The following is a 288,358-nucleotide window of genomic DNA, read 5'->3' on the forward strand; positions in this document are numbered from 1 at the left end:
ATTGATACATGACTACTGACATCTATTGGAATGTCCTCAGCCTGTGCTAACTGCCCTGCAGACTCCTTTTAAATTTTTTTAACAAGACAATACATTGTGGACATGTGTTAAGGTTGCCGTATGAAGATCTACTTCATTCTTTTTTTTTTTTTTTTTTTTTTGCGGTACGCGGGCCTCTCACTGTTGTGGTTTTTCCCGTTGCGGAGCACAGGCTCCGGACGCGCAAGCTCAGCGGCCATGGCGCACGGTCCCAGCCGCTCCGCGGCATGTGGGATCTTCCCGGACCAGGACACGAACCCGTGTCCCCTGCGTCGGCAGGCGGACTCTCAACCACTGCGCCACCAGGGAAGCCCTACTTCATTCTTTATCATGGTTACACTGTTTCCCACAGTGTAGATTCATAACAATACATATATATTTTTTATTGAAGTATAGTTGATTTACAATGCTGTGTTAGTTTTAGGTGTACAGCAAAGTGCTTCAGATATGTATATATATATATTCTTTTTCAGATTCTTTTCACTTGTAGGTTATTATAAAATATTGAGTATAGTTCCCTGTGCTATACAGTAGGTCCTTGTTGGTTATCTGTTTTATGTGTAGTAGTGTGTATATGTTAATCCCAAACTCCTAATTTATCCCCCCCCCCAATAATAATATTAACTAACTCACTTCGGAACATTCAGGTTTCTCAATTTTTTTTTTCACTATTTCAAAAGAGTATATTTGTATCATGCTAAGAGCACAGACTAGAAGCAGGCTGCCTGGGCGCAGTCCTCTTTCTGCAGCTTTCCCCTCTGTCTCCAGTCTCCGTAACTGTAAAACGGGGAGAATTAGCCCTGCCTCATAGGACTGTGAGGCTTAGATGAGTTTATACTGTGGAGCACTTTGCACTATGTCTCCACGTCACACATTCTTGCTATAGTTATTCCATATGTCTTTGCAACTCGTGCTAGAATTTCTGTAAGATGGCTTTCTAGAGTGAGAATTTGCGAGATTAGACTGACCATTTAAACTGGAGCTTAGAATACCTGCCAAAATTTCAAATATGTGTGCTCTTTGACCCATCAATGCCAGTTCTGGAAATTTATCCTACAGATAGACTATCAGGCGTGCAAAATGACACGTCTGCAAGGTTATTCATTGCGGTATTGTTTGTAACAGCAATAGACTGGAAACTAATAGGAGACCCGTTAAATAATTTATGGCTCAACCACACAATGGATTACTATATAGCCACTTAAAAAAAAAAAGGAGAGGCTCTCTTTGCACCAATAAAGAATGATATCCAAGATGTATTTTTAAGTGAAAATAAGAGTGTAATAGCTAACACTTGTATCCCATATTTCATCAATTCTAAGATGTGCATGTTTTCACTTTGTGACATACTTGAAATGATGATGTGTTATAGTCAAAGGCATGTCATAATTTAATTGGATGCTTTTTTTCTTTCCTAGTCCATAAAATAATGGTGTGTCTTACATACATGGCATTTCGGACCTGAGGAAATACAGCCATGCTTACCCAGTGTGAGGCACTGTCCATTTCAATCTCACAACAACCCTGTGAGGGTAAGTACTATTATTTTCTACATTTCACATGTAAGGAAGTAAGATTTGATTTTGGGCAGTCTCACTCCAGAGCCCACGCACTTAGACTTCTGATACCACACCTTCCTATGGTGACAGCACCACATGTCACATATAGGTGGCTCACTGTGTGCCAGGCCGTGTCCTAAGTGCTTCATACATATATTTGCTCATCTAATCCTCACATAACCATATGAGACAACCTTATTATACACATGAGGAAACTGAGGCACTAAGAGGTTATGAAACTTGCTTAAAGTCACAGCTAATTTGTGGAAGAAATGGGGTTTAAACATGGGCAATCTGGCTTCAGAGATCATGCTCTTAATGCTACCTTTTGTGTAAAGAAAGGGGGGAGTTATGATATATTCCTTTTTGCAAAATATCTTAGAAGTAATTTAAAAAGTGATGCAAGTGTATCATCACTAGGGTAGCACATAGGAAGTGAGTAATTGGAGGATGCAAAAGTTTTTATTGCACACCTTTAAAAATTCTTATTTATTTATTTATTTATTTATTTATTTTTGGCTGTGTTGGGTCTTCGTTTCTGTGCGAGGGCTTTCTCTAGTTGCGGCAAGTGGGGGCCACTCTCCGTTACAGTGCGCAGGCCTCTCACTATCGCGGCCTCTCTTATTGCGGAGCACAGGCTCCAGATGCACAGTCTCAGTAGTTGTGGCTCACGGGCCTAGTTGTTCCGCGGCATGTGGGATCTTCCCAGACCAGGGCTCAAACCCGTGTCCCCTGCATTGGCAGGCAGATTCTCAACCACTGCGCCACCAGGGAAGCCCTTAAATTTTTAAATTTAATTTTATTTACTTATTTTATTGAGGTATAGTTGATTTATAATGTGTTTGTTTCAGGTGTAAAACAAAGTGATTCAGTTATATGTGTATATATATATGTATATATATATATATATTGTGTTGGCCAAAATGTTCATACAGTTTTTCTGTAAGGTGGCTCTAGTAGCACTTAGTTGTCTTTAACTTCATTCGAAACAATTTTGTTAGATTGTATGTGACAGCTGTCATATCAGTGTGCCTTTAAAAAAAGACATCAAAATTGGTGAATTTTTGTGTAGCCATTTTAATATTGAAGATGGAAGAAAACAACATTTTCAGCATATTATGCTTTATTATTTCAAGAAAGGTAAAAACACAACTGAAACGCAATAGAAGATTTGTGCAGTATATGGAGAAGGTGCTGTGACTGACCAAACTTGTCAAAAGCGGGTTGCAAAGTTTTGTGCTGGAGATTTTGCGCTGGACGATTCTCCACGGTTGGGTAGACCAGTTGAAGTTGATAGTGATCAAATTGAGATGTTAATTGAGAACAATCAATATACCACGCAGGAGATAGCCGACATACTCAAAATATCCAAATCAAGCACTGAAAATCATTTGCAACAGCTTGGTTATGTGAATCAATTTGATGTTTGGTTTCCACAGAAGTTAAACGAAAAAAACCTTCTTGACCATATTTCTGCATGCGATTCTCTACTGAAATGTAATGAAAACGTTCTGTTTTTAAAACAAGTTGTGACAGGTGATGAAAAGTGGATACTGTACAACAATGTGGAATGGAAAACATCGTGGGGCAAGCGAAATGAACCAACACCAACTACACCGAAGGCTGGTCTTCATCCAAAGAAGGTGATGTTGTGTGTATGGTGGGATTGGAAGGGAGTCCTCTATTATGGGCTTCTTCCAGAAAACCAAATGATTAATTCCAACAAGTACTACTCCCAGTTAGACCAACTGAAAGCAGCACTCGACGAAAATGTCCGGAATTCGTCAACAGAAAATGCAGAATCTTGCATCAGGATAATCCAAGACCACATGTTTCTTTGATGACCAGGCAAAAACTGTTACAGCTTGCCTGGGAAGTTCTGATTCATCTGCTGTATTCACCAGACATTGCACCTTCGGATTTCCATTTATTTAGGTATTTACAAAATTCTCTTAATGGAAAAAATTTAAATTCCCTGGAAGACTGTAAAGGGCATCTGGAACAGTTCTTTGCTCAAGAAGATTAAAAGTTTTGGGAAGATGGAATTATGAAGTTGACTGAAAAATGGGAGAAGGTAGTGGAACAAAAAGGGTGAATATGTTCTTCAATAAAGTTCTTGGTGAAAATGAAAAATGGGTCTTTTATTTTTAGTTAAAAACTGAAGGTACTTTTTGGCCAGCCCAACATATATATTTTTCAGATTCTTTTCCATTATAGGTTATTACAAGATATTGAATACAGTTCCCTGTACTATACAGCAAGTCCTTGTTGTTCATCTATTTTATATATAGTAGTTTGTGTCTGTTAATCTCAAACTCCCAATTTATCCCTTCTACTCTTTCCCCTTTGGTAACCATAAATTTGTTTTCTATGTCTGTGAGTCTATTTCTGTATTGTAAATGAGTTCATTTGTGTCATTTTTTTAGAGTCCACATATAAGTGATATTGTATGATATTTGTCTTTCCCTTCTGACTTACTTCACTTAGTATGGTAATCTCTAGGTTCATCCATGTTGCTGCAAATAGCATTATTTCATTCTTTTTTTATGGCTGAGTTATATTTCATTGTGCATATATGCCACATCTTCTTTATCCATATAGCTGTTTATGCACATTTAGGTTGCTTTCTTTTGCTGGCTATTGTAAATAGTGCTGCTATGAACATTGGGGTGTATGTGTCTTTTTCTTTTTTAAAATTTTTATTGGAGGGCTTCCCTGGTGGCGCCGTAGTTGGGAGTCCGCCTGCCGATGCAGGGGACACGGGTTCGTGCCCCGGTCCGGGAAGATCCCACATGCCGCGGAGCGGCTGGGCCCGTGAGCCCTGGCCGCTGAGGCTGTGCGTCCGGAGCCTGTGCTCCGCAACGGGCGGGGCCACAGCAGTGAGAGGCCCGGGTACCACAAAAAAAAAAAAAAAAAAAAAAAATTTTATTGGAGTATAGTTGATTTACAATGTCATGTTAGTTTCAGGTGTACAGCAAACTGAATCAGTTATACATATATCCACTCTTTTTTAGATTCTTTTCCTGTAAAAACCATTACAGAGTATTGAGTAGGGTTCCCTGTGCTATACAGTAGGTCCTTATTAGTTATCTATTATACATATGCATATGTCTTTTCAAATTAGAGTTTTTGTCTTTTCCAGATATATGCCCAGGAATGGGATTGCTGGATCACATGGTAACTCTATTTTTAGTTTTTTAAGGAACCTCTGTGCTGGTCTCCATAGTGGCTGCACCAATTTACATTCTCACTGACAATGTAGGAGGGTTTCCTTTTCTTCACACCCTCTCCAGCATTTATTACTTGTAACCTTTTTGATGATGGCCATTCTGACTGGTGTGAGGTGATACCTCATTGTAGTTTTGATTTCCACTTCTCTAATAATTAGCAATATTGAGCATCTTTTCACATGCCTGTTGGCCATCTGTATATCCTCTTTGGAGAAATGTCTACTTAGGTTCTGCCCTTTTTTTTTTTTAATTGAGCTGTATGAGCTGTTTGGATACTTTGGAAATTAATCCCTCCCTTGTCAGTCTCATCATTTGCAAATATTTTCTCCCATTCTATAGGTTTTCTTTTCATTTTGTTGATTGTTTCCTTTGCTTTGCAAAAACTTTTAAGTCTAATTAGGCCCCATTTGTTTATTCTTGCTTTTACTTTAGGAGATGGATCCAAAAAACTATTGCTGCAATTTATGTCAGAGAGTGTTCTGCCTATGTTTTCCCCTAGGAATTTTATAGTATCCTGTCTTACATTTAGGTCTTTAATCTGTTTTGAGTTTATTTTTGTATATAGTGTTAGAGAATGTTCTAATTTCATTCTTTTACATGTAGCTGTCCAGTTTCCCCAGCACCACTTATCAAAGAGACTGTCTTTTCTCCATTATATATTCTTGCCTCCTTTGTTGTAGATTAATTGACCATAGGTGTGTGGGTTTATTTCTGGGCTTTCTATCCTGTTCCATTGATCTGTGTCTGTCTTTGTGCCAGTACCATACTCTTTAATGACTGTAGCTTTGTAGTGTAGTCTGAAGTCCCAGAGCATGATTCCTCCAGCTCTGTCCTTTTTTCTCAGGATTGTTTTGGCTATTCAGAGCCTTTTGTGTTTCCACACAAATTTTAAAAGTATTCTAGTTCTGTGAAAAATGCCATTGGTAATTTGATAGGGGTTGCATTAAATCTGTAGATTGCTTTATGTTATATGGTCATTTTAACAAGATTGATTCTTCCAATCCAAGAACATGGTATATCTTTCCATCTCTTTGTGTCAGCTTCAATTTCTTTCTTCAGTGTCTTATAGTTTTCGGAGTACAGGTCTTTTGTCTCATTAGGTAGGTTTGATCCTAGGTATTTTATTCTTATTGCACAGCTCTTTGTTTGATTTTTGACCCATGTGAGTGTATTACTTATTTAAACCGTAACAGAACAATCTAAACTTTGCTTCAAATTAATACGTCAGTGGTTTGAGAGAAGTGATCCTAAGTAATCAGTTAATGAGATTTCTGTACCCATTTGCTCTTTTAATATTTATCTTTTAAGCCTCAGAAGGATTCTGTTTTATTGTTTTTAAAGTAGCAATGGATAACAGATGAAAACCTCCATTAATTCTGATCACAAATACCATGATTTCAAGGCTTGAATCCCATCATAACACCTATATATGGCTCTGCCAGACCATGCCAATATGAAGATGGTAACATATAACCCACACATAATTCCACCTTTCTCTTTTTTTAAAATAAATTCATTTATTTATTTTTGGCTGAGTTGGGTCTTCGTTGCTGTGCACAGGCTTTCTCTAATTGCGGTAAGCGGGGGCTACTCTTTGTTGTGGTGCGCAGGCTTTTCATTGCGTTGGCTTCTCTTGTTGCGAAGCATGGGCTCTAGGTGCGTGGGCTTCAGTAGTTGTGGCTCACGGGCTCTAGAGCGCAGGCTCAGTAGTTGTGGTGCATGGGCTTAGTTGCTCCGCAGCATGTGGGATCTTCCTGGACCAGGACTTGAACCCGTGTCCCCTGCATTGGCAGGTGGATTCTTAACCACTGTGCCACCAGGGAAGCCCTCCACCTTTCTCTTTGATCACAGTGCTGCCTCGGGCTGTCACCTCCAGTGAGTGAACAGTGGAATGGCATGAACGTCAGTTGTGTTGTGGACTGATTTTTTTGTGTGTGTGTCTTTTAACTCATGACAGTGTTCAATTTAGTAAGGCCATTAACTCTCCTGACATTTTCCTCTATTCTCCATAATTTGGAGGATATGAATTTTTTAAATATCTAGATTCACCTGAAAAAATCCCATCTTGAAGGACTGGAACTTGGTCCTTGGCCTGTATTTATATTACACAGTCATGGCATCAGCTTTCAAGTGGATTTTGAGAAAGCTTTTGGCTTTCCAGAAAAGGTGATAAAATGTCTACTTTGTATTTGTATCTAGTTTGAGAATCTGCCTGCTATTACAGACATAAGGGACAAGATGTGATACATTTTAGTTTTGTTAAATGGTTTATTTGAATTGGTAGATCAGCATCCCAGCCTGATGTTTCATGAGGGTGGGTAGAAAGCAACCCTTCTAGTGTTGATTCTTCCAGGGTGCTGTTCCAACACAAGGGGAAAATACCTGGGCTCTGTTTCTTTCTAGATAAAAGCCCAAATAATCAGCTAATATGAATCCAGTCATCCTAGATCAGGGCATACTATACTCAAAGGACTCAGGACTTGCCAGAGCCATCAAAAGAGAACTCTGTTAATGCCATTTTTAAGGAATCCTGGTAAGTTAAATGAAGAAATGTCTGAATGGGGCCATTTCTTCATAAAATGAAGAAATGTCTGAATGGGGCCACAAAAATTAAAGCATATTTTAAATACCTACATTTAAAAAATTGGCCATTTTAATACAAAATATCAGAAGTAATAAAATTTACTATAATTGTGCTAATTAGAAGATAATTACAGAATTCATAAAAATATTAATTCACAACACAGAATCAGCAATGTGGTCCAATAATGGGCCACAAGTTTAAACTTCCTGGATAAGCCTCTTTCAGTTTTGTTTGCATGCCTCTGTGGTTATATGTATGGTTTCATTTGGAAAAAATATTAAAATTCTATATTTAAGATCTTTTGTGAACGTGAGGCCTGGGAGAATCCAGCAAAATTCTAGAGGTTGGGAGAATCATCACCATAAAATACAAATTAGGAAAAGATCTCTGACTGTAGTTCTGTTCTTTGGCATAAATTCTATAAGGATTGGTATAAGTCAGCTTTGAATCAGGCATATCAAATTTACTAGGATTCATTTCTTTTTTTTTTTATTAATTTGTTCACCCACAAGAGAGCACATGGGGAGTAAAATAAGTAAATTCAGCAATGCTGCTTGGTCTTTGCAATTTTGGGTTCTTTTCACTATGGAAAACTAAAAGTTTACTCTATTTTTTAAAAGTATTTAACTAGAATTCTCATCATCTATTTTCCATTTTAAAGAAGCTCTTTAGAAAATATAACTCCTATGCAGATAGCAATCAAAAGAAAGCAGGAGTGGCTATATTAATATCAGATAAAGTAGACTTCAGAGCAAACAATTTTACCAGGGACAAAGAGGGACATTACACAGTGATAATGGGACCTACCTACCAAGAAAGTGTAACAATCCTAAATGTATATATACGAACAACAAAGCTGCAAAATATATGAAGCAAAAACTGATAGAGCTAAAAAAAAAAACAAAAAACCTGATAGAGCTGAGAGGAGAAATAGACAAATCCACACTTGGAGTTGAAGACTTCAATAGTACTTTCTCAACAAGTGACAGAGCTAGACAGAAAATCAGCGAGGATAAAGAGGAAAACAACAACTGACAGGATTTCATTGACATTTTTAGGACATTCCACCCCAAAACAGCAAAATTACACATTCCTTCCAAGCCCTAACAGAATATACTAAGATATGCGAAGATAGACCATATCCTGGGCCATAAAACAAGCCTCAACAAATCTAAGAATTAAAATCATAAAGAGTTTCTTCTTTGAACACAATGGAATCAAACTAGATATCAGTAACAAAAAGATAACAGTGAGATTTTTAAACAATTAGAAGCTAAACAGCACACTACTAACAAAAAATTCATGGATCAAAGAAGATGTCACAAGAGAAATAAAAAATACATTGTACAGCACAGGTGTAGAAGACTAACTTTTGGTTACCAAAAGGGAAAGAAGGGGGTGGTATGGATAAATTAGGATTATGGGATTAACAGATACAAACTACTATATATAAAACAGATAAGCAACAAGGATTTACTGTATAGCACAGGGAACTATATTCAATATCTTGTAATAACCTATAATGGAAAATAATCTGAAAAAATATATATAACTGAATCACTTTGCTGTACACCTGAAACTAACATAATATTGTAAATTGACTTTACCTAGATAAAAATTTTTAAAAATACATTGAACTGAATTCAAATAAAAATAAAATATATAGAAATTTGTGGAATGCAGTTACAGGAATGCTGAGAGGGAAATTTTAGCACTAAATGCATACATTAGAAAAGAGGGAAAAATCCCAGATCAACAATCTTAGCTCTCAAGAACCTCAAGAACCTAGAAAGAGACTAAAATAAACTCAATGCAAGAAGAAGAAAGGAAATAATATGGACAAGAAGAGAAATCAATGGAATTGAAAACAGAAAAATCTATAGAAAAAAATCAATGAAACAAAGAGCTGGTTCTTTGAAAAGATTGATAAAATTGACAAAACTAGGAAGACAAAGCAAAAATGAGAGAAGGCATGAATACCAATATCAGGAATGAAATTGAGGTTATCACTATAGACCCTGCAGAGATCAAAAGAAAAATAAGGAAATACTAAGAACGACTCTACACACATACACTTGACAACTTAGATGAAAAAAGACCAATTCCTAAAAAAACACAAACTGTCACAACTTACTTAAGATGAAACAGATAACTTGAGTAGCTAGCCCTATAACTATTAAGGAAACTGATAAAAACTCCCCCCAAAAGAAAGCTTCAGGCCCAGGTGGTTTCACTGGAAAAGTCAACAAAATATTTAAAGAATTAACACCAATTCTACACAATCTCTTCCAGAAAATAAGAGAGAATACTTACCAATTCATTTTATGAAACTAGTATTCCCCTGATACCAAAAATAAATAAAAATAGTACAAAAAAGAAAACTATAAACCAATATTCATCATGAATTTACATGCAAAATCCTTAACAAAATATTAGAAAATAGAATTCAGCACTATATAAAAAGAATTATACACTACAACAAAGTGGAGGTTATTCCCAGGATGCAAGGTTGATTCAACATTTGAAAATCAATTACTGTAATCCACTTTAACAGTCTAAAGGAGAAAAATCACTCAGTCATATCAATCATTTCAGGAAAAGCATTTGACAGAATTCAACATCCATTCTTGATAAAGACTCTTAGAAAAAAAGGAAGAGAAGGGAACTTCCTCAATTTGATAGAAAAAATCTACAGCTAACATTTTACTTACTGGAGAAAGACCAAATGCTTTCTCCCAAATTTCAGGAACAAGGCAAGTATTTCCACTTTCATCACTCTTAGTCAACATACTGCAGGAAGTTCTAGTCAGAGCATTAAGGCAGGAAAAGGAAATTAAAGGAATAAAGATTTTAGGAAAGAAACAAAAATGGCACTGTTTGCAAATGATATGATTGTCTGCCTAAAATTCCAAAGAATCTACCCAAAAAATCCTTCTAAAACTAATAAGTGAGTTCAGCAAGTTTGCAGGATACAAGATCCACATAACAAAATCAATTATATTTCTATATTCTAGTAATGACCATGTGAACACTGAAATTAAAATAAAATACCATTTTAAATTGTTCAAAAAATGAAATACTTAAGCATAAATCTAACAAAAGATGAGAGGGCTTGTGTGCTGAAAACTCAAAACACTAATGAAAGAAATCAAAGAAGATCTAAATAAATGGAGAGACATTGCGTGAATGGATTGGAAGGCTCAGCACAGTAAGGATACCACTCATCTCTAAAGTGATATATAAGTTTAATGCAGTTTCTATCAAAATCACACAAAGGGCTTCCCTGGTGGTGCAGTGGTTGAGAGTCCGCCTGACATTGCAGGGGACACGGGTTCGTGCCCTGATCCGGGGAGATCCCACATGCCGCTGAGCGGCTAGGCCCGTGAGCCATGGCTGCTGAGCCTGTGCGTCCGGAGCCTGTGCTCCGCAACGGGAGACGCCACAGCAGACAGAGGCCCACGTATTGCAAAAAAAAAAAAAAAAAAAAAAAAAATCACACAAAGATTTTTTTGTAGACATGGGCAAGATTTTTATAAAATTTATATGGAAAGGCAAAGAAGCTAGAATAACTAAAACAATTTTAAATAAGAAAAAATGGAAGGGATTCATCTACTTAATTTCAAGATTTATTAAGTAGCTACAGTAATCAAGACTGTGTGCTATTGGCAGAAGGATAAACACTAGATCAATAGAATAGAGTATCCAGAAATAGATAGATAGATATAGATCTCCACATATATGCCTAATTGATTTTTTTACAAAGGTGCAAAAGTAATTCAATGGAGGAAAGACAGACTTCTCAAAATATGGTGCTGGAGTAATTGGACATTCATAGGTTAAAAACAAACAAACCCTCAACCTTAGCCTCACACCTTATATAAAAATTAACTCAAAATGGATCATGGACTTAAAAGTAAAATGTAAAACTATAAAACTTTTAGGTAAAAACATAGGAGAAAATCTTCCACATATAGTGCTAAACACAGAATTCTTAGTCTTGACACCAAAGGCATCATCCATAAAAGGATTAACTGGACTTCATTAAAATTAAAAACTTGTGCTCTGCAAAAGACCATGTTAAGAGGATGAAAAGAGGATGTTAAGAGGGGCAGAAAGTATTTGCAAACCACATATGTGACAAAAAACTAGTAACTAGTATGTATAAAAAACTCTCAAAATTCAACAGTTTAAAAAAAAGAAGAAGAAAGAAAAGAAATAAGAAGAAAGAATCTAACAAGAAAACAGACAAAATACATGAAGCGACATTTCACCAAAAAAAGGATGTAGTGATGGCAGATAGGCACATGGAAAAAAAAATTTTTTTAATTGTGGCTGTGCTGGGTCTCCACTGTGGCACATGAGCTCTTTATTGTGGTGCGAGGACTCAGTAGTTGTGGCAGGTGGGCTTAGTTGCAGTATGTGGGATCTTAGTTCCCCAACCAGGGATCAAACCTGGGCCCCCTGCATTGGGAGTGCACAGTCTTTACCGCTGGACCACCAGGGAAGTCCCTGGAAAGATGTTTAACATCATTAACCATTAGGGAAATGCAAACTAAATCCACCATAAGCTACTACTACACAACCAGCAGAATTTCTAAAATTAAAAAAAAAAATTGTGGCATTACCAATGCTGGCAAGGATGAAGAGAAACTGGATCATTTACATATTACTGGTGGGAATGTAAAATGGAATGGCCTCTCTAGAAAAGAGAGAGTTTCTTTGAAAACTAAACATGCAGTTTCCCTACAATCTAGTTATTGCACTCCTGGGTATTTATCCCAGAGAAATGAAGACTTATGTTTACATAGAAACCTATACAGGAATTCTTATACAGTTTTATCATAATAGCCAAAAACTAGAAAATACCCACATGTCCTAGAATGGGTGGAATGGTTAAGCTCTGGTACATCTGTATCATGAAATACTACTCAGCAATGAAAAGGAGGGAGCTATTGATACAACAACTGGGATGAGTCTACAGAGAATTATGCTGAGTGAAATTAGACAATCCCAAACATTTACATATTCTATGATTCCACTTATACAAAATTCCTAAAAGATGAAATTATAGAAATGGAGAACACAATCATGGTTGTCAGGGGTTAAGGAGGGTTTGGGGGCAGGAGGAAAGCATGACTATAAAAAAGGCAACGTGAAGGATCTTTATGGTGATAGAAATGTTCTGCATATTGACCGTATCAATGTTAATATCCTGGTTATGATATTTTACTATAATTTTGCAAGATCTTACCATTGGGGGAACTGGGTGAAGAGTGTGCAGAATTTCTCTGCATTATTTCTGACAACTACATGTGAATCTACAAGTATCTCAAACTAAAAATTTCAGTTAAAAAAAAGAAGCAATAAATTGGGGAAAGTATCTGTAGCAAGCACATAAGTCATGGGATAATAAACTCATTTTATAAAAAGCTTTAATATAAATTTTTTTTAGTTTTAGTTAATCAATAATTAAAATAGTAAAAATCCCCCAGAATGATAGGGAAATAGATATGGATAGATAATTCACAAAAGAAATACAAATCACTCTTAGAATTTGGAAAAAGAAATGTTTGGTAGCAAAGGAATACAAATTAAAACTATAATAAGATACAATCTTCCATCTATGAAATTGACAAAAAAAACTGAATTAAAAAAAATATATATCCAAAGGTGACTAAGTTGCATGAAAAAAAAGACTCTTGTACACTCCTTGGAGTATGTAAATTTGTAGTGTTAAATATAAAAAATGTGTCTAACTTTTGACCTAGTAACCCAACTTCAAGGAATCCATCCTAAGAAAAATCAAAATGTGGTCCAAAATGTACACACAGAAATGTTCACCCAACTTTGTTTGCAGCAGAAAAACTTGGAAACAAGCCAGTGCTTAACAATAGGGAAAGATTTTTATAATTTATATATAGTATATACATACAATGGAATATAAGATCCAAAAATCATGCTTTTAAGAACATTTAATAACAAGAAAATGTTCAAGATATATTAAGTAAAAAAATAAACTAATATGTCACTAAGTGATTCTCTATGGGTCATGGGTTTACAGATTTAAAAATTTTTCTTTCTACTTTTCTGCATATTCCAAAATTTCTAAAATAAGCTTTTGTTTTTTAATTTGGTAATGCAAGAATGATGTTAAAGTATTTAAATTGAATATAAAACACAATTTAATGTTTTAAGTGATTTTAAAAAGTCCTCCATAATCTTAATTCTACAATATCTTTGTTTTTGCTTGTTATCTTCTACATTATTTCATCCTGAAATTTTTCATACATACAGACAACCTGAAAAAATTGTACATTAATCACTCACATATTTGCCATTTAGATTCTATAATTAACATTTTGCTTATTTACTTGATCACATATCCATCAAGCCATCTTATCTTTTTAGGTGTTTAAAAATAAGTTTCAGGGCTTCCCTGGTGGCACAGTGGTTGAGAGTCCGCCTGCTGATGCAGGGGACATGGGTTCGTGCCCTGGTCAGGGAAGATCCCACATGCCGCAGAGCGGCTAGGCCCGTGAGCCATGGCCGCTGAGCCTGTGTGTCTGGAGCCTGTGCTCCACAACGGGAGAGGCCACAACAGTGAGAGGCCCGAGTATCGCAAAAAAAAAAAAAAAGTTTCAGAAATCAGTGCATTTCTTCGCACCTAAATACTTCAGCAGGCATATCCTTAGCTAAAATTCAATATTTATGTACAGTTCTAAATTTTTTAGTTAAAATTTACACCCAGTGAAATGCACCAATCTTGTGTTTGATGCATTTTGACAAATGTGTACACATGTGTAACCCACACCCTAATCAAGATATAGAATGATTACATCACCCTGATAGTTCCCTCATGCCCTTTCCAATCAATCCCCAGTCTCATGCTTCCAGATGCAAATCAGTATTTGACTTCTTTAACTATAGATTGGTTTTGCTTATTATTAAATAAGTGGAGTGATACAGTATGTACTCTTTTGTGTCTGGCTTGGTTGCAGCATGTGGGCTCAGTAGTTGTGGCTCACGGGCTCTAGAGCACAGGCTCAGTAGTTGTGGCACACGGGCTTAGTTGCTCTGCAGCACGTGGGATCTTCCCAGACCAGGGCTCAAACCCGTGTCCCCTGCACTGGCTGGCAGATTCTTAACCCCTGCACCACCACGGAATTCCAGTGCATGAGTTTATTTCTGGGCTTCCTATCCTGTTCCCTTGATCTATGTATCTGTTTTTGTGTTTTGATTACTATAGCTTTGTAGTATAGACTTAAGTCAGGGAATGTGAGTCCTCCAACTCCATTCTTCTTTCTCATGATTCTTTTTTTACTTTTTACATACACTATTTTAATATTTATTTATTTATGTTTACATCTTTATTGGAGTGTAATTGCTTTACAATGGTGTGTTAGTTTCTGCTTTATAACAAAGTGAATCAGTTATACATATACGTATGTTCCCATATCTCTTTGCTCTTGCATCTCCCTCCCTCCCACCCTCCCTATCCCACCCCTCTAGGTGGTCACAAAGCACAGAGCTGATCTCCCTGTGCTATGCAGCTGCTTCCCACTAGCTATCTATTTTACGTTTGGTATTGTATATATGTCCATGCCACTCTCTCGCTTTGTCACAGCTTACCCTTCCCCCTCCCCATATCCTCAAGTCCATTCTCTAGTAGGTCTGTGTCTTTATTTCTGTATTACCCCTAGGTTCTTCATGACATTTTTTCCCCTTAAATTCCATATATATGTGTTGGCATACGGTATTTGTCTTTCTCTTTCTGACTTACTTCACTCTGTATCACAGACTCTAGGTCCATCCACCTCATTACAAATAGCTCAATTTTGTTTCTTTTTGTGACTAGGTAATATTCCATTGTATTTATGTGCCACATCTCCTTTATCCATTCATCTGATGATGGACACTTAGATTGTTTCCATCTCCGGGCTATTGTAAATAGAGCTGCAATGAACATTTTGGTACATGACTTTTTGAATTATGGTTTTCTCAGGGTATACGCCCAGTAGTGGGATTGCTGGGTCATATGGTAGTTCTATTTGTAGTTTTTTAAGGAACCTCCATACTGTTCTCCATAGTGGCTGTACCAATTCACATTCCCACCAGCAGTGCAAGAGTGTTCCCTTTTCTCCACACCCTCTCCAGCATTTATTGTTTCTAGATTTTTTGATGATGGCCATTCTGACTGGTGTGAGATGATATCTCATTGTAGTTTTGATTTGCATTTCTCTAATGATTAATGATGTTGAGCATTCTTTCATGTGTTTGTTGGCAGTCTGTATATCTTCTTTGGAGAAATGTCTATTTAGGTCTTCTGCCCATTTTTGGATTGGGTTGTTTGTTTTTTTGTTATTGAGCTGCATGAGCTGCTTATAAATTTGAAGATTAATCCTTTGTCAGTTGCTTCATTTGCAAATATTTTCTCCCATTCTGACGATTATCTTTTCATCTTGTTTATGGTTTCCTTTGCTGTGCAAAAGCTTTTAAGTTTCACTAGGTCCCATTTGTTTATTTTTATTTTTATTTCCATTCCTCTAGGAGGTGGGTCAAAAAGGATCTTGCTGTGATTTATGTCATAGAGTGTTCTGCCTATGATTTCCTCTAAGAGTTTGATAGTTTCTGGCCTTACATTTAGGTCTTTAATCCATTTTGAGCTTATTTTTGTGTATGGTGTTAGGGAGTGATCTAATCTCATACTTTTGCATGTACCTGTCCAGTTTTCCCAGCATCACTTATTGAAGAGGATGTCCTTTCTCCACTGTACATTCCTGCCTCCTTTATCAAAGTAAGGCGACCATATGTGCGTGGGTTTATCTCTGGGCTTTCTATCCTGTTCCATTGATCTGTCTTTCTGTTTTTGTGCCAGTACCATACTGTTTTGATTACTGTTGCTTTGTAGTATAGTCTGAAGTCAGGGAGTCTGATTGCTCCAGCTCCATTTTTCGTTCTCAAGATTGCTTTGGCTATTCGGGGTCTTTTGTGTTTCCATACAAATTGTGAAGTTTTTTGTTCTAGTTCTGTGAAAAATGCCAGTGGTAGTTTGAGAGGGATTGCATTGAATCTGTAGATTGCTTTGGGTAGTAGAGTCATTTTCACAATGTTGAATCTTCCAACCCAAGAACATGGTATATCTCTCCATCTATTTGTATCATCTTTAATTTCTTTCATCAGTGTCTTATAATTTTCTGCATACAGTCCTTTTGTCTCCTTAGGTAGGTTTATTCCTAGATATTTTATTCTTTTTGTTGCAGTGGTAAATGGGAGTGTTTTCTTGATTTCACTTTCAGATTTTTCATCATTAGTGTATAGGAATGCCAGAGATTTCTGTGCATTAATTTTGTATCCTGCTACTTTACCAAATTCATTGATTAGCTCTAGTAGTTTTCTGGTAGCAACTTTAGGGTTCTCTATGTATAGTGTCATGTCATCTGCAAACACTGACAGCTTTACTTCTTCTTTTCCAATTTGGATTCCTTTTATTTCCTTTTCTTCTCTGATTGCTGTGGCTAAAACTTCCAAAACTATGTTGAATAAGAGTGGTGAGAGTGGGCAACATTGTCTTATTCCTGATCTTAGTGGAAATGCTTTCAGTTTTTCACCATTGAGAATGATGTTGGCTGTGGGTTTGTCATATATGGCCTTTATTATGTTGAGGAAAGTTCCCTCTATGCCTACTTTCTGGAGGGTTTTTATCATAAATGGGTGTTGAATTTTGTCAAAATCTTTCTCTGCATCTATTGAGATGATCATATGGTTTTTCTCCTTCAATTTGTTAATACGGTGTATCACATTGATTGATTTGTGTATATTGAAGGATCCTTGCATTCCTGGAATAAACCCCACTTGATCATGGTGTATGATCCTTTTAATGTGCTGTTGGATTCTGTTTGCTAGTACTTTGTTGAGGATTTTTGCATCTATGTTCATCAGTGATATTGGCCTGTAGTTTTCTTTCTTTGTGACATCTTTGTCTGGTTTTGGTATCAGGGTGATGGTGGCCTCATAGAATGAGTCTGGAAGTGTTCCTTCCTCTGCTATATTTTGGAAGAGTTTGAGAAGGATAGGTGTTAGCTCTTTTCTAAATGTTTGATAGAATTCACCTGTGAAGCCATCTGGTCCTGGGCTTTCGTTTGTTGGAAGATTTTAAATCACAGTTTCAATTTCAGTGCTTGTGATTGGCGTGTTCATATTTTCTATTTCTTCCTGATTCAGTCTTGGCAGGTTGTGCATTTCTAAGACTTGTCCATTTCTTCCAGGTTGTCCATTTTATTGGCATAGAGTTGCTTGTAGTAATCTCTCATGACTTTTGTATTTCTGCAGTGTCAATTGTTACTTCTCCTTTTTCATTTCTAGTTCTATTGACTTGAGTCTTCTCCTTTTTTTTTTCTTGATGAGTCTGGCTAATGGTTTATCAATTTTGTTTATCTTCTCAGAGAACCAGCTTTTAGTTTTATTGATCTTTGCTATCGTTTCCTTCATTTGTTTTTCATTTATTTCTGATCTGATTTTTATGATTTCTTTCCTTCTGCTACCTTTGGGGGTTTTTTTGTTCTTCTTTCTCTAATTGCTTTAGGTGCAAGGTTAGTTTGTTTATTCGAGATGTTTCCTGTTTCTTAAGGTTGGATTGTATTGCTATAAACTTCCCTCTTAGAACTGCTTTTGCTGCATCCCATAGGTTTTGGGTCATTGTGTCTCCATTGTCATTTGTTTCTAGGTATTTTTTGATTTCCTCTATGATTTCTTCAGTGATCACTTCACTATTAAGTAGTGTACTGTTTAACCTCCATGTGTTTGTATTTCTTACAGATCTTTTCTTGTAATTGATATCTAGTCTCATAGCGTTGTGGTCAGAAAAGATACTTGATACAATTTCAATTTTCTTAAATTTACCAAGGCTTGATTTGTGACCCAAGATATGATGTATCCTGGAGAGTGTTCCATGAGCACTTGAGAAAAATGTGTATTCTGTTGTTTTTGGATGGAATGTCCTATAAATATCAATTAAGTCCATCTTGTTTAATGTATCATTTAAAGCTTGTGTTTCCTTATTTATTTTCATTTTGGATGATCTGTCCATTGGTGAAAGTGGGGTGTTAACGTCCCCTGCTATGAATGTGTTACTGTCAATTTCCCCTTTTATGGCTGTTAGTATTTGCCAAATGTATTGAGGTGCTCCTATGTTGGGTACATAAATATTTACAATTGTTACTTCTTCCTCCTGGATCAATCCCTTGATCATTATGTAGTGTCCTTCTTTGTCTCTTCTAATAGTCTTTATTTTAAAGTCTATTTTGTCTGATATGAGAATTGTTACTCCAGCTTTTTTTTGGTTTCCATTTGCATGCAATATCTTTTTCCATCCCCTTACTTTCAGTCTTATATGTCTCTAGGTCTGAAGTGGGTCTCTTGTAGACAGCATATATATGGGTCCTGTTTTTGTATCCATTCAGCCAATCTGTGTCTTTTGGTGGGAGCATTTAGTCCATTTACATTTAAGGTAATTATTGATATGTATGTTCCTATTCCCATTTCCTTAATTGTTTTGGGTTCGTTATTGTAGGTCTTTTCCTTCTGTTGTGTTTCCTGCCTAGAGCAGTTCCTTTAGCATTTGTTGTAAAGCTGGTTTGGTGGTGCTGAACTCTCTCAGCTTTTGCTTGTCTGTAAAGCTTTTAATTTCTCCATCAAATCTGAATGAGATCCTTGCTGGGTAGAGTAATCTTGGTTGCAGGTTTTTCTCCTTCATCACTTTAAATATGTCCTGCCAGTCCCTTCTGGCTTGCAGAGTTTCTGCTGAAAGATCAGCTGTTAACCTTATGGGGATTCCCTGTGTGTTATTTGTTGTTTTTCCCTTGCTCTTTTTAATATGTTTTCTTTGTATTTAATTTTTGACAGTTTGATTAATATGTGTCTTGGCGTGTTTCTCCTTGGATTTATCCTGTATGGGACTCTCTGTGTTTCCTGGACTTGATTAACTATTTCCTTTCCCATATTAGGGATGTTTTCATCTATAATCTCTTCAAATATTTTCTCAGTCCCTTTCTTTTTCTCTTCTTCTTCTGGAACCCCTATAATTCGAACGTTGGTGCATTTAATGTTGTCCCAGAGGTCTCTGAGACTTTCCTCAGTTCTTTTCATTCTTTTTTGTTTATTCTGCTCTGCAGTAGTTTTTTCCACTATTTTATCTTCCAGGTCACTTATCCGTTCTTCTGCCTCAGTTATTCTGCTATTGATCCCATCTAGAGTATTTTTCATTTCATTTATTGTGTTTTTCATTGTTGCTTGTTTCATCTTTCGTTCTTCTAGGTCCTTGTTAAATGTTTCTTGCATTTGGTCTATTCTATTTCCTAGATTTTTGATCATCTTTACTATCATTATTCTGAATTCTTTTTCAGGTAGACTGCCTATTTCCTCTTCATTTGTTAGGTCTGGTGGGTTTTTACCTTGCTCCTTCATCTGCTGTGCGTTTTTCTGTCTTCTCATTTTGCTTATCTTCCTGTGTTTGGGGTCTCCTTTTCACAGGCTGCAGGTTTGTAGTTCCCGTTGTTTTTGGTGTCTGTCCCCAGTGGCTAAAGTTGTTTCAGTGGGTTGTGTAGGCTTCCTGGTGGAGGGGACTAGTGCCTGTGTTCTGGTGGATGAGGCTGGATCTTGTCTTTCTGGTGGGCAGGTCCATGTCTGGTGGTGTGTTTTGGGGTGTCTGTGGACTTATTATTATTTTAGGCAGCATCTCTGCTAATGGTTGGGGTTGTTTTCCTGTCTTGCTAGTTGTTTTGCATAGGGTGTCCAGCACTGTAGCTTGCTGGTCGTTGAGTGAAGCTGGGTGCTGGTGTTGAGATGGAGATCTCTGGGAGATTTTCACCGTTTGATATTACATGGAGCTGGGAGGTCTCTTGTGGACCAGTGTCCTGAAGTTGGCTCTCCCACCTCAGAGACACAGCACTGACTCCTGGCTGCAGCACCAAGAACCTACTCAATTTGGGATGATTCGTTGTTTATTCAGGTATTCCACAGATGCAGGGTACATCAAGTTGATTGTGGAGCTTTAATCAGCTGCTTCTGAGGCTGCTGGGAGAGATTTCCCTTTCTCTTCTTTGTTTTCACAGCTCCCGGGGCTCAGCTTTGGATTTGGCCCCGCCTCTGCGTGTAGGTCGCTGGAGGGCGTCTGTTCTTTGCTCAGATAGGACGGGGTTAAAGGAGCAGCTGCTTTGGGGACTCTGGCTCACTCAGGCCGGGGGGAGGGGAGGGGTACGGAGTGTGGGGTGAGCCTGCGGTGGCAGAGGCCGGCGTGACGTTGCGCCAGCCTGAGGCACACAATGCATTCTCCTGGGGAAGTTGTCCCTGGATCCCAGGACCCCGGCAGTGGCGGGCTGCACAGGCTCCCCGGAAGGGGGGTGTGGATAGTGACCTGTGCTCACACACAGGCTTCTTGGTGGCGGAAGCAGAAGCCTTAGCATCTCATGCCCGTCTCTGTGGTCCGCGCTTTTAGCCACGGCTCACGCCGGTCTCTGGAGCTCCTTTAAGCAGCGCTGTTAATCCCCTCTCCTCGCGCACCAGGAAACAGAGGCAAGAAAAAGTCTCTTGCCTCTTCGGCAGGTCCAGACATTTCCCTGGACTCCCTCCCAGCTAGCCGTGGGGCACTAACCCCCTGCAGGCTGTGTTCACGCCGCCAACCCCAGTCCTCTCCCTGTGCTCCGACCCAAGCCCAAGCCTCAGCTCCCAGCCCCCGCCTGCCCCGGCGGGTGAGCAGACAAGCCTCTCGGGCTGGTGAGTGCTGATCGGCACCCATCCTCTGTGCGGGAGTCTCTCTGCTTTGCCCACCACACCCCTCTTGCTGCGCTCTCCTCCGCGGCTCCGAAGCTTTCCCCCTCCGCCACCCGCAGTCTCCACCCGCGAAGGGGCTCCTAGTGTGTGGAAACCTTTCCTCCTTCACAGCTCCCTCCCACTGGTGCAGGTCCCGTCCCTATCCTTTTGTCTCTGTTTATTCTTTTTTCTTTTGCCCTACCCAGGTACGTGGGGACTTTCTTGCCTTTAGGGAGGTCTGAGGTCTTCTCCCAGCATGCAGTATGTGTTCTTTAGGAGTTGCTCCACTTGTAGATGTATTTCTGGTGTATCTGTGGGGAGGAAGGTGATCTCCGTGTCTTACTCTTCTGCCATCTACCCCTCTCTCATGATTCTTATGGCTATTTGGGGTCTTTTAGTTTCCACACAAATTAAAAAAAAATTTTGTTCTAGTTCTGTGAAAAATGCCATTGGTGATTTGGTAGGGGTTGCATTAAATCTGTAGATTGCCTTGCGTACGGTCATTTTAACAAGATCATTTCTTCCAATCCAAGAACATGGTATATCTTTCCATCTGCTTGTGTCATCTTCAGTTTCTTTCATCAGCATCTTATAGTTTTCAGAGTACAGGTCTTTTGCCTCCTTAGGTAGGTTTATTCTTAGGTATTTTATTCTTTTTGATGTGATGGTAAATGGGATTGTTTCCTTAATTTCTCTTTTTGATATTTCATTGTTAGTGTATAGAAATGCAACAGATTTCTGTATATTTATTTTGTATTGTAATTTTACAGAATTCATTGATGAGCTCTAGTAGTTTTCTGGCAGCATCTCTAGGATTTTCTATGTATAGGATCATGTCATCTGCCAACAGTGGCAGTTTTACTTCTTCTTTTCCAATTTGGATTCCTTCTATTTCTTTTTCTTCTCTGATTGCTGTGGCTAGGACTTACAAAACTATGTTGAATAAAAGTGGTGAGAGCGAGCATCCTTGTCTTGTTCCTGATCTTAGGGGGAATGCCTTCAGCTTTTCACCGCTAAGTATGATGTTACCTAGCTGTGGGTTTGTCATATACTTTATTATGTTGAGGTATGTTCTCTCTATGCCCACTTTTTTTTTTTTTTTGGCTGCATTTAGTCTTCATTGCTGCGTGTGGACTTTCTCTAGTTGCAGTGAGCAGGGGCTACTCTTCGTTACAGTGCATGGGCTTCTCATTGCAGTGGCTTCTCTTGTTGTGGAGCACAGGTTCTAGGCGCGCGGGCTTCAGTAGTTGCAGCATGCAGGCACAGTAGTTGTGGCTCGCGGGCTCTAAGGTGCATGGACTTCAGTAGTTGTGTCGCGTGGGGTTTGTTGCTCCGTGGCATGTGGGGTCTTACTGGACCAGGGATCAAACCCATGTCCCCTACATTGGCAGGCGGATTCTTAACCACTGTGCCACCAGGGAAGTCCCTCTCTGCCCACTTTTTGAAGAATTTTTATCATAAATGGATGTTGAATTTTATCAAAAGCTTTTTCTACATTTATTGAGAGGATCATATGTTTTTTATTCTTCAATTTGTTAATGTGGAGTATCACATTGATCGATTTGTGGATATTGAAAACTCCTTGCATCCCGGGGATAAATCCCACTTGATCATGGTGTATGATCCTTTAAATATATTGTTGGATTTGGTTTGCTAGTATTTGGTTGAGGACTTTTGCATCTATGTTCATCAGTGATACTGGCCTGTAATTTTCTGTTTTGTGTGTGATACTGTTGTCTGGTTTTGGTATTAGGGTAATGGTGGCCTGATAGAACGAGTTCAGAAATGTTCCTTCCTCTGCAATTTTTGGAATAGTTTCAGAAGGATATTAACTCTATTAAGGCACTAACTCTTCTCTAAATGTTCATTAGAATTTACCTGTAAAGCCATTTGGTCCTGGACCTCTGTTTGTTTGGAATTTTAAAATTTCTGATTCAATGTCAGTATGGTAATTGGTCTGTTCATATTTTCTATTTCTTCCTTCCTGGTTCAGTCTTAGGAGATTGTACCTTTCTAAAAATGTGTCCATTTCTTCTAGGTTGTCCATTTTATTGGCATATAGCTGCTCATAGTAGTCTCGTATGATCTTTGTATATCTGTGGTGTTGGTTGTAACTTCTCCTTTTTCATTTCTGATTTTATTGATTTGGGCCCTCTCCCTTTTTTTTCTTGGTGAGTTTGGCTAGGTTTATCAATTTTGTTTATCTTTTCAAAGAACCACCTTAATTTCATTTATCTTTTCTATTTTTTTAGTGTCTATTTCATTTATTTCTGGTCTGATCTTTATGATTTCTTTCCTTCTACTAACTTTGGGCTTTGTTTGTTCTTTCTCTAGTTGCTTAGGGTGTAGGGTTAGGTTGTTTATTTGAGATTTTTCTTTTTTTCCTGAGATAGCTTGTATTGCTATAAACTTTTCTCTTAGAACTGCTTTTGCTCTGTCCCATAGGTTTTAGATCATCATGTTTTCATTTTCATTTGTCTTTACATATTTTCTTGATTTCCTTTTTGATTTCTTCAGTGATCCATTGGCTGTTTAGTAGCATATTGTTTAGCCTCCACGTATTTGTGCTTTCTGCAGTTTTTTCTTGCAGTTGATTTCTAGCTTCATAGTGTTGTGGTTGGAAAAGATGCTTGATATGATTTCAGTTTTCTTAAATTTACCAAGGCTTGTTTTGTGACCCAGCATGTTCTCTATCCTGGAGAATGTTTCATGTGCACTTGAAAAGAATGTGTATTCTGCTGCTTTCAGATGGAATGCTCTATAAAAATCAATTAAGTCCATTTGGTCTAATGTGTCATTTAAGGCCTATGTTTCCTTATTGATTTTCTGTGTGGATGATCTGTCCATTGATCTGTCCCTTGATGTAAGTGGGGTTTTAAAGACCCCTACTATTAGTGTGTTTCTCCTCTTATGTCTGTTAATATTTGCCTTATATATTGAGGTGCTCCTATGTTGGGAGCATATATAGTTACAATTGTTATATCTTCTTTTTGGATTGATCCTGTGATCATTATGTAGTGTCCTTTGTCTCTTGTCTTTATTTTAAAGTCTATTTTGTCTGATACAAGTATTGCTACTCTGGCTTTCTTTCTTTCTTTTTTTTTTTTTTTGTGGTACGTGGGCCTCTCACTGTTGTGACCTCTCCCGCTGCAGAGCACAGGCTCCGGACGCACAGGCCCAGCGGCCATGGCTCATGGACCCAGCTGCTCCGCGGCACGTGGGAGCCTCCCGGACCAGGGCATGAACCCGCGTCCCCTGCATCAGCAGGCGGACTCTCAACCACTGCGCCACCAGGGAAGCCCCCTGGCTTTCTTTTGATTTCCATTTTTGTAAAATACCTTTTTCCATCCCCTCACTTTCAGTCCATATGTATCTCTAGATCTGAAGTGAGTCTCTTGTAGGCAGCATATATATGAGTCTTTGTTTTTTATCCATTTAACCAGTCTGTGTCTTTTGGTTGGAGCATTTAGTCCGTTTACGGACTAAATTTAAGGTTATTATCAATATATATGTTCTTATTGCCATTTTGTTAATTGTTTTTTTTTTTTTTTTTTTTTTTTTTTTTTCTTTTTGCGGTATGCGGGCCTCTCACTGTTGTGGCCTCCCCCGTTGCGGAGCACAGGCTCCGGACGCGCAGGCCCAGCGGCCATGGCTCACGGGCCCAGCCGCTCCGCGGCATATGGGATCCTCCCAGACCGGGGCACGAACCCGTATCCCCTGCATCGGCAGGCGGACTCTCAACCACTGCACCACCAGGGAGGCCCTGTTAATTGTTTTTGATTTGTTTTTGTAGGCCTTTCTTTTTTTCCTTTTTCTCTTGTTCTCCTCTCGTGTGATTTGATGAGTTTCTTTAGTGTGATGTTTGGCTTCCTTTCTCTTTTCTGTGTGTCTATCTATTATAGGTTTTTGGTTTGCAGTTACCATGAGGTTTCTGTGTAGTCGTCTCTATATATACATGATTGTTTTAAGTTGCTGACCTCTTAATTTCAAATGCATTTTAAATACCCTGCTTTTGTACAACCTTCCCCTCATGATTACTGTTTTTGATATCATATTTTACAACTCGCTGTTTTGTGTATCCCTTAACTGCTTATTGTGGATACAAATGATTTTACTACTTTTGTCTTTTAATCTCCCTGCTAGCTTTGTTTTGAATGATTTCCTATCTTTACTGTATGTTTGTCTTTACTGGTAAGCTTTTCTATTTTGTAATCTTCTTGTTTCTAATGTGGCCTTTTCTTTTTTGCCTAGAGAAGTTCCTTCAACATTTGTTGGAAACCTGGCTTGGTGGTGCTGAATTCTTTTAGCTTCTGCTTGTCTGTAAAGCGTATGATTTCTCCATCAAATCTGACTGAGAGCCTTGCTGGGTAGAGTATTCTTGGTTGTAGGCTTTTTTCTTTCATCATTTAAAATATATCATGGCATTCTCTTTGGGCCTGCAGAGTTTCTGCTGAAAAATCAGCTGATAGCCTTATGGGAGTTCCCTTGTATGTTATTTGTTGCTTTTCCCTTGCTGTTTTTAGTATTCTTTCTTTGTCTTTAATTTTTCTCATTTTGATTACGGTGTATCTTGGTGTGTTCCTCTTTCAGTTAATCCTGTATGTGACTCTCTGTGCCCAGGCAGCTCTTTCTACACAGTCCTTAGGGCTTATAAATTACAGCTGGAGCCCCCACAGCCAGACGAATGAAGCAGGGGTTGGTGTCCAGGCCAGAACCTGACCAATAAGTGAGGTTCCCTACTGCCCATGACTAAGCAGCTCAGGTGGCTTATTTTTGCCTGGGGAGGGGAACATGGGGTGTGCAGAGAGCAGCAGAATCTACTGAATGGCTGAGGCCCCAGAGCTGCCATTATATCTGAGTGACAAAGGAGCCTTTGCTGCAATTTTCCAATATGCCTGTTGTATGGTCTGTGAGGGGCTAGGACCCAGAGGGGCTAGGCAATGGTGGTGTTTCCTGCTTTCCTCCCTACCATCTGAATCCCACTGATAAAGTTGGAACACTGGCCAAAGTTGTGCAAGTAAGAGGGGACATCTGCCTTAGACATTTGGCCAATGGATGCATATCTGGATGCTCAATCAGCCAGCATCTTGCCAGGGTGGGTGGGGCTAAGTCAACAGGCAGAGACCACCACCTCTATCCGGCTAGAACAGAGATGTCAAGGGTGTGAGGTCACAGGGAGTTGGCAGCCCCTGAGAGGAGAAACCAGCGAGCTCCAAAGAATCTGAGACAACAAAGAACACAAGACAGCCAGCTCCTCTGTGGACTCCCACAAGCACCAGAATGGAAAAGACCCAGCCTTCTCTCCTGCCTTAGCCCTGCCCCACCACCAACCTGAAAGTATGTGGAAGTTGTGTTAGGGAGAGCAAGGGCTGTTTCCCACACTCTTCATCTCCTCAATCTTTCTGGAAGCATGTATGGTCCATCAGTAAGCAGCTGATGGACCTCCTCTCTTATCCTAACTGAAACCTAATGATGCCACTTCCCCTGCAGTCTTCTCATGAGGAGGCCACAGGGGTGGCTGGCCCCCTCCTTCATGGAACTGGAGAATTGTTCTTGTTCCCCATCACTGCTTCCATTTTCCCTCCTACCTCTTTTAGAGTCATGTCTACCTCTTTGTTGCTGTCATCTGCCTCCTCATTAGTGAGGGCTCTAGCAGTTAGTTTATTATCTTTTTTCCTCTTATTGTTCCTGTGATCTTTCTTGGCAACTTCAGTAACCTCATGGATGAGCCATCCAGGGGACTTCCCTGGTGGTCCAGTGGTTAGGACTCTATGTTTCCATTGCAGGGGCCACAGGTTTGATCCCTGGTCAGGGAATTAAAATCCCGTATGCCTCGTGGTGTGGCAGAAAAAAAAAAAACCAAAAAAAAAAAAGCTAACAGTTAAAAAAAAAAAAGAGCATCCAATACCTTGGCCTCTCAGTTCTGCAGACTCCTCACTTCCACACCTCCAGTGAAGATATGCTTCTCCATCCTACCTACATGGTCATTTCCTTGACCTTCTCACCAATAAGTGCACCACCTTGGACACCTCCACTCTCTGACCACTGCCTCTTCTTCTTGCCACTCACGTACCTTGGTGCTCCCATCCCAACAATCCTTCAGCTCCAGCCATTCTCCAATCTACTGACCGTCTCCTGCTTTCTCACTCTCAGTCATGACTCACTTCCCTCTTTAGCCAATTTAGGACACACGGTCCACTCTTACAACTTTCTAAACACCCCGTCTTCCTTGACTCACACTCTGTGCATTACAGTCGTCCGGCTAGTTAAACCCAACTGTCTGCCACCTTGATGCCTGCACTCTAGCAGCTGAGCCATGCTGACAGGTCCTCCTTTAAAGTCGTGGTCATCTGTTGCAGGTAAATAGGAGTTCACCCCCCCCCAACAGGCTTCCCAGGGGTGGTGGTTTACCTAGCCTCCAGAACAACATCTCATACCTTCTTGTCTCTCTTCAAACCACTACTCCCATTCTGCCCCTCTCTGACTCCATACCCCACTGGTGACCTTGGCTCATATGTCCTTCAAAAGCTGATGGAACTCTACCTTCTTCCCTCCACCAAAGCTACCCACCCACCTGTACCCATAACCTTTCTCTCCCTTCTTTCCTGTTGCAAAGGAAGAAGTGTCCTTTCCTCTACCAAAGGCTAAGCTTCTATTACAGGATCCCAGGCCTCTGATTTTCTCCCAGATTCTGTCTCTTCTACATCATTGATGCCTCCCTCTCCACCGGACCAGTTCTATCATCTCTGTATCTCCTGACACTTCTGGGAGGTACACACTCCAGAGAGGTGGCTCGTCCCCAGTCACACAGGCCTCCCAGCTCTAGCCCAGGATGGTACCATCCGCCTTGCTGTCTCTTCTATTTTTCAAGCATTAGAAGGAGCTGCTGTTGATCCATCAAAACATCTAGGGTCCCTCTCTCCAGAGGTAGCAATCCATCCTCCTTGTTCCCGAGGTTCAGATCATTTTTGTCGTAAGACATCTGTTCCCAGGGACCATGGAGAGGCTGATTTTGTCAGATGCAGAAGTCTGGAGAACTGCAGAGATGAGTGGGAGGAGTGTGCTAGGCCTGACAGCTAGATTCTTGAGAAAAGGTATGAAATTAGTCCACCAAGATCTGGAGGAGATGAATCTCCCTGCAGTTCATTGTAGGCTTCACAGAACCTGAGAACTGAGGAAACACTTCCGTATTTCGGGCCAGGAAGCTATGGGTTCTGATACTAGCTCATGCCTTCCTGGGCTGTATGATGTTTAGCAGATGATGTAATGTCTCTGAACCTCAGTGTATTCATCTGGAAAGCGGGGAGAATAATAAATACCTCAAAGGAAATTCTACAACGAGAATGAAATGAGAGCACCCGTGTCGAGCTCTGGGCACCTAGTGAGCACTCAGTTCGGATTAGTTTTCTCTCTGCTTCCTTATTGGACCAGCTGGATGACCCAGGCAATTGTGGGTGGGTATAGACTGGGCTGTCTACTCGTTGGGACCTTAGAAAGTCATCAGAGAGCTCCTGCCTCAGCAGAAAGGCTGTTTCTCCCACATTAACCCTTCTGTCACCTCGAAGTTTTTACCAGGGAATGCCTTTCCTAAACTTCACATTCAACAAAGCCCTAACTAGAGCCTCAGGGCAGGGAGGGAAAGAATGTAACAAACTATCGACTGAGGCTGTCAGAAGTCATGCAGTCTGCATCACTCTTCTCATAGGACGTAAAGGTGACCTGTCTGCAATTACCCAGCTGTTAGTCTCAGAGCGAAGATGAGAGTCTAGGCCTTCTGAGCCTTGGCCAAAACTTGTAACACCTTCAAAAGGCCATCAGCAAGACTTAGGATACCCCCCAGAGTGCAAATCTATTTCTTTTTACAACTAAGATATTCTACAAACTAAGATCTAGCATGACTATGGTGGTTTATACAAAGAGTGAATCTTATTACATGTAAATTTTAAAGGGAGGAAAAAAAAACTTCCACTTAGATTATCTTAATTACCAAGTGGCTTTTAGGACTTCTGTTTTTCCCTGGTTAGAGAAAATATTTGAGTTGCTTGGGCTTTTTTTTCATAAACAGCCATTTCTCTCTCTCTCTGTAGTGGTTTTCACTTTCCACTTTGCGATGTTCTTTCCATCTTTTTTTTTTTTTTTTTTTTTTACTTCCTCCCTTTGGGTACCCAGGACGCTGCAGCCCAGCCTCTCTTTCACCTAACCGTCCTAAACATTTCCAGCCTCCAGACATTCAGGAGTCCAGCCTCTACATGGAAACCTTCTCAGGGACCCACATCTGATCAGAGCTTGCATCCTTCCAGCCTGTCTCCTCTCACTGAGCAGGAGGCTGGCCCCAGCTCCTGGAAGACAAGAGCCCCCTCTCCCTTCTGGAACTGGGTCTTACCAATCTTGGCAACACTCCTGCTATGGCCAAATGGATTTTAGGTCTGGAGTACTTCAACCCAAAGGAAGCCTCTCCCCCTTCCCCAACATGAGGTCCAGCCCACTAGTTCCCCAACTTCTGGGAAACTCAGCTCCCCAGATTCTTTCAGCTGGTTCAGTGCCACTGAAATCTCTAGTCCTCCCTCATTCAGAAATACAGCTTCAGACCCCAGGGCTCTGGGCCCTCAGCCGTGAGCACACCAGACTCAGGGAAATCAACTTCTTTCTTCTATCCCTTTAGAATCTTTGACTTTTATGTCCTTGTCCTAAAGACCCTCAGGAATGAAGGCCTGGCCTCAATTCCTGACCAGGTGTCCAGGTCCTCCCTCAGGCCCTAAAATAGCTAATCTCTTGGTTGCCACCTCTAAAAAGCTCAGAAGGCCTCTCTCAGCCCCAAGGCAATGCAACATCCTCCTTCCAGTGTCAGGAGAGCAGTGTCACAGCCTTTAGCCCAGCTGTCCCTGTACAGTAGCTTCCTGGGGACACAAGAGGCCACAGCTGCTGAACATACTTCTTCCTCATATACACAGGTGCCTGGGCCCCTCCCTTTGGAACCCAGGGTCCCAGGTCTCAGGATCCAGGAATCCAAGTCCCCAGCCCCTCCTCCTTCAGACCCAGGAGCACTGCACTCCCCAACTCTTATCTCAGACCCCATAGTTCAGGGCCCTCAGCCCGCTCCGTCCTCTGACAGAGCAGCTCAGGCCTCAGGTCCCTCTCCCCCAGACCCAGGAGTCCAGACCTCAGAACCTCTCCCCTCTCAGACCCAAGAGTCAGAGCCCCCAGCCCACTCACCAGCGGTCTTTGCTGAGGACCCCACCAGAGAAAGATCCGGCTCTGGAGGCGGATTAAGTCAGACACCTGGAAACAGCTAGTCAGAGCACAGGAGGGAGAAACAACGTCAGCGTCCGCTCAGACCCGCCTCCACCCTCCCGGGACCCAGGCAACCAGCCGGCCTACTCTCTTTCCATCTTTTGCATCATCTCACAATCTGTGAGATACACAGGCAGTCATTATCATCCCTGTTCCCCAAGGAGTGTGAACTTCACGTAGATCCAGGTTCAAACCCCGGCTCTGTCACTCACCACCTATGTCAGCTTGGGCAGGTTATATAACCTCTCTTGAGCCTCACTTTCCTCAACTTTAGATAAAAATGGCTGTAATACCTTCCTCAGTAGGCTGTGGTGGGGATTGAGTCGAATGCATTTCCCAAATGTCCTCGATGATGAGAATCCTCTGGGCACTTGTTAAAACACAGACTCCTGGGCACCGCCTCAGAGCCACTGAACCAGAATTCCCAGGGGTGAGACCTGGCAGTCTGACAAGGCCCAGGGATTCTTACCAGGGAAATTTGGGAAACACTATGCTGATTTTTATAAAGTATTAATTGTGTGCCTCTCACTAAGCAGCTAATATTTATCAAGTACCTATATGTGCTCAATCTTCGAAATGGGGGTAATAATGACTACCAGATAGGACATTATGAGAAACGAACAAAATAATGTATAATGGGGCTTCCCTGGTGGCGCAGTGGTTGAGAGTCCGCCTGCCGATGCAGGGGACACGGGTTCGTGCCCCGGTCTGGGAAGATCCCACGTGCCGCGGAGCGGCTGGGCCCGTGAGCCATGGCCGCTGAGCCTGCGCATCGGGAGCCTGTGCCCCGCAACAGGAGAGGCCACAACAGTGAGAGACCCGCGTACCGCAAAAAAAAAAAAAAAAAAAAAAAAAAAAAAGGAATGTACAATGCCCAGCAAACAATAGGTTCTAAATGTATGCTGGTGTCCTCACTTCACTGTGTTCTCAGGCTGAAATGGAAACATCTAGAGGTTTTCTCCAAGGGATGTGCCTCCATCCTCCCAGCCCCGTACCCCCAGTAGGAGGTTTCTCATTTTCCAAGCCCCAGGGACCAAGCCTCATTTAACCAGTTTGGGTTCCAGGCTCCTTCTTGTAGCGGTCACTATAGTCAAAGTTTGGAATATGCTGACTGGCCAGGACAGTGTCACCTGCTCACCCCAGGAACCAGAGCCGTGGGTAAGCCCCATCTGAGCTTCAGGAATGGGAGTGGTCCATATCCAAGTGAGTCCTTCCAGCGGTCCCTTGTAGTGTTTTTGCCAGACCAAGAGCAACAGATGCTTGGCCGGCAACTGCGCTGATGTCTCCTTCATCAGCTCCTAAAGTCAGAGACAGTTAGCAGTCTACGGATGCCCCATCAGGTTTGAATCTTTCTCCAGTCTCTCCCCTTGCTGGCATATTCGTGGCTATCTTGAGGGCCTCAGGCCTATTCAGCCTCAGACCTGCCCTCATCTGTCCCATCATCTTCAGCCCTCTCCTTGGCCCCGCTCACCCCTGGGTCCAGCCGGCCACAGGGGCCTGTCCAAGGGCTGGTCCAGGGACTCAGGTCAGCCATTGTCCAAAGCCGCTTTATTAGGGACCCACTGGAATCCTTCCAACCAAGAACAATGAGTTTCTGAATCAGGATAAAAACAGCCTTTTCAAGGCAGCAAATGAGACAAACTGAATTGCTCATCCCCTCTTCCCTCATCTGCCTGGCTCTTTCAACACAGTGGATGAGAACAAGGTCTCTTGCATCAGAAAGACATAGGTTTGAGGCTAGTTGTCTCACCTCTCTGAGCTTTGGTTATATCTATGAAATCTGTATGAGGACTGAGGGAGGCAATGGATATAGCACATGACACAGAGTAGGAACTCATGATCAAGCATCATCACATTACCAAGAAATGCGCACCCTTTTCAGGGATGATCAATCTCAGATACTACCGGGAAGGCAAACCCACTGTGAATATTTAAAAACATAGGATGCACTCCAAAGCCACATGAAACAGAGAGATGTGCCATGCATTCACTACATCCTGTCCCCACAAGGCTTGGTTGTGTTCTGGAAGACACTACACTGTGTACCTCCTGCATCTCATGATAGCTGGCTTCCCTGCAACCACACGGTGCAGCTGCGAGAGATGTGGTGCTTCAGAAGCCCAGGAATGGGAGTCCTGGGCTCCAGCTGGGCTCTGGCACTGCCTTGCAGGGTGACCTTGGGCACATCACTTATGCTCCCTGGGTTTTGGTTTCCTCTTTCATCAAATGAGAGGGCTGGTTGATGACTAGGTGGTTTCTAAGGGCACTTCCATTTCAGGGGTCCGTCCTATGGCATTTGCTAGACCCGGTGGGGAAACCTGTCACCGGGGCTGTGCTGGGCAGGGGGTGAGGAACTGCTTGAACACAGCTGGCCCACACAGGTGGTTGCAGCTGGGGGAGGAGTCGACGGGAGGCACTCTAGTGGAAGGCAAGAGGGCTGGTGCTGGAACCACACACCCCTAGTTTATTACTGATGCTGCTCTTTTCTGGCTGCAGGACCTTGGGCAAATCACAATCTGAGCCACCTGTATAACAAGGGCAATGGCACCCACCTAAGGTGGTTGTAAGGATTCATCTCAAATGAATGAGATGCTGCACGTAAAGCATGGTACCCGGCACACAACAAGAACTCAATAAAGGTCAGTTCTTACTGCCTCTCCCCCTCTGGATGAGCTTCCTCTTCCTCCTTGCCATTCATGACTAAGTTCGATGAAATGGAAATAGCCCAGACAGGTTTAACCCTGCCTCCCCCTCTTCTTACCTCCAAGTCACTGGACCTAGGTTTTCCTCATCAGTAAAATGGGCACAAGACCGTATCTCAGGTGCTGATGTAACTGCTTGATATGACTGACATAGATAGGGTTTTCCTCCCTTGGTCCCATCAGCGTTAACCCATCATCATCCATTTTACCTTACATTTTATAGCATTTATTTCCATATCTACGTGAAGATAACCAATCCTTAAAGTCCCCATGGAGTCAGGGCCAGAAAACCTGAGTCCAGGCTTGAGTGCCTCTGGATTTCACTCCACTGCCATGTTCCTTCACCAGCTCTGGGAGGGACAGAGCATGCCTGGCCAGTTCGTCCTCATAGTGCTGATGCCTAGCACAGGACCTGGCCTCAAGGCCACCTCCCAAGCCTACACCTGGAGCCAGAGGATGTCTGTCTGCTCCAAAGAAGAGGGCAGTAGGTGTCAGGGTACCACCCAGAGGGTGGGGTGGGCCAGTCTCTCCTGAGAACACCTCATTCCGCTGGAATTACACAGGATCTAGGGCTTGCTGTCGGGTTCAAGGCCATACAGCTGAGAATGAATATATGTGTATAAATTACCACAGTACATTGGTATAACCCTTCTGGAAAACATGGAACCTTGCACATGAGCCTTATAAATGTCACCTTTTGGTGTAGTGACTCTGCAAAGTATAACAGAATGTCTAGTGGTAAGTTGGAAATAACCCAAACATCTTACCATTTGGTTAGAATTAAGCAAATCAGAATAGTTAATGGACTACTGCATAGCCATTTCAGATACATGCTTTTTTTTGTTTGTTTGTTTGTTTTTGTTTTTTGTTTTTTTTTTTTGCTGTACGCGGGCCTCTCACTGCTGTGGCCTCTCCCGTTGCGGAGCACAGGCTCCGGACACACAGGCTCCGCGGCCATGGCTCGCGGGCCCAGCCGCTGCGCGGCATGTGGGATCTTCCGGGATAGGGGCACGAACCCGTGTCCCCTGCATCGGCAGGCGGACTCTCAACCACTGCGCCACCAGGGAAGCCCCAGATACATGCTTTTAAAGACTCTTTAGAGGTAGAGAAATTATAATTAACATTAAGTGAAAAAAGGAACAAATTTGTTTTGTACATTCCTCAGGTTTTCCTGTATTCTTTTTACAGTCTGAACAACAAAACAATGAAAGATATTCCAAGTAAGGTCCCAAGGCTGGCCTTTCTGGTGTTTTTTTTTGTTTGTTTGGTTGTTTTTTTTTTTGTGGTACGCGGGCCTCTCACTGTTGTGGCCTCTCCTGTTGCGGAGCACAGGCTCTGGACGCGCAGGCTCAGCAGCCATGGCTCACGGGCCCAGCCACTCCGTGGCATGTGGGATCTTCCCGGACCGGGGCACGAACCCGCGTCCCCTGCATCGGCAGGCGGACTCTCAACCACTGCGCCACCAGGGAAGCCCTCTGGTGAGTGTTTTTTAATAACTCTTTTTATATCTTTCTCTCTTTACATCACCACCCAGACTTCCCCGCCCAAATGAAGTTTTTAATGAAGATAGCACACCACCGAGTCTCAAGTTGAGACCCAAAGTATCCAAACTTAGTATATCAGGTTATATATCCTGTAAGAAAAACGATTATATCAGGTAACCAATGTGAAGCTCGCCCCTGCACCCCCATCAGCTAGCAGGTTATCTGGAATTCATCCTAGATCAATGACCTGTTGGACTCAAAGAAGCCACCCCCAAAAAAATTGTATAAAAAGATTTATTGAAATTTATCAATGACAAACAGACATAAAACTCAAAGTTTGGCTCTTCTGAGGGGGAGGAAAACCGGTGCAGATGTTCTTTTATACAGATGAAACACGGGCTAAGGAATCACACGTCACTTCAAAAGCAATCCAGAAGAGGGACAGGAAAGCAAACCTGTACATTCGCTAGGAATTTGCAGTCATTTCAGATTTCCACTAGGTAAGAAAATACAATTTTGCGTTAGTTTTTCCGTGCTCAGGTGTATGAAAAAAAAACCCAGCCGACATGCAGCAGCGTCTCCTGTGCTTAGGTTTGTAAAAATGGTCTAAGCACAGAAGGACACGTAGAAGAATTCTCTTGTCATTTTGTAAAACAAAGCGTTCTAATATTTTACAGAACAAGATAGGACAGTTTTGTTTTTAATCTTTGAAAGAGGTTGAAGTTTGAGGGTTTGCTTCTTCTCTTTTAATTAGAATTACCAAATCCATTTTACTCCTAACTCAGAAGCCGCTGTTCTCAGCTCTCTGGCTCATCACAAGCGTGACATCAGAGTCTTCTTCGGACAGTGAAGCCCACCACCATCTGTGAAGAGGGAAAGGGGACGGGAGATGGGGAAGATCCCCCGACCAGTGCCAAAATACGCCTTTAGGTTGCTATTTACAAACCAGGGCGCTGGCTGCCTCTAGCAGGCCCAAGAGATGCGGAAATCACGGGAACCAGAACAAGAGGTAAGATGCGGCTGGTGCTCAGCCCCTCCTGGGCTTTGAGAAACCAAACTGAGGCCAGCCATGGCCTTCCAACCAACTCAAGAGACTCGGGAAATACCAGGAAATGTCAGAGATCTCCAAACCGTCCTCTTTGAGGGTAAGGAACAAACGCTCACTTGTGTGTACTCAGCTATCGCAAATTTATCGGGGACAAAACAGACACAAAGAAAAAGTAGGGGAAAAAAATAAAGAGTGGCAGTAAAAATAGTATTTTATTCCACCCCCTCCCCCCTCCCTCCCCCCACAACCCCCAGTACACTTTTCCCCTCTCGTTCCCACAGCAACGTTACAATCAGAAAAAAATAAGTTTCAGGGAGCGGGATTTAGGGGGGTACGGGTAAAAACAGTCAAATCACAATAGGAATTTTTCAAAATAGGTTATTCCACTTAGTCATCGTCTTCTCCCTCATCTTCAGGTTCTCGTTTTCGCTTCTGACCCCTTTCTTCTTCTGGAAGAGTAAGGAAAAGGCATTCAGATTAAACATGGATCTCGCCTCCTACTCAACCCCCCAGCTGGGAAAGCAGGGGACCGTACGTCTAGGATGCTTTGCCAACCCTGGCAAACCAAGGCCAGGTCCTCAGGACCCAGGCCATCTACTGTCAACTGAGGGGGCCAGCCTGCTACCCGCGGAGAGTAAAAACGCTGCCGTACCACCAAGCTCCTCTTCATCTTCCTCATCGTCTACTTCCCCATCGTTATAACCTTCCTCATCCTCCTAGGAGAGAAGATGGACACTGGACATTAGGAATGCCCCGACCGTGGGACACGTGGAGGATGCCACTTTCCCTGACACCGAGCTCAGAAAGGTAAGGGCCGCCCCCAGCCCCTCAGAGCTCCCACGGACCTGCTTCGCACCGGTGAACCTAAAGCAGAGGTTCTTTTGTATCGAGGACCCCCTTTAAGAATCTGTAGAAAGTTTTGAACCCCTTCCCTAGAAAATACCCACATTACACACAATATCTGCAAACAATGTCAGCAGAGGGGGGTGGATTCTATCCCCCGTTAAGAATTCCTGACCTGAAGTCCCTATAACTCAGGCAGCTCCGCAGTGTGCCCTCCTAGGGGAACAAGTTTCCCAGCCGACTCTCCATCGTGTGAAGTAGGCCGAGCTTTCATCTGTCCTCACTCTAGTTTTGGCTTCAAGAGAAGACCCCAGTCCAGACCCCAGTCTGTGGGTGAGTGCAGCCCCTTCACCGTCTTGCAAACTTGGGTCACTTGGAGGGAGGAAAAATACAATTCTCACCCCCTGCCCAGGACATCACTCCCAGCTCCGTGAGATTCAGCAAGGGGTGTGAATTCACCCTCAACACAGGACCACGCTTCATGCTGCTCCGGTAGATCCAGGCTAGTTGAATCTCTGCATGAACACTGTTCCTAAAGTACCAGGCAGCCCGTTGTTTAATAAGGACTCGGCAATAGACTTCTTTTTGTCAAGGGAAATATCCTTTCATAATGTCACCAAATAGTTCCTTAATCAGTCTGTTTGCTAAGACTGTGTGTGTGTGTGTGTGTGTGTGTGTGTGAGCTCTCCTTTACTGGAAGCTGGAAATTTGCAGATAGTCAATGAGATTACCGAAAACAACCACCACAACAAAAAGCCAACCCCAAACCAAAAACAACCTCTACATGTTGGCGGCTCCTGACAGGAAGAGCAAGACGAAAAATCCATTAGCCAACATGACTTATTGCCCTGTCCTAGGGGGGCCTATTTTGCTAGGTCTCTATTTTTAAAATACACAATATTCTTCAGAGGTGAGCCTAGCAGCCTACACCTGGGGAGAAGAGACACCCAGCAGCACAACTTGACAGGAACCAAGCCTATCTCACCAGCTTTCTCACTAACCCCGACCTACCTCTCCCTGGCTTGTGAGGGGGTTGGCTGGGAGATCCTGCCTGAGCAGGTCTGTGTGGCAGACAGGTATCTGTGCCCTTGATGGAGAGAGACAGGGAACTGGGGGAGAAGGCAGGTACCTTGTCCATGCTGTCATCATTTTAAACCTCTCTCGGTCTAAGTTTTGCAATTGGCAAGAGCTGATTTAGAAATCTGAAAAGCCAGGGAAAATGACTCTGCTGTAGAAAGACTCAGAACATCCAAACACAAAACGCAGCACACAGAGCCAGGACCTTGGAAAAGGGTGTGAAAGCCTAAAATAGTAAGTGGTCAAACACTCCCTTGTCCTTAAACAGTTTACTTACAAATTATTTTATCCTCTTAAGCCAGTGAGTTGATCCCTATTTACAACCCAGCTGTAAAATGACACCTATTGTACAGATGAGGAAATAGGCTCAGAAGGTCAAGGAACTTGTCCAGGGACACACAGCTAGCAAGTGGTAGAAGCTGGGATCCACCCCGTCACAGACACATCCCAGACCTTGTTAAAAAATGATGCCAGCCAGTGTGTTTGGATAATGGCACTATCCGCTGTGTACAGGGGACCCTTGTCACCCGCTGATGTGGAATGCAGCAGTGTCTTATCCTATTACCCACCAGTTCAAGGCAGTCTTTGATTTTCCCTAGCACACTGTAAGTGCTCACTGAATATCTGAATTAACATACTAATGCAAAAAGGTAGAAAAAGGGCATGTGGATTCTACAAGAACTAATTTTCATGTGGAAACAAGTGCCAGGCTTGCCCCAGCAGATGAATCCCCTCCCTCTTTCTTTTCCAGGGCCAGCTGCAAGGCTTGCCTCTCCCAGACCAACCCCGTAACAGGCCCTGAAGTGGGTTCAATTCCCAGTCAGGGCTCCAGGCTGCCGAGGCGGATCACTGAGGCAGTTAGTGGGACTGACGCAGAGGCAGCAGAGCAAGTAAGGGGGGCTCCGAGAGACGGTTCCCTGCCCAGCCCAACCTCTCACCTCTTCCTCTCCACTCACATCCTCCTCTTCACCTTCCTCCTCCTCCTCCTCGTCCTCCTCATCTTCCACTACCTGAGCATCTTCATCGTACTCTTCCTCTGTGCAGTGGGAATGGGGACAAGAACAAACTGGTGGTGAGCTGGCCCTTCCCTCCCACAGCACAGGCCCAGGGCCTGGCACCAGAGGTGCGGTCCTGTGTGGGGCCCACGACTCTCCCACGCCCGTCCAGGTCCACAGCCTGGATGTTCTAATGTGACTGAACACATCCTAAAGTAACCCAAAAGGTAAGCATCCTAAAATGACCCCAAAGGTAAGCCTTCCTCTCAAGTATTACGAAAACAAAAAATCTCTCGTGGAGGCTGAGATGGGAGAGAAAATGCCGGATCAGAGAACCAAGTTACAGGCCTGGGACAGCTGAGAAGTCAATTCATTCACAAAGAGCATCTAGCTAAATGCGCTGCCCTAAAGGTGAGGAAACTGAGTCCCAGAGCGGGAGAAGTGAGTTGTTCAAGGTCACACCTGGAGTTAGCTGCAGATCTGGGCCTAGAAGCCCAGCAGGGCTCCAGTCCTGGGACCTTTCTGTCCCATCACAAGATGGAACAAACTAAGGGAAACAGGGTGTCTGAATCCCTTGTAAAATACTCCCACCTAACAAGGGAAAAGCACTCTTACATCTGAATTATTCAGGCAAGGTCTGAACCCTCAACTTTACTCTGGCCACAGAGACCTGCAGGGAAGCCGCACTGAGCTGGCAGTGTGGGAAGGAAATGCGAAGCTCTCCTTCCTTTTCCTTCTTTCCTTCCTGTGGTCCCTGACTGCTCACCGCACCACCAGGAAACCCAACGTGCTGCCTGCAGCCTCCTCTGCTTTCTGGGCCCCTGGGGCTTCTGAGTCCTCACCCCCCAGGTCCTACCATGTGGTCCTGTGGGCGGCAGTCAGCTGGGGGCCCCACGACCTCTCCAGCCGTGACCTCATCTCCACTACCGGACCCTAGGTGGAGAGAGGGGACCCTCAGGCCACACCCCACCTTCCTCCATCTGCTCAATCCCTCCCTGGAAGAGTATCTGAGTCCAGCACCACACTACAGACAGACACTGTAGGATCTCATTTTCAGGGGAACTTTGGAAAAGGGAAAAAAATTGAAGGAAGACTCAGATGGTTTTTAAGGAGTTACTATGCAGTTGGAGAACCTCAGGATGTTTCTCTGGGGCTCAGGCCCTGTTATTTTAGGGGCGTCAATCAATGAGACAGACCAGGGACAACCGTAAACAGAGCAGACAGCCCACTCCCCTCCACAGCTCTAGAAAGAGGTCGATAGCCCTCGGGGGCCGGTGGGGGCCCCCTGACACCCAGCCCGTCCACCATAAAGCCTGGCCTGGCCTGGCCTCTCCCTGGCACCACCCACCATCCTCATCCTCCTCGTCATCCTCCAGGCCCTCCACGTAGCCCTCGGCGTCCGAGTCGGGGGCCTCCTTGTCGTCCCGATCGTAGCCATCGAGATACGTGAGCTGAGGAAGGAGCTTGAACACGTTTTCTCGGTAGTCGTTCAGGTTGGTCACCTCGCAATTGAAAAGGTCTAAGCTCTTGAGGTTTTCTAACTTTTTCTGCAAGCAAACGACAAAGTTGACAGTGAGTGGCATGGGAGGTGGGGTGGGGAGACAGATGGGGGTGATGTGAGACGGCGTGCAGAGCTCCAGGATCATAGGTGATGAGCACACTCTGGTTTGGTTCTGCTCGGCCGTGTCAGCTCTGGTTGGGGGGCCTCATGTTCATTCATGTGGAAGATGGGAAGTTGGACTTGAGGATCTTCGAAGCCTCATCCGATGCCAACACTTTTATTCTGCAATTACAGCTCTTGCCGTAACAGTGACGCACCTGAAATTAACCTGGGGCTCTTGGTGCATGAGCCAGGAACTTCGCTGCCTGCCCCTGTGACTAAGGAGCCAGAGAGGAACTGAAAAGGCCACAGGAACTAACAAACGACCTCCTTCTATGAATAATAATAATAATAATGGCAATTAATATAGCACTTTATGGATTAACTCAATTTATCCTCATGACCCCGATAAGGCAGAAATAATTATTAGTTCATTTTACAGACAAGGAAGTAGAGGGCAGAGAATTGGGATTTGATCAGGCAGCCCAACTTCAGACCCGTGCTCTTACTCTTTGCCTGTCAAAAAGGACAAGAGAAAAACCAATGAAGCATCCAGATTTTGTCCATAGTACTTAACACAATTTGCTTTATCAAAGCTTTATGTATCGATGGGTTCTCGGCCCAAATTATACCCACTTGGTGGCTGGAATCTGAGGCCCAGGAAGCAAAAGGGTCATACATCTAGCAAGAAACAGCTGCCTCCTGACTTCCTACTTCACACGTCTTTAAGGCGCAGGAACCCCGCCCCAGGCCAAGTCCCTGTTCCAGTGAGGCCAGGCATAACTGGTGATTAAAGCTACTGTCCCTCAGGGTCAATGTCAGGAATGAGGCTGCTCTCTTGAGATTTCGTGACTGAGACCCGGTCATTCTCAGCAGAGGGTCAAGGGCAGGGAAGGAGTCCGAGCTGCAGACTGGGTGGGTGAGGCTAGCATCCCCCAACCAAAGGCAGTTTCCCCACCCTCAGAAGTGACATTAATCACACTGAATATCAGGGAAGAAGCTACAAAACCATGTGTGGTCTGGGCAAGGGAGTGAGAGAGAGAGAGAGAGAGAGAGAGAGAGAAAGAGAGAGAGAGAGAGAGAGAGAGTGTGTGTGTGTGTGTGTGTGTTTCTATAATGGTACCCAAATCACAACTAAAACACACATATACAGAACTTCAAAGATTTTTTCCTTTTAAAATGAAATTATGAAATCAAGGCTTCCAGGTAGATCAAAATAGCTTTGCTTTCCCCAAGGAAATTGGTGGAAGACCTGAAGGAAAGTTCTATGGGAAGCATAGTCTAGTAGTTGACCCCGTGCCACAGATGAGCAGGTAAAGTCTGAGTTGGGAGGAGAAATGCCAGCTTCCCGTTCTGCCACGCTGGCCCATCAACCTGCCCTTCAAGCATCCACAAAGGGCAAGGAATGCGTTTTGGACAAGAACACAAACTGAGAGATGCCCCAACTGCCACTCTATATACCCAGAAAAGGGAAACGTGGCACACTTGGCCAAATATCCTCATGGCCTTTCCCTGATTCTAAGGTGCATGGCTTATGAAGTAATTCTTATGTATATATTTACAATAAGTGTTAATTTAATGCGGTAGTTATTTCTACATTTCAAAAAAGCTATCATGAATCAGTGATACATCTTACAGTTGACTTCCTTGAAGTCAAGGGAATACAGTCATTCAGATCTGGGTAATGTAGAAACTGTTATTCTAACCATGACCTGCCCCTTTCTGGCTAGTGAATGGTGAAGTTTGGGGTGTGCTCAGCTCTATGTGGACCAGCAGAGGAGGAAATGCGGCCCAGATCTCTGAGTCCCTGGTCACCATCACACCCAGGACTGGTGACCAGGGTCCCTCTTCTCTACGCCCCACAGAGGAAGGCCTGCATGGGGCTCCCGTGCCACACAGCTCTCTGTCATCCCAGGGGGCCTGTGTCAGGACCAACCCACCTCCCACGGTTCAGAGGTGCTAGCCTCTGGCCAGTGACCCAAGGAGAAAGCAGGTGACCACCTCCAGGGTCAGCTTAATTCCCAGATGGCTCCTCTCTCCCCAGTGAAGGGCACAAGCCTTGCTCTAAGCCTAAAGAAATGACAGCTCAGGTTTCCAAAGCTGAGCAGAAACTGTTAGAGGAAAAGCACTAGACCAGAAATTGAGACCTGGGTCCTACAGCATCCTTCACCCTGATGCCCATTCTAACTGTGCGACCCTGGTCAAGCTCTTTAACTTCTCTAGGCCTCAGTTTCTCTACAGACGAAGCAGAAGTAGGAGCCCCGACTCTATCTCATGGCACGCAATTAGAGTAAAAACAAAAAAGCATGTTATACAAATGCAAAAGTAGTATTCCCTGATATCAATCCCTCCCACCCCAGTGGAGAGGGGAGGACCCCAGTGACTCACCAGTGGCTCTATTGTGCTGAGGTCTTTAATTTTGTTGCCACTTAAATTTAGATGCGTGAGGTTCGGACACTTTTCTGCCAATACTTCCAGGCCCCCTGAGATTCTGTTATCGCTTAGTTCAAGCTAAAGAGGCAGGGAGAGAAAAAGCAGAAACGGCTTTTAAAATGAAGGCTCTGGGCTCAGGCAGCCGGCTCCTTGCAGACAGGCCAGGAAGGGAGTTGGCTCAGGACCTGGCAGGCGTGCTGGGGCTCGCACCTGGCCTCCCCTTCAGTTACGTTCCCTCAATGTGGAACAATGACCCCTTCCTCCTCCCCAGCCCGGCCTCCCAAGCACACACGCTCCTCCTCCGCTCTATTTACCTTCTTAAGTTTGTTTAACTTTGGTAAGTTTGCGACTGAGGTGAGGCCTACGTTGATTGTACTCAAGAACTCCAGTTCTTCAAATTCATCTGTGAGGCCTTCGATTTTGCCTTCATTTGACCGACAGTTGTCCAGGACAAGCTCTTTCACCTGGAAAGGGAAGGAGGGCATGAACCAACTGGACGAGGAATCGGGGCTGAGGCCGGGGTAGGGGGAGGGCAGGAGGCAGGCCAGGAAGCATCACAGCACCAGCACCCACCCTGATCTTTCTGCCTTTACCAGTGCTGGGGGGATCGAGGGGAGCGCTGCGGTGAACGGAGCTGCAGAACCAGGGGGCCCCTCCGGACAAGAGCCTTGGCTGGACTGGAGAAGACAAACGCAATAAGCCCCGCTGCTGTCGGCAAGGCTGGGGGCGGTGTCTCGTTCCAACCCTACCGCCACACCTCAGCCCCCAGCTCCCCACTGTACCAGCCATAACACTGTTGGCAACTTCTTGGCCTTGCCATTCCATCAGAGCCCCTCTCCCAGCGCCCACCACGGCCCTGCCTGACCGTCTTACTGAGGTCAGCGACCTACGACTTCGCCTCCTCAGCCCCCCACGGGCCTTTCACCTCCATGTGTCCGTGGACGGCTCCCAGGATGTCCCCGTCTGCTTGCACTCATACCTGCCCCTGCCACCACGGTCAGAGCCTGCCCATCCGGCCTGGCATTCACCACTTGGCCCCACTGTAAGGGTCACAGACCAGGGACCCCTCCAACTCTCCATCCTCTAGACCAGTGCTGTCCACCAGAACCAACAGAACTTCCTGTGACGATGGAAACCCATCTAAGAGAAGAACCACTAGTCACATGTGGCCGCCGAGGTGAGACTGAGGAGCTAAGTTTCAAATTTTATTTAGTGTTTTTTTTTTTTTTTTTTGGCCACACCGCACAGCATGTGGGATCTTAGTTCCCCAACCAGGGGTCAAACCAGTGGAAGCGCAGAGTCTTAACCACTGGACTGCCAGGGAGTCCCAAACTTTATTTAATTTTAATCCATATAAGTGTAAAGAGACACATGTAAATTACCATTGGCATATCATGGCTCTAGACTTTGCTCTTCAGGGTCCTGGGAGTAGATGTGGAAGGAGAGAATGGATACCCACAAACCTAGGATGGACCCATATAGAAATGCTGAGGTTGGCAAAGTCCAAAAGTTAGTCTTTGGAGGCACCTCTGTGGCCCTGCCTGCCCCCCAACTCCCTGGAGGTGGTTTCGCCCTATTAGAGTTCTTCGATTCCCCTCTCTTCTCTTCTTACCCCAAATTTGGGCCCTAAATCCTTATTTCAAATGAGATAGAAAGAACTGATAAAGAGCTACCGTCTCATTGTGTTGTTAAAGGGCACACCTGGCTGCAGGTTCCAGCACAGATGGTAGGGAGACAGGCTGAGGAAGAGTCCTCAGGTCTCAGGCCTGAAATGACCCAGGGGAGTCAGCAAGGGACACCAGGCTGCCTGGCCCTCCAGAGAGATGCCCAGAGGTATCCACTCCTGTCCTGAGCTGACAGGGGGCTGCTCCCTGGCCTTCCAGGGCTGGCAGGCACCTTAAAGGTGATCCCTCCTGGCTGCACCTGGTGCTTGACACAGCATCTCCAAGTGCCCCCTCCCTGAAGCCTCCAGGAAACATGTACTGACGTCACCTGGATATGATGCCTCCCTGGGACTTCCACCCACAGGTTCGTATTTCTCACCCATGGGTCACTTGGTACAGGCCCGTCCTTCTCCATAGCAGCCCTGCATTGTCATTCCTGCTGAGAGGCAGGGAGCAGGCTTTTCTCCTCCTAGATAAGCAGACAGGCCTATTCTAAGCAGTCCCTGTCCAGGGCTGCTCCCTGCCTCTCAGCAGGCCCATTTGCCCAGCTTCTTCCTGCATGGCCCAGGATGACTGTCTGTCTCAGTGGTCCTCCTACTCGGGCATCTCTGGGCCAACATGGGGGAACAGAATCCACAGCAGGCTGCTGTGCCCCTCCTCAGTCCACCCTTGCCAGTGGTCAGACCAGGAGAGCTCGGGGCATGTCTGGGCCACAGCACCCTATAGTTGCCCTGCCTTCTTCTTCCCTGGTGGAGAGAGAGAGCCTGCTCAGTCAAGGACAGCAGCAATTTGCCAGGAGGGGCAAAGCCAGGCAAGGCAGCTCTCAACCAGAGCTAGCAAGCTCTCGGCTCAAGCACCAGCGCCAGGGCCCACCTTTCCCTTGGATCTGGGATGGGGGAAGTTAAGTTCTTTCCCACTCTCTCAGTCCCCAGGGGAGGGGATGTCCAGGTCAAGCCACCTTTCCCAAGGTCACTGCAAGTGTGCCTGGGAATAAATCCCATGAGGCCTTCTGCTCTAGGGCAGGAAGTCAGTGTAGAGCCAGGAAACCAGGCCTGAGGGGAGCAGTGGAGGGAGATCAACTTTCCTGTGGGAGGGAGAGTCACCTCCCCTTCGTTTGCAGTTACTGCTGGGGTCACACAGCCACTGGAGTGGCTCCTCTAGTCACTCCTTTCCTTGGAAGGCCCTGGGAATTCTTTAAGCTCCACCAAAGAAAGACAAATATGAGAAGGGTTTCCAGTCCACCCCAAAGATTTCAGACATGTGGTTTTTCTAGATGGATCAAGGGCTTCTCCTCTTACGGCCATCAGCCAAGGAGGAGGCCTCAGTAACACGGGGAGGCGGTGCTGTGGAGTCAAGGGAATTCCTCCTGGAAGTCGGCCTCTGTCCTGGAGAGGCACAATGCTGCCTGGGAGTTCTACAGACTGACCCAAATTTCCAGCCCCAGCTCCCAGCACCAAACCGGTGGCCATTCCTCTCGGGGACAATATGCAAGCCACCACTACTAATGCTTTTATTAACAACAATCATGGGCTCTTTCCAGAGCCCTTAGCAGGCACACTCTTCACAGGCACTGTCTCATTTAATCCTCACAATCGCTCCACGGGGTGTTCCTGGGGTATTCTCCCATTTTACAACCACATCTGAACCACAGATCCTAAAGCCCCAGGAATGGGCATAGGAGGGTATCTAATGGACCCCGATGGTCAGTGTTGCCGCAAGATAAGGGGGGTTTCCCTGCTATTCCCAAGTGCAGGGTGCAGGCTCTTGCAGACTCCCAACTGATCCTACAAGCTACCCTGACGGCACCTACACCCCCTTCGGCCCCTCTTCTAACTGTTCCACTGGCCGGGTCGGGGCCACTCCCAGCGGTCCCACCCTGGTTACACTTCCTCGGTAACCAAAGCACAAAACTTAACCCAGCCCCCGTTCCAATGACACTGCAGTCAGTGGGGGGAGGATCTGGAGAGGGGCCCAGGGGCTTGAGACCCTGCTCTTCCCCAAGGAGAAAGAGGCTGCTTCCCATCACTCGGGAGGGAAAGCCTGTGGTGTCTGGAAGGCCAGGTGGCTGCTCCAGGTCTGTGGGGCCTCCGGGATCCCCATGGTTTCTGCATTTCCTTCCTGGCGGGGTTTCAGCACAGTTTGGGGAGAGATCAAAGAGGGGAGGAGTGGGCTGAGGCTTACACCAGAGAGGCCAAACCACATCGGGGGAAACCCACTGCCTCTCTGTGGGGTGATGAGTCACATCGGGGATGGCAAGTAAGCTGCCCGTGAAGTGTCTGTAATGCACCAAACAGGAAAAAACAAAAACTGCAGCCCAAGAGCTGACCTGTGGAAGGTATTCCGTCCACCCGCTGTTCCGCCTGCTTCTACACAGGGCCACACTTTCTTACAGCTCCAGGGCAGGCTAACGTGTTTCAAAACGTCAAACCCACCCCAACCTTCCTTAAACTGACTTTGAAATCCTGCTGCAGTTCCAGCCCGCTTCCTCCCATCTCTGCTCGCTGCTGCTGCAAACCCTTCCATGTGAAGAGAACATCCCTTTTACATCCAGGGTGTATTCTGCTTAAAAAAGAAGAAAAAAAAGTGAGGCCCATTCTCCCCGCCAAACCATGGGTGTGAGCTAAGTGCAAAGTTAAAATTAAACTGAAAATTTGTACTTTGGGTTTAGACTCTCTCCCAACTCCACTGGCCGTTTAAAAATATCCGAATGCGGTTACTCTCTCTAGAACCCAAAACTGGAATTACTCTGCTTGTATCGGGAACCTTTCAATCACCCCAAAAACCCTCCACAGGATCCTCTGCTTCATTCCTCCAGCGTTAACACCCAGGAGGTGTCTGCATATTCATACTCAGCGTCCCCCCCCCCCGGAGATATTAGTGAGGAGGCACTGAAGGTTCCCAAGAAATCAGACTGCGCGGCTCCGGCATTTCCTGAAAAACTTGTCCCCAAAGCAAGGACGCAGCAGTCATTTCTCACCAAGGGGAGCTGAACTGTCCGTGATAAACACGAACACATTATTACTCTAAGGAGCAACCCGTTGCTTGTTTCAAAACTGTGAAATCTTGTCTTTAGAGATCTCTCACATTTGACCATTCCTCTCTACTGCCGGCACTGCAGTCCTGGTGACGGTCATCTAAGTCACTCTAAGTCTGTTCCTGCTTCCAAATGGGGTCCATGTAACTGTGGGAATGCTGGGCTACTGGGAATAGGCCCCCACCCAGAGGCCAAGGCCTGGCTGGCTGAATGACTCTGACTCGATCCCTGAGGTCTCAGGCTCTGCCTCGAAGAAAGGGGAGGATGATATCTGTTTAACCTATAAAGTGCAAACTCTGGCCTAGAAAACATTCCTGGCTTCCCGCCGCCTCTGGGAAAAAATTCAAGGCCCTAAACTGACCCAAGGAGGCCCTCCACTCTCGACCTCTCCCCACTTCCTCCAATCTCATCGTCCCCGCCCACCTCTCACACTCACCTACAGATCTAGTTAAGCCCGCCTCCCCAGGAAGCCTTCTGCACCCAGCTCTGAGCATCCCGGGGCACAGAGGGCAGCTGCCGCATGAATCATTTAATCGTGTATTAAGCATCCGATCCTCCTAGAGGTCAGGAACTGTCCTTCTCCGTAATCAGCCTAGCAGGGAGCGGACACCAGAGCAACTGCTTAACAAATGCTCCTGTTTATCGTGCCAGCCACAGCACTAGGTGCTGGGGCATACAGAGGGAGACAAAGCATCGTGACACAGTGCAACCAGTCTGATACACGTTGAACAAGCCCTCCCTTATTATAAACAACAACAACGTGTTCTCGTGTGTTTTGTGCCCCCCCAGGTACGCATAAGCCCCAAGAGGAGGTAGGTCAATGGTGCACCCTCCTCTTGACCGGACCCAGTGGTCTGCACTCAGGTCTCTTGCCCGTAAGAAACCCCTCTCTCCACCCAGCAAGCTCCTGTGACGCTGTCCATCTGAGCAGCCAAGGGGACACGGAGGTGACAGAGAGCCACAGCTGGGGTCCCTGCCAGCAAGAGGTGTGGTGGCGGGCTAGGAGGAGACAGACCCCTGGTAATCAACTATAGTCCACTGTGCCACGTAGCAGGCCAGAGGCTGGGAACAGGGTGCATGCTTCACATGCCTCCACTCCGAGAGGACAGGCACACTAAGGACAGGCAGGAGGGACCCAGAAAGACCAAGAAAGGGGATGCACTATAGCAAAGCCAGGGCTGGCCAGAAAATTTGCAGGGCCCAGTGTAAAATGAAAATGGGAGACCCCTTGCTCAAAAATTGTTAAGAATTCCCAGACAGTGACAGGAGCGCATTAAACCCAAGAGCAGGGAGGGACCTTCTAAGCATGGAGCCTGTGTGACCACACAGGTCACATGCCCATGAAGTTGGCCCTGATTTAAATGGACAGCTTGGGCCTAAAGCAGAGCCCTCTGAAGGCCAGAACCAGAGAGAAGGAAGCTCGAGAGGGCACTGCTCTTTATTTTTTCAGCACTTCCTGAGGCAACGTGGAGAGGTGGACAGAAGGCAGGCTCTGGAGTCGGACGCACCTGGCTCAAGTTCAAATTCCCCATTGCAAGCTCATCATCTCACCTCTCCTGAGCTTGTTTCCTCCAATGACAATAGTGCCCACCACTTAGGGTTGGATTAGATGAAATAATGCACTTAAGAGCATCCCCAGCTCGGAAAAAGCCACCTGCCTATTCCTCAATCCACGGCCTGTGGATTGAGTCAAGGCACAAGAATGGGAATCAAGGCAGGCCCGCAGCTCTGAGTCACCCCTGCTGCCCGCAAGGCTTCTTCATGGAACAGAAGCCTCTCCACGTTCTGGAGAGCTAAGATGGTGTGCCCAGAAGACATCCCCTGCTGGATTTTATACCTACACCTTGTTTTGTTTAGTTTTTCCCACTAAACTCGAAGCCTGATCTTCTTTTCTTTCACCAAACAAGAATGTAATAAATATTTGTAGCTTTGGTTTCAACCTTGTCAGTCCCTGACCAATTTAGTTTTCAGGTCCCAGCCTTCCAACAGAAGACTTAAATCAGATTGACCCCGTGTTTTTTTGGTGCTCATGGGTTTTAAATAGGTCAGCTTTTAAATGGGCCATCCCCTGTTGCAGATCCCATTTCTAGCTCGAAGACCAACTGTTTGAGACACCGAGGCTGAGGGGAAATGGGCTTCTTCTCAGAGGTGCTCGATAGGAGTGATAGACACTTGTGGTCTGTCCCTAAAAATCTCTACTTCTGCTTAACAGTCAGTGTGGCAAAAGCTGCAAAAATCAGTCGGGTTCCACGGGGGAAATGTCAGGCTCTGGGGGAAAAGTTGGACATTTCGAAAGCTTAGAAAGGCCTTCAGGATCATCTAGGTCAGTGGCTTTCTGACCACAACCCACAGTAAAAAATACATTAATACCTTGGGTCAGCACACATATGTTTTTGTGTGTGTATAGGCATACACACTGAAACAAAACTTACCCTGTTACAATTACTCTTTTTCCATTACATTAAAAAATAATTTTAAAAAATGTGACCCACAGTTTGCAAAATGCTGGTCTAGTTTAACTCTCTTTTTCTAGAGGAAGAAGCAAGGTCCAGAGTTGGCCACGAGCCCAGGAACCCCAAGCTGGGTGATTCTCCTGCCACACCACACCACACCGCTGTTCTCATCGGAAATCACAGTCCCCAGTGGAAGACCGGGGAATCAACCACGTAGCTTTCGTGTTTCTGCTAATAGGAGGCTGTTCTGCAGCCTCGGTGGTAGCTAAGACTCAGGTCTCCATACCCCTTAAATATCTTTTAAAATCTTAACTAAGGGGCAGGGTCCCACCTTACTTTAAAACAAACAAACAAAAACAAACAAAAAAACCTCTCTAAGAAAAAAGCATCTGGGTCTCTGGATTTTGTTTGTTTCCTACAATAGAGCTCTGAAGGCACGGGTGGGAGCACATGGCGCGGGAAGTCGGTGACGCCATCCTTATTATTTTAGGGAACCATGGAAGGCAGGCCGAGGCTCGCTGCGGCGGTAATTAAGCTGTCGGCAGGGCCTGGGTAATAGGCTAAGCGCCGGCTGGGGGAGGGCCCACATTAACATAAACCCTGTGACTGGCTCCCTCTTGGCCTGGAACCGGCTTCCTACCTCCTGCCCCAAGCATGAGGAGGACTTGGTTTCTGCCTCGCCAAAGACAGAGGAGCTGGTGCCACTGCAGATGTTTCTCCGGCCAGAAGAACAGACTCAGGGCAGTAACCCCAGGACTGGCACAATTGGTATAGGAGCTGGGCTTTGGGCTTATCAGATGGACCTGTTTAGCTAGTGAAGCCTGGTAGAGCTGGAAAGCAAATGTTATGCCTTTGCTTTCCTCCCCTTGAACCTCACTCCTCTCTTCCAGCCAGTGTAGATTCTACTCCACGTCAAGGACTTGTCAGTTCCATCTCCTGCAGGAAGCCTTCCCTGATTGCTCAGCCCTGCCCTAGCCCTGCCTGACTTAACAGCAGGTGAACAATTCCCAGAGCCGGAGAAAATAGGCCCGGAAGGCTGTCTGCGGGAAAGGAAGTGGGGAGGAGCCAAGCTGGGTCTGACTTTAGAGTGTGTGTGTGTGTGTGTGTGTGTGTGTGTGTGTGTGTTGGGGTGACAGTGCAGTGGGGACAGGGAGAGATGAGGGTTTTGGAACTGGTGAATGACATGATCAAGCGAAAATCTAGCAGGCTGCATCTTCTAACTGGCTGTCCCTTGCTACCTTCAGCAGGTACTGGAAGGTGTGAGAAGCAGGAGTTGGAAGCAGAGCCCAGTGAAGGCGCAGTCCCAGCAGGCAGTGTTTGAATGGTGACCAGGGGAAGGAAGAGGGACAAGAAGCACGGAGGTTTGGTGCAAAGGATGCTCATCAGGCAGTCTGATGACCTGGACTCTGGGCCCACTTTGCCACTAACTTGCGATGTGCCGCGTGGGGAGTCACATCCACACTCTCTGGGCTTCTACAGTCCCCGAATCCGCACACTGGATAGAGAGACACGAGATCCCCTCTAGTTTCAAAATTCTGTGGGTCCACCCACTTTTAGTCCTGCCCCACATCCAAACTCAATCATTGTTCCCCAAAAGGAGGTGGGAGATTTTATGGGCCAGAGGAGCCCAGGATTCATCGCATTGAGGGACGCCAAAAAGGAAATCTGGGCCGCCGGGCAATTATCCCGGATAATTACTGAAATGCGAAAGTCAATCATGTAGTCACTTAAAACACACCGGGATCATAAAAACAGCCTCCAGGGCTCAAGGTTTTGGGTTCCAAATGTTGGAGTCTGGCATCTGATGCCTGCCACCTTACAGGACAGCTTGGAGCAGGTATCTCAACACATGTGGTCCTACTGCCTGCTGTGCAATCCTGTGGTTCATAAAAAACCACACCATCCATGATGATCCAAGAGCCACAGCACTGGCCCCATGCAACAGAAGAGCCCTGAGGAGAGTGAAGAGGAAGGCCCAGAGAGCAGAGGGGGTACATCCTGGGCAACCTTCCCAAAATGCTGTTTTGATCATGCCATATCATGGCCCATCACTCCTTGTCCAAAAGCCTCTAATGGCCAAGGGAGTCAAGTGCCAAATCCAGGGGAGAATTCCCAGCCCCCCGACCATCAATGTCCCCTAAAACCCTGTGCCTCTTTTCAAGTTTGTCCCTGCCTCACCCCTCTGCCAGCCTCCCTGATTGGCAGCAAACACAGTGACACCACCTGGCATTTCTTCCCCACGTTACAGTTTACAAAGTGCTTCCCCAGGCATCACCTCATTGAATCCACAGACAACTGGATCCCACCCCCTGGAAACTGTCCCTGTCCACCTACCAGGGCCCTCAGAGAACCATGGCTCAGTCACAGGATGCCTGGCAGTCTTTCATCCTGTGGTCTCCCCTCCAAACACAGCCTTGCTATGGTCTGAGGTCTTGGTGTCCCCTGCTGGTGCCCTGCCCAGAGGGGCTGGCTAAGTGGTCAAACTGGACCAGGTCACTCAAGAGGAAAGGATGGAGCAGGGGAGGGCAATGGCTCTGACCCCTTAATCACTTTTGGAAGCAAAGCACTCCACTAACTCCACTCTCGGGCAAATCAACAAAACGATACAAAAATGGCTCCCTGGGCCCCCTGTCCCAACTGCCCTGATATGGCTGATTTGGGTTCCTGAAATCAATTTCAGGGATTTGAGCCCAGCTGGGCTGGGACCACTTGTGGAAATCCCACCAGAGTCCTTGAGTCAGCAGGGTCTGAAAATAGGACACAGCCCAGGGTCTCTGCCGTGGGTCTGGTGTGGATGGTGACAGTTACCCACTCGCCAGGGACCAAGTGGAAGAATGGTCTGCAAAACAGAAGTTAATTCATTTCCTCAGCTTCACCACACAGAGATCCATAGGCCAGCAGTTCACAGCCCCTACCCAGCCCAGGCGAACAGCACAGCCCATCTAAGACACCATGCCTTCAGACTCGGGCTGAGACACTTCCCACAGCCCTCGTATGGGCCCCTGCCAAATTTCCAGTTGGCTTTAGAAAAGCGCTTCAGAGAACTAAAGGATCCCTCATCGCACCTCTAGGGAACCACTGGATCCAGTCCAGCTCCTCAGGCAACTAACAAAGCCAGGTGGAAACCAACATCGTGACTCACCCAAGGTCACACAGTTAGCCCTTTATGGAACCAAACCTTGGGCCATTTCTTAAGCCTCTTAACTTAGGGCCCACACCCCAAAGACACAGGCCTCTCCATGGTGAACTCCTTGAAGCAAGAGGAAACGGAGTAGGAGAAAGAAAACAGCTGTTAGGAAAAGAGCCCCAGGCCTGAACCCAGCCCTCCTCCCTGACCCCTGCCTGCCTCTCCATGCATCCCGGAGGGCTGGCAGGGCAGAAGAGGCCAGGGAGGGCTAAGTGGTCTCAGAGAAGAAACCCTCGACCTTGGCCTCCTTCCCTGCCACCTCTACCAAAATGACAGCCACACTGGCAATGACAGAAGCCGAGCAAACACCATGGCACTGAAGCCCTCGTGTCCAACCACCAATCGGAAACCGCTGATTTGGGCAGAAAAGGGAACCAATCATGCAAAAGAACCTAAAGCTGGGGACTGAAAGTTTTTTCTATCCAAGACCACAAAACAAATTAAGCCAAGGGTCACACATAAGAAGGAATTTAATCTCTTGCTCCCTTAGAGAAATGTGACATGTGCAGCTTGCCTTAGTCTGGAAATTAAGTGCTTATGGTAAAAGTATTGGTGATGTGCAGGAAATGCTAAGGAGTAATGTTAGTTCCATATGCTACTAGCTAGAAGGGGGAAAACAGGAGGCAATGGAATGAGAGCAAGGAAGAAAGGGGAGGCGAGGGGCTGCTGGAAGGAGGGGAGAGGGATGGGACATGGAGGGCGGGGGGGACAGATGGACACTGGGAAAAGGACACAGGCAGTCAAAAAGGGGGCAGAAAGGAGAACGTTAAAGGCTCTGTGGGTTTTTCATTACTTCCATAGTTCCACCCTCTTCACCTAGATCTTGGTGATAGAATTTACCTATATTTACTGTTTTTTAAAATATAGTACATGTTGAATTCATTGCTGTTCACAGATTTACAGCTGCTTTAATCTTAAAATGCTAAAAAAAAAGACAAAACAAAAACCTTCATGATTCTTGAAGAGTCAGGGAGGGGCTAGATAAATAGAGACGATGTAAAAAAAAAAGAGCCTAGAGATTTTAGTCTTCATCAGAAGCTCATAAAGGAGGTCCCCGCCAAGGTGGCCAACACACCTCTGGGACAAGGCCGTCCCAGAACACTCTGCTCTGATGGGACCAAACCAGAAACTCCAACACCTGAAGCAGAACAAACCTGAAGAAGGTGACAAGGGTGGGAAGGCTTCTGAAAACCGTGACACTAGAAGAACAATGGAAGGAACTAGTAATGTTTAGGCCAGAGGCGGCAGTGACTCATGATAGCTCTCTCTCTCCAACTATTTGAAGGAGAGTCGTATGCAAATAAAAGTACATTTATTCTGTGTTCTCCAGCAGCTCAAGGAGCTAAGATCAGTGTGCAGGAATTACAAATAGGTAGTTTTCGGCCCAACGTAAAACATAAGAGGGTGCTTAAATCTTTACAGCTGTCCCACGAAAGAATGGGCTGTTCTAAGAAAATCTGTGATCCCCCTGTCCCAGTAAGCATACACATTGGAGACTGCTCAGTGACTGTCTGCAAAGAACCGTACATATAAACAGCACTGAACAATTATTAAATGAATTAATAATATTGTATGATGAAGTCCTGCAGAAGAGATGAGCCTTGGGTCTTTTCACCTCTTAAAACGCTATGATTGATTCTTTCCTCTTTAAAGAAGCATTACATGTTTAGGCCACAGGCCCGATTTACTCATTCAACAATATCAACAGAGTATCTGTCAGATGCTGGGCACCTGTGCTAGGCAGTGACCAAACAGCAGAGACCAAAACTGGGTGCCTAGCCCCCGGGTTTACAACCTAGTGGAGGAGTGAGATAATAAGCCAATAAGTGTATATGTCTATAAACAACATATATAAATGCTACAAAGGGAAGAAGGGCAAAGAACAGAGATCATGACGAGAGAGGACTTTACAAAGCATACCATGGAAGGCTGATCCAAGCTGAGCTTTCAGTGGGGACTTGAAGCCATGTGAAGAGGGCAGAGGGAACAGCCAGGGCAAAGACCCTGAGCAGGGAACATGCTTGGTCCTTTTGGGGAACAGCTAGGATGACAGGTGGTGGTAACGGAATTTGTGGAAGGGAAGGAAAGGAAGTGGTGGAGTGAGAAAGGGGTGGGGAGAAGGCTCTGTCACACACACTCGTGCACACCCATGGGACGTTCTGCACCTAACTGGTGGCAGAGTGATGGGTTTCCCAAGCAGGGTAAGTCAGAATTGTTTGGACCACAGCAAAGGGGGTAAGACCCAAGACCTGACCACAAGCCTGAGATTTCTCTTGCCTTTCCTTAGAGGAAAAAAGGAGCTTTACTCAGGACTGTGTTCACCCAATGTTTCCCAGTAGAAACGGGCCTCGGCTACACCCCTGGGGAATATCCTATGGCAGAAGGTTTTGCTTATGAGTGTTTGGGTGCATGAGAAGTAGACAGAAAATGTGATTTGGTTCCAGGCTTTACCACTTAGGAACTGTGTGGCTTTGGGCAAGACTTCACTGAGACTTAATTTCCTCATCTGTAAAATGAAGAGAAGAATCCCTACCAATCCCACAAAATCTCTGTGGGACCGGACGAGGTAAACCGTGCTGTCCTGGAGGGTACCAGGAGGAATTTTATGAGCAAGTTTCATACCCAAAATTTGGACCCCAGAGAGCAGAGAGGAGGTGTTATGTAGCTGGTTCCCCCATACTGCCTTGTACTTAGCTCACAATAAGTGTTTGCTGAACTGAAAAGCATTAAAAATAACCTGGGAAAACATGCTGCCATTTTTCTTTCTTCCTATTAAATTGGAGCACTTTGCCAGAATGCTCCAGAACAGTCTCTCTTTTCTCTAATCCTTCATTTAGGGGAAGAACCAACTGAGTCACATCAGGGCAGGGTGTTCAGAGGATAAAGTCCCAGGAATGGGGACAGGAACTAGGTCCGACCCCGCTGCAGAAGGCTCCTGGCTCTCTGCCTCACCCCAGTCTTTCTCCAACAGCCTGAGCTGATCCAAGTCCAGGCCACCAATGAAAGAAGGGTCCGCAGATCATCCTAGGACAGGGTCAGCAGCTCCTGGAAAAGCCCATGAAAGCCAGAGATACACAATATACACAATATATACACCATGCCATCCACATGAAGCCTTGATCTAATCCAATCACCTCACTACAGATGGGGAGACTGAAGCCCAGATACATAGACTAGCTAGTCCAAAGCCACTTCTGTTTTCTTCTTTTTAATTTTTTGAATAAGTAACACAATCATTCTCAATATATACAGTTAATTCTCCTTCTCGTCCTCTCCAGTAACTATTCCACCCATTAAAAATCCTTCCAGAGTTTGTTTATACATACACAAACAAATTCAGAATCTTATTTTTCGGGATTCCCTGGTGGCGCAGTGGTTAAGAATCCGCCTGCCAATGCAGGGGACACGGGTTCCCTGGTCTGGGAAGATCCCACATGCCACAGAGCAACTAAGCCCGTGTGCCACAACTACTGAGCCTGTGCTCTAGAGCCTGCGAGCCACAACTACTGAGCCTGCATGCCACAACTATTGAAGCCCACGCGCCTTAGAGCCCCTGCTCTGCAACAAGAGAAGCCACCTCAATGAGAAGCCTGCGCACTGCAAGGAAGAGTAGCCCCCGCTCACTGCAACCAGAGAAAGCCCGCACACAGCAGTGAAGACCCAACACACAGCAAAAAAAAAAAAAGAGAAGAATCTTGTTTTTCTTTTATACCAAATTAACATATTATATATTAACCTTTGCCTTGCCTTTTTTCATGAAGTTTGTGTAATATACAGTATGCAAAAAAAGTCCTTGTTTCTTATTTGCATTGTGTTCCGTTGTGTGGATGTGCCATCATTTTTCTTAACCAGTCCCTTATTTGATGAGTATTTGAGTTACTTCCAATCTTTTGCTATAACGTTGCAATATAGATAAGCTGGCACATATGTCATTTTGCATTCACCCAGCTTATTAACCAAAGAGCTGGAATCAGACCCCACTTCTGACCTGCAGGGCAGCAGTCATAGACTGGGAGTTCTAGAATCTAATGGGCTCACCACTGTACCTGTGTGAACAAGTTACCTCGCCTGCATCCGTTCAATACTACTACTTAGAACCTACCAAATGCTAGGCACTGCTCCAGGCTCCAACGATAAAGGTATCCTTGCCTTCTGCCCCCAGAGTGTTCAGTCTGGGATAGACAAGCAGTAGGAACTGCTACAGCACACGGGCAAGTTCAGTGTGCCTTGAAGGCCACCTGACCTCTGTGGGCTTGTTTCCCTGTCTGGTAACAGGGTGGCCAGACCTGCACTGTAGGGGGCGTTCTAAAGGATCAAAACGTAATGCTTGCTAAGTACCTAACACGAAGCAAGGCTCGGAGCAGGTGCTCAACAAGGGATAAGCCTAACTCCTGTCCCAGAAGGGGTCTTACTGATGGCAAGGGCAGCGAGGTGTTCTAGGCAAAACACATGGCACTCACCGCCATGCCCGTTCACAACACTTTCCTTACAGAAGGTTGGAATGCACTATTCGTTTCTGAGGCAGCACCCAAGCCCCTAATTACGTCTTAGCCCACTTGTATTGGAGAATGATTTGGCCTTCTCCCATCTTCCAAACCCTCTTTCGTACTGTGAGGTATCCTGGGTACATTTCTCATTTGTGTGCACAAGCCCTCATGTTTGAAGTACATCTGAGCTGTCAGTGGAAACCCAGACATATTTATTAAGACCCTGGCACAGAAAGGCAAGGATAGGCACATGGAAAGTTGATTTTGTTGGGATTTCCCTGACAGTGTAAAATAATCATTTAAAGGAAAAATAAAAAATCTAAAGGAGAAAAATCACTGAACCTCACATTTGTTTACTTTTAAATGTGTTCTATTTCACAATAATACACTTTTAAAAATCTGAAATTCTGGCATCATCTGTTTTGCTTTCCTGGGGGAACAGATGCAGCAGGGAAAAGAAAGAAATGGAAGTCAGGAGTGTAGAGTATTTCCATATTAACAGCAGCCCCAAAAGTAGCTGAGAGGAGGCAAGAGGTCAAAGTTAAGATGCAAGGTTCCATGCATTGCTCTGAAGCCAATGACCTGGCTTTGCAGCCAGCACAGCTCCTCAGTACTATGTGACCCTGAGCTAGTTCACTAGCTTTCTGAGCCTCACTTCCCTCATCTGCTAAAGTGGGAATAATCCCATTCATTTTGTAGTGTTTCTGTATAGATTAAATAAGAACAAATGAGTACCTATGTGCCAGACACCACAACAGTTAAAAACAAACAAAACACATACAAAAGATACTACTTTCTCTCCATACTTAGCAAAAAGATGAAAATCTAGTGCCTTTCCTTTAGAAGCTCAAAGCAGAATAGGAGGCATCAAATTACCCAGCCCCCATAATACTGGGAAGCCAGGCTCCTAGCAGGCTGATTAATGAAGTCTTACTTCACCAGAAGCTCCTTTCATATTCATGCAGGACGCCTGCTTCTAGATGAAAACTATCAGCCAATTAAGGCTCATCCCGGTCCTTGGGAGAGGGTGGGTCATGGCTGGATTTGTGATCTGACTTAACTGTGGGTTTCTCTCCCTAAAATAAGCTCCGGGGCCTCTGAGTTCTGCCTTATTATCCTTCATCAGAGGCTCTGGCAGGGTCCCCCTTGCCCACTCAAAGGCACTTGGCCCCCCAAACCAGGTGGGGAGGGCCTGAAAAATCCAGATGGAATCCGAAGAGTACCAACAGGGGTCCTTCAAGAAATTCTGCTATTTCAGAAGGATTGATAGAAATCCCACCGTGAAAGGAAGCGAGAGCCTGTGGTTACCCAAACCGGGCCTCATCTCTGCCGAGACAGGAGCATAACCAGCTCCCGGTGGTGAGGCCGTGCCTGGGGGGCTGACTGGCAGTTACAGATGTGTTCCTGCTCCCCACCCCACAACACACCAGCCACAAATGAGAAGATAAATCTACTATTGTTGAAGAACGCAATTTGGAAGTACCAATCTTTTAAAGTGCGAGCCTCAAGAGGATGATAAAAGACGTTATGGGACGAAAAGGCAGAGGGTCAGCTGGTCTGGGGAAAGGCATAAGGTTGAGAGCAGAGAGTACTGGCCAGTTATAGTTTGTCACTCTTTTGTATCATGTCATTAGCTCATGAATTCTCATCTTAACCTCGCTGGGCCTCAGCTTGCTCCTCAGCAAGATGATTTGTAGGTGCTTCCAAATCAGACATTCTAAGTTGCTAGCTCGGGGGGGCAGAAGTCCAGTGTAGGTTACTTGAGCCTCTACTCAAATGCCACTGTGTCAGAGAAGCCTTCCTGGATCACCTATCCCCTTTAACACAGCTTTATCTGTCTTCATGGGACCTATCACACCAGCAGTCGTGCCTTTGCTTAACTTATTGATGGTCTCCCTCGACGGAATGGAAGCCCCACATGGGCAGCCCAGATACTGTCCTTGTCCTGTTCACTGCTGTATCCGGAATGTTCAGGAAAGAACCTGACACAGGGCGGGCATTCAATCCATATGTGGAAATGAATGACCCTCCACAGTATTTTCTATCTTCAGAAATCACCCTCACAACTCTGGCTAACATCAGGCACGAGCTGGCCAGTGCTGCTCATCATCAGGGACGTCTATGGCCATCATAAGCCTCCTGGGGCTGGCACGCCATGCGCCCAATACAAGTCTGGTTTCCAGCACAGTGGGCACCTCAAACCGGGATTCAGACCTCGCTGGAGTCTAAGGCCACAGGTCAAGTTCGGAGGTGCTTTTTCACTCTCACATCTGACCCTCCTGGGTGACCACTCCTGACAATGACCACACTGGCCACGGGATCTGAGGGAAGATTCCTGAGTGTCTACAGAGGCCAGCTGTCTGCCCTGAACCAAGTCCCCCTCGCTTTTAAGAAGCCAGCATTCCATTTCTCCTCCTAGATTGGCTGCTCTACCTCACCCCACACAGCAGCCCCCGGAGGGCCCTACCCTAGAAGCCTCCCCAGACTCCCAGACCACACCTCAATGTACAGACACACCAGCTCTCTTAACCGAGACTCACAAAGGCATGTCTGCAATGGAATCGCAAACTAGATGGGGGCTCAGAGGAGAACCACTCATTATGGCAACAGGCCAACCTCTGCAGAGGCTTCTTCAGGCCTCCCAGACAGCTGGGGAGCTTTACTCAAGTCCACGCCTGCCCACTCTCCCTGGGCTGCACCGGCATACACCCGAATCTCCATGGGGAAAGGGCGACGTGCAGCAGTGCAAGTAACGCCCCGAGTGACTGCAATGGCCTGTTCCTGGCCCTCCATATGGAACAGGCCCCTGTGCCAGAACAGACAGATCCTTCCCACTGGCAGCCAGGCGGGAGGCTGGAGGCCACATGACATCATCACAGTGCCTTCCTGATGCACCCAGCTACAGGGGAGCTGTGCTGGGCTCTGCAAACCGTCAGCGCTGCCCTCCGGCAGGGGGGAATAAAGGGACACTGACTAATCCAAGGAGAGACGGGCCACCATGCACACCCTAAGGAGGTGATCCAAGAATTAGTGGAGAGGGGAACACTGCTGCATGACCTAGAAATCCTGGGGACTTTACCTCTCGACATCACCTGGGATGGACATAATTTGCTCCCCTTCCTCCAGTGAGTCAAGGAAGACTCCCTGGAGACCTCTCAGGAGCTGTTTGGATGAAAGATAAAGGCCTGAGCGGGGCAGACCCAGAATTCTGTAGCCAGGAGGGGAGATGAGAGGCAGGAGGGGCTGCTGGCACAGAGCATGCCAGGTAGAGAGCCTCTAACCCCTACCCCACGATGGGAAGGGAGGCCCTGGGGCAGGGGATGTCTGCAGCTTGGCTGACGTAGCTCCAGCCCCACCTCAACAAGAAACTGGGGGCTCTGTCCCTTGCTTGGGATGCCTCCTGCCCTCGCCCACCTGCTTGAGCAGCTCCAAGTGAGGCTTCCTTCTGAGGCAGGCAAAGACAGCTCTCGCAAGAAGTATTCCCACCACACACAAGCTCAGACACCGAGCAAGGGCCTTCTTTAGCCGGGCTGGCTCCCCCTCATTCCAACAGCTCAATCAAGCCCAGGCTGGTTAGAATCTACTAATCTTCAGGGGCTGTCCACAACACACACCTGGCATGAACCTTATTTCTTTCAGTCCTGACAACAGCCCCTGGGAAGCAGGTGTTAGTGTTAGTCACCATTTTACAGATGAGGCAACTGAGGCTTAAAAACATAACCTACTAGATATCCTCCACCCACAGGGCTCAGCAGTCCCCGGCACAGCCCAGTACATCTGACTGCTTGGCCCTTTGGTCCCCTCCTTTTCACAAAATGCCCACTGGCCTCAGTCCCCTGGAGATCAACGATGGGCCAAGTCCAGCCTTGCTCAATAAATCCCACTTAGCACTCAGCAGCCTCATGAGATACAAGTAAATGAAAACTCACAAGTGTGATGAGCAGGAATCTGGGCACGTGTGAAATGTGTGTGGCCATGGTGGGTGGGGCTGGCAGGGGGAAACAGTGAGCAGGCCGAGGACGGGGTCCCAGCACCTCAGCAGCTTAAATCCTGCATCCTTTCCAATCTCCTGTTTTCCATGCTCCATTTTCCTCTCTCTTACATCCGCTTAGCTTACTTCTTCCTACCCGCTGTGAAGTTCTGCACCCTGCCTCAATGTGGCAGCTTCCAACTTTGCTTTAGAGAACCCCTTTAGAGCATTCTAAAAATACACAGACTGGGCACCACCCTGGGAGACTGACTCCGGGAGTTGGGTAGAGCCTGGGAATTTCTCAAAATGCTCCCCTGGTGGTTCTGATACACAGCTGGGGTTGAAATCTGCCTTACCAACCACACACCTTTCCTCCTGCCTATGTGCTGTGTTTATATATATATATATATATATATATATATATATATATATATATATATATATATATGCCTCCCCAGCTCCACCACAGAAACGGGCAGTAAGTACCAGCTTTCTGTAACCTGCTCCCCCATGTTCATATCCCTTGGCCCCCCAGCCCAGGACATAAGTAACTAGATTCAATGAACTCTACCTGCTACAAGGATACTTACGGAGCGTTCCTAAAGCCCCGTGCATCATCCTGGAGGCTGCGCACGCAGCCCATGTCAGTGAAAGTGGGCTCCCCTCACCCTCCCCTCCACAGCCACATCATTTGGGCCTGTTGGTGAGGCCAACAGCTCAGGGGAAAGCTGGTTACATTATGTGGGATGGGTCTCTCCTCAGGATGCATGCCCCTGAAGAAATCTACAATTAATCCCTTTAAATTTACTATAAGGGCTGTGCTTCCCCCAGCCTCCACTCACTCAGGACTCTCTCTCACTCACTCACGCCTTCTGCAAGAGGCAGCAGAATCCACCGATCCAGACCTTCTGGGCACTTCTGACTGCAGAGTCCTGGCACAACCTTGCTGATGGTGCCCCACAAAAACACACAGGAACACCGGCAGGCTTCTCTCCTCCAGGTTTCCCTCTGGCCCGCACAGATCCTGCCTTTGACTTACTTCCAGCCTGAGGGATAAGCAGGAGAAAGCCTCCTCCCCCCGCTGCAATGACCAGCTGAAGTCTATGGCTGATGGAATCCTCTCATCTCAGGCGCTTCTGGGCTATTCCAAGCATCTTCAGGAGCAGCCCAGGTGTTGGCTTTACTGGATTCCAAGGGACGACCTGAGGGAACTTGGGAGGGTCTGTGCACACAGCCTGACCAGGCAGCACCCAGCTGACATGGGGCAATTTGCTGGGGAGCTCAGGCAGACCACTGGATCTTCCCTGCTTATCAAAGAAGGGCTAAGAATGCTCTCCACTCCTACCCATCAACACCAGGGCGAGGAGGATCTTAATAAGGAAAGGGCAGTTAATAAGGCACAGGCATTTCTTGTATGCCGTGAACTTTCGCAACCAAATTGAAAATAAAATAAGCAACTGACCGGCTCAATATTAAAAAAACAAACAACCCAATCAAAAAATGGGCATAAGACCTAAAGAGACATTTCTCCAAAGAAGACACACAGATGGCCAAGAAGCACATGAAAAGCTGCTCAACATCAATAATTATTAGAGAAATGCAAATCAAAACTACAATGAGGTATCACCTCACACCATTTAGAATGGGCATCATCAGAAAATCTACAAACAGCAAATGCTGGAGAGGGTGTAGAGAAAAGGGAACCCTCTTGCACTATTGGTGGGAATGTAAACTGACACAGCCACTATGGAGAACAGTATGGAGGTTCTTAAAAAAACTAAAAATAGAATTACCATATGACCCAGAGAAAACCATAATTCAAAAAGACACACGCACCCCAATGTTCATTGCAGCACTATTCACAATAGCCAGGTCACGGAAGCAACCTACATGCTCATCGACAGACAAATGGATAAAGATGATGTGGTGTGTGTGTATACACACACACACACACACACACACACACACACACACAAATGGAATAGTACTCAGCCATAAAAAGGAACGAAATTGGGTCATCTGTAGAGACGTGGATGGATCTAGAGACTGTCATACAGAGTGAAGTAAGTCAGAAAGAGAAAAACAAATATCATATATTAACGCATATATGTGGAACCTAGAAAAATGGTACAGACAAACCAGTTGCAGGGCAGAAACAGAGACACAGATGTAGAGAACAAACGTATGGACACCAAGGAGGGGAAGTGGTGGCGGGAGTGGTGGTGGTGGGGGACTGGGATTGACATATATGTATAAAATAGATAACTAATAAGGACCTGCTGTATAAAAAATAAGTAAAATAAAATTCAAAAAAAAAAAAAAAGGCAACTGACTGGAGGAGTGGTCTCCTAAGTGGATCATCCCCAGACAATCCACGGGGCTGAAGGAAGAAAACCCTCGGACTTTTAATATTTTTTAACTTAACCTCTTAAATTTTAATTTTTTGGTGTAGTTTTACAATGTACATATTTATAGGCAGTGTATGTGAATAATTCCTAACTAAAGTGAGACACACCGGGGTCAGGGCTCAGGTTCAAATTTTTTACCAGCACGGGATATAAAACCCAGAAAAACGTGAAGACCACTAAGCTGAGAAAGTGTGAATCAGCCACCCAGAGGCAGGAGCTCACACTGACCCTGGGAAAGCTGAGGACACCAAACCACAGTGGTGTTTCGGATGCTTTGTTTCAGTGGCTTCGTGATTGGCTCACCAGACCGTGGGTGAAGAAAATGACAAGAACGTGCAAGGACCATGGCTCCTTCACTCAACCAATACTTCTACAATGCCTGGCACGTGCCAAGTGCACTGCTGAGCCCAAACTGGTCCCATCAATCATGCAGCCTACCGGCTACACGGGGACAGAGATGCCATTTCAAACACACGCAGGAATGTTTAATTACAAACTGAAGCTCTTTGAAGGAAATTTCTATAAGAGTTTTAGAACAAAAGAAGACCTAGAGCTGAGGAGGGATATCGGATGAAGGAGATCATAAAGATGATTAGATGCTAGGGAAGTAATGGTGGCAGTTCCAGAGTGGAGTAGATTTGAGAGCGTAAACGGTAGTGAGTGAGGCCAGCGCAGTGGGAAAGGGGGGTGAGGAGAAAGATGAGAGTAAGAGGCAGACCATGCAGGACCCTTGTTGGTCTTATTAAGGCTTTTGGGCTTTATCCTAAGGACAATGGTGTATTTTAAGTACACGATTACACTTGCATTTTGGTAAGATCATTCTGACAAGTTTGAAGCATGGCTTCAAGGGGGGCTTTGTGCAGGGGAAATCAGCTGGATGATATTTTGAAATGACAGGATTTGTGATGGAAAGATCACATGTGTGCATGTGGGGAGGATGGAGGAGGTTGCAGAGGCCATGGGTTCCCATTGGACATGCTGAACGTGGGGTGCTCTGGGGACACTCGGGGGGAGACACTAGGTGCGTCCTGAGCTCAGTCAAGAGGTCAGGCCGGAGATGTTAACAGTAAACGTCAGACCCCAGGCACCACAAAGCACCTGCAGTTGTCAGTGAGGAAGAACAAGATTTTGTGGGGAGGGAATACAGAACAAAAGAGAGCTCAGGGCCTGGGCTTGACTGAGTCCGATACTTCATGGCTGCAGAGACAAGGGCCAAAGAACCGCAGAAACTGAGGAGTGGCCACAGCTGTAGGAGAAATACCGGAGAAAGGGGGAGGTAATGGGGAATGTATCTCATGAAGGTCAAGGGTGGGGATACAGTACTGCTGCTGAGGAGTCATGTAAAAAGAAGACAGTGAGGGCTGCTGGGATTTGGGGAGCTGCTTAGGAAGCTGAGGAGGCTGAGGTGTGAGAGAAGTGAGGGAAGGGAGAAGGTGGTTAGACAATTCAGGAAGTTTGAATGTAAAAGGGGAGAGATGGCCAGTTGCTAGAGTGAGATAGGAGATCAAGGGACACTTCCTGTCTGCTTTAGGATGGGAGAAACACCCCAAGCTTGAGAAGGGTCCAAAGGAGAGTAGCTAGGTGCCCAGGAGGAAAAAGGTAACTGAAAGGCAGGCGCAGGTAAGACCCAAAGGACAGCTGAGCTGGGCACAGGTTTGGTCTAGGAATTTCTTAGGAAACCAGGAAGTTTCCATTTTCTCTGTGAGGGGAAGGTCGTTGGCTGGGAGGGAGGGGGCGGAGGGTTGGTGGGCAGTTTGAGGAGTAGAATCTGAATTACTCGCTTTAGGTAGTGACCAGGTGTTGCCCAGGAAAAGGGAGAGTCATGTTATTACCCTCAGCAGAAACTACCTTAGAATCCAGTGCTGGGGCTGTTCCATGATGTTTAGATGCTAGAGCTACACTCATTAGATAGAGAAACAACACATTCACTGTTGAATTGCTTGTGGGGAAAAACAACTGGCAGGTTTGAATCTCTAGCTTCTAACCTCTTTCCCCACTGAAACAAATGTTACTTTTTGATATAATGTGTCTGTTGATAATGTAAACTTTTTTTTTTTAAGTGAATGCCAACTGTGGTGTTCTAGGAACAGACCATAATAACAATGACATCTAATGTTTAGCGAGCCCTTACTTTGTGCCAGACTGTGTGGTAGGCACTATTACACTGTCATTTTACAAAGACAAGGGGGGGGCAGTGAGGGTAGAGAGAAGGGGGTGGAGGAACATGCTTGGCGGAGGGCTGCTGGCACAACCAGGAGACTTGGAAGGCATCCATCCGGGCAGGAATTTAGGATAATGATTCCATAATGCTGTGAGAAGGTCTGGGTTGGGAAAGGGCTAGGACAGCAGCTTGAGAACATAGGACCCAAGATGAGATGGCTTCAATGCAGGAGGAATCACTACTGACCCTCGGTGGAGAGTTTTTACAAAGCTGCAAATGGCATTCCCGCATTCCTCCAAATCAAACCACAAAACATTTGAGTGTGAGGGAAGGAACATTAATATTCATCTTTTAATGTCTTTCAAACATTAACAAGTAATGAAATCAATTTATGGGTCAAAGCCAGCATTTTTTTTAATGAATATAAAAGTGTTTTATTCACAGTAAGGGAGCGTACTGTCAGTTTTTCAGATAACCTGTGTATGTATCAACATATACATACCGTGTAGTGGTGTAAAACATATTTCTTAGTATAGGAACAAAAAGTTTGAAAGTCACTGATCTCACTCAACACTCCCATTTTAGAGTGGAGAAAACAGAGGCCCAAAGAGGCCAAACAACTCTCCAAGTTAGTTAATAGCAAGGCTGAGAAGAGCACCCAAGTCTCTAATAGTTCTCTGGTAATTTCCTCACCAAACCGGAATCTCCAAACGCAAATCCCTCTGGGAAAGATAGCCCAGACTTTAATCCACATTAGAGTAAGTGATAGTGGGGTTAAGTAAACTCATTTTTTAGATCTGCCACCTGGAGCAAGTTTTGGTAAAAGAAGGCAACAGATGTGTGCACCAGGGTATCTGTGAAGCTGAAACAAAATAAATTTGAGTGAAAACACAGGGGTTTCAGGGTGTGGCCCAGGAGGCACTCGATGGGGCCCAGTGCCAGTGAACAAAGACATCTTATCTTGTTTTACAGGCTTCGTGTTAACAAATGTCATCAGGACAACTGGTTCGATGCAGGGAGGCTGCTTCCATGTCTGGGAAGGGGGCCCAGACCAACGGTGGCTTTGTTCATCTAGCTTCAACCCATTTTATTAAATGAGAAGTTCGGAATAACAGATGCCTTCACAAGTCTCCATCCCTGCCAGACTCCATCTCTTTAATGAAAACATCATTGTTGAGTATTTATCATTTGTCATATAATTATATTTCAATGTAATATAAGATTCAGACTCAGGTCACTATTTCTCTACTTTGCTTGTGGGAGGAAGGCAGTGGTGATAGGGGACTGGGGAAGGGTACTTCCTAGGAGACTAGAGCACTAGCTAGAATAGGGGGTGGACAGGTCAAAATGTGTGTGTTGCAGGGGAGTGCATGGGAGCGAACATCTGTAAGGGAGTCCCCCCTCTGGACACCAGAGTAATGAGCCTCCTCTTCACCAAGTCATAATCAGGCTCAACAACTGGGCTAAGCTCATTCGACCAGGGCTCATGACCACTCAGCAACAGGCTCTCTGCTCCTTTCCTAAGGGATACACCAGACTAGAGGGCAGGCACCGTGGTAACGAGACATCTGATGAGCATCCTACACAATCTCCATAAAAGGTCCCCAACAGCCCTGAGGTTTTTTATTTCAATGTGGTAAAATTAATATAAAATGAAGCTCTAGACGACCAGCCCCCAAAGCTCAATCAAGGTGCCTGTATTACCTTGAGAGGCTGGTGGTGCAGCAGCGGCCCAGAGAGGGAACTGGGTCTGCAGTTTGCTGTCCTTAAAGTGCAGGCCACAGTTATGGGGACTGGGATTCACCCTCTTGGATTTATCGCCTCCTCCCGTGGCCTGGCCAATTTTCTATCCATTCCTTCCGCTTATTAGCTCAGGCACAAGAGGCTAGAGAGGTAGAAAGAAGGGCTCTGGAACTCAAAGCCACTTTGCTGCTAGTACATTCCCCAGGCAACATGCACAGTGGAAGAGCAGCAGGCCCAAACTAGAGATTCTAGGATTATCTGTGCTTTTCAGTGATCTGTGCTCTGAAGTTCTGATGTCAGCCACCAGGTACACAGCTGCTGCACCTTCCAGACCTCAAAGCTCAAACCGTTGCAGTTCAAAGCTCCTTTCCTCTAGCTCTGAGAAGACATCTAAAACTTAAGGGTAACCATTTAACTACAAGGTATGCAAAAACCTTTTGAAATATCCTGAATATGCAAGATGAAGAATTTCGGTTGGTAACACAGAATAACTTCTGGATAGAAGGGATGCTCAATTTTACACCAGCAACAAGTACGATTTTTCTTCTTATGGATGTTCATGGATTGAGGCTGATTTCCACCAGACATCAACTAGATAAAAGGCACATGTAAAAGGACTTGGAAAGACCCCTAAGGCACCACCCAGAAAAAAGGCTTCTTACACGCTTAATAAAAAATTTAATAATTAAAAAAATTTAAAAACTGAGATCCCAAAGTCCTTCCTCACAATCTATTAAACTAGGGATTACCGAACTTTTTCTGTAAGGGGCAAGATAGTAAACTTTACCTAAAGGCAAAACCTGACAATACTACATAGGCACTTTTATAATGAAAGAAAACAAATTTCCACAATTCTTTTATTGATAAAATTCAAAACATATAATGAGCACAATTTTTTTCCTAATAAACATCCAAGGAAACAAGTATGATTCTTTGCAGGGGGGAAAGGGAGACAACATTTCACTTAACTGGGATTCAGTGTTCCACATCATCAAACTGATTGCAGTGTTTACATGTACAAATCATTCTTAGCTCGTGATACAAAAACAGGCAGTTCACCCAAAATTTGGCAATGCCTGTGCTAAACCAATGTCCAGGAGTGGAGCCAGGAATCTGCATTCTACATGCACCCGGATGATTCTGGTGATGGGCCACATTTGGGACCCAACAGACTATACAATTTTCAAAGTCCTTACTGTCTAACTAAGGACCTCCGGTTTTACAGTGGGAGGAGAACCCAACTCTGCTGCTTACCAGCTGTTTGACCTACTCTCCCAGCCTGGATGATTCACCCTCACAACAAAGGATGTCACCCTGCTTGGCCTATCCTTAAGGAGTTGTTGGAGGATTAAGTGAGATGACCCATGAAGTGTTATTAGTAAACTAGGTCCTGGAAACCGAGGACATGCCAATTCTGTTCAGCTTTCTGTCTGAAAATAAAAGTGGGAAATGCATTACACGCATGATCCCACACACACCACTGCCTGAGGGGCTCCTGCTTATCTTCTCATTCCTCAAAATGTGTCCTCCAACACCTAAAAGGCCAGATTCTAACCAGATGTGATGTGCTAACCCAAACTAGGGAAGTGTATGTATGGCCTCCCCCTTAAAACTGACAAGCCAGAGAGCCTCTGATCCTGACCACCCACCTCAGTATCTTCAACCAGGAGGCTGTCCAGTCTTCTAACTCTCTCATAAGGTGGCAATATTTCAAAGCCAAGGAAGAAAAAGCTCTTCCCCACAGTCTCTTACAAGTAAGGGTATTTCAGAGGAGGGAGTATAGAGGTTGAGTATACAGATTGGCTGTGATAACATCTTTATGCCTTGATTTCCTGTGTTAATGTAAGGATTATAATAGTACCTGCCTCCTAGTGCTGCTGTGGGGACTAAATTAACTGATATGTGTAATCCACTTAAAACTGTACCAGGCATAGCATGGGTGCTATACAAGCATCAGCTATTATTATTGTTGTTCTCTAAACCCTAGAAATGCCCAAAGTTGTGCTGCATCACACCCCCCTATCTCTCTGAGAATAACACTATCACATACTGAGCACCTGAGGGCCAGATCAAGCCAGTTTTGTCACTGATTCATTAAATAGGATTATTCCCATTTTACAGGTGAGGAAACCAAGGATCAAAGAGGTAGGTTAAATTAACTGGCCTGAGATCACAGGGGCAGGTTAACTTATCTTACCTCTGTGACACGAGGAATTTACATTTAGGCCTGTGTGGTTCTACTACCCAGCTCCCCCGTGAAGCCCTCAGGCTCAAAAGTACCATAAGCAGCAGCAATCCAGTACCAAGCCATGTCCATACAGAACTCATGCTCAATTTTCTGCCTCTGGATCCCTGGTAGGCTTGCATAAACTGGAGTTAATATCAGCCTATTTGAACCCAATTAGGCAGTAAGTCAGTCTGGAAAACATGATGTGACGTATTCCAAAGGTCAAAGTTAAACCTGGCTTCCTGGGCAGCCTTGGCCGGGCACTGCCATGAAAGCTGGTCTCCATGCAGACGTCTACCAAAGTTTAACCAGTGAGGTGCTTAACCAGCATGGATATCAGCTTTTAAAAAGTCTCAGAGAGATGCCGGCGACGCGATGCCTTGCCTGGCTCACAGTCAACAGCCAGAGAAAGGCAGTTAGAAAAAAAAAAAAAAGACATCATTTACTTTTTAAAAAGCAACGCCTTATTCCCTAATCTTTTCGGCTTAGGGTTACATTTACTACTGTGGCTGCCTTCCCCCGGGCAAAAATACAAGGGGGAGGGGCAGAGGAAGAGCAAGGGGGCCTCCCCTAGCAGCCAGCAGGGCGCTGCAACACCCACCTGAAACACCGAGCGCGACCTACCTTCCCGGAGAGCCCAGCCCCGGAGGGCGTTTCCCCAACGCATCAACTCGTCCCTCCCGGCTAAGCGGCCGCTGTCCTCGGCTTCAGTCAGGGCCGCTAGAGTCGCGTGCGCCACCCCCAAAAGAAACCTCATGTTTAATTTCTCCCCCCACCCTCCTATCAGTTCCGTAGAAAGAGCAAACACCAGGGCGATCCGTTCGTCTTTAGGGCCACATTGAACTACGTCTAAAACGCCTGCAGGAGGAAGGACGAAATACTGGCGAGAAGAGGGGCGGGGGAGGCAGGGAGCGCGCTGGGGGGTGGGGGGAGCACTCGCCGGGAGGATCGTCGCCCTCCCAGAGCAACGGACGCCGCAACGCTCCAGCAGAGCCTCAGGCCGTTGGCAAGGGGCGGGGACCCCCATCGGGGCCCAGAGCACAACTGGGGGTCCCTGGAGCCCGCTCCCCCTGCTGCCTCCACGTCTGGGGCCGTCGGGGCGATGGCGCAAGTCTGCGCCCCCCCCCCACCCAGGGACAACAGCCACGGTGACAAAATGGCAGCCCGGCGCCCGGCAGTCGTGCCACAGGCGAGCAGGGCCCCGGCGGCCGCCCCTGCCCCCCAGTAACGCCTCGGCGCCCTTCGGGCTCGGCCTCCGGCGGGCCTGGCCGTTACAAAAACAATAATAATAAATAAAACACCTCGAGCTCCAAACCAGCTCGGGTAGCCAAAAGGCCCGCCCGGGGCCAGCCCGGCGCGCCCGCGCCCCGACCCGCGCGCGCGAGGCCCGGCCGCCGGGTCGCCCGGCCGCCGGCCCGCGCCCTGCGCCGCATGGAGCCCGGCGCCCGCATTAGGAGCCCCGCGCTCGGCGCCGGCCGCGCCATGGGGGAGGGGAGGGGCGGGCCGCGCGAGACCCGGGAAACATGGCTGCTTGTCCTATTTCGGCGTCGCGGCGTGGCCACCAGCCCCCGGATCAGAGTTGGGAGAGGCTCCGAAGGTGGGTGTGTGGGGGCCCTGGGGGGAGCACGGCAGGGAGGGGTGCAGGGGGCGCTCTCTGGGAGCTGTTTATCTTAAGAACGTCTAAAAAACCGAGTTTCTCCTCCCTCACCCCTTTTGTCCCTCATTAGCTAGCCTTCTCCCCCTCCTCCGCAAACGGACAGAAAGTGCCCCCTCCACCCCCACCCGCGCCCCACCCCGCCTCAAGGTAGGGGGCAGGCGTGTGGGCCGGGAGACTCGAAGGCGAGGGGGCGTAAGCGTGAGAAATCGCTCCCAGTTCGGCGCGGCGCGCTCCCCTCCCCCAGCACACACTCGGGAAGTTTAAAGAGCCGGTTCGACCCGCTTTCGATCTCGCTCCCAGTTGGCCAGCAGCGGTGATAGGGTTGGCCGGGCGAACCGCGCCTCCACACCCTGCCGCCGCGACCCCGGCCCCCTACTTGGCGCCCTTCCCCCTCCGCACGGGGGGCTTCCGGAAAGTACGCGGGAAGCCCGCGGCTCCGGCCCCCTCCCCCATCACCACACCCAGCCCCCCAGTCCTCTGGCTCGGGGTCCAAGCTGGGATGAAACCGGCCAGAGAAAGGCAAACCGCCGGCAAATTGTTCGCGGAAACTCCAGCGTCCTCCGGCGGGCAACCCTTCCCCTCCCTCCGCCACCCCCTCCCCGCCCTGCGCGCCATAAGGCATTGCACGTCTACAGTCCACAGCTGCGTTATGATGGGGGGGGCACAAAAAGGATCTTGTTTTCAAAAGTCTCACTCAGGTTTGGGGGAGGAAGTAGAGAAAAGAGGAAGCAAGGCCTGCCTGCGCCAGGAATTCGGGTTTTAACGGGCTGGAGGGGCGATAGGTCAGCGCACAGTGCTACCCCAAACTCCCAACTCTGTGGAACCCTGGCCACAGGGTCTGGGGTGAGGGGTCCTCCCGCCCGCGCTCCGCTGGTCCCCGGAGGGGCCACGAGAGGAGTCACCCAGCGTCTCCGCCCCAGACCCGGGGTCTCCTCCGCTGAGCCTCCAACTCACATAAAACAGTGTTTGAAAGCGAGAGGGAGACAAATAAAAACGGGCGTTCGAGTAACCCACCCTCACCTTTCCCCTCCTCAGGGGTAGGCTTTTGCCCGAGCCTCCCAGTTCCCATCGGTGTAAGTTTCCTCCGGCCGTACTGCCGCTACTGCCCAATCAATAAGGGCGACGGGAAGGCAAACTCCCATCCCGGAGCTGCGTGTCTGCTAAGCCCGCATAAATCTGGACCCAGCCAATACCCACCACAGGCACCAGCTCTGGGCAGCTCGCGTCCTGACAAAGTTTCCCGGGCCCATTTATTAACTGGGCGCCGAATGGCTGCCAAGGAGCCCACCCTAGAGAAAGACGGTCCGGGGGTCGGGGCCGGGGGGCGCCAGGGCTCAAAGGCTAGCATCTTAGGGAGGCCGGAAGGAGCAGGGGCGAGGGGGGACCGGGACGTAGCCTTTGGGTAACTTGCAGTAGCGATCGCGCGAGGTGGGGAGGCGCGGGGATTATCTGTGCCTTTGCACGTTCGAAAATCCCTCCCCCCGTCTTCCAATTTATCCTCCCTTCGGAAGGAAAGGAAGAAACATCAGCATCTGGCCCGAAGGTGGGGTGGAAAGAGTGAGGGAGAAAGAGGAGGAGAGGAAGGGAGGCAGAGAAAGGGAGGGAGGGAGAGAAAGGGCGCGTTCACGAACACTACAAAGTTACAAATATGGCTCCCCCGTCTCTCGCCTCATCACTGCAAAGAAATGAAGACGCACTTTAAACTCGAGCCATTCCCAACTCCTCTGCAGCCCCCTCCCCACGCGCTCTCCCCAGGGGCCTCGGCCCACATTTATCAGAAACTAAACCGGACTCGCGAAGCCCAAAACTTATTGTGTGTGTGCGAGCGAGCGAGCGAGCGAGCGAGAGAGAAAGGGAGGGGGAAGGCGCGGGAGGGGGGCGGAAGGGGGGATTCATTTATAAAATATAAAACCCCCTTTTTTTGTTGTTAAATCCAGGAGGCAGCCCCTCTCCTCCTCCTCTCTTGTTAATCTTTCCCTCAGACGGAGTCACGGGAGCAGCGAGCTCAGAGGGTTATTTTGCCTCATTCTCTCCGACCCAAACGCGTGCGCCCGCTGGCCCCCGATGGGTGCACACTCTCGCACCCACACTCGCACACGCGGGAGCACACGCACAGGTAGTCACACACCAAGGGCAGCGGCGGCGGCAGCCGGAACATGCTCGGATGGCACTGCAACCCCCCAACCTTGCAATTCATTTGCAGTCCGACCCCCAAACCCACATCTCCCGGGCGCCCCCTCAAAAAAAAGTGCCTCCCCCCAACGCACACACACACACACACACACACAAAGTAGGAGAATGGACCGACAGAGATATTTTTGGCAAATGCTCACATCAGAGGGCGTCCTGTTCCGCAGCTCTAAATGAATCCGTTTGTCCATGTCCATCTCTCGCGCTCTCTCTCTGCAGAGGCTCCCGCGCCGGCGGAATTCAATCAATAAACCCCGAACCCACGGCCGCGCGTTTTAGGACTTTGAAGGCTCAACCAGCTCCGCTCGGTTCTCGAGCCCCCAGCACCCGCGGCGCACACTAACCTGATCACCGTGGAGGCGGGACTGGCAGCCGGGAAGAGTGGCAACAGGCATAGCCAATCGCCGCCGAGGGTCTCCGGGCAACAGCGAATGGTGGCGGAGGCGGGGGGGAAGGGACCAATGGGCGGGCTGCGCAGCCGGCCAGGGAGGCTCAGCCATTTGGTTGTGGTGCCGGAGACGGACCCCTTTAGATTTCGGGGCGGCTGAGGAGCGCGGCGGCAGCTCGGCGGCTGAGCAAGGGGGGTGGGCGGAATGTAGGGGGAAGGGAAGGTGACTGTGCCTGGAGGGCCGAGCCGCCCGGCCTCGCCAGCCCGCCGCCGCCTCAGCGTTTGGCCGGGGGCGGGGCTGCAGGTGCGTTATACGAAAGGGAGGGGCGCGGCCGGAGGGGCAGGGGGTCGGGGTCCTCGCCGGGCCATGGGCTTCGTGGGGTTGCCCCGGGCCTGACCGCGCCGCACGACCGGGTTGTGGAAAGAGGCAGACGGCGAGAGGTCTGGGGGCCGCGGACTGCCCGGCGGGCGGGCGGATGAAAGGCCTGGAAAGAGGGGAGGGGTCAAGGGAGCGGTGGGGGGAGGGGCTGGTCATTTTCTGGGTCCAGCGGGCAGAGCTAGTGGAGCGTGGCTGCTGCTCCCCATCTCCTCTTTGGGTTCCCACCCCCGGGCTGCGGCTCACAGCCCGCGCGCCCCTTCGCCTCCCGCCTCGTCGTAGTCCAGCCGTGGCCATCGCAGCCCCTTGAATACATAAGTAAATAAATAGCAAGATGTGTCCACTTCTGGATGACTTGCCTTGCGGTCTCGACCCTCTCCATGGTGAGGCATTTCAGTTTGCATGTCAGCTGGATAGGAGTGATCACCAAGAGGCACCCGGGGTTTTGTTTAATCAATAAATGAGTGAAGACCATGGACTAAGAATTGATGCTGAATATATTGAATATTTTAAAAAATGGAAAGGGAGGGTGCTAGTAACTCCTGGTTTTCTGGACCGAACATAATTTATGGGCTTTATAGACCTAGTGAAAGAAAACGGCGCACAGTTTATTTTAGTTGTCCACCTGAGTCATTTGGTTCAATCTGGGCTGCCAAAGAGGCTCTATTTGGAGCACTTTCTGCAAGTTTTACGGTTTGCTTGCTTTCGGTTTTTTGAATCACATGAGTTGTAAGAGACCTTAAAGCCTTAATTCCCACTTGGTTAACAACGTCTTATGTCCAGTTCTAGGACAGTGTTGTGTACTACGTTGGCTGCCTATGTCTGTTAACAAATCATGGGGATTGTTGTCAACAGGACAGATACACCTCCACACAACTGTTTTTCGATTCTTTTATTTCTACACGTCTACACTCTTCTTCATGCACTCCAAGGTAGTTCTTTTGCATACATTGTGTTTATTTTTCAGGGACATGGGTTCAAGGGAGAGATAAACCAATATGTATGTGGTAAGTTTGAAATATTGTTACATAACACCAATACAGTTTCATTCTTGAGCATACAAAGTTTAGGAGGAAATAAAAAGTGACAGAATGTAAATAAAAGGCACATACAGAATGCTTACACTGGGGAAGAAACTGTAGTAACTTTAATATTGTAACCCGATGGATTGCAAATGTGAAATCCTGCAACTAAGCATTTTACTCAGTAAATTCTTCTTTCAGACAAAATATTAAGTGGAATTGGAAAAGTGATCATGTATACTCTTTGAGTAGCTGTGAAGTGAAAAATAAAAATAGAAAGCTATTGTTTTATTTCATCTGTGTATAAATAGTATGGGGTAATTTATTTGACTTGTTGCCTTAGCTGACATCAGTCTTCCTCAGTTTTGTTAATCTTACTGAGGTCAATTTGTGTAGCTGGAATTTATTCTTTTTAAAATTGGCTTCGTTATAAAACATACAGGGACCCCAAATTTCCTCTCTACCAGAGTCAGCTGTTATTTCTGGATATGGTATTTAAGGTTGTTTCAAAACAGAGCTCTTCATCAAACATTTAGCCAATATGATGGCTAGAATCTATATAGCACAGGAGTCCTGAAGTTTATGTTCTCTCTGGTGGTAAATGCTCATCTTCAATTTAAAATTTTAACCACAACTAAGTCCACGCCGCTAGCAATGTGATATGGCACGGTACCTTTCCAGAGAAGTAATCCTTTAAAAGCCAACCAATCAAATGCAGAGATAGCCCCCATCCAGCTCTGCTAAAGGGAAGCAAATAGCTCATTTTATCGTACAAAGACTGGAGAGGATGACTTGGAAGCCCAAACCCCCCCCCCCGTTAGAAAATGTACAGGAACAAATTAGAATGGAAAAAGTCATGACTTGATTACTACTCAAAATATTAAACTTAACGGTTGTTTTTAGATAACAGCTTTTGTACGTTTTAGAAAATTGAAAGAAGGCTTCACTGGATGTCAATCATTACAGAAGCTGAAATATCCAAAAAGTGTATTTAGCCAATTGAATACTTAACTTCCCATCTTTCCAACATACTTTGAAAGAAGAGATTTTTCTCTCACTCTCACAAATAGATTTCTTTGTAGTTTATTTCTCAGAAAATTTTAGTGATTTTGATTTTTGTTATTATCAAAAGGAAATAGGAATATAGCTCAGCCAAAGCTGAGCCATTTGCCCCAGGCTACTTAACCAAACATCCAAACAAACAACAAACACTGCCCTTACAGTCCCTATTTTACAGAGTTGTTTCTTAAATTGCACTTAATTGCATATTATAGGAAATAAATGCCCTTGAATGTCTCTGAATATCAGACATATAGTAAGAAAAGAAGCCCCATATCAAGGAATATGGGCTGAATTTTGAGGTGGAGTGGGAAGAGGATGAGTTCCTAACTCCTGAGAGAGTCTACAATGGGAGTTAGGTTATGAAAGATGTAGAGTCTGTAACTTGCAGAACTGGATTTGGTTCACACTGAGAAGAATAAATGAGATACAGTTCAAAGGTTTGAGCCCCTAGGGAGAAAGATGGCCTTCAAGTAAGGAGAGATATCTTCCTGCCTTACAGAATATTTTCCTTCAAGCATTCCAAACAAATGAGCAGCCCATCTTATTCTTTAAAGGTATGAGCAATGGGTGTCCTTAGCTTCTTGACACATTTTGGAAAACACTGTTTTATAAATAACCCGCATTGATGTTGCTGCCATTTTAACTTATTTGCCCTTGTTTGGTCTCTAAAGATGGAGACCCTCTGGTTAGCATCCTTTTATGAGTCAAGTTAATGTATTCACAAGTTCAGCTTTTTGTTCTTCAGCTTGAATCACATACACTGGAACCTGGCCATGGTACTTTTTCACCTACATCATGGTTCTGCTGCCTGGACCCCAAAAGACAATGATATGGAAAGACTCCAGCTTAATTATGTTCTCTTTTGTCTTTCTATATAAATAGCTTTTAGAAATGTAGATTATTCTTTTTTTTCCTCTTGTTTTTTAAAAATGTAGATTGTTCTTTTGAAATTCGTAGTAACGAATGTGAAGACTACTGCATTTTGATTTGAATAGCAAAGGCATGTTGAGGTCCAGGATTTAAAAAGTTAACCATTCTTAATTCTTTTGCTTAATAAAGCATTGGATGATTTTATCTTTCAAATTATTGAATAGTTACCTTATCAATGCATTGATCATGGAGAAAAAGCAATGTCATTATGAAATATATAATGAAAATAGTCATTATATGTGATTTTTTAAATTAATAGTAAAAATCATAAAAGCAGCTTAAAGATAGCTTATAGATAGAAAAATACCTATCATCTACACACTTGTTAGAAACTCACTAGAAATTTTGTGAGTCTGTCTCTTAAATATATTTATTAAGGGTAATTTGGGGGTAGCAATAAGAGGAAAGTTTGTATACCACTCACCAGGAAGAAAACCATAGCTATAATCTCTTATTTTTAGTAGTAATTATGGCTATAAAGGAAAAAAAATAGATGCCTTAAAGACAAATAGTGGGATGAGGAGCCATAGAATAAGACTGACTGAGGACAACCTAGGTTGAAAAAATAGAAATGCAATTAATTTAGAATCTACTAATTCATTTTAATCTATCTGGGGTTGAAGTTTACCTCTATGAAGAAAAGAGTACTAAAGTCTATTAAGATGGAAGAGGTAGAGAACAGATTTTCTAAGAGCTTTTAATATATTTACTATCTGCAACTAGTGTTTATAAAGTTTAAGCATGCCTGGTAAAACTGTCCTCTCAGATTACCTACTTTGTCATGGCAGTTATTATTTGTACATATAATTAGTTATATGTAATTCTTCTTAGAGATGAATACTACAATTCTTAGAGATGAATTTAATGCATTCTGAGAAATTAGTAATTTAAAAATTATTTCTAGTGGAAATATTAGGTCCTCAGGAGAGTATACCTATAACCTGAACTTCCTCTGAAAATTCTGAATTCTAGCAACTTGAATATAAAAATTACACCCAATGCACTTGACCAAGTGAGTCATATGAGGACTCTTACCCAGCAAAGGAACACTGTCCTCTGAAATCATTTAGTATGCCTTATTGTATAAGAGAATTATATCACTTCTACGTATGTTTATTCAAAGGCAACTTGAGTAAGGGTGACAAATACTTTTCACTAGGCTGGACCAACTCATGTCTATATTCACGTTCATGAGCAGAAGCAAAGCTATAGATGAGGCAGAATAGCAGGTAAATAGCGAGCACGTTGATCACAATGTGGTAGCACTTTTTATAATAGCTAAAGAAAGAAACAAAGAATATATATATATATATACCCAGGAAAAAAGTCTAGGAGAGTATGCACCAGAAAATGTTAAAATTTTGTTTTACAAAGTTTCTCTGTGGGTGATGAGGTTACACTGTTTTTTGTTTTTGTCTATATTTTCTAAGTTTTTCAGCTGATAAATAATTTTTGCAATAAGAAAAAGTTATTTTAATGGAAAATACAGGTATAACAGATTTGGGGAATGTTTGTGCTAGTAGGATTTCTTAGTTGCAGACAATGGAAACTTTCCCTGACTGATACAAGCAGTAGGCAATTTCTTATAAGGCTGTCACAAACCAAAGAACAAGGTACAGGAGAAGAACAGGAAGTGGGAAGCTGGGCAGCCTGGAGCAGCCAAGATGGTACTCCAGGTATAGTCTACAGAAGACCCCCATACCTTGGAAGTCAGCTCTAGGCTGTGGACTCTGCACCCCTCCATTGCCGCGAATGATCTTTCAGGAGCCTTCATTTTTGTGTCACTCTCTCAAGCTTCAGAGCCCTTCCTTGGCAGGAATATTTGCAGATGCTCCAGCTGTCAGGGGAAAAGATTATCTGACCCCTTTTGCTCCTACAGTGGGGTGTGTGACCCTGCCTCCCATCTATTTTAGGATTCTGCCCAAAGAGTATTCTGATGCTAGGTGACCAAAAGCAAAATCCACTAAAGTGTTCTGATTAAACCATACTCTGAAGGTTTCCTAATGATCCAAATGAGCCTTGTCTGAGCTCCTCCCCTGCTCACTGCTGTTTACAAGGAAGAGACTTGCTATAGTCTGAATGTTTGTGTACCTCCCCCTACAGTTCATGTGTTGAAATCCTAATCCCCAAAGTGTTGGGTTTAGGAGGTGGGGCCTTCTCCTTCAGGAGGTGACTAAATCTTTATCCCTCATGATTGAGATTTGTGCCCTTATTAAAGAGGCCCCACAGAGCTCCCTAGCCTTTCTGCCATGTGAGGACACAGTGAGAAATCTACAACCTGGAAGACAGCCTTCACCCAACCGTGCTGGCACCTGACCTCGGACTCCCAGCCTCCAGAACTGTGAGAAATAAATGTTTCTTTTAATTTGTAAACCACCCAACCTGTGGTATTTTGTTGTAGGAACCCAAACATACTAAGACAAGACTGCATCACCTATCTAGGATCAACCTAAAACAGAGCTAATATCTGAACTCTTTGATTTCCTTTCAAATGCTTCCCTCTCCAGACCCTAGGCCAGAAGAAACAATGTACTACTGTTGATGTCAATGAAATACTTAACAAATCCGAGCTGGTAGTAACTTTAAGACTTTGAGAAGAAGGATGCCCAGTAGAGATAATTGATTTTACATTACAAGGAATTTAGTCCTAAGGGTTATGCTAAAGATGAGAATGACCTACAAGTCATTTGTCATGAATAAATGCAAAGATCTCTGGATATCTTGTGGTATAAGATCTTGAGTAGTGATATATTACGACTGATGGGTTTCTATCTGCTGCTGTGAGCGTATTTTCAGGCTCAGGTGCAGAACTAAGCTGAGGGGTATGAGATATGTAGTAAAAATTTATTGGAAGTAGGCAAGTGGTCATAGACTAAGGGTTCAGAATAGGATGCAGGCACTTTAAGGACAATTTTGAAGAAAAAATGCTGATGGTGAAAGAAATGCAAAAACCACAAACACATCAAAGAGGTTCATATTCCTGGGAACAAAAAGGAAGGTCGGAAAGGATCTGCTTATAGAAAACATTAATCTTGGGATGCTGTCCTTTTGCCTCTTGCCCCCCATCATTTCAGGTCACTTAGCTTAGACTGCTTTTCAGCTGGAAAAAGCAAATGATACCCTTGCAAGGACTCTGCACAACATTATAGGAATTCAGCTGTTTCATTTTTACAACTATTAAAGCATGGTTTAACTGTTACATGAATAGAAGTTCCTTATAAATGGCAGTAACTTCTCTTCAGAGGTGCAGTGCTCAAGATTCTGTTCATTGACATACAAAATGCTCTTCGTGATCAAGTGTTTTACTTATTAAAATTTAACTCTTTCTCAGACGATTTAATACAAACCGTGGCAGACAGCTGATTATTCGACAAAATCCGTTTCCTCTTCTTCCCAGACACAGAGCTTGACTATGCTTTCCAGCTGCCCTTGTCATTAAATTGGGCCATATGACTGAGTTCTAGCCAGGGGAGTGTGAGTAGAAGTAATGTTTGCCACTTGGAGGGCTGAAATCTTGAATGCATGCTGACTGAGATGGAAGTGACAGAGTGACCTTAGATGCCATGTGTTGTTCATGAAGGTGGAACCCCCATCTGCCTGGGCCTCTATGGAGAGCTGTTCTACCAACGTATTCACTTGCTCATCACGAGACAGAGTGTGACCAAGATAGAAACTTTTAGATACTGTACCCTTACATGTTTGTTTATTTGTTACTGCAGCCTAGGCTAACCAATACACTAATAAAACTTTTTTCAGTCTTAGTTTTTGATTCATTTATGATTTTGTAGATCAGTTGTAAATTTTAAATATTTATCATTGTATTTGCAATATATCTTTGAATTAGAGGTTCTAAAGCACCATTAAACAGAAATAAAAGAGTTATACTGTTGACTCTTGAACAACGTGGGTTTGAACTCTGCGGGTCCACTAGTATGTGGATTCAAAGAAATAAATACAGTAGAATACAATACCACGTTGGTTGAATCAATGGATGCAGACTGAAAGTTACAGAGGGCTGACTATGGGCCTTGAGCATCCACAGATTTTGGTATCCACAGTGGGTCTTGGAACCAATCCCCCACTGATACCGAGGGATGACTGTATTAAGTAACAAGTACTTAATGAAAAGATCATTGTAAGGGAGTCTATATAAATGACATGCAAATATATCCTTTCCTCCCAAATTTAGTGCTTGTCATAGTAGGTATAAAATAAGTATCTTTTCTCAACAATAAATGAACCTCCCTCCCAAACTCCAGACTGATTTCAGTTGCCCAAGGGACATTTTTCAACAGTTTCCTACAGGAACATCCGCAGAACATTTCCACAACGAAAATGATCTTCCCTGTCAACCTCTGCCTACTCTACCTCTACCAAAATACCATCATGCTCCCCACTCTCCTGTTTTTATCAAGGGCACCCTTCGAATTGTCCTCTGTTGACTCACATAGCCAAATGCTTGCTTCATCTTCTAAGTTTTATTTCCCAAATATCTTTCCTCCTTCAGCACACTTTCTCCACTCTATCCAAGAGTACTCAACCAGCTCTAATTGACCCTATGTAACAGTAGCTCCCAGGCTTCTAGTTTTCTGGCCAATAACATTGCAAAAAAAAAAAAAAAAGTGTTTTAGGGACCAATATATGATTGCAAACTTTTAATTTGGCCAAATAAGAACATTATTTAAAAAAATGTTTTTATGGCTGAATAACATTCATATAAAAATATATATCACATTTATATATATCCTATATATATCACGTTTTATTTATCCATTCATCCATTGACAATTAGTTTGTTTCTATGTCTTGTCTATTGTAAATAATGCTGCAATAAACATGGGCATTTATCATATATTTTCTATAGACTATTTTTAAAATAGTAAGGTAGAGAGGGCTCATTTCAGAATATAGGAAAGCCTTTTACCTTAAATAAATTAAATTTTATGCAAATCATGACATTCTCCAAGATTTTCTACTCAGGTAGTTAGAAACTCTTCGGTGGACCAGCATTGGTCCTGAGGTCCTGATATCCTCTCATAACTAGATGAATATTTCTGAGCTCCAGTCACGGTGCTCCTTTGATCAACAGTAGCCTCTTTGGTTCCAGGTGGCCTACCCCTCAACAAACTGGCATTTAATCTCCCAAATAGAAGACCCCACACTACCTTTCCATTATTATCTCTAATTTCCAGACAAATCAGGCCATCTGCTATTCCCTTCTTTTCTATCTTTGATGTGATTCTCCCAGCTTATATACCCTTTCCTTTTTATCCTCATCAGTCAAAATTCTACCCAAAATTTAAGATCAATTTTGATGGCACTGCATCATGAAACCTTTTATGATCCACCTAAACAAATAAGATCTTTCCTCTCCTTGAACTTTCATAACGCTGTAAAGGGTATCAAGGGACCACTTACTTCCATGTACTATGTTTATTTACCCCTCCCACAATAAATTCTCGAAGGTAAGAATAATGTTTGACACATTTTTGTTACCCCCGCATTATATATATATATATATATATAAAATGTATACACATGTGTGTGTGTGTGTATATATATATATATATATATATATATATATATATATATATATACACTAAATAAATGCTATGAGCATAGTGGGCACTCTACTTTTAAAAGTTCCTTTGTCCAGCAATCCCACTCCTGGGCATATATCCACAGAAAACCATAATTTGGAAAGATACATATGCACTCCAATGTTCATTGAGGCACTATTTACAATAGCCAAGACATGGAAGCAGCCTAAATGTCCACCAACAGATGAATGGATAAAGAAGATGTGGTACATATATACAATGGAATACTACTCAGCCATAAAAAAGAATGAAATAATGCCATTTGCAGCAACATGGATGGACCTAGAGATTATCATACTAAGTGAAGTAAGACAGAGAAAGACAAATATCATATGATATCACTTATATGTGGAATCTTAAAAAAATGATACAAGTGAAGTTATTTACAAAACAGAAACAGACTCACAGACACAGAAAACATGCTTATAGTTACCAGTGGGGAAATGGGGGGGAAAATAGTTCCTTTGAAACATTTAAATAACTTTGATCTTCAATGTCACATAAATAGCAATAGGGTATTGGGGAAACAGGGATTGCTAAGTAACTTCTTTATTCTTTCCAACATGAGGGAAACAAAAATAAGTTCATGTTTCTATGACCATAACACAGAAGCTTGTCTACTATAAAAATTTTATTTTAGACTCCTACTCAGGAATTGTCTTTTATTTTAGGCTCCTACCAGGGATTGAATCGTCTTAAAAGACAACTTGTCGGAGAGATGGGAATTACAGAGCTCCTTAACTCTAATTTTGTGTCTATGCCAGTTTTAGTGAAGGTACACAATATTTATTCCTTTGGGTTTTATATTCATCAAAAGGCAAGACAACAAAGCTCAAAGATCTGAAACCATAAAATTTCTAGAAGAAAACATAGGGGGTAAACTCCTTGACATTGGTCTTGGCAGTGATTTTTGAATATGATATAAAAAGTGAAGGCAACAAAATTAAAAGTAAACAGTTGAGACTACATCAAATTAAAAAGCTGCACAGCAAAGGAAACTATCAACAAAAGGAAAAAGCAACCTATAGAATGGGAGAAAATTGCAAATCGTGTATCTGATAAGAGGTTAATATTCAAAATATATAAACAACTCCACAACAACAACAACAACAACAAAAAGAACCCAATTAAAAAATGGATAGAGGAACTGAACAGACATTTTTCCCAAAGAAGACATACAAATGGCCAACAGGTGCCTGAAAAGGTGCTCAACATCACTAATCATCAGGGAAATGCAAATCAAAACCTCAATGACCTATCACTTCACACCTGTTAGAATGTCTTTTATCAGAAATACAAGAGATAACAGGTGTTGTCAAGGATTTGGAGAAGAGGGATCCCTTGTGCACTGCTGGTGGGGATGTACATTGGTGTACCCACTATGGAAAACAGTATGGAGTTTCCTTAAAAGATTAAAAATAGAACTATCATATGATCCAGCAATTCCACTTCTGGGTATACAGCTGAAGGAAAAAAAATCACTATCTGGAGAAGATATCTGCACCTTCATGTTCACTGCAGCATTATTTACAATAGCCAAGATATGGAAACAACCTAAGTATGCATTGATGGACGAATGAATAAAGAAAATGTGAGATATAAAAAAAGAAGGAAATTCTGCCATTTGCAACAACATGGATCGACCTTGAGGACATTATCCTAAATGAGAAGTCAGAGAAATACAAATACTTTATGATCTCACTTATATGTGGAATCTTAAAAAACTGAACTCATAGGTACAGAGAACAGATTGATGTTGCCATAGGTGGGGGATGGGGGAGGGGAAAATGGGTAAAGGTAGTTAAAAGGTACAAACTTCCAGTTATAAGATAAATAAGTTCTGGGGATGTAATGTACAGCATGGTGACTAAAGTTGATAATACTCTATTGTACATTTGAAAGTTGCTAAGCGAGTAGGTCTTAAAAGTTCTCATAACAGGAAAAAAAAACTATTTGTGGTGATGGATGTTAGCTAACCTTATTGTGGTAATCATTTTGCAATATATACATATATCAAAGCATCATGTTCTATACCTAAAACTAAGGAAATCTGAGCACTTATACTACTGTGTCTCATCTTTGAGCTAAGAAATCTAACTTTTTGTCTGTAATGCTCTATAAATATGAAAATCAATATGCAAATGCTTTAGTTTCACTCCAATTATATGAATAGAAAATTTAGCAAAGATTAGAATGAGTATATTTTATTAAGCTCTTAATTGTTTTAAGGGAGGCATGAAAATAAAGGACAGAACTCTGTAAAAACATAGGACTTTCGATTTGGAATTTAAATTTGAGTGGGAGCATTTGGTAAGAGGATCTTTATGCTTAGCCTTTCTCTACAGCTAGAGATAAGAAAAACATAATGGGTCCTTAAATTCATTCCTTTTAAAAAAATGAATCTCTTAATTTCCAGCTCTGGTTGTGATTGAGTACCTGACATTGGACTCACCTTCCTGCTGTAAACAATAAGAAAAGCTAGATAAATTGTGTAAAACAATGATCGAAGGCACTGGACAGCAACCAAGGCAGAAAAGGGAAGCACATGAGGTCAGCTTCATGTTCATCCCAGTATAGGGATATACAGCCCAAGCAGAGAATAGGAGTGTCTCTGGGCAGAGGAAACAGAGATCAAAGTTCAGACCTGCTAACCCAGCTGGGTTTGAAGAGGAAGGTGCCTTAGAGAAGGGAGCTGCAGAGAAGAAGGCCTCCAAAACTGCATAAAAATTTCCCTCAAGTGCTTGTCCCATTGTTGAGATGTGAATGAGCAGGGCAAGACTCCAGGAGACCTAGCAGAGGACAATTTCTGGGAGGTTGAGTGCTGAACAGAGATTTCAGAGGTTTCACAATATGGGGAGACATGAGAGGTTAGGTCCAGCGTAATGTAGAATGTATAAACCTTCACAAATACTTAACACATTAATGGAGACCCCAGAAAGACCACATCCTAGGGTTAAGGACCATGAACTAGCAGTGTTACCAATAGGAGTAAGGACTAGATTTAAATAGACACTTGTTGCCAGAACAAGATTCAAACTCAGAGCCTCTTCACTGTATTAACCACTGTACCAGTGGATACACACACACACACACACACACACACACACACACAAACACACAACCAACCACTGGACATGCAGAGGAAAAATTAAAAAACAACCAAATCATCATGAAATAAAGTAGTAAAAGAAGCAGACCCAGAGATGATTCATATATTAAAGTTGTCACTTAAAAACTTCAAAATAACTATGCTTAGTATGTTAAAGAAATTGGAGGGCTTCCCTGGTGGCGCAGTGGTTGAGAGTCCGCCTGCCGATGCAGGGGACACGGGTTCGTGCCTCAGTCCGGGAAGATCCCACATGCTGTGGAGCGGCTGGGCCCGTGAGCCATGGCCGCTGAGCCTGTGTATCCGGAGCCTGTGCTCCGCAACGGGAGAGGCCACAGCAGTGGGAGGCCCACATACCAAAAAAAAAAAAAAAAAAAAAAAAAAAAAGAAATTGGAGTCAAAATGGATAAAAAGAGTACTTCAGTAGAGAATTTAAATCTAGAATAGGAATCAAATGGGCATTCTAGAAATGCAAGTTGAAATATCTGCAATTAAGAACTAGTTGAATGGTTACAGTATGAGTCTAGATTCAGATACAGTCATATAAAATATTTAAACTGAACACAGAAGGAAAAAATACTGAAAAAGAACAAAGTATGAGACAGATTTGGGTCACAGGCAAAAGGTTTAACATACATGTAATTGGAGTCCCAAAAGGAGAGGAGAGAGAGACAGGACATATGTGATATTTGAAGATTGATGCCTGAGAATTTTCCTAATCTAAGGAATGATAAATCACACACATTCAAAAAGCTTCACAAACACTGAGCAGGATAATAAAAGAAAACCACACTTAAGGACACCATAGTCAAACTTCTGAAAAGTTAAGTTAAAAAGAAAATCTTTAAAGTGGCCAGAAAAAAAGCCACAGTATCTCCTGGGGAAACTATTATAAAAATAGTAGTTGATATCTTAACAAAAATCTATGGATGCTGAAAGACAATGAAATAACATCTTTAAACTGCTAAAAGGTAAAACAAACAACAAAAAACACACAAAAAACCCTGTCAAACTATAATTCCAAACCAAAAAGAAAAGAAAAAAAAATCTTCAAATATGAGAGTTAAAAAAAAATGTTGTCAGATAAATAAGAGCTGCAAAATTGTATCCCTAGCAGGCTTACATGACTAAATAAATAAATAAACCTTAAAGATATTTATTCAGGTTAAAGGGAAATGATCCTACATCAGCATACTCAGTAAATATAAAAGACTATTGACTATTAACAATAATAATGAATAAAATACATAAAATCAATAAAAATATGTGTGTGGGGATAAATGGAGAAAAACTAGTAAGATTCTTGCATTATTTGTGACAATGATAGGTACATTGTAATGAGAATACACTTTTTAGATTCTAGGATTAAGTGCTGAAAGATTGACAGTAAAAGGGAAACAAAAAAGATAAAATGGAATATTAAAGTACCTGATTAATAAAAAGAAGGCATGAAGGGAGGAAGAAAAGAACAGATGGGAAAAAATAGAAAGCAAATAGCAAGATAGTAGACTTAACCCCAACTTAATTATGTCATAATAGAGCAAGTGTAAGTGTAAAGAACAAAACACCCAATAAAAACATAGTTTGGTAGAAGATTTTTTTTTAAAAGACCCAATTATATGATGCTTACACAACACATGCCAAAATACACCAAAGTATGAAAACACAAATAAGTTTTGTGTGAAAAGGCAAATCAAATATGTCATTTAAACAACTAACCAAAGAAAGTATGACTACATTAATATAATCATATATAATGAAATAATCAGAGAAAGCAAACTTTAAGCCAAGAAGCTATTACTTGAAATAAAGAAATTCCATACTGATAAGAGTTAATTCAACAAGAAGCAACAACAGTGCACCTAAGAATATAGCTATAAAATGCATAAAGCAGCAATTGACAGAGTAAAAGGATAGACAAATCCACGATCATATTTGGAGAATTCAACACAGAACAATCAGGAAAGTTAAAAATGGAATATCTAAGCAATACTATCAGCCAATTTTACCTAATTAGTATTTATAGAATACTATACCCCAAAAGTACAGAATACACATTCTTTTCAGGTACAAGTAACACTTATCAAATAAAACATACTTCAGTCCATAAAGCAAGTTTCAACAAATTTCAAAGGCTTAAAATCATACAGTGTATTATTTCTGACCACAATAGAATTAAATTAGTACACACTAACAGAACTGTAACTTAAAAAATCTCCAAGTATTTAGAAATTAAGGGGAAAACTTCAAAAATAAACTTTGGATCAAAGCAGTCATTATAATAGAAATTATAAAGTAATCTGAGCATTAGCTTAGATTATAATGGAAATGCAACCTATCAAAATTAGTGAGATGCAGTTAAAGCAATATGTTAAAATAAATTTATAGATCAAAATATATATATTAGAAAAGAAGAATAGTTGTAAATCAATGACCTAAGCTCCCAATGCAAGATGTTAGAAAGAGAACTTTAAAAAAATCCAAAGCAGGCAGAAAGAAGGAAATAACAAAAATAAGGGCAGAAATCAAAATAGAATATACACCTATATAGAGTATATCCATATAGCCAAAAATTGTTTTTTAGGGGAAAAAAAAAACCCTAGCAAGACTGAATAAGAAAATAGAGAGCACACACATACACACAACAGTATCAAGAAAGAGATGATATTATGAATAACTTTATGCCAACAAATATGAATATTTAGATGGACAAATTCCTTGAAAACCACAATTTACCAAAATATAATCAAGAAGAAATAGAAAATCTGAATAGTCCTATATCTATTAAATAAATTGATAGCAGGACTTCCCTGGTGGTCCAGTGGCTAAGACTCCATGCTCCTAATGCAGGGGACCCGGGTTCAATCCTTGGTCAGGGAGCTAGATCCCACACACTACAACTAAGAGTTCTCATGCTGCAACTAAAGATCATATGCTGCAGCTAAGACCCAATGCAGGCAAATAAATAAATAAATAATTTTAAAAATAAATGGATAGCAAACCTTTCCATGAAGTAAACTCCAAGCATAGATGGCTTCACTGGTGAAATCTATCACATGTTTAGTGAAGAAAAGATGCTAACTTACATAAATTCTTTCAGTAAATAGAGGATGAGAATATTTCATAATGCATTTATGAGTTCAGCATAACCTGGATATAAAACTTTATAAGGCTATTACAAAAAAGGCAATCACAGCAAAACAATATCTTTCATGAACATAGGTACATATTCCTAAATAAAATTTAGCAAATGAGAACTATTCCAGGGTAGCAAGGGCAATTTAACGTGAGAACACCAGTCAATGAAATTTGTCACAATAATAAGGTGTAGGTAAAAACCCATGTCATACTCTCAGTAGATCAGAAAAAGCATTCAGTAAAAGGGAGCATCAGTTCACAACTAAAATATCTTAAACTGGCATGGCAGAGAGCTTCTTCAACCTGATAAAGGGCACCTAAGAAAATCCTAGAGCTAACACAGTACGATTATGGTGAAATGTTGAAAAATATTGCCTTAAGGTCAGAAAAAGGCAAGCATTTTCACTGTTATCATTTCTGTTTGACATTGTATTGGAAGTCCTAGCCAATGTGACAAAACAAGAGAAAGACATAGGTATACAGATTGTAAAAGGTTGAAGTAAAACTGTCTTTACTACAGACAATATGATAGTTTATGTTAAAAACTCTTTTTAAATCTATGAAAAAAATACTAAAACTGAAGTGTGAACTTATGAACTTTATATGATTATTCTTGGTTGTATGTTTTTCTCTTTTATCACTTTAAGTATATCATGCCACTCCCTTCTGGCCTGCAGAGTTTCTGCTGAAAAATCAGCTGATAGCCTTATGGGAGTTCTCTTGTACGTTATTTGTTGCTTTTCCCTTGTTGCTTTTAATATTCTCTCTTTATCTTTAATTTTTGTCATTCGATTACAATGTGTCATGGTGTATTCTGTGGGTTAACCGTGAATGGGACTCTGTGCTTCCTGGACTAGGTCGACTGTTTCCTTTCCCAGATTAGGGAAGTTTTCAGCTATTATCTCTTAAAATATTTTCTCAGGCCCTTTCTCTCTCTTTTCTCCTTCTGGGACCCCTATAATGCAAATATTAGTGTGCTTGATGTTGTCCCAAACGTCTCTTAAACTGTCCTCATTTCATTTTTTTTTCTTTTATCTGTTTGGTGGCAGTGATTTCCACTACTCTGTCTTCCGGCTCACTGATCCATTCTTCTGCCTCATTTAGTCTATTATCGATTCCTTCTACTATATTTTTCATTTCAGTTATTGTATTCTTTAATTATATTTGCTTGTTCTTAATATTTTCTATTTTTTTGTTAAAAACTTCTAATTTCTTGTTCTGTGCATCCATTCTTCTCCTGAATTCTTTGATCATGTTTATGATCATTACTCTGAACTCTTTCTCAGGTAGATTGCCTATCACCACATCACTTAGTTCTTCTTCTGGGGTTTTATCTTGTCCCTTCAACTAAAACATATTCTTCTGTTGCATCATTTTGTCTGAATTGCTATTGATAGTTTTATGTATATGGCAGGTAATGTTTTTTCACCTTGGAGAAGTGGCCCTCTGTAGGACATGTCCTATGTATCCCAGCAGTGCACTCCTTTCTTGTCACCCAAGGGCCAGGGGCAAGCTGGTCCCAGGGTAATGAATGGCCTATGTTAGCAGATTTGGTCTGCAGGCTGTAGGACTGTAGTTTTCTTGCTTCTGGTGTCTGCCATCTGGTGGGTGAAGCTGGTCTAGAGGCTTGTGCAGACTTCCTGGTGGGAGGGGCTGGTGCCTGCCCCCTGGTGAGTAGAGCTGGATCTTGGTGCTCTGGTGGGCAAGGCCCTGACTAGAGGTGTATCTAGAGGTGCTGTTGGCTCAGGAAGTCTTTAGGCAGCCTGTCTACTGATGGATGGGGCTGTGTCCCTGCCCAGTTTGTTGTTTGGCCTGAGGAATTCCAGCACTGAAGCCTACAGGCTGTTGGGTGGGGCCAGGGCTTGCTGCCAAACTGTCAGCCTCCAGAGGAGCTCACACAGATGAATACTCCCTGATATGTCTGTCACCAGTGTCTATGTTCCCAGGTGGGCCACACCCATCCCCTGCCTCCCTAGGAGGCCCTCCAAGACCAACAGGAGGGTCTGGCCCAGGCTCCTATCAAATGACTGCTTTTTCCCTGGGTCCCAGGACACGTGAGATTTTGTATGTGCCCTTTAAGAGTGAAGTCTCTAAACAAATGTATGGACACCAAGGGGGGAAAGCAGGGGCAGGGGTGGCGGTGGGATGAATTGGGAGATTGGGATTGACATATATACACTAATATGTATAAAATAGATAACAAATAAGAACCTGCTATATAAAAAAATTTTTTTAAAAGAGTGAAGTCTCTATTTCTCCCTATCTTCTGGAGCTCCTGCAGTCAAGCCCCACTAGCCTTCACAGCCAAGTGGTCTGGGGGCTCCTCTAATCACTTCCAGACCCCTGGGCTGGAGGGTATGACATGGGGCCCAGAACTCTTACTCCCGTGGGAGAATCTCTGTAATATAATTACTCTCCAGTTTGTGGGTTGCCTACCCAGGGGGTATGGGATTTGATTACATTGCAAGTCCGCCCCTCCTACCCATCTCCTTGTGGTTCCATCTTTATGACATTAGTTGTAGAGGATCTTTTCAGGTAGGTTTCAGTCTTTTGCAGTGATGGTTGTTCTGCAAACTGTTTTGATTTTGGTGTGCTTGTGAGAGGAGGTGAGCTTAGGTTCCTTCTACTCCATGACTTTGGATGCTTCTCCCCTCCAGGTTTTTCTTAATGCAATTCCTTCACCTTGTATTGTGTAGGTCAGGGGTCCTGGGCAGGCTAAGCTGGGCTCTAACTCAGGGTAAATGAAGTTATGGACCAGCTGGACTCTTATCTGGAGGTACTGGAGGAGAATCCACTTTCAAGCTTATTCAGGTGGCGGCAGAATTCAGTTCCTTGCAGGTGTAGGATGGAGGTACTCATTTCCTTGCAGGCCATCAGCCAGGGACTGCTGTTTGCTCTTAGAAGCTGCCCACATTCCTTCTCATGTGACTCCTGCCATCTTCAAACAAGCAAAAGCACATCCATGCCTTCTCATGCTTGGAATCCTCTGACTTCCTCTTCTGCCTACAACCAAGAATACTCTACCCAGCAAGGCTCTCATTCAGATTTGATGGAGAAAGGAAAAGCTTTACAGTCAAGCAAAAGCTAAAAGGATTCAGCACCACCAAACCAGCTTTACAACAAATGCTTTTTTGTATTTACAGGAAATGCTCTAGGAAAACGAAAAGGCCACAACTAGAAACAAGAAAATTACAAAATGAAAAAGCTCACCAGTAAAGGTAAACATACAATAAAGGTAGAAAATCATGGGCCTCCCTGGTGGCGCAGTGGTTGAGAGTCCGCCTGCCGATGCAGGGGATACGGGTTCGTGCCCCGGTCTGGGAGGATCCCATATGCCGCGGAGCGGCTGGGCCCGTGAGCCATGGCCGCTGGGCCTGCGCATCCGGAGCCTGTGCTCCGCAACGGGAGAGGCCACAACAGTGAGAGGCCCGCATACCGCAAAAAGAAAAAAAAAAAAAAAAAAAAGGTAGAAAATCATCCATGCACAAAGCTAGTAGGGAGGTTAAAAGACAAAAGTAGTAAAATCATTTGTATCCACAATAAGCAATTAAGGGATGCACAAAACAATTAGATGTAAAATATAATAGCAAAAACAGTAATTGTGAGGGGAGGAGACTACAAATGCAGGGTATCTAAAATGCATTTGAAATTAAGAGATCAGCAACTTAAGCACATAAAAATTTAAACTCCTGAACAAATACCTCATGGTAACTGCAAAACAAAAATCTATGATAGATATACGCACAAAAAAGAAAAGGAATCTAAACATAACACTAAAGATAGTCATCAAATCACAAGAGAACAAAAGGAGGGGGAAAAAAGAACTACAAAAACAAATTTAAAAATTAACAAAATGGCAATAAGAACATATATATTTATTATTACCTTAAATGTAAATGGATTAAATTTTCCAACCAAAAGACACAGACTGGCTGAATGGACATAAAAACAAGATGGAAATATTTGCTGCCTACAAGAGACTCACTTCAGATCTAGAGACACATATAGACTGAAAGCAAGACAATGGAAAAACGTATTCCATGCAGATGGAAATCAAAAGAAAGCCGTTGTAGCAATACTCATCAGACAACATGACTTTAAAATAAAGACTGTTACAAGGGACAAAGAAGGACACTACATAATGATCAAAAGATTAATCCAAAAAGAAGATATAACAATTGTAAATATATATGCACCCAACATAGGAGCACCTCAATGTATAAGGCAAATGTTAACAGACTTGTAAGGTGAAATTAACAGTAACACAATAATAGTGGGGGACATTAACACCCCGCTTACATCAATGGACACATCATCCAGACAGAAAATCAATATGGAAACCCAGGCCTTAAGTGACACATTAGACCAGATGGACTTAATTGACATGTATAGAGCATTCCATCCAAAAGCAGCAGGATATACATTTTTTTCAAGTGCACATGGAACATTCTCCTAGATATCACATGCTGGGTCACAAAGCAAGCCTCAGTAAATTTAAGAAAACTGATATCACATTAAGCATCCTTTCTGACCACAATACTCTGTGGCTTGAAATCAACTACAATGATAAAACTGAAAAAACTACAAAAACGTGGAGGCTAAACAATATGCTACTAAACAACCAATGGATCACTGAAGAATCAAAGATGAAATAAAAAAAATACCTAGAGGCAAATGAAAATAAAAACACAATGATCCAAAACCTTTGGGATGCAGCAGAAGCAATTCTAAGAGGGAAGTTTATAGCGATACAAGCTTACCTTAAGAAATTAGAAAAATCTCAAATAAACAACCTAACCTTACAACTAAAGCAAATAGATAAAGAAGAAACAAAACCCAAAGTTAGTAGAAGAAAAAGAATCATAAAGATTAGAGCAGAAATAAATGAAATAGATGCTAAAAAATAGAAAAAAGAAAAGATCAATGAAACTGAAAGCTAGTTCTTTGAAAAAATAAGCAAAGTTGATAAACCTTTAGCCAGATTCATCAAGAAAAAAAGGGATAGGGCCAAAAACAATAAAATCGGAAATGAAAAAGGAGAAGGTACAATCAACACCACAGAAATACAAAGTATCATAACAGTCTACTACAAACAACTATATGCCAACAAAATGGATATTCTAGAAGAAATGGACAAATTCTTAGAGAGGTACAATCTCCCAAGAATGAAGCAAGAAGAAATAGAAAACACGAACAGACCAATTACCAGTACTGAAATTATATCAGTAATTTAAAAACTTCAAACAAGCAAAAGTCCAGGACCAGATGGCTTCACAGGTGAATTCTACCATACATTTACAGAAGAGTTAAAACCTATCCTTCTGAAACTATTCCAAAAAATTGCAGAGCAAAGAACACTTTCAAACTCATTCTATGAGGTCACCATTACCCTGATACCAAAACCAGACAAAGATATCACAAAAGGAAGAAAATTACAGACCAATATCACTGATGAACATAGATGCAAAAATCCTCAACCAAATACTAGCAAACTGACTCCCACAATACATTAAAATGATCATACACTGTGATCAAATGGGATTTATCCCAGGGATGCAAGGAGTTTTCAATATCCACAAATCAATCAATATGATACACCACATTAACAAATTGAAGAATAAAAACCATATGATCATTTCAATAGATGCAGAAAAAGCTTTGATAAAATTGAACATCCATCCGTGATGAAAACTCTTCAGATAGTGGGCAGAGAGGGAACATACCTGAACATAATAAAGGCCATATATGACAAACATACAGCTAACATCATACTTAGTGGTGAAAAGCTGAAAGCATTTGCTCTAAGATCAGGAACAAGAGAAGGATGCCCACTCTCACCACTTTTATTCAACATAGTTTTGGAAGCCCTAGCCACAGCAGTCAGAGAAGAAAAAGAAATAAAAGGAATCTGCATTGGAAAAGAAGAAGTAAAACTGTCACTGTTTGCAGATGACATGATGCTATATGTAGAAAATCCTAAACATGCTACCAGAAAACTACTAGAGCTCATCAATGAATTCTGTAAAGTTGCTTGATATAAAATTAACATACAGAAATCTGTTGCATTTCTATACACTAACAACAAATATCAGAAAGAGAAATTAAGGAAACAATCCCATTTACAATCACATCAAACAGAATAAAATACCTAGGAACAAACTTACCTAAGGGGCAAAGACCTGTACTCCAAATACTATAAGACACTGATGAAAGAAACTGAAGACAATACATACAGATGGAAAGATATACCATGTTCTTGGATTGGAAGAATCAACATGGTGAAAATGACTATACTACGCCAAACATTCTACAGATTCAATGCAATCACTATCAAACTACCAATGGTATTTTTCACAGAACTAGAACAAAAAAGTTTTAAATTTGTATGGATACACAAAGGACCTCAAATAGCCAAAACAATCTTGAGAAAGGAGAACAGAGCTGGAGGAGTCACATTCCCTGACTTCAGGCTATACCACAAAGCTACAGTAATCAAAACAGTATGCTACTGGCACAAAAACAGAAATATAGATCAATGGAACAAGATAGAGAGCGCAGAAATAAACTCATGCACTCATGGTCAATCTGTGAAAAAGGAGGCAAGAATATACAATGGAGAAAAGACAGTCTCTTCAATAACTCGTGCTGGGAAAACTGGACAGCTACATGCAAAAGAATGAAACTAGAACACTCCCTAACACCATACACAAAAATAAACTCTAAACGGATTAAAGATCTAAATGTAAGGTTGGATACTATAAAACTCCTAGAGGGAAACATAGGCAGAACACTCTTTGACATAAATCACAGGAATAGTTTTTTGGATGTCTCCTAGAGTAACAGAAATAAAAACAAAAATAAACAAATGGGACTTAATTAAATGAAAAAACTTTTGCACAAGAAAGGAAACCATCATCAAAACAAAAAGATAACCTATGGACTGGGAGAAAAGTTTTGCAAATGATGCTACCAACAAGGGATTAATTTCCAAAGGATACAAACAGCTCACACAGCTTAATATAAAAAAACCAAACAGCCCAATTTAAAAAAAAAGGACAGAAGAACTAAATACACATTTCTCCAAAGAAGACATGCAGATGGCCAACATGAAAAGAAGCTCAATATTGCTAATTATTAGAGAAGTGCAAATCAAGACTACAATGAGGTATCACCTCACACTGGTCAGAATGGCCATTTTTCAAAAAATCTACAAATAATATATGCTCAAGGGGAGACCTTCAAGATGGCGGAGGAGTAAGACATGGAGATCACCTTCCTCCCCACAAATGCATCAAAAACACATCTACATGTGGAACAACTACAGAACACCTCTGAACACTGGCAGAAGACCTCAGACTTCCCAAAGGCAAGAAGATCCCCATGTACCTGGGTAGGGCAAAAGAAAAAAAGAAAAAACAGAGACAAAAGAATAGGGATGGGACCTGCACTTCTGGGAGGGAGCTGTGAAGGAGGAAAAGTTTCCACACACTAGGGAGCCCCTTCACTGGCGGGGACAGGCGGTGGGCGGGGTGGAAGTTTCAGAGCCACAGAGGAGAGCGCAGAGGGCAAAGTGGAGAGCTTCCTGCACAGAGGATTGGTGCCAACCAGCACTCACCAACCTGACATGCTTGTCTGCTCACCTGCTGGGGCAGGTGTGAGCTGGGAGCTGAGGCTTGGGCTTCAGAGTTCAGACCCCCAGGAGAGGACTGGGGCTGGCTGCGTGAAGACAGCCTGAAGGGGGCTAATGTGCCACAACAAGCCAGGAGGGAGTCAGGGAAAAAGTCTGGACCTGCCGAAGAGGCAACAGACCATTGTTTTGAGGTGCACAAGGAGAGGGGATTCCTTCACTCTGTGCCCACAGAAGGCAGAGAACTGAATAAGCGAGATCCAGAGATGGGCGTGAGTTGCAGCTATCAGCTCGGACCCCAGAGAGGGGCAGGAAATGCTAACTCTGCTGCCACTGCCACCAAGAGTCCTCTGTGCAATCACAGGTTACTATACACACCCTCCCTGGGAGCCTGTGCAGCACACCACTGATAGGGTCCTGAGATCCAGGGACAACTTCCCCATGGGGAACACACGACATGCCTCAGGCTATCGCAATGCCATGCTGAATTCTGCCACCACAGGCTCGCCCTGCATTCCAATTATGACTACAGTACCCCTCACACTCCCTGGCCTGAGTGAGCAAGAGAGACCCAATCAGCTGCTTCTTTAACCTCCTCCTTTCTGGGCAGGGAACAGACGCCTCAGGGTGACCTACACACAGAGGTGGGGCCAAAACAAAAGATGAACCCCAGGAGCTGTGCGAACAAAGAAAAGAAAGGGAAATTTCTCCATGCAGCCTCAGGAGAAGCGGATTAAATCCCCACAATCAACTTGATGAACCCTGCATCTATGGAATAACTGAATTGACAAAGAATGTTTCCAAAATTGAGGCAGTGGGCTTCCCTGGTGGCGCAGTGGTTGAGAGTCTGCCTGCCGATGCAGGGGACGCGGGTTCGTGCCCCGGTCTGGGAAGATCCCACATGCCACGGAGCGGCTGGGCCCGTGAGCCATGGCCGCTGAGCCTGCGCGTCCGGAGCCTGTGCTCCACAACGGGAGAGGCCACAACAGTGAGAGGCCCGCGTACCACCAAAAAAAAAAAAAAAAAAAAAAAAATTGAGGCAGTGGACTTTGGGAGCAACCGTAGACTTGGGGTTTGCCTTCTGTGACTGATTTGTTTCTGATTTTTATGTTTCTCTTAATTTAGTTTTTAGTGCCTGTTATCACTGGTGGATTTGTTTATTGGTTTGGTTGCTCTCTCTCCCTTTTTTTTTTTTTTTTTTTTTTTTTTGCAGTACACGGGCCTCTCACTGTTGTGGCCTCTCCCGTTGCCCTGGACGTGCAGGCTCAGCATCCATGGCTCACGGGCCCAGCCGCTCCGCGGCATGTGGGATCTTCCCGCACCAGGGCACGAACCCATGTCCCCTGCATTGGCTGGCGGACTCCCAACCACTGAGCCACCAGGGAAGCCCTGCTCTCTCTGTTTTTAAATTTTATTTGTTTATTTTATTTTATTTCCTTTTTTTTCTTCCTTTTCTTCTGAGCCACATGGGTGACACCGTCTTGATGCTCCGGCTGGGTGTCAGGCCTGAGCCTCTGAGGTGAGAGGGCCAAGTCCAGGACACTGGACCACCGGAGACTTCTTGGCCCCACGTAATATCAATTGGCGAGAGCTCTCCCAGAGATCTCCATCTAAACACTAAGACCCAGCTCTACCCAATGGCCAGCAAGCTCCAGTGCCGGATGGCCCATGCCAAACAACTAGCAAGACAGGAACACAACCCCACCCATTAGCAAAGAGGCTGCCTAAAGTCATACTAAGTTCACAGACAACCCAAAATACACCACTGGATGTGGTCCTGTGCACCAGAAAGACAAGATCCAGCCCCACCCACCAGAACACAGGCACCAGTCCCCTCCACCAGGAAACCTACACAACCCACTGAACCAACCTCACCTACTGGGGGCAGACACCAAAAACAATGGGAACTACGAACCTGCAGCCTGTGAAATGGAGACCCCCAAACACAGTAAGTTTAACAAAATGAGAAGATAGAAAAATATGCAGCAGATGAAGGAGCAAGGTAAAAACCCACTAGACCAAATAAATGAAGAGGAAATAGGCAGTCTACCTGAAAAAAAATTCAGAATAATGGTAGTAAAGATGATCCAAAATCTTGAAAATAGAATGGAGAAAATATAAGAAACGTTTAACAAGGACCTAGAAGAACTAAAGAGCAAACAAACAATGATGAACAACACAATAAATGAAATTAAAAATTCTCTAGAAGGAATCAATAGCAGAATACCTGAGTCAGAAGAACGGATATTGTGACCTGGAAGATAAAATAGTGGAAATAACTACCACAGAGCAGAATTAAGTAAAAAGAATGAAAAGAATTGAGGACAGTCTCAGAGACCTGTGGGATAACATTAAACACACCAACACTCAGATTATAGGGGTCCCAGAAGAAGAAGAGAAAAAGAAAGGGTCTGAGAAAATATTTGAAGAGACTATAGTTGAAAACTTCCCTAACATGGGAAAGAAAATAGTCAACTCCCAAGAGGCACAGAGAGTCCCATACAGGATAAATCCAAGGAGAAACATGCCAAGACACATATAATCAAACTATCGAAAATTAAATACAAGGAAAAAATATTAAAAGCAGCAAGAGAAAAGCAACAAATAATATAAAACGGAATCCCCATAACGTTAACAGCTGATCTTTCAGCAGAAGCTCTGCAAGCCAGAAGGGAATGGCATGACATATTTAAAGTGATGCAAGGGAAAAACCTACAACCAAGATTACTCTACCCAGCAAGGATCTCATTCAGATTCGATGGAGAAATTAAAACCTTTACAGACAAGCAAAAGTTAAGACGATTCAGCACCAGCAAACCAGCTTTGCAACAAATGCTAAAGGAACTTCTCTAGGTGGGAAAAAAAAGAGAAGGAAAAGACCTACAATAACAAACCCAAAACATATTAAAAAATGGTAATAGAAACATACATATCGATAACTACCTTAAATGTAACTGGATTAAATGCTCCAACCAAAAGACACAGACTGGCTGAATGGATACAAAAATAAGACCTGTATATGTGCTGTCTACAAGAGACCCACTTCAGACCTAGGGACACATACAGACTGAAAGTGAGGTGATGGAAAAAGATATTCCATGCAAATTGAAATCAAAAGAAAGCTGGAGTAGCAATTCTCATATCAGACAAAATAGACTTTAAAATAAAGATTATTACAAGAGACAAAGAAGGACACTACATAATGATCAAGGAATCAATCCAAAAAGAAGATATAATAATTGTAAATATTTATGCAGCCAACATAGGAACACCTCAATACATAAGGCAAATGCTAACAGCCAAAAAATGGGAAATCGACAGTAACACAAAAATACTAGGTGACTTTAGCACCCCACTTTCATCAATGGACAGATCATCCAAAATGAAAATAAATAAGGAAACGCAAGCTTTAAATGACACATTAGACCACATGGACTTAACTGATATTTATAGGACATTCCATCCAACAACAACAGAGTACACTTTCTTTGCAAGTGCTCATGGAACATTCTCCAGGATAGACCATATCTTGGGTCACAAATCAAGCCTCAGTAAATTTGAGAAAATTGAAATTGTATCAAGTATCTTTTCTGACCACAATGCTATGAAACTAGATATCAATTACGGGGAAAAAAACTGTAAAAAATACAGACACATGGAGGCTAAATAATACGCTACTAAATAACCAAGAGATCACTGAAGAAATCAAAGAGGAAATAAAAAGTACCTAAAAACAAATGACAATGAAAACATGATGAACCAAAATCTATGGGATGCAGCAAAAGCAGTTCTAAGAGGGAAGTTTATAGCAATAAAATCCTCACTCAAGAAACAAGAAAAATCTCAAATAAGCAACCTTACCTTATACCTAAAGCAATTAGAGAAAGAAGAAGAACAACAAAAAACCCGAAGTTAGCAGAAGGAAAGAAATCATAAAGATCAGATCAGAAATAAATGAAAAAGAAACGAAGGAAACAATAGCAACAATCAATAAAACTAAAAGCTGTTTCTTTGAGAAGATAAACAAAATTGATAAACCATTAGCTCGACTCATCCACAAAAAAAGGGAGAAGACTCAAATCAACAGAATTAGAAATGAAAAAGGTGAAGTAACAACTGACATTGCAGAAATACAAAGGATCATGAGGGATTACTACAAGCAACTCTATGCCAATAAAATGGACAACCTGGAAGAATGGACAAATTCTTAGAAAGGTATAACCTTCCAAGACTGAACCAGGAATAGAAAATATGAACAGACCAATCACAAGTAATGAAATTGAAACTGTGATTAAAAATCTTCCAACAAACAAAAGCCCAGGACCAGATGGCTTCACAGGCGAATTCTATCAAACATTTAGAGAAGAGCTAACACCCAACCTTCTCAAACTCTTCCAAAATATAGCAGAGGGAGTAACACTCCGAAACTAATTCTACGAGGCCACCATCACCCCAATACCAAAACCAGACAAAGATGTCACAAAGAAAGAAAACTATAGGCCCATATCACTTATGAACATAGATGCAAAAATCCTCAACAAAATACTAGCAAACAGAATCCAACAGCACATTAAAAGGATCATACACCATGATCAAGTGGGGTTTATCCAAGGAATGCAAGGATTCTTCAATATAGGCAAATCAATCAGCGTGATACACCATATTAACAAACTGAAGGATAAAAACCATATGATAATCTCAATAGATGCAGAAAAAGCTTTCCACCAAATTCAACACCTATTTACCATAAAAACTCTCCAGAAAGTAGGCATAGAGGGAACCTACCCCAACATAATAAAGGCCATATAAGACAAACCCACAGCCAACATCATTCTCAATGGTGAAAAACTGAAAGCATTTCCTCTAAGATCAGGAACAAGAGGTTGCCCACTCTCACCACTATTATTCAACATAGTTTTGGAAGTTTTAGCCACAGCAATTAGAGAAGAAAAAGAAATAAAAGGAATACAAATCAGAAAATAAGAAGTAAAACTGTCACTGTTTGCAGATGACATGATACTATACATAGAGAATCCTAAAGATGCTACCAGAAAACTACTAGAGCTCATCAATGAATTTGGTAAAGTAGCAGAATACAAAATTATTACAGAGAAATTTCTTGCATTCCTATACACTAACGACGAAAAATCTGAAAGAGAATTTAAGGAATCACTCCCACGCACCACTACAACAAAAAGAATAAAATACCTAGGAATAAACCTACCTAAGGAGACAAGAGACCTGTATTCAGAAAACTATAAGACACTGGGCTTCTCTGGTGGCGCAGTGGTTGAGAATCTGCCTGCCAGTGCAGGGGACATGGGTTCGAGCCCTGATCTGCGAAGATCTCACATGCCGTGGAGCAACAGGGCCCGTGAGCCACAACTACTGAGCCTGCGTGTCTGGAGCCTGTGGTCTGCAACGAGAGGCTGCGATAGCGAGAGGCCCGCGCACCGTGATGAAGAGTGGCCCCCGTTTGCCGCAACTAGAGAAAGTCCTCGCACAGAAACGAAGACCCAACACAGTCAAAAATAAAAATAAATTAATTTAAAAAAAAGATTCCACATCTTCCCCCAACGTTGGATTTCCTTTAAAAAAAAAAAAAGACTATAAGACACTGATGAAAGAAATTAAAGATGATACAATCAGATGGAGAGATATACCATGTTCTTGGATTGGAAGAATCAACATTGTAAAAATGATTATACTACCCAAAGCAATCTACACATTCTGTGCAATCCCTATCAAAGTACCAGTGTCATTTTTCACAGAACTAGAACAAAAATTTTACAACTTGTGTAGAAGCACAAAAGACCCCAAACAGCCAAAGCAATCTTGAGAAAGAAAACAGAGCTGGAGGAATCAGGCTCCCTGACTTCAGACTATACTACAAAGCTACAGTAATCAGGACTGTATGATACTGGCACAAAAACAGAAATATAGATCAATGGAACAGGACAGAAAGCCCAGAGATAAACCCACGCAAATACGGTCACCTTATCTTTGATAAAGAAGGCAAGGACATACAGTGGAGAAAAGACCATCTATACAATAAGTGGTGCTGGGAAAATGGGACAGCTACATGTAAAACAATGAAATTAGAACACTCCCTAACACCATGCACAAAAATAAACTCAAAATGGATTAAAGACCTAAATGTAAGGCCAGACACTATCAAACTCTTAGAGGAAAACACAGGCAGAACACCCTATGACATAAATCACAGCAAGATCCTTTTTGACCCACCTCCTAGAGAAATGGAAATAAAAAGAAAAATAAACACATGGGACCTAATGAAACTTAAAAGCTTTTGTACAGGAAGTGAAACCATAAACAAGATGAAAAGATAACCCTCAGAATGGGAGAAAATAATTGCAAATGAAGCAACTGACAAAGGATTAATCTCTAAAATATACAAGCAACTCATACAGCTCAGTATTAAAAAAACAAACAACCCTATCCAAAAATGGGTGGAAGACGTAAACAGACATTTCTCCAAAGGAGATACACAGATTGCCAACAAACACATGAAAGAATGCTCAACATCACTAATCATTAGAGAAATTCAAATCAAAACCACAATGAGGTATCACCTCACACCAGTCAGAATGGCCATCATCCAAAAATCTACAAACAGTAAATGCTGGAGAGGGTGTTGAGTAAAGGGAACCCTCTTGCACCATTGGTGGGAATGTAAATTGATACAGCCACTATGGAGAACAGTCCGGAGGTTCCTTTAAAAACTAAAAATAGAACTACCATATGACCCAGCAATTCCACTACTGGCCATATACCCTGAGAAAACCATAATTCAAAAAGAGACATGTACCGCAGTGTTCACTGCAGCACTATTTACAATAGGCAGGACATGGAAGCAACCTACGTGTCCATCGACAGATGAATGGATAAAGAAGATGTGGCACATACATACAATGGAATATTACTCAGCCATAAAAAGAAATGAAATTGAGCTATTTGTAATGAGGTGGATGGACCTAGAATCTGTCATACACAGTGAAGTAAGTCAGAAAGAGAAAAATAAATACCGTATGCTAACACATATATATGGAATCTAAAAAAAAAAAAAAAAGAAAAGAGAATGGTCAGAAGAACATAGGGGCAGGACAGGAATAAAGACGCAGACGTAGAGAATGGACTTGAGGACATGGGAAGGAGGAAGGGTAAACTGGGACAAAGTCAGAGATTAGCACTGGCATATATACACTACGAAATGTAAAATAGGTAGCTAGTGGGAAGCAGCTGCATAGCACAGCAAGATCAGCTTGGTGCTTTGTGACCACCTAGAGGGATGGAATAGGGAGGGTGGGAGGGAGACGCAAGAGGGAGGGGATATGGGGATATATGTGTACATATAGCTGCTTCACTTTGTTATACAGCAGAAACTAACATAACATTGTAAAGCAATTATACCCCAATAAAGATGTTAAAAAAATATGCTAGAGAGGGTGTAAAAAAGTGGAACCTTCCTACACTGTTGGTGGGAATGTAAATTGGTACGGCCACTATGGAGACCAGTATGGAGGTTCCTTAAAAAACTAAAAATAGAGTTACCATATGATCCTGCAATCCCACTCCTGGGAATATATCCAGAGAAATCTCTAATTGAAAAAGATACATGCACGCCAGTGTTCATATAGCAGCAGTATTTATAATAGCCAAGACGTTGAAGCAACCTAAATGTCCCTCAACTGATGAATGGATAAGGAAGATGTTGTGTGTGTGTGTGTGTGTGTATATATATATATATATATATATATATATATATATATATATACACACACATATATATACATATATGTATGTATATACATACACATATGTATATATGTATATATATATACATATATGTGTGTATATATATATATATATATATACACACACACACACACAATGGACTGTTACTCAGCTCTAAAAAGAATGAAATAATGCCATTTGCAGAAACATGGATGGACTTAGAGATTATCATATTAAGTGAAGTAAGTCAGTGAAAGACAAATATCATATGATATCACTTACATGGGAAATCTTAAAAAAAAAGGATACAAGTGAACTTATTTACAAAACAGAAATAGACTCACAGACATAAAAAGCAAAAGGGGGGGCCTCCCTGGTGGCACAGTGGTTGAGAGTCCGCCTGCCGATGCAGGGGATACGGGTTCGTGCCCCGGTCTGGGAGGATCCCATATGCCGCGGAGCAGCTGGGCCCGTGAGCCATGGCCGCTGGGCCTGCGCATCCGGAGCCTGTGCTCCGCAACGGGAGAGGCCACAACAGTGAGAGGCCCGCATACCGCAAAAAGAAAAAAAAAAAAAAAAAAAAAAAGCAAAAGGGGATAGTGGAGTCGGGGGGAGAGGGGAGCAGGGAGAGATAAACTAGGAGTTTGTGATTAACATATACATATTACTCTTTATAAAACAGGTAAACAACAAGGACCTATTATATAGCACAGGGAACTATACTCAATATCTTGTAATAACCTATAATGGAAAAGAATCTGTAAAAGAATATATATATATATGTATAAATGCATCACTTTGCTGTACACTAACACAACATTGTAGACTAACTATATTTCAATATAAAAAAGAACATTGCATGATCCAAGGTTAATATATAAATATCAGCTGTATTTGTATATGCTACCAAAAACAATAGAAAAAAATGAACTTTAAAAAATAACACTTAACAATATCATTCAAAAACAAATTATTTGGGAATAAATTTGATGAAAGATATGTAAGACATTTATCCCACAATTATAATTCATTGTGAGAAAATTTAACAAGGTCCTAAATGAATATATATATATAATGTTCCTGGAATAGAAAATTTTATACTATTAAGGTGGTAATTTTCCCCAATTTGAACTACAGATCCAAAATTATCCTAATTCCAAGCAGCCTTTTTTTTGTAGCTAATCAAGAAACTGATTCTAAAGTTTAATGGAAATCCAAAGGATGTAGCAAAAACTATCTTGAAAAAGAACAAAAGTGGAGGACTTACACCACCTGAATATAAAGCTACAGTAATCAAGTACAATGGGGGTATTAGTACATTGGTACACTGCAGATTAATGAAACAGAACAGAGAGTCCAGAAATAAATTCACACATATATGAGAATTGATTTTTGACAAAATAGCTGAGATCATTCATCAGGAAATGAAGATCTTTTTCAACAATAAATGTTGGCACAACTGGATAGCTCTATGGAAAAAACGTAATCTTGGCCTTTGTCTGACAGCGTACACAAAAATTAATTTGAGATGCATCAAAGGTCTAAACATAAAATCTAAACCTTTAAAGCCTTTAAAAGAAAATACAGGGGAATATCTTCATGAATTTGAGGTGGGCAAATATTTCAGATGACACACAAAAACCACTAGCCATGAAATTTAAAACTCATAAATTGGATTTCATAAAAAGTAAAAGTTTCTGATCATCAATACCATTAAGAAAATAAAAAGACATGCCAAAGAGTGGATGAATACATTCTCAATACACACATTTAAAAAGGACTTGGATCCAGAGTTTATGAGCAACTCTTATAAATCAATAAGACAAAGAAAAAACACCTTGTAAATGGGCAAAAACCTCATACAGACACTTGACAAAAGGTGTACAAATGCCCAATAAGCACTTAAAAGAAGTTCTACATCATTAGTCATCAGAGATATGCAAATTTAAAACATAATGACTACCATGTCATACCTTTTAGAGTAACTAAGATTTAAAGGAATGACAATACTTCCACACCACTTCCTCTTTCCTTTTGTTCCTCCCTTTCTTTCATTCCCTTTCCAAATGATTCAGTCCTCAGGCCATTATGTGGAGCAAAGCAAGGTAGGTGCCACACAGGGGAGACTGGAGGAGAGGGAACAGCCACAGTGGGTTAGAAAAGTGCTCTAGGAGGGTGAGGGGGGCAACCATGTTCAGGGACAGTCCAACGTGGCATATTAGAGCATAAGCAGGGTGAGACAAGTGCTTATACAGAGGGAAGCTCAGTGTTGGATGTCAGAGCTTGAACAGGAAGAGCAGAGAGTCCATACAGGAGACAGCCCAACATGGGGAGCTAGAGCCTGAGCCAAACATGTAGAGTCAGAGCCTAAGTGGACTAAGAAGGTCATCTACTTGGATGGGAGGCCCAAAGCTTGAACCTGAGCAAGGAGAGGAGGGTGTTCTGGTAGAGGGGTGATCAGGAGTGGAGTGTCAGAGAGTAAGCATAGTGAAGAGGGTGATCCCACTGGGGATTCAAATGATCAAAATGAACATCATCAATAAAAGGACAAAATAAAGTCATGTACCTTCTATGATAATCTTGCCAAAGATGTATAACGTGAATGTAATCGTGAAGAAAGATCAGAAACCCTCAATTTGGGGCCATTCTACAATATAATTGGCATGGACACTTCAAAACTGTAAAAAAGGAAACAAGAACAGTTCCAGTGATGGAGAGTAAAGACATTTGACAATTAAATGCAATATATACTTTTTGAACTGGATCCTTTTACTAGAAAGAACATTACTGGGACAATTGTTAAAGCTTGAATAGTGTCTGAGGATTAGATGGTTGTGATGCACCAGTATTAACTTACTACTTATGATGGTTATGTAGGAGAATTTCCTTGTTTGTATTAAATACACACTAAAGAATTAGGGGGAGTTGGGGCACCAGGTTGGCCACTTATTCTAAAATGGTGAAAGAAAAATACTCTTTGTACCGTACTTGCAACTTCTGTGATTGTGCTATTTTTTTTCATTATTAAAATTATTATGACACAAAAAAAGATAATACCAAGTATTGGTGAGGCTACAGAGCAGCTGTCCCTGGTAGATGGTTAAATGGTGCAACCACTTTGGAATATTGTATGTCAGTTTCTTATGTAATTAAAGTTACACCTACTTTTTGACCTAGTAATTCCACTTCTAGAAATATCCACAAAAGGGCTTGTACTAGCATGTTCTTAGCAGATTTAGTTGACATAGTTTCAAACTGGAAAGAACCCAAATGTCCATCAATAAGTGAATGGGTAAGTTGTTGTTTATCCATACAATGGAGTACTATTCAGCAATATACAGGAACTGCTATTACACAGAACAACATGGTTGAATCTCAAAAGAATTACATCGAGTGAAAGAAGCCAGACCTAGATGAATTTATACTTACGATTCCATTTATATGAGGTTCAAGAACAGTTGAAACCACAGAGATTGAAATTAGAATAGTTGTTGCTTTGGGGAAATGGGGATTGACTGGAAAGGGACAAGAGGGAACTCTGTGGGTGTGGAAATGTTTTATATCTTGATTGGATGGGGGTTATATGAGTGTATATATTTGTCAAAACTCATCAAACTGGGCTTCCCTGGTGGCGCAGTGGTTGAGAGTCCGCCTACCGATGCAGGGGATATGGGTTCGTGCCCCGGTCCGGGAAGATCCCACATGCCGCAGAGCGACTGGGCCCGTGAGCCATGGCCACTGAGCCTGCACGTCTGGAGCCTGTGCTCCGCAACGGGAGAGGCCACAACAGTGAGAGGCCCGCGTACCTCAAAAAAAAAAACAAACTCATCAAACTATACACTTAAAATCTATGCATGTTATTTGTATGCTTCAACTTAAAAGGCTAATTTTTAAAAATGCACTAAATCATTATCAATGGTTATCTCTAGAGGGTAGGATTCTTTCACTTTCCACACTATATATTTCTGAAGTGTTTGGACTTTTTTCCAACAAGCATGTCCTACTTATTTAAAAGAGCCACATTTAGAATCTAAAAAATATAATTACATAATAGTAGGGAGCACCAAAGGGTGCTCAAGCAACTAGTTGTTTGGGGAGAAAATTAAGTTACGTCTTCTCCTTTTAAAATATACCAAAAAAAAAAAAAAAAGTTCAGGTAAGTCAAAGAGTTAATGTATAAAACCCAGCCACAATTTAAAATCAGGCCATAACTAATAGAAAACAGAAGTTAATACTTATCTGATTTCTGAATGGCAGATAAACTATTTAATATTAAAAGTAATGTTAGGAACTCTAAAGGAATAGATTTTTGCTACATAAACATATTGCTATATAATAAAATATAAACAAAATTAAATGCAACAGGAATTTGGTGGATTTATAAAAACATAACATTTGACAGATTTATAGGCAAAATGTGAATTCTAGAAAGGAAGGAAGACTAGAGGAAAGGAAGGAGGAAAGGAGAGAGAAAAAAAGTAGGAAGGACAGAGAAAAAAGAAGAAAAGGAAAGGAGAGCAAAGGGGAAGGGAGGGGAGGGGAGAGGAGGGGAGGGACTTTAGTACAGAAGAAAAGGAAGGGGCGGGGGCGGGGGGAGAGAAGAGAAATGGCTAATCAACAAGTGAATAAAAAATAAACCTGAAATTTTACCTTTCAAATTAGCACATATTATTTTTACATTACAGTATTTGATGGCAGTCATAGACTGGCAAGACGAATACTTGGTCACATGTAGGAGTGTAAATTACTACATTTCTGGAAACCAATCTAGCAATGTGTATCAATAATCTTTAATATGTTTCTATTCTTTGAATCAGAAATGTCTCTTTTTGGAATCTGTCTAAAGGAAGCAATCAAAAAAGTCGCTCTTTTCAGGATTATTCATAATAGCCAAAATAATAAAAACAACTTAAATGCCAAGATTATGGAACTAATTCGTTAAGTCACAGGATATCTGATGATTATTCTACCATTAAATGGTGTTTACAATGAGTTTTTAATGGCGCCTTTTTAAAATGCTCATGATAAATTAAAAAATAGCAAGCCTGGACTCAAGTTTGGCTCCGAAACAGAAATTCCCCGTTGGTGAAAAAAAAACAGTCTCTAGACACACTGCATTTCCCCACCTTCGTTATATTTAAATATTTTAAACTTTAAGTGGTACCTCTGTCCCAATATGCATGTGTGTTACTCAGGGTTTGTTCAGGAAAACACAAGCCACTCTATGTCTTCCGGGTATAAAGGGCATAATATAGCAACAGGGGCTTACAGGACTGTTGGAAGAGCCGAGGGAGCGGAACTCAGGGCAGCTACTGCGAAGGTAGAAGTGGACGTGGAAGGTGTCAGCCTGAAGTTTGGCTCCTGAGAGCTTGCTGGGAAGCCTTCTCACTCACATCTGTGCAGCATCTGGCTGTCGCCACCTCTGCAGAATAATAGATTCCCTCTCCTTTTTGCATTCCAAATTTCCCCCAAATTCCTTTCATGCAAACTCCTGCCTGGAAGCAGGGGTGGGAGGTGGAGAAAGGGGGTGTCTTCTGGGAAATGTAGTTCCCTGCTGCTCTGCATTGCGGAGGACGGATGGGAGTGATGCTGAATGCTAAAACAGTCTCACCAGCGCCACATGCCAGGTCTATCTGAGAATCTTCTGCATGTTTTCCTGTCGGTCAGGGAAGTAGTCAGAAGGCGACAGGTGTTAGGGTTGAATAGAAAAATAATCTAGTTTATAGATATCAGAGGTAGTATCATATTTTTATTATTGAAATAATGTGTGGCATTCCCAGCTTATTTTATTACAAATTTGCAAAACAAAACATAAACTGTATAATTTAAACCAAATTATACAACCTTTTTAGAAAGTTTAGAAAATGACAAGATTCAAAAACTGTTCACCTGAAACCTTCACATTGGTAGGAATGTAAAATGGTGCAGCCATTGTGGGAAACAGTCTGGCAGTTCCTCAAAAAATTAAACAATAGAGTTACCAGTTCCACTCCCAGGAATATTCTGAAGAAAAATGTAAATATATGTTCACACAAAACCTTGTACATTGATGTTCACAGCAGCTTTATTCTTTTTTTAAATTTTTTATTGAGGTATAGTTGATGTACAATATTATTAATACATAAGTTTTAGGTGTACAACATGATTCACAATTTTTAAAGGTTATACTCCATTTATAGTTATTAAAAAATATTGGCTGTATTCCCTGTGTTGTACAATATATCCTTGTACCTTATTTATTTATTGATTGGTTTATTGATTTGGCCGTGCTGCATGGCTTATGGGATCCTAGTTCCCCCACCAGGGATCAACCTGGGCCCTCAGCAGTGAAAGCATGGAGTCCACTGGACCGCCAAGGAATTCCCTAGCTTTTTAATTTTATACATAGTAGTTTGTATCTCTTAATCCCCTACCCCCATCTTGCCCCTCCCTGATTCCCTCTCTCCACTGGTAACAACTAGTTTATTCTCTATATCTGTGAGTCTGTTTCTTTTTTGTTATATTCACTGGTTTGCTTTATTTTTTAGATTCCACATATGAGTGATTTCATATGGTATTTGTCTTTCTGTATCTGACTTATTTCACTTAGCATAATACCCTCCAAGTCCATCCATGTTGTTGCAAATGGCAAAATTTAATTCTTTCTTACGGCTTAGTAGTATTCCATTATATATATACTACATCTTCTTTATCCATTCATCTGCTAATGGACGTTTATGTTGTTTCCATATCTTGGCAATTGTAAATAATGCTATGAACATTGGGGTGCATGTATCTTTTTGAATTAGTGTTTGTGTTTTTTGTGGTTATATACACAGGAGTGGAATTGCTGGGTCATATGGTAGGGTAGTTCTATTTTTAGTTTTTTAAGAAACCTCCATACTGTTTCCCCACAGTGGCTGCATCAATTTACACCAACAGTGTATGAGGGTTCATTTTTCTCCATATCCTCCCAATATTTGTTATTTGTGTTCTTTTTCATTGAGTTTTGTTTTTGTTTTTGTTTTTCCTGTACGTGGGCCTCTCACTGTTGTGGCCTCTCCCGTTGCGGAGCACAGGCTCCGGACGCGCAGGCTCAGCTGCCATGGCTCATGGGCCCAGCCGCTCTGCGGCATGTGGGATCTTCCTGGACCGGGGCATGAACCCGTGTCCCCTGCATCATCGGCAGGCGGACTCTCAACCACTGCGCCACCAGGGAAGCCCTTTGTGTTCTTTTTGATGATAGTCATTCTGACATGTGTGAGGTGATATCTCATTGTGGTTTTCATTTGTATTTCCCTGATTATTAGTGATGTTGAGCACCTTTTCATGTACTTGTTGGCTATCTATATGTCTTATTTGGAAAAATGTCTATTCAGATCTTCTACCCATTTTTTAGCTGGGTTTTTTGTTTTTTTCATGGTGAGTTGTATGAGCTATTTATATATTTTGGATATTAACCCCTTATTGGTCCTATTATCTGCAAATATTTTCTCCTATTCAGTAGGGTGTCCTTTAATTTGGTTGATGGTTTCCTTTGCTGTGCAAAAGCTTTTACGTTTAATTAGGCCCCATCTTTAAAATTTTTGCTTTTATTTCCCTTACTTTAGGAGAGAGATCAAAAAATATATATTGCTACAATTTATGTCAAAGAGTGTTCCACCTATGTTTTCCTTTAGGAGTTTTATGGTTTCCAGTCTTACATTTTGAATATATTTTTGTATATGGTGTTAGAGCATGTTTTAATTTCATTCTTTTCCATGTAGCTGTACAGTTTTCCAGGCACCACATATTGAAGAGACTGTCTTTTTTCCATTGTCTATTCTTGCTTCCTTTGTTGTAGATTAATTGATGATAAGTGCATGGGTTTATTTCTGGGGTGTCTATTCTGTTCCATTGATTTACGTGTCTGTTTTTGTGCTAGTACCATACTGTTTTGATTACTGTAACTTTGTAGTATTGTCTAAAGTCAAGGAGCATGATACCTCCAGCTCTGTTTTTCTAAAAATTGTTTTGGCTGCTCAGGGTCTTTTTTGTTTTTGTACAAATTTTAAAATTATTTGTTCTAGCTCTGGGAAAAATACCCTTAGTATTTTGATAGGGATTACATTGAATTTGTAGATTGCCTTGGGTAATATGGTCATTTTAATATTATATCTTCCAAGATATGAACATGGTATATCTTTCCATGTGTTTGTGTCATCTTCAATTTCTTTCATCAGCGACTTATAGTTTTCCAAGTACAGGTCTTTGCTTCCTTAGGCAGGTTCGTTCCTAGATATTTTATTCGTTTCAATGTGATTGTAAATGGGATTGTTTCCTTAATTTCTCTTTCTGATAGTTTGTTGTTGTTAGTGTATAGGAATGCAAGAGATTTCTGTGTATTAATTTTGTGTCCAGCAACTTTATCAAATTCATTGATTAGCTCTAGTAGTTTTCTGGTGGCATCTTTAGGATTTTTCTATGTATAGTATCATGTCATCTGCAAACAGTGACAATTTTACTTCTTCTTTTCCAATTTGGATTCCTTTTATTTCTTTTTCTTCTCTGATTGCCATGGCTAGGACTTCCAAAGCTATGTTGAATAATAGTGGCGAGAGTGGACATCCTTGTCTTGTTCCTGATCTTAGAGGAAATGCTTTCAGCTTTTCACCATTTAGAATGATGTTTGCTGTGGGTTTGTCATATATGGGCTTTATTATGTTGAGGTAGGTTCCCTCTGTGCCCAGTTTCTGGAGAGTTTTTATCACAGATGGATGTTGAATTTTATTAAAAGCTTTTCCCTCATCTATTGAAATGATCATATGGTTTTTATTATTCAATTTGTTAATGTGGTGTATCACATTGATTGATTTGCAGATATTGAAAACTCCTTACATCCCTGGGATAAATCCCACTTGATCATGGTGTATGATCCTTTTAATGTATTATTGGATTCTGTTTGCTGGTATTTTGTTGACGATTTTTGCATCTATGTTCATCAGTGATATTGGCCTGTAATTTTCTTTTTTGTGTGTGATATCCTTGTCTGGTTTTGTCTGGTGATGGTGGATTCATAGAATGAGCTCAGAAGCATTCCTTCCTCTGCAACTTCTTGGAATAGTTTCAGAAGGATAGGTATTAACTCTTTTCTAAATGTTTGGTAGAATTCACCGATAAAGCCATCTGATCCTGGAGTTTTGTTTGTTGGGAGTTTTTGTTTGTTTTATTTTGTTTGTTTTTTACCAATTCAATTTCAGTACTGGTAATTGGACTGTTCACATTCTCCATTTCTTCCTGGTTCAGTCTTAGGAGACTGTACATTTCTAGGAATTTATACATTTCTTCTAGGTTGTCCATTTTAAGCATTAATAGCCAAAACATGGAAACAATCAAAATATCCACCAACTAATGAATGAATAAGCAAATGTGGTATATCCACACAATGGAATATTATCTGGCCATGAAAAGAAATGAATTACTGATACATACTACAACATGGATGAATCTTGAAAATAGTATGCTAAGTGAAAGACACAAAGGCCACATACTTTATGATTTCATTTATATGAAATGTCCAGAATAGGCAAGTATATAGAAATAGAAAGTCAATTAGGGTCTAGGGAAAATGGGGACTGGGGAGTGATTGTTAATAGTAATTGCTACTACCAGGTTTCTTGGTGGGGGGTGATAAAAATGTTCTAAAATTAGATAGTGGTGATGGTTGTGAACACACTAAAAATCATCAACTTGTACACTTTAAAAATTGTGGTAAAATATACATAACATAAAATTTATCATTTTAACAATTTTAAAATGTACAGTTCAGTGAAATTCAGTACATTTACATTGTTGTGCAACCATCACCACTATACATCTCCAGAACTCTTTCCATATTACAGACTAAAACTCCATAGCCTATTAAACAATAACTCCTCATCCCCTCCTCTCTCCAACCCTTGGCAACCACCATTCTACTTTCTGTCTCTATGATTTTGACTTCTTTAGGTACCTCATGTAAGTGGATTGTACTGTATTTTTCTTTTTGCGAGCAGCTTATTTCACTGAGATAATGTCCTCAAGGTTCGACCAAGCTGGAGCATGTGTAAGAATTTCCTTTCTTTTAAAAGGAAGATATTATTCAGTATATATGTGAATATATACACTGGTTGTATATATTCAGGTTGCTTCAACCTTTTGGCTGTTGTGAATAATGCTGTTATGCCCATAGGTGTTCAAATATCTTTTTAAAACCCTGCTTTCAGTACTTTTGGGTTTACTCCTAGGATTGGAATTGCTGGGTCATAGAGAAACTCTGTTTTTCATTTTTTTGAGGAACCACCATACTGTTTTCCATAATTGCTGCACCATTTTATCTTCCCACCAGCAATGCACATAGGTTCCAGTTTCTCCATATTCTTGCCAACATTTGTTATTTTCTGTTTAAAGAAAAAAAATTTTTTTAATGATAGTCATCTTAATGGACGTGAAATGGTATCTTACTGTGGGTTTTTTTTTTTTTACGCTTCACAAATTTGCATGTCATCCTTGTGCAGAGGTCATCCTAAACTCTGTTATCATCTCAATTTTAGTATATGTGTTGCTGAAGCAAGCACTTGTGGTTTTGATTTGCATTTTCAATTGGTTGCTTTTAAGGCATTAGCTCTTTTAATTAATTAATTAATTTAAAAAATTTGGTTGTGCTGGGTCTTAGTTGCTGCAGGTGGGCTCCTTAGTTGTGGCTCACCGGCTCCTTAGTTGTGGCACCTAGCCTCCTTAGTTATGGCATGCGAACTCTCAGCTGTGGCATGCATGTGGGATCTAGTTCCCTGACCAGGGATTGAACCTGGGCCCCCTGCATTGGGAGCATGGAGTCTTAAGCACTGTTCCACCAGGTAAGTCCCCAATTGTTCACTTTTAAAGAGTGAATTTTGTCATACAGTAATTACATCTCAATTTGAAAAACTGTTCGTTGAGAGACCCTAGAAGCACTGAGCATGCCTAATGTTCAGATCTTGGCTTCTAAATATCTGTCTTCACTAAAGCAGCCCCAGTCTGGGGCAGAGAAAGTAGAAGGTAAGCCTGGGACATTTCATTGTGCCAAAAAGCAAGGAAGTGCTCAAATAATGATGGGACATGTCTAAAGGACAATGGCTAAATTTGGGACAATTTGAGCATCAAAAAGAACAATGACTGTAATTGTAATATAATGCATAAATAACAATCCATGAATTCATGGTAATAAAAAGGAGAGAGAGAGAGAAAAAAAAGTGATTCTCTATGCAAGAGGGCAAGGAATGATAGAATTTAAAAATCATCATTTTTTGCAACTCCTAATGAAATAATTGGTTCAAGCAAGGATTAGTAATATATGCTGCAGCCATTAAGTGAACAATTATCAGGAAACCATACATCCACATGGTATCATCCCCAGATTACATATTAATTGCAAATGGAAACACATACCTTTGCAATGGAGAAGTCTGGCGATCACAACTTTAAACAAGTGATCAAATTCAACATGAAAAATTGTAGAAAAGCTTGATATTTGTGCTTCCTAATATGAGGCAACATTAAGTACACAACATCAACTATTAAGTGTTCTTACTAAAATCGTTTGTCTGAACGTAACCAAGCTTCTCTAGACCTGATCTCCATTTTCTAGGAATTCAAGGGATAGTGGGACAAGTGAAAGGACGCCATGTAGGATATTTTACAAGGCAATTGACCTAAAATCTTCAAAAAGTCAATGCCATGAAGAAAAAGAAAATAAAGAGCAGCAGCAATGGGACTGCTGTACAGTGTGTCATACAGAGTGAAGTAAGTCAGAAAGAGAAAAACAAATACTGTATGCTAACGAATATATATGGAATCTTAAAAAACCTAGTTGCAGGGCAGGAATAAAGAGGTAGACATAGAAAATGGACTTGAGGACATGGGGTGGGAGGGCGAAGCTGGGGTGAAGTGAGAGTAGCATCAACATATATAAACTACTGAATGAATGTAAAATAATTGGCTGGTGGGAAGCAGCCAAATAGCACAGGGAGATTGGCTTGGCTCCGTGCTTTGCAATGACCTAGAGGGGTGGGATAGGGAGCATGGGAGGGAGGCTCAAGAGGGAGGGGATATGGGGACACGTGTATGCATATGGCTGATTCGCTTTGTTGTGCAACAGAAACTAACACAGTATTGTGAAGCAATTATACTCCAATAAAGATTTTTTTAAAAAAAGACATTTGAGAGACCGAATTAAACAATAACAACCGCAACAAAACACAACACCTGTTCAGTAAGGGCCTGCTGCTGACTGCATATAGATTTTGTAAATTGATGCTAAAATGATGCAGGCACATTATTTATCATGCTTTAATGATAATCTAAAATACTTATTGTTAAAATTTTTTAATGAATGTAAATTTTTATTGTAAATCTCTTTCGTATTCCCTCCCTTATGGGAAAAGAAATTATAATCACATAAAGGGCTGTGCCTGAAAGCAAATAATATAGCATATGCTTCATGATATTTGTATGATTTATCACTAGATCACAGATTCAACCTGGAAGAAAATAGAAATGTATGGAACAATTTTTCATGTCATTAGGCATGTAAAATCATTCCACTTGTTAATGCCATTAACTGCAGTGTGGGCCACTTCATAACATAATATTTCTAGACAAAGTGAAGCTTTAAAATAGCACTGTCCTTGGGACTTCCCTGGTAGTCCAGTGGTTAAGACTTCACTCTTCCAATGCAGGGTGTGTGGGTTCTATCTCTGGTTGGGGATCTAATATCCCTCATGCTGCGCCATGGCCAAAAAAAAAATAAGTGTATATGAAAAAAAAATAGCACCGTCCAACAGAAATGTAATGTGATCCACAAAGTGAACCCATATATAATTTTACATTTTTTAATAGTAATGTTTAAAAAGTAAAAAGAAATAGGTAAAATGAATTTTAATGATATATTTTATTTAATCCAATATATCCAAAACATTATCATTTCAATAATCAATATAAAAATTATTTAAGAGATACTTTACATTCTTTGATATAAGTGTCTCTGAAATCTGGCATGTAATTTACACTTTCAGCACATTTCAGTTTGGACTGGGCACATTTCATATACTCAATAATGGCTTCTCTGTTGAACTAAACAGTGCAGGTCTAGAATATAAATACTGAAATGCTGAGTATAAATAGGATTGGTTTTAAGTGCTACAGATGAGTAATATCAAATACAGAATTTTCAAAAGTGAACTTTCCTAACATGTACTTTTGATTTGCTTTGGTACTAAAATGTTTTGTCAGGGGTGAAAAAATAAGCTGAAAAATTCTGTTTACCTACCAAGTGATTAATATTTTTGCACTTAAAAGAGTGGAGATGACAGTGGTGATGGAGAAGAACCTCCAATTTTACACATCTGCATTCAATATCACTAAACACAGAACTAGCTTATACAGTTTGCCATGAGTGTCTGAATGCAAGGGATGTAAATGTTCCAAATCCTACCAATTCTCCCTTCAAACCAGCTAACATTTTTCCTTTTAGGTTTCCACTACCCAGACCTTAACCCAAGTTCTTTTCCATTGGCGCCTGGGCAGGTAGAGAAGGCTTCTCTGTTTTCTCTGCTCCAGAAATTGCCCCAGCCCTGCCTCACAGGCACCACCAGGTCTGTCCTCCTTTTCCACATCCTGCCTCACAGACCCTCCTGTAGGTGAAGCTCCAGCCACCTCACTGTGACCCAGCCATCCTGGGTGGACAGATTCTACTATCTGGCCTAACCCTGTCTTTCCACCTCGAATGCTGTCTTCCCTCAGTAACCCAAGTTCACCCCTGATGTTGCCCTTTCTATCACATCATTTCCCTCAGCTAAGACATTCTTCCCTCCCTCTGTCTGGGTAGTTAAGTTCTATTTGCCTTCCCCTGCTTGGTGTCAATTTCATTTCGTTCAAGGAAGTTTTGTTGTTCAGACTGTTGGAAGTCTGCTTTCCCCTCCTTCTCCACGTTGGGTCACCTGTCCTCCATGCCATTCACTGTCTCGTGATTGTCCCCATGTATATGTTACCTTGCTCGCGAGCCTGCAGGGCCAGGTCACTGACTCCCACATATTGCGACCTCTTTGTTCTCCCCTCAGCACCCTGCGCAGGGCAGAGCCCACAAGAGGCTCTCGCAGTCACTCACAGGACTTCCTTCCCAAGGCCTCTCCACAGTGCCGAGATGTCTAGAAAGTCAAAAGACACGCTTAATGCTTGTACTTGAAAAAAGTGTCAGGGCCATGGGAAACATTTGCTTTTTGTGGCAGATAGATTGCAAAAATATCCTCAGTTCTTCAACCTGTCCTGTATCCATGCCTGTTGTTATGTGACTTTGTGGCTCCTCCTACCAGGAGGTGGACCCCGCTTCCCCAGCCTTGAATCTGGGTGGGCTATGTGACTTACTTTGGCCATGAGAATGAGGCAGAAGAGACAAAGCACCAGTTATGACCCTAGGCCTCCAGGTAAACATGGTCAGAAGTCTGGGCTCCCACATGCTGGTCTCGCTCTGCCAGTACGCAACGAGGATGCTAGGGCAAGATACTTCACCTCCTGGGTCTCCATTTCCTCATCCATGAAATAAAGAGATCCAACCAGGATAATCCTAAAGAGGCTTCTAGGTCTTTATCACTTCATGTCATGAAAACTATGAGTATATTTATATTATATATAGCTGCTCTCACCCAACTAGACTACTGAATTAAAATTTTGCCAGCCACTGTGGAAAATGAAAGTATTCTACACATGCAACAGATAATCGAGACATTGTGTCCACACAGTCTTAGCAATCATTAATAAAATCTTGAACCATCTTTGGAAATAGTCACTAAAAAAAGCAACTAGTATTTGCCAGGTACTTTCGTGTACCCTCTTCTCATTGAATTCTCACAACTCTGTAAGATTAAGATGGATAATCTCTCTTTACGTTGGGGGAAGCAATCCCCAAATTAATTAAGTTACCTTCAGGTACTTGGGTGTGAAGACAACTAAAACACTTGTAAAGGTGGTAAATTTTAAATACCTTAATCCTCTTCCTTCAGAGTTTATGCCAAGGGGAAGGTTCACAGTCAGGGATTTCCCTATAACTTCTATTTCTTTGGGAAGTTCTCCCAGTTAGAGCCTGTCATGGCCAGATGGCCAGGGACCCACAATTCACAGAATAACATTTGCATTTAAATTGTAAATGTCATATACCAATAAGTTCATATCTCTCTTTACAAAGTACACTTACAGCTTTAAACTGTGGCCCTGTAATGAACATCAGTACTGATAGTGCACTGTAACTCATATTCTTATAAGTAGCTAGTAAATAAGACGTAAAGAATTGCACGTTTTGCCTTTTTATAAGGGTCACATTTGTTACATATAAACACTTAAAATATGCTATAATTTCAAACCCTAATTTGAAATTTCTTTAATTTATGTTGATATAATATAGACTTGATAAAAGGAAGAAATGTGCTGCTACTAAGAGAAACAGTTTCCACCTACATCTGAGCCCTTTAGGGTATGCAGAACACTGCTCTTATAGGATGAAGGACTATTGTCCTAAAGCAGAGAGAAGTGCATCGATTGTGTTCTACATTCTTAGTGACTTTTTCCCCTCAGAGTGGTTGCCAATTCACAGTTCTGGCCATAGAGACTGAATATAAAGCAGAAGCATAGAACCTGCAGCAAGTTTACTGGGCTAAGGGAGACAAAAATTGGGGTTCAGGGCTACCTAGGTAGGTGGGATTTGAGGGGAAAAGATCCCAGAAGAGAGAGAAATACAAAGAAGTGAGCCTGAAATTCTATTTATAATCCCATCTCAACATTTGTTGACACTTAAATTGAGCTCATGAGATTCCAAGAAAATGAACATAAAGTTACCAAGGGGCTAAAGAGCTAAGCAGAGATTTTGGCAGTCTCACATTTATAAGGAGACACATGTAGGAGTTTAAAGTTCACCAACTGAGACCCATGAACAGGTACTGCTCTAGAGGTAAATGCAAACTGGACATAGACCAGCTTTAACTTGACCAAGGTGATCTGCCTTAATCTGTCTGTCTGCCAGCGTGAGGAGGGCATCCATGCAGGAAGTTGGCCTAAGGCCCAGTGTAGGAGCCAGAACAACATGGGGAGGGTATTTCATTGCAGAGCTGCCAGCACAGGGTGACAAGGGTGTCTGTGGGGCAGGGGAGGGGCAGGCTGGCATAGGAAATGCATTCACAAGTGGGGGTGGCCCATCCTGGGGACTCAGAGCCCAAAAAGGGAGAGGAGGATATCCCAATGGAGAGGGGAAGGGGCCGTCTTGAGTGTCAGGTACTGAGCAGGGTGGGGAAGGAAATCACATGGGGTTGTTGGGGAGGCCCAGAGTTGGGTTTCAGAGCTTGAGCAGTGGAAAGGTGGGCATCCATGTAGAAGGCCAGCCTGGCATAGGTTGTTGGAGCCCAAGCAGGGAGAGGAGGGTGTTCATGCAGTGGGCTTGTCCTGTGTGAGAAGTCAAAACCTGAGTGGGAATTTTGCAGGAGAGAGGGGTTGGTGGTGGTGATGCAAAATTGTTTATATAACTAAGCATACTAAGGATGAATGGAGCCACGTTTCTCACTATTAGAGAAAGGCGTTACAAACATGACTTGAATAAACCCTGTGATGTTGGATTGGAATTCAAGGTATTGGTGTGAGCTTATAGTTTTCAACAGAGATAGATAGAGATAGAAATAAGTGTGTGTGTGTGTGTGTGTGTGTGTGTGTGTATACATATGTATTCTCTTGCTCTGTCTACTGAAAGGACCTGGGAGAAGGAACATCCCAACATGAATAAGCACAAGTAAGCTAGGGATATGTTCTGATGGAAAGCCAGGAGGTACTCAAAAATGATGGGACTATGTCAAAAGACACTGATAGTAATTTGAAGGGATTCCCATTAGTCAAGTCAGGGACAGTTTGAGAATCAAAAACATAATAATAGTAATGGATTATAATCATTTAATTAATCAGGAAGTTCATACTGATATAAATAGGTAAACAAATTGGCGGAAAGTTTGATGAGGAGCAGGATATTACATAGTTTAAAATTACTTCCCCCTAAAATTTATTAATTACAAAGGACAATAGAGCAACTTTAACTACATACTGTATGATTCCATTTATATGGCATTATGAAAAGGCAAAACTAGAGATGGAGAACAGAACAGTAGTTGCCAGGTATTAGGGGTGGAGGGAGGGCTTCACTACAGTGTTTCTGGAGTAATATTTTATGGCGTGATGAAACTGTTTGCATCTCGTCTATGGTAATGGTTACATGATTCTATGTATTTGTCCAAGCTTATAGAACTGTGCATCAAAAAGTGGAAAAGCCTGAGAGACAACGCCTTAATCAAACAATCAAAGTGAACATCATCAGTAATGGGACAAACTGAAGCCCTGTGATCCCTGAGGGGATGCAACAAGAAGAATGCAGCATCACTTTTGTGATATTCCCGCCAAAGATGCATAACCTGAGAACTTGTTTGGAGGTTCTAGCAGGGGAACACAGCTATACCCTTGGTGGAAGATCAGTCCTCCTCTTTCAGGGAAGTTCGTCCTCTTTGACCCAGTCAATGTGCAGCTTTGGGAGGAAGCATGTGGAACAATGATCAAGGATGGGGACACCCACCTAGCCAGCCAGATCAGATCAACCCTGGCAATCAATAGGGTGACAGATGTCACAAGCAGATCGCTCTCATATCCTAAAGATGCATAAACTGCATCTAATCCTGAAGGAGCATCATACAAACCCCAATTGACCCACATTCAGCAGAATACCTGCCCTGTGATCTTTAAAAGTGTTAAAGCCAGGAGAGTCATGGAAACATGAGAAAGTCTTCTATAATTTTTAGCCGCAAATCACGTACATATTTTGTTAGATTCATGTCTAGGTATTTCATTTGCTTTTGAGTGATTATAAATGGTCTTGTGTTTTTAATTTTTTTCTCACATCTTTGTTGTTAGTATATTGAAGTATGTTTGAGTTTTGTGTGTTGATTTTGTAGCCTGAAATCCTGCTGAAGTGTTGTTTCTCAGACTTTCCTTGAACATACTTTAGAATTCCATTTGACCTCTCTACACTGATTTTTTTTTTTGTTTTTTTTTTGCGGTACATGGGCCTCTCACTGCTGTGGCCTCTCCCACTGCAGAGCACAGGCTCCGGACGCACAGGCTCAGTGGCCATGGCTCACGGGCCCAGCCGCTCCGCGGCATGTAGGATCCTCTCGGACCGGGGCATGAACCCGTGTCCCCTGCATTGGCAGGTGGACTCTCAACCACTGCGCCACCAGGGAAGCCCCTACACTGATTTTTTTTTTAATTGAAATATAGTTGGGATCCCACAAGTGCCCTGAGCCCTGCACTTCAGGCAGTCAGAGCTCTGCACTGGGCTGAGAACCTTGGAGTCTCGGCATTTGGCTTGCTGTGCATCCGGCCGCTGAACCTCGTTCGTTAGCACTTCTAACAAAGCCAGGACCTGGGGAAATGCTGGGGAAGTCTTCCGGTCACAGGAAGGTATAAGTCCAGTGTTTTGAAGCAAAGACTCTGGAAGAGTGGCAGAAGTCTTTCCTGCTTCATTTTCCAGCACCTCATACACGGCGTTGGCCTCACAGAAGAATATGAAAGAGATTCATTGTAACTGTAATTCAGTGAGGAGAGGCATCTGAAGGCTGGTCCTGGGGGAAATTTTCCGGAGGTGGATCAAAAAAGATCTTGCTACTGAACTGCCCTGGAGCCCGAGGGGAGGGCGGCCTCACTGGTGCTGCTGGCTCTGGAGGAGCCCCACCAGCCGAAGCCGCGACAGTCCCTGGGACTGCAGACCAGTTGTTTCAACAAGTAACTTAAAGATAAAATGGAAAAACAAGGACGTTTGTGCCTGAGATCATGTTGATGTGAAACCAGGGATGGCCACCTTGTGCCAGGAGTTGCCAGTCTGCCACCTGTTAAAGAAGAGGATGTGTCACCAATACCTGCCCTTGGAATTTCTCCCCGGGCAGAGAGTAGGTACAACTTGGAGAAGCTTCAAGATGGCGGAAGAGTAAGACGCGGAGATCACCTTCCTCCTCACAAATACATCAGAAATACATCTACATGTGGAACAACTACAGAACACCTACTGAACGCTGGCAGAAGAGCTCAGACTTCCCAAAAGGCAAGAAATTCCCCAGGTACCTGGGTAGGGCAAAAGAAAAAAGAAAAAACAGAGACAAAGAATAGGGACGGGACCTGCACCAGTGGGAGGGAGCTGTGAAGGAGGAAAGGTTTCCACACACTAGGAAGCCCCCTCGCGGGTGGAGATGGCGGGTGGCGGAGGGGGGAAGCTTTGGAGCCACGGAGGAGAGCACAGCAACAGGAGTGCGGAGGGCAAAGCGGAGAGATTCCCGCACAGAGGGTCGGTGCCGACCAGCACTCACCAGCCAGAGAGGCTTGTCTCCTCAGCCGCCGGGGCACGCGGGGCTCGGAGCTGAGGCTCGGGCTTCGGAGGTCGGATGCAGGGAGAGGACTGGGGCTGGTGGTGTGAACACAGCCTGTAGGGGCTAATGCGCCACAGCTAGCTGGGAGGGAGTCCGGGAAAAAGTCTGGAGCTGCCGAAGAGGCGAGAGACTTTTTCTTGCCTCTTTGTTTCCTGGTGCGCGAGGAGAGGGATTAAGAGGCCGCTTAAAGGAGCTCCAGAGACAGCGCGAGCCGCAGCTATCAGCACGTACCCCAGAGACCGGCATGAGACGCTAAGGCTGCTGCTGCCGCCACCAAGAAGCCTGTGTGCGAGCACAGGTCACTGTCCACACCTCCCCTCCTGGGAGGCTCTACAGCCCGTCACTGCCAGGGTCTCGTGATACAGGGACAACTTCCCCGGGAGAACACACGGCGCACCTCAGGCTGTGCAACATCATGCTGGCCTCTGCCGCCGCAGGCTCGCCCCACACTCCGTGCCCCTCCCTCCCGCGGCCTGAGTGAGCCAGAGCCCCCGAATCAGCAGCTCCTTTAACCCTGTCCTGTCTGAGCGAAGAACAGAGGCCCTCAGGTGACCTACACGCAGAAGCGGGGCCAATCCAAAGCTGAATCCCGGGAGCTGTGTGAACAAAGAAGAGAAAGGGAAATCTTTCCCAGCAGCCTCAGAAGCAGTGGATTAAATCTCCACAATCAATTGATGTACCCTGCATCTGTGGAATACATGAATAGACAACGAATCATCCCAAATTGAGGAGGTGGACTTTGGAAGCAACCATATATATTCCCCCCCCCCTTTTCTCTTTTTGTGAGTGTGTATGTGTATGCGTCTGTGTGTGATTTTGTCTGTATAGCTTTGCTTTTACCATTTGTCCTAGGGTTCTGGTTTGTTTTTTTTATTACTTAAAAAATTTTTTTCTTAATAATTATTTTTTATTTTAATAACTTTATTTTATTCTATTTTATTTTACTTTATTTTCTTCTTTCTTTCTTTCTTTCTTTTTTTTCTCCCTTTTATTCTGAGCCATGTGGAGGACAGGCTCTTGGTGCTCCAACCAGGCATCAGGGCTGTGCCACTGAGGTGGGGTAACAAAGTTCAGGACACTGGTCCAAAAGAGACCTCCCAGCTCCACGTAATATCAAACGGCGAAAATCTCCCAGAGATCTCCATCTCAACGCCAAGACCCAGCTCCACTCAATGACCATCAAGCTACAGTGCAGGACACCCTATGCCAAACAACTAGCAAGACAGGAACACAACCCCATCCATTAGCACAGAGGCTGCCTAAAATCATAATAAGGCCACAGACACCCCAAAACACACTACCAGACGTGAACCTGCCCACCAGAAAGACAAGATCGAGCCTCATCCACCAGAACACAGGCACTAGTCCCATCCACCAGGAAGCCTACACAACCCGCTGAACCAAACTTAGCCCTGGGGACAGACACCAAAAACAACAGAAACTACAAACCTGCAGCCTGTGAAAAGGAGACCCCAAACACAGTAAATTAAGCAAAATGAGAAGACAGAGAAACACACAGCAGATGAAGGAGCAAGGCAAAAACCCACCAGACCTAACAAATGAAGAGGAAATAGGCAGTCTACCTGAAAAAAAATTCAGAGTAATTATAGTAAAGATGATCCAAAATCGTGGAAATAGAATGGAGAAAATACAACGTTTAACAAGGACCTAGAAGAACTAAAGAGCAAACAAACGATGAACAATGCAATAAATGAAATTTAAAATTCTCTAGAAGGAATCAATAGCAGAATAACTGAGGCAGAAGAACGGATAAGTGACCTGGAAGATAAAATACTGGAAATAACTACTGCAGAGTAGAATAAAGAAAAAAGAATGAAAAGAACTAAGGACAGTCTCAGAGGCCTATGGGACAACATTAAAAGCACCAACATTCGAATTATAGGGGTCCCAGAAGAAGAAGAGAAAAAGAAAGGGTCTGAGAAAATATTTGAAGAGATTATAGTTGAAAGCTTCCCTAATATGGGAAAGGAAATAGTTAATCAAGTCCAGGAAGCAGAGAGTCCCATACAGGATAAATCCAAGGAGAAACACGCCAAGACACATATTAATCAAACTATCAAAAATTAAATACAAAGAACAAATATTAAAAGCAGCAAGGGAAAAACAACAAGTAACACGTAAGGGAATCCCCATAAGGTTAACAGCTGATCTTTCAGCAGAAACTCTGCAAGCCAGAAGGGAGTGGCAGGACATATTTAAAGTGATGAAAGAGAAAAACCTACAACTAAGATTACTCTAGCGAGCAAAGATCTCATTCAGATTTGACGGAGAAATTAAAAGCTTTACAGACAAGGAAAAGCTAAGGGAATTCAGCAGCACCAAACCAGCTTTACAACAAATGCTAAAGGAATTTCTCTAGGCAGGAAACACAAGAGAAGGAAGACCTACAATAATAAACCCAAAACAATTAGAGAAAATGGTAATAGGAACATACATATTGATAATTACCTTAAGTGTAAATGGATTAAATGCTCCAACAAAAAGACATAGACTGGCTGAATGGATACAAAAACAAGACCCATATATATGCTGTCTACAAGTGACCCACTTCCGACCTAGGGACACATACAGACTGAAAGTGAGGGGATAGAAAGAGATATTCCATGCAAATAGAAATCAAAAGAAAGCTGAGTAGCAATTCTCATATCAGACAAAATAGACTTTAAAACAAAGACTATTACAAGAGACAAAGAAGGACACTACATAATGATCAAGGGATCAATCCAAGAAGAAGATATAACAATTGTAAATATTTATGCACCCAACATAGGAGCACCTTGATACATAAGGCAAATACTAACAGCCATAAAAGGGGAAATCGACAGTAACACACTCATAGTAGGGGACTTTAGCACCCAACTTTCACCAATGGACAGATCATCCAAAATGAAAATAAATAAGGAAACACAAGCTTTAAATGATACATTAAACAGGATGGACTTAATGGATATTTATAGGACATTCCATCCAAAAACAAAAGAATACACATTTTTCTCAAGTGCTCATAGAACATTCTCCAGGATAGATCATATCTTGGGTCACAAATCAAGCCTTGGTAAATTTAAGAAAATTGAAATCATATCAAGTATCTTTTCTGACCACAATGCTATGAGACTAGATATCAATTACAGGAAAAAATCTGTAAAAAATACAAACACATGGAGGCTAAACAACACACTACTTAATAATCAAGAGATCACTGAAGAAATCAAAGAGGAAATTAAAAAATGCCTAGAACCAAATGACAATGGAAACACAATGACCCAAAACCTATGGGATGGAGCAAAAGCAGTTCTAAGAAGGAAGTTTATAGCTATACAAGTGTACCTTAAGAAACAAGAAACATCTCAGATAAACAACCTAACCTTACACCTAAAGCAATTAGAGAAAGAAGAACAAAAAACCCCCAAAGTTAGCAGAAGGAAAGAAATCATAAAGATCAGATCAGAAATAAATGAAAAAGAAATGAAGGAAAAGATAGCAAAGATCAATAAAACTAAAAGCTGGTTCTTTGAGAAGACAAATGAAATTGATAAACCATTAGCCAAACTTATAAAGAAAAAAAGGGAGAAGACCCAAATCAATAGAATTAGAAATGAAAAAAGAGAAGTAACAACTAACACTGCAGAAATACAATGGATCATGAGAGATTACTACAAACAACTATATGCCAATAAAATGGGCAACCTGGAAGAAATGGACAAACTCTTAGAAATGCACAACCTTCCGAGACTGAACCAGGAAGAAATAGAAAGTAAGAACAGGCCAATTACAAACACTGAAATTGAAACTGTGATTAAAAATCTTCCAACAAACAAAAGCCCAGGACCAGATGACTTCACAGGCAAATTCTATCAAACATTTAGAGAAGAGCTAACACCCATCCTTGTCAAGCTCTTCCAAAATATAGCAGAGAGAGGAACACTCCAAAACTTATTCTACAAGGCCACCATCACTCTGATACCAAAACCAGACAAAGATGTCACAAAGAAAGAAGACTACAGGCCAATATCACTGATGAACATAGATGCAAAAATCCTCAACAAAATACTAGCAAACAGAAACCAACAGCACATTAAAAGGATCATACATTATAATCAAGTGGGGTTTATCCCAGGAATGCAAGGATTCTTCAACATACACAAATCAATCAACGCGATACACCATATTAACCAATGGAAGGAGAAAAACCATATGAACATCTCAGTAGATGCAGAGAAAGCTTTCGACAAAATTCAACACCCATTTATGATAAAAACCCTGCAGAAAGTAGGCATAGAGGGAACTTTCCTCAACATAATAAAGGCCATATATGACAAACCCACAGCCAACATCGTCCTCAATGGTGAAAAACTGAAACCATTTCCTCTAAGATCAGGAAGAAGACAAGGTTGCCCACTTTCACCATTAATATTCAACATAGTTTTGGAAGTTTTAGCCACAGCAATCAGAAAAGAAAAAGAAATCAAAGGAATCCAAATCAGAAAAGAAGTAAAGCTGTCACTCTTTGCAGATGACATGATACTATACATAGAGAATCCTAAAGATGCTACCAGAACACTACTAAAGCTAATCAATGAATTTGGTAAAGTAGCAGGATACAAAATTAATGCACAGAAACCTCTGGCATTCCTATACACTAATGATGAAAAATCTGAAAGTGAAATTAAGTAAACACTTCCATTTACCATTGCAACAAAAAGAATAAAATATCTAGGAATAAACCTACCAAAGGAGACAAAAGACCTGTATGCAGAAAATTATAAGACACTGATGAAAGAAATTTAGAAACTGACACACCATTGTAATGCAATTATACTCTAATAAGGTTTAATATACTCTAATAAAGTTTTAACCTGTTCCTCCATCCCCAGATTTCTCATTAAATGAAAATTAGATATAAATAATTAGTTAAACTGAGGTTACATCTTTTTGGAAAGAACATTCTGGTACTACTGTGTTGTTCATATTACATCACACCAGGCGGCATATATGTCTTGCTGTCTTACCATGAAGGATGATAAGACTGATCATTGTGTTAAGGTGTTGACAACCTGATTCCTCCAATGTAAATTTTTCCCTCTTGTTAATATCACACCTGTGGTGTGAGACTCATGAACTATGTGAATAGCTGGTTCCCAACCAACCTTTCATTCAAATGCTTTGGCTTCCATTGACAAGCTTGCCTGAATTAATTTTTTTCAGTTGTTGTAAAATGATAATTTTTATCATTACTTTTACATTTGTTAGCTGGCAATCTTGTGTAAAGAAGGGTGTTCTTTATCATCATATTTAGTATATTTATGAGATAACTAGATAGATAGATAGCTATTAGATTAAAAAATAAAACTCTTAGGATCCTATACATTGAGTTTTTAATCTTACATTTAAGAAGCTAGTATTATATCGTAAACACTTTTCTCTATATATTCTTCAAAATAGTTTTGATGGCTTATAATATGCATTATGGTGTTGAATGACTATAATGAGTATTAATCTAATATACAGAATCTGTATGCTGAGCATTATAAAACAGTTTTTTTGTGTTTCCTTGACTTCCATGGCTTTGATATTTTAAAATATTACAGGGCAAGTATTTTGTAGAATATCAGTCAATTTGAGTTTGTCTGATAATTTCTCATGATTAGATTTAGGTTATGCATCTAGAATTTCTAGAATTCTGGAATTTCTATCTGGTTCTTTAAAAACTTTTCTCATTTCTCCATTGAGATTTCCTGTTTGTTCATCCACGGTGGCTACATTTTCCTATTGTTTCTATATCATATTTATTATACTTGTTTCAGCTAATTCCAAATCGAATATATGAGTCACTTATGGGTCATTGTATACAATATGTTATAGAAAATCTGGGTTAAGTTATCTTCCTCTAAAGAATATTGCATTTTGTTGTGGCAACAGTTAAATTACTTGCAGATTATCTTGATCCTTGGGGGCTTAGTTTTAGCCTTCATTAGAGAAGGCATATTTAGTTTTTCCCTTGGTCCTCAGATGTGATCTTTGCTCCTAAGGTGTAGCTCTTCAGGAATGTCAGTGGAAAGCTCTAGCTGTTTGCCAAGCTCCTCTATTTTGGTTGGACTTAAATGCCAAACTTAAACTCCTGAGTCCTAGGCAACTGCTAAAATCTCAGCTCAGTTCCTTAACCTCTTTTTTGCTGAGTTTCTTGAAGTCTTGTCCTGTGCATACACAATTTAGGAATCAGTCAAGAATTAAAGGGATATTTATATTAAAATTTTGGATCTCCTTCTTTTGTGACTGATTCCTTTCTGGGTTCTCTCCCCTGCCCCTTCCTGCTCCCTGATTTCCAGTGCTTCTGGATCATTTCCCAAACTCTGAATTCTGTCTCATGCTAGTAAAACTGCTACTCTCTGCTTGAGCTCTATTTGCCTAGGCACTTCAGCAAACTATGAAATGCCCCAAGGGGAAAAGCTGATTAAATGTCGGTCTCACCCAGTGAGCTTCTCTTCTTCAAGGATAATATCCTTCCCATTTCTCTCTACTTTGGGTTGCTCTCCAGTGCGTTCACACAGTTGTTTTTTATATTTTGTCCGGGATTTACAATTGTTATTGGCAAGAGAGTTAATCTAATACAGGCTACTCCTCCATTCCATAACCTAGAACCGGATAAGTGTGTTTTGATTCAAGGTTATTTAGAATTCATTATAAAGATGAAGACGTAAATCAAACAAGCAGTAATAATATTTACATATTTATGGATTTGTTTCTGTTTGGTAGTTTAGGTGTTTGTAATGTTTCATAGAATTTGGCATGCTAGGATTGCAATTCTAACTTATAATGTGTAATTAAATAATTTGTTTAAATTTGTTGCTTAATGTTTAAATCTCACTTATTTTGTAAACAGTATGGGAACAATTAAAGGCATTTTAGATTCATATTTATATTTAACTTATTGGATTTACAAATATTCTTAAATACTTTAGAGAGGCCTCCCTGTAAATCAGATACTGAAATACTTAAACAGGAAATTGACTATATTAGATTCAAAATTCAATTTGAAATAATTAAAGCATTTAATTAAATTTGTAAATAGGACCAAATTAATACAAGCTCCTTATTAATGATTATTAAAATTTTCTACAATTATAAGGAAAATAAGAAAGTGATTAATATTGTAAATTGAGTAATTGTATTTGTAATTTTATTTATTTATTAAATTAATTTTTGTTGGAGTATAGTTGATTTACAATATGTTAGTTTCTGCTGTACAGCAAAATGAATCAGTTATACATATGCATATATCCACTCTTTTTTTAGATTCTATTCCCATATAGGTCATTACAGAGTATTGAATAGAGTTCCCTGTGCTATATGGTGTATTTGTAATTTTAATAAATTGAACAGTTAATTTTAAACTAATATTCTAAATGAGCATGTATTGACATAAACTCCATGGGTTTGGACTCTGCAAGACTGGGTTAAAATGGCTGTGGATCACAATTTACTTAATGTCTGTCATCCATGATTTCTTTATCTGTAAAATAAGGGTAATGATACCTCCCTAAAAGTACATGTTGCAATAAATAATAATGTTCACGATGGTAATAATAATGATTAATGATAATATTTTTATTCATTATTTATTAATGATAATATTTTTAAAGGAGAGTTATAAAACAATGTACAAACTATGATTCCATTTTTTGGTTAAAAAATAAGATATGCAAAGACAGGTATTAAAAAATCTCCAAGAGGTTATATACATTAGTTTTTACATACAATTATCTATCATATAAAAATTTTTTCCACAGTATAAATGTATTATATTATGATATCTATTTGTTGTATGTATATGTGTGTGTGTTCATATAAAAACTTCTAGTTGTAGTTGATCATTTCGTGGGGAGGGATTATGAATAAATTTTACTACTTGTTTCTTAATTTCATTTATTGTCTATGTTGAGCAGATATAACATAATCAGCACAAACACATACCTGAACATTTTAAAGTCAAGAAAGAGACATCTTTCCTTGGTTTTAATCTTGCATGGAGATCTTGCCACAAGGGTCCAGGGAGATGGAAGTCATGCTCAGTATCATCCATTACACAACCATTAGGTCATTGAAAAATCCTTGTGTAGAGTATTTGCTTTGAGATTGGGTACAGCCTGATTTCCATCCACACATACTTCATTTCTGCCAGTAAATGTGATCTTGCTTCACAGCATAATGAAGGTGCAAGCCTCTGCCTGTCCGAGTCTCTTAGTAGAGTATGTGTATTGAGAAACCTTATAAGTAGGAGGGACCCTTGTGTCCTTGCCTTTTCTCCTTTTCCCCTTTTTACTCTTCATGCTCTCTTATAAAGACTTAACCCCTCTCAAGGCCCCCCTGAGCCTCTGCCCATCCCAGGGGAAATTTCCAAATCTGTCTCTGAAACTCCTTCCTCTTCCCAGGACTCAGGTCAGAATTTCCAAATGTCTACTTGACATTCCCACCTCAAATTCAGCAAACCAAACACTTGCAGTTTCATGACCTGCAGACCAGCTTTTTGTCCCCTTTTTTGGATAATGGTTAATGGGATCTCCAATTTACTTAACTAGATAAATGTATTTAACCTCATATGTCCTTTCATCCAGAAGGCTTTTTCTGACCATCTCTCTCCCAGAGAATAAACCGTCTCTCACCTGAGCAATCTGGGCTCCATGGTACATACACCTTTTAGAGCACCTCTCACTTTGGACTATGACTCTTTCATTATATTTTTTTGTCCTTGACAAGATCGTATGTTCTTTGAAACTAGGGATATATCAGGGTATCCCAGAACTGACCACAATGCCTGTAAGATATTCTTATCACTTGTTAATGTCTTGAAGCAAAAGCAATGCATTTTACTCCCCCAGTGAGAAGAGGCAACCCTTCTTTACAGAGGAATCCCAAATAATATATGTAGATAACCCCACCTCCTACTTCATGTATGGCCTGGACTGTTACTCACTTCCAAAGGGTAGCATATAGGAAAGGCAAAAATAATAACTTTATAGTATAGAAATCTTGCAAACACCACATTTATCAAGTGATGAAGGTCAACATCATCAGTGATGTGTAGATACCAGGGGTATCAGTGGTACCAGGTACCCCTGATAGCATGTAATGGGAAAGGCACTTCACCTCTGTGCTGTGCTTCCTCCAAACCTGTAATCCCAGTCCAACCTTGAGAAAACATGTGACAAACCCAGACTGAGGGACATTCTACAAATACCTGACTTGTATTTCTCAAAACTGTTGAGGTCATTAGAAACAAAAATTTAAAAAGGAAAGGCTTGAGAAACTCACTGACTAGAGGAGACTAGGGAGAAATGATAACTAAATGTAATGTGGGATCTTTCATTGGATCCTGGAACAGAAAAAGGATAAACTGGTGAAATCTGATAAAATCTGGAGTTTAGATGATGATAATGTACCAACGTTGCCTTTTTAGTTCTGACAAATGCACCGTGGTAATTTAAGATGACAGTATTTGGAGAAACTAAAACTGGGTAAATGAGGAGCTCTCTGTACTACATTTGCAATTTTCTGTAAGTCTAAAATTTTTCCAAAATTAAAAGTTTATTTTAAAAAATCACTCCCCCATGTACTACACCCTCTGTAAAGGCTGAAAGGTTAAACATCTCTGTTTGGATATAAATGGAACCCAGTTAGTTAGAAACTGTGCAGTAGAGTTGAGCAATTAAAGCAACATAATTTATTTTTTTATTTTATACTGATTATAAGGGTTTGTAAAGGAGAATGCCAATTGCCTGCACATCCTTTTTTTTTAAGATTTTTTTTTTGATGTGGACCATTTTAAAAGTCTTTATTGAATTTGTTACAATATTGCTTCTGTTTTATGTTTTGGTTTTTTGGCCGTAAATCATGTGGGATCTTAGCTCCCTGACCAGGGATCGAACCCACAGCCCCTGCATTGGAAGGTGAAGTCTTAACCACTGGACCTCCAGGGAAGTCCCTGCACATCCATTCTTAACTAACTGAACCCACATTGTCACTCAGCTGAATGGCTATATTTACTGCCTCCCTTGTAGCCCGAGGTGACCCTGTGACTAACTTCTGGTCAATGCTATGGAAACAAGAAGTGTATGCCATTTCCGCGAAGGCTCCTTCAAAGGGCAGGGTGCTCCCTTTCTCTTTCCTGCTGCTGGTATGAGAATGGGAAGGCCTTAGGTGGCACACCGAGGTGGATGGAGCCACAAGAGGGCATGGGTCTGGGTCTTTGATGAAGTCTTGGAGGTGTCATACCTAATCCTGACTAATACAGGATCATACGCATCCATTTTTTAAAAGGGAAAAATTCAGAAAAGTAGATAGGCACATATGAAGGAAAATAAAAATGGCCTGTAATTCCATGTAGAAATGTCTGGTTTTGACATATCCATTTATAAGATAAATACATATCAGATTTAAAAAAAAACTCTTAAGATCCCGTACATGGAGTTTTCTATCTTACTTTTAAAAACTTAATATTATATTAGGGGCATTTTTCTGTATATTTATTTTTTGAAAATATTGTTTTGATGTTTGTACAATATACATTATGGTGATGAATGACTATGATGAATATGAATTTAGTGTCACAGAGACTTGTGTTCAAGTCTCACTTGGGCCACTGAGTGTGTAACTTCAAGCAAATTGTGCTGCCTCTTGAAAAAAATGGGGATAACTTTTAGAGTTATTGAGAGGATTAAATTAGTTAATGCATATAAAATCTCTAGCACAGGGCCTGGATCTTAGTAAATTCTTAATATATATAAACTATTGTGATTGTCATTATCATCCTTTAACCAGTTCCCTCTTCATGAACAGTTAATTGTCAGGGGCTAATTAAGAAATAGACAATCCACTATATTTCAATTAAAAACAAAGAAATAGAAACCACATGAAACCTTAGAACAGAAGGAATTTAATGCAGGGAATTGGTCACAAAGGTGATAGGAAAGCTGAGAGATAAAATAGGGGAAATGAGATAACCCAAAGATTAGCAACAGCAAGAAGGCACTAAAGTGTTAGGTATAAGGAGAGAGGGAAAAGGAAGTGTAACCAGAGCCCAGGGCCAGGGTCACCTGGTAGAAGCGATGATCATGCCAGACCTTTCCAGTGGGAACTAGAACAATGGAGGAAATTCAGCTACTTCTGAAGATGCCACCTGATGTGAGGAGGGCTGGATTTTCTTCCTCCCACATTATAATCTCCCTCCAGAGCCTCCCATTGCAAATCCATGAAGGGGCCTTGTCCCTCAGTCAGTACCTTGGCTATTTGGGGCTCTTTGGGGTTATTTACTTGATGAAAATACCTTCATACCCAAGTGGTCTGAATCCTTGTTTTTCCATGACTTTATTGGGTTACTTTAGTCTTTAATTGAACTTTAATATTGGACATGCAATTACTATTCTTTAACTATTTCCAGATTCTAAACGGCACCCCATTGACTCTCCCAGGTCCCAGATATGGTCATTCCTGCACCAGATGTATAGCAGCAACCTAATTTTCCCTTGATAATTGATACCAATAACCCCAGAGAGTAAATTCTCCTTTCTCAGCCTGATAATTCAGTGACCTGAGGAATCCTAAATGGTCAGGTGGCATACTCAACTTCACATTTAATTATTTTATCTCCTGAAGAAATAATACTTTTCCTGAGGACCTAGATCACGAAAGTAGCAGAGCCCAAGGTTTGTGGATGGGAAACAAGAGCTCTTCCAGTGATTTATCAGGTGTAACAGTGAGAGTAACCATTTCCAGTTTTACAGCTTAGTTCCCAGACCCTTCAGGGCAGCACTTCAGCCTTGCAGGTGTTATCTCCCAGTAGACACCACAAAAAGTCTTTAGCAGGTCATTCTCTCTTTTATTAGGACACCTGCTTCTGGGTGATGGGGTATGGTGATAAAACCAGTGAATTTCGGGCGTCCCTGGTGGTGCAGTGGTTGAGAGTCCACCTGCCGATGCAGGGGACACGGGTTCGTGCCCCGGTCCGGGAAGATCCCACATGCCACGGAGCGGCTGGGCCTGTGAGCCATGGCCAGTGAGCCTGTGCGTCCGGAACCTGTGCTCTGCAACGGGAGAGGCCACAACAGGGAGAGGCCCACGTGCCGCAAAAATAAAATAAAATAAAATAAAAACCAGTGAATTTCATTGGCAGGGGTCTATTGATGCATTTCTATTGCTATGAAGCGAGTATTTTGGTAAAAAATGTCATATGGGATTTAAAATTTATTTAATTTAATTTATTTTTTTATACAGCAGGTTCTTATTAGTTATCCATTTTATACATATCAATGTATATATGTCAATCTCAATCTTCCAATTCATCCCACCGCCCACCCCCACTTTCCCCCCTTGGTGTCCATACATTGGTTCTCTACATCTGTGTCTCTATTTCTGCCCTGCAAACTGGTTCATCTGAACCATTTTTATAGGTTCGTCATATATGCGTTAATCTACGATATTTATTTTTCTCTTTCTGAATTACTTCACTCTGTATGACAGTCTTTAGATCCATCCACCACTTTACAAATGACCCAATTTCATTCCTTTTCATGGCTGAGTAATATTCCATTGTATATATATCCCACATCTTCTTTATCCATTCGTCTGTTGATGGGCATTTAGGTTACGTCCATGACCTGGCTATTGTAAATAGTGCTGCAATGAACATTGGGGTGCATGTGTCTTTTTGAATTATGGTTTTCTGGATATGCCCAGTAGTGGGATTACTGGGTCATATGGTAATTCTATTTTTAGTTTTTAAAGGAACTTCCATACTGTTCTCCATAGTGGCTCTATCAATTTACATTCCCACCAACAGTGCAAAAGGGATCCCTATTCTCCACATCGTCTCCAACATTTGTTGTTTGTAGATTTTCTGATGATGTCCATTCTAACTGGCGTGAGGTGATACCTCATTGTAGTTTTGATTTACATTTCTCTAAAAATTAGTAATGTTGAGCAGGTTTTCATGTGCTTCTTGGCCATCTGTATGTCTTCTTTGGAGAAATGTCTATTTAGGTCTTCTGCCCTTTTTTTTTTTTTTTTTTTTTTTTTTTTTTTTTGCGGTACGCAGGCCTCTCACTGTTGTGGCCTCTTCCGTTGTGGAGCACAGGCTCCGGACGTGCAGGCTCAGCGGTCACGGCTCACGGGCCCAGTCACTCCGCAGCATGTGGGATCTTCCTGGACCGGGGCATGAACCCATATCCCCTGCATCGGCAGGTGGACTCTCAACCACTGTGCCACCAGGGAAGCCCCCATTTGTTTATATTTGTTTTTATTTCCATTACTCTAGGAGGTGGATCAAAAAAGATCTTGCTGTGATTTATGTCAAAGAGTGTTCTTCCTATGTTTTCCTGTAAGAGTTTTATAATGTGCAGTCTTACATTTAGGCCTCTAATCCATTTTGAGTTTATTTTTGTGTATAGTGTTAGGGAGTGTTCTAATTTCATTCTTTTACATGTAGCTGCCCCATTTTCCCAGCACCACTTATTGAAGAGACTGTCTTTTCTCCATTGTATATCTTTGCCTCCTTTGTCATAGATTAGTTGACCATAGGTGCGTGGGTTTATCTCTGGGCTTTCTATCCTGTTCCATTGATCTATATTTCTGTTTTTGTGCCAGTACCATATTGTCTTGATGACTGTAGCTTTGTAGTATAGTCTGAAGTCAGGGAGTCTGATTCCTCCAGCTCCGTGTTTTTCCCTCAAGACTACTTTGGCTATTCGGGGTCTTTTGTCTCCATATAAATTTTAAGACTTTTTGTTCTAGTTCTGTAAAATTGCCATTGGTAATTTGATAGGGATTGCACTGAATCTGTAGATTGATTTGAGTAGTGTAGTCATGTTCACAATATTGATTCTTCCAAACCAAGAACATGGTATATCTCTCTATCTGTTTTTATCATCTTTAATTTCTTTCATCAGTGTCTTATAGTTTTCTGCATACAGGTCTTTTTTCTCCCTAGGTATGTTATTCTTTTTATTGCAATGGTAAATGGGAGTGTTTCCTTAAATTCTCTTTCAGGTTTTTCATCATTAGTGTATAAGAATGCAAGAGATTTCTGTGCATTAATTTTGTATCCTGCAGCTTTAGCAAATTCATTGATTAGCTCATTGTTTACTGGTGCCATCTTTAGGATTCTCTATGTATAGTATCATGTCATCTGCAAACAGTGACAATTTTACTTCTTCTTTTCCAATTTGTATTCCTTTTATTGCTTTTTCTTCTCTGATTGCCGTGGCTAGGACTTCCAAAACTATGTTGAATAATAGTGGCGAGAGTGGACATCCATGTCTTGTTCCTGGTCTTAGAGGAAATACTTTCAGTTTTTCACCATTGAGAATGATGTTTGCTGTGGGTTTGTCACATATGACCTTTATTATGTTGAGGTAGGTTCCCTCTATGCCCACTTTCTGAGAGCTTTTATCAAAAATGGGTGTTGAATTTTGTCAAAAGGTTTTTCTGCATCTATTGAGATAACCATATGGTTTTTATTCTTCAATTTGTTAATATGGTATATCACATTGATTGATTTGTGTATATTGAAGAATAATTGCATCCCTGGGATAAATCCCACTTGATCATGGTGTATGATCCTTTTAATGTGCTGTTGGATTCTGTTTGCTAGTATTTTGTTGAGAACTTTTGTATCTATATTCATCAGTGATACTGGTCTGTAATTTTCTTTTTTTGTAATGTCTTTGGCTGGTTTTTGTATCAGGGTGATGGTGGCCTCATAGAATGAGTTTGGGAGTGTTCCTTCCTCTGCAATTTTTTGGAAGAGTTTGTAAAAGATGGGTGTTAGCTCTTCCCTAAATGTTTGATAGAATTCACCTGTGAGGCCATCTGGTCCTGGACTTTTGTTTGTTGGAAGATTTTAAATCACAGTTTCAATTTCATTTCTTGTGATTGGTCTGTTCATATTTTCTATTTCTTCCTGGTTCAGTCTTGGAAGGTTATACCTTTCTAAGAATTTGTCCATTTCTTCCAGGTTGTCCATTTTATTGACATAGAGTTGCTTGTAGTAGTCTCTTAGGATGCTTTGTATTTCCGCAGTCTGTTTTAACTTATCCTTTTTCATTTGTAATCTCATTGAGGCCTCTCCCTCTTTTTCCTGATGAGTCTGGCTAAAGGTTTATCAATTTTGTTTATCTTCTCAAAGAACCAGCTTTTAGTTTTATTGATCTTTGCTATTGTTTTCTCTGTTTCTGTTTCATTTGTTTCTGCTCTGATCTTTATGATTTCTTTCCTTCTACTAATTTTGGGTTTTGTTTGTTCTTCTTTCTCTAATTCCTTTAGGTGTAAGGTTTGAGTGTTTTTTTGAGGTTTTTCTTGTTTCTTGAGGTAGGATTGTATTGCTGTAAACTTCCCTCTTAGAACTGCTTTTGCGCATCCCATAGGTTTTGGATTGTCGTGTTTTTGTTGTCATTTGTCTCTAGGTATTTTCTGATTTCTTCAGTGATCTGTTGGTTATTTAGTAACATATTGTTTAGCCTCCATTTGTTTGTGTGTTTTACATTTTTTCCCCTGTAATTGATTTATAATCTCATAGTGTTGTGGTCAGAAAAGATGCTTGATATGATTTCAATTTTCTTAAATTTACTGAGCCTTGATTTGTGACCCAAGATGTGATCTATCCTGGAGAATGTCCCATGTGCACTTGAGAAAAAAGTGTAATCTGCTGTTTTTGGATGGAATGTCCTATGAATAGTAATTAAATCTGTCTGGTCCATTGTGTCACTTAAAGCTTGTGTTTCCTTATTAATTTTCTGTTTGGATGATCTGTCCATTGGTGTAAGTGAGGTGTTATAAGTCCCCCACTATTATTGTGTTACTGTCGATTTCCTCCTTTATAGCTGTTAGCAGTTGCTTTATGTATTGAGGTGCTCCTATGTTGGGTGCATATATTTTTATAATTGTTATATCTTCTTCTTGGATTGATCCCTTGATCATTATGTAGTGTCCTTCCTTGTCTCTTGTAACATTCTTTATCTTAAAGTCTATTTTATCTGATACGAGTATTGTTACTCCAGCTTTCTTTTGATGTCCCCTTGCATGGACTATCTTTTTCCATCCCCTCACTTTCAGTCTGTACTAGGTCTGAAGTGGGTCTTTTGTAGACACCATATATATGGGTCTTGTTTTTGTATCCATTCAGCAAGCATGTGTCTTTTGGTTGGAGCATTTAATCCATTCACGTTTAAGGTAATTATCAATATGTATGTTCCTATTACCATTTTCTTAATTGTTTTGGGTTTGTTTTTGTAGATCCTTTTCTTCTCTTGTGGTTCTCACTTAGAGAAGTTCCTTTAGCATTTGTTGTAGAGCTGGTTTGGTGGTGCTGAATTCTCTTAGCTTTTGCTTGTCTGTACAGCTTTTGATTTCTCCATCGAATCTGAATGAGATCCTTGCTGGGTAGAGTAATCTTGGTCGTACGTTCTTCCCTTTCATCACTTTAAATGTGTCATGCCACTCCCTTCTGGCATGTAGAGTTTCTGCTGAGAAATCAGCTGTTAACCTTATGGGAGTTCCCTTGTATGTTATTTGTCATTTTTCCCTTGTGGCTTTCAATAATTTTCTTTGTCTTTAATTTTTATCAGTTTGATTACTATGTGTCTCAGTGTGTTTCTCCTTGGGTTTATCCTTCCTGGGACTCTCTGCACTTCCTGGACTTGAGTGGCTATTTCTTTTCTCATGTTAGGGAATTTTTCAAATATAATCTCTTCAAATATTTTCTCAGGTCTTTTCTCTCTCTCTTCTGCTTCTGGGACCCCTATAATGCGAATGTTGTTGCATTTAATATTGTCCCAGAGATCTCTTAGGGTGGCTTCATTTCTTTTCATTCTTTTTTCTTTATTCTGTTCCGTGGCAGTGAATTCTGCCATTCTGTCTTCCAGGTCACTTATCCGTTCTTCTGCCTCAGTTATTCTGCTGTTGTTTCCTTCTAGTGTATTTTTCATTTCAGTTATTGTATTTTTTTTTTTTTTTCCGTACATGGGCCTCTCACTGTTGTGGCCTCTCCCGTTGCGGAGCACAGGCTCCGGACGCACAGCCTCAGCAGCCATGGCTCACGGGCCCAGCTGCTCCACGGCATGTGGGATCCTCCCAAACTGGGGCATGAACCCGTGTCACCTGCATCAGCAGGCAGACTCTCAACCACTGCGCCACCAGGGAAGCCCCCAGTTATTGTATTGTTCATCTCTGTTTGTTTGTTCTTTAATTCTTCTCGGTGTTTGTTCTTTAATTCTTCTAAGTCTTTGTTAAACATTTCTTGCATCTTCTCGATCTTTGCCTCCATTCTTTTCCGAGGTCCTATATCATTTTCACTATCATTATTCTGAATTCTTTTTCTCGAAGCTTATCTCCACTTCATTTAGTTGTTTTTCTGGGGTTTTATTTTGTTCCTTCATATGGTATATAGCCCTCTGCCTTTTCATCTTGTTTATCTTTCCGTGAATGTGGTTTTTATCCACAGGCTGCAGGATTGTAGTTCTTCTTGCTTCTGCTCTCTGCCCTCTTGTCGATGAGGCTATCTAAGAGGCTTGTGCAAGTTTCCTGGTGGGAGGGACTGGTGATGGGTAGAGCTGGGTGTTGCTCTGGTGGGCAGAGCTCAGTCAAACTTTAATCTGCTTGTCTGCTGATGGGTGGGGCTGAATTCCCTCCCTGTTGGTTGTTTGGCCTGAGGCAACCCAATACTGAAGACTACCAGGCTCTTTGGTGGGGCTAATGGCAGACTCTGGGAGGGCTCACACCAAGGAGTACTTCCCAGAACTTCTGCTGCCAGTGTCCTTGTCCTCACAGTGAGACAGAGCCACCCCCTGCCTCTGCAGGAAACCCTCCGACACTAGCAGTAGGTCTGGTTCAGTCTCCTCTGGGGTCACTGCTCCTTCCCCTGGGTCCTGATGCACACACTACTTTGTGTGTGCCCTCCAAGAGTGGAGTCTCTGTTTCTCCCAGTCCTGTCGAAGTCCTGCAATCACAATCCTTCATATCCAGCCTTCAAATTCGATTCTCTAGGAATTCCTCCTCCCGTTGCCAGACCCCCAGTTTGGAAACCTGACGTGGGGCTCAGAATCTTCACTCCAGTGGGTGGACTTCTGTGGTATAAGTTTTCTCCAGTTTGTGAGTCACCCACCCAGTGGTTATGGGATTTGATTTTATAGTGATTGCGCCCCTTCTACTGTCTCATTGTGGCTTCTCCTTTGTCTTTGGATGTGGGGTATCTTTTTTGGTGAGTTCCAGTGTCTTCCTGTCAATGATTGTCCAGCAGTTAGTTGTGATTCTGGTACTCTCACAAGAGGGAGTGAGTGCACGTCCTTTTACTCCGCCATCTTGAACCAGTCTCTCTCGTATGGGATTTAATAATGGTAAATAAAATTTTCTCTAATTCCACAGATGGTATGCTTGCAAAAGCATGGCAGGCAGGGAAGAGAAACCAATACTCTCAAATGGTAATTTATCCCATTTCGGACAAACTGATGAGTCCAATATAGCACAGTTGCTAATGGGTAGTTGACTATTAATGGGTCCTCCTGTGAATTGGTGTTTAGCCTTGGTTTCTGCTGTTAGCTGATCCAATCTAGATTCATAATTCCATTTGGTGTATGTGGCCACCTTAGTATTAAGTGACTCCTCAGCAATGGATGCCCTCTAGTGAACTTTCACATGGGATACAAATATCCCCACACTCTTATTTCCCATGTCCATCCTCATTCCTCTTACAGAAACTTTCGTGTCACCAATCTTACACTCTTATTCTTTCCAAGTCCCTAACTGGGTGTTAGCCACTGTCCCAAACTCAGTGTAGATCCATTTCTCAGGTTATTCTTCTCCCATAGTGAACAGTCATAAGAATTGCTCCAAGCTCTGCCTACAGGCTGGAATTCCCTTCACCACTATCCTTGAGGGTCATGCCTAATTAGACTGTAATATGGCAGCATCCACTTCTGGCTAGAGCACCTGTAAACCAGGCCCAAGTTCTTTCTTTCTCTATCAGCTACGCAAAAGAAGGTCCTCATAAGGGCACAGGTGTGAAGTGAAGGAGCACCAGCACTACAGCAGAAGGTGGTAGATGTAACTTGCTTATGCCATACAGATCTACTTGAACCTGATCTCATAGATACCACTTCCATTTGAAAAGCAATTGTTTCTGTACACACCAACCCTTATGGCTTAGTGGATCAGAGAACACTCAATTCATGACAGGAAGCTCAAGCAACATAGTCACTCAGAGGCAATGATATAGTGGATCCTATGGCACCCTGCCCATAGGCCCCAATCCAGGACTGAGACACTCATTACCCTGATGTAATGACACTATTATGAGAACATGATCACAGTTGATCCCCTTCTGGAAATTTCCCAGACCCCATGGAAGAAGCCTTGCTCAAATTTATGCTCCCCTCCCTGGGGCAAAGACCACATCCAGTACCTGAGTGATGTGGCAATACCTGGCTCCCTTTCCTCTTCAAGGCAAGACAACTTTATAGAAACATCCCAACTCCAGAACTCCCTGTGTGATCAACTGAGGCCTCTGTTGCAACTGCATTACAGTTCAACTCCTCCCCTTGCCCAGTCCTGACTATTTCACTCTCTTACAGTTGTTGCACCCAAGTGCAGTCCCCAGTATGCCTCCTGTACACCAGTCTCCATCTCAGACTTGGCTCTGTGGGGAACCAAACACACAGTCAAGTGTTTAGACTCTGTGAAGTCCTTGAGGCATGCCAGGGTCTTCTTCTCAAAGGAAGAATAGTTATCAGCTGCGAAAGGCACAGCTTTGCTTCAAAACTCTATGGGACTATGCTGTGATTCTCTTACTGAGATTTCCTATTCCAAAAAACTTGGAGTACCATTGAATCTGTTGGGTCATAGGCCTGTACCCACTAAAGAATCTGCTCTTACTCTGAGCCCCTCTTGAAACTCACAGTCTTGCAGGTTACTTGGTAGATACAGAATATATATCCACTGAAATCTAAAGAAGCTCAGAAATGGTACAGATAGTTCAGTAAAATACATTAATTTTATAGACACTTACTGATGCCTACTCTGTGTCAGTCACTCTGGGAGATGCAGGAAAGAAATGAAAAGTGGCTTCACACTTAGAAGAATTTCATCTAGTTATTTGCAGAGCAATAAGAGTCATGATGATGGCTCTTTGTGGGCAGTGCCATACTACATTTATGTATGAAGTGTCACAAGCATGCAAGAAGAAAGTAATCATTCCTGCCCTGGTGGGCTGAATAGGAGGAGTAGGCGATATTTGGTCATATTAAACTGTGAGCTGATCGGCTCAATGAACAACAAAATACTTTTTTGAGGCCAAATATGAAAGGTGTTAAGATATTTAATTACCCTGAGATTTAAGCTGTTCCTAAGTATGTAATTCACCTATCAGATAAATTTGCTTTGTGGGTTTGGAGACTAAAATATGCAACAGAATGAATTTCTGTTTCAACTTTGTGAAGGGGGAATTTAAAAATAATTTCTGACTTCTCTTCAAAATAGCAGTATAATCCTCACCATTGTCATTTTCTGTTCATGGCCTGGCATTGAACAGTGATAAACAACTATACACTTAATTATAAATTATGTGCTAAATGGATGTTCTAAGTAGATTGTTGGACATATAATATCCTCGCCAAATTCTGAGAGTTGAATACAGCCTTTCTTTTGTCTCTTATTGATGAATCAGATGCAAGATACTCAGAACACCCTAGCATTAATTGTTATTCACTATTTCTAAAGTTTGTTTGCTTTTTTTTAAATAGGAAGTCTTCTTAGAAATAAAGTCAGGAAATGTTCAGCAACTTGGAGAAACAATCTGTATACAATATCTCATACACTCTTAAGTCAAACATGATCAAGATTGAATAATTTATATTTTGCTATTGACATAAAATATTATTCTGAACTTTTTCTTGCAAAAAGAGGAATTTCTCTGATGCCTTTTTATTCTAAGCTAACACACACACACACACACACATATACACAGAGCTATTAAAATGTCTTGCCTTATAGTGTCATAGCTAATATTTTAAGACTTAGTGTATACTTGAGGTGATGTTGATAGTTAACAATAGTGTGTGTAAGCAATGTATCCGTAATAGTTTTTCTTGATAAATTCAAGGCTTTTTGGCTGACTGTTTGTCAGACTTGATTATTGGATGGTTGCTGTTTTCAACCTTGTAAACTGGCAGGAGATATATCAGGTTTGCCTCTTTTTTGTTGTTCAATTGTGCTTGCTTTGTTTGTGTTATCTTTGATCCAAGGCCCCTTTGAGGCCCAATTTTATAATATTTTGGGAGGGTTACTTAAGTTAAAAGGAGATAATATAGTCTGTAAATCCATGTAACCCAATTCCGGTAAATGTCAGTGCATTGCCACTGACTGGAAGAGAGGAAACTCTCAAGGGCACCGTTGTCAGCTGCTCCAGGTCATGGACCCACCTCTCATCCCTCACCTCCTGGGGTTCCCCTGGAGAACATGTGGATGTCATGGTATCGGTGCGATATGAACTAAATATTGTCACTAATCTAATTCTGTGTATCTGAAATTCGACAGTAAAAGAATTTAGGCCCCAGTGAGGTAGGTGAAACCTGAGGGCACGGATCTGTCTGCGGCATCTACAGATGGATTCCACTGCTTTCTAGTAGAGGTGGCAGAGCTTGTGGTGTTGGGGAACACGCTCTTCAGCAGCTCTCCTGGACGGGTGGTTTAGGCCAGGGCTATCCAGGGAGGCGGTCAGATTTCACTATGTGTCCTGTGTGGGGTAAACTAAGGAAGCTCTGCATCTATCCTGAAAGAGAGAGCCCTTGAGACTGGGTGATGTGTAGTCTGCTGAATGATTGTGTGGGCCAAGTGTCAGACCCTTGGAGACCACTGCAGGGGTGCAGTTGGAAGGGGCCTAAAAGACTAGATCTTAAAAGTTCTCACCACACAAAAGAAGAGGGTGTTGCTCGTGGGGCGGCCTCAGCAGGGAAGGAGGTAGACAGTTGGGTCCGCAGAGGCTGGTAAGGCCCAAGAGCGCAGTCCTTGCATGCAGTCCTCCTCAGAGGAGGTTATTCTACAGAAGCCCAGAGCCGCTGGAGGGGAGGGGCTCACTTCAGGTGTCAGGAGCCCAACCTGAGAGCCTGTCACTCCTGCACCTGGCAGGTGCTGTGTAGGAGGGATGACCAGGCCCACAGCTGCCTGTTCTGTGGGCAGCAGAGACAGTGATGGTGACTTCTCCAGCCTGGGGTTCTGGTGGCAGATCAGGAACATTCAGTCAGTCACTAGGAGAGCTCCCTGCCAACTCGAGCCTGGCAGGGGACCCTCTCTGGCTTGCCACCAAACCTAACTGTCATCACCCCCTGAGGTGGCCTTGGCCTAGTGTAGGGGCTGCTGGTTGGATTTGTTAGGTTCAGTTCTGTCCACTGACCTCCTGTGTTCTCTTTGATTTCTGTTTATTTTTATATATTTAAATGTTTGTGAATAGGTAATACGATGACATAGTCCAGAATTCGAGAGCAATAAATGGTCATATACAGTGAAAACTCTCTTCTATCCCCCAGTCCATCCTTCTCTCCAGAGGTAACTGTTGTCAGATCCTTGTGACTATCTGAGGTTTTATATACATATGTGTATGTGTATCTCAACAAGCATCTATTCTTTTCTATCCCTGGCACATGCATGGTAGAATACCATGTACGTGGTCTTATACTTTTTTCATTTAATTTATCTCAGAGGTATTTTCATATTAGCTCATTAAGAATTTTGTTATTATTTTTAACAATCACATGACTTTCCTCTGTATGTATGTATGGTACCTTATTTGACCAGTCACCTATTGATGGATATTTAGATGGTTTCCAATCTTTTGATATTACAGTGTTACATAGAATGACCTGGTACAGTGCAATTCCCATGTGTGAAAATATCTGTAAGGATTAATTCTGAGAAGAGGAAAAATCCCAAGGCAAAAGGTATGTATACTCATAATTTTGATAGATAATGCCAAATTATCCACCATAAGTGCTGTACTAATTTTCAGTCCCACAAGGACTATGAGAGAGAACTTGTTTATCTGAATCTTTACCATCCTAATGTGTTATCAATCTTTTTGATTTTTGCCAGTCTACTAGATTAAAAATGATATCTTGGTGGGTTTCTAATTTGTTTTTCCTTAATAAGAGTGAAGTTGAGCATATTTTTATATGTCTAAGATGAATGCATGAATACATTTTTATTTATCTGTGAACTGGTTGTTCAAATCTTTTATCCATTTTTCTATTGAGTTATTTGTCTACCAGTGATTTGTATGTCCCTTTGGGATATAGTCTGAGTATTTCTGGTACTCGCATTTTGATTTTTCTCATGGTATGTTGAGTGTGTGTGGGTAGCCAGATTTATCATATATGTATATATGTATGTATATGTATGTATACATTCCCCTCCTGCCCCTTTTTGCATGGCTTCTGGATTATTGTCTTAGAAAAGGATTCCTCTCTTCTTATATTGACATTTTTTCACCTTTATTTATTCTAGTACTTTGATGGTTTCTTCCATTTTTTATACATACATTTTGATCCATTTGTCATTTGTCCTTATGTAAGTTGTAAGACATGGGTGTTCACTTGATTTCCCAGATGGTTACCCAGATGTTGCAATACAATTTATTAAATAATTCATCTTTTCCCCACTGATTAGAACTATCACCTTTATTACCACATTTTTTGTTTGTATTTAGATCTATTTCTGAATCTTCTATCATTTTCCATTGATTTCAGTACCACCTTTAAAATTACTATAGTTTTATAGTTTTATGTTTTATGTTATGAAGGGAATGTTGGCCCTTCATTATTTTTATTAGAATTCTTCTAAATATTATTGTTTATTTATTGTCTTATTGTTAAAAAAAATTAGAACCAGCATGTCTAGACACACATATACAGATGAAAAAACCCATGTTAACTTAAGGAAAATTGGCATCTTTGACATACTGATTGATCCTTCCCATGCATGTGGTAAATTTATATTTGTTCAAGTAATTTCTTGTGTCCCATAGAAGTAATTTAAAGTTATATCATAGATCTTGCCCTGGAGTTCAAGTCTGCCATCGTGTGGTCACTGTTAGACCAGTGAGAAAGGTTAACCACCCAAGGGACCACCAGTAGTATGCATCATTTTTTTAGAAAATTAACTTTATTGATTTATAATTTACATACAATAAATTGCATCCTATTCATGAATTTTTACTCAAAAAATTGTTCACTGCAATGAAATACCACTTCACACTTCTCAGAAAGGCTTTCATCAGAAAGACAAAAAATAACAAGTGAAGGAGAGGATGTGGAGAAAAGGGAACCTTCACGCACTGTTGGTAGGAATGTAAATTGGTGCAGCCACTATGGAAAACAGTATGGAGTTTCCTCAAAAAATTAGAAACAGAACTACCGTACAATCTAGCAAATCTATATACTTCTGGGTATTTTTCAAAAAAACCCAAAAAACTAATTTGAAAAGATATATGCACCCCTATGTTCACTGCAGCATTATTCACAATAACCAAGATATGGAAGCAACCTAAGTGTACATCAATAGATGATGGATAAAGAAGATGTGGTATATATACATATACATATATATATACACACACACACATACACACACACACAGTGGAATACTACTCAGCCATAAAAAAGAATGAAATCTTGCCATTTGTGACAACATGTATGGGCCTAGAGCATATTATGCTAAGTGAAATAAGTCAGATAAAGACACATACCATATGATCTCACTTATATGTGGAATCTAAAAAACAAAACAAACCAATCAACAAAACAAAACAAAAACAGCCTCATAGATATAGAGGACAAATGGGTTATTGCCAGAGGGGACGAAGTGGGGGGAGCAAAATAGGTGAAGGGGATTAAGAGGTAGAAACCTCCAGTTATAAAATAAATGTCATGGGTGTGTAATATACAGTGTAAGCAATATGGTCAATAATATTGTAATAACTTTGTATGGGGATAGATGGTTACAAGACTTGTGGCAATCATTTCATAATATATGCAAATGTCAATATCACTGTGTAATACACCTGAAACTAACATAATATTGTACATCAACTATATTTCAATTTAAAAAGAGGAAAAATATAACTAAATTTTTTAGCTATAAAATGACACTAAAAAGGAGGGTGCCAGGAGCTTTTCCCAAACCATGAGTGCATAGTTCAATCAAGGACTGCTTGGTACACTCCGTGCTGCATTTGCCTCCCTCTGGTCCCAGATAGGTCATATTCAACTCCTTTTTGGAGTCTGTGACCCCAAAGCATCATGGGTTCTTGGAGCTGGAAGATGCCCTTTGGAGGCTAATGAGTCCAGCTGACCAGATCAGTGTCATGTAGGAGAAAGAATGATGCCTCAAGGCAAAGGAGACCTGGGCATCCTCACATAGGCCCATCTGGTATCCACCTGACTGGCCAACATTTTCAGCTTTTTTGAGACTCAATTTCCACAACTGTGACAGAGGGATAATTAATACCTGCTTAGTCTATTTTTAGGATTGTTATGAGGGTGAAATGAGATAGAGCGTGTGCAAGGTATTAGTAAGTCAAAAGGTAATGAAAATACAAGGGGCTATTATTAAACAGATAGGAAAATAAGATGTGGACATATTAAAATCCCCTGTACCCAAGGTCATCTTTTTGGCTTGGTGGCACCAATCAAAAGAGCTCTGTATCATTCAACAAACTCTATAGAGCTTACCCTTTGTCCAAGCGTTGTGTAAAGGATACAAAACAAGAAAAGAAAGACATGGTTATCACTGCTCTAAAGAAACTCATCATCTAATGGGGTAATATATTTCTTTCTGAGTGCTGGTAACAAGAGTATGTTTACTTTGTGAAAATCCATTGAGCTGTACAACAATAACTTGTATACCTTTCTGTATACATGTTAGGTTCAATAGAGTTTACAGAAAAGTAAACTGGATTCATTTTAACTATATGTTTGTAAGATGCATTCATAGATTTGAATGTGGCATTGCATTTTATTATATGTTCCACTAGAATTTATTTGCCCGTTCTACTGGTGATGGACATTTGGATTGTTTCTGGTACGGGCCGTTTGTGAAAAATGCTTATATGTGTCTCCTGGTGTGCATGAGCACAAGTTGTTCGGGGAGGGGGACAGCTGAATCATTGTTTGTGGCCATCTTCAAGTTTACTGGATCGTGCTAAACTGGTGTTTGAAGTGGTTGCTCCAATTCTCCTTCCCACCAGCAGTCTGTGAGATTACTCTAATTGGTTTGACAGTCATTACAATTTTTGCCAGTCTGACCAGTGTCCTGTGGTATCTTATCGTGGTGTTACTTTGCATTTTCCTGATGTCGAACCTATGTTTACTGGACTTTTGGATTTCTTCTTTTGAGAACTCCTTCCTCAAGGCTTTGCCCATTTCTCTACTGGGTTTTTCTTTTCTTACTGATTTGGATTGAGGATTACTCAAGAATTCTGGGACTCTGAGTGGACAGGTACTCAGAAGCATCCTAATATATCCCATGGGAAGAAGTTATAGCTTCCACATCTCTGAGGTCACCAGCTGTGCTTCTTTTCTCAATGTGTCACTGGGGAGGATGGATTTTCCATTATGTTTTTATTATTGATTCCTATCTTAATTGCATTATAGCTAATGCTTTGAAATTGTTGAGATTTGACTTATGGCCTTACTGTACAGGCAATTTTTGTAAATATTCCAGGTGTGATGTGAAGGATGTATATTTCACAGATGGTTGTGGCAGACACACCATGTGCGTTACATGGAGTGCATTACATGTGCTCTTCAAATCTGTACCCCTCGTTGATTTTTTGGTCTGCTTGTCCTATTAATTACTGAGATGAGTATATTAAAATATTCCATTGAAATTATAGATTTGTCTATTTATCCTTGTAATTCTTTCCACTTTTGCTTTACATATTGTAAGACCGTTTCTGTCTACTTCTGCTTTACGTAGTACAAGTCCATGTCCTTAGCCCAGCTTGCTCTCATAGGAAAACAAGCCCCTATGTCTGTCTGGTAGTGTGTCTACAACCCCTGTATCATGAAGCTTTTCCTTTTGTCTCCCTTTATAATCCTGCCTCTCTTACTTTACAGAAGGAATGCACCTTACCCATTTCCCTTCTTACTATGCTTCTTTGCCTCTGGAGCACCAAAGGGTACTCTGAAATATTAGTTATTAATATTAATCAAGACACCATAAATTGAAGGCAAGGCTTTGTGTTTTTCATTGGTTAGACATTTATGTGTTAGGGACACAGCATAGCATTAGATGATGATAGGATTTGGGGCATATAACAAGAATATTTTAAAAGTTGGATGACATAACAAAATTTCTCCCATTTCCACCCACTGATATATATAAACATATTTTCTAATGATTTACATATATAGAAATGGAAAGAGGAATAGAATTTATGCTGACCCTTGTTTCATTCTAATAATCAGTCATATTTATCACAGCTATAGAACTAATTGAAAAGCAAAAGCCCCAGTCATTTCATTAAGAAATACATACATACTTTAATATAATTTAAATATGATATATAATGTAACTTGAAATTTTATGTTTAAGAAACATAAAAATTTATAATTATGATGTTTTAGCTAAATTTAAATCAATTTTCCCATGTTTTAGTTGCAGATAAGGGTGATAAGGTAATCAGTTTTCAAAACTTTGAAATATAAATGTATATTTTTATGTAAAATTCTGAGTTCAAGGAGAAAAAAGAATTATGTAAAATTTTTGACTGTTAAAGATGAGTTCATTCATAATATGTTTTAAATGGAACAACAATGGGAATCAAAGTGCATAGTGTTTACTTTCCATTGAGTGTATTTAAAAGAATGATGTGAAAGTTTTCTTTTAAAATGTCAATTTCTGTAATGTGCAAGAAATAACAAAAGGTTTTGAGATCAACTTTTAAAAAGTGTACAATTCTTTTATGGGTATGCGAGCAGAACACGGTGAAGACGCTGACCTCATGCTGGCCTAGTCCATCTCCTGTCTCTGGGCATTCAAATCCCGCTGGACACTTGAAGAACTATGAATTTCCTGGGAAGAAGTTTCCTCCCTCGTAAAAGTGTTTCAGTATCTCAGCACATTTACCATCTGGGAATACTGATACTTACCTTTCTATCTAATGGAATATATGTGTGAGAAAGGGCTTTATTGTCCAATCAGGAAAGGAGTGTCACCGTGTAGCAGTGAGTGCCCAGAGCTGGAAGTACTCCAAAGGAGCTGGAATGGTGGACCTTGCTCCATTTTAGAGCTCACATCTGATTGCCCACCTTACTCCTGCTGGAAAGAATAGGGAGGAAGGGAAAATGAACAGACAGACTAGTTATGAAGTGCCTACCATGTTTGGGTATCTTACTTGTACTTTCCTGTTTGATTTCCATAACAATTCATCCCTACAGATGAAGAAATGGAACCTCAGGAAGATGACAAGTGTGCCAAGTTTGCACAGCCTGTCAGTGGCGAGGCTGGGGTTTGATCCCAGGTCTGTCTGACGTGGCTACATCCATGGCCTCACAATCAGAAGATGCATGTGCCCACAGGCAAATTACTTAGCTTCTCTGAGCTCAAGCTCCCTCATCTGTAAAATGGCATAGTAATAGCTATTTTGCAGGGTGGTATTCACAGTCTAGGGAGTTAATGTGTGGACATACTCAAATCTTTAGCATAGGGCCTGGCCCATGGAAGACCCTGAAGGTATGAGAATGAACTATTCAGTCACAAAGTTGGGTATTCTGGCACAATACTTCTGCCAGCAAAGTGATGGCTAGAATTGGGGACACTAGCTGTGTCTTGAAGGCAACAAGCTGAGTGGGGACTTGACTTAAACTTTGAGACCAAGCAGCTAAGACTGAAGGCTGGACTTGGACTTGGGGGTAGCCAAAAGGAAAGATGGCTGTTGCCTCCAAGACCTGTCCATTCCAACCCCTCCTAACCAAGAATTTCCCACCACCCACTGTGTTAAGACAAAACAATGCGGTCCACAAAGCCCATTCTTCTGTCTGCAGGAAAAGAATAAAACCCATGTTGCCTCACCCAGGCAAGGCAGCAGCCACAAGGAGACACCCTGCCTGAACAGATTGAGAAAACAACAACTCTTTCAGGATCCCTAAGAGAGATAGGACACAGGGTAAACCACTGCCCCCAAGATTAGAGAGACCAACAGGCAGGTACAGAGAATAACAGCTTAATGGAGCAGAGATTCACCAGGCAAAACGGCTACAGGAGCCAGTGCTGGGTAGGAAGACCTGAACTGTAACTGAGGAATTGAGGACCCCGTCACAGGGGGACTGCCACAATATTATGAGATTTACCTCCAGGAGCTTGATCAGGTTCCATAGTAAACAGCAGAGAAAAATCCCCTCAGGCTTCCAGGAGGGGGAGGGGGAAAGGAACCATTTTGAAATATGCCAGAGCACTCTGTTCTTCTTAACACCTGCCCTCAGAAGAAACTAGTTAAGTAGAGTATAACTGACCTGGGGGAAGGGAAAAACCCAACTCCAGCCCACTCTAGCCAGCCTGTTCTACCTAAGGGGGTGGAAGTGGGGATGAGAAACACTTGTGAAGCTCACAGTCCAGAGGCAGAGGCTTACTAAGAGACTAAGACCTAATCACAGGACACAGGTCAACGGAAAGCTTCCCCTCCTCACCACACTGCCCCCTCCCCCAACATTACTAAAGGCCCATTACAGCCGTTCCTTCTACCTGATACACCATGTCCAGCTATCAAAAAAAATTACAAGCCACACCGAAAGGCAAAAATTTGAAGAGATGGTGCAAGCATCAGAACAAGACATGGCAGGAATGTTGGCATTATCAGACTGGGAAGTTAAAATAACATGATTAATATGCTAGGGGCTCTAACGAGTAAAGTAATCAACATGCAAGAACAGATGGGCAATGTAAGCAGAGAGATGGAAATCCTAAGAAAGAACCAAAAAGAAATGCTAGAGATAGAAAACACTCTTACAGAAATGAAGAATGTCTCTGATGGGCTCATTAGTAGACTGGACACAGTTGAGGAAAGACTCTCTGAGTTTGAGGATATCTCAATAGAATCCTAAAAAGAAAAAGACTGAAAAAAAAAAAAAAAACAACAGAACAGAATATTCAAGGGCTATGGGGCAACTGCAAAGGGTATAACACACACAGTGGAAATACCAGAAGGAGAAGAAAGAAAGGAACAGAAGAAATATTTGAAACCATGATTGGGAATTTCCCCAAATTAATGTCACACACCAAACCAAAGATTCAGGAAGCTCAGAGAACACCAAGGAGGATAAATGCCAAAAAACACCCTACACCTGGGCACATAATTTTCAAATTACAGAAAATCAAAGATAAAGAAAAAATCCTGAAAGAAACTATAGGGGAAAAAATATCTTATCTATAGAGAATCAAAGATAAGAATTACACCCAATGTCTCCTCAGAACCCATGCAAGCAAGACAAGAATGGAATGAAATATTTAAAGTGTTGAGTGAAACCACCAACCTAGAATTCTGTACTGTGTGAAATTATCCTTCAAAAATGAAGGAGAAATAAAGGCTTTCTTGGACCAACAGAACTGAGGGAATTTGCTGCCAGTATATCTGCTTTGCAAGAAATGTTTAAAAAGTTCTTTAGAGAGAATGAAAATAATATAGGTCAGAAATATGACCTACATTAAGAAAGGAAGAACATCAAAGGATTAAGTGAAGGTAAAACAAAAACTTTTATTTTTCTTATTCTTTTAAATTTATTATTTATTGTTAAATACTATTATTACATTTTTCTTATTCTTAATTGATTTAATAGTTTGTTCAAAATAATAATGGCAATAATGTATTTGATTATGATGCATGTATATATACATATACATTTACATATGCTTATAGATGAGTGAAATGGTATATGGGAAATCTCTGTACCTTTCTCTTAATTTTTCTGTGAACCTAAAACTGTTCCAAAAAAATAGAGTCCTTTAAAAAAAAAGTCTATGGTTGGGATGGACATTAGTATTGTTAAAAAAAAAAAAAAAACAACTTCATAGGTGATTCTAATGTGCAGCCAGGGCTGAGAACCACTATACAAGGAGAATTTCATTTAAAATTACTGATGGATGTTTTTCTTTGATTGATTCCCTTCACAAAATATTATTGAGCTCTTACTAGGTGCTAAGCACTGTGATAAGAGATGATGAACCAAAAAGACCAGTCTCCTGTTCTCATGTAGATTACAGTCTAAATAAAATAAGTATGCAATTCTTTAATAGTTATTACAGCTAAGAACAGGGCAGCCTGAACTCATCTAGGGGTTAGCAAAGTGTACCTAAGGAATTGACTTTTGAAGTGAGTTCTGAAGAATGAGTTGGAGTTATCTAGGTCAGGGTGATGTACTGAACTATCCAAGTAATTGCCCCAGCTGTCCTTGCCCTTTTGGGCAAATAGCCTATGAAGCTGGAGTTAGGTCTTCCTTGATCTGACTCTGATCTCTCCCTAAGTGGACAAGCATGCCCGTGGGTGACTGAAGACGATTACATATTTATTTCACTGGGTTAACGTGAGAAAACATTAAATGTAGGAAAGTGTTGTCTCTAGGGACAGCTACAGGTGTGTGGCTGAGGAAGGTAGGGGAAGGAGGCAAGATGGAGCACTGAACATAAAGAAATGCAACTTAAAACAAAAAGATGTCATATTTGGTGAAGCCAATTGGCAAAGGCGGATAATACACAGTGCAGGTGAGAATGGAAAAATCTCTCTGACCCAGCAAATTCACTGTTAGGAAATTACCCTAGAGAATTATGGACATGGATATGTAAAGAGTCTAGCAGAGAAAGGGAGCGTGGCTGGGCTTAAATAATAGGATCATAGCCCTGTTGGCGGAGAGGTTTCTTTCTGAGAGAGGAAGAGTATGTACCGTGTGGGAGGTTGTCTCAGAGGCTGAATGACCATTGATCTCTCCATGTGGGATTATGTAAAAGCAGATTCATGTGTAGAAAAATTTCTACATAACAACCTCTCCCATCCTTTTAGTTTCAGTTCAGTTCAGCATGCTTATTGAGGACCTGATGAACAAGTCTTTGGCAGGGATAAAGAACTGCATTATAATGAGAATGGTTAACACCTGGCTTCCTGTCCTGCAGGAACATCTGAATGTTGAAATTGATATACTTAGAAATTAGCAGAATCTTCACACTGGGTCCCTGATCCATGGAGAGAGAGCTATTGTAGTTGGAAAACCCAGACCTCCCCCTTTTTACCAAATCAAAGAGTAATACTGCATCCCTGGGAAAATTGCAGCAATTAGTGCCACCATCAAAAACTTGAAAGATGCAGAAGTGATAATTTCTCTCCCATCTGCAATTTACCTGACAGTGTGGCTAATGCACAATTTAGAAGAACTTGGAGAATGGAACGACAATGACTTTAATAGCATCTGCTTTCGCAGATGTTGTCTCTTACATGGCCTCTGATATGTATTATCAATTTGGCAAATGCTTTTCTCCATCTCAAGAAACAGTGACACCAGACTTCCGGGTAAGATGGCGGAAGAGTAAGACGCGGAGATCACCTTCCTCCCCACGGATACACCAGAAATACAGCTACACGTGGAACAACTCCTACAGAACACCTACTGAACGCTGGCAGAAGACCCCAGACCTCCCAAAAGGCAAGAAACTCCCCACATACCTGGGTAGGGCAAAGCGGAGAGATTCCCGCACAGAGGATCGGTGCCGAGCGGCACTCACCAGCCCGAGAGGCTTGTCTGCTCGCCCGCCGGGGCACGCAGTGCTGGAAGCTGAGGCTCGGGCTTCGGTCAGAGCGCAGGGAGAGGACTGGGGCTGGTGGCGAGAACTCAGCCTGAAGGGGGCTAATGTGCCACAGCTAGCCGGGAGGGAGTCCGGGAAAACTCTAGAGCTGCCGAAGAGGCAAGAGACTTTTTCTTCCCTCTTGGTTTCCTGGTGCGCGAGGAGAGGGGATTAAGAGCGCTGCTTAAAGGGGCTCCACGGACGGGCGCGAGTCGCGACTGAAAGCGCGGAGCCCAGTGACAGGCGTGGGACGCTGGGGCTGCTGCTGCCGCCGCCAAGAAGCCTGTGTGCGAGCGCAGGTCACTGCCCACACCGCCCTTCCGGGAGCCTGTGCAGCCCGCCACTGCCGGAGTCCCGGGATCCAGGGGCGGCTTCCCTGGGAGAACGCACGGCGCGCCTCGGGCTGGTGCAACGTCACGCCGACCTCTGCCGCTGCAGGCTCGCCCCGCACTCCGTGCCCCTCCCTCCCTCCTGGCCTGAGTGAGCCAGAGTCCCCGAAGAGGCTGCTCCTTTAACCCTGTCCTATCTGAGCGAAGAACAGACGCCCTCCGGCGACCTACACGCAGAGGCGGGGCCAAATCCAAAGCTGAGACCTAGGAGCTGTGAGAACAAAGAAGAGAAAGGGAAACCTCTCCCAGCAGCCTCAGAAGCAGCGGATTAAAGCTCCACAATCAACTTGATGTACCCTGCATCTGTGGAATACATGAATAGACAACACATCATCCCAAATTGAGGAGCCCGGAGTCAGTGCTGTGCCTCTGAGGTGGGAGAGCCAACTTCAGGACACTGGTCCACAAGAGACCTCCCAGCTCCACATAATATCAAACGGCGAAAATCTTCCAGAGATCTCCATCTCAACACCAGCACCCAGCTTCACTCAACGACCAGCAGGCTACAGTGCTGGACACCCTAAGCCAAACAACTAGCAAGACAGGAACACAACGCCACCCATTAGCAGAGAGGTGGCCTAAAATCATAAAAAGTCCACAGACACCCCAAAACACACCACCAGACGTGGACCTGCCCACCAGAAAGACAAGATCCAGCCTCATCCACCAGAACACAGGCACTAGTCCCCTCCACCAGGAAGCCTACACAACCCACTAAACCAACCTTAGCCACTGGGGACAGACACCAAAAACAACAGGAACTACGAACCTGCAGCCTGCAAAAAGGAGACCCCAAACACAGTAACATAAGCAAAATGAGAAGACAGAAAAACACACAGCAGGAGAAGGAGCAAGATAAAAACCCACCAGACCTAACAAATGAAGAGGTAATAGGCACTCTACCTGAAAAAGAATTCAGAATAATGATGGTAAAGATGATCCAAGATTCTATTTCCCAGATACAAAATCTTGGAAATAGAATAGACAAAATGCAAGAAACAGTTAACAAGGACCTAGAAGAACTAAAGATGAATCAAGCATCGATTAAAAACACAATACATGAAATAAAAAATACTCTAGATGGGATCAATAGCAGAATAACTGAGGCAGAAGAACGGATAAGTGAGGTGGAAGATAAAATAGTGGAAATAACTGCTGCAGAGCAAAATAAAGAAAAAAGAATGAAAAGAACAGAGGACAGTCTCAGAGACCTCTGGGACAACATTAAACGCACCAACATTCGAATTATAGGGGTTCCAGAAGAAGAAGAGAAAAAGAAAGGGACTGAGAAAATATTTGAAGAGATTATAGTTGAAAACTTCCCTAATATGGGAAAGGAAATAGTTAATCAAGTCCAGGAGGCACAGAGAGTCCCATACAGAATAAATCCAAGGAGAAATACGCCAAGACACATATTAATCAAACTGTCAAAAATTAAACACAAAGAAATCATATTAAAAGCAGCAAGGCAAAAACAACAAATAACACACAAGGGAATCCCCATCAGGATAACAGCTGATCTCTCAGCAGAAACTCTACAAGCCAGAAGGGAGTGGCAGGACATACTTAAAGTGATGAAGGAGAAAAACCTGCAACCAAGATTACTCTACCCAGCAAGGATCTCATTCAGATTTGATGGAGAAATTAAAACGTTTACAGACAAGCAAAAGCTGAGAGAGTTCAGCACCACCAAACCAGCTTTACAACAAATGCTAAAGGAACTTCTCTAGGCAAGAAACACAACAGAAGGAAAAGACCTACAATAATGAACCCAAAACAATTAAGAAAATGGGAATAGGAACATACATATCGATAATTACCTTAAATGTAAATGGACTAAATGCTCCCACCAAAAGACACAGAGTGGCTGAATGGATACAAAAACAAGACCCATCTATATGCTGTCTACAAGAGACCCACTTCAGACCTAGAGACACATACAGACTGAAAGTAAGGGGATGGAAAAAGATATTCCATGCAAATGGAAACCAAAAGAAAGCTGGAGTAGCAATTCTCATATCAGACAAAATAGACTTTAAAATAAGGACTACTAGAAGAGACAAAGAAGGACACTACATAATGATCAAGGGATCGATCCAAGAAGAAGATATAACAATTGTAAATATTTATGCACCCAACATAGGAGCACCTCAATACATAAGGCAAATACTAACAGCCATAAAAGGAGAAATCGACAGTAACACACTCATAGTAGGGGACTTTAACACCCCACTTTCACCAATGGACAGATCATCCAAAATGAAAATAAATAAGGAAACACAAGCTTTAAATGATACATTAAACAAGATGGACTTAATTGATATTTATAGGACATTCCATCCAAAAACAACAGAATACACATTTTTCTCAAGTGCTCATGGAACATTCTCCAGGATAGATCATATCTTGGGTCACAAATCAAGCCTTGGTAAATTTAAGAAAATTGAAATTGTATCAAGTATCTTTTCCGACCACAATGCTATGAGACTAGATATCAATTACAGGAAAAGAGCTGTAAAAAATACAAACACATGGAGGCTAAACAATACACTACTTAATAACGAAGTGATCACTGAAGAAATCAAAGAGGAAATTAAAAAATACCTAGAAACAAATGACAATGGAGACACGACGACCCAAAACCTATGGGATGCAGCAAAAGCAGTTCTAAGAGGGAAGTTTATAGCAATACAATCCCACCTTAAGAAACAGGAAACATCTCGAATAAACAACCTAACCTTGCACCTAAAGCAATTAGAGAAAGAAGAACAAAAACATCCCAAAGTTAGCAGAAGGAAAGAAATCATAAAAATCAGATCAGAAATAAATGAAAAAGAAATGAAGGAAACGATAGCAAAGATCAATAAAACTAAAAGCTGGTTCTTTGAGAAGATAAACAAAATTGATAAACCATTAGCCAGACTCATCAAGAAAAAAAGGGAGAAGACTCAAATCAATAGAATTAGAAATGAAAAAGGAGAAGTAACAACTGACACTACAGAAATAAAAAAGATCATGAGAGATTACTATAAGCAACTCTATGCCAATAAAATGGACAACCTGGAAGAAATGGACAAATTCTTAGAAATGCACAACCTGCCGAGACTGAATCAGGAAGAAATAGAAAATATGAACAGACCAATCACAAGCACTGAAATTGAAACTGTGATAAAAAATCTTCCAACAAACAAAAGCCCAGGACCAGATGGCTTCACAGGCGAATTCTATCAAGCATTTAGAGAAGAGCTAACACCTGTCCTTCTGAAACTCTTCCAAAATATAGCAGAGGGAGGAACACTCCCAAACTCATTCTACGAGGCCACCATCACCTTGATACCAAAACCAGGCAAGGATGTCACAAAGAAAGAAAACTACAGGCCAATATCACTGATGAACATAGATGCAAAAATCCTCAACAAAATCCTAGCAAACAGAATCCAACAGCACATTAAAAGGATCATACACCATGATCAAGTGGGGTTTATTCCAGGAATGCAAGGATTCTTCAATATACGCAAATCAATCAACGTGATACACCATATTAACAAACTGAAGGAGAAAAACCATATGATCATCTCAATAGATGCAGAGAAAGCTTTCGACAAAATTCAACACCCATTTATGATAAAAACCCTGCAGAAAGTAGGCATAGAGGGAACTTTCCTCAACGTAATAAAGGCCATATATGACAAACCCACAGCCAGCATCGTCCTCAATGGTGAAAAACTGAAACCATTTCCACTAAGATCAGGAACTAGACAAGGTTGCCCACTTTCACCACTCTTATTCAACCTAGTTTTGGAAGTTTTAGCCACAGCAATCAGAGAAGAAAAGGAAATAAAAGGAATCCAAATTGGAAAAGAAGAAGTAAAGCTGTCACTGTTTGCAGATGACATGATACTATACATAGAGAATCCTAAAGATGCTACCAGAAAACTACTAGAGTTAATCAATGAATTTGGTAAAGTTGCAGGATACAAAATTAATGCACAGAAATCTCTGGCATTCCTATATACTGATGATGAAAAATCTGAAAGAGAAATCAAGGAAACACTCCCATTTACCATTGCAACAAAAAGAATAAAATATCTAGGAATAAACCTACCTAAGGAGACAAAAGACCTGTATGCAGAAAATTATAAGACACTGATGAAAGAAATTAAAGATGATACAAATAGATGGAGAGATGTACCATGTTCTTGGATTGGAAGAATCAACATTGTGAAAATGACTCTACTACCCAAAGCAATCTACAGGTTCAATGCAATCCCTATCAAACTACCACTGGCATTTTTCACAGAACTAGAACAAAAAATTTCACAATTTGTATGGAAACACAAAAGACCCCGAATAGCCAAAGCAATCTTGAGAACGAAAAATGGAGCTGGAGGAATCAGGCTCCCTGACTTCAGACTATACTACAAAGCTACAGTAATCAAGACAGTATGGTACTGGCACAAAAACAGAAAGATAGATCAATGGAACAGGATAGAAAGCCCAGAGTTAAACCCACGGACATATGGTCACCTTATCTTTGATAAAGAAGGCAGTAATGTACAGTGGAGAAAGGACAGCCTCTTCAATAAGTGGTGCTGGGAAAACTGGATAGGGACATGTAAAACTATGAGATTAGATCATTCCCTAACACCATACACAAAAATAAGCTCAAAATGGATTAAAGACCTAAATGTAAGGCCAGACACTATCAAACTCTTAGAGGAAAACATAGGCAGAACACTCTATGACATAAATCACAGCAAGATCCTTTTTGACCCACCTCCTAGAGAAATGGAAATAAAGACAAAAATAAACACATGGGACCTAATGAAACTTAAAAGCTTTTGCACAGCAAAGGAAACCATAAACAAGACCAAAAGACAACCCTCAGAATGGGAGAAAATATTTGCCAATGAAGCAACTGACAAAGGATTAATCTCCAAAATTTATAAGCAGCTCATGCAGCTCAATAACAAAAAAACAAACAACCCAATCCAAAAATGGGCAGAAGACCTAAATAGACATTTCTCCACAGAAGATATACAGACTGCCAACAAACACATGAAAGAATGCTCAACATCTTTACTCATTAGAGAAATGCAAATCAAAACTACAATGAGATATCATCTCACACCAGTCAGAATGGCCATCATCAAAAAATCTAGAAACAATAAATGCTGGAGAGGGTGTGGAAAAAAGGGAACACTCTTGCACTGCTGGTGGGAATGTGAATTGGTACAGCCGCTATGGAGAACGGTATGGAGGTTCCTTAAAAAACTACAAATAGAACTACCATATGACCCAGCAATCCCACTACTGGGCATATACCCTGAGAAAACCATAATTCAAAAAGAGACATGTACCAAAATGTTCATAGCAGCCCTATTTACAATAGCCCGGAGATGGAAACAACCTAAGTGTCCATCATCGGATGAATGGATAAAGAAGATGTGGCACATATATACAATGGAATATTACTCAGCCATAAAAAGAAATGAAATTGAGCTATTTGTAATGAGGTGGATAGACCTAGAGTCTGTCATACAGAGTGAAGTAAGTCAGAAAGAGAAAGACAAATACTGTATGCTAACACATATATATGGAATTTAAGAAAAAAAAATGTCATGAAGAACATAGGGGTAAGACAGGAATAAAGACACAGACCTACTAGAGAATGGACTTGAGGATATGGGGAGGGGGAAGGGTAAGCTGTGACAAAGTGAAAGAGCGGCATGGACATATATACACTACCAAATGTGAGGTAAATAGCTAGTGGGAAGCAGCCGCATAGCACAGGGAGATCAGCTTGGTACTTTGTGACCGCCTGGAGGGGTGGGATAGGGAGGGTGGGAGGGAGACGCAAAAGGGAGGGGATATGGAAACATATGTATATGTATAACTGATTAAATTTGTTATAAAGCAAAAAAAAAAATAAATAAATAAATAAAATCAAAAAAAAAAAAAAAAGAAACAGTGACACCAGAAGCAGCTTGCTTTCACATCGAAGGGACTGCAGAATACTTTCAATATCTTGCCTCAGACTTATAGCAGCTCCATTGTTTTGTGCTTCAATTTTGTACTTAGAAAACTTGATCATCTCACCAACCCACAGGACACAGTCCTGGTCCTCTACACTGATGTCATCATGCTAAGAGGGCTTGATGAGTGGGAAGGAATAGGTCCCCTGGCTGCCTTGGAAGACACAGGCATGCTGAAGTTGGTAGATAAATCCCAAGAAAAATCAGGGAACTACCATATCAGTAAAATTTCTGGGAGTCCAGTAGTCTGAGTTATGATAGATACTTGCTCCAGAATGAAAGACAAGTCTCTTCATCTTGTGCTCCCCCTACAATTTTGACAGATATACTATACTTTATAGGATATTTTTGGAGAAGCAAAAGCTTGCCAGCTTTGAGTGAGGCCTAGAGAAATGGAACACTTCTCAAGCTAACTAGGCTGCAATGAAAGTAATCTGACCCCTAGCCTTTCTGGCCCAGTATATCCAGTGATGTTCAAAGTGTCTGTGGAAGATTGGGCTGTGTGGAGCTTGGGGCAAGCAGTATGAAGGCTACTGTATATATGGCCTAATATTTCCATTATTGTAATTTTCCTGTGATGGTACTACATGATTTTTGTTGTTATTGTTAATATTTTAAGAAAATTTTAATTGTGTAAAATATAGATAACATAAAATTTACCACGTTAACCATTTTTTTTTTTTTTTTTTTTGCGGTACGCGGGCCTCTCGCTGTTGTGGCCTCTCCCGTTGCAGAGCACAGGCTCCGGACGCGCAGGCTCAGCAGCCATGGCTCACGGGCCCAGCCGCTCCGCGGCATGTGGGATCCTCCCAGACCGGGGCACGAACCCGTGTCCCCTGCATTGGCAGGCGGACTCTCAACCGCTGCGCCACCAGGGAAGCCCCATGTTAACCAATTTTAAGTGTACAGTTCAGTGCTGTTAATTACATTCACATTATTATGCAACCATCCATCTCCAAAACTTTTTTTCACCTTGCAAAACTGAAACTCTGTATCCATTAATCACTTTCCATTCCCTACTCCCCCAGCCCCTGGCAACCACCATTCTACTTGCTGTGTCTATGAATTTAACTGCTCTAAAGTACCCCAGGATTTTAATTTTGATCTCTGTATAGTATCTTTTGCTCTCTAGAAAGTCAAATTTTTCCTCTTTAAAAAAATTTCCTGAACACTCTTGTACATTTGATTTTCCAGTTGAGTTTTTGAGTGAGCTTATCAAGTTTCATAAACAATTCAGATGGGATTTTTGATATCACATTGAATTACCATTTCTAACATGTGACAATTCAAACTTCAGAAGCAATTTGTAATATATTAAAGCAAGTTAAGTCTATTATATAAAGCCATGAGACTCTAATGACTCCAAATGGAGAATTTCTTTTATTTTCAAATAAGTAGTCCTATACTCAGGTTAATTTTATTCAGGTAAGAAAATATTTTGTTTGAATTTAACTAAGTATATTCTCAGGATGTTTTCATTATATCCCTACAGAAGGATAAGACCCTTCCCATGGACTATTAATGACCAGGCTCATGAGACTTTCTGCTCCTCCAACACATGGTGTTAGAAGGGGAAGGACAGGGGCATGGAGGGTGTTGGGGGGAGGAATCTAAAGACTGAGGTTACAACCTCAAATTTTCAAAATAGTTTTGTATCAGATAACCTAACATTCCTAACTAGGTTTTAGCCAACTTGTATCATAAAATGATTTGATTCTCCCCAAATTCCTTCCACCGTATGCCAACCAGCCATAGAGTGAGCTTCTGTTGACCCTCACAAATGCTATAATTCAATATGGTGTGTGGAATCTGTGTAGTATGGTAGTCCTAAAGGTATTGTCTCATAATTGTACTTTCTTTGATGATAAATATACATCTTTTTAAAAATAGATCTTTATTGGAGTTTAATTGCTTCACAATACTATGTTAGTTTCTGTTGTACAACAAAGTGAATCAGCTATATGCATACATATATCCCCATATCCCCTCCCTCTTGAGCCTCCCTCCCACCCACCCTATCCCACATCTCTAAATCATTGCAAAGCACCGAGCTGATCTCCCTGTGCTATGCTGCTGCTTCCCACTAGCTATTTTACATTTGGTAGTGTATACATGTCAATGCTACTCTCACTTTGCCCCAGCTTCCCCCTCCCATCCCGTGTCCTCAGGTCCATTCTCTATGTCTATGTCTTTATTCCTGCCCTGCCACTAGGTTGATCAGTACCATTTTTTTTTTTTTAGATTCCTTATATGTGTGTTAGCATATGGTATTTGGTTTTCTCTTTCTGACTTACTTCACTCTGTATGACAGACTCTAGGTCCATCCACCTCACTACAAATAACTCAATTTCGTTTCTTTTTATGGCTGAGTAATATTCCACTGTATGTATGTGCCACATCTTCTTTATCCATTCATTTGTCAGTGGACACTTAGGTTGCTTCCATGTCCTGGCTACTGTAAATAAAGCTGCAGTGAACATTGTGGTACATGACTTTTTTTTTTTTGTGGTACACAGGCCTCTCACTGTTGAGGCCTCTCCTGTTACAGAGCACAGGCTCCTGACGTGCAGGCTCAACGGCCATGGCTCACGGGCCCAGCCGCTCCGCGGCATGTGGGATCTTCCTGGACCGGGGCACGAACCCATGTCCCCTGCATCGGCAGGCGGACTCTCAACCACTGCGCCACCAGGGAAGCCCACATGACTCTTTTTGAATTATGGTTTTCTCAGGGTATATGCCCAGTAGTGGGATTGCTGGGTCATATGGTAGTTCTGTTTTTAGTTTTTTAAGTATCCTCTATACTGTTCTCCATAGTGGTTGTATCAATTTACATTCCCACCAACATTGCAGGAGGGTTCCTTTTTCACCACACCCTTTCTAGCATTTATTGTTTCTAGATTTTCTGATAATGGCCATTCTGACGATTAATATACAACTTTAAGAACACTTTTAAAATCATGCCTAGGACCATGGAGCTTATAATGTGATGTGGGATAGTGCCCCTTTCCCAGAAGAGGAATCCATTTAAACCCTACCAGTTCATGTATGGATGTGTCCCATTCAGCTCTTCTAAGCAGAGGCAAACAACTTATTTCATGTAGTACAGGGATTGGAGAGGGTTACCTAGGAGCCAGAACTCCCATTACAGAGAGTAAATGAGGATAAACGGAATATATGGACAGAGCCTTCCTTAGTCTGAGTGGTAGAATTTGATATTGGAAAATTCCTGGACTGATAATCAAATCAAAATCCAATGCATTATAGTTAAGTTTTTAGAAACGTCCTGGCTTCACCCATCTTGATGATTATTCTTTCATGTGGTCTAGAACATTGAAAGAAGACTTCTCTGGATGGCATTCTAATTGTACCAAATTTGAATCAATCACTTTGTAAGTTGAAGTAGTCAAAAAGTATATATGACTGACCACATGCTTGACATTAAAGAAATTTTTTTTTTACAGAATGAAATAATGCTGTTTGCAGCAACATGGACGGATCTAGAGATGATCATACTAAGCAAAGTAAGTCACAAAGAGAAAGACAAATACCATATGATATCACTTATATGTGGAATCTAAAATATGACACAAATGAACCTATCTATGAAACAGAAACAGACTCACAGACATAGAGAACAGACTTGTGGTTGCCAAAGTGGGGGGAGTGGAGGAGGGAAGTATTGGGAGTTTGGGGTTAGCAGATGCAAACTATTATATATAGGATGGATAAACAACAAGGTCCTACTGTACAGCACAGGGAACTATATTCAATATCCTGTGATAAACCATAATGGAAAAGAATATATATGTATAACTGGATCACTTTGTTGTACAGCAGAAATTAACACAACATTGTAAATCAACTATACTTCAGTAAAATTAAAAAAAAAATTTTACACCACACTTTAGAAAAAACACTCCCCTACATATTTTACAAATAGAACTTATGTTTGTAGTTTCTGAGATAATTTTTATATGACTTTGATTATTTTACATATGTCAAAAAGAAATAGAGTTACATCCCACATATAAAGGCTGAGTGGTTTACTCATGCTACATGGCAGTACTGAGAATGGGACAACCAGATGTGCCGTGCCTCCTGAGATGATGAAATATGCAGTGCACAGCAGCACAGAGGCAGTGCCCTTGCCTAAGAAAGAAAAAATCCTGAACCCGAGTCTAATCAACCAGTGGATCCAACAACATGTTAAACAACATCACAAGGATACAGTCAGTTTAAAGATACCTTTTTATTAAAGAACATCGCCACTTTCCAGATTATTCGTATACACTATTGAACTAGTTCCACAGAATTAAAATTTTACACACCCACCATAATGAACAAGAATTCATCTTACTGAACCTTGACCAGAATTGCTTATTGTATAATTAATTTTAAATACTGTACACTATTTGTATTAGGCAAAATGACATTTGTTCTTACATTAATTTTCATACAGGTGAAGCTAAATGTATTTTTTCCTGTTAGTTATTTTTTCTTTTTTTTTTTTTTAGAATCGTCTATTTATATTTTTTGCCTATTGATCTGTTTGATCCTTGATGGTTTTCTTACTTCTACTGGAGGCCTTTATTTGGTAAAGATATTTACCACTTATCGTATTTGTTGCAATCTTTTTCCAGCTTTTAGTTGGTCTTTTAATTTTGTTTATAGTCTCATATAGATTTCAAACATTTTAATGCTGTTAAATACGCTGCTACTTTCCTTTGAGTTTCTGACATTGCTCTTAAAATTAGGAAGTTATTTCTCATTTAGGGAGATACGCTGCTTGATGAATAGAACCTGATAGATATGCAACTCTATTTTTTTCTATTTATGGCTTTAAGCTTACATATTTAACTCCTTGATCTACCTACGCATTTTTTTTGTCATAAGGTAGGAAAACAGGATCTAACTTATTTTTTCCCCAAATAAAAAAACCTGTGGCTTGAGTACTATATTGAATAATTCCTATTTTCATATAATTATTAGTAAGTGAAGTTATAATGTCATCAAGACCCCATGTTCCTTCTTTATTGCTGATTTAGAAAGACCAATTTTGCCAAGACCTGAATTGCTTTGGTCTGGATATATTTTGCTCTATTTTATTGTTTCTTTGAGGTAAAAATGGAGGCTAGCTTTTTCCTCCCTTATATTACTGAATAACAAACAAGAGATCAACTCATTTGCATTTGATATTAGTGAATATTTTGCCTGTTTTACATTTCATGATTTAATATCATTTAATTTTCACCGGTAGCAATACATTTTGATTTCTGTTTGCATACACTAGCTAAAACTAGGAAAGTCAATTTCTTAAATTACTAAAGGTGAAATCCTGACTGATTCTGGCTTTAAAATATACTCCTAAAGGGAAGTTCAAAATTAAAAAAAATCAATTCACAGAGAAAATAAATAACAGCCAGCATGTCTACTGAATTAAAGGACCACATGAAATAAAGAGAAGGTGAATTTTGTCATGGGAGGAGGGGACAAGAGGGCTGCCTGCCCGAGGAGAGAGCCAGAGTGGGGGACGGCCCAGACATTCCAGAGTCGCTGTGAGATCCAGGGAGAACCCAGCAGGGCTGCATTCTGGTATGCTGCTGGAAGATATCTTTTAATATATTGAAAAATCCATGGTGAAAACATTGTCTGCCTCGGGATACAACACTGGGTTTAAATATACTAAATGATGCCAAAGAAGGAGCACATGCCAAGTGTATATGAGCCTTCCACGGCCATTCCTGTATGTCAGAATTGAGCACAGGTGCTGGGACTGAGTAGAAAAATCATCCAGTGAAGACAGAGTTGTGTTATCCATTGAATTATTAATACACTGTTAAAATATTTCACTCTTCACACAGCTGACATTTTGAGTTCATTCTTTTACAAATTAGTAAAGAAGCAAGCCAAATTGCTCAAGCTAAGTTATACAAGCTTTTCAAAGGTAAGAGCAGAAAATGTTCAGAAACTGTTCAGTGAGGGCCCACACTAGCTAGACCAGAATGTCTCAATAAATTAAAGCTAAAGGTAAACATGCAGCTTAGTTTACCATGCTTTTGTAATAAATATAAAGTGTTTGTATTGACGTATTTTATGTTTCCTCCCCGCGGGGGAGGAAAAAAACCCATAAACGTCTGTCCTTAGAAGCAGAGAGTATCATGGTATCAATATGACCCATCACTAAAGGGTAAAGCTAGCCAGGGAAGAAAATGGAAAAGTTTGGAACAACCTATGCCTTCACTGGACATGTAAAACATCTCCACCTGATGGTGTCATTACCAGCATAATGGAACGCTCTTTGACAATGCCTAGGGTCTATTTAAATATTGGACCAAGGTGGAGCTGGCCATGCAGATGTGCAATACAGTACATCTTCAAGTGTCTGCTATGGGTCTGTCCCCAACCACTGCAATTAACTGTTGGGACCCTGTGTGGGTCTCACCTCGTCCATGAGCCTTCAGGGATGGGGCACTAACCCTGAATGTTCCTGCTTCTGGTTTAGCTCCCAACAAGCTCTCCTGTGTACTCACTGAAGAGCATTCCAGAGGGGCCCACAGTTTATAGAGACGCTGTCTGGAAGGTCTCACAGACATTAATTTATATTGGAAAAAAAGAAAAAGAAAACATTTGGGAGAACCATGGCTGCCTTTGTGTACAAAATATAATTTTTTTTATTGTTTTGCACTTTAAACAATAGATTCTTTTACAGCTGAACTTCTAGGCCCAAATCTTTTCGACCTTGAATTACACTTGAAAAATGAGCACAAACAGATTGTGAAAGATGATTGCGAGGTTGTGGAAAGTACTGATGTCAGAATCAAAAGAACAGAGTTTAAGTTTCTGCTCGTTTAGTTCCTGAATGTGTGATCTTGAGCAAGACACTTGACCCATATACAAAAGATGTAAACAAAATAGAAGAAAAAGTTAGTGCTAAAGAAGATATATGAAAACTTTGGGCTGGCCAAAAAGTTCATTTGGCTTTTTTCCATAGGATGGCTCTAGTAGCCCTTAGTTGTCTTTAACTTCATTTGAAACAATTTTGTTAGATTGTATGTGACAGCTGTCATATCAGCGTGCATTTAAAAAAACATCAAAATTGGTGAATTTTTGTGTAGCCGTTTTAATATTGAAGACTGAAGAAAAAAAGCAACATTTTCGGCATATTATGCTTTAATATTTCAAGAAAGGTAAAACCACAACTGAAATGCAAAAGATTTGTGCAGTGTACGGAGAAGGTGCTGTGACTGACTGAACATGTCAAAAGTGGTTTGCGAAGTTTCATGCTGGAGATTTCTCACTGGAGGATGTTCCACAGAGTTGGGTAGACCAGTTGAAGTTGATAGCGATCAAATCGAGACATTAATTGAGAACAATCAATGTTATACCACATGGGAGATAGCTGACATACTCAGAATGTGCAAATCAAGCTTTGAAAATCATTTGCACCAGCTTGATTATATCAATTGCCTTGATGTTTGTGTTCCACATAAGTTAAGCGAAAACAACCTTCTTGACCATATTTCCTCATGTGATTCTCTACTTAAACATAATGAAAACGTTCTGTTTTTAAAACCAATTGTGATGGGCAGTGAAAAGTGGATACTGTACAATAATGTGGAATGGAAGAGATCGTGGGGCAAGCGAGATGAACCACCACCAACCACACCAAAGGCCGGTCTTCATCCAAAAAAGGTGATGTTGTGTGTATGGTGGGACTGGAAGGGAGTCTTCTATTATGAGCTCCTTCTGGAAAACCAAACAATTAATTCCAACAATTAGTGCTCCCAATTAGATCAACTGAAAGCAGCCCTCGACGAAAAGCGTCCAGAATTCGTCAACAGAAAATGCATAATCTTCCATCAGGATAATGCAAGACCGCATGTTTCTTTGACGACCAGGCAAAAACTGTTACAGCTTGGCTGGGAAGTTCTTATTCATCTGCTGTACTCACCAGACATGGCACCTTCAGATTTCTATTTATTTCGGTCTTTACAAAATTCTTTTAATGGAGAAAATTACAATTCCCTGGAAGACTGTAAAAGGCACCTGGAACAGTTCTTTGCTCAAAAAGGTGAAAAGTTTTGGGAAGATGGAATTATGAAGTTGCCTGAAAAATGGCAGAAGGTAATGGAACAAAAAGGGTAAATATGTTGTTCAATAAAGTTCTTGGTGAAAATGAAAAATGTGTCTTTTATTTTTACTTAAAAACCAAGGGACGGGGACTTCCCTGGCGGCCCAGTGGTTAAGACTTCGCCTTCCAATGCAAGGGGTGCAGGTTCGATCCCTGGTCCGGGAGCTAAGATCCCACATGCCTTGCAGCCAAAAAAAACAAAACATAAAACAGAAGCAATAATGTAACAAATTCAATAAAGGCTTTTAAAAATGGTCCACATCCAAAAAAAAAAAAATCTTAACCCCCCCCCCCAAAATGAAGGAGCTTTTTGGCCAACCCAATACTAACGTATTTAACATCCCATATCCTCTAAATAATCTTTACAAGATTATTTTCTGTAATAATCAGTAATAATAATTTTCTTGATTTGTTCTTTAGTTTTTTATAACAACTAACTATTTAAAAAGAATTGATATAGGGCTTCCCTGGTGGCGCAGTGGTTAAGAATCCGCCTGCCAATGCAGGGGACACGGGTTCGAGCTCCAGTCCGGGAGGATCCCACATGCCGTGGAGCAACTAAGCCCGTGTGCCACAACTACTGAGCCTGCACTCTAGAGCCCGCGAGCCATAACTACTGAAGCCCACATGCCTAGAGCCCGTGCTCCGCAAAAAGAGAAGCCACTGTGATGAGAAGTCCGCGCACTGCAACAAAGAGTAGCCCCGCTCACCACAACTAGAGAAAGCCCACGCACAGCAATGAAGACCCAACGCAGCCAAAACAAAAAATAATTGATATAAATTTTAAAGATATTTCACATGTGAAGTAAAATTTGCACTTACCAATAAAAAATGTATTTCACAATTGGCACGCTATTTCAGTTTTCAATAAAAACTCCACGAGGTCGCAAAGAGTGATGGAATTGAAGTAACTCAGGCTCTGCTTCCCTCATTGCTTAATGTCAAAGTTACCATCTAAAGGCATCTAAATGCACCTAAAATCGTATCACAAGCTCTGGAGGCACACACACTACACCAAAGAAAGCTTGAACGATCCTGAATGGTTTGAACTTAATATCAAAACAAAAGTGCATAGCTGAGTGTGTTGGGGTCAACGGTATAACTGGGAGTTTCCCAAATTAGTCTCCACATAAAGCATAATGCTTACCAAAGTATAAGTGATAAACAGATGTGCTAATTCAAAGCTTACATATGTTCTTAAAGCTCACAATAACTACTATTGTTTAGAACATAGACCAATAACCTTTTTTTTCAGGGAAGAGTATTTTTTAAAAAATGTTATTGAAGTATAGTTGATTTACAATGTTGTGTTAATTTCTGCTGTACAGCAAAGTGACTCAGTTATACATGTATATATATATATATATATATATATATATTCTTTTTCATATTCTTTTCCATTATGGTTTATCACAGGATATTGACTATAGCTCCCTGTGCTATACAGCAGGACCTTGTTGTTTATCTGTCCTATATGTAATAGTTTGCATCTGCTACCCAAACTCCTAGTACTTTCCTCCCCCCAGGGAAGAGTGTTTTTTTGCGGGGGAGGGAAGAGTATTTTTTGTCATTGACATGTTTTAGAATGTCAGAAGTAGTGATAACAAAAAGCAGATCAGCTTTCAGTCAGTTTTATTATTATTTCTAAATTCTCTTCAGTGTTCCCCTGTTGCCTGCTTACCTTGCCCTTGGTAATCCACCCTCCCAAGTCTCTTGCATTTCCCACTTTAATGGTGAGATAACCACTGACTCACACCCGCCAGCCCACCTCCCCCCAGCAACCTATCATGGCCCAGGGCTCATATTCACAGAGGGTTTTACATTTAGATGTGCCATCTATATGAATCTATTCTTTTTTTTTTTTTAATATATGAAACGGTATTTATTCTATGGCCCTGTAGTTTTGGGACCAAACCCATAACTTGCTATTCACTGAGTGCACAATCCTGTTTGCACCAGCATTGTATTCTGCGTTCTATTACTCTAATATGTTGTTTCAGTTGAAAGATATTATGCTATCCTAATTCCCATACAACATACCACATTTCTAATTCAAATTTTTGGTCAAGGATCATATTTTTTATGAACCATAACATTCTTACTTGCTGTCTTTTTTGAGGCCCTGTAAACCTTCCTACCTAATTATTATTATTACTAATTAGTAGTCATGGTAATTACTTCTTGGCTGCCTGTATTCTACATTAGAATGTGAACTCTTCAGGAAAATGACCTATTTCTTCTTCACCTTTCTATCCACAGTGCTTAATTCTGTGTCCTGTGTATTCTAAGTTCTCAAAACTTTATGCTTAGTGAATGAATATTAAATTAATGAACTGAAATTCTGGATATATGATTTTAGTTTCCATGTAAACTCTAATTGTGGTGGATTGAGAAAAAATACACAATTATCTTTGTCTGTATATGTTGAAGGTTTGTATACATCCTCCACAAGTGGGTATTGATTTAAGAGGTGAGATTGTGAATGTGGATTTGAGAATCTTCTTAATATTTAACAATGAGAATTTCCTTTTCTGTTCAAACTTATTTGACTGTGCCCTATTTTCTTCAGTAAAAAGTATAAACTCTTAAGCATCGTAGTCAAGGTCCTTCCTGATGTGCTATTTCCTTATTGTTTAGTTTCACGGTTCAGCTTTTCCCTATGATGCTTCTTTCACTTAGAATGTTATTATGTAGTTGATTTCTTTCAACCTTATGAAGCTGTTCTTGTGGTCACAGAGACAGACCAACAAGAATGAAGGAAGATGTTCACCTTACAATTTTTAACTTGTGTCATTACTGGACTGCTACACATACATTAATATTGTTTAAGATTCTGAAATTATCTTGTGACTAGCACAAGCATAATGTATTGTACATTTGGGGTGTTTAAAGTAGGTTATTTTGTTGTTATATGTAAATGTTAAAATGTGCCACAATTTTTAATAACCATTTTGTCATTTCTACAAAATGACAAAGTAATAGATGTAGCTGAGCCTGTTTGCACTACTAGGGTGACCAATCTTATGAGTTTTCCAGGAACTAAGGGGGGTTTTCTGGGTTACAGGACTTTCAGTGCCATAACTGGGACAGTTCAGGCAAACCCAGATGGTTAGCCATCCTACCTGAGCCCCTCAGAGAACAGCACACTCTGAACTTATAGGATGGCTGGTTTTTCACGTGCTGAGTCTGGCAGTCTTTTCTGAAGAGAAGCAGAAGCCAGCCATTTCCCCTTCATGCTGAAACAGGCTCTCAGACTAGGAGCCTTCAGCCTAGAAACATGACTGCCTCCATACACCGCTGTCCTCTCCTCCCTAAACTGATGACCTCTTTCTAACTCAAACAGAGCATTTCTTTGATGACAACAACAACAAATGCTATTAGGTAATGTCCTTTATATAAGTCACAGTAGAGTGTTTTACAACTAATACAAGAAGAATGTAGAAATTTTGCAAATTTTAAAGAACGTAGAGATTTAGCTTTCTGAAGATCATCCGAGGCTGCTGCTACACCTGTGTGATGTAAATCAGAAAGCCCTGGATTTGGGGTTTCAGAGCTGAAATTTGAAGTGTCCAAGATAGTTGAGGGATCCAGACTTTTGACTATGTAATGAAATAAGAGGCTTGGAGAGTATATGCTCCTGCTAACACTGTACCATGTGAGGTAAATAACTAAAAAATCAATACACAATGTTACTGACAACCAAGCTATTGTCTTGTGGTGATTTTGTGCTGAAGCAGATAGCAGTAAAAGAGACTGGTGGAGTTTTTCATGCATAATATGTTGCCCTCCAACCAAAGGCATGATCTGGGGCAATCCGTAAATGATGATTTATGGCAGGACTCAGTTGTTGAAATAAGTCATTTGTGAGCAAGTTTGATGAACATCTTTGCCTGTTTTTACTTTAAAAACAATAAAATAAAAGGCATCTAGGTCTGAAAGATAATCATCAACATGTAAGAAGAATAGCTTACAGAAACTTCATTAACTGAACACTTAAAACTTGGTCTTTTGCAGCACCCGTAAGATTTAAGCTGCAAGGTCAGTCAAACAAAGGCAATTGTCGTTGATGAATGATTGAACATGCATTAGCTTCATGAAAGTGGGGAGCCGAATAGGAAGGTCCCAGAACAAGGGTATGATTTGAACACTCACATCTGTGTTTGTTGGAAGGTATATTGGTACAAATCTTTTGGGAGGCCATTTGGCCTTATATACAAAAATTTTAAATACAATGTCCTCTGATTGAGCAAGGCCATGTCTAAGAATTTGGTGCATTGACATATTGGCACGGATCTGCAAAAATATATGAACAAGGAAAGCTTATTGCTGAATATTTATAATATTTGTGATAGTGAAAAGTGGACAACCTGTATGTCTCATAGTAGAGTTAAAAACTTTATTGTAGATCCATACTGAAGAATGCTATGAAGCCATCAGAAAGAAGGAGGTAGGTTTATGTGCTTTGGCTTGGAAATAGGACTGGGATATATTGGGGAGAAGATGGCAAGTTGCAGGGCAGCATGCATAGTATGATTTTATTTTGTAAAATAAATTTAAGAAAACAATCTGAATACACATTTAATGTGCGCTCCTAAATAATTCAGGAAATACTATATTTGCAGCAAACTGTTAAGAGTGGTTAATGCTTGGGAGTGGGGTGCTTCATTTGAATCTTTTAGTATGTACTTACCTTACTTTTTGTGTTTTAAGACAAAATTTATTTTTTCTTTCTTTTGAGAACCAGGGAGCATGTTGTCACTTGGGTCCTGACCGAAAATCATCATACTTTTCCCTTGCACTGACCACATCCGAGACAAAAGACAGTGGTGATTGGCTATAAAAAGACACCATTGACACTGTAAGTAAAATCAGGCCTCGCCATCAAAAGAGAGAGCTGCTCTATCCTGTGGTATTTTTGGCAAAAGATTTCAGCTGGGTAATGTACTAAAGTCACTTATCAAATAGAGATAATATATTTATTTAAGGAATTAAAGTTATATATTTGTGCCTATTTATATTGCTCTATTTTAAGTTTGGAGGTTGGAGAATGCTTTTTCCTCTTCCCTAAGTTATTTCTCATTTCCTGGGTCTTCCCAAGCCTACATCTGTCTCTCTCTAGACACCATTCAATTAAAGTAAATTTTAAGATATTTTAAAACAGGAAGCAGAAGCTGTCTTGTGAGTGGCTCTAAAAGAAATGTTATTTCTGGAAGTTTCCAAATGGGCTAAGGGAATAGAGTGGGTCAGGACATACTTGTGGGATCCAACAAGTAATATAACAATTATTAAGAGACTGAAGAGCAACTACCCAAAGACCAAGAGTACTCACCACTCTGGCACTTCTGTCTCCACCCGTGAATAATGCCTATCAATCAACTTAGTACCTGTGAAAGCAACCAAAGAACTAACAGAGGGTATTAAAAATATATTATTCAATTGCTTTGAATAATAGCAGTTTAATCTTGGAAAACATCATTTGAACTCTTATAAAGGGATTTAAAAAACTTTTAACTGAAGTATAGTCTACAAACACAAAAGTACACATATAATAAATGTACAGCTTGTTAAATTTTCATCAACTCAACATTTCCATGTAAGTAGCATCCAGATTAAGAAATAGTACATTATCAATACCCCAGGAACGCCTTATTGTTCTTTTTTTTTTTTTTTTTTTTTTTTTTTTGCGGTACGCAGGCCTCTCACTGTTGTGGCCTCTCCCGTTGTGGAGCACAGGCTCCAGACACACAGGCCCAGCGGCCATGGCTCACGGGCCCAGCCGCTCCGCGGCATGTGGGATCTTCCCGGACTGGGGCACGAACCCGCGTCCCCTGCATCAGCAGGCAGACTCCCAACCACTGCGCCACCAGGGAAGCCCCGCCTTATTGTTCTTAATGTCAGGTGACAGTATATATGTGGGCCTCTTTCTGGGCTCTCCTGGGAAGGATCAATGTTGTCACAATATTAAGTTCTCCAGTTTAGCAACATGGTTTATCTCTTACAAAGGGAAGCTTTATGATTCAACAGCGTTCCTGGGAAATGCAGGAAAATCAGGAAAAAGTGACTAAGTTCATCAGTTTCTCTGGGGCTTCTGAGGGTACCTGCAGGGAGATGTCCTGCTTCACCACTTCCTCCAGGAAGAAGGTGGATATGCCCCTTGGTTCATGGAATGGGTAGACTTGCCAGGTGGAGCCTCCAGTTTTCTAGCCATCACCCCCATTTCACCTTCCCAGTCACTGCAGGTATTTAGTGGCTTCCTCCCTCCGTAGGACGTACTCCATCATCTTATGCCACTTTTTTCTCCGGTTCCTCTGCTGAGAATTTTTAGGATGGCCCAGAGCAAAGCACTTTGGGGGCCTTCCGTCTTAGCGCAGGGATCTTGGTCCAGCCTCCTTCCTTTCTGGTCACTTCTAGTGGTGCTGCTAGTTGTTCCTTGTGGATTTTGACGTCCTCTCCTGGAACTTTCCTAAATTTATTCTTCATGCTTGTGTGTCTTAAGGGCAAACAGGGATACATTCTTATTTTTTATTGAAGTATACTTGATGTACAATATAAGTTACAGGTATACAACATAGAATGCACAATTTTTAAAGGTTATTCTCCATTTATAGTTCTTATAAAACATTGGCTATATTCCCTGTGTTGTATAATATATCCTTGTAGCCTACTTTATACCTAATAGCTTGTAACTCTTAATCCCCTACCCCTATATTGCCCCTCCCTTCTTCTCTCTCCCCACTGGTAACCACTAGTAGAACCACTATAGAACCACTTGTTCTCTATATCTGTCAGTCTGCTTTTTCTGTCATTGTGTTCACCAGTTTGTTGTATTTTTTTTTAGATTTCACATATAAGTGATATCATACAGTATTTGTCTTTCTCTGTCTGACTTATTTCACTTAGCATAATGCCCTGCAAGTCCATCTATGTTGCTGCAAATGACAAAATTTTATTCTTTTTTTAATGGCTGAGTAGTATTCCATTCCATATATATATATACATACACACATATATATATATACACACCACATATTCTTTATCCATTTATCTGTTGATGGGCACTTAGGTTGCTTCCATATCTTGGAATATATACATTCTTTTTCTATATTCTTTTCCATTATGATTTATCCCACGAGATTGGATATAGTTCCCTGTGCTATACAGTAGAACCTTGTTGTTTATCCATTCTAAATGTAATAGTTTGCATCTTCCAACCCCAAATTCCCAGGCAATCCCTCTCCCTCCCCCTCCCCCTTGGCAAACACAAGTCTGTTCTCTATGTCTGTGAGTCTGTTTCTGTTTTGTAGATAGGTTCATTTGTGCCATATTTTAGATTCCACATATAAGTGATATCTTATGGTATTTGTCTTTCTCTTTCTGACTTACTTTACTTAGTATGATAATTTCTAGTTGCATCCATGTTGCTGCAAATGGCATTATTTTGTTCTTTTTTATGGCTGAGTAGTATTCCATTGTATATATGTACCACATTTCTATCCATTCATCCGTCGATGAACATTTAGGTTGTTTCCATGTTTTGGCTATTGTGAATAGTGCTGCTATAAACATAGGGGTGCATGTGTCTTTTTGAATTACAGTTTTGTTCGGGTATGTGTCCAATTGTGGGATTGCTGGATATGAGCAATATCCAGCAATTATCATATGATAATTCTATTTTTAGTTTTCTGAGGAATATTCATACTGTTTTCCATAGTGGCTGCACCAACTTAACATTCCCACCAACAGTGTAGGAGGGTTCCAAAAGGGATCCATTTTTACCTGAAATGCTTTGCCCTAATTTCCGTGATAACATTTTTAACATAAAGAAAGAACAAATTGAAGAGTTCATACAAATCAACTAGAGTTAACAATTGTTAACATTTGCCGTATTTGCCACACTGATCTTGTTAAAGTGTTGTAAAGTAAATACAGATGTTATCATATTTCACCCTAAACATCAGAAAGAATCTCTAAAAATTAGTACCTTTTCCTACATGACTAGAATAACATTATCATCTCTAACAATATTAACGATAATTCCATTATATAATCGAATATCTAGAAGTTATTCAAGATTTTCCAACTGTTCCCCAAATATCTTTACAGCTGCTTTATTCATGTGTTGTTTTCTTGTATGTTTCTTCATCTTGGACTACCTTATCATTCACTTGTTGAAACCCCACCATCTGGATTTGTCTGCTTGCTTCCTCAGAGCAGTGTGAGTTGTTTCTTCATCTCATCCAATTCCTTTCACCTAGGAGTTAAATATTTTTTGGCAAAAAATACTTCATAGGTAGTGATGTATATTTCATATTTCATCATGTTAGAAGGCACATGAATCTAATTCCCTCAATATTTGCAATGCTAAGATTGATCCTTGGGTGAAGATGATAACAGCCTGATCCTAGTATTATAAAATTACATTTTCCTGCTTGTGCTTAGCAAGTAATCTGTGAAGTGAAATTTTGCAAACATGTAAAACACTGGTTCCCCATCGATATTTCATAAAATGCATTTAACATCTTTTGTTGATCCTTACCTGAATTAACTCTCTCACTAAGGGGTTGTAAATTGATTTCCTAATTCTATTATTTCTTTTACATTTATTATCTGGCATTCTTCTATAACTAAGGCTCTCCCTCATCAGCAAGGTTTATTTGATTATCCTGATAATACTTCCTAATGAAAAAACAGAATAAATGCCTAATTACTTTCCTTTAAAAAACTGTTTGCAAAGTAAGAAAGTAATTACCAATTTTCAAAGTTAATGTTTAGCCACCACCACTGATAACAAATGAGTTTGTTGTTTTATTCTTATTTGACTATCATTATGGAATTTTAATATGATATCATTATGAATTCTAAATATTTCAAACAGTTACATTAAGTACTTTTTTATGTTTACATTTTTATACATTTGGCCAGTAGAACCCCTTCAAGCTGGCTTATTCCTTTGACAAACTTTTATAAGCCTTTGAAAGTTTCACAAGTTTCTTAAACTCTCTAAGCTCCAGTGTCTTCACTTATAAGATACAAATAGTGGTACCTACCTCATAGGATTAATAATAAGAATAAATGGGATAGTGTTATTTGGCATGGTAACTGACATTCAGTAGGCAGATGATAAGGCATCGTTTTTATTATTATTGTTCCAAGCTTTGCATTTAACAACCCTAGTAACCTTGGATAAGACATTTGTCTTCTCTGGGCCTCAGCTTCTCTATCTGTACAATGGGAGATTTAAACTTTGAGGTCCTTTCCACTTTCAACATTCAGTAATTTTTTTTTGGTAACCAGACCAGTGGTTTTGTATGGGCTTAACAAGAAAACAAAAACAAAACAAGAGAAAAACCCTAAGAAAGGCATTTTATGAAAATCCCATAGCTAACATCATATTCAATGGTGAAAGACTGAAAGTTTTCTCCTTAAGATCAGAAACAAGATAAGAATGTCTTTTTTCATCACTGCTATTCAACATTATACTGGAAGTTCTAGCCAGAACAATTAGGAGATGAAACATGTTGAAGGAGCATTGAAGTAGTGCCGTAGGACTGAGCCACTGTGCAAGGGCCGGGAGAGGTTTTTCTCTCCGTGTCTGTCTCTCTCTCTCTCTCTGCATTAACTTCCTGGTATCCAAGGAAATCTGTCAAAATGCTAGCTGAATATAAGCTAAAGGAAAAGAGACTTCAGAGACCACATATAACAAAGATTGCAGACTTTACAAAAATAATTTAGAAAAGTAATTCAGCAAACAAACAGCCAAAGCTTACAGCAAGCAACAAAAACAAACACTGAAGGAAGAAACAAGCTGATCTCCAGAGCTGCTACACTATAATATTCAAAATGCTCAGTTTTCAAAATAAAATTATGAACCATGAAAAGCAACAAGAAAGTATGGCCCATTCACAGAAGATATTAACAGAAAATGTCCCTAAGGAAGTTATTGAACTTACTGGAAAAAGACTTTAGTGCCACCCCCCAACCCTGCCCACTGCCGCACCACTGCCTCGCTCAAGTGGGACCCAATAGCCAAAGCTCTATTTGCCTTTGGGGCCAACCATGAGGTTCAGTGCCTGGAACCCAGAAGTGAAACTGAGAAAAAGCAGACTAACAAGAGAAGAAAAATGTTTAAATGACATATGTACAGAGAAACCAAGATGGCAGAGGAGAGGAGGATGTGGAGTTCATCTCTCTCCACAAATGCATCAAGAATACATCTGCAGATGGAACAACTCTCACAGAACACCAGCTGAACAGTAGCAGTAGACCTTGGGCACTGGAAAGGACAAGAAAGATCCCAGCATAACCAGGTAGGATGAAAGAAAGAAGGGAAAAAGAAGAGAAGAGGAAGCAGGATAGGATCTGTGCCCCTGGGGAGGAGCTAAAACAGAGGAGAGGTTCCCACATCTGGGGGAGCCGCCGTGCCAACAGGGAAATCAGTTGAGACAGAAGGGGAGCATCTGAGGCTGTCGGAGGAGGGTGAAACGGCCAGTCTGTGGCAGACGAGACAGAGTGAGACCTACACAGACAGTCTGTGCCACAGCCCTGCATGCCCCAGACTGGGACATGTGTCTGCTAATGCACATGGGGGCTGAAAGCTGGAATGTGGGGACTGCAGAGCAAACCCGGGAGGAGGCGTGCTGTTGGCTTCAAGGAGATAGCATGAGGGGATGGGAGGGAGGAAATCCACAACCGGGAATGCTTGTGGAGGAAACCCAGACTGCCATAGAAGCAAGGTGCCACTGATGAGTGATGCACAGGGGGTGGAACCACCATTTCAGCCTCTCTTTCTCCATGTGCTGGCCCCCTGCCCCACCAGGCACTAGGAAAAGCCCCCACCAGGGCTGACCTTCCACCAGGGCTGACCTTTTCACACTGGCCAGCAGGCACTAGGAAAGGCTACCACTAGGACCGGATCTCTCACACCCATGGCCACCAGATTTCCCACACACCTGTTGCCACCGGAGTCCCTGCGACCCAGGCATTCATGCTACCTCCATGCCTTGTCCTCACCGGGGCAGACCTGAGTGCTCCAGGGCAGCCTTGGGACCAGACTCCTGTGGGTGGCCCACATGCAGAGGTGGGGCTAAAACCACAGCTGAGCCCCAGGGGCGGGGCGACTAAGGAAGAGGAACAAAAATCTTTCCATGCAGCTGCACAAACTGCAGATTAAATCCCCGTGACTGGCTTGGTAAACCCTGTATCTATGGAATATCTGAATGGACAATGAGCATTCCCACAACTGAAACTGGCTTAGCTCTAGCAGCTGTGGACTTTGGGGACTAGAACACGTGGGAGCTGGGCCAAGTCAAAGTCTGAGCTGCCCTCACAGTGCCCACAGAGGGATCAGAGACCTACCCAGAAGTTGTGGAGGGTCTCCTGGGGAGGCAGTGGTTGGCTGTAACTCACAGTGGGGGCAAGGACACTGACAGCTGAGACCCCAGGAAAATATAATTATTACTATTTTTTTAATGTTTTGTTTTGTTCTGTTGTTTATTATTATTATTTTTAATTGTTTTTAGTTAAAAAATTTTTAATATATTTTTTATTTTAAAGTATTTCTATTTCTAAATTACTTTTTTGTCATTCTGTGTTTTTTCCTTGTTTTTTTCTTTCCTTTATTCTATTTTGTTTTTATCTTTTTCCCCTTTATTCTATTCATTCTTATCTTTTTTATCTTCTTTTAAAACATTTTGTGTGTTTGTTTTGTTTTCTTTGCTTTTTCCTTCAGTTTGCCTTCTGCTTTCGTTTTGTTTTTTGACAAAATTCAACACCCACTTATGATAAAAACTCTCAAGAAAGTGGGCATAGAGGGAACCTACTTCAACATAATAAAGGTCATATATGACAATCCCACAGCAAACATCATTCTCCATGGTGAAAAACTGACAGCATTTCCTCTAAGATCAGGAACAAGACAAGGATGTCCACTCTTGTCACTATTATTCAACATAGTTTTGGAAGTCCTAGCCACGGCAATCAAAGAAGGAAAAGAAATACAAATTGGAAAAAAGAAGTAAAACTCTCACTGTTCACAGATGACATGATACTATACATAGAAAATCCTAAAGATGCCACCAGAAAACTACTACAGCTAATCAATGAATTTGGTAAAGTTGCTGGATATAAAATTAAGACACAGAAATCTCTTGCATTCCTATACACTAACAACAAAAGAGAAATTAAGGAAACACTCCCATACACCACTGGAACAAAAAGAATAAAATACTTAGGAATAAACCTACCTAAGTAGGCAAAAGACCTGTATGCAGAAAACTGTAAGATACTGATGAAAAAATCAAAGACAACACAAACAAATGGAGACGTATACCATGTTCTTGGATTGGAAGAATCAATATTGTGAAAATGACTATACTAACCAAAGCAATCTACAGATTCAACACAATCCCTGTCAAATTACCAATAGCATTTTTTACAGAACTAGAACAAAAAATCCTAAAATTTGTATGGAGACAAAAAAGACCTCAAATAACAAAAGCAATCTTGAGAAAAAACAAAAACAAAAAAACGGAGCTGGAGGAATCAGGTGCCCTGACTTCAGACTATACTACAAAGCTACAGTAATCAAAACAGTATGACACTGGCACAAAAATAGAAATATAGATCACTAAAACAGGATAGAAAGCCCAGAGATAAACTGACGCACCTATGGTTGCCTAATCTATGACAAAGGAGGCCAGAATATACAATGCAGCAAAGACAGCCTCTTCAAAAAGTGGTGCTGGGAAAACTGGACAGCTCCATGTAAAAGAATGAAATTAGAACACTCCCTAACACTATACACAAAAATAAACTCAAAATGGATTAAAGATCTAAATGTAAGGCCACAAACTATCAAACTCTTAGAGGAAAACATAGGCAGAACACTCTTTGACATAAATCACAGCAAGATCTTTTTTGACCCACCTCCTAGAGTAATGGAAATAAAAACAAAAATAAACAAATGGGACCTAATGAAACTTCAAAGCTTTTGCACAGCAAAGGAAACCATAAACAAGACAAAAAGACAACCTTCAGAATGGGAGAAAATATTTGCTAATGAAGGAACTGAGAAAGGATTAATCTCCAAAATATTAATCTCCAATATTAATCTCCAAAATTAATCTCCAAAATAATTAATCTCCAAAATCTCTGCTTGGATTAATCTCCAAGCAGCTCATACAGCTCAATATCAAAAAAAAAAACAACCCAATCAAGAAATGGGTGGAAGACCTAAATACACATTTCTCCAAAGAAGACATACAGATGGCCAACAAACACATGAAAAGATGCTCAACATCATTAATCATTAGAGAAATGCAAATCAAAACTACAATGAGGTATCACCTCACACTGGTTAGAATGGGCATCATCAGAAAATCTACAAACAATAAATGCTGGAGAGGGTGTGGAGAAAAGGGAACCCTCTTGCACTGTTGGTGGGAATGTAAATTGATACAGCCACTATGGAGAAGAGTATGGAGGGTCCTTAAAAAACTAAAAATAGAACTACCATGTGACCCAGCAATCCAACTATTGGTCATATACCGAGAGAAAACCATAATTCAAAAAGTCACATGCACCCCTATGTCCATTGCAGCACTGCTTACAATAGCCAGGACATGGAAACAACCTAAATGTCCATCAACAGAGGAATGGATAAAGAAGATGTGGTACATATATACAATGGAATATTACTCAGCCATAAAAGGAATGAAATTGGGTCATTTGTGGAGATGTGAATGGACCTAGAGCCTATCATACAGAGTGAAGTAAGTCAGAAAGAGAAAAACAAATATCGTATATTAACGCATATATGTGAAATCTGAAAAAATTGGTATAGGCAATCTTATTTACAAAGAAGAAATAGAGACACAGACTTCGAGAACAAACGTATGGATACCAAGGGGGAAAGGGGGTGTGGGATGAATTGGGAGATTGGGATTGACATATATACACTATTGATAATATGTAAAAAATAGATAACTAATGAGAACCTACTGTATAGCACAAGGAACTCTACTCAATGCTATGAGGTGACCTAAATGGGAAGGAAATCCAAAAAAGAGGGGATATGTGTATACATATAGCTGATTCACTTTGCTGTACAGTAGAAACTAACACATCATTGCAAAGCAGCTATATTCTAATAACAAGTTTTAAAAAGAGAAAAAGAAAAAGACTTTAAATCAATTGTCTTTAATATTCTCAACGAGCTAAAGGAAACCATGAACAAATAGGTAAAGGAAATCTGGAGAACAATATGAAAAATTATGAAATAGTAACACAGAAATATAAATGATAAAAAAGAGCCAAAAAGAATTTCTGGAGCTGAAAATTACCGTAATTGAAATGAAAACTCACTAGAAGCTTTCAAGAGCAGATTTGAGCAAGAAGAAGAAAAAAATTGGTGACCTTGAAAATAGATCAATTGAAAATACCCAGTTTTAGGGACAGAAAGAAAAAAGAATGAATAAAATTTAACAGAGCCTAAGAGACCTGTAGGACACCATTTGTCATACCAACATATGTATAATGAGGATCCCAGAAGGAGAGAAGAGAGAGAAATGTACACAGAGAATATCTGAAGAAAAAATTATCCAAAACTCCCCAAATTTGATATAACACATGAATCTCTACATTCAAGAAACTCAACAAGTTCCAAGAAGGATAAACACAAAGAAATCCACACTGAGACACATAAGTAAAAGGCCAACAGCCAAGGACAAAAAGAAAGCAGCAAGAGTTGAGTGAGTCTGTATGTAAAAGTATCCTCAATAAGATCAACAGCAGATTTCTCACCAGACACATGGAGGCCAGAAGGGAGTGGGATGACATTTTTGAACGTTCTGAAAGAAGAAACCTAGCAGCTGAGAATTGTGTAAGAGTGAAGGAAAAATTAGGACATAACTAGATGATACAAACTAAGAGAATTTATTGATAACAGAACTGCCATACAAGAAACACTAAAGGTGTTCTTTAGGTTGAAATAAAAGGGCACTAACAGTATCCCAAAGCCATATGAAAAAAATATAGATCTCCTATAAAAAGTGACTACATAGGTAAATATAAAAGCTGGTATTGTTGTATTTTGGCTTCTAACTCTACTTTTTTTTTTTTTTTTTTCCTTTTGCGGTATGCGGGCCTCTCACTGTTGTGGCCTCTCCCGTTGCGGAGCACAGGCTCCGGACGCGCAGGCCCAGCGGCCGTGGCTCACGGGCCCAGCCGCTCCGCGGCATATGGGATCCTCCCAGACCGGGGCACGAACCCGTATCCCCTGCATCGGCAGGCGGACTCTCAACCACTGCGCCACCAGGGAGGCCCCTAACTCTACTTTTTATTGATATATCCTACATGATTAAAGGACAAATGCATAAAACAATTATAAATTTGTCTCAGTGGGTGCAAACATATAAAGATATATTTTTTGAAAAGAACAACCTAAAGGGGGAAATGGAACTGTCTAGGAGCAGAGTTTTGTATGCTATTGAAATTAAGTTGGGATAAATTCAAACTAGATTGCTATAAATTTAGAATGTTAATTGTAATCCCCATGGTAACTACTAAGAAAAATATCTAAAAATTATACACAAAAGGAAATGAGAAGGCAATCAAAATGGCATGCTACAAAAAGTTAAATAAGCACAAAAGAAGGCAGTAATGGAGAAAATGAGGAACAAAAAGGTATAAGACATACAGAAAATAAGTAGCAAAGGGCAGAAATGTCCTTCCTTATCAGTAGTTACCTTAAATGTAAATGGATGAAACGACTCTAACAAAAAGCAGAGATTGGCAGAGCAGATTTTTTAAAAAGAATGATCCAGCTATATGTTGTCTACAACAGAGGCACTTTAGATCTGAGGACATGCATGGATTGAAAGTGAAAGGATGGAAAAATATATTCTGGGCAAATACTAACCAAAAGAGAATTGGAGTGACCATACTGAAATCAGAGAAAATAGACTTTAAGTCAAACACTATTATAGGAGACAAAGAAGAACAGTATATATTAGTAAAAGGGTTGATTCATAAAAGAAGTTATAACAGTTATAAACATATGACAGAGCCCCAAAATGTATGAACAGCGACAGAATAGAGAAATAGACAGTTCTACAATAATAGTTGAAGACTTCAATATCCCACATTCATTAATGAATAGAATATCTAAAAAGATCATAAGGGGACTCCTCTGGTGGTCCAGTGGCTAAGACTCCACGCTCCCAATGCAGGGTGCCCGGGTTCAATCCCTGGTCGGGGAACTAGATCCCACATGCCACAACTAAAAAGTCTGCGTGCCACAATAAGAGATCCCGCATGCTGCAACTAAGACCCAGTGTGGCCAAAATAAATAAATTAAAAAGATCATAGGAAAATAGACTTATAATAATAGGACAACACTATACACCAACTAGATTTAACAGACATATATTGGACATTCTACCCAATAGCAGCAGATACACATCCCACTCAAGTGCACATGGAACAGTCTTCAGGTTAGGCCATATATTAGGCCACAGAAAAACCTCAATACATTTAAAAAAGATTGAAATCCTACAAAGCATCTTCTCCAACCATAATGGAATTTGAATAACGTAAGGAAAGCTGGAAAGTTTTAAAATATGTGTAAATTAAACAACATACTCTTAAGCAATCAATGGGTCAAGGAAGAAATCACAAGTGAAATTGCAAAACATTTAGAGATGAATGAAAATGAAAACGCAACATGCCAAAACTTCTGGGATGCAATGAAAGCAGTGCTAGGAGGAAAGAGCTATCGATGTAAACACCTACATTAAAAAGGACAAAGATCTCAAATCAACAACCTAAATTTACAACTAAGGAACTAGAAAAAAATATAGAAAGTTAAACCTACAGCAAGCAGAATAAAGTACGTAATAAAGATTAGAAAGGAGACAAGCAAAATAGAAAATAGAATTATCTATTCTTTTCATAGAGATTATCAATGAAATCAAAAGTTCGTTCTTAGAAAAGATCAAAATTTACAAACGTTTTGCTAGAATTACTAAGAAAAAAAAGAGAGAAGACTTAAACAACTAAAATCAGAAATGGAAGTGGGGACATAGAGACTGACCTTAGGTGAATAAAAAAGATTGTAAGAGGATACTGTGAACAACTGCATGACAACAAATGGGATAACCTAGATGAGATGGAAAACTCCTAGAAACATACAAATGACCAAAACTGGCTTAAGAGGAAATAGAAAATCTCAGCAGACCATCAACAAATAAAAGGATTTCATGAGTAATTAAAAAAATTCCCAATAAAGAAAAGTCCCAAACAAGATGGTTTCAATAGTGTATTCTATGAAACTCTAAAGAAGAATTAATACCAACTCTCAAACTCTTCCAAGAAATAAAAGAGGAGGGGGCACTTCCTCACTCATTCTACAGAGCCAGTATTACCTTGATGCCAAATCCAGACAAAGACATCACAGGAAAGATAACTACAGACCAGTATATAAATATAGATATAAAAACTCTCAACAAAATAGTAGCAAACTGAATTCAACAGTGTATTTAATAAGGACTCTACACCATGACCAAGTGGGTATTGGCTTTTCTTACTCAGCATAAGTCCTTGGAGATTCATCCCAGTTGTCAAATCGATAACTCTTTCCATTTTATTGCTGAGTAGTATTCTGTGGCATCGATCGCAATTTGTTTAACCATTTATCCATTGAATGACAGTTGTTTCTAATTTTTTTAGTTATTATGAACAAAGTTGTTATGAATATTCATGTTCAGTTTTTGTACGTTTTCAAGTCTCTTGGATAAGGGCCCAGGATTGCAATTCCTGAGTCATACAGTTGTTTCATGTTTATTATTATTATTATTATTTTTGGCTGCACTGCACAGCATGTGAGATCTTATTTCCCTGACCAGGGATTGAACCTGCACCCCCTGCATTGGAAGTGCAGAGTCTTAACTACTGGACCACCAGGGAAGTCCCTTCATGTTTAGTTTTATAAGAAAATGACAAACTGTCTTCTAGAATGGCTACATCATTTTACATCCCACCAGCAATTTGAGTGATCCTGTTTCTCTGAATCCTCAGCAACACTTGATGTTGTCACTCTTTTTATTTTAGCTATTCTGATATGTGTGTATCTTGTAGTGATTTTAATTTGCAGCTCTCTAATGACCAATAATGGTGAACATCTTTTCATGTGTATTATTTGCCACCTCTATATCCTCTTCAGTGACGTGTCTGTTTGTCTTTTGCTCATTTTCTAATTGAATTTTTTCTTTTACTCTTGAGTTTTGAGAACTCTTTATATATTCTAGATACTAGGTCTTTGTCAGATTTGTGGCTTGAAGATATTTTCTCTAAGTTGGTAGCTTGTCTTTTCATCATTTCTTGGAGCAAATGTTATTAATTTTGATGAGGTCTAACTTAACAAATATTTTTCTTGTAGAGATCACGTTTTTAGTGTCAAGCCTAAGAATTTTTCACTTAGTTCTAGATCCTGAAGATTTTCTCCTGTTTTTTTTTCTTAAAGTTTTATACTTACATCTGTGATTCATTTGAAGTTAATTTTTGTATAAGGTGTGATGTTTGGGTCGAGTTTCGTTTTTAATACCGTGAATGTCCAATTGCTCCAGCACCATTGCTCGAAAAGGTTATCCTTTCTCCATTGTTTTGTTTTCGCATTTTGGAAAAAATCAGTTGGGCAGATATGTCTGGGTCTATTTCTGGATTTTCTGTTCTGTTCCAATGATCTATGTGTCTATCACTCTGCCAATACCACATAGTCTTGATTACTGGTTAATATTTTTTTTAAAGCTCTGCACTAATTATAAAGTACAGTAAGGACTGAGACCCACTGCAGGAGCTAGAAAAAAAGCTTCTAAGAGGTCTAATAGTCAGTGAAAAGTTTGCTGCACTTAGAGTCAAAAGACCTGAGTTTGGTAGTCTTATTGCATCAGGATATGACTGGGTGACCTGGCCAGATCTTTTAGCCTGAGCCTCATTTTTCTCATCCACAGAACTGGGATGCTAATACCTGTGTAGCTCACCCTCCCAGTAGGCTTGTGGGTATAAAAGGAAATATAGAGTCTATAAGGTTTAGACTAAAGCCAGTATTAAAATATAAAAGGTTATTATTTGAGGGATAAGGAAAATGAGATCCATAGAGATCAAGGTCCTTCTTACCAAAGGTCACCTTCTACTTGATTTGGTAGCATCTGCCAGAAAGTTTCACATGTTATTCAACAAATACTTACACATTCTTCCAGGTACTGTGAAAAGTCCCTGGGACATAGATACAAAAAGACATGGTCCTGTCCTTATGAATCTTCCTTTTTTGTGGGAATGTATTCCATTTTTCAAAAGTTAAGTGAATTCAAATTAAATGTTTATTGAGCACTCCTTTTTAAAAAAATTGTATAGTTATCTTAACTACTCCCTTTTATTGAAACACTTTATTTTATTATTTTATTTTTTTTTGGCTACACCATGTGGCATGTGGGATCATAGTTCCCTGACCAGGGATCAAACAGGTGCCCCTGCAGTGGAAGCGCAGAGTCCTAACCACTGGACTGCCAGGGAATTCCCTGAGCACTCCTTTAGAATTCCAGGACCCTTCTAGATGGATGGATCCATGGAGCAATAAATCATTGTTCTGACTTCTCTGTAAGACACCAGCTATATCCTCAGACTTTCACGGGGCTGCACACTGACTTCAGAAGAGCCAAAAGGAAAGGGGGAGGGTTTCCTGGACAAAAGTAAAAACACTCTGAGGCTCACATTCTTGTCAACCCTTCCCAGCTAGCCCCATCTCCAGTCCAGGATTTCTTTGCCATGTATTTATTAAAAACAAAACAAAGACATCCCATGGAACCAATTCAGAGTCCTGTAACTGTGAATAAAAAACACATTTTGCCTCCTTCAAATAGGGCAGAACCTGTTGAAAGGGTCAGCCTGCCTCATCTGTATTTTCCCAGGTCTCATTTTACAAACTGATTTCAGTCCAGGTCTGTCTGGACTGAAATCAATTTGTAAAAGGAAGTAGTTTTAACAGTCAGAGAAAGACTGGATATTCATCATTCTTTTTGAGAGCCTGCAATGAAGAAAATCTCACTTGGAAAATAAAGGCTATTATTATTTAATCATTTAAAGTATTTTTACATGCTATCTGGTACATTTACAAAGCAAAGCATTAGAGTAAAACAAAACACACAGTAGCAAAACATGCTCCAGCGCAACAAAATCAGAATCCTGTTCCTAGGCTCACAGCTGGAGGAATATTTGGAAGTAATTCCAAGTACCATCCCAGCCATTGGTGGGGCTCTGCTGCCCCCAGGTGGCTGAAGCCCTTCTCTGACAATGCTGGTGCTCTAGTGCTGATGTTAGGGTGATTTTCAGAAGGGCAGAGTGGATGAATGGATAGGGAGGGAGATGGGTGGATTCATTCGTTTACTCATTCATTTAATAAATATAGAATTTCAACTATTTTGCCAGGCGCTGTGCCAAGTGCTGTTAGGAAGTGGCATTTGAGAGCTGAGATCTGAAAACCACCTCGGCATTAAGAAGGCAAGGGCCATGGTCAGAGCTGTCCTGTGTGTTGGTCCCAGGAGAATATTAGGAGCAGTGGCAAGGACTGGAGAAGTGACCTATGAAAATGGAGGCAGGATTTCCCAAATATGCTTCTTCCCCCAGGGGCACAGACATATCTCATAGCCTATTAGTTGAAATCCACTGGGTTAACAAGAGAAAGAATAGAGAGTAGGTAAATGTGAACTTTGGATATACACTAGAATGTATACAGGGAAAGTTTGAGGTGGGGACAGGAAGAGAGAATAGGCAAAACCCTTTGCTTCACTGAAAAAAATAAGTGAAACAGATTAAAACAACAGGATACCATATTTAACGTGGCTTAGCCTCAAAGATTATGACACCCAGTATTAGTAAGTCACTATAGTATTGATGGGTATGGAAACTGGTGCATTCCGTTTGACATAGCAATTCCACCATTAGGAATTCATTGCCCAGAACTACTTGCAGAGGTATGTAGAGAAAAGAGCACATGCCATTAGCTTCACCTGGGCTTAAATGATGGCATCACAGATGCTTAGAGCTGAGGGGTTCCTTCTTGAGATGAAAATTGTGCTGGCAGTTGCCTCTGTGGCTGGTTACTATTCTTATCTCCTTTTAAGATTCTGTAAAAGCCTTTATAAAATTCCCAACCTTTTAATTTCAGTCGAACTCAAGCATTCATTTATTGAGCACCTGGTGAATGCAAGACTTTGGCTCGGTGGGAAGAGTACAATGAAGGAATGACTTAGTTTTGGCTTCCTGTGCTCAAGGACCTTGGTCTAGAGAAGATTGACTTGTAAAAACATGAAATACAGTAATTCAATAAAATAATGCCTATAACATAGCATTATGGAAATATGGTATAGGGAGGGTACAGTACATTCTATTTAGAGGCATAAGGGAGGGGTGGATTCCTAGCAAATGTGATATTTGAGCCTTGGAACACAACAGGATTTTGGTACGTCTGGGAGGTTGGGCATGGGGGAAAGGACACCGTATCTTTAGGTTGGAAGAGCATGAGCTGTTATTTGTTTAGTCAGTCTTCACTGAGCACCAAAAGGTGCTATGTGAAATAGAGGAGCATGAGAACCACTATAAAGGGGAGATAAAAATACAACCCTGAAAAAAAGTCATGTAATACTAAATGATCCGGAGGTGAAGCAGAAATGCAGGCTAAATACTTTTTTTTTGGTAGTGAATTAGCCACTTTAAAAATATTTCAGTGAAGTCAGCAGGAGAAAGCATTAAGCATAAGATACATATTTATACCACTGCCCCCCTTCTCCAAGCTTCCAGATTTTGTAAAAACTTATTGTTTTTATTTTCTATTACATGAGCAATGCACGTTTGGAAAAATGCAAGGTATAAGAAAAATATTTAGAGTAAAATTCTTCCTTTAAAATCTGTTCTCTGCCCAATCTCATTTCTTTTCCTAAAAGCAAGTGATGCTCTCAGCTTGGTGTGTTTTCTTCCAGAATGATTTCTAGTGTATGTATGTAAATATATAACTCTGCTGTGATTTCACATAATAGATATATGTGTTTTTCTGCATTCTTTCTTTAAAACTCAATACCATATTTTGGAGATTTTTCTATGTTAGTACATAGAATTAAAACTCATTCTTCTTAACTAGAATTCCACAGTAAGGCTATACCTCAGCTATTTCACCATGTCCTTTTTTTTTTTTTTTTTTTTTTTTTTTTGTGGTGCACGGGCCTCTCACTGTTGTGGCCTCTCCTGTTGCGGAGCACAGGCTCCGGACGTGCAGGCTCAGCGGCCATGGCTCACGGGCCCAGCTGCTCCACGGCATGTGGGATCCTCCCGGACCGGGGCACGAACCCGTGTCCCCTGCATCGGCTGGCAGACTTTCAACCACTGCGCCACCAGGGAAGCCCTCACCATGTCCATTTTGATGGTCCATAAGGTGAGAGCCACTAAGGTCTTATCTGATTTATATAAACAAGCAGCAAAAACAATCCCAACTCTGGGCCTAACAAACAGACATCTTTTTTTAAAATTTATTTATTTATTATTGAAGTATAGTTAATTTACAGTGTTGTCTTAGTTTCTGGTGTACAGCACAGTGATTCGGTTATGTGTGTATATATATATATATATATATATATATATATATATATATATATATATACACTTTTTCATATTCTTTTTTCATTATAGTTTATTATAAGATATTGAACATAGTTCCCTGTGCTATACAGTAGGACCTTGTCATTTATCTACTTTATATATAGTAGTTTGTATCTGCTAATCCCAAACTCCTAATTTATCCCTCCCCCCGAACTTTCCCCTTTGGTAACCATAAGTTTGTCTTCTATGTCTGTGAGTCCATTTCTGTTTTGTAAATAAGTTCATTTGGATCATATTTTAGATTCCACATACAAGTGATAATCATATGATATTTGTCTTTCTCTGCCTGATTTACTTCACTTAGTATGATAATCTCTAGGCCCATCCATGTTGCTGCAAATGGCATTATTTCATTATTTTTTATGGCTGAGTAGTATTCCATTGTATTTATATATAATATACCTCATCTTTTTTATCCATTTATCTCAAACAGATATCTTATTTGAAACTCTCACTTAAAGTTCCTCACCCAATTCCCTTGAACTCTACCCTGGAAAGGGAGACACAAACAATCTTTGCAACCCCCAAACCTGTCCAGGCTTCTGTCTGCAAACTATAAACTCCCTTCTCTGCTCCCAGAAATTTTACCCTGCACGGGGGAAGAAGACCTTCCATCTCCTGAATCCACATCCAATCTATGGTTTTTGCTCTCCCGCTGTCCAGTTTCCTTGACCTTTGATATCCAAAGCCAAGCATGTCCACTAAAACACCAACAAAACAAATTAACAAAACTTTTTACCCAAGCAGCAGCTCCTACAAAAGTGCTTTGACTTTCAACCCCACCATAAATTGAAAAAATAATCAGCCCCTCTTTTAAGTCTCTGAGATTCTAGCTGGTCTTCCCTGAGGCAAGTGCACTAATATCTCAATGGTGGAATGAAAGGCAACAGGACAATGAAGCCCAGGGAGGGTGAGACCTGAGTTAATACCTCAAATATGATCTACTACAACTTGAACATTTTCCCAAATTAGATATACTTTATAAGAATCATTTTAATGGTTGCCCAGTATTCTAACCAACAAATATAATTTACCATTCTCTTATTTTTTTAATTATATTATAAATGATCCATTATGGTTATCTTAGGACATACTCCCCCACCCCACCCCAAATGTGTATTATATAATTTACATAATAGTATTTATATTATGTTAAGGATTTTGTTGCATATTCCAAATTGCTTTCCAAATAGTTGTAACTGTTTGAGTCTAGAAGGCTGTCTTACTTGCATTAAGCACTGGTAGAGCGCATAAAGACTCCTGCCCCAATCTTGAAAAAGCTGTCTGTATTAGCTGTCACCGCATCCTCACCTCTTACTCATTACTCAGCTCACTGTGGTCTGGCTTCTGCCCAAACCACTCCACTGAAACTGTTCTGCCAAAGATCTTGTTGCTAAATCTAAGTCCTTCTCTTGTTTGACTTCCCAAAAGCATTTGAGAAGCTTCTGTGTTCTCCTAGGTTTCTTCTCCCCATATTCAGTCTCCTTTGCAGGTCTGTCCTCCTCTTTCTAGCCTGCCCATATTTCCTAGGGATCTGTCTTAGGCTTAATCACCTTCTCACTCTAAAAACTTTCTGATACCTGAAAACTGGGTTCACCTCTTGGTGGGTGTTGAGCCAAAAGACACAACCAAGCCAAAGATCAGGAGAAGGATGGATTTATTATTACTTGCAGCAAGTAAGGAGAACACTGGAGATCTCTCCCCGGTAGGAGGTGTCTCCCCCAAACACCAAAACCGGGGAAGTTTTAAGCTAAGGGTATATGCATATTCATGAAGGGGCTTGAACAGAGGAAAATTCACTATAGAATTGGGGCAAATGTCGACAGAGTCCAAGCTTTAGTTGAGTGAAATTAGGAGGGTCAACATCATCATTCCGTCCTCCACCTGGATAGGGGCCTTAGTTCCTGCAGAACTCAAGGACTATATCACATTGTCATGTATGTCCCTTGAGGAGGAACTAGGACTCTGTTTTATTCCTGAATAAAATTTATTTATTTATTGACTGCTTTTCCTTTGTTCCTGCATTCCCTTACTTTTCTTAAGATCATTATTACTGAGACCTGTTTAAGGGCAAGCATTGTGGCCAGGCTTAGATCACAAAGTGGCTTAGGCCAAAATGGCTTCTCTTATGTCGAAGCCATTCCTGGTTCTCCTTCTTCTGGGACCCCCTAACCTACCTGCTTACATCTCCTCAGGCAATCTCATACATGCCTACTTCTAAATGTTGATGCCTCCTAAACCTCCAGCTCCATTCTCAGCTACCTCCAGAGCCCTGTGTCCATCTGGTCACTGGACAGGCCACTCCAGTAGGAAGCCCCAAGCCCATCTCAATAGAACAATGTTGAAACTAAACTTACCTTCATCCTCCACCCCTGCCACCCCTGTATCCCCCATTTCATACCACATGTGAGGTGACCAAGCTAGAGACATGAGCATTCATGTCTCTCATTCCTCACTTTCAATAAATTTCCCAGTCTTGTTGATTCTAGCTCTAAACGTCTCTCAAATCAGTCCACATGTCCCATGTCCTCTGTCACTATGAGCTCAGGACTGTATCAGTGATTGGTGCCTGGATTACTGGATCAGGCCCTAACTTGGTTACCTGCCTCTAGTTTTGCTTCCCTCCAACCCACTTTCTTTTTGTTTTTGTTTTTTGCCATGCTTCATGGCTTGCAGGATCTTAGTTCCCTGACCAGGGATCCAACCCAGGCAACAGCAGTGAAAGCCCTGAGTCCTAACTATGGGACCACCAGGGAATTCCCCCTCCAACGCACTCTTGACACTGCAAGGATAGTAAGCTTTCTGAAGTGCAAATCGAATTACACCTTTCCCAGCTCATAACCTTGCAGTCTCTCCCCACTGCCTCAGAATAAGATCCAAGCCCCTTGCTTCCTGAGGCAGAGATATGGGTGTCTGTAAATTTAAAAAATTACCATACAGTAAAATTGATTCTACAGTTCTGTGACTTTTAACACACGTATAGATTCTGAGGTCACCACAACAATCCATCACCCTCCCTCCAAACCCCTCATGTTATCCCTTTACAGTCAAGCCCTTCCCCATCCCTAACCCCTGACGACCACTGATCTATTCTCTACAGCTATAGTTTCGTCTTTTCCAAAAAATGTAATGCAATCTTTTGAAAAAAGCCCCTTAAGGCGGCTTTAAATGCTTCTACCTAGCTCTCCTCCCTCACCTCCAACAACTGCCCCTCCCCCCAACAACTGCCCCTCCCCCGCCCTTGCAATTAGACTGAACTATTTTCAGTTCTTGGGGAGCTCCAAGCTTTCCTCCATCTAGGCAACCTCCGCCCTCCGCCGTCCCTGCCCTTTGGAATAGGGGGCCCCTCCTCTGTTCTGCACAGTGCCTAGTGTTTCCCCATTACGGCACTTCCACGCTGTTGCAATGGCCAGGTTATTTATCTCTCTCTTCCATCAGACACTTCCTTCTGCGCAGAGGCCTTGTTTTAGGCACAGCTATAAGTCCTGTTTCCCCGCATGGGCGGACGCCACCACACACCCACCCTTAAAGCCCCGGTATTCCCCGGGGTGTCAAGACTTTCGGAGGCCCGCGAAGCCTTAGCAAGCATGTGCACGAGGGAGGGGAGAGGCGCCGTGGCCCCGCCCCTCTGCGCGACGCTAAGAGCGGGTGGGGCCCCGGCTGTTCGGATCCCTTCATCCACCGCTTCTGGGCTTGCGCGCTGGAGGCAACCGTTGCCGGGCGCCCAAGGCCCTGAGGTAGGAGCGTCGGCCGCCGACGCCCTCCCGTTTCGGCCTGAGGTAACCGGCCTGGCGGCCCCAGGATGTTCCCGACGCGTGGCGGAGAGCTGCGGACGATGCCCATGAAGTTCGTAGTCCTTCTAGTTGCGCTGTTGCTATGGCCTTCGTCCGAGCCGGCGTATCAGGGTGAGTGACCGGCCCGAGATAGCAGCCACCCCAGGGGACACTGCTGGGGGAACTTCCAGGGTTTCAGGGCCTGTCCGAGACCCGGCTCTTCCTTTCCTTGGTCCTGCATGCCTCCCCAGCCCCACTGTCCAGGGGCCCTACCTCTGGTACTGAGGTCTGTCCCTGTCCTACTCCGACCCCACCTGCGCGCGACCAGGCAGTGATCCAGGCAGTGGATCCCAAACGTGACCGGGCTGCGCCGGGCTGGGTCCCTGGGGCTGCGGGGGTGACCTCTTCACCCTGGCGGAGACGGTCCTTGTTCCCCTGGCCCCATTTACCGGAGACTCGCTGCAGCTGTGATAAAGCGGGGTGGGCCACCTGCGGCCAGAGGGCCTGGGTGGCCGGCTTTGGTATGGCTGGCTGGGCATGATTTTCACATTTTTAGCCGTGAATGTGAAATGTGATCTTTTCGTGACTTGCGCAAAAGTACGAAATTCCAATTTCATTGTTCGTTAAGTTTTCCTGGAACACAGCCAGCTCATTCTTTTATGTATTGTCCAGGCTGCTTTCCCGCCTTTTAACTGCAGAGTCCAGTAGTTGTCACGGAGACAGGATGGGCTGCAAAGCCTGAACTATTCGCTCTCTGGCCCTTTACAGAAAGAGTTTGAGCCTTGTGGTTAAACGGGGGGAGCGTGTGGATTGCGGGCAGCTGTCTGGGACGCTCGCTGACCTCCTATGCACTTCCACAGAGCATCCTCGGGTGCACAGGATTCAAAACCCTAGCTGAGCAGAATTACAGCTTCCCACTTGTCCCTCCCCGATGGCTGAAAACTAATAAGGTCATATTCAGGGGTGCTGAGACTATTAACATCACACGGACACCTCGAGGTGTTTAAGTATTTAAGTGTCTGATAGCTGATATTCCAGATAGGACCATGAGGCTTGTTCATCTAGTCTAACTGTAGTTCATTGTAGCATCTAGTAATGTTGGGGTTTGATTTAACTATCTAAATAAATAAAATTTAACCGGTAGGTGTGAAAAAAGTACTATAGTACATGCTAGCTATGCAGAGCTGTATTTCAGACTTGTTAGAAGGTCTTAGTTAAAAATTAGATTTCAAAAGTGAAAACACAGCACAACCTAAGTCATAAATAGTAGTGGATAAAGTTCTGAATAAAGTGCCCTAGATAACTAAAGTTAGCCCTTTCAATAATAGCCCTTATGATAGTTGTTTTAAACAAAAGTCTTTGTAAACAAATTTTTTTTGTGTGGTAAAGGAACAGAACATACTGAAGAGGATAATATTCTTTTCTTGCTGTCTAGTGATCATTATTACTAACACCAGCTATTGCCTTTTGGTAGTTGTAGAGCAGTAGGTCACAGCTGACTAACATATATGCAGACTTTAGTTGAAGTGACATTAATTCTGTCACACAGTACTCTCTGAGACTGCTGGTTAGCAATACCTGGATACTCAACTCAGCACAGTCTCTGGCCTAACTCCATAATTTCATGGCCAGTGCTTTTTCTTTGTACCCTCTTAACCTAAACTTTCTTAAGGCTTGTAGGAAATGAAAAGATACTTCTCAGAAAAAGGAATGATTTTGTGTTGAAGATATAGATGATACAAGACATAAGGAAAATATATACAGGTCACAGATCATAGAATATACCTTAGAAAATGTACTTTACGTCTTTTCCATGGAAGGGCTTAAGGGATATGTAGGGCAATGCTAACATGGCTACTTTCTCTGTGAAACTAGGCTTATCATTGTGTTTGATTTAAGTCAGTTATGTATTCTTTATTTTGTATGTCCACTATTCCAACGGTGTTGGCAAGAGAGTCATATAAAAAAAATGCTCTCTCATGCCAAAGAAAAGGCATATAGGTTTTCAAAATGAAAAGTGCATCTTTAACAATTTTTTTTTAGAATACAAGACAGTTTTGAGGTTATCTTATACAAACATCACAGGTATGTATTAAGTAATTACAGTTGTTGAAAACATCAGTACTTCTTGTAACTACTCATACCTTTTTAATAGGCCCAACCCAAGATTAGCTAGTACCAGTTTAACCTAGATTCAGCTTGATAGAAATGAGAGTTGGGTGTACAGCAGTCTGCACTCGTCTACATACACATAGATCCTGATGATGCTGGATAAACATCTTTTTACTATGTACTTAAATTTATATACATTTAATTAATTTCCTTATATTTGATTTTTCCTTAGTTTTAGTTGTATTTTTTCAGTTTTAAAAATCATGCCTCTTGGGTTTCCCTGATGGCGCAGTGGTTGGGGGTCCGCCTGCCGATGCGGGGGGCGCGGGTTCATGCCCCGGTCTGGGGTGGGGGTCCCACATGCTGCGGAGCAGCTGGGCCCGTGGGCCATGGCTGCTGGGCCTGCGCATCCGGAGCCTGTGCTCCGCGGCGGGAGGGGCCGCGGCGGTGGGAGGCCCGCGTACCACACACACACAAAAAAAAACCATGCCTCTTTAATGCATTGCATTGTACAACTTGCTTATTTTCTTTTTAAAGAGAATACTTTTTGCTTTTTTAAAAAAGTATAACTTCTAAAGTAATATTAACATTATAGCCCCTCGCTCCCCGGCAGCTGAGCAGACAAGCGTCTCGGGCTGGTACGTGGGGAGTTCCTTGCCTTTTGGAATGTCTGAGGTCTTCTGTCAGCATTCAGTAGGTGTTCCGTAGGAGTTGTTCCACGTGTAGATGTATTTCTGATGTATCTGTGGGGAGGAAGGTGATCTCCGCGTCTTACTCTTCCGCCATCTTCTGACAGACTAGTTTTAACAGAAATTGAAGTTTAAAAACAAGGGAAGTCTTGTCCCATGCCGAGGTGCTAGGTCAACACGAAGAAGTAAAGGAAACCACAGAACACTCAATCTTGGGTTCCATTTTGGGAAGCAGCCATTCTGCGCAAAAGTAGATGAAAGGCTCTTGGTGCTGCAGCCAGGAGTCAGTGCTGTGCCTCTGAAGTGGGAGAGCCAACTTCAGGACACGGGTCCACAAGAGACCTCCCAGCTCCACATAATATCAAGCGGCGAAGGTCTCCCGGAGATCTCCATCTCAACACCAGCACCCAGCTTCACTCAACGACCAGCAAGCTGCAGTGCTGGTCACCCTGTGCCAGGCAACTAGCAAGACGGCAACACGGCCCCACCCATTAGCAGAGAGGCTGCCTAAAAACATAATAAGGCCACAGGCACCCCAAAACACACCACCAGACGTGAACCTGTCCACCAGAAAGACAAGATCGAGCCTCATCCACCAGAACACAGGCACTAGCCCCCTCCACCAGGAAGCCTACACAACCCACTGAAACAACCTTAGCCACTGGGGACAGACACCAAAAACAACGGAAACTACGAATCTGCAGCCTGCAAAAAGGAGACCCCAAACACAGTAAGATAAGCAAAATGAGAAGACAGAAAAGCACACAGCAGGTGAAGGAGCAAGATAAAAACCCACCAGACCTAACAAATGAAGAGGTAATAGGCAGTCTACCTGAAAAAGAATTCAGAATAATGATAGTAAAGATGATCCAAAATCTTGGAAATAGAATAGACAAATAGCAAGAAACAGTTAACAAGGACCTAGAAGAACTAAAGATGAGTCAAGCATCGATTATAAACACAATAGATGAAATAAAAAGTACTCTAGATGGGATCAATAGCAGAATAACTGAGGCAGAAGAACGGATAAGTGACATGGAAGATAAAATAGTGGAAATAACTGATGCAGAGCAGAATAAACAAAAAAGAATGAAAAGAACTGAAGACAGTCTCAGACACCTCTGGGACAACATTAAATGCACCAACATTCGAATTATAGGGGTTCCAGAAGAAGAAGAGAAAAAGAAAGGGACTGAGAAAATATTTGAAGAGATTATAGTTGAAAACTTCCCTAATATGGGAAAGGAAATAGTTAATCAAGTCCAGGAGGCACAGAGAGTCCCATACAGAATAAATCCAAGGAGAAATACACCAAGACACATATTAATCAAACTGTCAAAAATTAAACACAAAGAAAACATATTAAAAGCAGCAAGGGAAAAAAAAACAAATAACACACAAGGGAATCCCCATCAGGTTAACAGCTGATCTCTCAGCAGAAACTCTACAAGCCAGAAGGGAGTGGCAGGACATATTTAAAGTGATGAAGGAGAAAAACCTGCAACCAAGATTACTCTACCCAGCAAGTATCTCATTCAGATTTGATGGAGAAATTAAAAGCTTTACAGACAAGCAAAAGCTGAGAGAGTTCAGCACCACCAAACCAGCTTTACAATAAATGCTAAAGGAACTTCTCTAGGCAAGAAACACAACAGAAGGAAAAGACCTACAATAACGAACCCAAAACAATTAAGGAAATGGGAATAGGAACATACATATCAATAATTACCTTAAATGTAAATGGACTAAATGCTCCCACCAAAAGACACAGATTGGCTGAATGGATACAAAAACAAGACCCATATATATGCTGTCTACAAGAGACCCACTTCAGACCTAGAGACACATACAGATTGAAAGTAAGGGGATGGAAAAAGGTATTCCATGCAAATGGAAATCAAAAGAAAGCTGGAGTAGCAATTCTTATATCAGAAAAAATAGACTTTAAAATAAAGACTATTAGAAGAGACAATGAAGGACACTACATAATGATCAAGGGATCAATCCAAGAAGAAGATATAACAATTGTAAATATTTATGCACCCAACATAGGAGCACCTTGATACATAAGGCAAATACTAACAGCCATAAAAGGGGAAATCGACAGTAACACACTCATAGTAGGGGACTTCAACACCCCACTTTCACCAATGGACAGATCATCCAAAATGAAAATAAATAAGGAAACACAAGCTTTAAATGATACCTTAAACAAGATGGACTTAATTGATATTTATAGGACATTCCATCCAAAAACAACAGAGTACACATTTTTCTCAAGTGCTCATGGAACATTCTCCAGGATAGATCATATCTTGGGTCACAAATCAAGCCTTGGTAAATTTAAGAAAATTGAAATTGTATCAAGTATCTTTTCCGAGCACAATGCTATGAGACTAGATATCAATTACAGGAAAAAATCTGTAAAAAATACAAACACATGGAGGCTAAACAACACACTACTTAATAATCAAGAGATCACTGAAGAAATCAAAGAGGAAATAAAAAAATGCCTAGAACCAAATGACAATGGAAACACAATGACCCAAAACCTATGGGATGGAGCAAAAGCAGTTCTAAGAAGGAAGTTTATAGCTATACAAGTGTACCTTAAGAAACAAGAAACATCTCAGATAAACAACCTAACCTTACACCTAAAGCAATTAGAGAAAGAAGGACAAAAACCCCCCAAAGTTAGCAGAAGGAAAGAAATCATAAAGATCAGATCAGAAGTAAATGAAAAAGAAATGAAGGAAATGATAGCAAAGATCAATAAAACTAAAAGCTGGTTCTTTGAGAAGATAAACAAAATTGATAAACCATTAGCCAGACTCATCAAGAAAAAAGGGGAGAAGACTCAAATCAATAGAATTAGAAATGAAAAAGGAGAAGTAACAACTGACACTGCAGAAATACAAAAGATCATGAGAGATTACTACAAGCAACTCTATGCCAATAAAATGGACAACCTGGAAGAAATGGACAAATTCTTAGAAATGTACAACCTGCCAAGACTGAATCAAGAAGAAATAGAAAATATGAACAGACCAATCACAAGCACTGAAATTGAAACTGTGATTAAAAATCGTCCAACAAACAAAAGCCCAGGACCAGATGGCTTCACAGGTGAATTCTATCAAACATATAGAGAAGAGCTAACACCTATCCTTCTTAAACTCTTCCAAAATATAGCAGAGGGAGGAACACTCCCAAACTCATTCTACGAGGCCACCATCACCTTGATACCAAAACCGGGCAAGGATGTCACAAAGAAAGAAAACTACAGGCCAATATCACTGATGAACATAGATGCAAAAATCTTCAACAAAATACTAGCAAACAGAATCCAACAGCACATTAAAAGGGTCATATACCATGATCAAGTGGGGTTTATTCCAGGAATGCAAAGATTCTTCAATATACGTAAATCAATCAATGTGACCATATTAACAAATTGAAGGAGAAAAAACATATGATCATCTCAATAGATGCAGAGAAAGCTTTTGACAAAATTCAACACCCATTTATGATAAAGACCCTGCAGAAAGTAGGCATAGAAGGAACTTTCCTCAACATAATAAAGGCCATATATGACAAACCCACAGCCAACATCGTCCTCAATGGTGAAAAACTGAAAGCATTTCCACTAAGATCAGGAACAAGGCAAGGCTGCCCACTCTCACCACTCTTATTCAACATAGTTTGGAAGTTTTAACCACAGCAATCAGAGAAGAAAAGGAAATAAAAGGAATCCAAATTGGAAAAGAAGAAGTAAAGCTGTCACTGTTTTCAGATGACATGATACTATACATAGAGAATCCTAAAGATGCTACCAGAAAACTACTAGAGCTAATCAATGAATTTGGTAAAGTAGCAGGATACAAAATTAATGCACAGAAATCTCTGGCATTCCTGTACACTAATGATGAAAAATCTGAAAGTGAAATCAAGAAAACACTCCCATTTACCACTGCAACAAAAAGAATAAAATATCTAGGAATAAACCTACCTAAGGAGACAAAAGACCTATGTGCAGAAAATTATAAGACACTGATGAAAGAATTTAACGATGATACAAATAGATGGAGAGATATACATGTTCCTGGATTGGAAGAATCAATATTGTGAAATGACTCTACTACCCAAAGCAATCTACAGATTCAATGCAATCCCTATCAAACTACCACTGGCATTTTTCACAGATCTAGAACAAAAAATTTCACAATGTGTTTGGAAAAACAAAAGACCCCGAATAGCCAAAGCAATCTTGAGAACGAAAAACGGAGCTGGAGCAATCAAGCTCCCTGACTTCAGACTATACTACAAAGCTACAGTAATCAAGACAGTATGGTACTGGCACAAAAACAGAAATATAGATCAATGGAACAGGATAGAAAGCCCAGAGATAAACCCACGCACATATGGCCAACTTATCTTTGATAAAGGAGGCAGGAATGTACAGTGGAGAAAGGACAGCCTCTTCAATAAGTGGTGCTGGGAAAACTGGACAGGGACATGTAAAAGTATGAGATTAGATCATTCCCTAACACCATACACAAAAATAAGCTCAAAATGGATTAAAGACCTAAATGTAAGGCCAGAAACTATCAAACTCTTAGAGGAAAACATGGGCAGAACACTCTATGACATAAGTCACAGCAAGATCCTTTTGGACCCACCTCCTAGAGAAATGGAAATAAAAACAAAGATAAACAAATGGGACCTAATGAAACTTAAAAGCTTTTGCACAGCAAAGGAAACCATAAACAAGACGAAAAGACAACCCTCAGAATGGGAGAAAATATTTGCAAATGAAGCAACTGACAAAGGATTAATCTCCAAAATTTATAAACAGCTCATGCAGCTCAATAGCAAAAAAACAAACAACCCAATCCAAAAATGGGCAGAAGACTTAAATAGGCATTTCTCCAAAGAAGATATACAGACTGCCAACAAACACATGAAAGAATGCTCAACATCATTAATCATTAGAGAAATGCAAATCAAAACTACAATGAGATATCATCTCACACCAGTCAGAATGGCCATCATCAAAAAATCTAGAAACAGGGCTTCCCTGGTGGCGCAGTGGTTGAGAGTCCGCCTGCCGATGCAGGGGACACGGGTTCGTGCCCCGGTCCGGGGGGATCCCACGTGCTGCGGAGCGGCTGGGCCCGTGGGCCATGGCCGCTGAGCCTGCGCGTCTGGAGCCTGTGCTCCGCAACGGGAGAGGCCACAGCAGTGAGAGACCCTCATACCGCAAAAAAAAAAAAATAAAAATAAAAAAATCTAGAAACAATAAATGCTGGAGAGGGTGTGGAGAAAAGGGAACACTCTTGCACTGCTGGTGGGAATGTGAATTGGTACAGCCACTATGGAGAACAGTATGGAGGTTCCTTAAAAAACTACAAATAGAACTACCATATGACCCAGCAATCCCACTACTAGGCATATACCCTGAGAAAACCATAATTCAAAAAGAGTCATGTACCAAAATGTTCATTGCAGCTCTATTCACAATAGCCAGGAGATGGAAACAACCTAAGTGTCCATCATCGGATGAATGGATAAAGAAGATGTGTCACATATATACAATGGAATAGTACTCAGCCATAAAAAGAAATGAAACTGAGCTATTTGTAATGAGGTGGATAGACCTAGAGTCTGTCATACAGAGTGAAGTAAGTCAGAAGGAGAAAGACAAATACCGTATGCTAACACATATATATGGAATTTAAGGAAAAAAAATGTCATGAAGAACCTAGGAGTAAAACAGGAATAAAGACACAGACCTAATAGAGAATGGACTTGAGGATATGGGGAGGGGGAAGGGCAAGCTGTGACAAAGCGAGAGAGAGGCATGGACATATATACAGTACCAAACGTAAGTTAGATAGCTAGTGGGAAGTAGCCGCATAGCACAGGGAGATCAGCTCGGTGCTTTGTGACCGCCTGGAGGGGTGGGATAGGGAGGGTGGGAGGGAGGGAGACGCAAGAGGGAAGGGATGTGGGAACAGATGTATATGTATGACTGATTCACATTGTTATAAAGCAGAAACGACTAATAATAAAAAAAGTAAGCAGAAAGAATACAAAAAAACCCAAAAACATAATAGTTATATATTTAAGTACTATTAACTACTATTAAAATAAATTATAGAATCTGCCTTTTGTAATTTTAAGTCACTAGATATTCATGGGCCTGAAGCTATAAACGCAAGAATGTGAAATATTAGTTTTAGGGCCTTTTTTTTTTGGTATCTCATAAATAACTTGTTTTTTCCTAGTCATCTCTTTGGATAAATCAGCAAGAGTAGAGGTAATGATAGAGGATTGTTTTAAGCTAGGGTAACAAAACCTCTTAACTTGGTTCTCTAGGTTAGTGCTAAAAGAAGGCTCAATATGTGAGTCCTTTTTGTCTTTAGGAAGGCTTTTGTCCTAATGGACCACAGAAGGCAAGGGAAGTAGTAGTAAGGCAATAATTATTCAAATCTATTGGCAATTGATGGAATTGAAAAGGAAAAATTGGAAGGAAAAGCAGATTCCTTTTATTTCAAGAACATGAAAAAGGTAAAATTCGCTTGGCTCTGGTGCTGCAAGTTCACTTTTCACTGTTTCAAGGCCCAAGGCCATGGCACTTGGGAGAGTCTTTCAAACCTGTGAACGGAATGTCATGACACCCTTCATTAATGTTTTAGATAATGAGGAGCATGTCTTCTAATGCAAATGTCCAGAGGGTGGCCTTTGGAGGTATAGTAGTTTCATTAGCCTGTCTATTAATATTTTATGGGGAAAAAGTTCATTTTTCTGTTCTTTTGAGCTGTCTTCTGTGTTCTTTTGATAGGATCTCATGTATTTTTAAAGACTTCTTGTTTTCTGACATTAACCAGTTGTACAAAGACCACTTTGTATATTCTGTATTCTGAATGGGATTAGCCATCCTTTTGAGGAGACAAAGTAGAACATGGTATTAGAGACCAAAGTACTTGGGATGCATATCAGTGCTGGGTGATATTATTATTTAGGTTACTTTACTCAACAGAACTAGAAATATATTTCAAGGTCATAAATTTGTTTTGGTTCTGATTAAATTTTAACATTACTCATAGGATAACTTTCTGATTTTTAACTCTTAACCTAAACTAAATTTGTATTCCTTTTTCAAAATATAATTTAGTGAAGCTGTTTTGGTTATCTGTTGCAGCATAAAAGACCACCCCCAGGGCCTCCCTGGTGGCGCAGTGGTTGAGAGTCCGCCTGCCGATGCAGGGGATACGGGTTCGTGCCCCGGTCTGGGAGGATCCCATATGCCGCGGAGCGGCTGGGCCCGTGAGCCATGGCCGCTGAGCCTGCGCATCCGGAGCCTGTGCTCCGCAACGGGAGAGACCACAACAGTGAGAGGCCCGCGTACGGGAAAAAAAAAAAAAAAAAGACCACCCCCAAATTTTATTACTTCTCATGATTCTATGGGTTGTCTGGACACAGCTGGGCAGTTCTGCTTCATATGGTGGAGTTGAGGAAGCTCAACTTGGATGAGAACATCCAACATGGCTGCTCATATTCCAGGGTCTTTCTCTACATGACTTCTCATCTTTGAGTAGTCTACCCCAAGTGTCTTTATACCATGGCAACTTGCTTCCAAGAGGGAGCTTTATAAGCCCCCTGTACGCAAGCTCTTATACAGCCTATGCAGTGTCAGATTTGCTAATGTCCTATAACAGGCCAAGACGATCACATAGGGAGAGCCTGTATTCAGTGGGGGAAGAAAAACACTACCCAAAAACTTAAATACCAAGAAGTGCAAAGCCATAAAGTTATATTTCTTCTTTTTTTTTCAGCTTCATTGAGGCATAATTGACTAATAAAATTATAATATATTTAAAGTGTACAATGTGATGATTTGACATATGTATATGTTGTGAAAGAATTCCCACCATTGAGTTAATTAACACATATCACCTCACATCTTTACATTTTTGTGTGTATCATCAACTGTTGTCACCATATTATACATTAAATCCTCAGGCTTTATTTTTCTTATAACTGAAAGTTTGTATCCTTTTACCAGCCTCTCTCCCTATTGCCCCTATCCCCAACCCTAATGTTACGTTTCTTTAACAAGGACATTTAATTAATATAAACATAATTACTTGTTTGTTTTACCTGCCAGCAAAAATTAAAATTTGAGTTAACAAATTATAGGAAAACTGCTGGAAGAATAACAAGATACAATGTTTCTTTTTGTGATCATTTTTTGAGTACACACCACTAATGAAGCATAGTTATTACAACTTTGATTTGAGTTGGAAGTACTTCAGCTCAGTTATTCAAGTTCATTTTAATTTGAAGGTATTGGTGTTTTAGCTGGCAGTTCTTTTTTTTTAAACAACACACATTTATCATGTCTCAGTTTCTGTCGGTCAGGAGTCCAGGCACAGCCTAAATGGGTTGGTCCTCTGCTCACAAGGTTGCAATCAAGGTGTTGGCCAGGCTGTGGACTCTTCTGGAGCTCAGGGTGCCCTCCCTTCAAGCACACTCACAATGGCAGATTTCTGTTCCTTACAGTTGTAGGACTGAGGCCCTCAACTCCTAGAGACCAGCCCACTCCATAAGCAGTTCATTGTGGCTTTTCGATTCTTCAGGGCCAGTGGGAGAGCATCTCTCCTTGCTAAGTCTCCTTTAGGGGAGTCTTGAGCCCTCTTTTTTTTTTTTTCCTTCCCTCCCACCCTTCCTATCCCACCCATGCAGGTGGTCACAAAGCACCGAGCTGATCTCCCTGTGCTATGCGGCTGCTTCCCACTAGCTATGTATTTTACGTTTGGTACTGTATATATGTCCCTGCCACTCTCTCACTTTGTCACAGCTTGCCCTTCCCCCTCCCCATATCCTCAAGTCCATTCTCTATTAGGTCTGTGTCTTTATTCCCGTCTTACCCCTAGGGTCTTCATCACATTTTTTTTTCTTAAATTCCATATATATGTGTTAGCATACGGTATTTGTCTTTCTCTTTCTGACTTACTTCACTCTGTTTGACAGACTCTAGGTCCATCCACCTCATTACAAATAGCTCAGTTTCATTTCTTTTTATGGCTGAGTAATATTCCATTGTATATATGTGCTACATCTTCTTTATCCATTCATCCGATGATCGACACTTAGGTTGTTTCCATCTCCTGGCTATTGTAAATAGAGCTGCAATGAACATTTTGGTACATGACTCTTTTTGAATTATGGTTTTCTCAGGGTATATGCCTAGTAGTGGGATTGCTGGGTCATATGGTAGTTCTATTTGTAGTTTTTTAAGGAACCTCCATACCGTTCTCCATAGTGGCTGTACCAATTCACATTCCCACCAGCAGTGCAAGAGTGTTCCCTTTTCTCCACACCCTCTCCAGCATTTATTGTTTCTAGATTTTTTGATGATGGCCATTCTGACTGGTGTGAGATGATATCTCATTGTAGTTTTGATTTGCATTTCTCTAATGATTAATAATGTTGAGCATTCTTTCATGTGTTTGTTGGCAGTCTGTATATCTTCTTTGGAGAAATGCCTATTTAAGTCTTCTGCCCATTTTTGGATTGGGTTGTTTGTTTTTTTGCTATTGAGCTGCATGAGCTGTTTATAAATTTTGGAGATTAATCCTTTGTCAGTTGCTTCATTTGCAAATATTTTCTCCCATTCTGAGGGTTGTCTTTTCGTCTTGTTTATGGTTTCCTTTGCTGTGCAAAAGCTTTTAAGTTTCATTAGGTCCCACCTGTTTATTTTTGTTTTTATTTCCATTTCTCTAGGAGGTGGGTCCAAAAGGATCTTGCTGTGATTTATGTCATAGAGTGTTCTGCCCATGTTTTCCTCTAAGAGTTTGATAGTTTCTGGCCTTACATTTAGGTCTTTAATCCATTTTGAGCTTATTTTTGTGTATGGTGTTAGGGAGTGTTCTAATCTCATACTTTTACATGTAGCTGTCCAGTTTTCCCAGCATCACTTATTGAAGAGGCTGTCCTTTCTCCACTGTACATTCCTGCTTCCTTTATCAAAGATAAGGTGACCATATGTGCGTGGGTTTATCTCTGGGCTTTCTATCCTGTTCCATTGATCTATATTTCTGTTTTTGTGCCAGTACCATACTGTCTTGATTACTGTAGCTTTGTAGTATAGTCTGAAGTCAGGGAGCCTGATTGCTCCAGCTCCGTTTTTCGTTCCCAAGATTGCTTTGGCTATTCCGGGTCTTTTGTGTTTCCATACAAATTGTGAAATTTTTTGTTCTAGATCTGTGAAAAATGCCAGTGGTAGTTTGATAGGGATTGCATTGAATCTGTAGATTGCTTTGGGTAGTAGAGTCATTTTCACATTGTTGATTCTTCCAATCCAAGAACACAGTATATCTCTCCATCTATTTGTATCATCTTTAATTTCTTTCATCAGTGTCTTATAATTTTCTGCACACAGGTCTTTTGTCTCCTTAGGTAGGTTTATTCCTAGATATTTTATTCTTCCTGTTGCAGTGGTAAATGCGAGTGTTTTCTTCATTTCACTTTCAGATTTTTCATCATTAGTGTATAGGAATGCCAGGGATTTCTGTGCATTAATTTTGTATCCTGCTACTTTACCGAATTCATTGATTAGCTCTAGTAGTTTTCTGGTAGCATCTTTGGGATTCTCTATGCATAGTATCATGTCATCTGAAAACAGTGACAGCTTTACTTCTTCTTTTCCAATTTGGATTCCTTTTATTTCCTTTTCTTCTCTGATTGCTGTGGTTAAAACTTCCAAACTATGTTGAATAAGAGTGGTGAGAGTGGGCAGCCTTGCCTTGTTCCTGATCTTAGTGGAAATGCTTTCAGTTTTTCACCATTGAGGACGATGTTGGCTGTGGGTTTGTCATATATGGCCTTTATTATGTTGAGGAAAGTTCCTTCTATGCCTACTTTCTGCAGGGTCTTTATCATAAATGGGTGTTGAATTTTGTCAAAAGCTTTCTCTGCATCTATTGAGATGATCATATGGTTTTTCTCCTTCAATTTGTTAATATGGTGTATCACGCTGATTGATTTGCATATATTGAAGAATCCTTGCATTCCTAGAATAAACCCCACTTGATCATGGTGTATGATCCTTTTAATGTGCTGTTGGATTCTGTTTGCTAGTCTTTTGTTGAGGATTTTTGCATCTATGTTCATCAGTGATATTGGCCTGTAGTTTTCTTTCTTTGTGACATCCTTGTCTGGTTTTAGTATCAGGGTGATGGTGGCCTCGTAGAATGAGTTTGGGAGTGTTCCTCCCTCTGCTATATTTTGGAAGAGTTTGAGAAGGATGGGTGTTAGCTCTTCTCTAAATGTTTGATAGAATTCGCCTGTGAAGCCATCTGGTCCTGGGCTTTCGTTTGTTGGAAGATTTTTAATCACAGTTTCAATTTCAGTGCTTGTGATTGGTCTGTTCATATTTTCTATTTCTTCCTGATTCAGTCTTGGCAGGTTGTGCATTTCTAAGAATTTGTCCATTTCTTCCAGGTTGTCCATTTTATTGGCATAGAGTTGCTTGTAGTAATCTCTCATGATCTTTTGTATTTCTGCAGTGTCAGTTGTTACTTCTCCTTTTTTCATTTCTAATTCTATTGATTTGAGTCTTCTCCCTTTTTTTCTTGATGAGTCTGGCTAATGGTTTATCAATTTTGTTTATCTTCTCAAAGAACCAGCTTTTAGTTTTATTGATCTTTGCTATCGTTTCCTTCATTTCTTTTTCATTTATTTCTGATCTGATCTTTATGATTTCTTTACTTCTGCTAACCTTGGAGTTTTTTTGTTCTTCTTTCTCTAATTGCTTTAGGTGCAAGGTTAGGTTGTTTATTCTAGATGTTTCCTGTTTCTTAAGGTAGGATTGAATTGCTATAAACTTCCCTCTTAGAACTGCTTTTGCTGCATCCCATAGGTTTTGGGTCGTCGTGTCTCCGTTGTCATTTGTTTCTAGGTATGTTTTGATTTCCTCTTTGATTTCTTCAGTGATCACTTCGTTATTAAGTAGTGTAGTCTTTAGCCTCCATGTGTTTGTATTTTTTACAGATCTTTTCCTGTAATTGATAGCTAGTCTCATAGTGTTGTGGTGAGAAAAGATACTTGATACAATTTCAATTTTCTTAAAATTACCAAGGCTTGATTTGTGACCCAAGATATGATCTATCCTGGAGAATGTTCCATGAGCACTTGAGAAAAATGTGTATTCTTTTGTTTTTGGATGGAATGTCCTGTAAATATCAATTAAGTCCATCTTGTTTAATGTATCATTTAAAGCTTGTGTTTCCTTATTTATTTTCATCTTGGATGATCTGTCCATTGGTGAAATTGTGGTGTAAAGTCCCCTACTATGAATGTGTTACTGTCGATTTCCCCTTTTATGGCTGTTAGTATTTGCCTTATGTATTGAGGTGCTCTTATGTTGGGTGCATAAATATTTACAATTGTTATATCTTCTTCTTGGATTGATCCCTTGATCACTATGTAGAGTCCTTCTTTGTCTCTTCTAATAGTCTTTATTTTAAAGTCTATTTTGTCTTATATGAGAATTGCTACTCCAGCTTTCTTTTGGTTTCCATTTGCATGGAATATCTTTTTCCATCCCCTTACTTTCAGTCTGTATGTGTCTCTAGGTCTGAAGTGGGTCTCTTGTAGACAGCATATATATGGGTCTTGTTTTTGTATCCATTCTAGCTGGCAGTTCTTACATGATGACAGCTTTTAGGTATTAATTCTTACTTGCAACACTTCTGTAGAGTATGGGAAGTCTATTCTTTGTGAGCCCATTTCATGACATGGATGGAAAATACAAGCAATTTGTTCTCCAAAGTTAAGACATTCAGCCAGAGTCTGGCCCACCTATAAATGATTCAGTGTGTGGGTGTATGTTAAGCTTTATATACATGAGTTCTTTATTGATAAAGCCATTCTGCTTTTGACTCTTGTGGTAATAAAAATCCTAGTTATATGTGAATCTTTTAAAAGATGAGCATCCATGATTTTGTTTAAATTTGGGGTGCAATCACCAGTTGCTGTATCAAGATTACAGGCCACGGGCAAAGTAAAAACATATGAGTTCTTAAAGCACAATGACCAGACATATTCCATTGAACTTCAACTTTTTTTGTCATTATGTGAAAAGTTTAAAAATTGATCTTTCCTCCTTTACTGAGCTACTAGGTTTCCCCCAGTTATATGGAACATTTTGCTACTACTTTTAACTTAGCAGGTATTTAATGTTCTACCAATTTTTAAATTTAAATTAACAATATTATTGGGCTTTAAGGCCTTAGTTTTTTACTAAAACATAAATTGCATTTTAAGCACATGATCAGATAGCAGCCATCTTATATTGAGAGATACAGTTTTTTTAGAATTCCATCTTGACTTGTAGTGTTTTTGAATGTGTTTCTTTGTACTGCCTAGGTATTACATTATGTATACATAACATCACAATCTATTGGTATCAGCATTTTACCAGTTTCAGTGAAATGTAGAAACCTTACCTCCCTTTATGTTCTTTTACCCTCTCCCATTCATAATATAATTGTCATATATATTTCTTTTGCATACATTGAGAACCACATCAGATAGTATTATAGTTTTTGCTTCAACTTTCAAACTTAATTTGGAAAACTCAAGAGGAAAAGAAAAGCTCACTGAATTTACCCATATTTTTCCTCCTTCCATTATTCTTTCTTCCTTTTCAATGTTCAGGATTCCTTCTTTTATCATTTCCTTTCTGTTTAATGAGCTTCATTTAGTCATTCTTTTAGGATACGTCTTCTGGCCACAACTTATGTTAATTTTCCTTCATCAGAGAGGTCTTGATTATCCTTTCATTCCTGAAGGACATTTTCCCTTGATAAAGAATTCCTAGGTTGACAGTCCTTTTCCTTTTAACACTTGAGAAATATTATGCCATTTCCTTCTGACCTTCATGATTTCTCATGAGAATTTAAATTGTCATTTAACTTGCTTCTTTCAAGATTTTTTTCTTTGTCTTTAGAGTTTTCCGAAGTTTGACCATGATATGTCTTGACATGGATTTCTTTGGGTTTATTCTGTTTGAGATTCACTCAGCTTCTTGAATCTGTAAATTCATGTCTTTTGCCAAATTTGGGAAATTTTCAGCCATTATTATGTCTTTGAATGCTTTTTCAGACTTAGCCTTTTTCTTTTTTGCTTTCAAGGCTCAGATGATATGAATGTTAGATCTTTTCATTGCAGTCTCACAAGACCTTGAGGCTCTGTTCAATTTTTTTTTTTAATTTTTTCTCTGTTATTCAGATTGGGTAGTTGCTATTGTTCTGTCTTCCACTTCACTGCTTCTTTCCTCTTTCTGCTGTTGAGCCTACCCATTGAGTTTTTCATTTCAGTTATTGTGTTGTTCAGTTCTAAAACTGAATTCATCCTTATATATTTTATTTTTTTGCTGAGATTCTCTATTTATTTGCTAAGACTTTCTAATTTTCATTTGTTTCAAACATGTGCATAATTGCTTGTTGAAGCATTTTTATGATGGCTACTTCTAAATCCCTGTCAGATAATTCAAACATCTGTATCATCTCTTACATCTCTTTAGCTCTTCTGCTACAGATTTAAATAGACCTCTGACACCACTTCAGTGGTAGATAGGGAGTGTTGCTTTGTTACCACAGGGTGGAGAAGAAAGTCCTAGCTCCTTGCTTAGTCTTCTCTACTTGAAGAGAAGAGGTATTCACACTTGCAGTGGCATTTCTGAGGGATAAGGACAGAGGGGTCAGGGCAGCTCAGTGAAGCTTGATGAGGGTGAAAGTCTATGTTCTCCACTCAGCCTTTGCTGGTGGAGGGGTAGGATTGCAATGTTTTCTGTGGTTTCGGCTTCTTAAAAAATTTTCTGTCTTGCTCAGCTATTCTTTTCCTGGTCCTTTGGCTATGCAGAGAGCAGTCTTTTCTTGGAGCTATTTTTGTCTGTGTCCATTGGTGTTTCTGGATTGCCAGCATCTCCAGTCCCCAGCCTAGGGTATATGTAGCAAAAAGAAAACCCAGGGAATTCACTGCTGTGTCATTACTCAGTTCCTGAAGTTCCTAGTTGGTCTCTCTTCCTCTCTCCACCTTTCCAAGTCTTCTCATCTCATGCTTGTCTTACATATAATGTTCAGGGGTTTTAACTGTGCTTAGTAGTAAGGATATGGGGAAAAATACATGTTTTCTATCTTTTTGGAAGTGGAAGTCCAGATGTATTGTTTTAAAACATTTATTTGGGGCTTATGGAAGAGGCAGTGTGTTTTACAAGTAAATAAGAGTACCTAAGTAGGACATGCATGGGAATTATGTGATGACCTGTTTTTATTTATTTTTTATTATTTATTTTTATTTTTTGTGGTGCGCGGGCCTCTCACTGTTGTGGCCTCTCCCATTGCAGAGCACAGGCTCCGGACGTGCAGGCTAGCGGCCATGGCTTATGGGCCTAGCCGCTCCGCGGCATGTGGGATCTTCCCGGACTGGGGCACAAACCCGTGTCCCCTGCATTGGCAGGTGGACTTTCAACCACTGAGCCACCAGGGAAACCCCTGTTTTTATTTTTAATTTTGGTCAAAATATGTTGGAATTAAGTTTACAGTGCTTTTGTCTATATTATTTTCCAGTTTGTGTATAAGGCACTAGTTGTTGGAAAGGAGAGAGAAGTCTTAATTGACTATCAGATATCCATTTAAGTTGTTTAGATAGAATTTTATCTGAGTAGTGATTCATAGTACTCTAAATAATTTAGAGAGACTGTAAATAAATTCAATATTTTGAGAGTTTATCTAAAATTGTCCTTTAATTTTTAATTATTATAGGCAATTAACCAGTATACATTATTTTACTAGCAACATTCTTTTTACTTTAAAATCAGTTTGATGCCAAACCTCAAATTTTTTTCTTTTAAAAATCTTTAGATAGGGTCTTCCCTGGTGGCGCAGTGGTTGAGAGTCCGCCTGCCGATGCAGGGGACACGGGTTCGTGCCCCGGTCCGGGAGGATCCCACATGCCGCGGAGCGGCTGGGCCCGTGAGCCATGGCCGCTGAGCCTGTGTGCCCGGAGCCTGTGCTCCACAACGGGAGAGGCCACAACAGTGAGAGGCCCGCGTACCGCAATAAAAAAAAAAAACCCACAAAACTTTAGATAAATACCTATGCTATTAATCTAAAATTGTTTTAGTTTGCAGGTTCATAATTAGGAATGTCAGTAATTATAACCAAGTTAATGTCAGAGTAAAATACAATTCATATTAAGTATTATCAGAGGACTATAAAAGGTAAAGACTCTACATAGAACATTTTAATGGAAGAATTTTGTTGGTCCTTGTGACTTTACAATATTGTATAGGTTTTATAATAACCAGTTTTTAAGATACCAAGTGTTTGGTTTGTAACACATTTCAAGTGAAATCCCATATTCACATTTTATTTATGTGTTGTTCAATACAGTTCTTGAAAAGTTTAGCTATATGGACCTCAAGTGCAAAAACCCAAATTCTGCATAGATTTGGATGTGCCCTATTTGCTTTCCAGTTTTGTATTCTGTGATAACTACACAATCACCATACAAGTAAAACACATAAAAATACTTTTTTAAAAGTAAAATTTTTAAAAAGACCTAAAATTGACCAATATTCTTCTGAAATTTTAAATTGTTACATTAAATAAAGAACTTCCCAAAGATATATTAAAATTACCTACTGTTATTATTACCCTATATTTTATTACCCTTTGAAGTAAAGGTTTTTCATATCAAAGCTCCCAAATTTGAGGTTATATATCTTTTAAAAGAAATCAACTTCTCCCTCTTTTTTTAACCAAAGAAGAAGTGGGAGTGGTTTAGTTTTCCTCTTTATTCGGCTTAGAAACTATTGGTTCTTTGGCCAAGATTTAGGGTGACATGTTTTTTCCTTTCTTAAAATTTTAGTCTCAAAGGAACTAGGTGTGTTTCTAAATAAGCTTTTTAATGTTAGCATTTTATTACTGTCATTACGTTTTATTGTAATTTTTGGCATGCTGTCAATTTTTAGGAGTATAAAAACTCTCCCCCCACCCCTTTTTGAGAGTAAGGTTTTTCTGGAAAAAATTGTTAGTTAAAACACTTAATGCATTTTAGCTTTACTGATTAGGAAATCTCTCCAGAAACAGATAAAGGTGTAGCCTTCGGGATGTTTACAAAAAATACATTTATATATTTCCATTCTTTTAAATAGATGTTGTAGAAGAAATTTTTTTCACACCTATTACCAATTGAAGTTTTATTCAGTTAGATATATTCATGAAATTAGATTTTTTTTTTTTTTTTTTTTTTTTTTTTTTTGGCGGTACGTGGGCCTCTCACTGTTGTGGCCTCTCCCATTGCGGAGCACAGGCTCCGGATGTGCAGGCTCAGCGGCCATGGCTCACGGGCCCAGCCGCTCCGCGCCATGTGGGATCTTCCCGGACCGGGGCACGAACCCGTGTCCCCTGCATCGGCAGGCAGACTCTCAACCACTGTGCCACCAGGAAAGCCCAAAATTAGATATTTTAATTGGTGCTTAATGGTGCATTTTTAAGAACTTGAGACTTCCCAATATCATTTTCAAAACTTGATTAGTGTACAGTATATTTGCACAGATAACAGAGCACTGAGTTTTCTTGGAGTGCTTTTTTATGCAGTTTCTTGAGCAAATAAAATAAGCCAGTTAATTTACATGTGTTAAAACCATTATTTATAGCTTAAAATGAGTAACTAAACCTAAAAATCATATTTTTTAATTAAAAAAATTTTACAATATCTTTGGTCACATAAACCATAGTTTCTTAGCTGTGATAGGGGAACCAAACCACTCCTAACTCTTTGGTAGAAGAAAAAAAATCTTATGAGTTCTTTTTTCAGATTCATAATCTTAAATTTAAGAAATTTTATATTAACTTCCTCTTTAAAGTGATAAAAGTTATGGCATAATGAAATGTAAATATAACTCTGGGTTTATATATGTCTTCAGTTAGCTCTGCTAACTAAAATGAAAATAACATCTATTGATAAAATTGAATTTTATAAATTCTGGTTCTTTAAAAATGATTTTTTAAAATCTTTTTGTTAATGTCTAGTAACTATAATGCGAAACAGTTACAAAAATGAGATTTTAAATATATAATATATGTAGAATAAAGTGCACCATCACAATGTATGGCTTAATGAATTTTTATTGTTAATGCTCCTGTGTAACCAGTGCCTAAACCAAGAAACAAAATATTACCAACTAGTTTACAAGCATTATATATATATTTGTTTGTTTGTTTTTGTTTGTTTGTTTTTGTGGTTCGTGGGCCTCTCACTGCTGTGGCCTCTCCCATTGCGGAGCACAGGCTCCGGACGCACAGGCTCAGCGGCTATGGCTCACGGGCCCAGCCACTCCGCGGCATATGGGATCCTCCCGGACCGGGGCACGAACCTGTGTCCCCTGCATCGGCAGGTGGACTCTCAACCACTGCGCCACCAGGGAAGCCCTATATATATATATTTTTGCAGTACGCGGGCCTCTCACTGTTGTGGCCTCTCCTGTTGCGGAGCACAGGCTCCGGACGCGCAGGCTCAGCGGCTATGGCTCACAGGCCCAGCCACTCCGCAGCATGTGGGATCTTCCCGGACTGGGGCACGAACCTGTGTCCCCTGCATCAGCAGGTGGACTCTCAACCACTGCGCCACCAGGGAAGCCCAAGCATTATATTTTAATGTATGCAAATATATAAAATCTTGCATAGAAATTTAAATGACTGGAATTTTCTAAATTTCTTGCACATACAAAACTGGGTTTACCAGAAAGAACTTGTATAAAAAAGAAAGGTTTGTAGTACATGCATAACCTTGTATAGAAAGGTTATGCACATAACCACATGAGTCATTAGGTTAATCAAATAAAATTCTTGACAGTGACAGATCAAACTGCTTATATTTTTCATCCATCTGATAAAGTATACTAATAAAAAACAGCCTTCCCTTAAACTCTAGTATTGTAATGCTGCTACCAAGAAAGAATTGTCAGTTAAAACATCAACAATCTCAAATTAAAATTAAAGAATTAGAATAGAGAATACATCAGATAACCGTATATTTAACAACAAAACAATTTAAAAAATTACAAGTAACCCCAAACAAGATAATTTGACTGTTCATTAATTGGAGTAGAATGTAGTCAAATTATACAAAGGCAATTGTAATACTTAACTTTGTTATTCTGTAAATACTTTTATGCTAAGTTTTAACATTAATAAGTTGTTATTGACAGAACCAGTAATTATACCAGTTTTAAACAAGATTTTCAGCTAAAGTAATAGTTGTATGGTTTATCATGTTACAAAAAGGAATGCAGTTATAATTTAGATAAGGGGTTTAAAATTAAAGTAGGTATGCCTTAATGTTAAAATTCAGTTGGAAAGGAACAGTAAAAATTATGTCTTTACATATATATTTTCTAGTTCTGTTGACTAAAATGGCCTAAGAACAATGTCAGTCCATAAAGCCAATCTTGAAATGCACCTCTAGCCCACAGACTTTTGTCTCTAATATTGTGTTCCACTAAAAGAAACCAGGACTTCTTGAAAGGATACCTGATTTTCTTAGGCAGATTATACTTAGGCAGATAAAGTACAGATTGGAGGGGTAAGGGTAGAACTGGGGTAGATGGGAGGGAGGCAGGCAGCAGTAACTGCCAGATAGCAAGCAAGGATGTTTTGAAAATTCAGAGGCTCCCTCAAAAGGACACAAGAGGCAGCTTACAGTGGCTCCAACTGGCTTAATTGTGACCATTTGAACATAAAAAAAGAAAAGATAATATTATAAGTTAAGACTGTAAAAAGCCTATGAGTCATAATGAAACTCAAAAATATAAGAACTATTTTTTCAAATAATGAATACTTAGGTGAATTTTATTCTAATATTTAAAGATATTATTTACATTTAATTTTATTTATGTTCCTAAGGTAAGCAAAAGTGTTTCCATACACAAAAGCGAATATAAATCAATGCTTACAAAAAGACCATACTTTCTTCCTGTAGAGTATTTATAGACAGGCTCATGATTCTTTTGCTGCTATCCCAGAGGCTCCCCTGCCAACAGGATTCACATATTAGAAGATAAGCTACCGTATTGTTTCAGAAGTCAATGAAATGTGTCAAGATGGTCCATTCACACTAAGGAGCCCTCCCAGCTGATCCTGATGGCTATACCACAACAAGATAAAGAGAACTTGATGCTCCAAAGCCAAGTGAATTTAACCTTTTAAATGTGCTTAATATATATATATAGAATTATACTTTTTCCTTAAATTTATTTGCTTATTGGTAGGTTTACCAGTTGTTGCTCGTTGCTACCTTAAATTCTCTTCTTGCCCTGTGTGGTTCTTGAAAAGAATGGAGTGGATAAAAACATTCCCAAAGGGCTTCCCTGGTGGCGCAGTTGTTGAGAGTCCGCCTGCCGATGCAGGGGACGCGGGTTCGTGCCCCGGTCTGGGAGGATCCCACATGCCGCGGAGCGGCTGGACCCGTGAGCCATGGCTGCTGAGCCTGCGCGTCTGGAGCCTGTGCTCCGCAACAGGAGAGGCCACAACAGTGAGAGGCCCACGTACCGCAAAAAAAAAAAATTCCCAAAGACAATGTTAGAAGCCAAGGACTTACACACCAGGTCTTCTGCTTTCCTGGTCCAAAGTAATCTTACTTTGTAAATTTCATTTTCAACATTTAGTCTTAGGAGGTAAAATGAAAAATAATTTATTTGTGTTGCTTACTCTTCGGATGAAAAATAATGTTCCAGATTCTTGGATTTGTGGCTTCAAGGCCAAGAAAATTTAATGACTTAAAAATGTATGAGGCATATCTTAATAAAAAAATTTTTAAACACTGATCAAGTATAGTAGTATGTATAGTATGACTGTAGTTATGTAAATATACATAACTTGAAGGATGTTAGAAAATGTATATAGCATGGCAATACTCCTCAAATTGATCTACACATTCAACATAGTCCCTATCAAAATCCTAGCCTGCTTTTTCTGTAGAAATTAACAAACTGATACTAAAATTCATATGGAATTGCAAGAGACCCAGATACCCATAACAATCCTGAAAAAGAACAAAGTTCAAGGAGATTTCGAAATTTAGTATTACAGCTGCAGTAATCAAGACCGTGTAGTACTGGCATAAGATTAGACATATACATATAGGAGTTTGGGATTAACATATACACACTACTATATATAATATAGATAATTGACAAGGACCTACTGTATAGCACAGGGAACTCTAGTCAATATTCTGTAATGACTTATATGGGAAAAGAATCTGAAAAAGAATAGAGGTGTATATATACATATAACTGAATCACTTTGCTGTATACTGGAAACTAACACAGTATTGTAAATCAAGTATACTCCAATATAAAATAAAAATTAAATTTAAATAGAAAGAAGAGAATAGAAAATATAAAAGTGTGCCACACATTAAAAAAAAAAAGAATAGACATATATATTCATGGGATTGAATTGAGAGTCCAGAAAGGAACTCTTACACTTATGGTCAATTGATTTTCAACAAGGATGCCAAGACAGTTCAGTGGGGAAAAGAATAGTCTTTTCAGCAAATGGTGCTCGGACACCAGGAAAAGAAAATGAAGTTAGACCCTTACCTCAAACCATATACAAAAAGTAACTCAAGCTGGATCATAGATCTAATGTAAGAGCTAAAACTATAAAACTCTTAGATGAAAATGTAGGTGTAGATCTTTGTGTCCTTGGATTTGGCAGTGGTTTCTTAGATATGACACCAGAAGCATAAGCAACAAAAGAAAAAAAAAGATAAATTGAACTATATCAAAATTTAAAACTTCTGTGCTACAAATGATAACTTTAAGAAAGTAAAAAGACAACTCATAGAGTAGGAGAAAATATTTTCAGATCATATAAATGATAAGGGACTGGTCTCCAGAATATATAAAGAATTCTTACGATTCAATAGTAATAAAGCAACTCAATTAAAAGCTGGGGAAACTATCAGAATAGACATTTCTCTAAAACAGATATACAAATGGTCAACAGGCACATGGAAAGATGCTTAATATCATTAGCTCTTAGAGAAATATGAGTCAAAACCACAGTGAGATAGGACTTCACACCCACAGAGATGGCCATATCAAAAGGACAGACAATAACAAGTATTGGAATCGTATGGAGAAATTAGAACCCTCATATACTGCTGGTGAGAATGCAACTGCTTTGGTAGTTCTTGAAAGGATTAAACATAGTGTCAGTTCCACTCCTAGGCATGTACTCAAGAGAGATGAAAATGTATTAATACATCCACACAAAAACTTGTACATGAATGTTCATAGCAACATTACTTATAATCACTAAAAAGTAGAAATGACCCAAATGTCCATCAACTGATGAATGAATAAACAAAATGCGTTACATCAGTTCAATGGTCTATTATTTAGCCATAAAAATGAATGACATACTGATATATGCTACAACATGGATGACCTTGAAAATATTATACTAAGTGAAAAAAGCTAGTCACAAAAGAACACATATTTTATGATTTCATTTATATGAAATGTCTTGAATAGGCATTTCATAGAGAGAAAGTGGATTAGTGGTTGCCTAGGGCTGAGGGGTAGGGGTGGGCTTCTTTTTGGGGTGATGTTTTAAATTTAGATTGTGGTAATGGTTCCACAACTGTGGCTATACTAAAAACCATTAAATTGTATACTTTAAAATATGTAATAGATAAACCATGAAGATATTTTAACATTGCCTAAGATTATAATTTTCTTAAAGTTATGTTAATGTGATGTTATTTTAGAGATTGATAAAATGCAATAAAAGAAAATTAATAGAACATAAACAAATGTAGTTAAATTTATGTGATCTCAACTTATATTATGCCCTTTAGTAAGAACCAGTTAGAAGTTTGGGGGCTTCCTGAAAATTGGAACTGTTTAACGACAATGTTTATGATGTTGTTTTAGATAAACTTCAGATTTAGAAATTCAGAAAAATATGGTAAAAGCAGTATCTTTTATTATTTAAAAAAAGCTGCCTGCTTTGCCTAAAATAAGAACCTTTTTTACTTGTTCAGATTTTCTCCCTAATTATTTTTGGACTATTAGCCAAAAGCAAACAATCAAAAAGCAAACTTAAACCAAACCAAAACAAAGAAACAATAAAAAATAGTCTTTAGACCAGCAGATTTATCTTAAACATAACATGGAGTTTAATTTTCCTCTACAGCATTCTTTAGAAATTTTTTTGCGTGTGATTATTTCCTTAAGGTAAATTATGGGAAGTACAATTAATTTACATACTTGCCAGCATTTGGTTCATTCATTTAATCATTCATTTAACAGATGCCTTTTGACTGTCTACTGTGGTGCTAGGCACTGGTTAGAACAGGGGAAACAGAAAACAAAGCAGATATGGTCACAGCTCTCAAAGACCTTATAATATGTAGCAATTAGCAAACATTAAATATATACATAGTCAAAATTATCTGAAGTTTTGTAAAGAAAAGACCAGCATGCTAGAGAGAGACTAATGAAAAATCTGGGGATCAGAAAGTAGGGAAGTTACTTCTTTTACTAAAGAAGTAACATACACACATGACAATCCTAGGTTTTATTGTTTAAAATTTTTTTTTGCCTAATTGGTAAAAGAAAAATTGTTTTTAACTTGCATTTGTTTATGAACAGTGAATTTTAGCAAGTTTTCATGCTAATTGACTTTTATGTTATTCCTTAACCCTCTTCTTCCTCCTTTAATTGACTGTTCTATGTGGAGGAAGTGTGTGTTTTGAATGTATTGTTTGTTGATTAAGTTTTATATTTCATTACTCATTTTAAATCATGATTTTATTATTTTCCTCAGAATAAACTCAAAATTAATTAATTTGCTTTTTTACCTCTGTGTGAAGTGAATATATTCCTTTGTAAGTCATTGACTGTCAGTTCCTACCCATCTTAGTGTTAAGAAAACGTTAGGAACTTCCCTGGTGGTCCACTGGTTAAGACTGTGCTTTCACTGCAGGGGGCGCAGGTTTGATCCCTGGTCAGGGAAGTAAGATCCCACAGCATGGTGTGGGAAGGAGAGAGAGAGAGAGAGAGAGAGAAGGAAGGAGAGAAAGAAAGAAAACATGTTAAATTTGGATCAATTATTTTTAATATTGCCAATACATCTTAATACATGAAAGGGATATATTTTGGTCCAGTTCACAGTAGAGCAAAATTTTGTATATTTTTCCTATTTATTTATGATATTTTAGTGTTCACATGTACTTAAAAATAGAGCTGTATTCCTTCAGAACAATTTTATTATCATACTTTTACTATTTTGCCAGCATCCTAGTGTCATCTTTTTATGACCACATTGTGTAGTTGTTATGTGTACCTGCTTGAAGTAAGGCAGCCTGTGTTTGAATCCCTTATTACCACTTATAAATTAAATATAATATCAGGCAAACTACTTATCCTTTCTAGGTGTCCTCCTTTTCCTCTTTATAAAAACACTTCATGGGACTTCTCTGGTGGTTCAGTGGTTAAGAACCCGCCTGCCAATGCAGGGGACACGGGTTTGAGCCCTGCTCTGGGAAGATCCCACATGCCGTGGAGCACCTAAGCCTGTGTGCCACAACTACTGAGCCTGCGCTCTAGAGCCCGTGTTCCGCAACAAGAGAAGCCACTGCAATGAGAAGCCTGTGCACTGCAATGAAGAGTAGCCCCCGTTCGCTGCAGCTAGAGAAAGCCCACTCGCAGCAACAAAGAGCCAACGCAGCCATAAATAAATAAATAAATAAATTAATTAATTAATTTACAAATTTCACATCCAAAGCCTTTAGTATAGTGCCTGGCATGTAGTAATCGCTCAATCAGTCAGAGCTGTTATGGTCTTTTCAATCACTGTTTTCCAATTTCCCCTTCAGATTTCATGCTACTTTTGTTCCTACAGTTTTACTATTTTGTTTACTTTTCTGTTATTTCTGTAGTGTGACTAATTCTCCCTGTACTATTTCAAGAAGAAAAGTGCAGGCAGTCCCAAGCTCAGCTATTGATATAATCTCCATATCTGTGATTCCTGTTAAACCTCAAGCCTGCATTAGCAGGTAGCCATCCTGCTTAGTTGAGGCGCTTTCCAGGCAGCATTATGTCTTCTCAGGGTGGAAGAGATTCTTACTTTAGCCACATTCTAAGACATTGCAGTGTTTGGTTGGATCACTAACTGGTGAACATAGAGGGAATATTATAAAGTACACCAGTGTAGACTGCAAATATCCAAAGTATAATAACTAAACTTCTAGAGGAGTAGTCTGGTCTTTGTAAGAATTTGAATTTTGTTCATCTTTCTAGCACCTCCTGAAGAATGGGGAAAAGCAGATTTTCACAGTGGCCAGGGCCATTTGTAGGGATATTTGAGCCTTGATTATCTTTTACTACCTTGCTTTGTGAACATTTTGAAAAAATTTTATTTTATATTGGAGTATAGTTGACTTACAATGTTGTGTTAGGTTCAGGTATACAGCAAAGTGATTCAGTTATACATATACATACATCTGTTCTTTTTCAGATGCTTTGTGAACAATTTTATAATGATCAAATTAACTGGCAAGAGCAGTCAATATGAAATATGTAGATGTTTTTGGAGGAAAAAAGCAGGAGGTGGGAAGTGTGTGCGGAGAGGATGGATTTAACAATAGAACAGCTTATAGACAAAGAGTACATGAAGAGGGGAGGAAAAGCAGGTAGAAGGTAGGGTGCTCTGTCTTTAGGCAGCCATGGACAGGATTTTTAGTGTTGCCTGAGTTTCACTATAAAGGGATTATGAGTACTTCAGTTCTTTTAGGAATCAACTAGCAGTAAGTATCACCTATTTCTGTCCTTTGACAATCTAATTTGCCTAATAGTAACCTGGGCATCCTATTTACTACTTTGAGAAGAGACAAGTTAATTAAAAATTGAATGTTTAGCAGACTGTAATCTAATAGCAATGTCTTTTAAGAAGCATTTAAACCGCTGTTGGTTGCAGACTTTAGATTTGCTTATGAATAGTTGCCCAGAATTGAAATTTTTCCAAAACAGGTTTTTAAAAACATTTTATCATGGAGAAGTTTAAATATATACACAAGTAGAAAGAATGGTATAATCTTCATATATCTATAACCAGTTTCAACTATTATTAACCTATAATTAATCTTGTTTCATTGATATTTCCACCCACATTCCTTTCCACCTTACCTCCTTGATCCCTCTCCCCAACTCCTAAGACTTGGATTATTTAGAAGCAAATTCTAGATGTCACATAATTTTATCAGTAAATATTTCAGTATAAAGCACTAAAATATAAGTACCTTAGAAAACTACAACAATGTGAATTTCACACCTAAAAAGATAATAATTTCTTAATATTATCAAATATCTGGTTAGTGTTCAAAGTTTCCTGATTCTCTCTTTTCCAGTTTAATTGAATTCAGATTCAAATAAGATTCATGCATGTAATTCATTGATATGTCTGTTAATTCTCTTTTAATCTGTAGTTCCTCCTTCATCTCTATTTTTCCCCTTGCAGTTGTTGAGGAAATTGGATCATATGTCCTATAGTTTTCCGTAGTCTAGATTTTGCTGAGTATATGCCCATGGTGTACTTTATATTTTCTTTTGTTGTCTCTTGTACTTTCCATACGTTGTTAGTTAGATCTAGAAAAACTTGTTAGACTCAGGTTTGACCTTTTTTGCAAGACCACTTCATAGCTGGTACTGTGTCCTTTTATCAGGAAGCATATGTCTGATTGTGTCTTTTGTGATATAAGTAATCATTGATACATTGCAAAATAATTATATTCTAATTATAAATGGCTTCTTCATTTATTAGCTGGAATAATTCATAAATTGAAACCTTCCCTCACCTTTAGCTGTATTTCAATATGCAATTACATCTATTTCTGTATTTTCTGTTCCATTCATCTGTCTATTCATGTACAATGCTATACTATTTTTATAATAGAGGCTTTGTAATATATTTTAATATATAATAGGGCTAGCCTCTTGTTTTTCTGGCTATTCTTACTCTTTGTTCAAGTGAACTTTATAATCTATTTTTATAACTTCATTAATATTATTAACATAGTAATGATATTTTACTAGGAGCATATTAAGTGTAAAATTAACAGAGAATCTGACATCTGAGCATCTTTATTTTGAATCTTCTTGTCTTAGAACGTGGTATGTCTATCTGTTGAAGTTTACATTATGTCTTTCAGAAGATTTTATTATATTCCTGTATCAGTTTTCTGTGACTGCTATAACAAATTACCACAAACTTGGTGTCTCAAAACAACAGAAATTTATTCTCTCACAGTTCTAGAAATCTAAAATCAGCTTTACTGAAACAATATTAAGGTGTAGGGCAGAGTTGTGGTCCCTCTGCAAGCTCTAGGAGAAAATATTTTCCTTGTCTCTCATTCTTTACCTTATGGCCGCTTCACTCTAATCTCTGCCTCCTCTCCTGTGTTACTTCCTCCTCTTCTGTGTGTGTTTCAAATATCTCTCTGTCTCTCTCTTATAAAAACACTGGATTTAGATCCCTCCCAGATAATCCAGGTTAATCTCCTTTGTCAAGATCTCTAACTTAATCACATCTGCACAGACCCTTTTTTCTTTTCTTTTAAAAAATTATTGTTTATCTACCTCTCTGTCCCCCCCCACCACCAGTTTTATTGAGTTATAATTGACATACAGCACTGTATAAGTTTAAGGTATACAGAATAGTGATTTGACTTACATACATCATGAAATGATTACCACAGTAAGTTTAGTGAACATCTGTCATCTCATATAGATACCAAATTAAAGAAATAGAGAAAAAAAATTTCCTTGTGATGAGAACTCTTAGGATTTACTCTCTTAACAACTTTCATATATAATGTACGTCAGCGTTATATTTAGCGTATTGTACATTACGTCCCTAGTCCTTATCTTATAACTGGAAGTTTGTACCTTTTGACTGCCTTCATCCAGTTCCCCCTCCCCCCCACCCCCACCTCTGGTAACCATAGATCTAATCTCTTTTTTCTGTGAGTTTGTTTGTTTGTTTGTTTTTGAAGTATAATTGACCTACAGCACTCTGTTAGTTCCTGTTACACAGTACAGTGATTGGATATTTCTGTACATTTCAAAATGATCACCACCATGAGTCTAGTTACCATCTGTCACCATACAAAGATATTACATAATTATAACTATATTCTCCATACTGTATATTTCATACCTGTGACTCGTTTATTTGTAAGGTAACATTTACAGGTTCCAGGGATTAGGACCTGATCTCTGGATGTCTATATTCAGCCTAGTATAATTCCTCATATAAATTTTGGACGTGTCTTTTTAAATTTATGATTTGATATTTTCTTTCATTTTTTCTATCATAATAGCATCTTCTTTCTCATTTTATCTTCTAACTGGTTTATATTTTTGTATATTGATTTTTGTATGTTGATTTTATAACTTGCTACTTTACTAAATTCTCTTACTCCATGTAGTAGCTTTTCAATGGATTCTTTTGTGTTGTCTTGATGTATAATTATATCATCTGCATATAAAGATAGTTTTATCTTTTTCTTCCCAATTCTCATGCTTCCAGTTATCTTGTCTAATTACATTGACTGATACCTCCAACATGATGTTAAATAGTAATGGAGATATTAGTATTCTGATCTTGTTCCTTATCTTTAGCAGGAGAGCTTCTAGTGTTTTTTTTACTAAATAGAATCCAAAACCTATTTCTTTTTAGGGATTTAAATTTATATTTTAAAATGAGAAATGTAACCAGTTTTTCCTTCATAGAGAATAATATTATCTTATGTAGTGCTCTGTAGCTTTTCAAGTGTTTTCAAATAATTAATTTATTTAGTTCTGTGAGATAAAAGGGCCGATATAGTATCTTAATTTCATAGTTAAGTAAATGTTCAGAGAAATTAGGTAGTTACGTAAGGTCATGATGCTAGAAACTGGTAGAACCAGGACCAGAATGAAAGGGTTTTTTTGACTGCACTAGGCTACAAATTCATTTTACTTAATATTTTCCTTCAGGAAAACTCTAGATTCAGGACAATGCATTTTATAAATATAAGAATACATAAATAAGTTATTTTCCTTTTTAAAATGTGACTTTTAATGGTTTACTATGTTAAGTGATTGTGTGTGTGTGTGCTTAGAGAGTAAAACATTATAGATAAGTCTAATGACCCCTTTAATAACCAACTTCGGTCCCATTCCCTCTCCTCTGGGGCAAATGCCCACATGAATTTGGTATGTCATGCTTCTAATCCATTAAAAAAGTTCTCAGTTCACAGACAAATGTATGATGCTATGTCACTGATTCATAAAAATTATAAGGATAGGGCTTCCCTGGTGGCACAGTGGTTGAGAGTCCTCCTGCCAATGCAGGGGTCATGGGTTCGTGCCCCGGTCCGGGAAGATCCCACATGCCGTGGAGCGGCTAGGCCCGTGAGCCGTGGCCACTGAGCCTGCGCGTCCGGAGCCTGTGCTCCGCAACAGGAGAGGCCACAACAGTGAGAGGCCCGCGTACCGCAAAAAAAAAAAAAAAAAAAAAAAAATTATAAGGATAATATACAAATCTACCTTATGTTCTATATCTTTCTTTTTTCACCCATCATCATCAAATGGATCTCGGGGTATGCAAGACTTTTCTGAACATGACATAAAACGCAGAGTCTCCTTTTAGAATCTAGATCTCATAGACAAGTCTAGTGTCTTTCCACTATCACATTGACTCACTAAACTGTTCTGGTTAAGATTTTTAAAATTTAGAAATATAATTTCAATTTTGATTAAAATTCCATCTGGTCTTTCTAAGTTGTAACAGATGAGTTAAGAAGAGAGGAGGTAAATCGTTTTTGGACTATTTTGTGTTTGCCAAAGAGCTGAATAAAAGTGCCTCCTGAGCAGAAAGTTTGTTATTTCATTTTGCCTGCAGAGGGAGGGTTCAGATAGAAGTTATTCATTAGTGTTTGGGAAAAAGTGACTTACTTCCTTGAATTAAATCAGTTTGTATCCATGATAGTGGCGAAATCAATTCAAAATTACACGTAACACAAAATTCTAGCACTTAAAATTAAGAACTTCTGACTCTGGAGTTGGGGAGTTGAGCAGAATTTCAGAATATATTATTCAGTAATCTTTTCCGTTTTCCACATTGGAAATGAGAGACTTCACCACTCAGATACTGCAAAATACCAGTATAAATAGAACCGCCATTTTGTTGTAAGAGTAAAATGTTGATGATTTAAACCAGGAATCAGTAAACTTTTTCTGTAAAGGGCCAGATAGTATTTTCAGCTTCATAGGCCATATCATCTCTGTTCCAACTATTCAACTCTACTGCTGCAGCCAAAAGCAGCCATACACAATACATAAACAAAGGGGCAAGACTGACTGAGTTCCAAAAAAGCTTTATTTATGAAAATATGTGGGTGGATGTGACCCACAGGCTGTAGTTAGAGTTTTGCTGGGTTGAAGGCAGTGGTATACCGGTAAATGTTTAACAACTGGCTTTTCCGAGAGGTGGGTACACCCTGACTTATAGTGTTTGCCCATTTAATGAGGCAGATACTCTCACCATGGTTGATTTCAAACTACCTACTTGACATCACTCATCAGGGAGGTGAAAGAGATAAACAATGGCATACCATTATATAGCATTTATAACATACTAGATGTAAATAACCTCAAGAGCATAAATAATAGTAAAATGAAATAAAAGTGATACGTTTTGAATATTACCTTGTTTGAATACATTTACTTAATTGTAAATTCAGATAATTTAATTTTTAACAATGTCTGTGTTTACCATCTGGCACACAAAATTCCTAAAAATTTAATAATTGGCTCTGGTGAGCCACTGTAAGCCTACTACGGCACACCACTGTGTTAGAGAACATAACCAAGAACTTTGTTTTAATAAGTTGACTACTGAATCATAAGTTATATGGGAGAGTAAAAGCAAAGAGATATAGAGAATTGTGTTAATATGTAACTTTTGCACTAATTTTGCTCATCTGTTTTAATAAGAATCTGAAAAAATAATTTTGTTCCTTTAAATGAGAGTTGACTGTGTCAAAGGTGCTTTACTTCTTGGTTCTTTATCTCAACTTCTAAGTGATGGCATATGAAGTAAATTTAGGTGAGTAGATTCTGTCAATATGTCATACATAATAATAAATGTTACTTATTGTTTGGTTTTTTCCCTTAAGGAGTAACTGTGACGCCTGATGAAGAACAAAACTTGAATCATTATGTACAAGTTTTACAGAACCTAGTACTAAGTGTTCCCACTAAGGAGCCAGGTCATCAGGAAAGATCAAAGTCTCCAAATAATGCTGATTCTGTAGGATCGAGGGTATCAAAATGTAAGGAGGTAAAGTTTACACATGATGAAGCTCCAGCTGAGAATGATGTTTTAATCAATCCTGTCAGTGAAGAAACTACAACTTTCCCTACTAGGGGCTTCACACTGGAAATAGAGAAGAAAAAACATACTAAAAGTACAGCTTTCTGGTCAATTAAACCAAATAACATTTCTGTTGTTTTACATGCAAAAGAACCTTATATTGAGAAAGAAGAGCCAGAGCCAGAGCCAACTGTAAATCAAACTGAGGCACCAAGGCAATTGCCAAGTGTTACTGAATCATTTACAAGTCAAGGTGTCACCTCTTTAAGTAAGAATACTGACTTGGATACTGCCACAGAAGAAGATGTTCCTCAGCTCTCAGGCAACTATGAGATGGAAAATCCTGAACCACACAATTTGTATAATGAAGACATTTTGAAAAACATTGCAGATATTGGTTCACAGGGGCAACAGGTACCTCTTCCTGAGAGTTTCAAGCCAGAATATAGAGCAGACATTCGAGCCTCTAAAGAATACCTAAAATGAAGCCTTGCTCTAGCAGCAGCAGCAGAACATAAATTAGAAAAAATGTATAAATCCCTGATGTTACCACTAGGACAAAGCAGTGATGGAATTGATGACACTGAAACTGTTATTAACATGCTGTATAATTCTAGATCTAAATTACCTGAATATTTAGATATTAAATATGTTCCACCAGAGATGAGAGGAAAAGCTACTGCAGTATTCAATATATTAAAAAAATATATTAAAAAAAATATATATATATATTATATGTAAGTCAAGGAGAAACTCAAAACCTCATTAGGAAGTTATTAAACAATAATATAAAACTTTTAAAGCTACTTGATATTCATGACAAAGTTGATCTAAGCTAACTGTGCATTCATTCACAGGGGAAATAAGCATATTAGTGATTCAAAATTTGTATAAAGGGCTTCCCTGGTGGCACAGTGGTTAAGAGTCCGCCTGCCGATGCAGGGGACACGGGTTCGTGCCCCAGTCTGGGAAGATCCCACATGCCGCGGAGCGGCTGGGCCCGTGAGCCATGGCCGCTGAGCCTGCGCATCCGGAGCCTGTGCTTCGCAAAAAAAAAAAGTTGTATAAAAATATTTTCTATTGTAGTTCAATGTGCTAACATCTTTATATGTCATGTATTATGACATATACAATTTAAAATAAAATTTTGGTTCAGGAGTTTGTAGTTTTTTCTCATTAATTTTAAAAGTTATAAAGATCTGGGCTTCCCTGGTGGCGCAGTGGTTGAGAGTCCGCCTGCCGATGCAGGGGACACAGGTTCGTGCCCCGGTCTGGGAGGATCCCACATGCCGCGGAGCGGCTGGGCCCGTGAGCCATGGCCGCTGGGCCTGCGCGTCCGGAGCCTGTGCTCCGCAGGGGGAGAGGCCACAGCAGTGAGAGGCCCGCCTACCGCAAAAAAAAAAAAAATAAAATAAAAAAAAATAAAAGTTATAAAGATCTAATCCATAAAATGTTTAAGCTTTGATTTTACTTGAATAGGTTAGTAAATTCATCCATTTTATAAGACTTAAGAGACTTGTGCAGTCTGTATATGTCACTGGTTTTAAATAATTGCATATAAATGTAAAATTTTAGGATATGTGGTCTTTATTACTCTTTCAGAGGATCTGAGTTTTCTATCTGAATAGCATAGTTGGAGTATGTATCAGAACTACTTTTATTTGAATATATATGTGCCTCCTTTGAAAGGTGGATGATAATTAAGATACATCCCTGTTCCTTTGTTGTTAAATACTTTTGGAGTATCAGTGAGGGACTGTAACTGGGATTTGTAATGAAATCATTCTCACTTATTTTCTCTTTTTGTTTGTTTATATACATATACACTGAAGCTTTGCAAATCTTTTACTTGGGAGTATGACTAACACCATTTAGGTTAACTGTAATATTGTAATTATGGTACAGGTAATTGTGTTTCATGATTTGACCGGTATTATATTTAAATTCATTTATTTATTCATTTATCAAGTCAGTCATTTATAGTTTAATAAATATTTATTGACCTTTTACTATGTGCAGGACAAAATGCTGGATTTGGGGATACTTAGTTCATTCTCTCTTTGAAATCGTATAGAAGCAAAGACAGACATAACTTCAACAATTTTTAAATTTCAGTTGTTATAAAAGTATGAGAAATTTGACCTCACCAAGACCAAGAATAATGGGAAAGGTATCCTGAGAAAGTAGCATTTAAAGTGAGATCTGAAGGATGAGGGTGTGTGTAAGGGAGAAGGGAGCATTCCAGAAAGAGAGAACAGCACGTGTGAGTGCTCTGAGTTGAGAATGAGTATGGCAAGTTCAAGAAGTAGCTGGAGTATAGAAGGGCAATGGAGAGCATCTTAAGATGGAGCTGGTAAGGTACACAGGGTTGGAATAGATCTTGCAAGGCCTCAAATTGCATATTAAAGATTTTAGCCTTTATCCCATGATCAATGAGAAGCCATTAGTAGATTTTAAGCAAAGGCTAGGTATGATCAAATTTGTGTTAAAAAAAAAAAAAACCCACTCTGGCTACGGTTTTGAAAGTAGGCAAAAGTTGAAGTGTACTGTGCACAGGCCAAATTTAGCTTGGACTAAGATGGAAAGAAGTGGAAGTTAATAGGTAGAATCAACAAGATTTGGTGATTGAATGGATATGGTGACTGAGGGAGTAGCAGGGATCAAAAATAATTCACACACAATTAGCTATATTACAAAAAGGACTACAAAGGTTTTGTTTCATAATAACACTTTTACCGTTTACGACTGTTGCTTTTTTTTTTTTTTTTTTTTGCGGTACGCGGGCCTCTCACTTTTGTGGCCTCTCCCATTGCAGAGCACAGGCTCCAGACGCGCAGGCCCCGCGGCCATGGCTCACGGGGCCAGCCGCTCTGCGGCATGTGGGATCCTCCCAGACCGGGGCACGAACCCGTGTCCCCTGAATCGGCAGGCGGACTCTCAACCACTGCGCCACCAGGGAAGCCCCTGTTGCTTATTTTTAAAAAATAATTTTACTATGGAAAATTTCAAACATGTGCAAAATAAACAGATTAATAAACCCATGTACCCATCATCCAGTTTCAACAATTACCTACTAATGACCAGTCTTATTTCACCTAAACCGCTTTCCCTCTTTTCTATTTTATGTTGGATTAAATGCCAGATACTTTTTCATTTCATCTGTAAGTATAACAGTGTGAAGCTCTATAAGCTTTTTAAAAAACCACTACCATAATATCACACATAAAAATTTAATAATTCTTTAAATCATCAAATCTAGTTAATGTTCATATTTCTGATTGTCTAATAATTTAAAAAATTTAGTTTGTTTGAGTGAAGCAAACTAAATAAATCCAAATGAAGTTTACACGTTGAGATTGGTTGATTTGACTTGTTAAGTCTCTTTTAAACTGCACCTCTTTTTTTCCCCTTGAAATTTATTTGTCAAAGAAATTGGTCATTGGACCTATGGTTTTACACAGCGCAGATTTTGCTTATTATATCCCCATAGTGCCATTTAGTATGTTTTCGGTAAGTTGGTAGTTGACTCTAGAGAGGCTTTATCAGACTCAGGTTGGTTTTTTTGTTTGTTTTTGTTTTTTGTTAAGATATTGATGTATTCTTCAATCTGGTATGTTTCTTTTTGTATTATTAGCAGCCTTTTATGATTATTACATAGATAAATTGATCAAGTGTTACAAGAAGGGGATATCATTCATTCCTTTATTAGCTGGAATATGTCTATAAAGAGAAAGTTCCTCCCATATATTGTTTGAGTCCCCAGTGGTCCAGTGTGTATTGGAAAGGTATCAAATGCTTGAATCTTTCTCTGTGTTTAACAGTTTTCAAAACAATTTGTTCATAGAATCCTCCAATGGTGCCCAGTTTTTAAAAGTTAGATCTTTATTCTGTTAGAGCAGTTGTAGGCTTGCAGAAAAATTAAAAAGTACAGAGTTCCCACATACCTCCCTCTCTTCCCCCATAGTTTCCCCTATTATTTATATCTTGTGTTAGTGTGGTACCTTTGTTACAACTGGTGAACCAATGTTGATACATTATCATTACTGAAGTCCATAGTTTACATTAAGTTTTACTCTTTGTGTTGTACATCCTATCAGTTTTGACAAATGTAAAATGACATGTATTCACCATTACAATATCATACACAATGGTTTCACTGTCCTTAAAAGGCCTTGTGCTCCACTTATTCATCTCTCTCTCCCCCACCCCTCCAGCCCATGGCAACATGGATATTTTTACTGTCTCTATACTTTTGCCTTTTCCAGAATGTGAGACAGTTAGAATCATATGGTATATAACCATTTCAGATTGGCTTCTTTCACTTAGCAACATGCATTTAAGATCCCTCCGTGTCTTTTTGTTGCTTGACAGCTCATGTCTTTTAGTACTAGATAGCATTCCATTGTACAGATGTACCATAGTTTATCAATTCACCTATTGAAGGACATCGTGGTTGCTTCCAAGATTTGACAGTTATGAATAAAGCTGCTATAAATATCTGTGTGCATGTTTTTGTGTAGACATACATTTTCAGTTGTGCCAGTTTTTTCACACTTTGAAAGTGAGATACTTTAACAAAGTTTTACATTTGGCGATACTTTAAAAAACTTTTACATTTGGCCAATCTGGTTGATGAAAAATGCTAGCTAATTGTTGTTTTAGTGTATATTTCTTAATTATGAGTTGGACATCTTTATATTTTTATCTGTAGAAATGATCTAATCATTTCTATTTCTCTACTCGTTTGCTCTTTCTTAGTGATGCATACAACCTGTTTATAAAATAAGAAAATTGGAATTTTGTGTCATAGTTTTACAGATATTTTGTCTAGTTTATTATTTGTATTTTGGTGTTTCCATGTAGAAATTTAAAACATTTATAAATCAAATTTACACATTTTTTCTTTGGGTGTCTTTATGTTTTGTGTCTTGCCTTTCCCTCTCTGAGATTTTACAAAATTCCCCTGTTCTATTATAGTGTTTTAATGGTTTTACCTTTTGAAAATCAGACTATTTTTCAGAGCAGTTTTAGGCAAAATTAAACAGAAGATAGAGATTTCCCTTATATCACCTATCCCCTTACAGGCATAGCCTCCTCCATATCAGTGTCCCCCACCAGAGTGGGAACATTTGTTACAATTGATGAGCCTACTTTGACACATCATTATAACCCAAAATCCATAGTTGACATTTGAGTTCACTCTTGGTATTGTGCATTCTCTGTGTTTGGGTAAGTGTATAGTATCATAAAGAGTAGTTTCAGTGCCCTAAATATCCTCTGTGTTCTGCCTATTCATCCCTCCCCCTAATCCCTGGCAATCATTGATCTTTTTTACCTTCTCCATAGTTTTGCCTTTTTCAGGATGTCATATTGGAATCATATAGCTTGTAGGCTTTTCAGATTGGCTTCTGTCACTTAGTAGTATGCATTTAAGGTTCTTCCATGTCTTTTCATGGTTTGATAGCTCATTTACATTTAGCTCTGTATAATATTCCATTGTCTGAATGTATCCCAGTTTATTCATTTGCCTATTGAACATTTTGGTTGCCTCCAAGTTTTGGCAATTATGAATAAAGTTTATGTAAACATCCACATGCAAGTGTTTGTGTGGACACAAGTTTTCAGTTCCTTTGGGTAAATACCAGGGAGCACAACTGCTGGATCATATGGTAAGAGTATGTTTAGTTCTATGGAAGCTGACAAACTGTCTTCCAAAGTGCCTGTACCATTTTGCATTCCCACCAGCAGTGAATGAGTGTTTCTGTTTCTCCACATCCTCACCAGCATTTAGTGTTGTCAGTGTTCTGGATTTTTACCATTCTAATAGGTGTGTGTAGTAGTCTCATTGTTGTGACCTATTATTTTTTAATTAAACTTCTTATTTTTTGATAAATATAAATAAACTTGCAGTTGTAAGAAATAATACAAAGAAATCTAGTTAATGTATTCCTTACTCATATCACTTATGGTAATATCTTTAAAAACTATAGTACAGTATCACAACTAAGATACAAATATTGATACAAGATACAGAATATTTCCATCAACACAATGATCCCTTATATTGCCCATACAGTCACTTTATAGCCACACCCACTTTCGTCCTGCCTTTACCTCTCCCTAACCACTATTCTTTTCTCCATTTTGATAATTTTGTCATTTTAAGAACGTTATATAAATAGAATCAAACAGTACATAATCTTTTGGGATTGACTTTTTTCACTCAATTCTCCAGAGATTTATCAAGGTTGTTGCATGTATCATTAATTCCTTTTTTTTTTATTGTTTGTGGTACGCGGGCCTCTCACTGTTGTGGCCTCTCCTGTTGCGGAGCACAGGCTCTGGACGTGCAGGCTCAGTGGCCATGGCTCACGGGCCTAGCCGCTCCGCGGCATGTGGGATCTTCCCAGACCAGGGCACGAACCCTCGTCTCCTGCATCAGCAGGCGGACTCTCAACCACTGCACCACCAGGGAAGCCCCATTAATTCCTTTTTATTGCTGAGTAGCACTCCACGGTTTATTTAACCATTCACCTGTTTAAGAACCTCTTGTTCTTAAACAGGTCAAGCACCTCTCCAGTTTTTGGCTATTACAAACAAAGCTCCTATAAACATTCATTAGTAGGTTTTTGTTTGAACATAAGTTTTCATTTCTCTGGCATAAATGCCCAGGAATGAAACTGCTGTGTTGTATTCAGTTTTATAAGAAACTCCCCACTGTTTTCCAGAGTGGCTGTATCATTTCATATAGCCACCAGAAATATATGAGTTTCTTTGAAACCTTGTAGGCATTTTGTGTTATCACTATTATTTAATGTTTATTTTAAAGTGTACAAATCAGTGGTTTTAGTATATTCATAAAGTCTGACAACCATCACACTATCTAGTTCCAGAATTTCATTACCCCAGAAAGAAACCCTATGTCTCTCCCCTAACCCCTAGCAAGCACTAATCTGTGTCATGTCTCTATGGATTTTTCTATTCTGGATACTTGATATAATCATACAATATGTATCCTTTCATTTAACATAATGTTTTCAAAGTTCATCCATATTGTAGCATGTACCAGTACGTTATTACTGCTTATGGCTGAATAATATTCCATTATGTGGATATACCACATTTTGTTTATACATTCATCAGTTGATGGACATCTGGGTTGTTTTCACTTTTTGGCTATTAGAAATAATGCTGTTATATATGTACATGTGGACATATGTTTTAAATTCTCTTGGGTGTATACCTAGGAGCAGAATTGCTGGGTCATATGGTAACTTTATGTATAACTTTTTGAGGGACTTCCAAACTGTTCTCCAAAGGAGTGAACCATTTTACTTTCCCCCTAGATGTCAAGCACCTTTTCATGTGTGTCTATTTGCCATTTGTATATCATCTTTGAAGGAAAGTCTATTCAGATCCTTTACAATTTTAAAATTAGGTTATTTGCCTTTTTATTATTGAGTTGTAAGACTTCTTTATATATTTTGGATACTAGTTCCTTATTAGATACATAATTTGAAAATATTTTCTTCCATTTTATCAGTTGTATTTTCACTTTTTTTTTAAGAAGATGTTGGGGGTAGGAGTTTATTAATTTACTTATTTATTTTTGCTGCGTTGTGTCTTCGTTTCTGTGCGAGGGCTTTCTCTAGTTGTGGCAAGTGGGGGCTACTCTTCATCATGGCGCGCGGGCCTCTCACTATCGCAGCCTCTCTTGTTGCGGAGCACAGGCTCCAGACGCGCAGGCTCAGTAGTTGTGGCTCGCGGGCCTAGTTGCTCCGTGGCATGTGGGATCCTCCCAGACCAGAGCTCGAACCCGTGTCCCCTGCATTAGCAGGCAGGTTCTCAACCACTGCACCACCAGGGAAACCCTGTAGTTTCACTTTTTAAATGGTATTTTTTGCAGCACAAAAGTTTTAAATTTTGATATAGTCAAATTTATATTTCCTTTTGCTACTTGTGCTTTGGTGTTATATCTAAGGAACAACTGCCAAATGCAAGGTCCCCCATTCAGTATGACTGGTGTCCTGTTACAAAGAGATAAGAATGCCATGTGAAAACAGAGACACAGAGAGAACACCATGTGATGACAGAGGCAGAGATTAGAAAGCCAAGGATCAACAGGCACCACTGGAGGCAAGGAAGAAGAAAGGAAAGAGTCTACCCAGAGTGTCAGAGGGAGAATAGCCCTGCTAACACCTTGATTTTGGAATTGTAACCTCCAAAACCATGAGAGAATAAATTTCTGTTGTTTAAAACCATCCAGTTTGTGATACTTTAATACGGCAGCCCTAGGAAACTAAAATTGCCAAGGTGTTTAATTTTTTGTTTTTTGGCTGTGCTGCAGGGCATGTGGGATCTTAGGTCTCCCCACCAGGGATTGAACCTGCACGCCCTGCAGTGGAAGTGTGGAGTCTTAACCACTGGACCACCAGGGAAGTCCCTAATTTAAAAAAAATAATAAATTTATTTATTTATTCTTGGCCACGTTGGGTCTTTGTTTCTGCACACAGGCTTTCTCTAGTTGCGGCGAGCGGGGGCTGTTTTTCGTTGCAGTGTGCGGGCTTCTCACTGTGGTGGCTTATCTTGTTGCAGAGCGTGGGCTCTAGGAGCGTGGGCTTCAGTAGTTGTGGCATGTGGGCTCAGTAGTTGTGACCCGCGGGCTCTAGAGCGCAGGCTCAGTAGTTGTGGCATGTGGGCTCAGTAGTTGTGACCCGCGGGCTCTAGAGCGCAGGCTCAGTAGTTGTGGTGCACGGGCTTAGTAGCTCCGTGGCATGTGGGATCTTCCCAGACCAGGACTTGAACCTGTGTCCCCTGCATTGGCAGGTGGATTCTTAACCATTGCACCACCAGGGAAGCCCCCTAATTTTTTTTTAACATATTGCTTAATTCTATATGCTAATAATATTCATTAAGGATTTCTGCATCTATATTAATGAAAAGTATTGGCCTGTAGTTTTCTTCGTGTGTGTGTGTGTGTGTGTGTGTGTGTGTGTGTACGTACTGTCCTTGTCTGCAAGTTTTGGTATCAGGGTAATATTAGCTTCATCAAATGAGTTGGGAGTGTTTCTCTCTCTTCTATTTTCTGGAAAAGATTGCATAAATTGGTGTTAATTCTTTCAACATTTGGTAGAATTCTCTAGTGTACCCTTAGTTTTCCATTGTCTGAAAATATCTTCATTTCCCCTTCCTTTCTTTTTTTTCTAAATTTATTTACTATTTGTTTTTATTTTTGGCTGTGTTGGGTCTTCACTGCTGTGCGCAGGCTCTCTCTCATTGCAGCGAGTGGGGGCTACTCTTCCCTGCGGTGTGCGGGCTTCTCATTGTTGTGGCTTCCCCTGTTGTGGAGCACAGGCTCTAGGCACACAGGCTTCAGTAGTTGTGGCTCGTGGGCTCAGTAGTTGTGGGCTTCACGGCATGTGGGATCTTCCCGGGCCTGGGATCAAACCCGTGTCCCCTGCATTGGCAAGCGGATTCCTAACCACCGTGCCACCAGGGAAGCCTCCCCTTCATTTCTGAAGGATATTTTTGTTGGATATAGGCTTCTGGATTGATAGTTTTTTTTCTCTCATCACTTGAAAAATGTACTGCTTTTTTCCTGCCTCCATGGTTTTTGATGAGAAATCCACTGTCATTTGTTTTGTCTTTTCTTAGGGTAAGATGTCACTTCTTTCTCACTGCTTTCAAGGGTTTTTCTTTGACTTTAATTTTGATAAGTTTGCCTATAATATGTCTTTGTGTGGATTATTTTGGATTTATCCTGTTTGGAATTTGTTCAGATTATTGAATCTATAGGTTTATGGGTTTTGCCAAATTTGAGAACTTTTCATTCATTATTTCTTTGAGTACTTTTTCAATTCTACCTTCTCTCTTTCTAGGACTCCAATGACAGGCATGCTAGATCTTCTATTATAGTACCATGGGTCCTGGGGCTCTCTTCATTTATTTTTTCAGTTTACTTTCTCATTCAGATTTGGATAATTTCTATTACTCTGCCTTCAAGTTTACTTTTTCTTTCCTCTGTTCCTCACCCCCCACCCCACATTCTTCTGTTGAGACCATTCACAGAGCTTTTTGTTTCAGTTATTTTCCAATTCTAAAATTTTCATTTGGTACTCCTTTATATCTTCTAATTCTTTGCTAAGACTCTCTATTTCTTTGGGGATATTTTATACTTTTTCATTTATATCAATCATGTTTATAATGTTCATTGAAGCATTTTTATGATGACTGCTTTAACATCTTTATCATATAATTCTAACATCTCTGTTATCTTGGTGTTGACATTAGTTGATTATCATTCCTGCTGGGTAGTGGTGAAAGTTCTGACTCTCCACTAGGCCTCCTCTGATACCACGGTAGTGGTGAGCAAGAAGGATGACTTATTACTGCTGAATGGAGATGGAAGTCCAGGCTCTCCATATGGTCTCCACTAACATGTAGTGGGGGATTCAGTACACCCAACAGGGATGAAAGTTCTGGCTTCCTATTCAGCCTTCTCTGACACCATGCTGGTGAGGGCAGCATCCCTATTTGGCTTTTGCTAGTGGAGATGGTTGGATTGGAGATCACAGTTTTTCTGTACTATTTGGCTGGAATAGAGTGGTTACTGGCTAAAAGTTTTCTGCATTGCTAGCCTGCCCCTTCCAGATCCTTTGGCTAAAGAGAGTGGCTTTTATGGGATTTTTATGTATGTGCCTTCTTCTGTTTCTGGGTTGTCAGCTTCTTTAGCTCCAATTCTGGGATAAATGAGGCAAAGAAAGAAATCTGGAGAATGCACTACCATGTCATTTCTTGGGTTCAGAGGTCTTTAGCCAGTATACCTTTTTTTTGGTCCACCTTTTAGAGTCTACTTATGTCTGTTTTATATATGATGTCCAGGGATTTTAGTTGTGTTTAAGAGTTTGTACTTTATCCTAAAGGCAATAAGAATATTTTAAAAGATTTTAAGCATTTTTAACAAATCATTCTATTTGGCTGCAGTGTAGATAAAGGATAGGAAGGAACAAGACTGGAAGTAGAGACCAGTTAGGAGACTTATAGGAATCTGGTGAAAGATGATGATGTTCTGGATTTGGATGGTAACAGAGGAAATAGAAATAAGTAGTTGAATTTGAGAGATATTTAGGAATTAGGAATCAATAGAATTTGGTGATTGATGTACAAGACAAAGCAAGGAGTCAGGAATGATTTCTATGTTTCTGACTTGAGCCATTGGGTACATGGTAGTGTACTTTTTTTTTAATAGCATTTATCATAATTATAATTTTATAGTTATTTGTATAATTATTTGTTTAATGTTTGTCTCCCCTCACCAGACTAAGTCTAGGAGAGCAGGGGCCATGAGAGCAGGGGCCATGTTCACTGCTGGAATCCTAGCACTTGGCACAATGCCTGGCCCATAATTATATATTCAGTAAGTATTAACATATTACAGTATATTTAAGAGGAAGCATGTTTATGGGTGAGATGATTTTGGGAATGTCATTTTTGAATATATTAAATTTAAGATGCCTGTGAGACATGTCCCAGTTAGATATATTTGTCTAGAGCTTAAGAAATAGCTGTAAATAAGTATTTGGGAGCTATCTGCATATAAATGGAAATTTAAGCCATTGGAGTGGGGGGATTCTCTATATAGTATATAGGGAAGAGAAGAAAGCCTAGAACTAAGGCTTAAGGAACTCTAATTTAAAGAGATAAATAAGGAAAAGGAGCTCCTAAAGCAACTGGGGGTAAGAATAGAGAAGTAGAAGGTATACTAGGAAAAGTATAGTTAAATAGAAGCCAAAGGAAAAATATTTAAAGAAAGGAGGAGTAGTTAACACTGTTGTAACTGAGAAATTGAGCAAGATAAAGACTGAAAATCATCTACTCAATTAGTGCAAAAATGGTTGTGGTAGAGGTGTTGATGAGGAAGGCATATTGGAAGAGTAAATTGAGATAAGAAAATGGAAATAGAAAATGTAGACAATTCATGAAGTATTTAACTGACTAGAATGAGAGAAAAAGATGATATCTAGAGGGGAAAGTAAAACCCAGGGAAACTATTAGTTTGTTTTTTATTTTCAGATAGGTGAGACTAAGTCATGTTTAGGAGCTGATGAGAAGGAGCCAGTAGAAAAGGAGAGGTTGAAGATAGTTAATGGAGCAAATGAGATCCAGAGCACTGGTAGAGGATTTTTACTTTAGATGAAAAGATTTAACATCTCCTTTATTGCAATAGGAGGGAAGGAGAAAGAATGGGTTGAGATAAAGGTGGGCTTATAGGTTCAGTAGCAAAAAACTAAGGGAATTCCGGATTGTAGCTTCTATTTTTTTTTAGTGTAGCTTCTATTTTTTTTTTTTTAGTGATGTAGAATACCTGTTGATATTGAGTGAGTTAGAAGTTTTAAAAGGAATAGCATATGTGAAGGGACTAGTACATACTAAGTGCTTAATAAATGATAGCTTTGTGTTACTTGCAGTTTTAAAGAGGTTTTCTATGGTTATATAGGGCCAGTGCCGTATAGCGTGATTTGAGAACATTCAAAATATCTCCTTTATATTCTGGCAAAGTGCTTGAAACTCTATTTTGAGAAAATGTTTACATTGGATTAAGGCATTTTAAGATACTGTTTTATGTGTTCATATTTTGGTGAAATAAATATATATATATATATATATATATATATATATAAATATATAAATATATATATATATATTTTTTTGCCACACCACATGACATATGGGATCTTAGTTCCCTGACCAGGGATCAAACCTGTACCCCCTGCAGTGGAAGCTTGGAGCTTGGAGTCTTAACCAGTGGACAACCAGGGAAGTCCCAGTGTTAGCTCTTTTTGTTTGTTCATTTGAAAATTCTTTCTTTAGTCCTTGCTTTCCAAGGTGCATATGGTAGTGTAAATTTTATTAAGAGTTTTGTAGTATGAGCTCTTATATTTAGGTCACTGATCCATTTTGAGTTAATTTTTGTATGTGGTGTGGGGTAGGAGTTGAACTTTATTCTTTTGCATGTGGATATCCAGTTGTCCCAGCACCATTTGTTGAAGAGACTATTTTTCCCCAATGAATGGTCTTTCACCAATGTTGAAAATCAACTGGCAATAGATAAATGAGTTTATTTCTGGACTCTCAATTCTATTCCATTGATCTATATGTTTATTCCTATGCTATTATGACACTATTTTGGTTACTGTAGATTTGTAGTAAGTTTTGAAATGGGAAATGTGAGTCCCCCAACTTTGTTTTTCTTTTTTAAGATTGTTTTTTGCTATTCAGGGCACCTTGTAATGCCATATGAATTTGAGAACTGGCTTTTTCATTCCTGAAAAAAAAAGGCTGTTTGAATTTTAAAAGGGATTGCATTGAATCTGTAGATATCTTTGGGTAGTATTTCTGTCTTAAAATAGCAATATTCCATAAAAAAAGGATGATTTTTTTTATTTAGGTCTTCTTTAATGCCTTTTAACAAGGTTTTGTATTTTTTAGTGTGAAAGCCTTTCACCTCTTTGGATAAATTTGTTCCCAGGTACTTCATTCTTTTGAATGCTATTGTAAATGGATTTGTTTTCAACTTGTTCATTGTTGATGTATAGAAACACGACTGATTTTGTTGGTGTTGATCTTCTACTGTGCAACTTTTCTGAATTTATTTGTTAGTTATAGTAGCTCTTTTGTGGATTATTTGAGATTTCTATATGTAGGATCATGTCGTCTGCGAATACAGATAGGTTGACTTCTTTTCCTTCTGGGTGCATTTAATTTCTTTTTCTTGCTTAATTACTCTGACTAGAACTTCCAGTAAATGTTGAATAGCAATGGTGATAATGATGATGATGAAGTGATCATCTTTATCTACTCCCTGATCTTAGGGGGAAAGCTTTCAGTGCTTCACCATTGAGTATGATGCTAGTTGTGGGGTTTTTATAAATGCCCTTTATCATGTTGAGGAAGTTCCAATCAATTCTAGTTTTTGAGTGTTTTTATCATGAAAGGGTGTTTGAGTTTTGTCAAATGCTTTTTCTGCATCAGTTGAGATGATAATGTGGTTTTTAAATTTATTTTATTAATGTGGTGTATCACACTGATTGATTTTCTTATGTTGATCCACACTTGCATTCTTGGGATATATCCTGCTTGGACATGGTGTCTAATCTTTTTAACATGCTGCTAGATTCTGTTTGCTAGTATTTTGTTAAGGATTTTTGCACCTACACTCATAAAGGATATTGAGCCATGATTTCTTTTCTTGTAATGTGTTTATCTGACCTCATAGAATGAATTAGGAGGTATTCCCTCCTTTTCTTTTTTTTGGAAGAGTTGTGAAGGATTGTCGTTAATTTTTCTTTAAATCTTTCATAGATTCACTCGTGAAGCCATCTGGTCCTGAACTTTTCTTTCTTGGGAGGTTTTTGATTACTGATTAAATCTGTATTGGTTATAGGTCTGTCAAGATTTTCTATTTCTTCTTGAGTCTGTTTTTGGTATCTGTGTTTCTAGGAACTTGTCCATTTCATCTAGGTCTAATTTGTTGGCATACAATGGTTCATAGCATTCTCTTATAATTATTTTTATTTCTGTAAAGTAGATAGTAATGTCCTTATTTTCATTTCTGATTTTAGTTATTTGAATCTTCTCATTCTCCTTCTGTGTCACTCTAGCTAAAGGTTTGTCAATTTTGTTGATTTTTTCAAAGGACTAACTTTATTTTCATTGATTCTATTTTCCTATTCTCTAAGTCTGCTATCTTCACTCTAATATTTATTATTTCCTTCCTCCTTTTAGCTTTGTGTTGACCGTGTTCTCCTTTTTCTAGTTCTTTAAGGTGTAATTTTTTTTAAGAGCTCAGCTTTTTATTGAACATGTTACTAAAGAGGTTTAGTCAAAAAGACCAAAGCCCATGTCATCATCAGACTCTTCAGATTCTTCTTTCTTTTCTTCCACTTACTCTCCTCAGCTGGGGCAGCAGTAGTGGAGGGGGCAGGACCTCCTGCTAGTGCAGCACCAGCTGCTGGGGCAGGTCCACCTGCCCCCACATTGCAGATGAGGCTCCCGATGTTGACATTGGCCAAAGCCTTTGAAAACAAGCCTGACCAGAAAGGTTCAACATTTACACCAGCTGCTTTAATGAGGGCATTGATCTTATCCTCTGTGACTGTCACCTCATAGTCGTGCAGGATGAGGGCTGAGTAGATGCAGATGAGCTCTGAGACGGAGGCCATGGTGTGGGCCAGTGCTAGGCAGGGGCTGCCAGGCGCAGTGCTAGTCACCAGATGAAGTGAGGGCCTCACCCCAACACAGCCTTAGCTTCCTTGGAAGGACCGAGCACCTTAGTGGCAGCTGAGGAAAGGGCTAAGGTATAATGTTAAATAATTATTATTATGTTTTATTTTTTGGCCGCATCACGTGGCATGTGGGATCCTAGTTCCCCGACCAGGGGTGGAACCCATGTCCCCTGCATTGGAAGCACGGGCACCAGGGAAGTCCCTAAATTATTTATTTAAGATGTTTCTTCTTTTTATTTTTTTATTAATTAATTAATTTGTATTTTTGGCCACGTTGGGTCTTTGTTGCTGTGCACAGGCTTTGTCTAGTTGTGGCAAGCAGGGGCTACTCTTTGTTGCGGTGCACAGGCTTCTCACTGCGGTAGCTTCTCTTTGTTGTGGAGCATGGGCTCTAGGTGTGCGGGCTTCAGTAGTTGTGGCTCGCAGGCTTTAGAGTGCAGGCTCAGTAGCTGTGGTGCATGGGCTTAGTTGCTCCACAGCATGTGGGATCCGTCCAGACCAGGGCTCAAACCCACGTTCCCTGCACTGGCAGGTGGACCCTCAACCACTGCGCCAACAGGGAAGTCCTCTTTCTTCTTTTTAATGTAGGCATTTACTGCTATAAATTTCCCTCTCAGCACTGCTTTCATGGCATCCAAGACATTTTGGTATATTGTATGTTCATTTTCATTTGTCTCTAAGTATTTTTTAATTTCCCTTGTAATTTCTTCTTTGATCCATTGGTTGTTTGAAAGTGCATAATATAATTTCCCCATATTGGTGAATTTTCCAGTTTTACTTCTGTTATTGATTTCTTGTTCTTTTCTATTGTGTTTGGAGATAATATTTTGAATGATTTCAATCTTTTAAAATTTACTGAGACTTTTTTTGTGGACTGATATATTGTCTAGTTTGGTGAGTGTTCTATGTGCACTTGAGAAGAACAAGTATTTTGCTGTTGCTGGGTGGAATATCCTATATATGTCTGTTAGGTCTAGTTTGATTACAGTGTTGTTCAATTTTCTTTCTGTTCTATTTCCTTATTAATCTTCTATTTAGATGCTTAATACATTATTGAAAGTGGGATATTGAAGTCTCCATTATTATTCCTTCTATTCAACATTTTCACCATATATTTGGGAGCTCTGGTATTTTGTGTGTATATATTTATAACTGTTATATCTTCTTGACGAATTGACCCTTTTGTGAATATATGTTCTGCTTTTTCTCCTGTAAGAGTTTTTCAATTAAAGTCTATTTTATCTGATAGCAGATAGCGGCCCACATCTCTTTTGGTTACTCTTTGCATGGAATATCTTTTTATATTCTTTTACTTTCAACATATGTATGCCTTTAGATCTAAAGTGAATCTTTTTTGACAGCATATAATTGGATTCTGTTTGTTTTCACTCATTCCACCAATCTCTGCCTTTTGGTTGGAGAATATAATCCACTTACATTTAAAGCAATTACTGATAAGGAAGGACTTACTTCTGCTATTTTGCTATATTTTCTCTATGTCTAATATCTTTTTCCCTCTCATTCCCTCTACTACTCTTTTCTTTTGTGTTTAGTTGATTTTTGTAGTGAACTTTTTTGATTCACTTCTAATTTCCCTTTGTGTATAATTTTTAGATATTTTCTTAGTAGTTATAAAAGGGATTACATATAACATATTAAATTTATAATGATCTAGTTTGAATTGATACCAACTTCAAAACTCTGCTCTTATAGAGCTCTGTCTTCACCCCTTTATGTTAATGTTGTTACAAATCACATCTTTATACACTGTGTGCTCAATAATAGATTTATAGTTTTTAAAATGCATTTTCTTTTAATCATGTAGGAAATAAAAAGTGGAGTTAGAAACTAAAACTACAGTAATGCTGGCTTTCATGTTTACCCATGTAGTTACTTATACTGGAGACCTATGTTTCTTCATACAGCTTTGTGTTACTAACAACTGTCCTTTTATTTCAACTCGAAAGACTCCCTTTAGCATTTCTTGTTAGTCACATCTACTGATAAGGAACTCCCTCAGCTTTTATCTGTGAATGCCTTAATTTCTCCTTCATTTTTGAAGGATAATTTTGCCACATGTAGAATTCTCGACTGACAGCTCTTTTTCTTTCAGTACTTAATTATGTCATCCCACTACCTTTGGCTCCATGGTTCCTTACAAGAAATAGTCTGCTAATCTTATTCAGGATCAGTTGTACATAATAAGTCACTTCTCTCTTGCTGCTTTTAAGATTCTCTCTTTGTCTTTCAACAGTTTGATTATGTCTCCATGTCTTAATCTGTTGGGCTGCTATAGCAGAATGCCATAGATTACATGGCTTAAAAACAACAGAAATTTATTTCTCACAGTTCTGGAGGCTGGGAAGTCCAAGATCACAGTGCTGGCAGATTCACTCTCTGGTGAGAGTCTTCTTCCGCTTCATAGACAGCCATCTTCTCACTGTGTCCTCACATGGCAGAAGAGGCAAGGGAGTTCTCAGAGTTCTCTTTTATAAGGGCATTAATTCCATTCATGAGGGAAAAGCTCTCATGACCTAATCACCTACCATAGGCCCCACCTCCTAATACCATCACATTGGGGGTTAGGATTTCAACATGAATTTGGAGAAGGTGGGGACACAAACATTCAATCTATAGCACTTAGTATGGATCTCTTTGAGTTTATCATACCTGGAGGTCATTGAGCTGCTTGGATATGAAGATCCATGTCTTTAATAAAATTTGGCAAGTATTCAGCCATTATTTCTTCAAATATTCTTTCTACTTCTTTCTTTTTCTCACATCCTACTAGGACTCCCAAAATGTGTGTGTTGGTACATTTGATGGTGTCCCATGGGTCCATTAGGCTTTGTTCACTTTGCTTTATACTTTTTATTTCTGTTCTTCAGACTTTTATAATTTTAATAATCTTATCTTCAGGTTTGTTAATTCTTCTGCCTGTTCAGATCTGTTGAACCTCTCTAGTGAATTTCTCATTTAAGTATCGTACCTTTCAGCTCCAGAATTTCTGTTTGGTTCCTTTTCATAATTTGTATCTCTTTATTGGTATTCTCATTTTGTTCTTTATTTTCCTACTTTCTTTTAGTTCTTTGACCATGGTTTCCTTTAGCTCTCTGATCATATTAAAGATAATTGATATAAAGTCTATGTCTTTTTGTCCAATGCCTGGATTTACTGCTTCTTTGTGTGTCTTGTGACTTTTGTTGAAAACTGAACATTTGAATATTACAATGTGGAAGCTTTGGAAATTAAATCTCCTCTTCCCCAGGATTTGCCATTTTGGATTGTCTCTTTGAAGCTTCAGTCACATATGGTTTAGTGACTTTTCCAAATTATTTTTTCAAAGATTATATTCCTTGCCATGTTTTGTTGTTGAAGTCTACATTCCTTTAGCTTATGGTTAGCTAGTGTTTTGACAGAGATTTCCTTGAATGTTAGGAGCTAAAAACAAACAAACAAACAAGCAAACCACCTCTCCTAGTCTTCACAGATTAGCTCTGTGCTGGGGCAAGCTGTTTAGCCTTAGCCTTCGCTTCTTGCTTGCACCAAGTCTAGAGATTAGCCAGAAGTGGAGGTTTAGGATCTTCTCAGGTCTTTTCTGAGTATGTGTGTGATTTTCTAAATTCCCCAACATACTTAGAAACTTCTCTTCTTTGGCCAGCTTGCCACCATCATCTTGGATCCTCCACATCTACTCCACAACTCTTTTGTTTTTAGCTGCCTACTTCAACCCAAAATTCCAGCACCTTCCAGCTCTCCAACCCAATTCTACATCAAGCTCTGAGTCCTTCACAGGTCAAAGTGCATAAAGAGACCCTGATAAATATTTGTCAGTCTCCTCAGGGTCTGTGTTTAGCAGCACAAAGAACTGGCAGTAGCTTTGGCTCTGTAGATTTGGGGGGGGTTTTGGTTTTTAATATAATTCTTTTAGGCAGAGTACCTCTCCCACTATGGAAAGAGAATTTTCCTTCTCTGTGGAGCGTGTTCCATGAGTCATGGGAAGGGCCTGGTCTTCCATTTGCATCACTAACTGTAGCAGGGGTGAGCGACTTTACCATTTCAACATCGGCGGGAAAACTAATACTAAATTAGTCCATTCAGGAGCAAAGGCAGAGTTTACTGCCAAATACCTCGGCTGCTCTAGACATCTCTCTGTTGTTGCTTTGCACGAATGACTAGGAGTCTAGAGGCAGGCTTCTGGATTTGTCTCTACTAGAGTGGGTTGGGGTTCCTTACATCCATATTCAGCTCTGCAAGAGTGAGCTGAGCAGGCAACTAACCCCGGTGGCCAGTTCCATTGACTGGGCTTCCTCAATCCTGGGTACTTTGTCCCTATGTAGGTGGCAGGAGATGGGGATAGGGCCAAACTTCTTACAAACTTCCCAGCAGCCACTGACATTTCTTGAAGGAGGCAGGGGTTGTCAGATGAGTCTTCTGGTCTGGGTCACCAAGATAGGGTCTGGAGGATGTGTCAACCAGTAGCCTTTGGGCTTCACTTTCAGTCACAAAAGAGCCTCCCCTGCCCAGGTTTCATAGATCTGTTCCCGTGTGGTGTTGAAAATCAACGGGGCCTTCAGAAAGCCTAAAATATTACAACTTGTGAACACAGGAGGATGCCCTAACCCACCAGCACACAAGATCATTTTTAAAAAAACATTAAAATGTTTTAAACTGTGAAATTTCCTAGACTCTCAGTGTGTTAAAATTGGAGGAGATCTACGAGCTAGGCTGACCCCAGCCCCTCACTTTACAGATGATGAGACAGAGGTCACAAGAGGGGAGGCCTTGCTCAGGGTCACCCTGAAAGCCAGTGGCACGACCAGGACTGCCCCAAGTCCACCCACTGCCCTCACCACCAGTTTGGGGACGAAGGTCAGCACATTCTTCTTTTCTTATTCTTGCTTCTCCTCAGAGCTCATCTTTTGAATTCTGTGCCCATGTTCCTTCTTATCTAGTCCTACTACCACTGCCTTCGTTAAAGCCTCTTGTCCTCTTGCCAGGATGGTGATGATGGTAATACTAATATTAATGATAACAGCAGCTGACACTGCTTGAGCCCTTACTGCTCACCAGGCCCTGTTCTACACTTTACGAGTATGAACACTTTAAAATCTAACAGCCCTTTGAGGGAGATACTGGTATCACTGTCATCTTATAGATGAAGAAACTGAGGCACAGAAAAGCACAAGGTCATGGAGCTGGTAAGTGGTGGAGCCAGATTTGAAGTTGGGCAGTTTGACTCTGGAGTTCATGCTCTCAACCATTTTATTAAACTGCCTTTAGGGGATATTAGCATAATGAATAACAATTACTACCCCATTTTACAGACCAAGAAACTGTCTTGGTGAGATTAAGCAAGGTCACAAGGCTAGTAAGAAGCAGAGTTGGTTCTCAGACCAAGGCCCTGGCTCTTAAACACCAGTTATACCTCTTCTTGTCATCATGACCACCCTGCCCCCATCAAACTGACAAAGTCTAAACCTCCAACAGGAAGGCCAAGAAACAGTATTTTTTTTTTTTTTTTTTTTATGGTACGCGGGCCTCTCACTGTTGTGGCCTCTCCCGTTGCGGAGCACAGGCTCCGGACACGCAGGCTCAGTGGCCATGGCTCACGGGCCCAGCCGCTCCGCGGCATGTGGGATCTTCCCGGACCGGGGCACGAACCCGTGTCCCCTGCATCGGCAGGTGGACTCTCAACCACTGCGCCACCAGGGAAGCCCAAGAAACAGTATTTTTAACAAACAAATTTAAGAACAACTGGTGTCAAGAGTTTGACATTGACATGTACACACTGCTGTATTTAATATGGATAACCAACAAGGACCTACTGTATAGCACAGGGAACTCTGCTCAGTATTATGTAACAACCTAAATGGGAAAAGAATTTGAAAAAGAATAGATACATATATATGTGTAACTGAATCACTTTGCTGTATACCTGAAACTATCACAACATTGTTAATCAACTATACTCCAATATAAAATAAAAAGTTAAAAAAAAAAAGAACCACTGGTATCAATGGTATCAAGATTAAGAGACTTTGGAATCAAACAGTACAGAGCGTGGGATCCTGGGCCTATCATTTAAACCCCTTTAAGCTTCATTTCTCTCTTCTCTAAAACAGGAATATTAGTTATTTTAAACTGTAGCTAGTATTTATCACCTGCTCACTGTTGCCCCAGCCCAGTGCCTCACATGCAGTTTCAACTGATCACAGTGCTGTCCCACCACTTTGTGGTGGCAGTTAAATGAGATAACACCAAGTGTTGACCCGGCATGGGCTCACGCTCAGCAGATAATAGCTATAATCTTAGCCACGATGATTGCTCTTCTTCCATTTTGTGTCTGCTCCCTTCTGGATAGGAAGATTCTCACAGTTATGATGTGTGTCTTACTCAGTTCTGTGTCTGACCAGTGTCTGGCTCGTAGCTGGTGTCCAGTCAATCTGTAGAAATCTGTTGACACAAAGGCCGAGAGCATGTCCTCTGCTTGCTTCCAAGCCCTTAATGATTTTTTTGGCTGAAATGTTTTTTTGGCTGAAATGAACCTCTTGCTTTTCATTTTGTTCCAACTGTTCCCAGTTCTTCCATGAACCTGAGCTATACATGCTTCAGTGATTTTTTTTTTTTTTTTTTTTTTTTTTTTTGCTTTAGGGATCAGGGACAGTGTAGGGTGGATTTTTGAAGATTTTGCAGACGAGGATGGAAAACCCGGGCAGCTTGGACCAGCCACTGTCACAGTGTAACGGAAGATGTGAGCTGACACACTGGTGGCCAAGGTGGGCGGTGATCTCTCCAAACTCTTCCGTCTGCATTTGAAGTCTCATGAGGCTCATCACTGCGGCTATGGGAGTGTTTATCTTGATGTCACCCATAAAGTGGGGTGACCACTGCCTTCCTACATCACAGGGTCACTGTGAAGGTCAAATCAAATGACCACATGCTTGTGGAGGCTTTTTCTAACTGGAAAGCTCTGTACTGGGGCTAGGCCTTGGCCAGGTGGGCGTTTGGTTCTCAGTGAGTTGCCCCTCCCCTCGTTGGAGAATTCCCTCTCCCAGGACCCAGGGCCTTACCTTCTCATTGTTCTCTCCTCCTACGCCTCTGTTCATTCAGCTCAAGCCAGGCTGGGCTTTCCTGACTTGCTTCTGAATTCTTTCAGACCCACCTTCCTTATCTTTGCCCCCTTGCTTTCAAATTCTTAGCTGACATTTTAATTTTTCTACAGAAACCAGAGTCTTTACAGCATTTCCATCTTACTTTAGCAGTGCACTGTGTCTGCTGGTAAGTCTTATTTGGCAGTCCTGGCTCATGGACCACTGCCTGAGCATGCAGCTGTCTGATAAGCTCTTAGCCATGTGGGGGAGGTCGTCTGTTCCTGTCTTCATCACACACATGCAAGCCTCCTGTCTCCCGGAGCATCCTGTCACATTGCTTGTCCCAAGCCAAGATCTCGCCTTTCAACAGAACCTCATTCAATCTGTTTCCTTACTGACCTCATGTCATTCCATCAGCATGATCTTCTGGTCCCTTGGTGGCCCTCTGAGTCACTCCAGCTGATGGGATCTAACCCAGAGTTCTGAGGAACTGAACCTGCTGCTGGTGCCAAGAGCTAACAGGCAGGGAGCTGTGAGTGGGACTTGTGCCTGGGACACCTCGGTATAGACACAGCAGGTCCCACAGGAGGATCAGTTCCCTGCCAGTTGCCCTCAGAAGTCCTGGGCAAAGGCTTGAAGGGCAAGGATCACTAATGTCCAAGTAGGGGGACCAACTGTCCCAGCTAGCCTGGGTCCAGGAGTTTTGCGGGGCACAGGCCATTCAGTGCTAAACAGAGAAAGTCCCGGTCTCCCTGTGTCTGGGACAGTTCAGCCTCAAGAGGACAAAAGGGGGTCCTTTCACTTCCGATTTGGATTTGAGGCCCCTTGATTTTTCAAGGCTCCCTTGATTTTTCTCAACTGATGAGGGTATGAACAGTGGTTTTGCCTGAGCCTGAAAGCTCTGTCCCTGTCCAGGTGAATGATGACAAGAGGCAAGCCCAGGCAAGCCCTTGCTGGCCCTCAGCAACCTGCCTGATGATGTAGGGAAGTGAGACTCATACACGGAGAGAACAGAGAAAGAGCATGTCTGTTTAAGCTAAGGTGGCAAGGCTCCATCAAGACAAGAGAAACCCCAGAAAATAATGATACAGCCCATTATCAGGTAAGTTTGCTGTTGACCAATGATGCCCATCTATGGGGTCCTGCAGAATGTACAAATCAGACCTTTTCTTCAGGAGAACACGGTGGGGGAAGGATTTGGAAATGCGTCCTCGATTTAATGTATCTGCTTCCAAGGCCCCTTGCTCCCCTGCCACCACTCAATGCGTACACGCATATGCACGCACATGCGGCCAGCCTCTCCCCAACTCCTGCACATCCCCGAAGGTCCTTGACCCTTGCTGCTCCTGTGTCCAGACCATGGCCCCCACTGGACTTCCAGATCCACAAAGGGAGCTGAGTCTCTTGGGCGATGACTTTCAGCCCTAACAGCCTCGCTGGCCTCACAGATGTCCTCATGTAGCCCTTTGGTGGCTGAGGGATTGCTGTATCTGTCCCCCTGCCCTAACCATTCCAGGAGCAAGTACCAGATAGCTAGGGACAGCCCCTGTGCCCCAGAGCCTGCTAGAATTATTCAAACTGGCCAGTCCTAAGCCTGCTTACCCTGCCTCACCCATCCTTCCCATGGAAACTGCAATAAAGGCTCTTGCCCAATTTCCTCTGCTCTCTCTGTCCTGACTGGCCCTGGTGTTACCCCATGTGGCCCTGTGAGGCGTGGGGTGCCTTCTGTTTCTAGGGATCTGTGAGTATAACACTCTTCTTCCTTTGTGACAGTTGTCTCTATGTCTGCATATCTTACCCTACCTGACAAAATAAATATCGGGTAGCTTTATCATAGTCAGGCACACACCTGAGCACTCACTGTACATGGATCATCTCATTAAATCTCAGCACAGTCTGTGAGGTGGGTGCTATTATATTTTTCAGATGAGGAAACAGAGACCTGAGTACACACAATTAAAATAACAGAGGCAGGGTTAAGAATTTAGGCTTGCCAATCTGAAAGGCTGCACTCCCAACCTCCACTCTGATCTGCCTCAATTATTATTGAGTAGATGCCTTATTATTATTATTACATTAGCAGGCAGGGACAGGGCAGTCTGGTGTCCCCATAAGCTCCCATGTGAGGGCAGAGGTCAGGTGGGAGAGCTGAGCTGTGTCTCTGGTCCTGGTCCTAAGCAGCCCCATCTGAGAGCTATAAAGGGCTCACAGAGGAGCTGGACCCTAGGTGGGAGGCAACCTTCTGAAGCAACCTGTCTTGATGGATTTGAAGGGCCCTGGGGCAGCCCCTGCCTAGAACTCTCTGTCCAGTGATCTGTTTACAATCACCCTCTACCCCCACCATCTGTCAGTCAAGGTTTTAGGTTATGAGCAACAGACACCAGCTCTGGGTAACTTAAGCAACACTGATTAGAAGACTACTGGTACATTAACAGAATTGATAGAGAACTTAGAAAGCCAGCGTAAGAATCATTACACACCAAGAGGAAACTAGTGGCTAGGAACACAGCAAATTCACCTTCAGGAACAGTGTGATCAGGATGCAACCTGGCACCCCATCCCTGGACTCTCACTGTTGATACTCTCACGTTGCTGTGTCTTTCTGACACTGACTCAAGATTCAAAGCCAGTGGGCACTTTTGGGGGTGATGGATAGGTTCACTGTCTTCATTGTGGTGACAGTTTCATGGATCTCTACATATGTCAAAGCATATCAAATTGCACATTTGAAATAATTGTAGTTCATTATATGTATTCTTACCTTAATAGCACTATTTAAATAGTATAGTCTGGAGAGAGCCCTGGTGCCTAAAGCTGGGGGGCGGCAGGGAGGGGAGTGGAAGATGAAACAGAGTGGGGGGCAAAGGTCAACAGGCCAGCTTCATGTAGAGGCCAGACTGGCCAAGAGAGGCAAACCGAGGCTCCTCTACCCAGCTCTTCTGGAGGGTCCTAGACATCTTGCTGGGTCGTGGTTTGTCAATAGCAAGTTAAACTTGTAGCTGATGTTAGCTTTGATGGAGAAACTACTTCTTCTTCCTCTTTAGGCCTAGCTCTCTGCTCCTCTAACCATCTTTTACTCACTGAGCCTCAGTCTGGGAGGGGCAAACTCCCTTCCTTTAGGAGTGGCATTGAGAAAATTCTCAATGGCTAGAACTGTTGAGGGATAGCATTGCTCAAATGGGTTGCCCTGAAGCAGATAGTGAGGCATGAATTTGTAGCAAGCCATTTATTAAGCTCTTAGGGGACATAGGTAAGGGGATGGGGAAGCAGGACAAAGTCTGGGGCCCCTCAGACAAAGGCCTATGAGGGCAGCTTCTGCCGATCCCGCAGGGAAGTCTGGAGTGGGAAGAACACCTCAGATGTCCCAAGCTGAGTTGGGCTTCCATGCTGTGGCCCACCACCCGCTGGGAGAGGAGGAGGATGCCTACTTCCAGGCACGCCCTGCATTCTTCACTCCAGCAGCCAAGGGCAGCTCCCCCAGAAGAGGTGGGAGTGCTGCTGTGGGAGGTGGACAGGGGCCCAGAAATGATGAAAGGTGCTCTGGATGCAGCATCAACACTGTCCATGACAAGCCAGTGTCTCCTTCAAATCCCAGCAAGTCTAGGGCTTGGTCGACAGAGGTAATGGAAAGGCGGCCTCGTTTGGAGGAAGGTGAGCCTTGGCGTCCAGAGACCCCAGACTTAATTATCACACGATTCTTTTACTTGGCTGTGTGCTTTCAGCCTATAGGGCAAACCAGGCTTAGTTACACACATCTGACACATTCTTCCACTGCTCACGTCAGAGGTATGCAGAAAGATCAGTTTTCAAAAAGTGCTACACCTTCGATTTTAGTTTGACTACTAATTTTGTCACACTACTATTATATTCTGCTGGAGACATGTTGGGTATCCGCCTATGGGGCCTGTGGGGTGGGAGGGAGAGCAGGGAGAGTGTGAGGGGTCAGTGCTCAGAGAGTCAGCTGACTGGTTTCACAGGCAGGACCACATGCCGCTGCACAGAACAGAATGTGGGGACTGGAAATGTGAAGACTGTTTAGTCCACAGGCCTCATTGTACAGATGGGAAACTGAGGCCTAGAAAGGAGGGACTCTCCACTCCTTTAGCTTATATTTACCCAGCACCTCTCTGTGCCAGGGCTTGCACCAGAGCCTGGGAACAGAATACCAGGATGCCACAGACTCCGACCTTTTAGCTTTTCACCTTGAAATAATTATAGAGTCACAAGAAGTTGTAAATATGGTACAGAAAGGTCCCAAGTGCTCTTCACACAGTTTTCCCCAGTGGCAACATCTGGAATAAAATTACAGTGTAATATTAAAACCAGGAAACTGACATTGGTACAAGCACACAGTGTTTACATGTACTAATTAATGTGTGTACAGGGGTGTGTGTGTGTGTGTGTGTGCATAGTTCTATGTACTGCTATCACAGGTATAGATTTGTGTGCCCATCATACAATCGCGACATGGAGCTTTTCTGTCACTGCAAAGGAGCTCCCTCTGTGTCCCCTTCATAGTTGTGAACACCCCACCCCCCCACTCCTAGGCCACTGCTAAACTACTTTCCATCTCAGACCTTGCTTTTAGGGGCTCACCTCTTCGGAGGGAGAGAGATTCAGATACAAATCTTGGCAATACGAGGAATAGTAAATGCCTATATAAGTATAGGAATGAAATAATACCATGGCATTTGGGTGCAGTTAATGTCACACTCCTGAGGGTGTCTAAGTCAGATTGAATCCATTGAAAGGGGACCAGAAATGGGGTGGTTTCAGCCATTAAAAAGAATGAGGTCGCACTGAGTTAACTGACGTAGAACAACCTTCAAAGCCGACGACGGAAGGCAAAGGACAGAACGGTACATTCTGACTTTTGTGTGTGTGTGTGTGCGCGTGTGTGTGTGTGTGGAGGCTCTGTAATCAGATGTCATGTGTACATACACAAACAAACACCACTAATGGTATCACCTGTGGAAAGTGAGACCAGCGGCTGAGGAGGGAGGGATGCTCGTCTCCTTGTCTACTCTCGTGCTATTTCAGTTTTCACTGCGTGCGTGACTTGCTTTTATTAAAAGGAAATGGAATCATTTTGGACCCTCCTTAAGCAAGGAGGAACGTATCCTGTATATTTGTATCCTCATATCGCCATATCCTTGCTTTCTCCTCTCCCTTGGGTTTGCAAAAGGCCCTCTAGGGACTTAGCAATCTAAAAAGGGGGTTGTGCAGCCTCTAGTTGCCATGGTAGCTGTTGCTCCTGGTGACACAAGATGCAGGCCTGGCCCTCCCAGCCCTGTGAGCAGGGGGCTTGGAACCTCCACACCACCCTGGGTACCGGATGTTAAAAAAAGATGTCTCTATCAGTGCTAGCGTGTGATGAGTTGGCTGTGTGATTTCAGGAAGACACTGCGTTCAGTGGTCTGCACTGCATGGTGTATGCTTTCTAAAGACAAATGTTCTTTACCTAAAAACATCTTTACCTCTACCTCGGAGCACCAAGACCCATTCTCCTCCCCGCTGGGATAATCTGGTTTAACTGCCTCTACTGGTTTCTAAACACAGAGTCTGGTTTAGCCTCTGGTTGTCTTGGAGGCAGCCCATTCTCACACCAGGGTCCCCTCCCAGCCCATTCAACTTCCTCTCTCAGACCCAGAAACAGGGAGAATTGTTTATTGCTTCTTAAGGGGCTGGAGAACCCTTACTGACCACAAGAAGAAAATCGAGCTACCTTCCAGTGAGTGGGGCTCATGTCAAGACAGCTTTTGTTCTTTTCTGGTGAGTCAACAAGGGCAATAAATGACATAAATTAATTTCTTAATAAACTATTGTGATACATTAAATTCCCAATAGGTTCTTCTGCTTCAATTCAAGTGTGTGTTGATAGAATAAAAGTAAAATGCAGTGGGAACTAGAGGAGAGAACTAAATTAGCTCTCTTGGGGAGGAGTGGGCTGGGGAAGGGAATTTTTGTGGTGGCCCTTGAAGGTTGGGTAGGAGTTCACCAGGTGAAGAAATGAGAAGGCGAGCTATCATATGCTTGGTGCTAAAACCAGGGACCTGACTCTGACCAGAGATTTTCTGAACTATTCCATGCTGCCATGGCCCCGACCCCTCTCTATCTCCAGGACTGAAGGCATATGTTCCGGTGAACTTAGAGCCTGGAGAGAGGCGATGCTGTCTTGTCAGCTGGCCAGGACATGTTCAGTCCAGATGGAGCCTGTAATACGCCGATGTGGACCGAATTGCCAGATACTGCACTTCTCCTGTGGAACCAGTGTCCTGGGAACAGGCCGGGACTGCTGCCCTAAAGTAAGACCTTACCATTCATGCTGTGATTTCTGTGGGTGCAAACTAGACAGGGTTAAAAGACTGGGGAGAAAAGAAAGGCAAGGCAAGGTGGAGAAAGCAGGAAAGGCCAGGCAAGTTTGCTTTGGGGAAGGTCTCAGGCCACGACTCACAGTGGGAACATGATTCACAGACATCCTCCAAGGCCTGATTGTTCAAGGCTCACACTTCCTTACTCTGGGACTCCCAAAGCCTGATGTTTCTTGGCACTTCTCAAAAGCAAAAGGCAAAAATAATATTTTCATTTTCTCCAACAGAAAGTCTGCGTTATAGCTACTAGCCTTATTCTAAGAACCAATTCTTAGGAAATTGGATTAGGACATAAATTTACAGAGTTCCTGGATTGGCCCAGGATTCTTTTTCCACTTATGCCACATGTGCTCCGCCCTGCCTTCTTCTTCTTTGCGTCTGAGATGCAGAGCCCAGCCTCGGGTTTTGCAGTCACCCCCTCAGTGTGGAGGCTGGTGGAAAGAGCCGCATTAGGGGACCAGGGCTCTAGTCCCAACTCCACCAACTCCTGAGATACCGCCAGGAGACCACATCCACTCCATGGGCCTCAGTTTCCCCATCTAGAAAGGAAATGTTGTACTAGATCTTTCATAGAAAAAAATCTGCATAACCCATTTTTTAAGGAGGGGAGTCAGTTAAAATTTTACCCACATAACTGAAAATTAAAGTGTTTGGAAGCCACTGGAATAAATCATCTTCAAGGCTGTACCCAGACCTAATTTCTGTAAGTCTCTAGACTTCTCCAGGCTCAAAAGTGGAGGTAGAGTGGGGAGGAGGGAGGTGGTTTGGCTTCAGCCAGGTGCCCGTAGCAACCCTCCCACCATTGACCTCTTTTAATAAAGGACTGTGTCTCACACATGTCACCTGTCTCCTGGGCTGAATGGTGGTGGCACTGGCAACTGGCTCTTGCTGCACATGTTTCTGATGGCTGGAGCAATGAGGGGGTCTCCTGTGCTAAGGATGCAGAAGGGGGTGGGAGGGGAGTGGGGTGGCTGAGGAGGAGAGGTTCTTGCCCAGCCTCCAAGCCCTGCCCCATGCTCTCTGGAGAACAGACCACTCCAGGAAGGAGAAGGCAAGGGGCACAGATCATGTATCCAGTGTGACCCACTGGAGTGTGTACTTGCAGTGTCTCAGTGGAGTCACACAACCTCATGGGGGTAAGTCTGAGTGTTACTGAGTCCAAGCTCATACTGCTTGCTGCACGACAGGCCAGTCAATTGAGAGGTGAGGTGTTGGGGCAAGGAACAGCGATTTTATTCAGAAAGCCAGCAGATGAGGAGATGGTGGACTCGTGTCCCAAAGAACCATCTTGCCCAGGTTTGGATGCTAGTTCCTTTTATAGAACAAAGAGGGGGAGGTGAGGAGGTAAAGTAAAAAGAAGGGATAGGTTGTTGGAAATACTTCCTTGTTCTGGCCAGACTCCAGAGGGGATGTGTTAATTTCTTCCTTCCTGCAGCCATTCACAGGTAGGCCTTGGGGGGGCGGTTCCTGTGAGCTAAACAAAGGTATTTTAACTTAACACTCAGGCAAGGGAGGCAGGGTTCCTGGAGAATGGGCCGTTATGTATACTTTAAGCTCTAGGCAACATCCCTTTAGTGATTAACTTGTAGTAGAAGGAATACAATACAAAGGTTAAAGTGAAAGCACCATCCCAGCATGGAGTCAGATTTGTTCTTCCCTGTTTCAGGAGCAGTCCCTTTTTACGGGTAAGAAAAGTGGGGAACAGGGAGAGGAAGCACACTGGCCTCAGGCAACAAGTGGTGAGTCCAAAGTGCTGATTCTGGGGGCAGTGGGGTGAGCGGGAGCATCAGGACCATGACCCCTGGGTAGGCAGTTGGGGCCACATGAACTCACCTATTTCTGCTTCAAGAAGACTAGTCAGGATTCTTTTTCTGGGACTTGGGAAACAAAGCAGGTGGTTGAGAATAATCAAAACGGCCTTCTGAATGAGTGAAAATGAACTGAGTGTCTCTTCTGGGTCAGGTGCTTCCTCATGTGGTGTTTCATTGAATCCTCACAACCATGTGCTTTGGTATTCGGGGAAGACACCCCTCATCCCCCACAGAGAACTCAGAGAGGGTGAGGGGGCTGCCAGGGAGGGCAGAGCTCCAGCCAAGGCCAGCCCCTCTCACTCACAGGTCTTGTTCCCATCAGGGGGCCCGCTGGCCAGACTTGCCAAACAGCTGATTGTCCCATGTGAGTTCCATGAGTACAGTCAGCCCCTCCCTCCTGTCCCTGACCCAGTGCTGGGTACGGAGGAGATGCTCAGAACCACAGCATGAGTGTTTTCCAGCCTATTTTAAAGTGTTTGAAGCCACTGTTGTGAACTACTCTCCCGCACCCCTCTTTCCACCTGTGTGCTCCTATGTGCCAGAAAGGCTTCCAACAGCTAAAGGGAAAACAAGTCTTTCCCTTTAGCAGGAAACTATACCTCAGTGGGGTCCTAGGAAAGGAGAACTGTGCTGCGAGTCTAGTACTGGAGCAAGCACAAGCCCACTGCATGCTTCAGTTTCCCCATCTATGCCATGAGGGTGCCTTTGGTGAGCCTTAAGCCCTCTTCAGAGCCCATGACCCCTGACCCTTTATGGGTGGAGCTTCCAATCTCTCCCAGGAGCAGGGCCCAGAAGGAATCCCCTTCTAGGTTTGCCATCCAGAGGCAGCCACACAGAGACACCATCTCTGTGGTCCTTGCTGCTTTTCTACTTAAAAATAGTCCCCACTCAGCTTTGACTAGATCAAAGGAACACACTGCTGGAACTTACTGGCCAGAGGCTGTCACTGTTAACTCTTGCCCGCTGGTTACAGGTGGAATATAGCAAGTCCTGTGGGGACATAAAAAAGAAATAATGAATATAAGTTCTGTGAGGGCAGGAACCATTGATCATCTATGTATCTCTTGGATGGCATAGAATATTTCTATGCCATAAAGAAGAAATAAGGAATATAAGTTCTGTGAGGGCAGGAACCATTGATCATCTATTTATCTCTTAGATAGCATAGAATATTTCTTGAAGGAATGTTTGAATGAAATAGTGAATGAGCAGAGGTGATTCCTACCTAGAGCTGATAGGCTCGTTGGGGAGAGAAGAGATATATACACAAAAAGTTAAATAATGATCTAAGGACCAAGATACCATGCAAAACAATGGTATGACATGTTGCAAGACAGCGTTTGTGGTGCAGGAACACAGTGTAACTAATTCTGGGCTGAGGAGAGCAGGAAGAGCCTCTAGAAGAAGTTGGACTTTGGGCTGGACCTTGAGGGGTGAGTCCGGCTTGAGGGGTGTGGAGCCCCCATATGCTTGCCCTGAAGAGGCAGTTCCTGCAAAGTTTCCGTGTTGGAAATGAGCAAAACCTGCTCAAGCTCTCCAACAGAGGATGTGTCTCTGCTATGGAGAGAAGGGAGACTGGACAGGACTGGTGGGGCTCAGAGTGTTCTGGCCCAGGCTCTGCCCCTGTGGGTGGAGCCCCACAGGGGATACTAGAGGAGGAAGACGGGTCCCAGCCATCCAGGGATTAAAAAGGAGATAAGAAAAGCGGGTGAAAACTTAATATCCCCTGAGATTTTGTGTATCATTTGAAAATGATAATAGAACTTGCTGGAATGATATTAGGTCAACTTAACTGCCCTGTTTTCCATGAGAAGGTCATTTCAACCCCAAAGGTGTGAGACTAGGGTGGGGTGATAGGCCATATTCCATCTCATTAGCATGAGCCCTAGTGACATCAACAGGAAAACAGAGCCTCTGCTTCCTTTTCTTGGCCCCAGGGAACAGCTTCTTGTGAGCCTCTCTCCCAGACACAAGGTACATACTGTGGGCGAGGTCAACTTTGATGGTTCTAAAAATGTATAGGGCTTCCCTGGTGGCGCAGTGGTTGAGAGTCCACCTGCTGATGAGGGGGACGCAGGTTCGTGCCCCGGTCCGGGAGGATCCCACGTGCCGCGGAGTGGCTGGGCCCGTGCGCCATGGCCGCTGAGCCTGTGCGTCCGGAGCCTGTGCTCCGCAGCGGGAGAGGCCACAGCAGTGAGAGGCCCGCGTACCGCAAAAAAAAAAAAAAAAAAAAAAAATGTATACCCCTGTGTCTGCTCTTACACTGTGTGCCAAGGCAGGGAGAACAGGAGAAAATCTCCACTGGGCAGAGGAGGGACTGGATCCTGAACAGGGGAGGTGACTTTCCCAGGCCAGACAGTAAGTTAGCCTGGGCATAGAAGCCCCCTCTCCTGATTAACGCCTGGGGCTGTTTTGGTTCCTGCCGGCCCTGCTTAGAACTGGAGTTGGGCATTGGGAATGGTTGACTGGAGTGGGGAGATTCCTCTGCGGGATGCTGATGTGGCTAGTCTACTACAATCATTCACTAAATATCAACTGAGTAACTATTATAATCCAGGCACTGCTCTAGTGTTGAGATTCATTCGAGAATAAAACAGACACAAGTCCCCGTCCTCATGGAGCTTACATTCTAGTGGGGGAAGAGGCAGACAAAAAACAATAAGGAAGCACATTATATAGCACATTAGAAGATGATACGTGCTGTGGAAAGAAGGGACTAGAGCAGGATAATGGGGATCAGTAGTTTGGGGTGGGTGAGAGCCACCTTTAAGACAGGGTGCTCAGGGTAGACTTCATTAAGAAGGTGTGAGATGAGCAAAAGCTTGAAGGAGGGGAGGGAGTTAGCCAGGTAGATCTCTGGAAGAAGAATGTTCCAGGCAGAGGGAATGGTCAGTGCAAAGGCCCTGGGGCAGAAGTGTGCCTGGTACGTTCAAGAAATACTGAGGAGGCCAGTGTGGCTGGAGCTGAGTGAGCAAGGGGAGAGCCCAAGATGAGGGCACACAGGTCATGGGGCCATGTCATGGGGGGAGTATGGAGGGCTTTGTGGTTATTCTAAGTGGGATGAGAAACCATCAAAAGGTTTTAAGCCGGGGAGTGACCCATCTAATTTACAATTGAACAGGATCTCCAGGGCAGCTGAATAGAGAACAGACTATAAGGGAATGAAGGTGGAACAGAGGGTGAGTTAGGAGGCTGTCCAGGTGAGCTGCGATGGTCCCTCTGGCTAGGGTGGGACCTGCGGAGGGGCAGTCAGAGTCTATATCTATTTCTAATGTAGAAGTAGAAGCAGCAAGATTTGCTTGTGGTTTGGATGTCAGACGTGGGAAAGAAAGGAATAGATGAGTACTCCATAGTTCTGAGGTGAATGGGTAAGGGGTCTTTTACTGAGATGGGAACAGCGGGTGGCTCAGAGTTAGAGGTACTGTGAGTCCAGTTTTGGACGTGTTAAGTTTGAGATGCATATTGACATCCAAGTGGAGATGTTAACTGGCCGTTGGAATTACTGGACCACAGTTCAGGGCCAAGGTTGGGAATGGAGACATGCACTTGTTGATGAGCTAGTTGACAAGGAATTTTGTTTAGATAGAAAAGATAGGCTGAGCCCAACTTATAAAGGCCAGATAAAAGAACAGGATCTATCCATAAGTCAGGACACTGAGAAGGAGACAGTGAGTTAGAAGGAAACCAGGAGAGGGTGGGATTCTGGAAGTCAAGAGAAGACAGAGGTTCAAGAAGGAAAGAAAATTCACCTTCGTCAAACACTGCTAAGGGCTGAGAATGACCTCTTGGCTTGGCCATGAGGACGTTGTTGTTCATCTTATTAAGAAAGTTTTCCTTGGGCGATAGAAGTCTGATTGGAGTGGGTTCCAAAAAAAAAAAAAAGGGAAATGATGAAGTGGAGACTGAATATAAGCAACTCTTTCAGGAGGTTTTGCTATTAAGGAGAAACTGGGCAATAGCTAGAGGAAAGAGAAGAGGAAAATGATGCAGAAAGCAAGGAGATAATTGCAGGTCACAATCCTTGAGTGGGTGAGAGGATGAGGACTCCAGGGCACAGGGGGCGAGGCAGCCGCAGGGAGGAGCACAGGCAGGTGAGCCATCCTTTTCCCTATGGCTTGTCCGCCTCTCAGATGCCTTTCTGGACTCATCCTGGCAGAGGAAAGTGGCCTTAGCAGTGTTCCCACCCTGCAGCAAGCAGAGCAAATCCATGGGCTACAGACTCAGGTCTTAAAATCAGCCCAAAGAATCAACAAATAATATGTTGTAGGGCTGGAGTGAAGACATCATGCTTCTGACCAAAAAAAAAAAAAATGTAGAAGAAAAGTGTTTTAAGCCAAAAAACAACCAGTTGGGAGTATGTCATGTAACGAAGCTCTGTATCCCCTCTACAGTAAAATATGTCCTACTTTACCCAAGAAATGAGGAAAGGAGGTTTTTGCTATTTTTCCTTCCATGATGATGTTTCACTTTGTTACTAATCAGACTAAGGCAAATAAAAATTGAAGATATCATTTTTTGCCAAATGGACAATTTTTTTTTCTTGCTGTACGCGGGCCTCTCACTGTTGTGGCCTCTCCCGTTGCGGAGCACAGGCTCCTGACGCGCAGGCTCAGCGGCCATGGCTCATGGGCCCAGCCGCTCCGTGGCATGTGGGATCTTCCCCGACCGGGGCTCGAACCCGTGTCCCCTGCATCGGCAGGCAGACTCTCAACCACTGCGCCACCAGGGAAGCCCCAACTATATATTTTTTTGTCTTGTTATCTCATTTTTTTAACATCTTTATTGGAGTATAATTGCTTTACAATGCTGTGTTAGTTTCTGCTTTATAACAAAGTGAATCAGTTATACATATACATATGTTCCCATATCTCTTGCCTCTTGGTCTCCATGCTTTGTGACCACCTAGAGGGGTGGGATAGGGAGGGTGGGAGGGAGACGCAAGTGGACAAATATTTTAAGGGATAATTCTTAGTATTCAAAAATGTTCTGTTAAACAGGCATTTCTTAAAACATGGTGGGAGTGAAAAATTGGTTCAAGATCTTTGAGGAGCAGTTTGGCTATTGGCTGTAACCAAAAGACTTAGGAAATTTCATACTTCTTGGGCTCAGTAATTCCTCTTTTGGGAATCCAGCCTAGAGAAACCATTGGAAACTTGGACAAAGATTTAATAACAAGATTTCTCAAAAACTTGTTTATGGTAATGGAATAAATATAAGAAAGTTAACTGTCCAAACATAGAAGACTAGTTTACAACATTTTTGACACATTCATATTTAATAATATAGAGAAATGTTTAACATATGTTGGTAAGTGAAAAAAAGTTACAAAATTATTCCAAGTGAATTATTCAATCCCATCTTAGGGATTGTACATCCACTCTTCAATTAGGTCTAGACTAAAAATTATGTATTGAATTATTTAAAATTTTAATAACCATATGTTTCTCCATATTTCTAGTAGCATTTTCTTCATACCAGCTGGGCTGGTTTCATTTCTGCCCATTTTTATTTAAGTTCTTATTCTTTTTTTATGAATGTTTTTCTTTCCTTTCCTTCTTTGAGAATTCTAAATATGCTTAATGTCTATTACTTTCACTTCTTACAAAATGAATTCCCCCTACTATTGGTTTGATTGGCTGTCTTCTTTGCAGTCATTCTTTTGAGGTCTTTTGGAATACCAGCTTGTTGACTCATCTTGAATGGTGTGTGTGTGTACGTGTGTGTGTTGTGTTGTGTTTGTGTTCAACCCTTCTCTAGAAGTTCTGCGTTGCTTCCACCCAGCTTCCTGGTCCCCTCAGTTCAATATTAGCCTTACCTTGGTGGCCTGGGGCTCCCATCCAGGGAGAGCTGAGGATGCCATGGGTCCAGTCACCAAGTAGCAGTTGTTGTGGTCCAGCTCTTGGCTAGGAGGCTAAGTACAAAATATAAATCACAGTCCCAGGCAATGGTCAGACACAGCTTTTTCCAGCCCTCTCCCATAAGCAGGGGCATGGTATGTTTCTGCTTCATCTCTGGTCAACAGAGATGTTTATCTTATTTGAGATCAGTTGGTCTTTTAAACTAAAGAAAAAATTTTTTATCTATCATTGCTTTGTGTGTGGTACAGATGAGGGGGCCTCAAAGAGTGAATGTAATACCATCTTAACCAGAAGTCCCAAGTCTCAGCTTCTTACTTTTCTGAGTCTGGCTTGTGGCTATGAAGAAGTGTCATTAGCAATTATGCCCACCTTTTGCTAACTGCTTTGCTTACTCCACTCCCAATTTTCCCCAGGTACTTGGGTGTCTCACATGTGCTCACGAGCCAGCCTGCTCAAATCCCACCAATCTGGTGCTCCTGGAGCTGTCTACTACCTGGCAGCCCTCCTACTGGCTGTACTGCCCTAGCACCTCCCAGTAGAAGGGTGATCTCCTGGACTTCCAAACATTCAAGACCCCCAAGTCCAAACAGTACTGGAGTCTCCTGCCGTCCCTGCAAAGAATTCCCTGCCTTCCCTATCTCTTCAGAGAACTCAGACCACAGTTCAAGGGCAGAGCTGAAGAACAGACCCGTGCTTCCCTCTCCTTCTTCCCAGGTTTCACCCCCAAGCCCTCCACTTACAATGTTCTCCTCAGTGGTCCCTTTCACACAGGTGACACTGATTTCTAGGAGACAGCAGTGAGCGGTCCTGAGAGAGATCTTAGTTCCCCTGCCCAGGAATTGAACCTGGGTAGCCTGGATGAAAACCAGGAATCCAAGCCAGTTAGTCCACCAGGGTCTAGAGGCTAGAAGCAAAGTGCCTCTGTCTCTTTCCCCCATTGAAATCAAGAATGTTTCAAGGAGGCAAAAACTGCAAAATAGGTACAAAGTTTATTACCAGAGACAGCCCAATGTATGGGAGAGCACACAGAGAAAGAGTGTATTTATTTAAGTCAGAAGCAAGGCAGAAATACACACCCAGGGAGAAAGGGTATAGCTGTCCTTCCTAATGAGGAGGAGCGCAGGAAAGAGGTGATTTAAATCACTTACATAGGACAGTTCTTCCTGGTCTTTGTTTACCTCTGGCCAATTATCTGGTTTCTTTTTCCACACCTGACCTGCCCAGGACCCTCCCCAACACGCCTGCCAACTTTTTGCTAAGACGGATCCCACAGCAGAGGCCTGTGGCGGTATGTCCCACACCTATTATGGGGTGGAGCCCCCTCCCTTTTTGACCCCCAAGGAGCCTTCCCGCCCATGTGCAGACAGGGAAGTTTTCCTTGACCTCAGGAGTGGTCATCTTATCTCTTTACTTCAGCAGAGCTCATCTTCTGCCACTAGCTTTGTCCTTGGAGCATCTGGGTGAGAGCAAAGCTTCAGTTTTCCTCCACTTGACACATACCAGCTGTCCAGCCCAGGGACCCATTTATCTCCTACCTCAAAACCAGCTCACGTGAATGAGTCCATCAAACACAACCCCCCTCTGAATCCCAGGCTGGGCTACCTTCTGCATGTGACTAGAAATAAATGCTCAACATTAGCAGTGATTTTATTTGGGTAGGTAGATTATAGTGATTTTTTAAAAAATCTTTTGTAAAGTATGTGTGTGCTTTTAGGTATTTTTCTAATTCTCTACAGTTAATGTTTATAATTTTGTAATCATGCAACAATATTATTGGGGACATTTCGGTTTCTTCCATGTCCTGGCGATTGTAAATAGTGCTGCAATGAATATTGTGGTATGTGTATCTTTTTGAATTATGGTTTTCTCAGGGTATATGCCCAGTAGTGGGATTGCTGGGTCATATGGTAGTTCTATTTTTAGTTTTTTAAGGAATCTCCATATTGTTCTCCATAGTGGCTGTATCAATTTACATTCCCACAAACAGTGCAGGAGGGTTCCCTTTTCTCCACACCCTCTCCAGCATGTATTGTTTGTAGATTTTTTGATGATGACCACTCTGACCTGTGTGAGGTGATATCTCATTGTAGTTTTGATTTGCATTTCTCTAATAATTAGTGATGTTGAGTAGCTTTTCATGTGCTTCTTGGCCATCTGTATGTCTTCTATGGGGAAATATCTGTTTAGGTTTTCTGCCCATTTTTGGATTGGGTTGTTTGTTTTTTTAATATTGAGCTGCATGAGCTGTTTATATATTTTGGAGATTACTCCTTTGCCCGATGATTCATTTGCAAATATATTCTCCCATTCTGAGGGTTGTCTTTTCATCTTGTTTATGGTTTCCTTTGCTGTGCAAAAGCTTTTAAGTTTCATTAGGTCCCATTTGTTTATTTTTATTTTTATTTCCATTACTCTAGGAGGTGGATCAAGAAAGATCTTGCTGTGAGTTATGTCAAAGAGTGTTCTTCCTATGTTTTCCTCTAAGAGTTTTATAGTGTCCAGTCTTACGTTTAGGTCTCTAATCCATTTTGAGTTTATTTTTGTGTATGGCGTTAGCGAGTGTTCTAATTTCATTCTTTTACATGTAGCTGTCCAGTTTTCCCAGCACCACTTATTGAAGAGGCTGTCTTTTCTCCATTGTATAACCTTGCCTCCTTTGTCATAGATTAGTTGACCATAGGTGTGTGTGGGTTTATCTCTGGGCTTCCTATCCTGTTCCATTGATCTATATTTCTGTTTTTGTGCCAGTACCATATTGTCTTGATGACTGTAGCTTTGTAGTACAGTCTGAAGTCAGGGAGTCTGATTCCTCCAGCTCCGTTTTTTTCCCTCAAGACTGCTTTGGCTATTCGGGGTCTTTTATGTCTCCATACAAATTTAAAGATTTTTTGTTCTAGTTCTGTAAAAAATGCCATTGGTAATTTGATAGGGATTGCATTGAATCTGTACATTGCTTTGGATAGTATAGTCACTTTCACAATATTGATTCTTTCAATCCAAGAAAATGGTATATCTCTCCATCTGTTGGTATCATCTTTAATTTCTTTCATCAGTGTCTTATAGTTTAATGCATACAGATCTTTTGTCTCCCTAGGTAGGTTTATTCCTAGGTATTTTATTCTTTTTGTTGCAATGGTAAATGGGAGTGTTTCCTTAAATTCTCTTTCAGATTTTTCATCATTAGTGTATAGGAATGCAAGAGATTTCTGTGCATTAATTTTGTATCCTGCAACTTTACCAAATTCATTGATTAGCTCTAGTAGTTTTCTGGTGGCATCTTTAGGATTTTCTATGTATAGTATCATGTCATCTGTGAACAGTGAGAGTTTTACTTCTTCTTTTCCAATTTGTATTCCTTTTATTTCTTTTCCTTCTCTGATTGCCGTGGCTAGGACTTCCAAAACTATGTTGAATAATAGTGGTGAGAGTGGGCAACCTTGTCTTGTTCCTGATCTTAGAGGAAATGCTTTCAGTTTTTCACCATGGAGAATGATGTTTGCTGTGGGTTTGTCATATATGGCCTTTATTATGGTGAAGTAGGTTCCCTGTATGCCCACTTTCTTGAGAGTTTTTATCATAAATGGGTGTTGAATTTTGTCAAAAGCTTTTTCTGCATCTATTGAGATGATCATACGGTTTTTATTCTTCAATTTGTTAATATGGTGTATCACATTGATTGATTTGCGTACATTGAAGTATCCTTGCATCTCTGGGATAAATCCCACTTGATCATGGTGTATGATCCTTTTAATATGTTGTTGGATTTTGTTTGCTAGTATTTTGTTGAGGATTTTTGCATCTATAATCATGAGTGATATTGGTCTTTAATTTTCTTTTTTTGTAGTATCTTTGTCTGGTTTTGGTATCAGGGTGATGGTGGCCTCATAGTATGAGCTTGGGAGTTTTCCTTCCTCTGCAATTTTTTGTAAGAGTTTGAGAAGGAAGGGTGTTAGCTCTTCTCTAAATGTTTGATAGAATTCACCTGTGAAGCCATCTGGTCCTGGACTTTTGTTTGTTGGAAGATTTTTAATCACAGTTTCAATTTCATTACTTGTGATTGGTCTGTTCATATTTTCTATTCCTGGTTCAGTCTTGGAAGGTTATACCTTTCTAAGAATTTGTCCATTTCTTCCAGGTCATCCATTTTATTGGCAGAGAGTTGCTTGTAGTAGTCTCTTAGGATGCATTGTATTTTTGCAGTGTCTGTTGTAACTTCTCCTTTTTCATTTCTAATTTTATTGATTTGAGTCTTCTCCCTCTTTTTCTTGATGAGTCTGGCTAATGGTTTATCAATATTGTTTATCCTCTCAGAGAACCAGCTTTTAGTTTTATTGATCTTTGCTATTTTTTTCTTTGTTTCTATTTCATTTATTTCTGCTCTGATCTTTATGATTTCTTTCCTTCTGCTAACTTTGGGTTTTGTTTGTTCTTTTTTCTCTAGTTCCTTTAGGTGTAACGTTAGATTGTTTATTTGAGATTTTTCTTCTTTCTTGAGGTAGGCTTGTATGGCTATAAACGTCCCTCTTAGAACTGCTTTTGATGCATCCCATAGGTTTTGGATCATCATGTTTTCATTGTCATTTGTCTCTAGGTATTTTTTGATTTCCTCTTTGATTTCTTCAGTGATCTCTTCGTTATTTAGTAATGTATTGTTTAGCCTCCATGTGTTTGTGTTTTTTACGTTTTTTTCCCCCTGTAATTGATTTCTAATCTCATAGTGTTGTGGTCAGAAAAGATGCTTGATATGATTTCAGTTTTCTTAAATTTACTGAGGCTTGATTTGTGACCCAAGATGTGATCTATCCTGGAGAATGTTCCGTGCACACTTGAGAAGAAAGTGTAATCTGTTGTTTTCGGATGGAATGTCCTATAAATATCAATTAAATGTATCTGGTCTACTGTGTCATTAAAGCTTCTGTTTCCTTATTTATTTTCATTTTGGATGATCTGTCCATTGGTGTAAGTGAGGTGTTAAAGTCCCCCACTATTACTGTGTTACTGTTGATATCCTCTTTTATAGCTATTAGCAGTTGCCTTATGTATTGAGGTGCTCCTATGTTGGGTGCATATATATTTATAATTGTTATATCTTCTTCTTGGATTGATCCCTTGATCATTATGTAGTGTCCTTCCTTGTCTCTTGTAACATTCTTTAAAGTCTATTTTATCTGATATGAGTATTGCTACTCCAGCTTTCTTTTGATTTCCATTTGCATGGAATATCTTTTTTCCATCTCCTCGCTTTCAGTCTGTATGTGTCCTAAGGTCTGAAGTGGGTCTCTTGTAGGCACCATATAGATGGGTCTTGTTTTCGTATCCATTCAGCAAGCCTGTGTCTTTTGTTTGGAGCATTTAATCCATTCACATTTAAGGTAATTATTGATATGTATGTTCCAATTACCATTTTCTTAATTTTGGGGGGTTTGTTTATGTAAGTCCTTTTCTTCTCTTGTGTTTCCCACTTACAGAAGTTCCTTTAGCATTTGTTGTAGAGCTGGTTTGGTGGTGCTGACTTCTCTTAGCTTTTGCTTGTCTGTAAAGCTTTTGATTTCTCCATCAAATCTGAATGAGATCCTTGCTGGGTAGAGTAATCTTGGTTGTAAGTTCTTTCCTTTCATCACTTTAAGTATATCATGCCACTCCCTTCTGGCTTGTAGAGTTTCTGCTGAGAAATCAGCTGTTAACCTTATGGGAGTTCCCTTGTATGTTATTTGTCATTTTTCCCTTGCTGCTTTCAATAAATTTTCTTTGTCTTTAATTTTTGCCAATTTGATTACTATGTGTCTGGCATGTTTCTCCTGGGGTTTATCCTGTATGGGACTCTCTGTGCTTCTGGGACTTGGGTAGCTATTTCCTTTCCCATGTTAGGGAAATTTTTGACTATAATCTCTTCAAATATTTTCTCAGGTCCTTTCTCTCTCTCTTCTCCTTCTGGGACCCCTATAATGCGAATGTTTTTGCGTTTAATGTTGTCCCAGAGGTCTCTTAGGCTGTCTTCATTTCTTTTCATTCTTTTTTCTTTATTCTGTTCCACAGCAGTGAATTCCGCCCTTCTGTCTTCCAGGTCACTTATCCATTCTTCTGCCTCAGTTTTTCTGCTACCGATTCCTTCTAGTGCATTTTTCATTTCAGTTATTGTATTGTTCATCTTTGTTTGTTTGTTCTTTAATTCTTCTATATCTTTGTTAAGCATTTCTTGCATCTTCTTGATCCTTACCTCCATTCTTCTTCTGAGGTCCTGGGTCATCTTCCCTATCATTATTCTGAATTATTTTTCTGGAAGGTTGCCTATCTCCATTTAATTGTTTTTCTGGGGTTTTATCTTGTTCCTTCATCTGGGACATCATACTCTGACTTTTCATTTTGTCTATCTTTCTGTGATTGTGGTTTTCATTCCACAGCCTGCAGAATTTTAGTTCTTCTTGCTTCTGCTGTCTTCCCTTTGGTGGATGAGGCTATCTAAGAGGCTTGTGCAAGCTTCCTGATGGGAGGGACTGCCTGACATTATTTTAAATGGTTGACATTTAACCCCCTTTCTAATTTCTTAAGTGATTATTGGTCTGTTCAGGTGGTTACTTCTTGAAATTAATTCATGTCTCTAAGTTCACCAAGCATTTGCACACAATACTCTTATATTTCTGTAGCCCTTCCCTTTTCTTGATTCTATTGCCTTTCTCAATATTAATGTTATATTGTTTCACTTTTTTTCTTTAATCATGCTTTTCACTTGGTATTTTCAAAGAACCAACTTGTTTTTTTCACTATATTGAGGCATAATTGACATACAGTAATTTAAATGAACAATTTGATGAGTATTGACATATGCATGCATCTGTAAAACCATTGTCATAATTAAAATCAATTTACCATTTTGACCTGTTTTAGCTTTTTAGTTCCTTAATTTCAGATCTTATATTTAAGAATCTCTCCTTCTATTTGTGTATGTGTGTATTTTATTCTTTTTCTAGTTACTTAAATGGAAGCTAGCTCATTTATTTTATTTTATTTTTTAAAGGTTATACTCCACTTATAGTTATTATAAAATATTGGCTACCTTCCCTGTGTTGTACAATATATCCTTGTAGCTTATTTTATACATAATAGTTTGTACCTCTTAATCCCTTACCTCTATCTCTCCTCTCTCCCTGTCCTCTCCCTACTGGTAACCACTAGTTTGTTCTCTATATCTGTGGGTCTGTTTCTTTTCTGTTATGTTCACTAGTATGTTTTATTTTTCAGATTCCACATATAAGTGATATTATAAAGTATTTGTCTTTCTCTGATTGATTTCACTTTAGCTCATTTATTTTTAATCTTTATTTATAAATACAGTTAATTTTCATTTTTCATGATAGTTGTTTTCTATAAAGTCACCACAAACCCTGAATGAGGAAATTCTGAACCTTTACTCCTAGGGAAAATAAATACAGGGTTTGGTTACTGCCAGCCTATGGGCACAAATTTTTCATATAATAATCAGTACATAATTTTGTTTTATGTGTGTTTCTGTTTAAAGACTCCTTTAAAAGCAGAAATTGTTGATTCGTTAACATAGACCTTATGGTCAACAGCACTAGAACTCATGTCCAAACAAAGCTTATCTAACACATGTAATTTCTCCATAAGGCAGATCACAGCCTTTTTGTGCTTAGGAACACTGGACAGTACTTCAGCATTACTCCTGGGGGCCATTTTAAAGAACAAAATCACCAATGAAGAGCACAAGAATGTGAAACACACAGCACTAAATAGATCTTGGGAAGGACATTTGTTTACAGTCTGAGAGCTGAGACAAGTAGGCAGATCATTGCTATGTTTGACCTCAGGTGGGAACATGCACATCAGTAGACTCAAATGTATTCCCACTTTACCCATGTCCACAATGACTTCAAAAATGCTGCAAGTATCGATTTGAAGGTTACAAATAAATTTTAGCAAGTAGGTGAATTCGCAGTTGTGGAATCTGCAAATAATGAAGATTGATTGTAGCTAAATCATTTAAGGTTATATTAAACTCATGGGATACAGATGAAAGCCATTCTCACAGAGGAAATTTATAGAATAAGATGCTACAAATTCTCACTTATTGACTCAATTTTGTATTGCTGGGTCCTGATGCCACAGAAAGTGCTGTCCTCATTTCATCACTAACCTCTGTTCCGATCACAGTATAGCTAGCCCATCTGTGAGGGTTTTAGATGGCTGATGCCCTTGTGACATTGTAGAATATGCCCTGGACCTGGAGAGTCAAGCCCTGAGGCCTCAGTCCTGGCATGGCTTGTACCTGAAGTGTTCAGGCAGAGGGTGGAGGCTCTGGGGCGTGATGGAAAAAGCACTGGCCTCAGAGTTGAGCTCTGTCTCTAACCTGCTGAATAAATTCTGCTAAGTAACTCAAGCGCTCTGAGCCTGTTTCCTCTCTGTAAAATATCATAGGGAGGAAATAGGCTCAGAGAAGTTGAGTATTTTACATTTGGTAACAGAGACCAGAGGAAATAGTGCATGGGAAGGATTTTGAAAACAGTAAAGAGCCATGAAAATGTGAGGTGGGACAGTCACTGTCATTGTGTTAATAGCACCCCTGGAGCAGGCCATTCTCTGACCACAGTCTGGGGTCCATCCCACTGGGGCCCTGTCATTCCAGAAGCTAAAGAGACTTAAGCCTGGGCCGGCCAATGCCAGATGGAAGGAAGAAGCGGGGACTTAGAGACGTAAAGAAGCAGGTGTGGGGAAGCACTGCTTCCGCCCTGAAGCTGGTTCAACCCCATGGGAGGTCCGAGGCCCTAATTGGGGGAAGACAGAAGTCCTGGGGCCATCATGAGTCCTCCTGAGTCCTTGGCCACCTCAAACCAACAAACCTGTCTCTTTTGTCTGCCAGCACTGTGAGTGCCGAGGAGGACGCCAAGTGGCTTCAGTGGGTGACACACCAGTTTGAGACCATTGCAGGAGAAAACAGGGAAATCAACCTGCAAGATCTCAAAAGAGCCCTGAATGTGAAAGAGGCAAGTGTCCACTCCAGAAATGGGGACCCTGCACTCATATTTTGTAGAGGAAGTGTAATCTGTTTTGCAGGACACAGTACCTCACAAGGAGGGAAACGTTGCTCCCCGGGTTTCTCCGGGCTTGAGGCTCCACTTCTAAGCAGGGCCAGAGGATGTTTCTGTCTCTGCTACTGGGGTCCTTCCTTCCCTCATGGTAGCCATGGCCTCCTGGGGTCTTTCAAACAACACGTGAAGTTGGAAATCAGTAGCTTGTCAAATCTTAAGAAACATTATTGCCCTCACAGTTACTGCTAGCCTCACGGGCAAAGGTGATGCTATGACTTAAGCCTCCTGCCACAAAATAAACTTTTCCATGATTTGTATCCATTAAAGGCCCATTTGCACGGCCACGCCATCCCCAGTCCTCTCTCTTGGTTTCATAGGTCCTCTGCCCATCCCCATAACAGCCTGCATGCCCGACAAACAGCGGAGACGTTAGCAGAGAGGCGGAAGGAGTGAGTCTCACCCCAGGTGTCCTCTGGGCTGGCATCTCATGGTGGCCTGTGTCCTCGATGGGCACAAGCCAATGAGCACTTGAATGCCCCTGTTTTGATGGGAGAGCCCCTCATTTGCTGGTAACGGAGATACTACTTAGAACTCTAAATGCTCTGCCTCCTTTCATAGTTAATATGGGGAAGGAAAGAAAGATCTTCTGCCTAACAGGGGCTGTGAAATATCTTAAGATAAAGCCATTTGGGATGGTAGAGAGTGATAAAGGCCTTACTCGAGGGACCGAGGGGAAAAAGAGTGAAGCCAAGGCGGGGCTGGACTGCCTACAGTAGACTTCCTGCTTCTGAACTGAGGTCAGACACCAAAGCCCTTAGGCTCCTCTCCCTGCCTCAAGGGGAGCCTCCAGGCCTGGCATATCTGTGACACTGACCCAGCCTGTTTTCTTAATTTCTGTGTTTCCAGTGCCTAACACAGACCTGGAAAGCAGAGGCTGCACAGACATGATTGTTGAATGAATGAATGGATGAATGATGAATGGAGTGAGTAAATCGGCAATTGAGAACAGGTGCTGTTCAGAACAAGTCTACGTTAAGAACACTTAAATGTAGGCTGTAGGCAGCCCAAACAACAGGTAAAGGCAAAGACACAGGTACTCAAGTGGCATCTATTTTCTAAGTCCTTCCTGGCTTCACTATCCCTTGGGGTGACCCCAAGGGGAATGAGACAGGACCTTGGAGGAGCCTTTGAGGGACCCTCAATCTGACCCTTTTCCCATGTTGAGTAAGGGGCCACCAGAGGTCTGGACTGCAAGGCTGATGGGGGCGATGGACTGTGGGGACGGAGAGCCTATGCAAATTACCAGGCCCAGGGGCCAGAAGGGGGCCAGAGGCCCAGACAGAAGCCCATCCTCTCTACAGCTGAACAGTTCTCTCACCAGACCCCGAACTTGCTCTCAGCTGGCCAGATGGGCCATGGACACTGTCCCCTGGTGTGGCCTTGTGGGCAGATCACACACTGTGTTCAGGCACCTGGGTCCTCCCTGATTCCCACCACCCCACAGTGTGTACACACACACACGCAGATGCAGTGAATGAATTCAAAGCCTGGGCCCTGTGGCCATACTTGTGCCCGTCTCCCGCCCCGTTCTGGTCACAGTCCTTCTTTGCCAAGAGATTCTTCATTCTGTTTGACTCGGATGGAAGTGGCACCATCACGTTTCAGGAGCTGCAGGAGGTGTGGACCCTGCTCATCCACGGCATGTTGACGGTAAAGGCCCTTTGTGAGGTGGGGGGCAGGACTCAGTAGGGGGGACAAAGGGAATCGGCCTATCTCAGTGATTGCCCAGCATGGGGCTGTTTTCTCCAGGTGAGGCTGACAGCTCTCTCTCTCTCTGTCTCACTGTGGGTTCCCTGCCCTGTCTCTGGTCTCTGCTTCCCTTTTGTTGGGGGAGAAGGTGGGTCCCTGGCAGGGAGACAAATGCCCTTGATTCAACTCTGCAGAAGCCAGAACTTTCCTTTGTTCTTTTGTATGTTTAAAAAAAGAAATTGTTTTATTGCTTTTTAATAATCATCATAATAGCCCACTATGACAAAAATCACCCATAACATTTTTCTATACTCTCTTTTGATAACATACACTCACTATCCACTTTTTTTAAAAAAACAAAATGGGATTATACTATACACACTGCTTTTTTTCACTAAACAATATAAACAATTGTTCATGTAAGACTGTATTGCTTTATAATATCATTTTTATTGTAGTAAAATATACATAATATTAAATTTACCACTTTAACCAATTTTTAAGTGTATAGTTCAGAAGCATCAAGTAAATTCACATTGTTGGGCAACCATCACCACTATCCATCTCCAGAACTTTTTCATTCTTCCAAACTGACACTGTACCAACTAATCATAACTCCCTATTCCCCCTCCTCCAAGAATTTGACTACTGTAGGTAAATTATATAAGTGAAATTATATAATAGTTGTCCTTTTGTAACTAGCTTATTTCACTTAGCATAATGTGCTCAAGTTTCACCCATGTTGTACCATATGACAGGCTTTCATTCTTTTTTAAGACTGAATATTATCCATTGTATGTATATAACACATTTTGTTTATCCATTCATTTTTCAGTGGACACTTGGGTTGCTTCCATCTCTCGGCTATTAGGAATAATGCTGCTATAAATATGGGTGTACAAATATCTCTTCAAGACCCTGCTTTCAATTATTTTGGGCATATACCCAGCAGTGGAATTACTGGATCATAGGGCAATTCTTTTTATTGAGGAACTGCCATACTCTTTTTCTACAGTGGTTATGCCATTTTACATTCACACCAGCAATGCATAAGGGTTCCAATTTCTCCAACACCTGTTATTTTCTGTTTTTTTGATAATAGCCATCCCAATGGGTGTGAAGTGGTAACTCAATGTTGTTATAGCCTCATCTGTAGTGGCTGCATCATATTCCACTGTATGTCTGTGTCCTATGTTCCATGCAGCACAGCCTAATAGTTAAGATCTCTGATTCTTTTCTTTTTTTTGTAAAATTAACTTTATTGAAATATTTAATACAATATTTTGAGTTGAGTTCAATGAGCTTTGACAGATTCATACATCTATATAAACCACAACCACTGCAATCAAGAAAGAAAACATATTTATTAGCCTAAAATGTTCCCTCCCCTTTTGCTATCAATGTCTCCCACTCCACCACTTTCTATGACCATACCCTTTCTAGAATTTCAAATAAATAGAATCATCTAGTATATACTCTAAGGTCTCTGATTCTGAGGCCAGGTTACCCAGGTTCAAATCTCAGCTCCACCAGTTATTAATCATGTGACCCTGGGCAAGTTACTTAACTTCTCCCTGCTTTAATTTCTTCACGTGTCACATAAAAATAATGACCATAATAATAGCACATACTCGTGAGGTTGCTAGGAGGATTAAATTAGTTAACTTATGTAAACTCAGGAAAGTGCCTAGTTTGGGGTACCATGTTTACAGGTGTCAGCTATTATTTATTACTATTTACTCAAACCCCATTTCCAAAAGGGAGAATTTCATTGTTCCCCCCTCCGTTTTTTGGCATTGTAAGTGACACTGCAATGACCTTCATTCTTTGGCAACTTTGTGGCTTAAAGGGTGTCTAAAGACCCAGAATCATCAAAGGAAGGGAGGCTGAAGTGGGAAAAAGGCACCCAGTGAGACTGGGGTAGTTGGTGAGGCCAGACGGGGCAGGCCCCAGGGGCCATGGTTTGGAGTCTCAGTACAACGAGCAATGGGGATCCATTGAAGAGCATTGAGCAGGGGAGTCACAGGGCTGGATATGCATCCTGAAAACTCAACCCAGCTGCAGATTTGCTCCTGGGCAAGGCCCTCTGGCCTATGGGGTTTCTCTACCTCCCATTCCTGCCTGACAGTCTAGCCAGACCTCATTCTTGGAACCCACTTCCCAAGTTGACCCACACCACCACCACTACATGGGCAGTTGACTGACCCTGCTTCCTGAGCATCTTCCTCAGACCCCACCCCAATCTCCATGGGACCCTCTTCACTGACTGCTTTCTGACCACCAAGCTTGGCCCACACCTGGGGCTTATCAACAACCTCAGATGGAGAGGTTGGCCTGTGACAGGAGGAAGCAGCACACTCACCTCCTCCTTGCAGACAGAGGTGGGGAAGAAGACAGCAGGTGAGAGGAGGTTTGTAGTTTCAAGGCAGGAACTAGAGGGCACTCGCTTCCAGGGGTTCCAGTTTTCTCTGAGAGCCAGGCAGGGACTAGATGGGCATGGAGGTGAGAAGTGGTCTCGGCAGACAGCGGGACCGTGACCTTGCTAGAGAAGCATGAGATGACTGCGGGCAAGTTGAAGGCCTTGCCATGGCTGGGATCAGACACTTCCTGCTCTCTTGGGTGCTTTTCTTCAGCAATGTTCACTTAGCTGCCCTGGTGCAGGAAAGGAGAAAACAGGTACTTGGATTCACCTAGGGATGAGATATTTTTAGGGTCAGTGCAATAGAAGGACAGAGGGATAAGGAATAAAAATGTGCACAACAATAATTGTGAAGGAGAACCCTGGATTTGAAATTGGCTAAGGAGAGTATAAAGCTGAATGGGTGAGAGGGTGTGAAGGGGGCGGGGAGGGATGGGCGCTCTGGATGTGGTCAGAGCGCCCACAGGCTGTTGTGAACCCCTGTGTGATTTTGGCTATAAAAAGAAGGCCTGTTATCACTCTGCAGGGACTTTGGAAGTCCAAACCGAGGAAGTATTTCTTTTAAAAGGGACTTAAAGACTTCCATAGCCCTTTCCAATTGGGTGGCAAAGGGTTCAACCCATCCTGTGCAATAGTTGGTCTTGGGGGGACCCCCTCTTTCCAGGTTTGAAGAAGAACTTGATCCCCGGGGTTTATTTGTGAAGGAACTGCTCCTTCCTCTGTATTTTTAGTGGGAGCTGGCAGCGTCTTGTGGGCATAGTCCTGGATTACCTTCTGAACTTGTCCTAGATTAATAATATATCTCAGGGCCTGGTTCATGTCCTCATCCAGTAGGATGTCAGTAGTAAGAAAAGGCCTCCCATAGGTCATTTCAAATGGGCTAAGTCTCAGACCACTCCTGGGGGCTACACGGACCCTGAAGAGTGCAATAGGAAGCAAGTTGGCCCAGGGTGCATGAGTTTCTTGGCAGAGCTTTGCTAAGGTTTTCTTTAAAGTATGCTTCATGCTGGCTCTTGACTAGGAAAACTGAAGGGAGGTGTGGCTGGAGAGTGGCATATTAGACTCTGTACGTGATTACAGACTTTGACTTTGGCCCAAGTGATGATCACAATACCAATAAGACTTTTCATTTATATGCAACTACCGTCTTCCATATACCGCATTAAGTGCTTTATAATTAATTATCTATTATCCTTGAACCAATTCTGAAAGGGAGGAATAATTAGCCCCATTTTAGAGATGAGCAAAGTAAGGTGCAATACTCTAAAGGACTTATAGCCCACCATCACACAGTAAGGGGCAGAAGCATGTTGCTACCTCAGGTGTGTCTATATCCAAAACAGGCCAAGAAATCACTAATCACGAGTCCTACTGCTCATGAAGAATGAAAATATATACAGGAAAAAAAAGTGCCCCAGATTCCATCTCTGTTGGTACAGTAGTTTCTCTGATTGGTTCTAGGACCCCAGTGGATACCAAAATCCGTGTATGCTCAAGTCCCTTAGATAAAAGGGAGTCATACAGTCGGCCCTCAGTATCCGTGTGTTCCACATCCACCGATTCAATCAACCGCAGGTGGTATCCCCGGATGCAGAACGCAACCTTTCGGAGGGTCGACAGTACTTCTGGCTTCCTTTTCACATCACTCTTAGCCACTCATGTTCACATAAGGCCACAAGGCTGGACTTGAGGGCCCAGCTGCAGCCTCTCAGGACAACATGGATGAGCAAATTTTGCTACAAGTCGGGGAACAACAGGGAACTTCTTCACCACCACCTCATATACAATTTGCCTCTGGATAATTGAAGCTCTGGGCACGTTGCTCCTTATAGATTAAGTAAGCAAGTGTATCTTCTGGGCAGATGATCTTGGAAGTTGAGTGGTACTTAGAGAGGAGGCTGCAGATTCTGGAGGAAGGCATGCACTGAATCCAAAGATTCTCCATGCTTGGGGAAATGTTCACCTCTGTTGAGCTCGGCAGTAGGGAGCCATGGAAGGTTTGTGAGCGGAAGGTGCCATATGTCCTTCGATTGCCTGGTCTATGCTCCTAAAGAGAGTTGGTTGGCAGAAAGATGAAGATGAACGAACCACTGATGCAATGGTTGTGCAAGACAGGGCGAGTCTGCAAGTACAGAGCGAGGTCTGGGGGCAGGCCCCCACTCGGCTTCATCCTCACTTGGGCCAGGGAGCGGCTCCATCAACGTGGACGAGCTGCGCATCGCACTGCAGTCGTGCCTGCGTGACAGCGCCATCTCGCTGCCCGAGGAGAAGCTGGACCAGCTGACCCTGGCGCTCTTCAAGCTGGCGGACAAGGACTGCAGCGGCGCCATCACCTTCAGTGAGCTTCGAGACCAGCTGCAGCGCTTCCCCGGGGTTATGGAGAACCTGACCATCAGGTACTGCCCTGTCTCGTGCAGGGGCACTGCCAGTGCTGGGACTAGACACCAGGTGCGAAGTGTGGCCTGAACACACGGAGGAGCCCTCAGCTCGGCCCCGCCCCGCCCCGCCCCGCCCATGTCGGCCCCGCCCCAGATAAGCCACGCCCAGCCCCTCCCCTCTGCCTGCTTTCTCTTGGGGACAAAGGTCTGTAGTGCAGGGCAGCTGTTGTCATGTGTCCATTTTCTACAGTGTTTCTTTAGAATCAACTCACAATATTAAGTGCTGGGCATTTTTACAAATATACCAGTGCATAGCATGGAAAAGGAAATTAAAGTTACAAAAGGAATGAAGTTCCAAAAGGACATTAAAGTTACTTCACCTGAGGTAACATGCCTAGGATCACACAGATAGTTAGCAAAGACAGTTATTTATTCAACTTGGTTGAGCAGCTACTATGTACCAAGCCTTGTTCTCAGTAATGGCAAAGCTCTGCTGGGGCTAGTTCCAGACTGAGGGACAGGTAAATGATACCAATAAACAAGTACATAAACTAGATAAGTACAAATTTGATAAGCGCTGTGGAGAAAATAGTATAAAAAGGGTGTAACAACAAACCCACATTTGTCTGACTCCAAGCTCCAAATAGTGCCAGTTTTGTAGTTCATTCTTTTTGTGTATTAACTTTCTTGTGGGTTATCACAAAATGTCTCAGATTCTTCCATCCTTTTCGATTACCTCCCCCGCCCCGCCCCCAGTTGGGAAGTAAGGAGAGGTAGTTAAAAAAAAAGAAGTCGTGCGTATGGCATCCGAAAGACCAGAGATTCATCCCAGTTCCACCTAGCTGTGTGACTGTAAGCAAGTCACTTGACCTCTCTGTTTCCTGGTGTAAAAGAAAGCCGGCCTGTTTGCCACGAGGCTCCCCAAGGGTTAGTGGGCTGAAGAGGGAATGGGATCTTTAGGTTCAGACTCTGGTGGTCCCCGCCACACCGCGGCCTTCTGAGTGGAGCTCTCTCTCACAGTGCTGCCCACTGGCTGACTCCTTGCGCCGCCGGGCTGCCCCGACACCGTCCTCGCCAGCTGACCTCTGCCTACTGGCACAACCACCACAGCCACCTGCCCTGCCTGGCCGCCTACGTGGGCCTCCACATGCTACTCTTTGCCCTGGCAGCTAGTGCGCACCGGGCCCTCAGCGCCAGTGTCATGGTGGTTAAGGACTGTGGCCAATGCCTCAACTTTGACTGCAGCTTCATCGCGGTAGGGTTCTGCGGGCACAATGCAGGGAAGCGGGTAGTGGGACTGATGTAGGCTCCTCTTAGACAAAATGACCCACATGTGGACACCTGCAGTGTCAGGGTAGGATGGCACCTTAGAACTCAACTGGGCCAACACTCAGTGGTGGGGACTAAGGCTCAGAGGGGGCACTGAGCTGTCCATAGTCACACAGCAGGTAAATGACATAGCTGGCACTTTTGTGTGCTACTATGTACAAGTCACAGTGCTAAGCACTTTCCATCTGATCCTCACAATAACCCTATGGTGGACCCAGAGGAGGTGGGCTGGCTCCTGTGCAGAGCTCCAACCAGAAAGAGAATACTTCCAGAGGCCTTGAATGCCAGAATGTGATCCTGGGGACCAGAGACTGAGGTCTCCAAGTGTATTTGATGACACACTGCAGCAACTGGAACGAAATAAAACACAACAAAAATAAACAGAATACAAAACCCCCTCCCAATTACCCAGTATATGCTCACTTACTTATAATTACATGCATGCCCTATTATCATTAGCCAATAGGTTTATGGCACAATATAACTATAAGGCAAGCTTCATCCTTTTCTTTCTTTTTTTAAGATTTTCTTGATGTGGACCATTTTTTAAAGTCTTTACTGAATTTTTTACAAGATTGCTTCTGTTTTATGTTTTGGTTTTTTGGCCGCGAGGCATGTGGGTTCTTAGCTCCCCGACCAGGGATCGAACCCGCACCCCTTGCATTGGAAGGCGAAGTCTTAACCACTAGACCGCCAAGGAAGTCCCAAGGTTCATTCTTAATGATCAGGGATGTACATCTCTAGTCCAAATACTCCTCCTGACAATATCAGCTTCTTATTAGAGTGGGTTTTATTTATAACCTCATAACTGGCTACAAAGAATTCACACCAGGGGTGGGAGACATGTGACTCATTTTTGTGGTCATTTGCTCTTGCCTTATTAACACTATTTTCAGTCTGCATTTTCTTTGTAGGGAATCTTTTTAAGCTACTTGTCCCTGTTGAGGGATGATTAGCTTACTTAAGTTAAAAGCAGTTAGTGTAATCTGCAAATCCACGTATCAGGGCATGCATAAATACATTGAAGTAAACGAGCAAATGAGGGGACCTTCATCATAAACCCCTTAAAAAGCTCCATCTGCCCCCAGGACATCTCGAGAACCACATGTGACATGGTGCCAGTCTGACATATGACTAAATAAGGGCACCATGTCTACACAGATACTAAATATTAGTAAAAGCTTATGTGCTTCCCACATGTTGAGATAAAAGTGATACCAGCAGACATTCTGTAACATTTTTTCTTCGCCAATTCTGGAGATCCTACTTTGCAGACCCCCAGCTTTGGACTTAGGGGAGCAGCGGAGGCTTGGGGGCAGGGGAGGTGGTGACAGGGCCCCGTTTAGGAAGCACAACAGGCTCAGGGTAGGGAAACAGCCGCTGGGGAGCAGAGGACAGGGCGGAGAGCGAGCCAGGTGGGGCTCTCTACCGCTTTGCCCGGCCAGGTGCTGATGCTTAGGCACTGCCTCATGTGACTGCAGGCCACGTGGCTGGCTCAGGTCCTGCTGCTGCACCACAACCTCCAGTTCCACCAGCTTATGGGCTATGGTGGTCGGGCTCTCCCTCGTCCACACCGTGGCCCATGTGGTGAACTTCGGTGAGCAGCCTGAGGCTGGGGTGGGGGGCACCTGGGCTTTCCACAAACCACTCGGTTATCCTGCCCCTGTGTGTCCTGCCGGCCTGATGGGCAGAGAAGGGGGAGGGGTGGGAACGCCAAAGGGAAAGTGCAGTGGGCAGAGCTTGTCTTGTGCTCGTCTCCAGCACTCCGGGCTCAGTCCAAGGCCAGCCCCTTCCAGTTTTGGGAACTGCTGCTCACCACGAGGCCTGGCATTGGCTAGGTCCACGGCTCGGCCTCCCTGACCGGCGTGGCCCTGCTGCTACTGCTGCTTCTCATGTCCGCCTGCTCCAGCTCCTGTGTCCGCAGGAGCAGCCACTTTGAGGTGCCCCAGCCCTTACCCCTTTGCCTGTCCCATCCTGGGCTCCCAACTTCATTTCATGCTGCGTTCCCTCTAAATTACTCCAGAGCCCAGGAAGCTCCAGGCGGTCTGCATACTATGGACATGTGATTTGGGGTTCTGCCATTGGGCTGTAGTTTATGTCTGCTGAGTGAAAATGTTCTGCTCTAGAAGATTCTTCTGGCTTTTTTGCTGGCTTATCCCCTTGCTCTAATTGGATTAAACTGGGCACAGGGAGGGGAAGGAACACCGGCTTTCGGGATTCTAATCCCCACCCCACTACTTACGGGTCACTCATTGTCCTCATCTGTAAAACGGAGCTATAATTCTCTACCTTTGAAGTTATTAATATTTTAGGAATTAAATGAGATAATACATGTGAAGCCAATAACTACACACACCTGCCACATGGTCAGTCCAAAAGTATTAGGTCTAGTTTTGCTTTCCTCTCTCTAGCCTCCTCGAGATACAAGAGGTCACAGAGGATTTGGTTGGGAGACCCGAAC

General features: G+C 41.3%; 2 protein-coding genes, 1 long non-coding RNA gene and 1 pseudogene across 4 annotated transcripts in view; 2 read left to right on the plus strand and 2 right to left on the minus strand.

Annotated features, from left to right (window-relative positions):
- Positions 1–36,010: 36,010 nt before the first annotated feature.
- Positions 36,011–74,198, minus strand: ANP32A (acidic nuclear phosphoprotein 32 family member A). The gene is made up of 7 exons (XM_082617876.1): positions 74,016–74,198; positions 43,006–43,155; positions 42,647–42,769; positions 40,007–40,205; positions 38,602–38,699; positions 36,396–36,459; positions 36,011–36,192 (listed from the first exon to the last, which is right to left on the minus strand). Exons 1-7 carry the CDS (start codon positions 74,067–74,069, stop codon positions 36,131–36,133), a joined length of 750 nt encoding a protein of 249 aa, XP_082474002.1. The 5' UTR covers positions 74,070–74,198; the 3' UTR covers positions 36,011–36,130.
- On the plus strand, positions 71,529–176,652 carry LOC309802370. The gene is made up of 4 exons (XR_014293781.1): positions 71,529–71,622; positions 147,249–147,342; positions 167,111–167,170; positions 176,519–176,652. It is a non-coding gene; the product is annotated as an uncharacterized lncRNA (long non-coding RNA).
- A 21,705-nt stretch (positions 176,653–198,357) lies between these two features.
- Positions 198,358–288,358, plus strand: part of NOX5 (NADPH oxidase 5) — a gene marked incomplete at both ends in the record, with an annotated part of 111,491 nt that continues 21,490 nt past the window's right edge. Inside the window, 10 exon segments of the mRNA XM_082617874.1 lie at positions 198,358–198,386; positions 277,854–277,977; positions 279,622–279,767; positions 284,293–284,586; positions 285,589–285,823; positions 287,343–287,369; positions 287,373–287,441; positions 287,446–287,494; positions 287,659–287,732; positions 287,736–287,837. Of these exon segments, the coding sequence (XP_082474000.1) occupies positions 198,358–198,386; positions 277,854–277,977; positions 279,622–279,767; positions 284,293–284,586; positions 285,589–285,823; positions 287,343–287,369; positions 287,373–287,441; positions 287,446–287,494; positions 287,659–287,732; positions 287,736–287,837 (1,149 nt within the window).
- On the minus strand, positions 247,405–247,808 carry LOC309803137 (large ribosomal subunit protein P1-like; annotated as a pseudogene). Its single transcript has one exon. The product of its transcript is annotated as a large ribosomal subunit protein P1-like (transcript).

The sequence above is a fragment of the Mesoplodon mirus genome (assembly GCF_964341445.2).
Source record: "Mesoplodon mirus genome assembly, chromosome: 4".
Lineage (NCBI taxonomy): Eukaryota > Metazoa > Chordata > Mammalia > Artiodactyla > Ziphiidae > Mesoplodon > Mesoplodon mirus.

Bases quoted from the DNA above. Each gene is read 5' to 3' on its own strand.
- ANP32A (XM_082617876.1), bottom strand. From the start codon at position 74,069: ATGGACATGGACAAACGGATTCATTTAGAGCTGCGGAACAGGACGCCC. The intron at 38,700-40,006 runs GTGGGTGGTGCC...CCCACTGCACAG, and splicing joins TGACGAGGAGGATGAGGATG to AGGAAGAGTACGATGAAGAT. The intron at 36,460-38,601 runs GTGAGAGGTTGG...CTTCTCTCCTAG, and splicing joins ATGTGAGTGGAGAGGAAGAG to GAGGATGAGGAAGGTTATAA.